Genomic DNA, 239,320 nt, shown 5'->3' with positions numbered 1-239,320 from the left:
TGGACTAACCTTTTGTGCTGTAAATCTTTAGCATTAAAATCATGTTTGGCAGCGTGATACTATTAATTTTTAAAGTATTTTTTATTTTAAAATATATTAAAATAATAATTTTAATTTTTTATATTAGCACATAAAAACAATTTGAAAATATCAAAAAACATTAATTTAAAATAAAAAAAATAATTTTTAAAAAAATATATTTTTAAAATGCAAAAAATATTCAAGAAAAAACATAAATTATGTTTTTTCACTTTCAATTATGGATTGAAATAGAAAAATAATATCATGACAATATTATAAATTTAACATGTTAACCCGAATAAATTTGGTTGTTTTTTTTTTTGTCAGTTTTTTTAACTAGTTTTTTTTATTATAATTGTATTTTTTATTTAAATTATTTAAATTAATTAACTTTATTAAACATGTTCAAGTTTATGATTCAACTTTTTTTTTTTTTAGACATGTTTGAAACACCTTAATATTTTTTATGCATGTAAAAAATTATACTGGCTGACAGTGCAACGCAGTCTATCAAAGATAACTAAAACCACCGTTCCAAACACAATTTCAAATCTGGCTAATTGCTTTATAGTGTTGAGTACAGAGTCCTGCGCGCGATAGTGTGTGAGAGCGTGTGGCGTGATCTGGTCTGGTCTGTACGTGCGAGAAATTGAGTGTGCAGCTTTTGTGGAGTTTAGCTCCATCCCGCGTCGAAAAGGGTAAAAATAATTAATAATCCCAGTGGAAATGGACATCACGGTCTCGCGGCAAGAATTAATTTATGTGTGTTTGTGTTAGAGATGAGGTTGAGGTTTGAATATGAAATTCATTAAAAAATTATAAAAAATAAAAAAAATTATTTTTTTTATAATTAAATTTTATGTATAAATAAATTATACCTAATTATAACTTTAATCACAAAAACTAAAACAAACACAACTCTCACAACGGAGCCGTGTAGCGGGTACAGAGCGTGTGGCGTGATCGGGTCTGTACGTGCGAGAAATTAAGTGTGCAGCTTTTGTAGAATTTAGCTCCATCCCGCGTTGAAAAGAGTAAAAATAATTAATAATCCCAGTGGAAACGGACCACAACGGTCTCGCGGCAAGAATTGAGTTCACAACGGAGCCGTGTAGCGGGTACAGAGCGAGCTAGTCTTTTGCATTCTATTTTGTGCTCGCTGCAACAGGCAGCATATAGGAATATCCGAATATGGGGATGAAAATTATATTCATTTTTATAGAGTTATGTTTTTATTTATTTAAATGGACAAGGATATAAAAGAAATTTTATCTCTATGAAACTAGGTTAAACAATCTGAATTCTTTGAGCATGAAGATAGATGCGGTATCCTTTGATTCAATTCTTCTGTGTATAATTTTTATTTAAAAGTATTTTTTTAATACACATCTATGATAAGCTATGTAGTTTTTTTTTCTCCTGGGATCATCTTAATTTTTTTATATATAAATATAATTTTTTTCTTGTCTATGTACTTAATGAAAATTGCTCATGAAAAAAATTACATGGACCTTTAATGAAGACAAGTGTGAAAAATTGAAAATTTTATCTAATATAAACAAAGACAAATAAATATAAAAATCAGTAAGCTTAATTATCTAGTAAGTGATCTAGTGGTAAGAATTTGAGACCAAAAAATTTGCATCCCATGTGATCTCAGAGCCTTGTGGTTGCTAATATAAAGACCACTAAAGATTTATATAGTTGTTAATTTCAGGACCCGTAAAATTAATCAAGATACATAAAAACTGGTTCAAACATCCACATTAATAAAACAAAATAAAAAATAAATAAACAGAGATAAAATATATACACTCTACCTTCGTAAACCTCTATTATCATGCTTGCTTATGCATCTTTTACGGTGGCTATTGTCATCTTGTTACTTTAAAAGGCTATTGATTCCGAATAGAAGCCAAGCATGCAGCAAGTTATGTTTGAACCATTTTACTACGAGCTAGGAACCCACTTAGAGTGATTATTTAATGGAGTAAATCCTTGATAGAAGAGGAATATTGCAAAAACTAAAACAGTCAAACCCGACCAGACCTCACAAAAATAATATAATATCTAAAAACAAGGTATAAATATTAAGTACCTACCGATTAACCTAATCCTAAAATAAACCTTATCTCACCAAATAGTCATCAAAATGAGACTCGGGTATGTGTTCACCTTAACTGCAATAGCAAGCGCAGCTATAAGTAAAAAGCCCAAAATTGTATTTGTCATCGCCTCGGTTAAGGATTTACTATTTCTTGAAAAGAAGTTAATAAATATCTATCTTAAAAAATAATATAAATTATATCTTAAAATTTTATTTAACAACTTAAATTATTAAATTAAAATAGTTTTTTAATATAATATAAAAATATTGATAACTAAATAGTCACAAACTTAAATCTTATCATTATTTTAAAAAAAATTAAATATAAAATAATATGAATTTATACAAGTTTCAAGTTTAAAAAACTTTTATTGAAAAATATATATTAAAAAATAATATAAATCCACTCTCTTACTAGAGGTGAAATCGTTATCATAAATCATAAATTAATCTACATCAAAATCATAGGAAATGGAACCTTTAACAAGAAACCAGCTTTCCTTAGCATTTTGTGAGAAGAATTTTTAAATTTGGAATTACGTTGTCAAAATGCCAACAACGATGACACCGAAAGAAACTAGACTTTGAAAGTAATAAATCGACATGCTTTTCTTTTTTACCTGAATTTTTTATTTTAAAGAAAGTAGAGGAATGATGATAATTCATTTTTGTGTTGAGATGAATAGGCTTGAAAAGCTATCATAACCAATAATTTTAAACTCAATTAAATATAAAGCTAAGATATTTAAAAGTTTGTTTAGGTATCATATCATTATTATTTGGCTCAATCAAGTGATGAGTCTAAACATATACAAGTCTAATGAGATGTTAGACCTTGTTTTTAGACTTAGTCAAGTGTTAAGCCCAGATATATATAGATCAAGTTGTCAAATCTAGTATATTTAAATTCAGTAAAGTGTTGAGTCCAAGTACTTGTGATTTTAAAAATTTTGCTAAGCATGTTAAATTACAAAATTTTAATGAGTTATAGATATTTTTTTCTCGATGACATGTAATAAATATCAAATACTATAATAGAAATATAAAGTTTTAGTATTGTTCTTTGTCAAAAGATAACAATTATGGGTTATAAAAACTTATTGAATCATTGAAATAAAGGGTTTCTTGATCTCCATTATCAACTAAATATTTATTTATATAATTTTTTCTAAAATAAAATATTATGAGCATTTCTCTATAAAAAATATATATTTACTTTAACATTAAAAATTCCTTAAATTCACCAAAAACAGACTTTAGATATAATCCGGTACCGGAGTTACTTGGATTTTGGGGTCAGTTGCCTTTGCTTGCTGCCAAAATTCACCACTCATAATACTGCATTCCGATTCCCGTCCAGATTATGGTCAACAATAATTATTTTCTACTCCGGTGCATCGTAAATGTGCTCCAGCTATGGATTTCTTTTATACACGAGTATGGACTTTATTTCCTAAGCTTAATATCCTGTCCTATCACATTTACTTTTATTTGACTCCAGGAAAATTTGGAGCTTCAGGGCCCAGTAGTCCTGCATAAAGTTTATGCTATAGTTTCTCCACGTGATCCACTTATTCAATTTTTAATTTTTTATTCACCGTCCTGTTAGGAGTAGAATTTGTGCGCCAATCCATCGCACACAAACCAACTTTATGGATAAACATTTTAATGCTATAAAATTTCACGAGAAGTATAAAATTGTAGAGAGAATTATGCTTCTATTAAAATTTGAATTCCTGATGACTAGAACTTATTAGCTTCAAGGTCGTTATGTTAGATCAAACTCATTAACTTTGATTTTTAAAAAAAATATATTTTGTGAGAAGGCGCAAGAATTCTTGCACATTTCAATTTTGGTGCGAATGAACAATTTTTATTTAAATTAAAGAAGAGAATATATCATACTTGAAAACTGGTCCAAAAAAATCACTCAACTGTAACGCTTGCGATTCACCCATTTAACTTCTAGGATTTTCATTTAGGGTTATTTAGAATGGTGTTTTAAAAAACGTTTCATAAAAATTTTAAATTTTTTTTATTTAAATTTTTTTTTAGATTGTTTTAATATATTGGTGCTAAAAATAATTTTTAAATAATAATAATAATAAAAATATTATTTTAAAACATTTTAAAACAAAAAAATATTAAAAAAAAAACTCCAACAGCAAAAAGAAGAAGGAGGAGGAGGAGGAGGAGGAGGAGGAGGAGGAGGAGGAGGAGGGGCAAGTAAAGAGCAAATTTAATTGATGTACAGATACACCTGCCTTGGATGACGGCTCCCAAGTAAAATCCAACAAATATCATACCAAGAAAAAAAAACGACTTCTTGTCTGAAACGAACAGCATTGTTTCAGATCCGTTCGAAGAAAACTTAGGTATTGAGTTAATTTATGGATATCGTGTTAATTATTTTTTATCAAACAGAGTATTTTTGATATCGACCTCATCTATTTTCAAACGATTCGAGTAGATCACATACTGCTCTAATTAAATTTAATAGAATGAGTATTTTTTATTTATTTAAATTAAGAGGGTGTTTGAAAGTGTTTTTTAAAAGCACTTTCAAAAAAATTTTAATTTTTTTTTTACTTTGAATTAATATATTTTTGATTTTTTCAAATTATTTTGATGTATTGATTTAAAAATAATTTTAAAAAAATAAAAAAATATTATTAATATATTTTTTTAAATAAAAAATACTTTAAAAAACAACAACATATAATTCTAAATACGGTGTAAAACCAAACACAAATCAAAAGATGATTCGGTAAGAAGAGGGTAGTTACTCCCAAATGCTTTTCGGAGTGAAACAGACAAAAGCAACATCGAAGAATGTTACACGCTCATGCTCTCTTCCTTCCACGAACTTTCTTTTGACTTGTCTAATCTCTTATTAGTACAATCTCTCACACATACGCTCATTCTCTCTCTTCTTTCCAACTTCACCAGCAAGTTCCAAGTTCTAACTAACCATGGCTTCACCAATGGAAGAAGGTACTGTACTAATCTATTCACACATCGATTTATGCCTCTAGATTTTATCTAATGGTCAAAGATCAGCATCCCTTCATGTATTTTCTTGCTTCTTCTGATCTTTTTATTTACTTATTCATTTGCTTTGTTTGCTTGTTTGATGGTACGAAAAAGTGATGTATTTTGCAGCTAAATTCAGTAGTAATCGGAACAAAGATTTAATTTTTCTGGTTCTTTGTGATTTTCCCTTGAGTCAAAGAGACTTTTGAATTTTCCCTGATCAATTTACCTTTTTTTTGCTTTTTGAGATGCATATAAATATTCTTTTAAATTCAAACCTAAATCTGCCCGATTTTGAAGGAAATGGAACTAGAAAAATTGGGTTGCTGAATTCTAATAGAATGTTACATCCTTGAATCTAGCAAATCATGTGTCTTATTACAGCCCATATAAAGTTTTTTCCATTTTCTCCGAGAACAATATTATCTTTCTATATCCTTTTTCACTTGAAACAAAGCAGAGTAAAAAGAACAATTTTTGTAGTAGTATTAGTTTGACTTTGCATAATCTCTGTGATTGATAAATTGATGGATTTTTGTAGGGTTGGAGAGGGATTTAGAGAAGGGATTAGTGCAGCCGCAACTAAACCAAGACCCTCTTACCGACCCATCACAGACACCATCACCATCTTCAACATCAACTGCCCCAGCTTTAGTTTTGTCGAATTCCGGCAAACGAATTGATCAAGCAGGAAAGAAGAAGTATGTAAAACAAGTTACTGGTCGCCACAACGATACTGAGCTCCATCTGGCGGCTCAGCGTGGCAATTTGGCTGATGTGCAGCGGATACTTGATGATATTAATTCGCAAATGGTGGGGACTTTTAGTGGAGCTGATTTTGATGCTGAGGTTGCAGACATAAGGGCATCGGTGGTTAATGAGGTGAATGAGTTAGGGGAGACTGCGCTGTTCACTGCCGCAGATAAAGGGCATCTTGAGGTGGTTACGGAGTTACTGAAATATTCGAATAAGGAGTGCCTCACGAGGAAGAATAGGTCTGGGTATGATCCGTTGCATATTGCTGCCGTCCAAGGGCACCATGGTAATATTCTAAGCTTTTCGCATTTCCCCGTTGCACACAAATTTGTAGATTTTGATTGTTTGTAATTAGGTGTTGCTTGATGGCAGTATATTATCTTGCAATTATAGGTAGCTCAATTATTACTTACATTATCTTTTCCATAAAACAATCCCATATATCTCAAGCAATCTGGCTTTTTGGTTACTTGTGGTTTTTTTATGATGAGTCTTAAGGTTCATGGTATATTATGATTCTTCAATAAAGTAGATGATGTAGCTTTCTGTCCTTCTGTTTCCTTGAGAAGATATGAAGCAAATATGGTGAATTGGGTTCAGTAGTTTGTTTATAAGATCTCCTCCACCCCTCAAATGATGAAGTATATTTTGTTATGCTATTATAAGAACTTCACATCTAACCACTTACGAAGAAAATGAAAGATATCCTAGCACGACTATACTCTTTTCTATTACCTTTTTTTTTCCTTCTTAATTTCATCATTTAGTATGAGGTTTTTTATTGATTTTGATCCTTCAGTATTGGGCTGAGGATTAATCAATTTTTGTATTTTTTTTATCATATACTAGAATAAAGAAATTAATTTGACCTAGGCCAATCATCATTTGCTTCTAATAAAGTGTCCTCAAGCCATTGAAATTCAAGCGGCCATATTAAAAGTGCCATAACCACGATGAATCATCCTTCTTGGCCATCAAGCAAGCTTGGATAGTCTTGATCTTTACTGGAAATAATCTTAGTCATGTTGCTAGTGAATCATGAGCATCATAAGTAATCTCTTAAGTTCAAAAGAGAAAACTGGAATATAATTAGAAAGATGATTATGTCTGGAAGTGGCTTTCCCAGGGCTATAGTCCATAGAGCATGTCTCATCTTTAGGAAAATTCCATTTCAAGAATCATCGTCCTTTCACTCCTTCCCAGAAAAGTTCTAGCACTGGTTTCAATCATGCCTCTACTTTTAAATCAACACTTTTAGTCTTGGGGGTAATGTTTTGGTATCTTATTTCTGTAAGAAGTCTCACAGTGAAATCTGATGCCACAAAAATCTTGATGTATGCTACAGTTTTCCCATTAGCTATAACATTTTATAAAAATCCTAGGGAAGATGTGCTCACTATAATACTTTTATTACAGCCATTGTCCAAGTGCTACTAGATCACGATCCCAGCCTGAGCCAAACACATGGCCCATCGAATACAACTCCTCTTGTATCTGCCGCTACAAGAGGGCATACTGCAGTAGTCATCGAATTACTGTCAAAGGATGGTAGCTTATTGGAGATTTCTAGATCTAATGGGAAAAATGCCTTGCATTTAGCTGCCCGCCAGGGACATGTAGATATTGTAAAAGCATTGCTTAGCAAAGATCCCCAGTTAGCACGAAGGACTGACAAGAAAGGGCAGACTGCTTTGCATATGGCTGTAAAAGGGCAGAGCTGCGAGGTGGTGAAATTGCTTCTCGACGCAGATGCTGCGATTGTGATGCTTCCGGACAAGTTTGGCAATACAGCATTACATGCAGCAACAAGGAAGAAGAGAGCAGAGGTGATAATTTTTAATCTTTCTCCCTCCCAAAACTACAAGCAATATTTGTGTCAGAATGCAATCTCAATTTTTAATTTTGATTATGTATTCTAGAAATGCATGCATCATGCTGGCGGGTTTTCCCATGTGTAATTCTTTCTATGTTATGACACACACACCCAACCCACTTAGGTTCTGGTATTATATGGATTGCTCATCAGTTTCCATCTCCCTTTTTAAAATACACCACGAATTCTAAAAATAATAACAATCAAATTGCTTTTAGCGGATTAACTAACATCTCAAGGTTGGCTCTTCTTTTGCAGATAGTGAATGAGTTGTTATTGCTTCCTGACACCAACGTTAATGCTCTGACCAGAGACCACAAAACAGCGCTTGATATAGCAGAAGAGCTTGTCCTTTCTGAAGAATCATCAGATATAAAGGAGTGTCTTTCTCGCTATGGTGCTCTTAGAGCTAATGAACTCAACCAACCAAAGGATGAGTTGAGGAAAACTGTCGCTCAAATTAAGAATGATGTTCACACCCAGCTGGAACAAACCAGAAGGACCAACAAGAATGTGCATAATATTTCAAAAGAGCTTAGAAAATTACACCGTGAAGGGATCAACAATGCCACCAACTCTGTAACTGTGGTCGCAGTGCTATTTGCAACCGTTGCTTTTGCAGCGATCTTCACTGTACCTGGTGGTGATTTCGATAGTGGGATGGCTGTGGTGGTGAGCCATGCTTCTTTCAAAATTTTCTTCATCTTTAATGCCATTGCCCTCTTTACATCCTTGGCTGTTGTGGTGGTTCAAATTACTTTGGTCAGAGGTGAGACAAAAGCTGAGAGGCGGGTAGTGGAAGTGATTAACAAATTGATGTGGTTGGCTTCCGTGTGCACATCAGTGGCTTTTATGGCCTCCTCTTACATAGTGGTTGGCCGTAAACATGAATGGGCTGCAGTGTTAATTACAATTGTTGGCGGTGTTATAATGACTGCAGTTCTTGGAACCATGACTTATTATGTGGTGAAGTCGAAGAGGATTCGCTCAATGAGGAAAAGGGATAAGCATTCAAGGAGAAGTGGATCGAATTCTGGGCACCATAACTCGGAGTTTTCCAATTCAGAAGTTGACCGAATTTACGCCCTTTAATGTGTGAATTTGCAACTTTTGGCAATTGTACACCAGAAACAATGGGAGTACAGCAGGTAACCGAAAGTTTTATGGCTAATAAAAAGTATTTCTTTCAAAAGTTACTTCTATTCATGTTAGCGGATGACATCTTTCCCGAGCCCAAAGTTGATGATATCTGGGAATGCAAGGATGAAATTCGAAGGCCTCTGCAGTTGAAAGAGGATCAGGATAAAAAAAAACCCACCATTCCTAGTACTATTTCATAGTGGTGAGACTTTCTTCTAGAGAAAATGTCTCAATGCTTTGAGGATTGCTAATTAGCCTAAGTAAATCTTTCATCTGAGAAACCAAGTTTCTGATAGTGCTAGGGACACAAAAAACGCATCTGCAAATTATGGGGCGCTCCTGTTCCCCTTGAATATAAAATTAAACTATGATTCTTACAAGAATACAAGTACTGTATAGGGTTTGTGTTAACTGACCCTTTTTGTGTGTGTTTCGATCATAAGGTAATTTCCGGCCACCTTCCTTCACTGGGAATGAGAGTGGGATTTGTATTAAATTGCTGCTGTCAAATGGAATATATTTATTTGATGGTACATCACTTGTAACAGATCAGATATCATGGACTTGATGTTGTTTTCGAGCAGGATGGTTCTTAACTAGGCCTAGGTTTTTCCTTGTCCTAGCATTTTTTAACTCCTTCCTTGACGCCATGAAAGGTCCCTCGAGTAAAGAAGAAAAAACAAATAAAGAAAGAAAATAGAGTTGGTGCCTGGTGTCCTTGACGCAAAATTTAACCACAAATCACCAAAGAATATTTAGTGCCTACGAAAATATATATAAACTATATTATACATCTGAGCCTTAAATTGTTAGGTGGTGTTTGTGAGAGATTCTAGAGCCTTAAATTATAGTAATGGTTATTTTTTAAAGTATTATTTACTTGAAAATATATTAAAATATTTTTTTTATTAAAAAAATTATTTTTAATATCACTACATCAAAACAATTCATAATTATAAAAGAAAATTTTCATTTTTTTAATAACTTTTTCAGAATCATTTTTTAAAAAGTAAAAACAAATATACTCTTAATGCAATGAGGTCCGCAAAACAGGAGTGAAACTTGGAACTCGAATGTTTGTCAATTACTAATCTTTGTAAAGAATGGCAAACAAGGTATGCATAAGCCACAGAGTAAAAGCATTACGGTTTCTAGCTCAGATATCTTACACCTTTATTACATTCCTGACTACAGATAGTGCTTCGATTGCAGCCTAAACACGCGTCCTGATTTGTTTCCAGATCTTCGCTTTTATGCTTGCTGATATGCTATTGCATGAGGGCAACAACCTGTGATTCTTGCTGCCAACCTCTCCTGACCATTTTAATCTGCGTTTTTCCAGCTCTATAGCTAAAGGGATGGCTTCTAGTGACCGGAAGTGGCCATTAAGAATCAATAGTTAAAGGTGTTCCCGGCGATTCTTTCGGGCCCCGATGAGTTTCCATTCTAGCATTGCATTTCGGCCTAATCATGTGAAGCCGTGGCCCAACCTCATGTGACCGGACAGCTTGCTGTCCGGTCTAGGGGCTGGGCAAACTCCCACTTAAGCTGACCGGACAGGCACAGCAAAGAGGAGGCCACCCAGCCCACCAAGCAAGCTGTCCGGTCTTGCCTTTTCCTTTCTCGGTGTGTTATCAAATGTGTTGCAAGACCCATATGAAATAAACTTTGTAGTTGTTCGAACTTCACCTAGACTATCTTACCCAACTGCCAATAGACATGGATGTGATTTTTGTTCTGATTTTATAACCTGTGTGGCAATAGCAGTGGGCGATTCTTGATGGGGCTGTGATCATGTCTTCTTTCCCTAAAAACAATTCAACACCGAATCATAAGATAGTGCGATAGTGAGATCGAGTGCATTAACCTCTTAATCACCCACAGAACTTAGATTTGTAATTTCTAATTAGCCAAATAGGCATGTGAAGTGGTAGATCTTGGTTTATTGCAACATATTTAATTGGTTTCCAGTAGGTATGTGAGGCCGCCTACCTTTACTTCTCCTTGTAGAAAAACCAGGAAGTTGGGTGGGGAAAAGTGTTTGATAATATATGCTTTGTGGCATCCCTTAGTGCTCAACAACATCAATTAGCCTTTTCACTGCTTTCTTTGGCTCTAATCTTGCCAAAATTCTAGCTGACATGTTCACTTATTTTAAGGTCTAGTACACCCACTAAGAAAATTAAAAGAAGGGAAACGAGCCGCCTGCAGATTTCTTGTTTCTCATTTGACGTGCTTGTAGTGTATCTTTCTCTACTGAACTCAGTAGGCTTGACATAGAGCACCCTGGGCATGTATAGGGACTGGCTACTGTATCCCTTTCCACATCTTGTAATTAACCTTTTATGTATTTTGTTGGAAGAGACCGTGCTTCTTCTTCTTATTATTATTATTATTTTTTTCCTATCTGGAATCACTATTCCTTGTTTACATATTAAATACAGGTAGGTGTCTCTTAGTTGCGATTAAGAGGCAGACAGGTGGGGTTTTTTTTTTCAATCCTAATCATGATTAGATCCGTCATCCTATCATTGGCTTGACATAATGATGTTCAACTTTGCCTCATCTGCATTACTTTCCACTTTTCTTGCTTTAGGGTTTTCAAATGAATGCTTATAGTGAGATTCATCTATACTTTACAGGCAAGCAATGTCAAATTACTAGAGGAACTTAATGATGGTAAGAAGATTGATTTTCTTCTCCTTGTCATTGAAACAATTAATGGTAAAAGTACTAATCTTAAAGAAACATTTTAGGTTAGCCGAGGGCCAAGTAAAATCCTATACCTCTGGGAAAATATACTTAGAGAGTTGAGATCAGGATTCTTGAAGTTCTATTCTCCCCTGAAAACTGGAAACCTGTCACGATGCTCTTCAAAACTGCTGGTATTTTATAAGAAGGGAATATAACCCTGCATATGTTAAAAACATGTGTTTGATTTTCAGCTTGTATGATTTACTCGTTTTTATCTTTGGCATTTGGCTTCAAGATGAATAATGCTACATTGTTTATTTCATCGTGACTAGCGAGTAAAAAGCTTTGGCATTCTCTTGAGAAGTACCTAATTCGCTAGCACTCATTACCACATATAGCCGTGCTCATTATACCTTGGCGCTTTAAGGAAACGAGAATTTATTGGGCGTTTTCAGAAACTACAGCAGCATGGTCTGATCTAGCAGTTAAAACACAGGCATTAAGAGTTTTACTCCTTCCCCGAACAAAGGATAGACGTACGATAAATATAGCACAACCAGAGAAAGGAAAGCATTGGAAACTAGGTTATAATTTATGCTTTCTTTTTTGTTATAGGTGAAGATCAGCCTCTGCAAAGAACTGGCCTTTCTTGTTCATCACATATGGAAATTCTGGAAGCTGATAATGAGTATAACTTGGCTTCATTTACAGTCTTCCTCGAATGGAACAGCTGCTGGGACTGTTTGCAATGTGCAATTGCTCCCTGGATTGGATTCTCTATCTCGGATTTTGCACTGCTGCTTCTCTTCAGAAATGGCAGCCGATGAAACCCATTTGAACTAGTCGAGCTTGAAGATGATGACGAGTCAGATGATGATGAAGACTTCTTTGTTGAATACCGTTTGATGGACATTGAGAATGATCTCCTGTGGAAGCGACCACTACCGTCCTCGCTGATCCTTTGTTTGTTCTGCAATGCAGTAGTTGAAGTTTGGTATTTATCTTTCTGGATTTGCCCACAAGGCGTCTTCTTTGCTGGCTTCACATATTTGTTCGAAGTCTCTTTGGCTTTTGAAACTGTCACTTCATCTGCAACTTTTGAAGCCACTGTACATGAATCATCCGAGCAACCAGACTTACCGAACAAAGACTTGAGGTAAGCCCGGGAAGCCTTCAGTTTTGAGCTAAGTGAGGACTGTTTGATCAGATTAAGCTTTTTGGTCCAAGACGGTTTTGGGTTTTCATCGATAAAACCACCAGTTTCACTTGAATATTCAAAGAGATACTCTTCTGGATTTAGTTCTCTACTGACATAACAAGACTCGGCAGGTGAAATATTGCAGGATTCAAAAGGAGTGCTGGTCGAAGTCGGTGTAGGGGCAGTCGTCATTAGCGGGGTGCTGAAGAATTCTTCAAATGTGTCTTTTCTATGATCATATGAAGAGTTAGAGTTTTCTAGGATTTTCTCTACCATTTGTAAACGTGGAGGAAGGTGAAGGGGAAGGAGCTTGCCTTTGTAGAAGAGCTCGTCAGCTGGGGAAGTTGTGGTGTCTTTTTCTAGTGAAGCTGTGGACTTTTGGAACTCGAACTCTTTTGGGAATGGAGGCGAGCCTATAGATTGGCAGAAGAAGGTGGAGTATGAGCTTACTTCCATGTCAATGTAGTCGTCGTCGTCGTCATGATCATATGATAAGAGGTGGTTCATGGCCATTTCTAGCAACTCACAGTATTTCAGGCAACTCTCTCTCTCTCTGGGTTGTATGTTTGTGCCTGTGGAGTGACAAGTGGGAGCTGAGTTTGGTGAGGTGGGAATGAAGGGAAGTGTACCATTTAATAGACTTGAGATGATCATGAAAAGTTCTACACTGAAGACAATTGTCAGAATTTTGAATGCTTCCAAATATAAAATTCGAAATATAATCATCTAATGGTTCAGCACTGAAGCATTTCTCTACTTCCCTTTTTCCTTGAATTTGTATTTAACGGCTCATTCCCATGGCTCTTTATTTTTATGTCACTTGTCATGTCAAGTAGTAGTAAAATTGAATAAAAGTTTCCTGGATGTTCTATCATTTACAAACAAGAAGATGAATAAATTAATTAAATTCCACATTTTTTTTTATTAATATAAATATCGAGATCAGTTTATATGTATTTCAATTAATTTTATGAATTCAAAAATTAACAACAATATAAATCTTTAATAATCATTTACATAACTCAAATTTAAGACCACAGGGAAGTAAATCCTTTAATTTTAAGCTCTTATTATTAAACCATTTACTAGATGGTTAAAATCTAATTTTTTAAATCTAATTAATTTCAAATTAATAACCACTTAGTAAATCTAATTCTCCATACCTAGTCTATGAATCTTTTTAATCAAATCCTATTAAGGTTAATGATTAGGAGGTGTATGTTTTTCTCAAGGAGTGTTTAAAGTATTATAATTTTTTATTTAAAAATATATTAAAATTATTTTTATTATTTTTATATTAATACATTACATCAAAATGATTTAAAAATATAAAAAAATAATTTTAAATATAAAATTATAAAACAACTATTACATCACAACCCCAAACAACCTCTTCGTTTTCCTTTGGTAAAGTTGATTTTAGAAAGAAAATTGTGCAGCTTGTTTGCTTAAAAAGAAGGGTCAAATTTTGATTCGTTATTTCACAGTTTTTGAGAATTATAATTTTAACGAGAAATTCAATTCATGAAGAATTTTAATGCACGTGACATCATTCACTGGGTCCGCAACGCACGTGTCAGCAACCCGAGCATCTAGCTCGTGGGGTATGTAAGTATAATTGAGTTCCACTTCTTACTTCGCTAGCAGACAGTAATCAAATTCAAGTTGTCATAGAAGCTCAATCCCCATCATTACAACCACAGCATAATCCCATAAAATCTAATAAACAACCCCCCCAAAAAAATAATTAAAAAAATGAGTCTTTTCAAATCAATCTTCGCCAAAAACTACCACGTCTTAAACAAACACACGCACAGGTCCTCTTGTCTCCTTCTTAAAACCCCGTTCTGTAATTCGGTTCAGTGGTCCAGACACAATCAAGTTCTTACAAGGTTTTTTAACACACAATGTTAAAAAATTAAGTGAAACTCCCTAGCAGACAACGTCGTATGTGCCCAACTCCGAATTTGGCTTCTGTCTCTGTCCCTCCTATGTACGCTGCGTTTTCGACTCCATAAGGGAGGTTCTTGTCTGATTTGTTTTTATACAGAAAGCCCCGAGGTGAAGAGAAGCTTGATGGGTCCGGGTCAGGTCCTTGTGGGGATTTGGAGTTGTTTGCTGATGTGGATAGCTCTGTTCTTGATGAGCTATTGCAGACTTTTAAAAAGTAAGTGATCTGTTTCTCTTATTTGGACACTTCATTGTGAGATTTTTTAGTTTTTAGAGAAAGTTTGATTGTTGTAACATACTATTTCAATTGATTTGGCCCTTTTAGCTGGCGAAAAGAAAGAACCTTGCGCAAGTAGGAGATGAACTGAAGGGGGCGGGCATGCTTCTTGGTTTGCGGGTTATAGTGATGTTGGATCGAGGAGATATATTCTTACACAGTTGTTTGATTTAATGTTCATAGCCATACTTGGTTGCAATAAAAGGTTCTGGCCGTGTAAGTTAAGGACAAGATTTTTCAACTTTCAAAATTGTAACTTAGTGGTTGTTGTTTATTTTTTCTTCTAAATTGGAGTAGCTGATGCACCCCCACCCCCACCCCCCCCCCCCCAAAAAAAAAAAAAAAAACTGCAAAGGAAGAAGAGAGGGTGGGGTTTTAGGAGCTATGTAGGTATCAGTAATGAATGTCTCACGTGCACATGCACATGCACCCACCCTCAGAACCTTGAAAGATTTTTTTGGCTGGATTTTGCACGCAGGTGCTATTTAGGGATCAGTCATCAGTCATGGATGTCTCATTTGCACAGACGTTACTATACTCAGGCTTGATCTGATGTTTGGAGAAATATTTTCCAAAAATTGTCCTTGCATCCTCACTGCTTTGTGGAATGATGGTGGTGGATAATTTGGATCCATGATGGGCTTTTCTTTTCAAGTGGCAGTGTAAGCATTAACTTATTTTCGATTCTGCAGATACCGGTTAAGGTCTAATGTTGAAATTGCCAGAGGCAGCTAGTTTTGGCTGGGGCTCTGGGGTTGATCGTTCTGCAATGTCATCTTCACATGGGAATGATGTTGGATGGCAATGGTTTAGGGATCCTAGACGAGATTGTCTTGGTTTCAGGGGGTTCTTTCCATCCAATGAAATTCGTGGGTTTTCTTAGCCTTCATTGGTTGCTTGATGTTAATATACAACAGCACACAGGCTATGAGGCTGAAGAGTTCATTGTGCATTAAACTTTCTGACTGATTAAATCAATAGTTATTTTTTTAGTTTTAATTTCATTTTTCCCCAACTATTTTGGATGTTACAGCACCTTCGGTTGAGTCTGGCAATAAAACAAAAGAGAAAAATTACCTGCTATGGAGAATTGAGAATGAGGTTGCAGAAGGCTCAACTGAGATTCCCAAAGGTTGAGGCTATTAGACCAAAACGGTGGCCCGCTGAATGGTTTTCAGGGCATCAACAACATGGTGCTGTGAAAGGGTAGAGCACTAACTCGAAGGATAGGGTTCGCTTTTCTGAACTTGAGATAAATCCTGCTCGTGTTAGCCCCTTTTATGGCGGTGCAGGTATTCCATATGGTTAAAACTTGTATCATTTTATACATTTAGCTTTATAAGGAAGAAATAAATCGTTTTTTCTCCTTTTAAAAAAGTAGAGCTAATAAAAGGAGGGTGTCAAACTCGTGTACTGATCTGAATACAGGCATTAACACGGCAACAGTCTTTTCAATATTGGTTTTTGCCCTAACGTTCATGTAATTCTTTCTAACTGGTGATTTTCAGGTAAATGATTCATGCTATATTGATTGTCTTCTACCTATGTTCCTTTCTTGTCTTTTCTTTGACTGGTCCTAACAGCGCAGCCAGTTAAATGCTCTGATTCTAACAGCGCAATCTGTCAGTCGGTGTTATTTTTCAAAATCTTTTTCCATCCATTTTTTCTTGAAAAAGTGCAATATAAAAAAAAAAAAATCAGGACAAAGCTAATTCATTGACCCAAAGGAACTGAGATTTAAGCCTTACAGCTCAAAGGGGTCTTGACTGATTAATTCTCAAATTTTTATGGCTGGATCGAATGGTGTTTGAATGAGCAGTTGATCTAACTCTACTCCTCCTCCTCCCTCTATTTACTCTGTTTTTTCAAAGAAAAATCTCATGGATTTCACATTAGTAAGCTTAATTAATAATGTTGCTGATTCAATCAGCTAAACAAATTAAACTATAACCGCAGAAGCAAAAACAAATACGAGAAATTGAGAAGATGCAAGTGAATTAAATAGTTGGCATGCCTAATCGGGGAGTCAAGGGATAGAATCCCCTCGTCTTGATGGCATTTTCTATTTGTTAATTATTCAATTACTCGAAACTTAAAGCATGCTCATGGAAATGATATTAGATATTTCTGCTGTCTTCTGCAACACTGACCAAAGCTCTTTTCAACTAAACTCGGATCCAAAAGCAGCTCATGTCTTCATCAGACAATAATTCACTGGTTTCTCTTCCTTTACTGTGCCCCACAACTAACCAAACCAGCTTATAAAAAACAAAATCCTTTCTTAAGTATTATAATACTTGGAGCTAAAGAATCACTTTATACTTTACCTGGTTTCACTACTTAATTTTACTTGATTCCTGGGTTTGTCTTTTCACTTTGTTTCTTTCTTGTATAATTGATCGATACTTTGTGCAACTTTTGTGTTTTTTTCTTTTTCATGATTCTTATGGCCATCAATCAACATTCCCTAGTTTCTTTGGTTACATTTGATTAGAAGATTTTAAGAGAATGAGTTGTTGACCTCACCAAGAAAACAGCATGTGATCCGACATTTGATGGTGGAGAGAAGGGAATTATGGATGGAATGCCTGCAAAGCTCGAGACTTTTGTTTGTCTTTCCTTTTAACACACTCCCCACAATCAAGATCTTTATTTTTTTCTCATCATTGAAGAACTCGAAAACAGTTTGTTATCTATATATATATATAGGTTAATTAGCTGTTATGTTTTGAAACAAGCATAGAAAAGCACATATAACTATTATATCTTAGAAGCTGGTTCTAGTCTTTTTAGCTATGTTCAAGGTACCATCATGTGTATTGTCATGAGCAAGCTATTAGCCTATGCAAATCCAACAATAATGCTGACCTACACACACACACACACGAGGCGTTTGATGAATAATTGAGAAACCCTTCTCCATTTCAACTTAGATCGATTGTATACAACAGCAAGATTCAAGGGTTAGTAAAACATGTTTGTGCTGACTTAAACTCTAAAAAGGAATAATTTCTGTATTGTTTTGCTGTTGTGTTTGTTTGTATTTTTTTTTTTTTGCCAAAATATGTAGAAATTGCGGCAATGTTTGTCCTTGGAGGGAAATCAAGAAAGGCTGTACGGTCCCGTCAATTGAGAGAATAACAGGCACGAGAATATGCACTTTGTGTCATTCTTAAAGACTGAAAGATAATGAATGTTGTTCTGTCCAAAAAACAATTCATGGGAGTTTACACACATATTCTTACAAATATATCATGTTGTCTAATCCTTAAGATTGGGCTCGGGTGTCATTAAATTTCCTTCTTAATTCGATATAGGAGGAGTTCTTGAGAAAAAATTCAAGGGTCTTTTTTCTCTTGAATAATGAACTTGGATTCTGCAGGGACACAAAAAGTACAAGCAAGGGATAGCAATAGATGTATCCATCTGAATGACCCACCACTCGGAAAATCAGAATGCCAAGTTTCTTGCATTGGTTCAACAATTGTCATGGAGAACCTCTCTGTTTCCGATCGAATGGGTTCCATTTGCCGGGTGTCCTACCACGACAAACCAAGGTTGGAATTGCAACAGTTTTAGTAGTCGTTTTAGGTTACAGTTTGGAGCTCGGTAAGGGTTATTTATTAAAATTTATTTTTAATATTATCACATTAAACAATTTAAAAATATAAAAAATAATTAATTTTTAAAAAATCATCTATTTTTTAATATACTTCTGTATTATACTACAAAAACAAACAGTGTATTTATATTTTTAGAGCCTGTTTGAGAGTGTAGTTACGGTTATTTTTTAAAGTGATTTTAATTTAAAAATATATCAAAATAATATTTTTTTTATTTTAAAAAAAAATATTTTTCATATCAATATATTAAAAAATATTAATTTAAAATAAAAAAATCTTTTTAAAATATAAAAATAAATAAACAATATTAGATATTAGGTGGAGTGGCAAGCAATCCACTAGCTGGTGTACTCGTGTGTTGAAAACCCACCACACCACAATGATGGTGCTCTCCATAGACAAAACAAATTCCGCCTACTAGATCAGGAAACCTTTTGGCAATACATTAAACAATCTTTTCAACTTTCCATAAATTCGGATCAAGAAGATAGCGAAGCCCCCACCTTCTCTGGTTTTGTTCTAACATCCCTCTGCAAGGGGATGCATGACGGGTCACCTTCGAAATCAAATGGTCATCACAACTTCAGAACAAAAAATAACAGTCAAAACTAGGCGTTCATGGAAAAAGGATACCGTGATTAGTGCACAAAGTTGTGGAGAGCCCTTGACCACCTCGCATGAACGTGCACGTCTACTACTAGTGAATATTGTTGTGATCCGAGTAAGGTTCTGACTTTTACAAGCAAACAAAGACTTCCATTCGTCTGTTTCATCAGTCACATTTTACAACTTTGAGAATTTACAGAAGAATTAACAAATTGAAACTTTATCCAGTGGAAAATATTAGTTACACCAAAAAGCTTATGATCTAAGATCCAGCTTTTGGATATAGATGCATGTCAATCAAGACACGGGCTTGCATGGTTAGAATTTCACTACAGGTATGGCATGTTCAAAGAGCTAGTTTTTTGCTGCTGTATCACCGGATCTCAATTCCCTTTCAAGCTCATCAAACTCCCAGTCACCAATCTCCTCCGTTGAGTAGTCTCGAGCATCTTTCCCAAACTCTGACTCTAACTTTGCAAGTTCTGCGGCAGGGTCGAGCACCTCATCTGCCTCCACTGCAGGTTCCGTGGGATGCTTATCTATATTGGATTTAAGGGTAGTCACATTCTGTGATGAGGTATGAGATGGACTTCCCAGTGCCTTCTCAGATGTATTATCAGCCATAGGGATTGGAGCCTCCAGTTCTAGATTTGGTCTCTCAATGGACTCGAATTCCACTCTCAACTTTTCAATATCATCAAATAGCTCTTTAACCGAGGTATCATCTTTCCTGGATAGAGGCCAGGAATGACATTTTTCAGGCAATGTATACCACAGTGGAATAATATTATAACATGTAAATAACTGTTGAAGAATTCAAGGACAGAACCAAAATCCCACCTAGAACTTGCCCCTTTTTGAGCATAAAACTGCTCTCTTATGTTGTCCACCACACTGAAAGTGGTTATAATCTGGAACAAGACAGCCAAACTAAGATATCAATATATGCTTGCAATGCTTTTACCAGCAATGTACGTGCAGGAACACAAAAAGGCATGGCTCAACAGGTGCAGCTATTTAGCACCTTTATGCAACTTTTTAAGTTCAACAAATTGCAAGGCACATATAAAACAAATGGAGAGATTCAAATTCAAAAGGTACAGAGAAGAAATTAGTAAGAGTAAAAACTTGGGAAAATAGTGAGAAAGATACTTGAAACCAGCAAGACAAGATATTATGGAAGTGCCAAAATATTCTTCAAAGGAAATTGTATTAGAGTTTTCTGCTCAACTCTTACTGAAAGAGAGGTTTTTACAAGAAGTTATGTTGATAGCACAAAATTAAACTGTTGATGTGGATAGCCATTTGATTCTGATCATAAATTATAAGCATGAGCCAAAAAGAATTATTTATGCAAACCCACCTCATTCATGACTCTTTCATCCAAAAGTAGGCAAAATTACTAATACTTCCGATTAAAGTAACCCCATGTTAGGAAAATCAACTACCAAAAGGGGATTTAACAGCAATGTAGCATTTTACACATGGTAAAGCAGAATACTGTGAATAAAATCAGTCACGTGCATATTTGACATGAGAAGCATTAAGGAAGCACTTCCATACCTTTGCTTCACAATCCAAATATTCCTTCTCAAGATTTTTCCTTGGGTTTGATTCTTTAGAATCTTCATTCCCCACACTAGATGCTATCTCTAACCTGCATTGTCAAAAATAAATGAGCAAATGGGATTACAAACAATCAGAAACCTATTAGTGAAGCAAATTACATTACCCTCCACTTAAATTCTTTAGGCTTTCCACAAATTTCTCTATACAGATGATAGAAGGCTCCAACTCTTTCTGCATAAAACACACAAGTTCAATCACAACACAGAAGAGCATGTCTCTCTCTCTCTCTCTCTCTCTGTGCAAAAGAGATAGAGGGAGTCACAGCCATAAGTTCAGTTTGTGGACATTCTTCAAAAAGAAAAAAAAATCACCTTGTATTCAGAGAGAAGATGAATAGCCAACTTGACAAAATAGTCCTCATGTCTCTCCAGTTCATCACTTGAAAGTGAAATAAGTAACAAGTAGCAATTATGTAGGAAATGGGTAAGAAGATGGATAATACAATTTTCAATATTAGAAATTACAAGACCAAATTACAGAAAAACAACTTGTCATAGGAAAATGCAAACCACAATGATGTACATACTTGACCTGCTTCTCCTTAGTTTCACTGTAAGATCGCTGGAGAACCCAGGTATCTTCCAGAAAATTGAGCCATGTAGTGAGAATATCTGCTTCTACTTTGCATGCAGCAATTGATTTTGACACCTCATCTTCCTATGTACTCGTAGAAAAAGATGTATCACATGGTTGAATACTGAGTACCAAAGACCATAAATTCTGCAATTATTTTTGCACCTAATTAGGTAGAAAGAAACCAGAAGAGAAAATCCAAACCTTTGTTTTCAAATGCTCAACAATCTGGCTGTTAGCTTCAACGAACTGATCCCTCTCTTCTCTGGCATTGCGAAGGCGTCCATTTGCAGCAGCTAAGGAGATATTAACCTATAAGGTGAGGACAGTCTTTGAATGCTTGTGATCAATAAAGGGCAAATGAATGGGGAACAAGAAAAGAAAGCGTGAACTAAAAAGATTCAGATAATCAGTTGTAAATATAATCTCATACTTCCAGCTCAAAAACCCAAACTTGAGTTCAAAATTATGAATATACATGTTCTATAAAAGCAAAAGGAAATGACATAGAGAAGTTAAACCTTTTTCAATTCAGCTTCAAGTTCATCTCTTTGTTTTTCAAGTACTGATATCTCAGCTACAATTTCCTGGAAGAGAATCAAAGAAAAAAAATCAAAATTTCCATCAAATCAAATACATTAGCTGCATGTTAGAAGCATGCTAGCATTCCTACTTTCTGCACATATCCCAAAGCTTCAGAGAACACAGATCATGGATGAATTTACACCCACTATAACCACAAGTTTCACATGGTGTTTGCTTTAGATGAGTTACTAACTGATACGTAACCATGCAATGCTAAAAACAATATGAACTAACAAACAAGAACTCTTGATAAGCCAATTAAACTAGGCAGTCAATAATCTCACAATATATAAGGACAAGAAGCAGGCAATCCTAAAAAGAAAATCTCTACATATAGAGTGAAAATATAAATCACAACCATGCAGACCATCACAACATAAGATAGCACTATCAAAAGAAGGCTTGACATAGCTATTTATACAAGCATACAAATGTTTATAGCATTACATAAAACAAGGAAAAACTAAAGCAGCTTTTAAGATAACCCATGATGTGATAGCAATAATCTGCATTCCAAACCACAAAAGAATGAGAAAACAATCACTTTCCCTTTACCTTGAGATCTAATAATAACTGAGTAGAACAAAGGCATTCTTACTGAAGCACATTACCTTCTCCTTTTCATTTGCTTCATCAGCTTTGGCAACACAAACTTTCAGTGCCTCTTCTTTTTGCAATCTGTGAATTATGTGGGAATGGGATGGGGGTTAAAGCCTACCATAAATTCTAAAAGCAATGATGGGTTCAATGATATCTACTCTCAAACACTGGAAGTCAAACAAGTGGTTCCCAAGAGAATCCCTATTAAGTCTTGTTTCTTGGTCTTGAGGTGTTAAAATTTGACAATCACCTTTGCTTTTTACCAGAGAACTTCCCAAGCACTAAGAAGACAACATATTTTAAGTGAACCAAGGTGACAGTGTGTTTTCCAAAGATGTCATCATAACTTGCGCAAGAATAACGACTGCTCAGTAGCTTGTGGAGAAGGGTGAAGTTCATCCACCTCAGCAGAACTTGTGAAGTAGTTTGGTATGCAGTGAAATGGAAAGCAAGGAGTCCACAAGTTTTAAGAGTATAAGGGCACAGCCATTTTGGCTGCATAAATAATACTTCAGATTGACTTCATACCTGTGATCTAAGATACGTTTTTCAGCTTTTGATGTAGAGCTAGCAAGAGATTCCGATAAGACCTTCAACTTGTCAACCTGCTCATATAAGCAAAATGTTGTTGGCGACAAACTGGCACAGCTTTTACAAGAACTTTTCAGGCTACTATGAAAAAAAGAGAGAGTTGGTAGTTGGCACTCAAAAGAAAATAAAAACATCTGTCACCACTTGAGATACAATAGAAAGAAAGAAAATAGAAGGGGAGAAGTAAATTTGTGAAGGAGACAGGTGTCATTTTAATAAGACAAAAGGATGCATATAGTATATATATACATATATAAAGTATCCAGAATAAAGATGACAAAAAAACAGGCCTCCCAGAATTTGCAAGCAATTAATCCAATGATGAAAACGCAAAAGGAAATGATTACAGGAATGAGAGGTGTAGATATGCTAATTACTAACAGCAAGTGGCAAAGACTTCTTCAAATCAATATTTAGCATGTCAAAGACTTGACACATTGCAACATCCACCTGCTTCGGGAAACAATTCACAGAAAATGACTTCATTTGGGAATCACTCACTTAAAGATAAGGTACTTATTAGAGTTATTCCACCAGTTAGTGCTATTGCCATTATTGACCTTAGTTTTGTAAATGAGGTACCTAAATTACCATCGTTGCCCCTTTTTTCTCTCTTTTTTGATAGGCGATATTGTTCATTATCAGGATTTGAACCCATTTAACCTGTGTGATGCTCCAGGTATCTAGCCCTTATCATTGCATGTACTGCTATCATTATCATTGCTGTTTTTCACTTCCAAAGCTTCTTATGTGTAAAAATTTAAGCCTGCAAATGTTTTTTATGTCTCGCATAGAAAATTATCTCACTTCCCCAGACACGCACTTGTAAATACGCTCCCTATCTGTAGTTTAGAAATATGAAGGATACAGGCTCCAGCAATGCATATCCATTCTGAAATGGACACTGGTCTCTATATGAATGCTGACAGACAACATGAAAGAGAAACTTGAAGGGCAAACATGAGATAGCTAACAGATAATAAAAAATGGAAAAAATAAACATGATGCTAAGATTTCAGAAACACAATCAAGAAACAATTCGACAGCATGAGCGTAGCATACCTTTTGAGCATGAATCTCAGGCGAGTCTCCCAAGCTCAAAGTTTTCTTTTTCAACAGAAGCCCTTCCAATCTGGAACAAATTCGAATTTGTGCAAGAGCTTCTTTCAGTGCCTACATAAAAAGGGGTCAGATCTTTCGTTAACAGCTTTCTACTCAACAAAATACTAGACAGGCCAGTTAACACTTCCAAAAACATAAACAAATACACTAAACATCCCACAGCACTTTAAGACAGTGAGAAGAAAAAGGAAATCATTAATTAGGCAGTGATTTTAGTTCACGGATTTCTTGGTAACTTAATTATAGACATTGTGTTGTCCAAATTAGAAGTGGAGACCCAGGCAACTTTTCCCTGCCTTCTTATTACACAATGCACACCTTTCCAGAAAAACCATGACAGCATAATATGTGCATTGATAATGTACAATTCATAAATTGCACTATTTTGAGTTTCATTTCATACTTCAGAGAAAAATCTAGAGTTGATCTGCAGTTCTGCACTGAACAAGTCATTAGCATTGAACGCATCCAATGAAGAATCAAATACCCACGCAATCAGTCTCCTCGCATAAGATCAACGCTCATATTCCTATCATAGAAAAGCGACAAAATGAGGTAGTCACAAACTAAAGCTCACCTTTATAGTTGCTTTGGCCTTTTCATCAGACACCTTTTCCTGATCTTCAATTGATGGCTTGTCAGAATGCATACTTCCATCAAGTTTGTTCTTCAGAACCTTAGCTTCAGCATCTATTCTGTGGACAGAAAGGATTCAATAGGCAAAGAAAGAACTAGATAAACAAACCATTGACCGCATAGCTTCATTTCATAATGAATAACTATATCACATACAGTACCTTACATATCAAATTACTGAAAAGTGTGCGTGGATGATTTAGACAGGACAGGTGACAGCATGACAAATCCTAACTGAAGCACAAGTTCTAGCACTAGTTTACAAGCTAATAATTCAGGTTCCCAGTCGTTAAAACTTGAGACTTCCAACATGGAGAACTGTATTCAAACCTGAGGATTGTGAATCAGAATGTAGGGAAAGGAGAGGCCGGCATGTACGCTAACTAAATCATGCCTCCATGTATAGACATCCATAGTAAGGAAAAAAAATGGATGGACAGTATTATATAGCATTAATAGTCATTCGTAGTTCCGAAGGTAGCAAATTGAAACCTTATATCCATGGGGAAAAAAGTCACCAGTTTATACATCTTCTTAAGAAGATGGAAAAATGTCAACTAAGTTTAAAGAGGTTCAGACTCAGTTCAAAAACTAAATGATAAAAACTCCATGATGTTAATAACCTTGCAAGATCAGTATTGATTTTCAACCCTGTAATTGCATCTTGTGCGAATTGGAGCAATTCTTCGCGCTTCACCTAGAAACCAGAAGAAGAGGGAAAAATTGTCAACCTAGCAATCTTCATATACAAGCTAAAATATGAAAATAGAAATCTCAAGCGTGAATGCTAGATGCAGCTGCAACAGTCAAAGCAAATTCTCCAGCATATCTAAACATGTACTTCATACCAGACTGCTTCCAAGATACAGAAAAATAGCCTTTCTCTTTTTAAAAAACCATCGCTTGACAGTCAGATAATCATTTTTGTACTGCATGTTCAAAAGTGATTCTGCGCCCAAACATGATTTTTGTATGCACAACACATCAGCCTGTTTTCTATAGTTTGCATGGCAATTAGCCTAAATCAGAAATCAATCTGCATTCTTTGTGTCTTTACCAACACTTCATCTTGGTAACTTGCAAAAGCAGAAGCCAGATCCTGTATACTGCTCACGATTGCATTATGAACTTCTTGTCCTCCAGTTAGACAAAGCCTGCAAGTAACCAGATTATGAAAAGGGATTCAAAAAGAATTCACGCTCATCCCATGTATTGATCATAAGCACTAAGTTTCTATCATTTAAAATATATCCAAGACGATGAATATGAACCCCAAAACAAAATAGGTGTATTTCCTTGCCACATTAAGGCTGATATAATAATGATTCCATGAAGCCAAGAGCATTAAATGTAATTTGCATGACCTATACCAAGAAGAATTCCAAATTGGTCCTGGAAAGCCCCTAAAATATATATGTGCTGGCATTTCAGACCAGCATTTATGCATTGAGCAGTCTGGAAGACTCACCTAAACACCTCCAGGAGCAAAGAAATTTCTTCCTCGTTTGGTGCTTCAAGAATCTGAGTCAGAGAAAAATGTTAACCTGTGGTTAACCTCCACGATCAGAAATGGCAAGAAAGAAAGCATGGAAGCCTGTCCAACTTAGCATATTTAAAGCTCTTTCATTAATATGTCTTCAACTGTGTTCTAGTTTGTGAAAAGAATTAATTAAATCGTGATGCCGTTGCCTATACTTGCTTACACCTGCGCCTTAGGTTAACAAATGTAAAACTAACATAATGCATTCCTAAGAGCATTCACTGAGAACTACTTTTGCAAAGCATAACCATCAGCATTTACTATTCTTTAAGTGTGTGTTAAAAATGGAGGATAAACATTGCGATATTAGTATCCTCTTCCACTGATTCCCAGTACTGACCACCTTTCTAGGCACATCTACAAAACTGGATCAAAATAAATTTACCGTACCACGGACATTGATATGCCTTCTAGAGCCTGACTTTGGAGAAAAACATCACGGAAAGTCATTGGTTCGCCCCCAACATCAGAATCATAATACAGAACCTATCCATCAAATAAAGAATTAGAAAAACAAGCACAAGATGCCAGTACTTCCCGTAGTTCGATTATTTCAATGTGCACAGCAATTTAACAACTCACCATGGGCAGTGATGTTTTTCTTGGACTGCCCGATGATACATCAGGGCCAACATTTTGCTCAACGGGTGTCTGTTTATCTTCCGCAAAACCTCCAGATAACTTTTCGAATTGTTTGAGCACGACCGCCCATCTTCTCAGCAGCAAAACCCTCTCCAGGCCGCGACAGGAGATGGCAGCGTCCTCTAATCTCTTGGCAGTCTGCTTAGCACTTTTATAATTCCTATTCCCCTAAATTCATAACGGAACAGATAAATTAACTAAATTACGCAGAAGCTTGATTATATATATATATATATATATATATATATATATATGAAATAGAATCAAATGTATCCAGTCAAATAAAAAAACCCTAATTGCAGATAAAAAATCGAAGTGAAGATATTACAATACGATCTTGCAATATTTTGGCTCCTTCAGCTACGGCTTGACCAGCTTGGTGAACAACAGAGTCGGCGTAGGTTTTAACTGCTCGGGTCAGGTTGTTATTGTTCCCTGCTTCCACTGCCTTGCTCACAGCAGATCTCAGCCACGACATTTCTCTCTCTTTTTTTAATTTTTTAAGAAATGGAAACGTTTATGAAAATAAGAAAAGGAGGGATTGAATAGAAAATTAAGGCGATGGTGTTGTTAGAGAAACTGATTTTGCTGATAGTGTGTACTGTTGGGCATGCAGGGGGTGGGGTTTTGGTGTTGAAGATGAGACGAGTTTTGGGCATGTGTCAGGTGTCCGAAAGCTGTGTTAAGCGACGTCGTATTGAATGGCGCTGCTCAAATGGACTTGGACCTGCAGATGTTGCTCGTTAAAAAAAATAAAAACTGTAACTCAAAACACTATTTCTTTTTTTCTTTCTTTCTTTAAGTTTTTTTTTTATTTTTCTGTAACTCTCTTTACAAAATATTATTTATTAAAATTATATTTTTTTCCTTTATAATTTTTTTTATTTCATTTATGTATTTTGATATTAGGTATATTAAAAATTAGAATTCATTTTTTTTTATGAATTTATATTTTTTTTTATGAGGTTATATCTTAGTCTTATTATTGAGATCCTATAATTTGATGATTTGATTCAGTTAACTTGAATTTTTTATTATTTTTTTATTAATTATTTTTTAAAATTTATCTTTAAACATTGAGTTTTATGTTTTATTTATTTATTTTATATGAGGTTATCCTCATCTCATAACTCAGATCACGGTTTTAGCCAGTTAACATGGGTTAAATCAAGTTGTTTTTATATTTTTTTTAATCAAATATATTTTTAATTTTATTTTCAACACTAGGTAGATTGGGAGTTGAGTTTGTTTTAGTTTGCTTTTTATTGGGTTATTTTAGTCCTATAATCCATATTACAAATTTGACAAGTTAACTCGAGTTTAATAGAGTTAAATGTTTTTTAATTGAGTTTTTTTTTTAATTTTATCATTTAACATCGGATTTATTTGAAATTAAGTTTTATAATTTGTTTTGATTTACTTTTTATGGAGTTATTATAATTTCATCAGATTAACTCAAGTTGATCCGAATCGATCTAATATGTTTTTGTTTTAATAGTTATAAAAAAATTTTAAATTTAATGTTTATTTTGAATTAAAATAAATTTTTACTGGCTACTTTGATATATTAAACAAGTCACTTTGTATCAATTCCTATTTGTTTTTTTGCCCTGCTGGATAGCATAAACGCGTCCGTGTCTCAATTTTTTTTGAGCTCATGACAGTTTTTCCCTTTTTTAGTTTTTGCTTGAGCTTCTTTTCTCTCTCCTGATTTCTATTTTCCAAGCCAATCAAATTATATTTAAAGAAGATTTATATTAGTCACAATTTTACGTAAATCATCAACACTCAAATTCAAATTAAAACCATTAAAAACGTGGTTGTTTCACTCGAATGAAAACGATGTCATGCTAATAGTGAATTTTTATTTTATATTGGGCATCAGTTTTTTTTTTCTTACACCATTTTAAGAGTGTAATCGGGTGTTTCGCGAGATGGTTGTTTTCTATCTTTAGGTAGTATGTAAGTTTTAGAGGTTTTTGTCATGCTTTATAACTTTTTTGGGGTCGAATTATGTTAGTATGGGAGAGTGGTTTGACTGTATTTTTTTAAATTTTTTTTAAATTAAATTTGATATTTTAATAATTTTGATATTTTAATATTAAAAAAAATATTTTTAAATAAAAAATATTTTAAAAAGTAATTTTCACTATATTTCCTTACAAACATCCAATAAGATATAGTTTTAATTTGTGTTAAAAAGACAATTAAAAAAAAAAGAACAAACTAAAAAACAAGTTAAAACTTTGTGACCAGCATTGAATTCACATGAGAAACACTTTCTGGTCCAACTTTTTTTTCCTTCCTTTTACGGTCTGTTTAGTTTGATCCATAATTTTATCTTGCTTGTTTTTTAGTTTTTTATCTTTTTTAAAGAGAAAGTTGTTAGAAAAATGACAAAAAAATATTAATTGACCACATCTTGAAAATAATATTATGTTTCTATATGATTTTGTGTGTTATTAACAGTTTAGGGCTATTTTAAGTTGAGAAATTGATTTCTAGACACTTTAATGGTGTTTATCAAATGTTTTTATATGATAATAGCTTGAAAAATATTTATTTTTATTTGAAAAATACATGCTTGAATTTTCAACCACATCTCCAATTACTGAAACCTAAACAAGTGAACGACACATTATTTGTTTTACTTAATAAAATAAAACATTAGGCCCATGCTTCTATGAATCTTTTTCTTTTTTATGGGCTAACTCAACTATGACCACAAACCTAACTCTATTTGTGAATGCTTTTATTATTTTTTTATTTAAACTCATTAAAATTAAATTATTATAATTTTTCTAGGAAGGTATTTGACGAAGTGTAAGCTTCTAAGGAAGTAGAACGTCGCCCACTTCCTGAAAAGAATCATTCGAATCCTCGAGCAAAAGAGTAACACACTCAAATCCACGAGTTCAGAAATTAAATTCTTGGGAGAAAAATCTTTATTGATTCAAAAGTACCTTACAATGAAAGGAAGTAACCTTTATATAAGCTGCAAAACCTAATTTGATTAGGACTATAACTCTTTAGGAAAGAAATAATTGAAATAAGAAAAAATACTAAAACTCCCAAAAGTAAATAGATTCTAATATTAAGGCATAAATCAACAGTCCTAAATTTAGGAAATAATTTGGTAAAAGGGCCACTCCAACGGCAACTGCGACTCCTAATTTTGTTTCTAGAGCTTTCTCTGCAGTTTATTATCCCTTCTGTAATTTGCTCTACATCAGTCTCCCTTGCATGAAAAGAACTCAACCTCAAGTGAGATAAATGAGAAGACGACACATTAGGAGGATGATATTCAAACAAATTTACAACATTAAAAGTAGAAGAGATGACCATATCAGCAGGAAGGTCTACGATATATGCGTTGTCATTAATTTTCTGCTGAATTAGGAGAAGACCTTATTACTTGTCTTTCAGTTTATTGTATGTGCCTACTAGTAGCTGTCCCTTGTGCAAAGAAACCATCACAAGATCCCCTTATTGAAATGCTTGAGCTCTTTTCTTTTTATCAGTTGCGGCCTTGTATTGGGCATTAGAGGTCTCCAAATTTTTCCGTATTTGTTCCCAAATAAACTTGATGCGATCCACCATATTTTTTGCCGCAATACTCAAACCGGGTAGTTTTGGCAGGGGAACCAAGTTTAAAGCATGGCGTGGAGAACAACAATAAACAATCTGGAATAGGGTTTTCCCAGTAAATCGGTTGAGCATATTGTTATAAGCAAATTCAGCTTGTGCAAGAGCAAGATCCCACTGTTTTGGTTTTGCCCCAAAAAGACAGCGAATTAAATTCCCAAGAGTGTGGTTTACCACTTTTGTTTACCCATCGGATTGAGGATGACTCGTGCTGCTGAAATTTAGAGATAAGTCAAATCGTCGCCATAAAGTTAGCCTGACAAATGGGGTATCTTTTAACATGATTACCAATGTCTCGTTTCAATTAGGGGCCAATAATACCTCTTCTAAGCAAGAGCTATTGTTTTGTCACGTCCTAAATGTCCACCTAAGCCCTCACCATGTAATTCATGAATTATTTAAGCTCATAGTAAACTCCTTGGTATGCGCAGTTGGTTGCCTCGAAATAGATAACCCTCCTGAATATGCAATCCATCCATATAAAGCCCCGCTTGGCATTTTGCCCAAATATTCTGAAAATATCCATCGCCTTCGTACAACTTTTTGAGACAATCAAACCCAGTTACTTCATTTCGCAGTGTAACAAGCAACAATGCCCTTTGGCTCAGAGCATCAACTACACGATTTAATCAACATGCCTTATGCTTCAAAGTAAAGGTGAAGCATTGTATAAAGGGAATCCAGTGGGCATGCATCCAGTTGACATTATTCTAGTTGTTGATAAATTTCAGCAATTGATGGTCACTGAACATGACAAACTTCCTCTGCACCAGATAGTGTTTCCAAACTTTTAAGGCACAAAAGACATCATACAATTCCAGCTTATAAATAGACCACTTCCAGCAAGCTTCACTGAGTTTCTCATTATAAAATGCGATTGACTTGCCTTTTTGAGAAAGTAAAGCACCAATGCCAACAATATAAGCATTGTACACTACTTGAAACAGTGTTGACTGGCTTTATTGAACCTCCACTATTGCATGTCCCGTGATTAGTGTTAGAAAGGATGGTTGAGTCATTGAGGCTTTCCTTTGTTTACTGCAGTTCGATTATTATCAAAGAAATTTCTTGCTCTAACCGCCGCCTTTGATCAGTCCAACTGAGTTTCTGCTTTAATGGCTAGTGCAACAACTTCCATTAGGGTGTAAACTGTTTGCATCACAACTCGATCCTATATAACCCAACGCAGTCCCCCAACAAACCTGGCAACTTGTTGCGCCTCTATTTCCAGCAGGTTATTTTATGATGATAGCCTGTGGAATTCTTATAGGAAAGTCTATACTGTTTTGCTTCCTTGCCTACAATCTTGATATTGTTTGAACATAATTTGTTCATTATCTGGGGCAGATACCGGGATCATAACAATCGCTTCATCTTAGCCCATGTCTAAACCATCCCCTTTCCTTGCCGTAACTGTGTACTTTGCAGTTGCTCCCACCAGAAAAAAAGCTCCCTCCAATAGTCTGTATGTGACTAATTTCATCTTTTTATCTTCAGGAATATCCATGTAATCGAAAAACCTCTCGACTAATACTAGCCAATCAAAGAACCCCCTAATTTGAAGTTGACCATTAAAACTGGGCAGGTCTATTTTCATGTGAAATGTATGTCGGCCCTGTTCCTTTTGGCAGCCCCTCCGATTATCCTGGAGTATAGCTTTAACATCTTCTATATCCTCACTTAGGTTATACTCATATGCTAGCTACCATCGTGGAATCCCTAGTTGGTGTCCACAAAAATCTCTAGCCCTTTTCTCGGTAAGGTTAACAACCTGAAGGATCGTTACCCCTATGATTATTTCTTGTTGTCAGCCTAGCAAGAGCTGCTTGTCATGTCTCGCGTTGTGCTTGCTGAGTCTCATGCTAGAAAAGTTTGAATTCAGCCCCTGTAACCACATTGTCCTTACGGTCACCGCCGCCAAGGACTTCACTTTTGTTTTGTGTGTTTGCCATATAAATATGATTAAACCCGCTCTGATACCAACTGACGTAGAAGAAGCTTTTGAGGAAGTAAGGCGTCGCCTGCTACTTGAAAAGAATCGTTCGAATCCTTAAACAAAAAAGTAACACACTCGAATCCACGAGTTCAGAGAATAAAATTCTCAGGAGAAAATTATTTATTGATTTAAAAGTGCCTTACAATGAAAGGAAGCAGCCTTTATATAAGCCACAAAACCTAATTCGATTAGGACTATAACTATTTAGGAAAGAAATAACTGAAATAAGAAAAAATTCTAAAAGTCCCAAAAGTAAATAAATGTTGATATTAAAGCATAAATCAATCGTCCTAAATTTAGGAAATAATCTAGCAAAAAGACCACTCCAACAACAATTGCAACTCCTGATTTTGTTTCAGGAGCTTTCTCTACAATTTGTTATATTCTACAATATATTCTCCCCTTTTCAATATATTCTACATCACTACCAAAGAAATACAACTCAAGTTGATTTTTTTTTATATATAAAAATATAGCATTTTTTTACAATGCTAACAACTACTTTTCTTGTACAATTCTTTCTATTTTTTTTTAAAAAATTATTTTAATTTTATTTGTTGTTTTTATTCAATGTCTATTTTTTAGCACATGGGATTTCAAAAAATTCATCATTTCAAATCATCTTTAATTAATACCGGTATTATTCGATTTTGACTAGTGAATTGAGTCGGACAATTCAAATGTTAGCGATGAACCGGTTTTTTAAAATATTCCTAGTTCTCCCGTTCATTTCTCTACCGCCATAATTCATAAAATAAATAAATAGATACAAATACAATAATCCTAGCCGTTCCATCACTACCTTCACGAAAATCTTACTCTCTCTCTCTCTCTCTCTACCCTCAAGATAAAGAAAAAGAGAGTGTGAGACAGAGAGCAACAAAATCAGATAGCAATTAACAAAACCCTAAATTACAATGGAACGCTCCTTCAAACACACCCGTGACGACCGTGATCGTGACCACCACAAACACCGATCAAGAGACGAGAAGCATCGAGACTCCTCCGATTCTCACCACCACCGATCAGAGAGAGAATCTCACCAACGCGAGCATCACAAATCATCCAGGCGCGACGATACAAAGCGCGAAAGATCTCACGAACGAGAAGAGAGTGTGGATAGGCGAGAGAGAACTCACGATCACAAATCGTCTTCCTCATCGAGGCGTGAGGAGAGAGAGAGGTCGTATGATGCGAGAGAGGAGAGAGAAGGGAGTAGAGAGAGAAAACGCGAGAAGAGAGAAAGAGAGACTGTAGATGAAGATTATTTGGAGAGAAAGAAAAGAAAGGAGAGAGGAGGCAGTGAGGATAGGGCTGTTGTTGAGAAGGAGAAGAGGAGTAGAAGAAGATTCGGTGAAAAAGTGAAAGAAGAGGATAATAGGACTGACAACAATGATAATGGTAATAGTTTTGAGAATGTGAAGAGAGTGGATTCGAGTGAGGCTGGAGTGAAGGAGGAAGTCAAGGATGAGCCAATTGGTGGCGGCAGGGGCAGCACCACAGAAAACGGTGGTGTTTCGACTACAAATGTAAGTTTTCTCTCTGACTCTATTTTGTTTTCAAGTGTGCTTTTTTCGATGCGTGTTTGCTGTTTTGCGGCTTATTCAGTCTAGATGTTTAGATAAATGGGCTAGCGTGATATATTAAGAATAGAGAATAGGGTCATGTTCTTTATGTACTCGCATGTTTGGTTTAATTAGCTATTTTTATTGTCTGTTTGGATTACATGCGCGATAATGAAGGTGGTGAGGGGCGAGATGGGATTAGTGGTTCGTCACAGTATTTGATATAGTTGCTGGCTTGTTATAGTTGAATATGGTGTGCATGATGGCGGTTACTGATTTTTGTACAGGTTTTGCTTTTGCTGTGTTTCTTATTATGTGTATGTTTGTCACAGCTAAAAGCTATTTTATTTCTTGTTACATCTCCTAGTGCTCATGTATGATTGACTGGGACTGTTATTGTGTGTTTCTATGGAGGTAATATGAGAATGGAGGTGTTATAATGGATAATTTGTGGTTTTTTAATTGTAAGATGATTGGTATCTGTGCTTTGTTAGAAATAGAAAATTTAGCGATTATTTGGCTCATGTTGATATTTATATGTTTCAAGTTACATGATTGTGTAGGAAAAGTAGAGGTCAATTTTAGTGCTAAATGATGGATAATGTAGAGTGTTCGTGGCATATGTGGTTTGCCAAGTAATGTTCTTAATTTTCACATATAGAGGTTGTGAAAAGTGAAAGCTGGTAAGTGAAATTTTATTTCCTTTGGGTGCAATATTTGCTTTTGGAGAAATGCTGTTTCATCACTTTTACATTGCTAGTCATGTCGTTCTTGATGTTGTAGGCATTTTGGTGACTCTTAATGGTTAATGGAACTTTAAGGGACAATGGAGCCATGTAGTTTGGGTGGTTTGGAACTTCTCTTTCTGTTGATTTTGGTCAAGTTACATACAGATGGTATTTTCTTTTATCGTCTTTACTTATATGTGAAATCCTTTTTGCGTTTTTTTCCTGATTTACTCTATAGTTTATTTTTTGTTATTTGACAAGGAGTCCTTAAAGATCAATGGGCACATTGTTGGAAGATCCATTTCCTTTGTTGAAGATCTTTTATGTTGTGCAATCCTCATATCTTTTGGATTTGTATGCCTAAGGAATTCTGCAAAGGGACTCGATGTTGTTCCTCTTTTGTTCACTTGCTCAATCGTCCCTTCTACTCTCTACCCTTTACTCTTTGCCTTGCGGGCGCGTTTCTTCCTGCGCATGGACTCTCTGTTAACCAGTTTTATAATAGTAATAGGATCCTTTTGAACTATATTCTGAGATTCCAAACCAATGGTTTTCTAAAAGTTCTCTACTTTTGAAATGGAATGGTGATTTTCTTAGTTGGTGCTGGATGCTGTATTCCCATCACTCTAGATGCAGGTTGAAAAGAACATCCTATGTCTCTTTGCTGTTCGACCTGCTTTTATTTTCTATTTTTATGCAATGAATGTGTGACCCACTTTAAAAGGATGTGCTCTGTGAACCTTGCATATGAATTTTTTAACCTTAACTGTTCTCTATGCAAGGTTAGTGGTGTCTGATTTTTACTTTTATGCCTAATTATACACCTTCAGATTTTGTATAATGTACAAGTAGAACTCGTATGCATAGAATCTGGGGTTTTACAGTAGAAGTTATAGTATATTTCCTCACCATTCAGAACCTCCTGAAATTTATTTGTGTGGTGTGGCTTTTTTCGTGATTTTTCTCATTTTATTATTAGCCTAATATCCTTTTAAAGCATTTTATTTGTTGTCCCCCACCCACCCTTCCAACAAATTTACTTTTGCTATGGTCTTTCTTAAGGTGCTCCTATTGTCAAGCCTGTATGCTGACATGTGAAGTTTATTGTTCCATACCTGCAGGGTGGTTCTCTGGAATCATTCACTAAGACTCCAAGCAATCAGCCTGAGACCTCTGTGGCAGCTGTTCACCCCCTCCCTACCAAGGTATCTTCAATTTCAAACACAAATGAAAATAAGGGAGTTAGTATTGCCAGATCTCATGAGGTTCCTGGAAAATCTAGTACAGATGGGACATCTTCAGCTGCTGGGAAAAGTGGAAATCTATCACTTGATGCATTAGCAAAAGCTAAGAAAGCCTTGCAAATGCAGAAGGAACTGTCAGAGAAGCTGAAGAAGCTACCCCTGGTAAGTTCCCATCATAGAATTTCTATGATATCCTTGCATGTGCTGCTGTTTCTCTTTGTCATGTTCTAATACTATATCGTTTTACCTTCCTTGATTCCAGTACTTATGAACTGGTTATGTTTGTTCTTGTAGTCGAGCAAGGGTAACAACACAAGTTCAGGTGGTAGCTCACAAAGGGTATTGCCATCAGCAACCACTACTACTGCTGTTTCGACTGGGGCAGTTTGTAGTTCATCCTCCTTATCTACAAACACTATGGTGTCTATAAAGACACCTTCAACTGGTGTGGCACCTCTGCCCGATATTACTAGCATACCCAATTATGAAGCTGTTAAGCGTGCCCAGGAACTTGCTGCTAAAATGGGATTTCGCCAGGACCCTGAGTTTGCTCCTCTTATAAACTTGTTCCCTGGCCAGTTGCCAGCAGAAGTCTCTGTGCCACAGAAGCCTACTAAGACCCCTGTTCTTCGTGTGGATGCACTTGGTAGGGAAATAGATGAACATGGAAATGTGGTGAATGTGACTAAACCAAGCAACCTTAGCACCTTAAAGGTTGGGTAATTTTTATAAGTTATACAGTTTCTTTCTTTTTATTAACTTAGTTTCATTTTGTTGGAGCTGTGATATTTGACTGTGAAGGGCTGTTATGCTATGCATATGATCTTTTTCAGGTCAACATCAACAAGCAGAAAAAGGAAGCATTCCAGATTCTTAAACCTGAATTAGATGTGGATCCTGAATCGAACCCTTATTATGATGTGAAAATGGGAATTAATAAGAATAAGTTCTTGAGACCCAAACGAATGACCTTCCAGTTTGTAGAGGAAGGCAAGTGGTTAAAAGAAGCTGAAATAATGAAACTGAGGGTAATTCTTGCAACCTTCACACCTTTTTGCTAAATCCTCATTGCTATTTTTAATTGTTTGCAAATATTTATGGTTTTTATTTTCTGTTCCCAGAATCAATTTGGAGAAGAAAGAGAAAAGGATATGAAGGCAAGGCAAGCATTACATGCAAAGGCAAAGGCAGCTCCGGATATAAATCCTAATTTGATAGAGGTATCAGAGCGATTTATAACCAAAGCAAAGCCTAAGGATCCGATTCCCGATGTAGAGTGGTGGTAAGTTGACATTTACTTTCTTTATATAATATGGTTCTTGCCAATAACAACAATGGTTGTTGCTCTGTTGCAGAATTTGTTTCATATGTTACTTACTAATTTGAGTCTGCATGATCATCTAACTGGAACCATTGCTTGCTAAATCTCATCTTAAGAACAAGTGCTTGTTACTGGTTGTGTATTTACTAAGATGTAAGGGTCTTGCTAACTCTCATGCTAGGAACAATTTGCAACCACTTGTGTAGTTACTAAGATGTTGATATGTTTGAGGTACAACGACAACTGAATCTTAAAGTTGTGTTCTACTTATTCACGGAGTTGGTCTGAGTGGCTTTTTAACCTGGGTTCAGGACTTTCAGGAATTGTGGATAACTTTGATCCTAGGCTCCTTTGTCCTTCTTGTGAAGCCTGACATGGGTTTCATCTGTATCTGTCTGGATATCTGTAAATTTTTTATTATTAACCTAATTGAAGAGAGTTGGAGACCTTTTTCTTTTGTTATTCTATGTACTTAATACCATATCATCTTATACAGCTTATCTGGAAAGATGTTCATATGTTTTTGGTTGCTGAATTTAGGGATGCACCTTTACTGACTGGTGGGACTTATGGTGAAAATGATGATGTTCTTATCACTGAGCATAGATTGAAAAGGGATAAAATTACTATCTATGTGCAACACCCACGTCCTATTGAGCCCCCGGCAGAGCCAGCTCCTCCACCACCTCAACCTTTGAAACTAACTAAGAAGGAGCAGAAGAAGCTCAGAACACAGCGTCGACTTGCTCGGGAAAAGGATAGACAGGAGATGATTAGACAAGGCTTGATTGAACCTCCAAAACCAAAGGTTAAAATGAGCAATTTAATGAAAGTTCTTGGCTCAGAAGCAACACAAGATCCCACCAGACTTGAAAAGCAAATTCGTACTGCAGCTGCTGAACGTGAACAAGCTCATATTGATCGAAATACTGCACGTAAGCTTACTCCTGCTGAGCGCCGTGAAAAGAAGGAGAGAAAGCTCTTTGATGACCCGAACACCGTGGAAACTATTGTTTCTATTTACAGAATCAACAACCTCTCAGACAAGAAGACTCGCTTCAAAGTTGATGTCAATGCTCATGAGAACCGCTTGACTGGGTGCACGGTGATTACAGAGGGAATTTGTGTGGTGGTGGTTGAAGGGGGAAGCAAATCCATCAAAAGGTATGGGAAGCTAATGCTTAGGCGTATAAACTGGGCTGAAGCTGTTAATGAGGATGAAGGAGATGACAATGAGGAGAAACCTGTGAACAAATGTATGCTGGTGTGGCAAGGTAGTGTTGCCAAACCTAGCTTCCACAGGTTTTCTTTACATGACTGTGTGACTGAAGCTGCAGCCCGAAAATATTTTGCTGATGCTGGTGTTGCCCACTATTGGGATCTTGCTGTCAATTTCTCTGATGATCAAATGTGAGAGGCAGCTTTGATGAAAGCATCACCAGGTCATTACTGATTTTTGTTGAAGTTCAGCTACTTACCTTCATTTTGTGGTTCAGAGTTCTGAGATTTACTTTGTTGCGCTTTTCACCCATATGGGCTTTTGGATCATTGTATGCTTTTCATAAGTAGAGTTTTAACATGTGTAAATTTGAACTCCATGTTTCTGAACCATTCTGTCCATGGGGTTAGGCAGAAAAGGGCTTCAAAGTTGTGAATTTTAAATGCAAATGCTATCGTCAAATTGAACAGTTGAAGTACCCTGATGGATGATCTTTCTTTAAGGCAGTGTGGCAGCTACTAGGGTCTGGCTGTGTACAGAATCAATTGTTTGGGCTCATAATAAATTCAAAGTTGCTCCTCTTTAAGGCAGTGTGGCAGCTACTAGGGTCTGGCTGCATACCTAGTTGAATTGCTAGATAGTAATTATATGTTGCTTTAAGAATTCAGGCATACCTAGTTGAACTTGTATATAAATAGCTTCAATATTAGTGTTATGTTTTTTTTTTTTTAATAATATTTAAACATATTAAATTATCTCTATTTCTTATGCAAACTACCTATTATATATTATGTGGTGGTTGTTTTTCCTTGGAAAAAAACTTGCTAGTTAACCTTCATGTGGGCCAAATGCCTAAGACCCAACCTCAATAATGCTTATTATTATGCGACAGCGCAGCTTGCTTGGTTCAAAGCTACTGTGATTAATTAGAAGGAGGAAATGGCTACTTAAGGTCACGATCTGGACCTGAAAAAATGCTACTAAAGTAAAGTAGTACTTGGTGAATCCTATTGATAAAAGGCTAAGTCCTATTTGTTGAAATAGCTCTTCACAGTTCATGACACCATGTGGACAGATTACCCTTTGCTTCGATAAGACGGGTAACAAAGCAACCTGCTGTCGGCCTTCCTCCTTGTGAAAGGTTGACATCAGAGTTACATTATGATAAACAGTTGAGAAATGATCTGCCCTCACACACGCCGACTGTTTATGCCCATGTTTTATTTTGACCAGGGAGATTTTTCGCAGCTTTAATTGCAGGTGCGGGATAGCTCGAAATTCGGTGAATGACGCTAGCCTTTCTACATTAAACCACCATGAGTCTCGTGTACCAAAAATGTCTCGCTAGCTGCTTTCTGAATTTCATGCTGACACTGTTTTCTGTTCCTTTTTGAGACGGTGCAGGGGCAGTATAGGCATGGTGGTGGGCACTTCATGGCTCACAAGACAACTCTTCTGTAAGAAATATTGTTTATCATTTAATTTGACTTGAGGAGATTGTCCATTGTACTTGCGATAGACCATGATCATACGTGGGTTGTCTGTGTGTGTGTGTGTGTGTGTGTGTGTGTGTATGCGTTCATACCACATCTTTCCATTTTGTTTTCTATTTGTTTTCCTTTTTCTTAAATTGGTTGAACTATGTAGTTTTTTAAATGTTCTACAAGTTCCATTCGTTGAATTAAACCTGTGGAGCCATCGATACCCGATCCATATTATTTAAAATTCTATTTTGAGAAAACATAGAGTTACGAGCATGCCTCTTTGCATGGACTAATTAATTTGAGAGCTAGATGCTTGATAGAACCAATGCTGTCATATACTATATTGATTCAGTTTCATGGCCATCCTAAAAGTTTCCATTGAAGGGTTCCGTGTCTACTGTCTAATGACTAGCTCTATGATATCGAATATGCTGCTTGGCATCCATTGATAGTTTAACACTAGAAAAATTCTTTTAACTAGAAGTTACCAAATTTATAATTTAATAGGACTAATTTTGAAATAACTTTAATTACACTATACAAATTTCGAATTACTCTTTTTCCCGGTTGAAGGAACAATTAATAGAAAGACTTGGAATTGTTAGGGTCTCGTCACTGGGTGCCCGCTAATTAACTACCATCTTCTGTGTTTGCATCCATCGTTGTGTTCTTCTTCAGTAGGGCAAATATAGTATCGATCATATAGCCAAATTCACCCCTTCAATACGGTAAAGACTGTAATTCCAACTTTAGATGAGTTAGGCACCGCAACTTAATTATATTTATGATGGTTAGGCACATAAGGCCTGTCGATTACGCAATCCATATTCTATTGCTTGAAATATTGAAGCTTTGATGGTTCAAATACAGCCTGTATTTATTCGTATCTGAATATATCATGTGGATTCAATGCTCTTCTGATACCGAAGTCAATAATTTAAACTTGTAAAAGTTTTTGATAGAGATCAAGCCCAATAAAACGATATATTGAGATAGAAAGCTAACCGAGATCCGTGTAACTCCAATCTTGAATATGAAAAATATCTTAAAGTCAATTGTTGCACTTGAAAATTAAGTTACATTTTACCTTACATTTCAATTGTATTTAAAAAAATATATTTTTTTTAGTTTTAAATTTATTTATTTTAGTGTCGTTTTGATGTGTTAACGTGATATCATAAATAATTTTTTTTTAAAAAATATTATTTTGATAAATTTCTAAAAAAAACACACTTTAAAAAATAACATTTACCACACTTCCAAAAAAAATTAATATTTTAAATATATCAAATTTATAAAATGTAAACGTGGTCCGCTCAATGATTTAAGAATTAAGAGCAATAGAAGCTACCAGCTTACTATAATTATTTCAAAGGATGAGAGTAAATTAATGGAATTATCTAAAAACTTTCATAGAAAATCACTAGAATAGAATGGTTTTTTTTATATATAATTTTGGTTAGAAACTTTTTTAAATAAATCTGGTTTATGAAACCAAAATCAATGGAATTATCTAAAAACATTTATAAAAAATCACTTGGATTGAATGGTTTTTTTATTATTATTTTTTTATAATTTTGGTTAGATTGTTTTTAAAATAAATCCAGTTTATAAAACCAAACTGATTCAAATAAAAAAAATAAAATAAAAAAACTAAAGACTTTTTATAAATTAAAAGCTCATTAAATCAAAATCCATTAAATATAATTAACTTAAAAGGTCCTTGATTTAAAAATAAACCAAACTTATTTGATTTTTTAAAATATAAAACCAAACTCAACGGAACCTATCAATTTGATTCAGTTATTCAATTTGTTTAGATTTTTTAAAAAAATCAATTTGATTAAATATTTTTTTATCCAAACCGAATCACTCACGTCTAAGTTTTAGCTGTGTACTTGGACTAAAACCCAGCTTCACGCAAACAGCAGATCAACATCCGACCTGCTTTAATTAAACCCTAAATACAAATACCAGTAACAAAACCCATTTTGCCACATTTCAACTCTCACCGACCAAAACCACCCACGTGTCATATCTTACTCTCACAAAGAAAAGAAGACGGATGGACAGCAGATTTAGGAGATTTAGGTCACCTTTCTCCCACCCCTTCCCCCGTTGAAAAAAAAAAGGAAAAAAAAAACAATTAAAAAGTAATTAAACATGTAAACTTAAATTAACACAGTACTTCTCCACACAGTCTCTCTTTTGCAGTGAAGTTCAAATCGCTATATATAGAAACCACATAACTAAAAAAAAATACAACGAACTGGAAACAAAATCTTCTCCTCTTTGCTTCTAATTAAAACCCCCCAACCAAACACCACCTCCACCACCACATTAATCACGTCTCCTCTCTTTTAACCGCCGCTACCTCTAAACCAGCGTAACGCATGCAACCTCAACCTCACCATCCTCCACACCGTTATCCTCACTTTCTTTAAGAATCTTTAAAATCACTTCTCTAGCTGCTAAAATCAAAATGTCACGCGTAGTAGCAGAAGATTACTCGCCTAGTCGAGATTCTGGTACGATGCCATTTTACACCCAATCCATCTCCATGGATTTCACAAATCATCACCCCCAGCCACCTTTCTCCTCCACCGCAACGTCGCCGACGCTGGGTCAGTTACTAAAAAACGTCGGTGACGTCCGCCGTGAAGCCACCGGCAATGGCAGCGAGACCCCGGTGCACCAAGTCCTCGAGCTTGGAAGCACGAATCTTGAGGTTCCGCGATCGATTTCATTTGTTCTTTCTTTCAACAACCTCACTTACAGCGTCAAGGTTCGCCGGAAGTTTAGACTTCGGTCAATTCTCCCCAGCCGGAATATCCACCGCCCCGGCGCTACCACAGATAGCGACCCAGTCGGAGGTGAAAACCTCTTCACCACCACCAAGACTCTCTTGAACGACATCTCCGGCGAGGCACGTGAAGGCGAGATTCTGGCCGTTCTCGGCGCGAGTGGATCCGGAAAGTCAACACTCATTGACGCACTTGCGAACCGAATCGCAAAAGGAAGCTTGAAAGGCACAAAGACGCTAAACGGCGAAGTCTTGGAGTCTAGAATGTTGAAGGTGATATCAGCTTACGTCATGCAAGACGATTTGCTATTTCCAATGCTAACAGTGGAAGAAACACTAATGTTTGCGGCTGAGTTTCGGTTGCCGAGGAGTTTGTCAAAATCCAAAAAGCGGTTGCGCGTGCAAGCCTTAATTGAACAATTAGGGCTTAAAAACGCGGCAAAAACCGTAATTGGTGATGAAGGCCACAGAGGTGTAAGTGGAGGTGAACGACGTCGTGTATCGATTGGGATTGATATAATTCACGATCCGATTGTTCTTTTTCTTGATGAGCCCACGTCCGGTTTGGATTCAACAAGTGCGTTCATGGTTGTGAAAGTTTTGCAAAGGATAGCACAGAGTGGAAGTATTGTGATTATGTCAGTGCACCAGCCAAGTTATCGAATTCTTGGGTTATTAGACCGGTTGATATTTTTGTCGCGTGGACAAACTGTTTATAGTGGTTCACCGATGAGTTTACCGGTTTATTTCTCGGACTTCGGGCATCCGATACCGGACAGCGAGAACCGGACGGAGTATGCCTTGGATTTGATTAGAGAACTTGAAGGGTCACCAGGAGGGACTATGAGTTTGGTGGAGTTTAACAAATCATGGCATGATTTAAAGCTTTCAAGAAATGGAAGGGGTGAACCGGACGGGGGTGGTTTGTCACTTAAAGAAGCTATCAGTGCTGCCATTTCTAAAGGGAAGTTGGTGTCTGGTGCTACTAATAATGATGCTATAAGTACCAGTTCAATGGTGCCAACTTTTGCAAATCCGGTTTGGAAGGAAATGGCAGTGTTGTCAAAAAGATCGTTTATGAATTCAAGAAGGGTTCCGGAATTGTTTGGTATCCGATTGGGTGCTGTCATGGTTACGGGGTTTATTTTAGCTACAGTGTTCTGGCAGCTTGATAGTTCACCAAAAGGAGTGCAGGAGCGATTAGGGTTTTTCGCTTTTGCCATGTCAACAACTTTCTACACTTGTGCTGATGCCCTTCCAGTTTTTCTTCAAGAAAGGTATATTTTCATGAGAGAAACGGCTTATAATGCTTATAGAAGATCATCTTATGTGTTATCTCATGGACTTGTTGTGCTACCATCGTTGATTTTGTTGTCATTTGCGTTTGCTGCGACAACGTTTTGGGCTGTTGGGCTAGATGGTGGTCTTTCAGGGTTCTTGTTTTACTTCTTGATAATCTTCGCTTCATTTTGGGCTGGGAGTTCGTTTGTGACATTTCTATCTGGTGTGGTGCCTAATGTCATGCTTGGTTATGTCATAGTTGTGGCTATTTTGGCATATTTCCTGCTTTTTAGTGGATTCTTCATCAATCGTGATCGAATCCCTCCTTACTGGATATGGTTTCACTACCTGTCGCTGGTGAAATACCCTTATGAAGCTGTTTTGCAAAACGAGTTTCAAGATCCAACCAAGTGTTTCGTAAGGGGTGTCCAGATTTTTGACCAAAGTCCACTCGGGGACGTACCCACATCATTGAAACTTAAATTGCTCGAGTCCATGAGCAATACACTGGGGATGAAGATCACTAGCTCCACATGCTTGACTACAGGGGCAGACGTATTGCAGCAACAAGGGGTTACAGATTTGAACAGGTGGAATTGCCTGTGGGTCACTGTGGCTTGGGGGTTCTTGTTTAGGATTCTCTTTTACGTCACTTTGTTGTTGGGGAGCAAGAACAAGAGGAGGTGATGATGAGGGTAGTAAATTTGATGCTCGGTCGGTGGTTTGTATGGCGGGAGGATGGTATATTGTATTGGAATTACTTTACCGTAGGCTTTAGTTGAGTTGCAGGCTTCTGGTGTTAAACTGTTAATATAAACAGTTCAATAATGTTCATTTAGATAATAATAGTATAAAAAAACCAGTATTTTACTTGCTGTACATACGTGCGTGATTGTTAAAAACTTAAATATATAGCCATTTCTTAAATCTTATACGTATATATATACCTCTTGCAAGGAGTAGAGATCGCACGCGATTATTAAAAAAAAAGAAAGAAGAAGAATAAAGAGTAGAGATATATGGTATGAAATTTAGTGGCTATTGTCCCAAGTCTCAGTGAAATAGCTGTGAAGGTTCAAAAGAACCCACCAAAATATATTTAAGAAAAGGGTATGAATTTATACTAGAGTACTTGAGAGTTTATTAAAATTAATTAAGTTACCTTAAATTTTGATTTAAAGACGTTTTCTCATTGATTTTTAAAATTAATTAGCCGTGGTCATTTCTTTTTAACTAGTTTTCATGTCTGCACTTCATTGTGGGGCTGAATTATCATTTTAAGCAAAAAATAATGTTCAAAATTAAAAAAAATTTAAAAAAAAAAATTATGATAAATATGTAAAAATGCTAATTAGAGTTAAACCAACACTAGATATTCCATTAAATCCACAGGCTACATTATCTTACTGGAATAACCCAATTAAAAATAAAAAGAATTATAAAGTCTTTAAAAGAAATTTAATAAAGTTTTAAACTCGTGATCCAAGTAATTAAACTTAAAGCATTGAACTTGGAAAAACCATGAATTTTAATTTCTAAAAAAATAAATATTAACTAATGAAATTGAAGGGAAAAAATCTAATTATACAAAAAAAATTTAAAAAATAACAATTCAAAAATTAAAGATCAAAATCACTATCACTGTATTATTAAAAAGTAATACCATCACTATTACTATCAATATAATGACCATTATCATTATTTTCATCCTTATTATTATTATTACCATATCTATTGCTAATATTATCATTATTACCATATCTATTGCTAATATTATCATTATTAATTAGTAATAATAGTAACATCTCTATTAATATTATTGTTATTTTAATAATCATTACCACAATAATCATCATTATTATTATTGTTGTTGCTATTGCTATTTAATTTTATTAACACTATCATCACAATAACTATTATTATTATTTTTATTATCAATTTTTCTTATTGTTTTGCTTCCTCTCTCTCATATTATTATTGTTGTTGTTATTGTTATTTGTAGTAATAGCATCAGTATTGTTACCATCACTACCACCACAACAACTATCATCATCATCATTTTCATTATCGTTAATTTTTTTTATTAATAATATTATTATCACCATCGTCATTATTATCATTATTAATTTAATAATGTTGTTTTTATTTTTGTTATATCATCATCAATGATATTATTATTTTCATTACTATTTTTATAATTATCATCACCACCACAATCATCATCATCATCATTTTTAATATTATCATCATCATCAACAATAATAATAATAATATCTTCATTATTATCTTCTTCTTCATCATCATCATCATTATTATTATAACTAACACTATAATTATTTAACATTCTTATTAATATCATCATCATTGCTATTAATATTACCATGATTATTATCATTATTGTTGTTGTTGAAAAAATAAAAATCATGAACTTGATTTGAAGGATAAAATTGAAAACTATAAAAACTTTCATAAAAGAGCCAAGGAAAAAAATAAAAAAATCAAAAGAAATTAAATGGACCAAACTAAAATCATTATTATCATTGAAAAAAAATATCATAAACTTGATTTGAATGATAAAATTGAAAGCCATAAAAACTTTGACAAAAAGATAAAGAAAAAATAATAAAAGTAGATGGACAAAATCAAAATATCTTATTTATACAAATTAAGCACCAAATGTTAAATTAAAAATAAACAAAACCTCAACAAAATAAAAAATAACTAAAAAACAGTAACTAAAACTAAAAGGTCTAAATATGAAATAACAATAACAACAAGAACCATTGTGTATTTACCAGGGTAGGGGAGAGAAATGAAGGAGGAAGAAGAAAAAAAGTCACTAGTGATACATCAGTTACATTCGGAGAAGATGTGTTATCCATAATAAAAAAGGACATGATGAGGAATAAATTGAAATGTGAAAACTCATTTTCTACCATTAGAAACCGTTGAATACGCTGCCCAAAGCACGCGGCGACTCCAACATGCTAGCACATACTCTACATGCATGTGTTACTAGCTTTTTAAACATAAAATTATTATTTTAATAATAAATTATGTTATTGCTCTCAACCAAACTTACAATTATAAAAAACACCGAGGCTAAAAAATTCAAATATCCCTAATTTTAATGAATTCAATATCTTGTATTCAAAGATACATGTGCAATTGTTTTGTGTATGAAAAATGCCTTTTTCCAGAATCATTTTTTTTTTCTCTTGAGGATATTTTAATTATTTTACTGTTTATTAAAATATTTAACAGACATGAATACCCCAAACAAAATAATAATAACTAATATATCTTCTGAAAATACTAAAATAACCATAATTCAAATGCATATATTTTTCAAACGGTGACCAGAGAGAGAGAGAGAGAGAATCACTACAGTCATGTACTCTTCATTTAATGGTCCAACGTTTACTTAACTAAGCATTCTAGATGGGACGTTTGCTCTGTGTTTGCCTACTCACATGGATGATGCCTGAAGGTTTTCAGGGCGGCCGGTTACATCAAGAGTGTTTCTCGCCAGTTTGACTCTAGCTAGCGAGCAATAAATATGACTCTCTGAGTCATTTTTCTAGCTAGGGTGGTGACCTAACTTACGATCGGTACAAGGAAACCAATATTGACTCCCACTTTAATTAATTTCTCTTTCACTCATCTGCATCTTCATCCCAGGGTTTATATTTTAAATTGGATTAATTAGTTTGATTTTTGTTTATTTTCCCTTTCTTTTAGATGGTATGTTTTTATTTTTTTAACAGTGTTATTTTATTTTTATAATAAACAATTGATTTCTTAATGAAAAAACCATTAAATAATGACCGGGAGAAACATAATGAGTTTTAAAAAAACTAAAAAAATATAAAAATAAGTTATATCAGTACCATTTTTTTAATAGTGATATTTTAATTTAATTCTATTCTATTACTATATATATAAAAAAAAAGTATTAATAATGTCCTGAACGAAAAACATGGCAGTATAGCCGACAAAGGATGAATATCGGAAGCTTTCACACGGCCGCCCTGCTAAGAGGAGTAATGCTTTAGCATCATCATGGGTAAGAAACCGGAAACCATAACTCCCATCTGAATCTTTTGGCACGACATTCACGGTGCCCTCCAGGCGGAGGAAGTCGACAACTTTAAAAAGGGCAGACGATAAGGATTAAAGAATGCATGCGAGCATTAAATGTGAAAGTTGACGAAAATCACTGTACATGGTGCATGCCAATTTGTGTGTTGAGCTTCACTATTTGTCTGTTATCCTGTAGAAGCATACAAAACTCCTTTATCGTACGTAAATTAATAGAAACTAATATTAATACAAATTAACTAACTGTCGTATACATCTGGAAAATTATATATCTGGCAATCCAGCCGACATGCATGCTTGCCACGTCAATAAAAGTAAGTTTTTTTTTTTTTTTAATTATTACAACAAAGGAAAAGCTCAAATACAAGATCTTTTGGAGGAGTCCCTTGCCTAATATTAATACAAATTAACTGACTGTCGTATACATTCTGGAAAATTATCTGGCACTCATTCAATTAAGGTCCAGCCGACATGCATGCATGCCACGTCAATAAAAGTAAGTTTTTTTTTTTTTTTTAATTATTACAACAAAGGAAAAGCTCAAATACCAGATCTTTTGGAGTCGTCGTCCCTTCCCTTCATGCTTTTTTGCGAGTTCAACTGGAAGAGCTGGGTCCTAGCATTTAACTCACTACTTTCGAAGAAAGGAGTCTCGTGCACGTTTAAACTGTTTAAACTTTAAAGTGATATATAGATATTTATAGACACCTCGAAATTTGATAACTTTGAATATTCTCCAAATCGACTCATATTTCCAGTGTTAAAAATTTATTTATTTAGTCGAGAAATGTTAAGAACGATTGCGAGTCTTAGATATTCCCACGCTAACTTGACTTGTGCTATGAATTATCAAAAATATAAACTAGCATGCAATGGTGCAATGGCGTGCCGGTTAACTTGCCGGTGTTGATCAACACGGGTAATTGTCCATACATAGCACTGCTCTTATTTTAATTTTGTGACGGTTTTGTTTAAAAAAATATATTAAAAAAAATAATATAAATTATATTTTAAAATTTCACTTTACAGACTAAGTGATCATGAATTTAAATTTTATCATTTTTATTTATTTTATAAAAATTAAATATAAAATAAAATAAACATGTGCAAGTTTCAAACCCAAACAACTTTTATTTAAGAAGATGTATTATAAAATAATATAAATAATATTTTAAAATCTTCTCTAGTAACCTAAATTATTAAATTGAGATGTTTCTTTAATATTTTAACGCGTTATCCTTTCTCATTTTGTTTCCAACTTGCTATTCCTCGACAATAACCTGCATAAATCCATAGAAGACTTGAAAAAAAAAAAAAAAAAAGTTGCAGCTGCCTCCTTTGCCTGAAATCGTCCTCAAGGAAACAAACATTGAATGCAAAGAACAATAATCTTACACGTCGCAACCAGTAGACGTCAAAATATCTATAAATTTATATGCCACTTTTTTAAAAAAACTTTGCCGAAACTGTACCCAACTCAGTATCTCCCTGGCTTCAATTGACAAATAAGTGAAGCTTTCGTGACCAGGTACCATGGCAAAATTCGTGATATACTTCATTTCCACCCTTCTTATCACGTCATTATTGTCAAGTTTAAGTTGCATTGGTTTCGAAAGGAAAGACTTTGCGTACCATTCATTAAATGAATATGTCCTTGATCTTTAATATGTAATTAATTAATTAGATACAGGTAGTTGGTAGTTTATTAATTATAATTAGTCAAGCGGCGGAAGTTATCGGACTAGAGTAAGTAAACAAGAGGTGACAGTGCCTTCGAGACTAGAAGACAAGGAAGCTAAGTTGATGTGCATGCATGGCTAAGATCATGCCAAATAACATGTATATAATTTTATTTTATTTTTTATCAATATAAATGTTCAGCTGAGTTTTTACATATCTTAATTAATTTTATGAGTCTTGGTATTAACAACCATTTAAATATTTAATAACTTTGAAATTTATAGAATTCAAACTGATAATTTTTAAAAAATAAATCTAGAAGCTGAAAGCAATTTAAAATTTAAAATTAACCTTCAGAAATTATAGTCATCTCTAATTTCTAGAGACCAATTATAATTAGTCCAGCGGCGGAAGTTATCGGACTAGAGCAAGTAAACAAGAGGTGACAGTGCCTTCGAGACTAGTGGACAAGAAAGCTAAGTTGATGTGCATGCATGGCTAAGATCATGCCAAATAAGTTAATAACATGCATATAATTTATTTATTTTTATTAATATTAGTGTTCGGGCTAGTTTACACATACCTCAACTAGTTTCACATATCTTGATGTTAATGACCATACAAGCCTGTAGTGGCTCTGAAATTTATAAAACTCGAATGAGTAACCTCTAAAGAATAAATATAAGACTTAACTCGTTGAGTTATATCCCTTTAAGATTTAGGTTAACATGTATATAATTAATGAGCATTTTTTTTATATATAAATTTCCATAAAGAATCCAAAGTGAGATGAAAAATTGAGAAAAAAGTCTTATTTATACTTATTTGTATAAGAAATAAGATATAAGATAAATAGCAATATATATTTATAATAAAAGATTTGTTACATATTTATGATTTTTAGGCCTCGCAAGGTAGACCTTCCAATCGGTTTGGACCAAAAAGAAAAGAAAAAAATCCTTCAGAAATTATAGTCATCTTTAACCATACAAGTCTTTAGTGATTTTGAAATTTATAAAACTCGAATTGGTAACCTCTAAAGAATAAATATAAGACTTAACTCGTTGAGTTATATCCCTTTAAGATTTAGGGTTAACATGTATATAATTAATGTGCATTTTTTATATATATAAATTTTCATAAAGAATCCAAAGTGAGATGAAAAATTGAGAAAAAAAGTCTTATTTATACTTATTTGTATAAGATATAAGATAAATAGCAATATATATTTATAATAAAAGATTTGTTACATATTTATGATTTTTAGGCCTCGCAAGGTAGACCTTCCAGTCGGTTTGGACCAAAAAGAAAAGAAAAAAATCCTTCAGAAATTATAGTCATCTTTAATTTCTAGTCACCAATACACGCCATATATTCTCGGTGTAAACGTACAAAAATAAAAAAAAGCACATAAAAGAGTGGTCATTCATTCATTGTTTTATTATTTCTTTATTAGATAAAACACATAAAAGCACTTCAAATAAATTTAATAGCTATTATATTTTATATTCTTTATTAGATAAAACAAAGAAAAGCACCTCAAATAAATTTATTATATTCATTATTAGATAGAACACATAAAAGCACTCCTCATAAAAACACATAAAAAAAAAAAACCCATCTGAACAATAAATAAATCATATCGAAATGTTTTATTGTTAACTCGTTGACAATACCTTGTGCTAGGCCCAAACTAGTTTTTGGTGTAAAAGATGTTGTGTTAATTGCTTAAGTTCGAAGAGTGGCCCAGACTCCCAATAATCTCGTGGAAGCTAAAACATGTGCAGCCCAAACCAATAACATCAAGCCTTGTTCTAAGCCCATCAACTGTATTTTGGGACTCCTAGACCCTCCCATTTTAAAATCAATTATTATTTTTTCACACGTGATTCGACTAGTAATATTTTTTTTTTCAATTTCTAACAGATTATTTAAACTTATTTATAAATTAATCAATCACAATTTTTTTTATTAAATATCCTTTTATCTTAAATAATTTTACATAAATTTTAAAAATCATAATTAAATTAATTTGATTAACGTTTAACTTGATTAAATATTAGGTACATGAGTTGAATTATCTTTCAGAATTTTAAATACATATAACTAATAAAAATCTTAATTACTGAAATATTTTCAATTGATATTATATTTTCACGCCTTTTTTATTTTAACTATTTCTTTATAATTATATGTGACTTGATTTTAAATTAACAATAGATAAATGAATATGCATTTTACTAGTTGAGTTTTTAATAAAGACTTTGTTACATGAGCTACATAGTCAAGGTCTCGTTTAATAATTTACTAAACTTTAATAGAATTTTTATTTCATTTTAATTAGACGATGAGTGTAGAAAGAAAAAAAGGGGGGGGGCTTAAGAAATGTTAACAGTGATAATAAAAATTAAAAATATAATAACAAATAATCTATTTATTTTCAAAATGTCGTGTTTTCAAATACAAGGTTGGGCAACGCATACCATCCTAGTTGCAGTATACCAGTGAACACTCAATGGAAAAATGTATATAAATGACACTGTAATTCGTAGTCACAAGAGCTGAGAGGATACTTAGTCGCTTCAATTTCTATTTATAGGTACGGCTCTCAATATTACTTCGTGTTTTCCCGATGTGGGATTGAACACCTCTTAATTGCACTGCTTTTCTTTCCTCCATTGCCGCTTTGTTCACGACTCGTGATTTGCTGCTATTTTCTCGTTCTTACGATTATATACTTGTATTGAAAGAGCATGTGATTAGCTTGGAGATACAATCTAACTATTTGCCTTGATAGCTTTTGCTTTTAAGGCAAAGTTATGGAAAGTCTTCAACTTTGAATGGTCAAACAATATAAAAAATCACACATGCAACTCTGAAAAACCCTAGGATCCTTTGATATTCGCACTGAAAAAGGCAGGTATAACTTGATCAAATTCCATGTTTGTTAGAAATTAAATTCTTCCATTACGTCTCGTGTATGTGCCGCTAAAGTCATCAACTTTGTTTTGAATCCTCTAGCACAGGTTGGAGATCATAAGCACCTAGTCTTTGTTATTGTACCCAGTTTTGAGGATCGCAGGATTCCCTTTTTTGATGCTGTTATAGGTTATTTTGTTGATTTTCTTCGTTTTCTATTAGATCAAATTTAAATATAACGAAAAAAAAATGCTATCTGGATGGCCGAACGCGAGGACTAAATAAAGCAGATTTGAGTGGATTGAAGCCCTTAGAATTAAGCAGAGCACCCCACCATAAGCCAACCCATACCATGCCTAAATTGGTACCCTGTCTATACATCCAATTGGCACCTGGGTATCCATTTACAAGTTGCAGATTCAGAGCACATCATCTATTAACAATTTTTCTGGGACAAAAAAAGAAAAAAAAAGGGAACAGTCCTTCAAAACTTGGACTTGCTAACATTTTATACTCTATGAAAGCATATAAATGTGATGGATTAGCAAAGAAATTCCGACTATAAATCATAATAAAAGATTTAACTTTCCAAGTGGTTCTAGCAGGTACGAAAGTCATCTTGCAAATAATAAATGCATCTCTTAGAGATGAACAACATTTTATACTCTATCAAATAACATTTTATTATTCAGAGATGAACAATGTCTTAGGCCAAAGCCTTTAATTTTCCTCCCAAAATAGGGCCTGTATCCCACGGTTCGAGACGGCGATAAAGTTTTCACGCTTCAGAAAAGATGCCTAGATCACAGTAACCATATCCAATTTAACAGACAAAATAGGAGATCGTTAAAAACAATAAAATTTCGTCTTTCATTTGAAGGGCGCGCCAGGCCCTTGCAGTAGTGCAACGCATGGGCGACGCTTGAGGATCCCAGTAGCAAGCTACTGTGATGGACCCTCCCCTTTAAAAATTTAATTTAATATCGTGTGGACCTATAGCCCACGTATCAGATATTAAACTGATAAGAACAGATACTACACTTGATCTTAGCCAAAAGGCCGAGAAAGGTATGATTTGAACTGAGTCTTCAATTGCTTTTTATAGGCACAGCTCTCAACAGTATTTTATGATTTATCGATGTGGGATTTGAGCACCTACCTACCTTTCTTTCACTTCTTCATTCTCTTCTCCTTTCGAATCCTCCTGTATTAAAAGCATATTTTTTCTGTGTATATGATTTCTCAACTGAATAAAAGGATACAGCTCAAAAAAAGTATTGCTGTCAACAACAAATTTCAGTCACAAGTTCTAGGATGGCTCAATTACCAACAACTGCTTGGCACTTAGGTTAATTCATTGTACATCCACTCTCCTTGTTCAAATGTTATAATAGTTCAGGGTTGGTGCTAAATCTACGACAATCCTTGCGCCACAGAAATCTCTCAGCTCTGCAACCCTGACATTGATGCAGGTATAGAAGAAGACTCTACAAATGTGTAGGCTCAATCCTCCTTGCATATGGTACGAAAAACAAAATCCCCTAAATCTCAAATTAGGCCGATGTTGGACCAATACCTATCGCATCAAACCTCTCAGTAAGTCCATTTAAATACATTTGTGTGAGCAGGAAGACGATGACATAACCACGAGAAAAGATTTTCATGACGACAACACTACCCATAAATCAAGTACAAACAGCAACCCTCACTACGCCTTTCACTAACGAACCACTCCCGCCACAAAAAAGAAATGACAGACTTATCCAAACAAAACAACACAAGCTAAGAGATAACACTTCCACCATAAATTCATCAATGGCTGCGCTACCATCCTCTCCTTCTCTGCAACTCTCAACAACAACCATATCAGCAACCCATTTCCCTTATCCTCGTGCCGCGTTCCCAACCAAACCTCACGCGCCCAAACAACCCTCCATCACCCGCGCCACCACAGATGACAACAAAGGAGACACCACCCAAGAGCCCGAGCCGAAACCCGGATCCGCATCCGACGACCAATTTGAGAGCCGCCTGTCCCAGGTCCGACTCCGTTACAGAAGCGGGACCGGCAAGAAAGCAGAGCTCCGGAAAGCAAAGAAAGGGAAATCTGGGTCCGGGTCAGGATCGGGAATGTACCTGCCTCCAGTTCCTTTAAAGAAATCGGTTTCTGACGGGTTAAAAGTGGAATTCGGGTTTAGCCCGTACAGTGAAAGGGTAAACGGGCGAATCGCAATTCTTGGGCTATTAGCTTTGTTATTAGTAGAGCTTGCAACGGGTAAAAGTGTAATTAATTATCACACTCCAACAATTGTGGTTATTCAGATTTATTTTGTAGCTGCAGTGACTGCTTTGAATGTTAAGTACGAGAAAGAGAAGGTTAGCATCTGGCCTGAGTCTGCTCCTAGTGAGGAATGAATGACTAAATTGTTAGCAAAGAAAAATGATGTTTTAACACCATTTCTTTTCTGTAATATTAGTTTGTTTTGAAGCCATGTTTAGGTTACGCCAGTTTTTTATTTCATTGTTTATTCATGGATGAGGCAGATGAATTATGATTTTTTTTTTTTTAAAAAAAAAAAATTGACTTGATGGAAATAAATTTTAGACATTTTCATCAGATAAAAATTTATTGGCGTGTTCTGTTCTTTGAATGTGTTTTCATTTGGAATGCTAGACGTTCTTGATGGAAATATGTTGGACCTATACGTTTCTGGAATGCATCGCTTCTATTTATTCGTCGGATGAAAACAGGAATTAAAAAAAAAAAAACTATGCATACTGGCAAGATCGGGAGAAATGCTGCAAAAATTACCCAGCATTTGACATATTTTAAGGCCTTCAAGTTATTAATAATAATAGAGACGGGTTTCTTAGGTTTTTGTTGTTAAGAGTTTTCTTTTTGAAATATTATTTTTAATACCAATTCTAATGACCCTCTGATCAGTTTTTTAGTTATTTCTTAGTAATTAAAATCCATTTAAAATAAAAATCAATACTTTTAAATCAATCGAGGATTCTAGAGAGCATGTTTCAGACATCTAAGAATGATTCTTCTGAAATATCTCGTAAAGGAATTTTTTTACCGGATGCGTCACAGTCCAATCAGTAGGAACAGTGTAAAGGCATTGTAGAAGAGGGCTTCCCTAAAACTGACGTGGCATTCTCTTAAACTCGTTCAATATATGGAGGTCATCTTATAGAAGAAGCAAATCAAGCAACCATTGCACGTGAATGCCCAAAAAAATCATTGACTTTCATTAATATAAAATACAACAAAATTCATGTTTCTTATTTCCCTTCATCATCAAGTATATTTAACATGTTTTGTCTTCCCCGAGAAAGAATGAATCATTGTTAACAAAAACAAACAACCTAGTCATAAGTTCTAGTGCCAGTTCGGTGCCCTCGGCAACCCTAGGCATATCATTTCCGAGGGGAATTTGTGTGCTCTATTTCATTTTGTGTTCCAACTCTATACATCTGTGATCTACCCTCTCTAAAGTTACAGGCAACCTCCACAAGCTTGAGCTAAACTCCTCAGGCCAGAAAATAGCCCTGCCCCCGCCCCTGCTTGTTGAGGGCAGCATAGATATTGCCATGGTTTTCTTACCATGCTGTCTATATAATTAATTTCAATCACCTTGGCTACAAGGATGTCCGTGTCAGAAAATCATTGACAGCCAGATTAGCATCTCCATGGGCCACAGCATCTTCAGGTTCCGGCATGTATAGACTGGAGGATGAAGCCTGCACATCAAAAATCCAACATTTGGTCCTTGTGAAACTAAAAAAATGCATAAACCCATAAGCTTCTATTGTGTTTGGTCCTTTTTGTACAAAGTGCAAACCAGAGACAGTAAAAATTATAAAATGGACCAAAAAAACACACCGAGGGAATGCCTTGAGAAATTTAAGCTTTCTTTTTCACTGGGCAAGTGATGGGAAATAAAGAAGCATCTAAAGCTCAGTGCCATAGCTGTAATTAGGCACCAGGCGAACGTTATTTGTTTTTGTGAAAATATTATGGTTAGATCGAGGATACCTTTGTATCAAGCTGTATCTCTCCACAGCTATCTGAGGTAAGGCAAGCACCATGTGTATTCATCCATTCCACACACTCCACTAATCCTGACCCATCCGAGTCCTTCTCATCATTTCCATCACTTGTTCTGGAGAAGCCCAAAACCCGTGCAATGTAAGAAATAGGTATTGTAGGGCGATATGACCGGGACATGCAACTCACAGCCTTGTAACGCATCTTTTCAACATAGAGATCTGTAAGAGGACAAAATTTCTTGTCAATAATGAATTGTCAATGTGAAATTTTGAAAATAGGAGAGTTGCTAATGCCCACCCATAAGGCAGGTGTTCAAGTTAGGACCATCCTTGTAAAGTCTGAAAAACATAACATAGTTTCCCGAAGTGACAGCTGCACGAACAGCAAGAGCATGTTTAACAGCTTTATCCTTCTTCGCCCCCTCAGTTAATCTGGAAAATCAAAACAGTAGCATTTAAATTATAGAAAAATCATTTTGAGTCCATAATAAATGAATCAAACTGATCTAAATTGATTATCCTAGAGTCAGCAGGTGGAAATTAAACTTGGATGCAGTTACCAATAAAAAAACTAAGTGTGCAACGAAAGGACAATTCAGTACATAGAACATCAGTATAACCAAAATTCTCATTCAGCAAATGTCACCAACCTTGACATTGATGATACAAGATCTCTGTGGTTATTTGAGTGCAATATAACACATAGTAAGTTATAAGCTGCGAACTCCATATGACATCCTTCAATTCCTTCAGCATAGAGGGTTTTCAACTGCGATTGACACTGAAACAAAATAGAGAAAGTAAGCAAAACTTATAAGCAGCTAAAACAATCACAGTCATCATATGCAAAGAAAATTTAACATGGAATTGGAGAAACAACTGCTTCATTGTTTCTGATACCCCATTTACTTCAGACTCAAACTGCAATAAAGTACAAGCTTCTACACTATAAGAGACTTGACATGAACCAGAAAGAAAGAAACACTAATATAAGAACACCATGTCAGAGTAGAAGTTGCAAAACAATACATGTAAATAAATTAAAGCAATGGGGTATGGATATGTCCACAATGAAAAGTTTCATTGATGACAGAACACAACAAAAAGCTGCATGGTAGATAAAAGCTATAAAGCACAATTTCTCTACATGTTTTCAAATCGTTCAGCCACTATTAACGTAACTAAACATCATTTTTCAACCTAGACAAATTTTTATGGCCTTGCATGTAATGCTTAGGCATAATTATTAGCATGCAGACTCTTCTGCAAAGTGCAATATCCCAAAGGAAATTATCTGGCTGATTACTTGGAACAAAAAAAAATGTGCAAACAGAAAACCACTTCTAGTCTCAGGAAGGACATGGACGAATGAGTAACGCAGCATATTCTCAACAGGGGTTTGACAAAAGTCCAGCCAACACAATGAACTAAAGAAAAACGAATTAAAAAAAGTGGTTTATCCGTTTATGGCCATGTCAATAGCCTCATCAACCTGATTATACTCAGGCAAGTCCCCTGCTTCCAGTGATAATCGAGCATGCGTTTCATACACCTGAATGTACAAAAACAAAACTAAATAAAGACTCAAAAAAAAAAGAACAGGAAAGTTTTCATGTTGCATGGAAACATAGTATCATACATACCTTAACTGTTAGCTGATTCTGTATTCGTTGAACAGTTAGATCTTGACGAATAGACTTCAACTGGTCGCATTTATACAGGTAATTCTTCTGAGAATTCTGAACCATAAGCAGAGCTTTTTCTAGCACTTCTTCTGGTCTCACCTGTAAAGCAGTTTGGATTTAGACCAAACAAAACACAATGTGTGTGCGTGTGCACGCGCAACTCATCTTTCGCTTGAAATGTGAGAGGAAAATGAATGGAATGGAAAAGTGTGAGAAATATTTTCTCTTTAACTTGCGCACACAACACGTGTTTGTGTGACTCATCTTTTCCTTGGGAGGACAGAGGAAAATGAATGGAACAGAAAAATGTGAGGAAAGCCTTCTCCTTGGATCCACAAAAGCCAACCAATCCAATTGGGAAAGAAAATGCAGAAGAGTTTGATTCAAAAAGATAGATTTCAAAGTTTAACTTGATTCTAAATTCAAAATAGCATCTCATGGGGAAAAAAAAAGTTAACAGTAAAGTAAATCCTCCCACCCAGAAAACAAATTAAAAAAGAAAAAATCCTTCCCTTTCTTCTCTTCTTCTCTACAAACAAGGGAAAACAAATTTTATCCTTCACTCCTCCCATTTCCCTCTCTTCCAAAACAAAAAATAGGAAGATATAAATATTTTCCTCGTCTATTGTTTCCCACCATTTTCCTTCCTCTCATCTTTCCTCTCTCCCAAAAAAGAGGCAATTTCTGTTCATTTAAGGATGCAAAGCAATGGAAACAACATAAAGATGTTAGATAATTACAGTGGAAGGATCAGGTGCAGAAGTTAGGCGCAAATAACGTTTCTCAATTTCCTGGCAGGTACCCTTGACAGTTAGTGCATCCCAATCAATGTCTTCAACGGCTTTGCTTCCACTGTCATCAAAACTTTTGTTAAGCATCAACGCACTAGCCCGCCTACTGTACAAGTTTTCAGCACCTGCATTTTTTTGTTTGAGGTGATTAATTTCAGCTCGATGTCCTTGTCCTTTTTCAAATCGCTTAGATCGACTTTCACGTCTCTTTTTTTCCTCTGGTGTATTTGCAATTGATATTGCACTAGAATAATAAGCAGTTAAACTTTGCTCCTTATCACTATCACTTGATGCATCATTATTTGCAGCATTCAAACCATCAGCTAGATGCTGCCTCTTAGCTGGCCTCTGAGTATTTTTACTTGGAAATCTTTGCTCCAATAAAGAAAACTTCATATTATTCAAAGCATTCCACTTGCTCTCAGAATTCACACTTGGAGGCTGCATAGTTAAACAAGTTAACAAATGATTTAAACAAGATGCAGAGAACACTTCCACGCTCAAAATACAGAAGCCAATATGACTCCAAAAAACTAATGAGTGATGAGAAGGGAGAAAAGATGAGAGAAACAAGATGTACCTTTCTTTCCCAACCATCATATTTTACAATATCATTACTGATGGAAACAGGCTTATCAACCGATTTCTCTTCTGGTAAAGGCTCCCATCTACTTTTAGATCGTCTACCTGGACTCCTTTTATACCTCGATAATGAAGAAACAGGAGTGGGACATTGTGAGCTGCAACCATAAAAGTTCAGCAAATATCTATATCAACCTATAATGGCTAAAAGGTCAGATATGAGATAGATCACAAGAATTATTTCAGCTGTAGTATTAAGAGGAGAGAGCAACTAAAATGGTCATACTCCATGTTGACAGCCTCAGCATTTGGTATTGCAAAAAGAGGCTCTGCATCCCAGTCCCGAGTGTTAAGTGTACCATCAGCAGTTGCCTTCGTAATGATCTGAAAAAAAGAAAAAAAAAATGATATACATGCTATCAAAAATCAGAAAGAAGTAGCAAACCAGAAACTGTGGCAATTTAAACATCTAGAGGAAAACCAAGTTACTGAAGCTCAATAAGACAGAAGACCGGACAGAATATGATGCAACAGAGAAGTTTCAGCAGATATAACCTCAAAAAGTTTAGAGGTCAAATCCACAAATAGCTTTTAGAATACGGCGCTTTCTGGATTTGGATGATTAGAACAAAACTAAAATGAACAGAGTTGATAAAGATGCAAGGCAGTTAGCAGAAATATGGCATTAAAGACTTTATGGAGTTAGTTGTGGACACTCCCAAAATAGTGTATCAGACTTCATACCAGAGTTTCAGATGGATGAGGACAAGCATCTACCTATAGTCCACTATTCTGAAATCTTATGATTTCTTTATATTTAATCAATTTCAGTGATTTATTTGAATCTCTAGCCACTATCTCACTTATCATATCACATATTGGCCAAGACATGGGCAGATAGATCATGGGGGGACAGGCAGCCCAACAAAATTTGAAACTCTATCAAATTTCTTCCTTGCAACAAGATGACTTCTTTCAAAATGCAGCCTCTAGTTCCACTATAAGATTCTGCTTGTCGAAAGGAAGGTATTTTTTCATCTTAATATGTTAATTTTTAAATAAAGTTTTAGAATCAAGAAAGACTTCTTTCTCGCTGTCCACATGCATTAAATATATATATAGACCATGTTAAACCATATGTTGACAATCTATTCGTTCCAAGTCAGGATGAATGGATTCCTAGAGGTTATATAAGTGCTGGAGTATCAATTTCAAACTTAAAAATCCTTCTGAAGGAGAAAACAAAGGTGAAAAAAGGAAAATGAGCATATGCTATTGCACACTTTAAAGGCAACAGTTGATGCTAGAATAGCTTATAGACAAATGCAATTTACCTCCTTCATGATAGCCTGACAAGCTACCCTTTGTGTATCATCTTTACAGAGATTGAAAGCTCTTTCAACATAACGACGCAGTGAGTTAGGAAACATTCCAGGCTGCAAGAAACAAGTGATTAATGATGCATGAAATCAATATTCAGACAATAGTTTTTACAGAACAATGAATGATAAAAGACCATTTGTGAAAAAAAGAAAGCTTCTTGGAAAAATTCCTCTTTTTCCTTCTTTTGAGAAAAAAAGTGTTTTTGTCACTGCCTATGGACAAAAACATGAATCCTTGTACAACATCTTCAAAGCATCATGCTTTATACCCAAAGCATAGAGGTTTAGTCTAAATATGGAATGTGAACAGAGAAAGGAAACTTCTCTCCATAAAAATTGGTTAAGAGGGATTAAGTCAGGAATTGTTCTGATAAGTGTATAGAGACATATAGCCATACACCAGCCCAACCGCACAACCCCCTCTTCAATCAACCCAACTCGGCTACTACTCGAGGTCAAAAACCACCCACAGCTTCTTTCTCATCAATGCTGCTTGCATAGATATTAAAGGATTTTTTTTTAACCATCACATCTACGAATACACACCTACCTTTTCAGCATAACCTAAGTCTTTAGCTTAGAAACAACAAAAGAATTGGTAACACCCCTACATTAAACCACATGCTATGAAAACAAAGCAGATCTGGACCCTTCTAAAATCTTCTAACATCTAGAATACCAGGATCATAATCTGAAACTGTTCTGGCAAAATGCACTACAGAGACATTACTAGTAAATTACAATTTTTTTAGACTTTTTGGTGGGTATCTCAACGACAAATTAAAAATAAGTGTGGAAACATTAAATTTAGAAGGACGAGTTGATAAGAAACCAATATCACCTTAAGCATGGAATTAGTCGCATCATTAGACAACACTTTGTCATTTGGCTTTGGCATCGACACACTGATATAAGCAGGTTTTGCTGCTGCACTGTTCGTAGGGCCATCCTTGTTGGTTTTTGATAAACCCAAAGCCAAATTTGAAGCAATTCTAGGATTTGTTGGAATCTGCATTCTGCTTACCCTTCGAGTATCTAAAGACGGAGCATTTTGCAGAGTTGATTGATAACTCTGGGTCACCTGATGAGCTGCAGGAAATTGTGAATTGGGAGCTTGTGGAGCAGTCTGTTGTTGTTCCTGAATATTATCATATGAAGCTTTTGACTCAAGAGAAATTTGGAAGTGTGGTTGCATAGGACTAGCATGGTGATTTTGAAAGCTTGGAGTCCCTTGTTTCCAGCCATTATGTGTGCTACTGATAGTTGCACCGGTCTGACAATAAAACCAGAAAAGACGACATTAATTAGAGTAACCAAACTTTTGTTGTGAAATAATTGACTGATCCAACACAATAATACAGTATAATATGCTGCAAACCACAATAAAGTCAAATGAGGATTTCATGTATCTATTGCAACTACAACTGCATGTCTGAACAATTAATTGAGGATTGAACTACAAAACATTCTCAAGAGATAAGAAGGAACCCATATGAAGAAAGAAGCCACATAGAAACAAGAGCCGTATAACATGTCTGAACAAGTCATCTCTAGTAGAGGGCATCATATAGACAGATTAAAAGCATTTGAAAGCTATCATTGATATGAAATAATATCAGAATCAATTAGGCATATGATAATAATCTAGCGACCAGATATGATTCTATATCACAATCACAGTATCATGTTTTGACAGCAAACCTGAAAGAATCTATATCACAAAAATGTTATCCTCTAATACCCATGCCTTCTGAATCAACACCAAATTAGGACATAATTTTAGAATACATATTTTAAATTAATAAAGAAAAACACCATGGAGTAACAAAACTCCACAAATCTCTAACAGTTCAGCATCCCTTAGAAGCCTAACAATTTCTCAAGAACTGCAAATTTCACTAACATAAAACTTCCTCGCTCTCTTTTACCTGGTTCTTTAAAACCCGCAAAGATAGCATGCTGCAATTATTTGGGAGAGGAAAAAAACAGACAATGTCCAGAACATTTCCACCAGTCTAGCCACATCGTAAAATATATGCATCTTATTAAAACATGAGAAAGTGCATTTTGCATGTGTCATTTTACATTACAAGGGAAGAAATAGTCGTGTTTAAATAGAGCACTTCAAAACTCTTTTCCCAACCCACTCTGTAATTTCAGAAACTACAACATGCATTTTTTTAAAGTCTAGTGGAAAAATCATTCCTGTTGGTTAGTAACAAATTTTTTAAATGTGATCCACAGCAAGGAAACAATTCTCATGCAACAACAGCATCCTAAATGCTCAAATACCAGATTCCAATCAAACTGAACCCAGGAAGTTATATACTAACCCTCCCTGATATCCTTCAATCTAGTCCATGGTCATTGATCTCAACCCCCCCCCACCCACCCACCAGACAGGACCTCAGATTGCAATTCAATAATAGAAAACTAATCGGGCAAGGAAAAAGGTCAAAATGCAAAGCTAATCATGAATTAATGATAGAAGTATGGGGAAAATAAGAACAGGAACAAGCACGGATATCTTCATGGTAGCAATTTGCTCTTACTAGCTCCAACATACTATACCTGCAAAGATGGCAATTCAGATGACGCAGATTCAGGCCTCCAAGATGCTGGGGTGAAAGATGCAGGAGGTTGGGTGTTGGAAGTAGGATACACACCAGACACTGCACTTCCCAGGTTAGATGTGCTAGCAGCAGACAAGTGTTCTGTCCCTGGAGCGCAACTAACTTCTGTTTGACTGTAATAATCAGCCCATTGCTTGTAATGCTGCTCGTAGTTCATTGACGTTGAGGCTGCAGTGCCAGAACTATAAGCACTTGTTGTGTCTGGAGCATAGGTTGAATACTGCTGAGATGTATAATTTGCGTTATTGGGATCATTCCACAAGGAAGTCTGATTACTGTATCCACTACTTGGGTAACCTCCAGCTGTCTGATAATCACCAGGATTGTAGTAAGTGGTTGAATAACTTGTTGTCCCAGTATAAGACCCTGTATTCTGAAATGAGGAAAGAGGCTGATAAGGAGCACCTGTGTTTTGATATGCCCCTCCAGTTGAAGAGTACGAATGGCTAGGTTGCTGCTGAGAGTATGAGTGGCTGGGTTGCTGCTGAGAGTATGAGTGGCTGGGTTGCTGCTGAGAGTATGCATGGTTGGGTTGCTGCTGATAACCATTATTATAGTAACTTGAATATCCACTGCTTCCATAACCATATGGATCTGTAGGATTGTATGCTGCATAACTACTGTGATCTTGGGTTACGCTCATCGTTCCTTGAGTCGATGAACCAGCAAGGGATGCAGTATTTAAACTATCTTGAGCACTTCTAGCAAGCTGCTGTGTTTGATGATCATGGTGATAACTGGAATTTGAAAGAATTCCATTCTCTGTAGAGTGATTATCCACTCTATGCATGGTCCATGATGCAGCTTCAGACTCATATGCTGTGGGATTATACGAAGATGTCTGCCCTTGGCTCACATCAACAACATATCGACCCTAAAACAGCAGCAAATAAAAATTATGCTTTAACAATGAGCTTCATAGAGCAGTAAAATTTTACAAGAATTGAAGAAACAAACCAGTTTGGAACATCTAAACTAAACTAGATAATGGCCCAAAAAATTACATTAATATCAGGATCTCAGATAACCTTTAGTTCGAATCCTTTACTAATCTTCGCCATGTTACTAAATAAAAAGATGAATAGAAAACTCTCAACTGCCACTAAAGTTCCTCTCAACAACATGATGACACTAGAGCCAATTCGTTAAAACAAATACAATTTACTTTGGTCCACCATTAGCAATCAATCATATCCAGCAAGTTCAACAACTAACTCAAAAAAAAAAAAAAAAATCTCTTTGCCACCAACTTTCTTAATTTAATACCAAAAAAAATCGAATAAACCTCAGAAAGTACTTCATTTATAAGAAATTACAGTTAATGTTAAAAAAAAAATCCAGCTCTGTGAAACTTACCTCAAGTGAATTAGGGTCCACTGAAGCTATGGTTTGCGTATTAACTCCTTGATTCATCATCAGCATCTACTCAGAATCCTGAATTCGACATATTAAGATCAAATTAAGCTTGAAATAGCATAATTAAGAAGGCCGCGAAACCCTAATTTAGTAGCGATAAATTAAGAGAAAAATCTCGATAGATTAACACGGAGAAAGCAACTGACGAGATCGACGAAGAGAGAGGGAAGTAACAGAAAATGAATGGAGATCAACAAAATAAAAATTAGCAAAAAAACAAAGAGGAGGAAGAGATATTAATTTTGTACGTGTAAACAAACAAAATAATAATAATAATAATAATAGGAAGAAAAAAATACACGTTAAATGTGTTAGAGATAAGGAGAAGAGAAAAACTTTAAATAGAAATAGAGGGACAGATTCAACATTCAAGCAAGGAGCAGTCAATGATAGGTCGTGTTTGGGACCGTGCGTATGTCGTCGATGGCGGTGGAGGAAGATATGATACTATGATTATTTTGGATTTAAGGGGCGGAGTTAGGTTATTATAATTTATTTAGTACGTCAACTTATAAAAAATTGCAACTAGTCGTTTGTGTTTTTCAGTTTGTGCGTGGCATTTAGGACAAAGTGCATGTAGTTTTTGCTTTGTTGATTAAAAAAAATTTCCTCTTTTTTTTCTTCTTTTCCTTTTCCTTTTTCTTTTTATAATAGAAGTTCAAAATGGCTAGCAGCAGTATGAAAATTCATTATGCTGGCTTTGGTTTCCGATAATAAAATTCTCGCTGTTGGGATTTTTTAGGTGTCATCCCTCGCGCAAAAAATTAGATTCTTTCCCATACAGAAAGATAATTAGATTCTTATGACCTATATTTTTTTAAACAATGCAAACCATTACACAAATTTGGTAATAACATGTTAGATTTGATGTTTTTAGGATGCATGAATCAATGTCTTAGCATAAAAACACATCGTATAGATTTGATGTTTGTTAATTGTGGGTGTCTATATCAATTTACACGTATTTCAATTTACTCCTCGGATCTTGAAATTAATAATTATATAAATCTCTGATGACCTTAAGATTTATAGTACTCGAACTTGTAATATTTAGAAAATAAATCTAGAATCTAACTAGTCGAGTTATACCTTTTAAAAATTAAATATGTAAATTTTGCCGGGTGGACATATGAATTGTGGACCTCCAATATATTATGAGAAGATTAAAATTAGTATTGATTTTTGAGATTGTATGATGTCCCTCGTAAAATAATTTGATAGGATTCATTATAATTATAATATCTATTTACAGACTCCGTTTTCATATGAGAGGAGGGAGTGATTTTTCCAACGCTGATTGCTCAATAATTGCTCAAACGCATTTTCCTTTTCAAGTATTCAGTCGAAGCAGGGAATTCAGTCTTCCTTCCCCGAATTTTCTTTTTGCTAAAAAAAAAAATCAGCGATCTGCACAAGCAACGCATGCGGAGGTCAATACTCGATCGGCAAAGATTGACCAAACTCGACGTATATCCAAGCTTGCTTGAGGCCCAGACGAGGGGATGAGATGGTCCGTTCATCCATGCGAGAACGTTGCTTTCTAGTTTTAAAAAAACAAAAACCAAGTCGTGTGGTGATATTACTCTCCACATTGCAATTGCATTATGCATTTTATTGCGAATCAAAGTACATTGGAATAGTTAAACAAATTAAAATTTGATCATTAGACTTTATTTTTGCATAATTAAGCTTTTTAAACCTAAATTAATAGCCAATCACATCTTTTTTTAGAAGAGATGGTGAAATTAAAACACATTGGACCAAAGTGAAAAACAAGAAAAGATAAGTGCCAAATTCGAATTTCATCCAAAATAATCAATTTCTTCTCTTGTTTTTATTTGTCAAATATTCAAACTTGATACCAAAATTTATTTTTCTTACTTTTCATTTAATTTTTTAATGAGAGGAGATAGAGACATTTGCTAAAATTCATTGTTGTGATAGAAAAATATTTTTCACACCTATTTCCGCCACCAAAATAATTGAAATTGGTGTCAATAGGATCCGTTCGATGAACGAAGTCTTGTAATAGTTGTTTTGAACTTATCTAAATCAAGAATAAGAAATTTTATTCGGGTTGATTATGTGTTTTGAACTTTATTTTTAGCTTGTTGGTTTGATATGTTAGTTTATTGATGTTTCAGGAGTGCTTATAAGGTGTTTTTTAGTTGAAAATAGTTTTTGAGTAAAAAATTCACATGCTGTCTTTTTTTTTCCTAAAAAAACTAGCGTGGACAACGAGATGTCCGCTCCTTTAAATTATAAAAAAATACAGGGCTAAACATGTAAACTTGGGCTTGAAGCCTCATATGTATGGGTTTTTGCTTTCATCAGCCTTGAGCCATGGGCTTGCACTTTTGAGTTGCTTTTTGATCATTTTTATTTTGTTTTGTATATATAGGTTAATTATAGATTCATGAAAAAAATATATTAAACCCAGTTAAGTCCATGATATGAATCACAAGTTTGATTGGTTAGACCACAACATCTGGGTTTTTTTTTAAATGTAAATTTTGTCCTAAAAAATTATTGAATTTGTTCAAATGCATAACTTGCATCATGATATTGGTTGGTTTACTCAAGTTCATATGTTTTTTTTTCAATGAGTTTTTTTTTTTTTATCAATTTTGTCATCTAAGGCTGAGTTAGTTGGAGATTTTATAGTTTTTTTTTTTCAAGATTATCCTTACAAATTTCACATGTTAACTTGGATTGAATTGGATAAATCCAATGTATTTTTGTTTTAATATTGAATAAAAATATCATTAAATATACAACTAATTTTAAATTTATGGTTAAGATCTATTTTAATTTTCTAGAAGAAGTCAGCAATACCTATATATTTTTTTTTTCCATCCAAGAAATTTTTTTACTCCGACCGGGGCCAAGAGGCTAGTTAATACTGTTTTCTGACTTCTAATCAGCATAAATTATATAAATCATGTTGCGACAGTTTCTGGATCAATGGACAAAACAACATTTAACAAAAACAAGAGCATTTGTGTTCCTTTCTCCAAAGACAGATCATATTTTTAGAGATTCATGGTAATCCCACTAAAGTCACTTTTAGAATTACATTTCTTCAGCCATGATGGTCTTGTCCTTCGACAAGGGTTGGGAACTTGGGATTTCGTACTTATAAATCCAGAGCCACAAATTAGTTAATATTTTTGCATCTGCAAATCATTATAAGTTAATTGTTTGAATAACATGCTCCCAGCCTCCAACGATATTGTATTAATCCATGTGATTTAAACATTGAAGAGGGCCTGTGTGCGTGTGTAATGTTATAGAAAACTTTGAAATTGATAGGAACTACTAAAAGCCTTGGAATATTCTTTCAAGGGACTGTTGTGAATACATTACTAAAATTAAGGGACAGATGATTTTCTGAAAAATTGGGAAGAGCCGCCCCTGATAACAAATTTCAGGTCGTTGTTTTTTCTCCTGTCCCTTTCCTTCATTTGGACGTGCTAGCATTGTCGCTCTTCGCGTTGGTCTTAATTTCATGGCCTCGAGGTTAACAGCAAAATATCTCCCGAGACGTAAGGTAATAAGTATACATTTGTCTCACTTCTAGAAAAATATATTAAAAAAGACGGGTGAGTTTTCAATTTTATCCTTCATTAAACTGGAAAGGCGTCGACCTATAGCATTGTTGTCTTGCCCTAAAACCGAATTGACTTGAAAACCATGAAACGTTTACTAAATAAAAAAACTGAAGATTCCTTTTATAACCCACTCCAAGCTAGTGGACAAGCGACATCGTTCAACAACGAATCAGTTCATACGTGTGTCGAGGGTTCCAAAGAACGCGAAGACTTCATAAACCTTCAGCAAGTTCGAACGTGTACGTAAGTTAAGAATTGTCCAAACCTAGAAATATAATCAGACGAGGTGTTCTAGAGTCTGCCCTCCCGGATTCTAATATTGTAAAACACTGCAGTCTCCCTAAGAACCCTGGAAAAGGGGGCATTTTAATGCAATCTTGGCCAAGGCAGCAATGGCTGACGCCTTGAAAGCAAACCGTCCAGTCAGTCATAAGAGGCCTGGACTTGGTGGTTCACATAATGCAAGACCACAGATGATGCAGGGGAATATAACCACCGTTGTTTTCATGACTTCACCTCCCTTAGTCCCCCATGTTTTGAAACGTCCATCATCGGCATTGTTAATAGGAATTACCAGAGTCGGATCATCCAATCAAGCTTGAACACTCTTGTAAACGCATGGACCAATCATCTCGAGCAAGTTTAAACTCGACTCGACGCAGTAAAATTCAACTTCTATTGAGCAGGTAACGAACTTTTGCCAGCACAAAGTTAAGGTTGCAGCTATGCAATTCTGGAATTCAGAGTCAATCTAAGCCAGCTATTCCTGTCTTCATGGCTCTTGCCAACATCACAGACCCGCCCTCCACTCAGTCATATTGTCTTCCGACTCCAGACAGATAACTACTAGGACAGTTAGATACCAGTTTGAACAATGACAATCCAGATAACAGGTCAACAGGAAAATAAATTCAAGAAATCACCTAGATAACTGCTAGAAAAAAACTTACATTTCTAGTAGCTGAAAAGGAATCTCCCCACAAATCATTCCCGTCTTTTTTCTCACCTCTTGACTATTGAGATGGTCAAATTTTGAAAAGTCCAGTTTTCATTCCACATGCAACCCATAAGCTGAATTGTACTCGTCAACTATTGCCCAAAGCAAATGGCCAACGAATACCAAATCATAGTCCACAACATCCATGAACTATACACGTTGAACTCTTCATTATGCTGCTCAACACTACCTTCTTGGTGCACAAACTATTAACATTCTTATTCTGCTCATTACTAATATTTTATTTTATCATTATTATCAAAGGAGGAAAAGACGACTAAGATGGCAACAGCTGGTGTGATAATGATGAAACGATGGACCTTATTCAACCTCATTGCTGATCCTCAAGGAAGAATTAACCTACATATTGTAAAGGCGTGTTAAATCAGGGGAACAACCTTACCTGAGGTTTTGCACCACCGCCATTAGAACCAAACCCCTGGTGTTGACACCCACATTCAACATGTGTCTTAAAATCCTCACTATACTTGCTCTGTTCCAGTAATCATGCAGCAGTGAAAAGCACACAACATGCAGTGCATCACAGGAGTGCAGTGGCTGAATCATCCTATTCATTGTAAAAATGAAATAGACCAACATTCCTAAGTAACTGTTTTCCCAAAAATTCCAGAAACTGCTACCAGTAACAAAGCAAGCAGCCATCCAACACAGCAACCATATGTTGCCTTCCAATGAGAACCGCAAAACTAATACTAACCAAAAAGCTAAAATTCCCAGAACCGATCCCTTTCAAGAAAATGCCTATTAAGAGAGTAATTAAACTAATTCTTTGATGACAAGACATCAGGACAAGACTGGAATTGGCAAATGCATGGAGATTAGACACGCCACCAACATGGCCTATGAGAAGTTGATTTTCAAATCAAGGAATAAATAAAAGCATAGATAGGAAAGCCTGTGGCTAGTGGACATCCAAAGAAGTTTCTCGGCTAATCTAACAAGCCATTGCCCACTGCCTCTTGAAAGCATTTAAGACTTTCTACAAGAAAATTGACAAAAGCTTAACCAGAGTTCAGTCGAACATGTGTCCATAAAGAGTACTTGCAGCACAATAAACCATGGAACTCAGTAAAGTCTAAGATTCCTGCAGTCAGATTACCTCAGCTCACCAGACATTTCCAGATTCCAACAGTTGTACTGTAAGTTGTAAGCAGCTGCAAGCCTGAAAAGTTCTCTATGTAATTAAAGTAGATCGCAACAACTAGTACTTTCTAAAAGCTGGAGCACTGTGCAGTAACTGTAGGAGCTAGCCACACAAATTTGGTAACATAATTGGAATGTTCGTATTTAGGCAACATAACAAAGGGAAGGTGAAGCAAAGCAAATAACAGAAAGTTACTGATTTTATTGAAGCTTCCCTGATGACTTCAGAATCAGACTGAAATTACAACAATGCCTCGATGCATGCCTGCTCCAATCCACCCAGCATAATCAGCATGTCAAGCTAAAAAAAATTGAGAAACTTGGGCTTTTCTGCTGAAGATTATACAAACACTGATTTTAACTGATAATCTTGACCACAGATTTTAACTGATAATCTTGACCATATATAAAGTGCCACCATAATTACGAGGATATAAAACTTGCTAAGATGAAAACTTGAAAAGTGCACCTAATATCCTGAATTTAAAACAAGGAACCAGCAGATAGAATTCTGAGAGACAAGCTATGTACATGACAGAACAGTCATCTGATGGTTGCAAGTATCCAGAGTTAAAAGAAGCTAGCATCTGGCATTACATCTGCAACTTGATTTGAGAACCACAAAGAGAACAGCAACTTGATTTGTGCTTCAGGCAAAGAACATTTATCAATCCAGCTGTGTAAGTAACCATAACCAATTCTGTCTTTGGTCCCCTTTATGCTAAAAAATAACAAGCCCTGGATCCTGGCCTATTGCAGATGCTATTAAAACCTTTTCCTTTTCATTCGTGAATTATCATCAAACCCATCATACAATACCTGCCTATCATGCCTGTAATTTCCTTCCTGCTCTTCAATGCCTCGGGGTCTTCTGGGTGCATTTCCAGGACGATTCCTAATCCGTCCATCAAACTCCCTTTCTCTCAAATTAGTTCTTTCATGAAACTCTGGATTATCTTCCGGAAAGAACCTAAAAGGTCGGGGGCCATCCTCTGGATTAAGATGAAAATTTTCACTACCAGCACCATTAAAAGGAGTCTTAAATGAACGGACAGGTCCCCGCCTCTCGCTAAACCTTCTTCTATCTTCCACATTCCCATCACCACCAAGGTCATGAAATCGACCAGAGTGTATGGGCCCTCCAAAGAACTCATCACTGTCCGTCCTTTCTCGAGGATCTGTAATACCAAACCTCCTACTGTTTCTGAGAAAAACCCTTCCTGTTTGGCCCCTATTAGAGATAATAGACCTTGAATGACCAGGATCTGTTTCCCTGGTATCAGGCGGTCGAGATAAGAATGGTGGAGAACCATGCCTCCTAACAACCATTTCCCTGGGAAAACCAGGATGGTCAGGTGATCTGATCCTCCCCATACTGTAAATTGGTGATCTTCGATTAGACAATTCTGAAGTTCCCCCAAACCCATCCGGAGATCTTCTTCTGGCAGATGACCATGGACCAGGAGAACGAGATCTAATTGGAGATTTTGAACGAAATTGGGGAAGAGCCCTTCTCTGAACAGATGAATAGTTCCTAGTCCCTTGGACAAAATGACCATCTAACCCTTCGTATGAAGGTTGGGGTCGCCTAAATGCCTGCTCTGTACCATCATCAGGGAATCCCCTCATATTATCAGCATGCCTTGCTCCAATAACTTCAGAACCCTCTTCGCCAATGTTTCGAGGAACTCTATGCACCATTTGAATGCCCCGTGCAGCAGGCACATCTCTCCCTCCAGGAGACCGCCTCCTTGAGGGTATATTGCGGAAAACTGGCGTCTCATCATCCAGTAGCTTCCTCCCTCCCCGTGCAGTACCTACAAATGAACCATCTGGTGCGATATTATAATTAATAGATTCAGAATCAGCCTCAGCAACAGCAGAAGCATATTTATATCTGCGAACAGCAAAATCTGATGAACCATTGTAAAGTTCTGAAGCATAGTTACGTTCAGAATCCCTGTCACCACGAAGAGTATCAATCCGGCTGGAAATCCTCCCTCTACCACGAACAAAATTCATTCTAGAGTTTCTGGGAAAATGCTCTTGGTGTCTATCTCTTGAGAATCTGCGTGGACCATCAATATAAATTTCATCCCTGAGACCAATCATTACAGGGAAAAATCAGCCTATAATACATATAGCAGGCCTTAAATAAAAATGGAACACAAAAGAGACAAATAATGGTAATAAATAATCACCTCCCTTGGTGATGTAGTTTTCCACCCTCAAGCGGCACGTCAGGTAATCTTTCTTGATATGATGAAAAAGGCCTGCCTGATATAGATCTTGTCTTGCCAGGAGATGATGAATTAGAAGCTCTAGGCAAGTTTATAATCCTACTCCGGCTGCTGCTGACATCCTTAGCCATATCACCACCATTTAAAGATGCCTCTAACTCAGGCAACTCATTCTTTTCCATGTTATTTGTTTTAATGTTCTTGTCTGAACCTGGCTCAACAGAAACTAAAACCCCTTGACCTGCAGTAATGTCTTGTCCAGATGACAGTTCTGTCCCCTGGCCCACCGGACAATCTTTCTTTCCAGATAAGTCAAGTGATTTTCTTTGAATGGTTGTGGTTTCCCTCTCTTGCTCTGCCCCACAAGTTGGCATATCAACTGTCGGTGATTCTTTCACAGAAGCATTATCAGCATCTTCAATGGTTCTGGTGATGCATTCTTTCACAGTAACTTCATTGTTTTCAGAAAGTTCTATTTTAGAATCATTTTCCTCAACAAGGGATGAAATATAATGATCATCACCAGCAAGTCCAGAGTTTGCCTTTTCATGTTCAGAATTACCATGACTAACATCTTTTTCCTCACATTTCTGACTCTCTTCTGCAGCTTGCAGATGCGGGTCTTGGACCTCACCATCTTCATAATTGTGTTCTTGCCGCTCTTCATCTATATCCATAGACATAGTGTTACCATCAGACTCATAACCAGAGCCATAAGAATCTTCTTCTATCATATCACCGGACAAGTTAATCTTTTCCTCGTCAGTTACAGAAACCTCACCATTTCCATGTGAACCTGCAGGAACTTCCTCTGAAATTTTCAGTTCACACTGCTCCGGGGCATCACCACTTCTGTCCTCAGTAATTGCAGTATCTATCTTAACAGAAGCATCTAATTCCTCACCACTGTGACCTACAGGCATAGAAACCATTTCTGAAGAAACCTGCCCAGCACTTTCAGGTGCTTCCTTTGGCATCGCGTTCCTAAGAAGGGCACCTTCAACACATGTGGTATACTCTAATTGGTCTGATGCATTGCCACTTATAGACAAATCTGTTGAACAAGTAGGTTTTGCTAAGATATCTTGACCTTCCCTCACCTGGTTATCTGTTGAACATGAAGGTTGACCTGTAGTATCCTGAACTTGCAGCACTATTTTACTTGCTGAACAAGGAGATTGCTCTACGGTATCCTGACTTTGTAGCACCTGTTTATCAGGTTGGATTGACGGCCCCCCTACCATCCTGGGTGTTTCTGAATTGCCATCATGAAATGGTTCTGGTTTTATGAATCCATGACCAACTAATTTCAAAGAACCAAAAGCTGAAGACTTTGAGGTTTCTAGACTACCCTTCTCAACTAACTCGCGTTTAACAAAAAAATCAAATGGATTGACTTTGGCTCCTCTAAAATCATGTTTGGGGCTCCCATCAAATGGTTCTGATTTTATGCTCCTACAGTTAGCCACGGTTGCATTGCCTGCTGACAACAAGCTTCCTGGCAAGCTAATGTTAGGAATAATGCAGCTTTCTTTATTAGCAGAAGAACTGGAATGCTCCTGGCTTAAGTTAAAACAAGGAAAGGACGGACTGAGACGAAGATGAAGAGAATCCTCAGATGTATACTTGGCACAATCAGAAAATGTTTGGGGGAAACTAGATTTGCACTCACTGCTATCAAGGAGTTGCTTTCCATTAGACATACCAGTTCCAACTATTCCAGTAGTACTATCACATTTGACACCAACTCTGTTCCACCCATCAGCAGTTTCTTGAGCAGCATGTTCATCACTAGAAGAACCATCCCATGTATCCATAGTAGTATTCAAATCCCAGTTCGATCTGTTAGCAAAAACATCAGTGCTGTCGGTTGCAAGAATATTGTCCATTTTGTGCAAAACACCAGTCTCACCCTCGCTTAAAGACAAATTCAATGAAACAGCTCCTACATTTTCATTATTTTGACTACCATCATTGCTATAACATTCCAAAGACGAAACATTGTGTTCCTTTAAACCTAAACAAAACTGAGAAGCTACTGAAGCTATAGGCATCTCTGATTTACACTTTCCTTCCAATATTTTTTGGCTGCATATCTCTTTACCAACATTGAGTCCGGGACCTTTATTGGATTCTAAATTTAACTCAGTTTTCGCTGAAATCAACAACGTGTTGGCAGACTTTTCTTCCACCACGGGCTTCTCTTGTTTGCCAAACTTAGCCAAGGAATCAGAATGGGTTGCAAGGTTCTGTGCTTCAACTTTAACTCCTGAGCAGTTCTCAGCATTCACTTGCACAATGCTGTCCAACCTGTTCTTATTTTCTTCAGCTACAGAATTCTTGACTGGATCAGATAAATCAGAACTCGCTGCAACACTAGAATTGGAAGGAGTTGACTCCTTAGATGTGCTGCCAGGTTCTTTCTGTGCAGAATCATTTCCCAACAGTGGCACAGATTGTTCTTCTCGTGGAGGCGAAGGAGGCCAGATGAACCTCCTTTTCTTGATAGGAACACCTGCAATGTTAAGACTAGACTGCTGGGCAAGGGGTTTAACCCCAGTCTGCCAATAAAAGATTAATGAATCAATATTCAGGGGGGAAACATTTCAAATGTTCTCTAATCTTAGTTAACAGTAACTCGAAAAGAAAATAAACACCTCTTCATTTCCTGACACCGGCATCACTCCAAAGTTTGCACGTGCACAACCCTTCTCGATACCTTAACAAAAATGATTCACGGATTAATCCCTCAGCAACGTGTCCTGAGGTGCCTTCAAACCCAACCTCAATAATTACTTAAATCAAGTTTGCAAGTTTATTCTTTTAAATAACTAAATCAGTCAATTTCTTGAGTCTTTTAGCACCAACCAAGCAAGGTTATTGCCAATGGTAGTTAGCACATGCAGACAACACAACACGACACAACACAAAACTCTCCATATCCTTAATCAGTCCAAAACAAAACTACATAAACAAAGAAAGACCAAGAGGAAATAAACTTCTGATCTTGGAAAAAATTCAATAAACTAGATCCAAATTATGGTTGAATTATCACCAATAAGTATCCAGTAACAATTTTATAATCTAGATAGCTAAAACTCACTCTCATCTTATTACTGTCTTTGATATCCAGATCTAAAAAAATAAAACAAGCTATTTCCTTAGCACAGAGAATAACTAACAAAGCAGCAAATCTAAGTAAGCGAAAGCCCAACTCATTCAATGAGACTGTGAATTACACAGTAATAATCTGAGACCTAAAATCGAACAAAGTTGACCTAGATTCACAATCATCAATGACCAACTACCACTAATAAAACAGACACAGCGGATTATAAGCTGAAAAGAAAAAAATGTGAATTAATTACAATTTAAATATTATATTAGCAAAGATCCAAATATTTCACTTTTCAAATCAACAAAGAAACTAATCATTTATAAATTAAATAAAAAAATAACAAATCTCCTTAAAACGATTTTTTTTTTAGCATTTGATTGGATAATCTATAATCAGTTTCCAGACATGTTCAGATCCAAAATCGGAAAAAGAAAAGCAAGACCATTTCAGGGAAGCTAGGAGAATAAAGAGGGAGAAAAATGAACGGAGCTTGAAGACGGAATCGGAGAATAAGAGGGTTTTAATTAATCAAACAAAAACACCAAATAGATTAATTACCTGATTAGAGAGAGAGAGAGTAAGTGATTTTGGAGAGAGAGAGTGAGGAGAAAGTGTTCTGGAGGTTTCTTCGCAACTTCAGCGAAAACACGGGGAGGAAGAGATGGAAAGAGAGAGGGTGAGGAATCCGAGATTGCTTTGATAAGTTGTTGCTTGTGGTGAGGGCCGTGGCTTTTAATAAAGTAGCCATGGTCTTTCTTGTAATTTGACTTTCTTTCTTGTTTTTATTTAAAAAAAATATTAAATTAATTTTTTTTTTTTAAATATAATTTTAATACGTTTATAAAGAAAGCAAACTAGATACACATTTAGACTCTTATATTTATTTTTGAGGTTCAATTATATTTTTTAAAAAAATAAAATTTTTTTATTTTTTTATGTTTTTTTTTTAATTTTGATATGTTTTTTTTAAATGATTTTATTTTTTAAAAACATATCAAGAACACCCCTAATCTTTATTTCCCTTTGAGAATCTTTGGATCCCACGAACATACCTTTACCTGTCATTATCAACTTCCCATTTATATGTTTCTTTCGGAACATTTTTATAAAGATCAATGGATTTTCAAGGAATTTGTTTTTAAATTAACACATTTAAAAAAAATGAAAACTAACACAGGTAAAGAAAAAAATAAAAATAGCACGATAAAAACCGTAGATTTCAAGTGTGGTATTTTATAATATCACATATAGAAATTGCGATTTTCCTACCATACTATTATTTTTCAAAAATAAAATATTCAAAGCGAGAGAGCAGCTACAAGAAATAAAGATGTAAATTTCCATTTGCAAGGGAAAAAAACAAAACAAAGAATGACCTTTTAATGGAACATTGTACATTGTTTGCCCCCTAAGTAAATAGACTTTAATTAATTGAGGCAAATTGCAATAATTCATTTCTCAGGTACCAAATCCAAACATTCAAGGAACCTCGAGGAATAATTTTTTTTATTTAAAAAAAAAACAAATTATGCAAATTGGAAAAAGGTTGCCGTGTACTTCATGGGTGCAATTCGCAAGCATCGTATACATTCGCAAGCACATATATACTTTTTTAATTGTATTTTATTATTTAGGGAAAATACTTTTTTATAAGTAAAGAAATTGTATTGTTGTATTTATGACAAGCATCGTATATATTCGCAAGCTCTTTCAATATCATAGAAAAAACTAAAATATTCCGTGATTTCTTGCAAAGTCATAACACTGGTTGGTCGAATATATAACCATTTCATTGTTTTTTTAATAAAATTATGTTGTTTAATGTATCATTATTTTAATATTTAAAAAATGTGTGGTCCAGTTATTCATCAGATTTAAAATTTAAGGTTTTTTTTTTTTGCTAGACTTTGCATTTTTTCTTACTGTTAGAGAGAAAATAACCCCACCCGTGCTTCTTGTTTATCTCGGTGAAAATCTATTTTAAGAAGACAATTTTAATAGGTAACAACACCCTTTTAGCTTTTACAATTCATTTGGCTGTTCAATCAATTAAACTTACCTTTTTTTATTTTTATTTAGTTCCTGTTTATTTTTATTGAAAAGCATTTTTTAAAAAAATTGAATTTTATTTTATTTTTTTTACTTTAAATTAATAATTTTTATTATTTTTAAATTAATTTAATTTACTAATATCAAAAACAATTTTTAAAAATAAAAAATATTATTTTAATATATTTTTAAATAAAAAAATATTTTAAAAACCAAACACAACTACACTCCCAAATATTTCCTCACCTTCAAACATAAAACAGAGTTCTATTTTAAAACTGGGGACATGTTAAATTACAGCTTCGCAGATGCCCGTAGAATGACGTAAAATTGGTTTAGAATTTGAGGTTGTTCTATCACTTGTTGCTCGACGAGGACCCCATTCTTATCGTCACTGAATCCACCACCAAAAGTGGCACGATACCTCAAGAGATAATGACAATTTCAAAAGCAAAAGGATGTTTATCAGGGAGGACCACACTAGTCTTCTGCTCTTGAACTGTTGCTAGACTTTACTTTCCGCGTGAAGACACAATTGCTTACAAGACACGCAAGTAATGGGCTTTCAATCTCAATCAGAAAACTACTATTTCATCATCGGTTGGCCATGAAATCAAAAGAAGCAATTCTCCTAATGGATACAAGAACCACTGTTGGAAACCTGGATTACCTCGGTGAGTGAACCCGGTTAAATAAAAAATAGAAAAAAAACTCAAATAAACCAATAAAACAAGATCAAAACATCATTTTAACCTATCTGTTTTCTAAAAAATCAATTAGGTTTGACTCTACTACTCTATAACCCGGGCCTTGTGTCAAGATGACCGGATCCAGTAACATAACGTTGTAAAGAAAGTACGGTTATTTCATTGAATGAAGGGGAAAACATCAAAATAAGACCGCCAAGGAATGCTGATAGAAGAAGCTCACTTCAGCTTTTAGCAGCGTTTTTTATTGGAAAAAATATTAAAATAATATTTTTTTAAAATTATTTTTAACATCTAACATATTAAAATATGAAAAAATATTTATTTAAAATTAAAAAATAATAAATTTTTTCAATCAGACGTTAAAAGTAGAACCTTGAAGTGGAATGGATTAAAAAGAGTCGAAAGGAAAAATAAAAGTTTTTTAACCGTGGAAAGACAAATCACCGTATATAAGAATATCAATTATTTTCTAAAACATTTTTATTTAAAAATTAATAATCATTTTAAAATACAGAACAATTAATTTATAGAAGAAAAAAAAATTATTTTTTATTAAAAATACAAACGGGCTCTTCCCAGCGAAGAGGGGCAATAATTTTCTTCTTTATGGAGTCAACTCATCTTTCCCTAATAAGCGGATGGCGTACAAGGTCCCAAAATCTTGAAGCAACTCTTTCAGAGTTGATTTCCAAGGACCCGAACACTGTAATTTCCAATCCCGCGAAGATACATTGCCTCTAGCTATCAAAGGAGGTCGGTCCACAAATTGACAGAAAGTCCAAACCATTAAATAAAAGCCAAGAGCCCATCAAAATTTGAATCCGAACACCACCATTCCATTTCCAGACAAAAACCCAAAGTTAAATCCATCAACCCAAACCCTTTACTTACTTACAAAACAGTACCTAAAAACCCTAATTACCAATCTAATTACAATCCCCAAAAAACGCAAATTTCTCGACAGCAAGACTTATTCTAAAATCAGAAGCCCTAACCACCGAACCCGTATAGAGTTCTTCCCTGCCTCTTGAGTGCGTACACCACATCCATGGCAGTGACAGTCTTGCGGCGAGCATGCTCGGTGTAGGTCACAGCATCTCTTATAACATTTTCAAGGAAGATCTTGAGTACACCACGAGTCTCTTCATAGATCAAACCACTGATACGCTTGACCCCACCCCTACGAGCAAGACGGCGGATTGCAGGCTTTGTGATACCTTGAATGTTATCACGGAGAACCTTACGGTGACGCTTGGCTCCTCCCTTTCCCAGACCCTTGCCTCCCTTTCCACGTCCAGACATTTTCTTCAGTTAATGAGACGATCTGTGGGGGAAAATCCAACACAAAATTGGTTACCACTTTGATAAAAGTTAAAACGCCCGAGAAATTGAAATATAGCACAGGAGAACGCAAAAACAAAAAAACTCGATGGAGAATTAATTGGAATATTAATACGATAAATTGAGTCAAAACTTCATGTAAGGTACCTGCATTTTCTCAGAGATGCATTGAAAAGAAAAAACCACTTCTCGAACATTAATTGACAGAAATGGAGATTATTGAAGACGCAATTCAACATAATTAGTGGAAAACTGATGCTAATTTATTTTAGCTGCTCCTGTGAAACCCTAACGGGCAAATCAAATGAAAACCTGATTTTCATTTTAATCGAAAATGAACAAAAACGATTTTCGAAAACGATATCAGACAGTAAAATCAAATTGACCCGAGAAAACGACGTTATAAGAGAAAGGAGAGGGGAGAATACAAGAAGAGAGAAATACCTGAACTGCAGACTTAGAATTGAATCTCGAGGTGAAGAATCGAAATCCAGAGGGAGAGACTTGTTTGTTTGTGTGATGAAATATTTTGTGGAGACAAGTCATATTTATAAGGACACGTGAAGGAGGGTGCTTAGGGGACGATCCGCGACGAATGTTTTGAAGAGGACTTTGGACCGTTCGTTTTTAAACTAGACGGTTGGGATTATAAGATTTGTGGCGATGCGGACCGATGACGTGGCGTTTTTAAAATACGTGCTTGCTTGGGATGGTGTTGGGATTTGAATCGTCGAGGGGAGGAGAAAAGGATTTGTGTTTTCTTGACCGTGATTTGTATCCAAGTTCAAGTAAGATTTTGGAGAGTTTTGTTCATTTTCAGTTGATTTTGTTTGCGGGGAATGTGATGCCTGTGGATTGAAAATCAATTTGGAGGTTTGAATATCATAAATTCGGCAATTAGAGGTTGAAGGAACCTGTCAATCTATATGTTCTTTGAAGGAGTGATCAATAATAAGGCGAGGGTACCAATTTTTTTAAAATAATAAATTAATATTTTTTTTAAAATATTTTTTTGAGTATTTAAATATATTTATATTACAAATTTTAAAATATTTTTAAATAAAAAATATTGAATATCATACACACACACATATATATATATATATATATATATATATATATATATAAAAGTCTTTTTAGAAATATGTTCTGTTTAAGAACTTGATTCAAATTGCGTTTTCTTAAATTTTAATATTTTTTTATTAAAAATTATTTGTTTATAATTTTAAATTATTTTCATGTAAAAATAAATTTTTTTAAAAAAATATTTAAAACCGTAACTATTCCTGCTATCTGAGACGCCAAAAAACCTCACCTGCACGAGCATGAGAGAACGAGGCGGGCTTGCCACAAACCACACCCGCGCAACAGAAACACTGTGCTAAATTGGACTGGGCCTTGCCCTTCGCCACACCTCGAACCATCACCCTTCCTTTCAAAGTTCAAACACAAGCTTCACCACAGTCCACAGCCAACGGTACCAAAAATAGCAGGATGCTTGCGTGCGTTTTCTTCTCTAAATATCCGCAAATGCTATCACGCTCTCGCTTCATAAATCCACGGCGGTCTCTTCTTCAGCTATTCACCACCGCTCATCGCTTCTCCAAGAAACTAAATATCTCCTCCTCTCCCGTTCCAGAGGTTTTAAAAAAAACACAGATTTTTTAAAGTAGGTTTTGTTTAACGATTAATAATTATTCGATACTTTTTCCCGCTAGGTACTGTTAAATCATCTAGACGAGGAATGCGTTGATTTTTTGCCATGGTTGGAAAGGAAAGCTGGAGTCGAAATTTCTTCAAAGCTTTACGTTGGCAAATCCGCATACGGCAGGTTATTATCGTGCCCGTATTTTCTTAATTGGCTAATTTTACCGTGAAATACTTGATTGATGATCAATCGAAGATCTAATTATTGCCTATTATCGGTGCTGGTGTGGATTAGGGTTAGTTATTTGATATTGAGATGGTGTTTGGCCAATTTCAATAATTTTTTACCTCGATAAAACAATAGCCGGAATTTGTACCGTTTCCGTTTGAATGGAAAGACGTTGTGCGAATGGAGTGGTGTACGCAATAGACACAAGTTTGACTTTAGATGATCGTGATAGAGAATTCTGCAGCTAGTTGATCGCTGTTGAGGTGCGGTTGGAGGAATTATTGGTGCTTGTTGTTGTTGTGCAGTGGTCCATGGAATCATATAACAAATGCTTTTTCAAAAAGTGCTTACAGCTCTCTTATGATGGAAAAACAATATTGCATGGCATTTTGAAATTGAAATTGGAAACCGTGTATCTCAGCAGGATGAAAAACAGGGGAATCTCTTGGCGCTTGGATGTGTGAAGCACTCCTTAATTTTTATAAGGTGTGCAACACCTTGGACCGAATTCTGTTGCATAAAATGCGACAGCTTGTGAAATGAGCTCATCCTTTAAGGCCTCAAGTCAACCTGTCTTTGTGCTCCTGTTTGACTGATATGAAATCAACGCTTCTTGTTTCTTTTACCACATGAAAAGTTTCATATCAAATGCTCAAGATGTGTTTGCTGGATCTGGGAGACATTAATGATATCATTGACCTCGATCAGCATGTAAATCTGGTTTTACTATCTGAAAGTGGTTCCAACTAATTACTTGGCCATTGTAATGCAAGTACACATTCCTGTGCAGAACTTGCTAGTTTGTCGATTGGGTTTTGATTCTTATTCTGAATCTGGAATTGGGACCGGTTGATCAAAGATAGTCTATTACATATTACTTTGGAAGGAATGACTATTTCTTGCTTGGTCAACTTGTTAAGTTTGACCACTTCTGTGGCTGCATGAGGTAAGAGTAAACTTAAAAACTGAAGGCATATCCTGCACTCTTTCGCCCCATGCTGGAGTGAACATCAATAGAGTTCAACTGCATGCACATCCTATTTCTAGCAAGTAGAGTGCCTTGTCACCTTAGCTTGTGCCAGGCATCTCTTATATGCGTGTCTTTGTCTGTCTCTCAAATAGCTCACTCACTTGAAGGAGAATATTTATAGTATTCAAAGGTCTTATTATTTTCAGCAACCAACTGGGTTTCCTGCGCCTCATCATTAATGAGGAAATGGCTTAGGTATTGGAAGGCCTTAACTACAATATAGCAGCTGCAACTGTTGATGAAAAATATACTCTATCTCTAAAACATATGGAGGGATGGATGCTCTCTTTTGTCACAAGCCTTGTTGAATTTCTTTCAAAAGTAAAAAAAATTAATGATGCATGTTTTGGCATGTAGGTCACTGTTTGCTTCTAAAAGCATACAAACTGGAGAATGCATACTGAGAGTTCCATACAATGTGGTATCCCTCTTGACACATAATACTGCTGCTATTGCGGTTAGCAATTTTCTTACCTTTTTTTTAAGGTTGGCCAATATTTTCTTACTTGATTTCTCAGCAAATAGCACCAGATAATCTACTTCCGAAAGTTGCATCTTTGTTAGACAATGAAGTTGGCAATGTTGCAAAGCTTGCTATTGTCATTTTGATTGAGCAGAAAAGAGGGCAGGTAAACTGAATTATATTTTATTCATCTGATAAAAAGAAGGCTGAAGGAACAATTTCTTGTAGTTGCATAGTTGTGCATTGATTGACATTGCTATTTCTGATTTGTATGCTTAAATTCAAGGAAATATAAAGAAATCGATGGCCTATATTTATATTTCCTGCAGGAATCAGAGTGGGCCCCTTATATCAGCTGCCTACCTCGACCTGGAGAAATGCATAGCACGGTTTGCACTATCACTTTTTGCATTTTTTCATTAATAGGATCATCGGTTCTCAAAGGACATGATTCTAATAAAAATATATAGTTCCTGAAGAACAAGATATTGCAAGAGTTATGTCTCTCTTATTGTTTGAATATCTCCAGAGATTTGCCTTTCTTGTTGCTTGAATTTTTACAGATATTCTGGAGCAAAAGTGAGTTGGACATGATTCATCAAAGCACAGTATACCAAGAAACAATCAAAGAAAAATATCAAATCGAAAAAGATTTCTTGAAAATTAAATTAGTAAGTTTATTTTGTTTCTCTCCAGAGAATCTATAAGCTCATATGAAGTTGTAATCAAGAGTTTTGAAGAAAAATATGTCTAGATAATGTTGCAATACAATTTTGCTGATTCATCATGCCGTTCTTGCTCTTCACTTGAAATGCTTTGGGACGAAGTGGGATGGTTGTGTTCCGCTTAATTTTGAGAGGTGGTTTACAAAAAGTCTCTAATACAGGTAGGTAGGACACAATTTCAGGGAGCTAAACATAAAGGGATGTTGATAGAGAGAGAGAGGATCATGGTGTCATCCATTGCTACTCTTGTTTGTGTGAAAACATTGGGCTCAAGAGCACATATTGATCTGTTTGGTCGGGTTAGAGATATGCAACGCTGTCACATATTTTTCAATACATTTAACATCCATTTAACAATTCAGATTTATCTAACTTTTGGAAACATCAAACTTTGTAAAGTATATGCTGGTGACTGATGAGGGATTGATAGTTGCAAAGTTAACCTTGATTTTTGCTCACTTAATATACCTGTGATTGTCAGCTCTGCTTACATTGAGTGTTGTGATTGTGATTAAATTTCATATGCTTTCAGGCTCTCGATCACTCCCCAGAAATTTTAGATGGTATCACACTTGAGGATTTCATCCATGCATATGCTTTAGGTGAGTGATTTCTGCAGAAGTAATTGCTATCCATGGTTTGTTTTCCTTCGTGAATGCCCATATTTTGAAGAGAGAGAGGTTTATTGTTTGGCCACTTTTGTGATTACTGGATTATTCTGAGAAACGCTTCATCTATATGTAATTAGTTTTTATGAGTCAGTCTGTCATGACCAAAATGGAAGGATGGGCTCTAGGTAAGGAGTTACATGGTACTATGCTACTGTACTGATCAACTATGATTTCAAAATACTTATGAAGCTTCTGAATTATATTTCCTGCCCTGATTTTAGCTGTAATTTTCTATGTCTATAATCTTTCAAATTCTCATGTCAACTTTCTTATGCATGTGACAGTTAGATCTCGAGCATGGGGAAGCACAAGGGGGGTATCCCTGGTATTGCCTTTATAATGACTTCATTCATTTATTTTATATTTGCTTATGGTGTATCCTTTATTTGTATAGTGTTTTATTTGAATTGTTTGGTTGTTCCATAGATTCCATTTGCAGATTTTTCAAACCATGATGGGGTTTCTGAAGCATTCATATTAAATGATGAAGACAAACAGGTTTCAGAGGTATACACTTTCCTTTTCTTTTTCTGTATCATGTCCAGTTTTTTATATAAGAGTTTAATACTACAGCAAAGTGGGAATCTTTTTTTTTTTTTTTATCTTCTGTTGTTTCACAAAATCTCCTGTTGTTATTCAAGAAATGATGGTTGAAAAAAACTGTCTCAGAGTACTACAAAGTTTGAATCACAAAGGGACCCTCTACGTGTTCTGGCTTCTATTGATCTCAAAGAACAATGCCCTATAGGAGATTTTATTTATCGTTTGTTGGAGATTATATTTATCATTTATGTATTCTGCACATGTTTTCATTTCTAATTTAATTATTTAAATCCACACGTGCAGGTCATTGCTGATCGTAATTTTGCTCCTCATGAAGAGGTCAGATACTGAAATAGTTTCTTTTCTTTAACAATAATTATTTTTTCCTGTCGAAAGTAGTTTTAGACTTTCTAATTAGAAAACTGAGCAATGCTTGACTAGTATTTCTGATTCAGAGTTTTGCTAAGAAATTTCTGCCATCTTGCCGTTTCCACGGAGGAAAACTGTTATCAAATGATTAGCAATAAAGCTAATCACAAAAAAAAGTGTTCCTTTTGCAGTAGTTGCAAATTACTGTTAATTCTCTTAGTCACAAGACTTATGCATTGTTATTGCTGTTCTTAATAGTTGTAGTACCATAGTGTTGATTCCATATGGTTTTGGTGTTTCATACATGCTTCTTATGAATGCATTTCTGGTTCATGTGGGGGCCATATGCCTGTACTTTTCATCTTCCATCACCCTTGAGTATTTAGATCATCTGAACCACCTGTGTAGGTGCTGATCAGATATGGAAAATTTTCAAATGCTGCATTGCTATCACCCTTGAGTATTTAGATCATCTGAACCACCTGTGTAGGTGCTGATCAGATATGGAAAATTTTCAAATGCTGCATTGCTGTTGGAATTCGGATTTATAGTTCCACACAACATCCATGACCAGGTTAGTCTTGAATTTAAAGTTGCAAAGGTGTCTAATGGCACTTTGTCATGGGAATATTACTATCTTGCCAGTCATTGTTATCGACCATAAATTTTTCTATTGAGCTGAAACACTGTCATTCCTATTCTCTCTTTTGGATTCTCTTATTAAGTATTTTCTCGTACTTGAACTGATTCTTTATTACTGCCTGATTCCAAATTGTGGACCTATCTCTTACAAATGTTGCTGGTATTCTCAGGTCCAGATTCACATTGACGTACCCAATCATGATTTTCTAGGTGAAATGAAGTTGGATATTTTACGAAGGCATCATTTACCAACCACAAGATATGCCAACGACTTCAAGTTTTCTGGGGATTCTTTCATAATCAAGTCAGTATTGTGGGTTGGTATAGTAATTGTGCTATCTTGACTTGTTTTGATAAAAATAAAACATAGAATAAGAAGCCAATCTTGAATATGAGTAAATAGTGATGCTTTTGGTGGACCCTGCTGAAGTGTTTTTGCTTCACTTTAGACATTATTTTATGATCACAGCCCGATTTCTTCTGAGCTTTAGTAATTCAGCTTTAGTAATTCAGTTCTTCCTTTTAGCATTTAGAAGTGTCAGCTAATGTTTCTTATGATTATAACCAATGTGGGCAGTGAATGTTAGCTAATGTAACCTTATGTCTGCACTGGCATTAGTGCTTGTGTTGACGTGACATGATGATTGTTTTTGTTGATTTCATCACACAGGGAAGTGAGGAAAAGGTCTGCCACAATCACTACGTGCGTTTGCTCGTGTTCTTTGTTGCAACTCTTCTCAAGGTGTGCCTCAGATTGCATTCTTTTACTTTGTATGAAATCCATGTCTCAGGACCTGTAGGGCCACGCTAGTCTTCAAAATATTTCCTGATTTATATTTGCTCTTCAGATTTAATTGATTTGGCCATGGAAGCTGCACAAAATGATGGTCGTTTAGCTCGATGTCCTTTAAAAAATAGCAGCAGGGAGATCCAAGCACATGAGATCCTGTTGTCAAGAATCAGTCAACTTATTGAGGAATATAATGTATCTATGAAGGTGAACATGCTTATCTTCCCCTCATTGATTGATTGGAGCTGCAGGTTTAATTTTAGTGTGAAGAGTCAAGAGTAGGTATTGAAGTTTTCAAATGGGTGAAGCATCGGATTTTGTTGACTCAGCTCCCATGGCAATTGGTTCTTAATACAAGTTGCCAGGATATTGACTGTTTCCTTACATGTTAATAAAAAAAATACATGATAGATTTTTGGTTGGTAAGTGGACAGTAATCTCATGTTGCATGTTATTTGCACAGCTATTCCTTCATCAAGTCGTTATGCCCCTCCATTCGAATCCCCTTTTCCAGTTTCAGCCATTACTTGCTTGTTGTGGTATCTCTTGCATCCTGTTAATTTCTTTCTTTGTTTTCTTTTTGAGACTCTTGCACCTTGTATTTAGACACAAATGTTTTTTCCTTCACGGACTTTTTTCATTTGTTTTAAGCCTTTTCATGCACTGTACAGTCATTGGAACCTGTTGCTGCTTCTGTGTGCGAAAGATTTGCTCTTCGAAGGCAGATGGCTCTAGATCTCCTCACTGGCGAGCTTCGTGTCCTTGAATCCGCATACACATGGCTGAAAAATTACTGTGCTACCTTGTTACAGCATTCCACTACCAATGATGATGCCAGTGCCTGTGGGAATATTCGGGAATGAACAAGTAAATAAGAGCAGAATGTTCATTTTCTTCGTCACATCCTGGTACATGTAAATTCATTCAAAACTGCAAGCAGGAAATTCAGAAAGAATCCAGTTTCTAAAGCTAGACTGACGTAGAAGTGCCCTTCCTGGGTGTTACAAAACCTGTAGCATTATGCCGGAAATCCCGATTGCTATGAAGATAGTGCAAAGTACATCGGTTTTTTGCAACGTAGGATGCCAGTAAAATTTAGAATCAACTCTACTACAGCCAAGGTAATGCTGTTGTGTCCATAGCAATCACAGGATTTCGCTGGTGCTGCTCATTTATTTGAAGCCGAAGCAGCCTGCATTCACCCTTTTCTTTCTTTGTTTGTTTTTTTGTGCAGTTATGTTATGGTTATCAGAATACAGAATTATTTTTGTTTCGATTTTAAACCAAACAATTTGCTGTGTGCTCTAGGCCACCGGTAACTTGATGACGGGTGGAACTTGGGCCTTTTTTTGATTGAAGACCCAAACGGCATGTACCACCTTCTTTTATTCTTTTTACCGTATGGAAAGGGACCAGAGGTGGCCCCAACTACAACAAAAACCTAAATAACATTGATATTCGAAGGGTTAAAAGCCCCACGGTATGCTTGTCAGAGAGAGCAAAGGTCGCAGGGAACAGGGCACCCCGTCAGAACCGGTCACCCCTTGCTCATATCTAGCAAGCCAATCACCGCAGGTGAGAAGGCATTCACCTCTCTGGAGGCCTGTACATGATCTTGAGTTTTTTTGGGACTCGAGCGAAATTTTTTTCTAGAAATAACATGTTTCAGAAAACATTTTGAAAGTAAATCACAATTTAACGAGTTATATATATTTCAAAAAAATACAATTTTTAGTGTTCACTTCCTTTAAATTAAATTGTAAAATAGCAAGTAAAAAATTATAATAAGGAGAGAGTAGTGAGAAAGAAAAAAAGAGGATCCTGAAAGCTAGGACTTTGATAATAACACTACTATCTTGTTCGAGATGAGTTCAAGGATGCCAATAAATATCATGAACGATGATCGCAAAGGGTCGCGAGCTGGTCGTGTGGTGGGGGGCTTAGCCAACTTTGGGAGCAACAGTCCCAACACATCTACCACGCCAATCTCTGACCAGCGTCACTAGGATTATAGTTGCTCTCCCTAGATTATTCTCACTGGGATTGCCTATACTTCCATGTACAATTTCAAACCTGAGCCTCCATGCACTGAGGGGAGAATCCCTTGTGCTTCAGTTTAGCCAAATTGATCGCTCGAAAGAAAAAGATGGCCCAATTGCATATGGAATATATCAAACAAATGGGGTTTAAATGGTACGGTTTGCTTTCTTCGCAAGGATGTGACCACATGCAGCAGACAGGTTTAAATGGTACATTTTAATTCATAGGAGCTGGCTACATTCTGGAACCAAGCAACATTGAGAAAATGCAAAGCGTAGATGACTGGATATGATCAAATTCGCAATTGCAAATCAACTTCAGTCAATCGAACTGCTAAGAAACAAGCGGTCAACGCCAGATTTAACCCAAAAAAAAAGAACAAAGAAAAAGAAAGATTCTTTCAGCATATATACAAGTGGTAAGTCTCCAACACAGGAATCAGATCAAGGTGCGTGAGAAACTGCCCCGAGTTATTTGAGTGTTTAATGAACATCGCATCCTGTTGCTAGTATTCAAAGAACATGCTAGAACTCCTCATGATTTCAGAGCCCAACGCAGAGGATATTTTCCCTTGAATTACACAGTTTGCTTCAAGATGCAAATTTATGATATATATGCCTTCACCACCTCCGAATAGTTGCAGACTAAACCTGTCCTTGGACAGGTTATTTTACCATCATTTCTCTTGGCCATTTCCTCAAGTGCCTGCAAAGGTAACAAAGACGTCAAACTAATCAGACTGGTGCAGCAATGTGCTTAAGAGGTATCTTTATACCACATGCAAAAATTGAACCTTAGTGCTGTAAACATAGCCGTTAGGCAAGACTTGGGGTGGGTTCTCTGTGTCCATTAGTTCTTTAGTTATGAAGCAAACAAGCTTTGAGTGGTGCTGCTTTGAGAATGGTAATGGCAATGCCAACTTCCTGAAGCTCTCCTGTGACAGCGGATCTTCCTTGGTGCAATCATCTTTATAACAGAGGCTAAAAAGGGTAAAGGCAAACAACAAACACTTGGATAACATATCAAGCAATAACTCCAGCACAGAATGCTGCCTGTCGTCTGTGAGAGAGATACAAATCATGATGTGAAAACTGTTAGATCACTGTATCATTTATAGGCTTGAGATTAGCCCAGCTTAAACTCAAAACCTCATTTTCTTAGTCTTTTAAGAACTTTGCCAGCACAAAATATAACATATCGAATGAGACTGGCAAAGGATAAACTCATCTTCTCTAACTTTTTATTGTTTGAAGCACTTTGCCACCATAATTTATAATGTATCAGACAAGACAGGGTGCATGCATGCATGTGCGCGCGTGCGTGTGGGTGAGTCGGGGAGCAGTTGCATGCTAACAAGTCAATTAATAATGGATACGGAGTTTTCAGGGCGGATAACCCTGCCTGTAGAAATATATTCAGCAACGGCTCTAGAGTCATGCCATATAACCTGCAGAATTCCTGTTTAAATTGTTCTACCAAGAAGTCCCATTGCTTTGGTTCAAAAAAAACCTGAAAGCAAAACATCAGGTATCAATCAGTTTCTCCCATTAACCTGTCAAGGAAGAAAAGAGCAATTGAAACAAGCATAGCAATTTCATTTCCACAATCTGTTAGATGAATCTACCATAGGGGAGACATATCTGGACACAAGATAATGTGTAAAAGAAGAGCCACAGATGTAAAATTCTCTAACAGGTATTTCCAGGTCTATCACTGAATCACATGCTACCATTAAAATATCCAAACTGAGTTTTTTTCCTACCAGTGCATAGATGAATGCATATAGAAAACACAAGCAACAGTGGACAGAATCAAACTAGAATACTAGAAAGCAATTGGGGAAATGAACAGTACATATTTTTTTTGAAGCAGAAACTAAGTTTACATTCACTTGAAGTCTAAAAAGTTTCATTCCAGAGAAGGGCCTGAATAAACAGAGTACAAATCCAAGTAACCTTAGATTTCCCTTCTGTAATATTCATGGATGTTTTAAAATGAAAAATTCTGAGTATCTTATCTCAAGTTTGGTTTTGGTGCAGCTTGTTCTGGGTGTATTGCAGATCTCAGTTTGGTCATTTCCATTGTTGATTCATCTTCCAACTTTGCAAAAATCAAAAGATTTTGGGCTGAATTGAAATTCATCCTAACCAAACCACTAATCTAAATGCTTCCACATGCAGTCAATGTAGCATTTTGTGTACCAAAGTCATGAAGAATGGTGTCATTTGCAGCAAAACATGGCCTTTATTCACTGAAACCAGGTTACCTTATAAACAGCACAATCAGGATTGCTCTTAAAAGCCACTATTGCAAAGACCCGCTGCATTTCTTTCATATGCGTTGCTGCCCATGGTGCGAGATACTTCCGAGCATATGTAATGGCACGCAGGTGGTCTTCTGCCCGTACTAACTCTACGTATTCTTGAAGTCTCAACTGGAACTCAAATTTGCTCTGTCATCCATAAAAGCAGTGGGCATTAAAAGTATGCCACCAAATGTTTTAGAATCTTAAGTAGTTGCTGTCCAATTTTGCAAAGAAACTATCAACATTGATTTAGAAGTATTAAGTAACATCAAAATAATTGAAGAAGCATTGTCAGATAGGGGGTACCTTCACTGCGATGCAAATGCACATTTTAACATGAGTTTAAAGATCAAGGTATGACAAATCACACAAATAATCCCCAGGAAACAGAAATATGTTTTTCTGCAGTTATAGAACATTTCAGTTCTTGTCAAAATCAAATCCCCAATCCATAATATTATTTACAAGAGAAGGAATAGAAAAGATTAGGTGGTAATCAAGAATTCAATCCAAGACCATTTAACATCTTTTCCAGTATCAATTGTCAATCAAACACACTCATTTGTTTAATAATATAGAACTCGGTAACATTCATTCCAGGATCAGAATTTCATGCACTGTTTGCAAATGTTTCAGTTTGTGGCAATTCCTAAAATAAGTGCAGTAGAGACCACAACATGTCCCCAACTTAGTCATGAATATATTTAGATACTTTAATTCTTATATTTATCTCTAAGTATGCTAGGATTAATGAATATACAGCATGTCCAAACTTAGTCATGAATATACTTAGATACTTTGATTCTTAGATTTTATCTCCAAGTATGCTAGGATTAATGAATATACTAAGGATATAGGATATCTAATTCAATTCATAGATCTAATTCTTGCTGAGCACACACACCAAAACGAAGCAGATCCAGCAACTGAGATAATAACAAAGGCAAATTTTTTTAGCCTCTATCCGAGAGCCGGCATTCAAAAATGATTAGCAATTACCTTTGACTTCTTCAACCTTGATTTGTTATCAGCACACCATGCTAAAGCAGGAGCTACCTCCCTTTTTTGAAGAGCATCAATAACCCTTTTCGACTCCAAAAATACATCAATGTCAACAAGATCCTGGCGTTGAATTCACCAAATTATCAGAGCATGCAACAGAGTTACCAGATATGCCGCAGCATAGAAGTAACATCCACAATTATAAATTACCAGCATATCGCTGCTTTCAGCTAGCTTCAATCCAGTATCGTAATACGACATTCGTAGCATATAATCTACAAGAATTCGCTTCATCCGTGTGTTATTCCACTCTGATAGATTCTCCGCATCAGCTGATTCTAAATGATCGATCCGTGCACGACACCTCTGCGCTTGTAAGTTCTCTGTCCGGTTTCCCTCTTCCAACTAAATAAATGTATCAAAGTATGTACACACTAAAATCACTATAGCTAAATCCAAAAAAAAAAAAAAAACAGAAATTCACCAATCACATCATTATATGTCACTCGAAAACACCAATAATTAATCAACTGACTAAATATTTCACTTCATAATTCGATCGATGAAATGTCAATCAATTTCTCCGTTTATTAAATCACAATAAAATTCAAAAAAAAATTATAGTAAAAATCAAGTAAAAAAATCTACCAAATCCTTCCAAAACAACATTTTCTTGAACTAATTATAATCATCTCTCATCATTATTAAATTAAACTAAAATTTAAAAAAAAAACACAATTAACTAAAAAATTAAATAAACGACATCGACTGGGTCACTTTCATTTTTTTAAAATCAGTATACCTTTCTTTTAAGACCTTGCAATCTGGAAACGAGAGAAGTGAGATGCTGAACGGCATCGTCGTTGGAGATGTCAGAGTCAGCGGCGTCATTAACGACGGAGATAACGGAAGAGACTTCCTTTTCTACGGCGCGGTGGTTGGTACGGATCGTTTTCTTGTAGAGTTCGAAAGGAACCCGCAAGAACTGGTGTTCTAGTTTCAAAGATTCAGTCAGTTGCGTCAGTTTTGAGGACAGAGCCGTTGACGGAGTGGTGATTGAGGTTGTCGTGGTTGGGATTGTGGAGTTGCCGTTAGGGAGGGAGTCCATTTCCATCGTGAAAGTAAAATCAAGATTCGCTGGGAATTGTTGAAGATGGAAAAGAAAGGGTGACCAAACCAAGCAAAGTGCAATTATTGGTTTTGGAAAAACGACATGCGTTTTGGTCTTATTCCTTTTTTTCTTTTTGGTTAATGGGTGGTGTTTGGTTGATGGCTGTTGGATAATCTGGGCCAGCGCAGGAGAGCTGGGCTTTAAGCGTGGATTCGGTGGGATTGATATTGATACGATGGTTTCGATAATTTGGGTAGAGTTGTAAACGACGTCGGCGCTGATATGGTTAGTGTGGTTATGTTGGCAATGGGCTTGATGCCCATTCACTTGTATTCGCTTGAGATACGAGCAGTGGCTTCCCAGTCTCTTTTGTAATCAATCCAAACATTCACATATGAGCAAACTCAAATTCCAACAACATCTTCAAACTAACCAGATGATCGTACTACCATTTAAAACATTGTAAATGGTTCCATCACATCATTCAAATTTTAAATGATTTTAAATTACAAGGTTAAAATAAAAATAAAGAACAAATGCTTAACTGTATCCGTTTCTTTTTGTATTTTAAAAAATTTAAAAACTTAATAATTTTTTTAATTTTTAGATAGTTTTAATATACATTAATCAAAAATAATTTAAATAAATATTATTTTAATATATTTTCAAATTAAAAAAATAATTATTACACTACTTCCAAACATCATATTAATCTCTCTTTTTTTCCCTGCGTTCTGGACTCGAAACATGATTTCGAAATACTTAAATGCAAAACAATCACACGGAGATGTTTTTAATTCATGTTATAATTATTATGTCTGTTTGTTTCTGCGTTTCAAAAATATTTTAAAAAAAAATAAAAAAAAATATTTTTTATTAACTTTAAATTAATATGTTTTTAGTATTTTCAAATCATTTTTAATTGGCTGATATCAAAAATAATTTTTTTAAAATAAAAAAATATTATTGACATGTATTTTTGGCATAAAATATTATTTGAAAAGCAATCGCAATTATACTGCTAAACAAGAGAGCCTGTTTATTTATACGTTTTAAAAGCGCTTTTAAAAAAATTTGATTTTTTTTATTAACTTCAAATTAATATGTTTTTAATGTTTTCAAACCATTTTGATGTGCTGATGTCAAAAATATTTTAAAAAAAATTACTAGCATCTATTTTAGTACGAAAAAGTTAGTATATGCTTGTATTTCAACTTGAATTTGTTCCAATGTCCAATTCGACAAGTGGATGGATGACGATGAAGAGTCCATTTGGCTAAGAGTCTGTGGCTGCGTTTAGCATGTAACAGTGATAACATAGTGTTTGATTAAGAAATTAGCCGTGATTTTTATATGTGGACCCTACCATTATCTGCGTTAAAAACACGATTTTGCTGAAGCAAAAATTACATGCTTCTATCACGTTTCTGCCTCTCTACTACATACCTTCACATATCACGCTAATCAACTAGCATGGACAGTGCAGGCATGCTGCACTGTTCGCGTCAACGGTGCAACATGCTGCACTATTCCGGCCAAACCAATTTCGGTCGAAAACTTAAAATATATCAAAACAGGTTTGATCTAGTAAAAAAAAAATTATTTTTTTATTATTTTAATCGTGTTTTATTCGAAAAAACTAGTATTTAACATTATTCAATGAAACAAAGATTGTTTGATGACGTAACATTTGCAAAATTGTAGATATTTTAATGGAACAATAAAAATATTTTATATAAAGTATTATTTATTTTATGATATAATAGCAATAGTTAAATCTACAATATTTAAATTAAAAACCATTAATATTAATATATATATATATATATATATTTTTTAAAATTATTTTATAACCTCAATTTCAAAATCATTAATAACCATATACATTAAACTACTTTTTGTTCAATCTCAATTTCAACCAAACACTTATTTTTTCAAATCAACCTCAATTAAAAGTACTTTTCATAAAACAACTTTTTTCAAATCACAACCACAATAGCTACCGCAATACCAAACACACTCTTAAACCGAACAACCGGTGACCTGTTGATTGTTTCCTGTATCGCATAAATATTCAGTCGAATTTTACATCACAAACATCGTAGACAAGGAGCGTATTTAGGAACGCGACTAATTTTATTTTTTATGTAAAAAATAAAAAATATATATATCTAAACATATTTTTTAAATAAAAATTATTTTAAAAATAACCGTTAATTGAAAACATGTTCGTTGATTTAGAGCATGTTTATGATTGTGATAGCAGCTCCAATTCAAAGTATCTGTTACTTAGAAATATATTAAAATTATATATTATTTATTTATTTTTTAAAAATTATTTTTATGATCAGTACATCATAACGATCTAAAAATATTTAAAAATAAATAAAAATAAATAAATTTTGAAGCTACGCGGTTTCAACAGCGTTCCCAGGCGCAACCTTACTTGGAGCCTAGCCCAGAACAATAGTTGAGACCCTAAATCTGCTTAGAGTTTTCATAAGTATGAGTTATTTTATAAAAGTATTTTTTAAAAATTAATTAAAATGATGATTTTTTATTTTTAGAAATATTTTTTGTAACCTTTACTATATAAAATCATAAAAAAATAATTTTTTAGAAGAAAAGAATTTTCAAAAAAAACAACCCAATAACGTTCCCAAACACAACTTTGGAAGGCGAGTTCGCAAAAGCTAGACCATTTCGTGTCACTGATGTTGTTTCACTACAAACAATTACTACGAAGCAATACCTCAGGCGAGGTATATTCAAGACAGTTCACGGGGACTCAAGATAAATATCACGGATAAAATGATAGAATGGGCGAACAGTACGCGGAGAACAATATAAAAGTTGACAAGCAGTAGTAGTAGCCAGGCATATTCAATTTTAATCTCGGCTGGATTTTAGATTGCAGTAGCTTTTAGCTCCGTGGAAAGTGGTTTTCTTTTGGAAAGTGAATTCCGAGAAAAATGAATTCCGGAAAAGTATTTTTCGATGTTTGGCAGTGTTATGGAAAATGAACTGGAAAATAATTTATTAATGAATTAATTTTTTTTTCAAGTTTATCTAATATATATAAAATATTTAATCACTTAAAATAAAAAAATGAAATCTAAAAAGTATTTATAATGATGAATTTTTTTTATTATATCCTATATTCATACATAGCTTATTAAAATAATGAGGAACAAATCTTACAAATTAAAAAGTTGAATGAGAATGAAATTGAAAAAAAAAATATAATTTCATAAATTATCTCAAATAAAATAAATAATAATCAAAATAATAGAGATCAAATCTAAATTTTTTTTAAAAAAAATGAAAGATGAAGAAATTAAAATAATAATAATCAACATTTCATAAATTATTTCAAATAAAATAAGTAACAATCAAAAGAATGAGGACCAAATTTGATAGATAAATTTTCTTAATAAAAATATGATAAGGAAAAAGCAAATAACAATTATAAAAATAAGGACCAAAATTAATATAAAAATAAAATTTTAAGAGATGAAATTGAAAAATAAATATTCAAAACAAAATATATATACCAATCAAAAGTTTGAGGATTAAATTTAATATAATCAACAAATAATGACATTTCTAATTTTTTCACAACTTCCGGAAAATGTTTTCTCTCCAGATTTTTCAGGAAAACACTTTCCTGAAAACCAAGCCAAATTTTCCTTTTACTGGAAAGTGTTTTCCATTGACCAACTTTCCTACTGGCAAATAAACACAAGAAAGTTTGGAAAGTGATTTCCCGGAAACCACTTTTCAGAAAACAAACACAGCTAAAGGGAAAACACTTTCCTGAAAACCAAGTCAAATTTTTCTTTGATTGAAATTGACCGGAAAGTATTTTCCGTTGACCGAAAAATGTTTTCCGTTGATCAACTTTCCTAATGATAAACAAACACAGAAAAGTTTGGAAAATAGTTTACCGGAAACTACTTTCCGGAAAACAAACATGGCCTAGTTTTTTAAATAGATTTTATTTTGTTTCTAATTCAACTAATTAACTAGCTTCTTTTTCTTTTTCTTTTTAACAATTAATTAACTATCAAATTTAAAAACAATAATACTAAAAGAAGCTATAATCAACGGATAAGTACGACGTAGAAAACGGTTCGAGGGTCCACGCCATACACATGAGAAAGCCAGAAAGGTTTCAACAAGGCAACGACAATAGGATCGACCAACATGCCTTATTTGCACCTTTTTAAGGTGACCTTCCAGATTGCAAAATGCTTTTGCATGGACAACATGCGCTGCGAAGCTGCCGCATCTCGCCTCCTTGGATGCAGCTGTTAACCAACAGGATCTGTTTGTTTTTTATTTAAAAAGCGTTTTTAAAAGAAATTATTTTTTTTACATTAAATTAATTTTTTTTTATATTTTCAGATATTTTGATGCTTTAATATCAAAATTAATTTTAAAAAAATAAAAAAAATTATCTTCATACATTTCTAAATAAAAAACACTTTAAAAAATAACCATAATTATATTCTCAAACACCCCGTTTAAAATAATTTGGGAGCGTAGTAGCGATTGCTTTTCAAAAATATTTTTTTTATTTTAACACATTAAAATAATATTTTTTTATTTTTTTAAAAAATTATTTTCAACATTAACATATTAAAAGAATTTAAAAATATCAAGAAATTAAATAAAAAAAATTTAAAATTTGTTGAAGAATATTTTTGAAATTCAATTTCTAATATTGCTTAAATGATGGGCAACATGTACCGACTATGGGTCCAGATCCACACTGTCTCGTGCAGCAATAATCTTCCACACAACATCCACTTGTCACTGCCACAAGTCCCTGTAGGGGAAATTTCCTCAGCTTGAGGCCCCGTTTGTTTGCAGGAAAGTGAATTTCTTTTGGAAAATGAATTCCGGGGAAAGTGAATTCCTAGAAAGTGAATTCCGGGAAAGTATTTTCCGATGTTTGGTAGTGTTATGGAAAACACTTTCCAGTGTTTGGTTGTGTTATGGAAAATGAATTGGAAAATAATTTATTAATAAATTAATTTTTTTTTTAAATTTATCTAATATATATATATATATATAATATTTAATCACTTACAATAAAAAAAATAAAATCTAAAATGTATAATGATGATTTTTTTTATTATATTCTATATTCATACATAGCTTATTTTATAAAATATAACTATATATATCATATCATATCATATTATAAAGAAATAAGCTTATGAAATATTTTTTACTATTCTATGAAACCATTTATAATTTCATTACGTATGAAATACATCCGACAAAAACTATAGTTTTAATAATATTTTTAGCATGTAATAAAATTGGATAAAATATTAAGGTATAAAATTCACTATAAACTATTTTTTTTTAATGTTAAAAAAAAAAAAAGTCCCCGCAGGCAAGCGAACAGTGCACTAAAACTGCACTGTTCACTATTTTTTAGTGAACAGTGTATACAATACACTGTTCATGTTAATTGCACTATTCAATGAACAGTGCAATTAACATGAACAGTTACATAAAAACATGACAACGCAGCATTGGCCCACGCCAGGAAAGTGTTTTCCGAGAATTAAAAGCGGAAAACATTTTCCTTATGTTAAACTTAACATTTTCCTTTGACTGGAATTACATTTTCTTTGACTCACTTTCCATGTATTGCCAAACATGGGAAAGTGAGGAAAATGGTTTCCAGGAAAGTGAATTCCTGGAAACAATCAAGGCCTGAATAGCAGCAATTGTACTGAGCAAATACAGGAGGTAAAAAAGGAAAGAAAAAAAAAGTGGAATAACGCATTTTATTTTTAAGGCCGCTGTGCCATTTTCATGTTGATTGTGCTCAATTTTCAACTTAATCATCATTGTGGACATCTCAGCACGGGGAAGGAAGATGATGGCAATGCTTAAAAAGCTGTATGAATTATAAATACTAATGATGTAGCGTCGAGGTGATGCCCAAACCCATCATCCAAGCTTCTCAAACTTTTCCTTTTCATTGCGTTTTCTACAATCTTCTCTTTTTGGCAAGAATTAGAGGTGTTTAACAGGGGTTGTTTTTAATTTTTTTTTATTAATATGTATTAAAATAATATTTTTATATTTTTTAAAAATAAAATATTTAATTTTATTACATTAAAACAATTTAGAAGTATAAAATATTAATTTTAAATAAAAAAAATATAATTTTTCATGAGATGTTCTTTGGAATGTAATTCAAAACGATGTCTAATCTTAAACATTGTCTGTTTTTTTCTACAACTTTTTCCAATACCCAATTTAAATCAAATTATAAAACAATAAAACCATACTTTTCAACATTTGTACATAGGTAGGTTTTAACTTTTAAGAATAATACATGTTTTTTTTTTTTTTTTTTTTTAAAAAAAGCATTACAGCCCTTTGCTGCAAATCGAAATTGTACACACAAAGGGTCCACTTTAACTACCTTATACAAGGCTCCACTAGATCCCAAATTCCATAATCACCCGCTCCTCCTCCGCTATATCCGCGGCAGCCAGGTATTTTAAAATTTGCTTTCCTTTATGACCAAATTGCCCTCCTGTATTACCCTCAATTTCTGTCTGGCTCCCTCACTTTCCACTTCTTGGTAGCCCCTCTCCATCTTTCTTTTTCTCACAAGTTCCTCTCGTAATCAAAATCAAAATCACTTCACTTTGTCACTGGCCCCAAACAGCAACCCCCTTTCTCCCTCTATTATTTCCATTTTGATTTCTGACACCCAAAAAATCACATATTTTCACCTCACTGTTAATTCATTTCCTCCCTCAAAGCCGCCCTCTGACGCCGTTACTCACTGCGGCCCTGTAAGATTCCGTTTTACAAAAGAAACTTTCTTAAATTTCGGTTTCGTAGTTGTACTTTTTTTTAAAAAGAACTGTTAATTCTTTTTTGAATTTTGAAATCCGCTTGAGAAACTTGATTAATCACTCACTAATCGCTGCAGTATCTGCTTTTAATGGTAAGTTAATTAATTCTTAGATCACAATTTCAAAAAATATAATTACTGGCTTCTTGTTTTGGTTTCTTTTTAATGGCCCCAACTCCCAAGTGTCATTAGAGATTTTTGACCGTTAGCATTGCAAGAGAGGAAAGAAAGAACAGTGACCTTTTTTTTTTCCCTTGCAAGTGAAGCTTGCATTTCCTACCCTTCCCTTTCTTTTAATTTCCTTTCTTTGTTTCTTGATTCTGTTTGGTTCCTGAGAAAGTAAAGGGAACGGAAAGGATAAGGCACGAAACTTGTTCAGGTGCATGTGTTGTCCCCCCCCCCCCCCTTCTTTTTGGAAACTTTCAATTACTGGCAACTGTGTGATTTTCAATATCAAGTTTTCTTTCTCTTTCCTTTTTCATTAGTTTCTCAGCAACCAAAAAGTGTTTTTTTTTTCCCTTGCTCTTTAAAACGTGATTAAGCCAATTTTCTTTTCTTTTCCATCAGTTTCTCAGTCTCCAAACAGTGTCATCTTCTTTTCTATTTTACTTTCTCCGGAATTGCAATTGAATCTTCCTTTTCGTTAATCACGATGTTATTTTGATTATTAAAGGCTAACAATATCAGATTCTGTTTGTGTCAGATTTATTTGATTTTTAAAGTGTGGTGGTTGATGGAGATAGAGAGGGTTTTGGGGTTTTTGAGAACCGGAAATGGTGGGGTAGTTTGGTATTTTTGAAGGTATAGCTTAGTGAACTAAGGAACAGATCATAAGCCCTGACACATGCATTCGACAATTGTTTTGTTTTATGTTTTTTTCTTTAAAAAATTAATGCAAATTTATATTGTTGAATTTGATAGCTGCTCTCTTCTTTATTGTTTCTTCGTCTACATTAAGTAATTGACATGTTTCTTTTGTTTTTTAACTACTCATTTATTTTTTGCATGTGTGCGGGCGTGTTATTGTGCTGCTCTGTTTTTTTTTTTTTTTTTTGTCGCTCATATTTAAACTTAGTGCTTTAATTCAAGTATTTATTCTAGCAATCGAATCTGATCACTTTTTGGATGTGGGGTTTCGAAATCAGATTCAGTTATGTACTTTTTGGTATGTTACTCTCATGTTTCTCAGGCCAGTATGTCTCAAGTTTCTCAAATTGTTAATTGGTTTTATGTTTGATAACGTGATGGTTTTTAAGTACTGAACCTGTTTTTTTTTTTTTTTTTTTTTTTGCTTTTAGGGTTTTCCAGTGCGAATTCATAATTATCACCACCTTGTTGCATGCTTTCCTTTTCACTTTGTTAGATATCTTGATCTTGATATGGTGGTTGTGTGTGTGGGTGGGGAATTGGAATCTTTGCTCGGTGAATGTGTTATAAGGTGAGGAGATCATATGTAGTTGTTTGTGGACTAATGACCGTTGTCATTTTATTTTCTTTTTGCTCATCCTCTCTCCGAGTAATCACTGTTGTCATTATTTGTGTATGAGTTGCTGCATTCCTTTTCAAATCTTTCTTCGTAAAATTATAATCCAGGTTTCCCCTTCTAATTCCTTACACAATGTAATTTCAGGTTCAGTGAGATCCCTTCTGTCCAAGGAGTGATAAAGCACGGGATTGTAAACTACCATTTTTGATGAGTTACAAATAGTGGTTCTGGTTTGAGATAGACAGATGAAGAAACTATTCTTTTTCAGATCTTCTTCCTCCAGTGCTGGCAACAACAATACTAGTTCTCCACCGTCCGCAGATAAGCAAGTTTACTGGGAGGCACCATTCCAAGGTAAGCCAAACAATCACAATGATGATAATGTTCAGTGTAATTTTTGGAGCCTAAGGGGACTATTGTCAAAATCAGGAAAGCAAGCATATGATAACCAGAGCACCAGCAACAGCTTGGGTCTTAGAAGGAGCCGCTCATTGTCATCAACTGCCTATCTTGATGATGGGAAGGGGAAGGGGAATTTTCCTTGCATAGATCAAGCTAGAACTCCTCCTAGCAGTTCTAGTGGTGCTCATCAGCAACATGATCGCTCGTCTCAGTGAGAATTTTGATCCCATTAATATCACATTATAAGAATGCATCACAGATTATTTAGTGATCTTGAATACAAGTTTGTTTGCATATAACTCATGTACACTTTCTTTTTGAATTGCTTCCTGAGGTTAATTCAAATGTTTTCCAATTTAACACAGCAGGAAAAATCTTTTTCCTGAGAGGCGAGCCAAAACAAAACGATTTGAAGTGGCAGCCACTGGCCTAGAGAGATCTGGTTATTCCAATTCCCATCATGATTCATCAGGAAATTCTACTTCTAGTAACGTCTCAAGTACAGTTGTGGATCGCTACATTGATGGAGAACAGCAGCAGGAAATGAGCAAGCCCAAAAATAGTTCACAGAGAAGTTTTATTGGAAGCAGAAATGCTGATGGAAAACTTCCTCCACGAGTCCAATACACAGCCCCTACTTCACCAATGGATAACATCAAAGATAAGCCCAGGTCTCACTCATTTCGGGAATATGGAGGGACTCGGCAGAAGTTTTCTTCAAGAGATTGGGTTGCTAAAGGATTTGGCCATGAATCTCCACGGAAACTTGCAAGGAATGTCATGGAGAGACTCTCCCTGGGGCGTTCTTATCCTAAATCAAGTCCAAAGGAGTTCGCTTGTGATATTCCAATCACAATTGAAGATGTCTATGGTGGATCAATGAATTCATGTATGGATGTTCCTGCCCGAAAAAGTTACTCACTGGAGGAACCTTGTGAAACCAATAATGGCAACAATGGTGATGATCAGAAACCAAATTACTTCCTCGGAGATGAATGTGAGGATATGAACTCTGTCAGTAGAGAAGACATGGTAGATGTGGAATTACAACAAAGATCTAAGGAAGCTGAGGAGAGGATTGTTCTTCTTTCTGAAGAGCTTGAGCAGGAAGGCTTTCTCCAAGATAGTCGATTTGATGCTCCACTGTTGATGCAGACTATTCAGAGCTTAACAGAGGATAAGTTAAGCTTGGCAATTGAGGTTTCAGGTCTTCTGAAATCTCGAATTGCTGACAGGAATTCTGCCAAGGAAGGTTTTCAATTAGCAAAGGCAGAATGGGAGGCAAGGAACCGAAGATTAGAGAAAGAGAAGAATGAATTGCAGACAGCCTTGGAGAAAGAATTAGACAGAAGGTCTAGTGACTGGTCATTAAAGCTTGAGAAATGCCAGTTAGAAGAGCAAAGGCTTCGTGAACGGGTTAGAGAGCTTGCAGAGCACAATGTTTCACTCCAGAGGGAAGTATCTTCTTTTAGTGAGAGAGAAGCAGAAAACAAAAGTGTGATAACATATTCCGAGCAACAACTCAGGGACCTGACTTCAAAGGTGGAGGAGGTGAGTGATGAGAATCAAGATCTGAAACACAATCTTTCTGAATTGCAAAAGAAGTATGCAGTGGCAGAAGAAGATCAAGATTGTATTAAAAGGAATTTTGAAGAGAAGAACAAGGAGTGCAAGGATTTGCAAAAATCCATTACAAGATTATTAAGAACCTGCAGTGATCAAGAGAAGACAATTGAGGGTTTGCGGGAAAACTTTAGCGAGGAAATTGAAAAGAAGCCACCATTGGACAAGTTTGATAAGAATGTGACACGATTGCAAATGGAGCAACTGAGGTTGACAGGATTAGAACTGGCTCTCAGAAGGGAGGTGGAATCTTGTAGACTTGAGATTGATTCCCTTCGTCATGAGAATATAAACTTGTTGAAGCGCTTAAAGTGTAATGGTGAAGAGATTGGTGCTTTAACTTTCAAGCTAGATAAGGAAATGTGGACACGTACTTGCTGCCTGCAGAATCAAGGATTGTCTATGCTGAATGAGAGCACTCAGCTTTCTTCTAAGTTATTGGAAATCATCAAAGGGAAAGTGGGCAGCCACTTTCAAGAAATTAAGCAGGGTATGGAAGTTTTGGGGAATGGTTTAGATGAGCAGTTTATTGCTGAATCTGATATGAAAATTCAGGGCTTTAAGCGTGGAACTGAAAGCTTAACAAGGAGTTTGCAGACAATATCTTGTTTACTTCAGGAGAAGTCTAATCTTGGTGCTTCAAAATCTCAGTCCCAAAGCAGTAATGTCAATGGCCCTGGGAAACTTAACCATCATATCCCAGAGGTAGGCTACTGCTTAAATTTTTTCTTGTGACATGCTCATCGTTTGGTTTCTGTGGAGGATGGTCATAATGCAAATGTATTTTCATTTGATTCGAATTTGCTTTTTAGCGACAATTATTCAGTATGTTAAATTAAGTTGATCTTTGATATGGGTAGTGAACAGTTGACTATTGGTAAACTTGATTTCAACCCTTAATGCTATTATTGATTTCCCTTTCATCTTTGCAGGAATCTTTGAGATTTGAACTTAAAGCTGAAACTTTGCTTACAAGTCTGTTAATGGAGAAGCTGTACTCTAAAGAGTTGGAGCTCGAGCAGTTGCAAGCTGAACTAGCAACAGCAGTGAGAGGTAATGACATCCTTCGATGTGAAGTCAACAATTCGTTGGATAGCCTTGCTTGTGTCTCTCATCAACTGAAAAATCTTGAACTTCAGGTATTCCCCCAACTCTGCAGAAAAAACCTGAAGTTACTTGTCACTTTAAATATTCATTTACACAGGGTTCTTTGCAAACATTGCTTGTGCTAAATGCATGTACAAAAGCACTTAATTTCAAGCTGATGCATTAACTTGAAGGGTTAAGGTCTGCATTGATTTGGTCAGCTCTTAGTGTTCCCTAAGTTCTTTTATATGCACGCCTACCTAACCTGTGATTTTGTTGAGTTGGGCTTCTGTAACCTGAAATCCCCCTTGTGGAGGTGGAGTGATGTGCTGGCCTTGTGTAGCTGGTGATTTTATGGAGATATTCACTTCATTTCCAATGGATAGTGAAACTGGCATGAGGTCATTGTCTGCCCTCATTGCCATAATTGTTTTCGATCAGCATCCTTAAAACTGGTTTTTCTGTGAATCATTATCCTTTAATTTAAAAGCAATATAAAATTGTTATTCTAAATGTTGCTTTTTATGGTTTTGCTCTTAGTTTAGTTCCTTTGCTATGGCATAATTCGATGTTAGTGTTCATTAAAGACTAATTTTGTTATGATGGACATCTGTGGCATGTTTACTCCCTTTCCTTCTTTGGTTCTTATGGTGATCGGCTTAGCATTTTCTGTCATAATTCATGAGAATAAATTTCTACTAAAACCATTTAAAGAGTTTTCCTGTTAAATATTTTTTATCTTTTTTGGGATACCAAAAGCCAACTAGACATGATCTTTTGGCACAACACTTTGTCAGACATCAGCAAAGAAGTATAATGAAGTGCTGTACCTGATTTGCAGTACGATGTCTTTTGAATTTCTCTTGCTGTCTTTGTACCTTCACGTTACCTGGGAGCTATTGTTATGCCTTCAAACTTTGGTATCCAGTGTACAGTTAGGACAATTAAACAGACACGTTTTTTCCTTAATAATTATATTTCATCAGAAATTATTTAGAGCCTGTTGGTAACTGCAGCGGTCTTATTTTTTGTCATGACCTTTTGGTGTCCTATAATATAACTAATGTAATTGTCTTTTTAACAGATGCTGAAGAAGGATGAGAATGTAGATCGACTTCAAAGTGACCTCCAAGCATCCGCAAAGGAATTGGCAACAACTAGGGGGATATTGGCCAAAGTTTCACAGGAGAGAGATATTATGTGGGAGGAAGTGAAACAGTTTAAGGAGAAGAATATGCTATTGAATTCAGAGATTAATGTATTGAAGAAGAAGATAGAGGCCCTAGAAGAAGATATTCTTCTTAAAGAAGGTCAAATCACAATCTTGAAAGACACCCTAGGCAGCAGGCCGTTTGATCTCCTTGGTAGTCCTAGTTGTACACGAGAATTCTTGCTAGAATGATTGCGAGGAAGCAAACTTTTCTTTTTGGGTAGGGTGTGCAGACACTGTCCATAGTTTGAAATTGTGTTCTTCGGGTTTCTTTACATTTCTTATACCTTTCCGTTTTTTTCCTCCATTTCCTTACTGGAGGCTTTGATGGGTAAAGATGTTAAAGCTTGGAAAAATTCACACTCTGATTCTTTGTGTAATTGTATGTAGTTGGGGTTGGGGTTTCCTTGTTCCTTTTCTTATAGCCATGAATTGGTCTTAGCAATTTTGATTCTCTCTCCCTCTCTGAGTGTGTGTTTGTGGTTCAGCTTGCTCAGTGTAATCAGGAGAAATTGTGTGTGTTCTGGTTCCGTTGTTGGTTTTATCCCTTGACGATTTGTTTCCAAATTTTTGCTGGGAGTACAATACATTTGACATAGGCTTTTGGTGTGAAGCTTCAAGATCTGTTGTCATCTTGAACTAATTATTTATTCTTGATTTCTTTACTAAAAATTGCTGGCAAATACATTTTCAAACGACGCAACCTGGAATCGGCAAGTCACAGGTCAGACGATGGTAGCACGTTTTCATTGATGACAAATCCTAAAGCTGGACCTTTTGTTGATACAATTGTACTGTTTCTTGTGATGGGATCAGTTGGGAGCCGGTGCTGTGTCATTTTTGGTGCCCTTGCCATTAATTGGATAGCATTAGAATTCAAACTCTGACAGCTGTGGAACCACCAAGAACAGGTCAAATAGACCGAGGTTGATGCCGCCACCATAAACAAGCCAAACGCTGAAAAGGTTTTGTTAGTTTGCGGGCTTGAAAATAAATTTGTGGATGATTTTTAAAAGTGTTTTTTATTTATAAATATATTAAAATAATATATATTTTTTTATTTTTAAAAAATTATTTTTAAATCAGTGCATTAAAATAATCTAAAAACACAAAAAATTATTAATTTAAAATAAAAAAAAAATTAAATTTTTTTAAAAATATTTTTTAAAACATTAAAAAATATATATATATATATATATATATATATTTTCCCTTCACCTCGTGATGGATCCCACATTGCCCGCTGCCAGAGGATATAGTCAGATAATACACACACACACACACACAACAGAGGCTAAGCAAATGCTCCGAGAGTCTATGGAAAATGAGTTCCATGAGATGTTCTTCACCTAATCTGATTGTGAAATCACCATTTTTGCAAGGGTCAGTCAGACTCACTAGGGATTAAGCTCCGATGATTTACCTTCGCAAGTAAAGTTTCTTAATAGGCAAAAACAAAAATATGGGATGTGTGTGGAGGCATGAACAAAAAAGACATAAATACCTTGTTTTTTTTTTTTTTTTTTTAAATGTTATTCATCTAGTTTCTTCATCGAATTTGATCATGAAATCTCGATTTTTACGTGTTGTTCTTGCAAGGGCCAGAATCGATTGGCATTAAGTTACTCATGATTTATTTTTACAAATAAAGTTTTTTATCAAAAAATTTAAAAGAAAAAATTGAGCTAGATGCTCTCAAGTATACCAAAAAAAATATTAAAGATACATTTGGTTATAAAAAAAAATTATCATCTCATTACGACAATAACTTTTGTTTTGCTTGTTACGATCAAAATGCTTGTTAATCTAAAAACTAAAATTTTTAGTATTTTTAAATTTTTTTTAAATAAATTATTTATTTTCATATAGACAAAAATAATTAACCATATTTCAGTGTCAAAATGAGAATAGGTTTGACTAGCAGTCTCCCTCAAAGCTTGCAAAGGGAGACATAAAACCTTCTTTAGAGTGACTGTAATCAAACCAACACCACACACTATCAATCACAGATGTTCTTAAACGTTTATATTAGAAACTGGCACTAAATCACCTCTAATTTCTTGATGAAAAAACCAGAGTTTAACTTGTTAGATTTTAAATTTATCTTTTAAAAATTATCAATTCAAATCCCATAAATTTTAGAGTAATTGAAAGTAACCTGATCATCGGATCCAACCTTCTCAAGGCACGCTCCGCTTTCCTCAAACATGTCTACACATCTTTCAAAACCCCCATTTGCACCGCCTTGCTTTGGAGCCCATGACAACTTAATCTTTGGGGTTCTTTGGATGCTTCAGTCTTCACTATGATATTTTAAGTTTCCTGTAGAGTAGCTGAACCTAACACTGATTTGATCTTTTGTGTCAAGTGTCAACTGATGAGGCAAGCTGTCTCAATCTCAGTTGAATATGAACAATTTTTGTATGATAATGCTTTAAGGGTAACAACTCTGGCCAGGCTTTCAATGGCCAAACAGATAATAATGGCTACAATTAAAGTGAACGGAGAGCTTGCTCTCCTCGTCGAGACTTCTAAAATGGTTTCTTGGTTATAGTTATCTTTACATCGAGGCCTCTCTCTGTATCATGTTTCTTCGAAGCATCCTTTATTAGTGACTTCCAGTGCTATTTGTTTTTATTATTATTAATATGAATATTCGGATCAATTTATATGTATCTTAACTAATTTTATAAATCCTGAAATTAATGATTATATATCCTTTTAGTGATTCTAAAATTTATAAAACTCAAATCAATAATTTATAAAAAACAAATCTAAAATATAACCGGGAGTCAACTCCGCCTCCTACTTCGGTAGTGTTTGGCTGTGCGTTTTAACCTGTGTTTCGTCAAATTTTGAAATTTTTTTTTTTACTAAAATTGAGTGCGGTTTGTACTTTTTGGATCATTTTGATGTGCTGATGTTAAAAATAATTTTTAAAAAATAAAAAAAACATTATTGGCATGTATTTCGGCACGAAAAGCTATTTAAAAAACAACCACTACCACACTACTAAACACACTCTTCATCTGCTTGCCCTTCTCAAGGGAATTGCGTTGCGCTCCAGTCCGTGAGGCACAAGGATACAGTAAACATAAAAACATGGAGAGTAATCCTTGTTAACACCACCTAAAAGAACCACGATTTTTAGGTAAAGCAACCATCTGTTGTATAAATGTTAACAAACCTTGGCTCTGCATTATCAGGATTTAATGCAGCCGACGGATTAGCTCTTAATTCCGGGGAGCCTTCGCCGCCCTCCATTTCTGTGATAATTAACATCACCATAGAAACAAATTTGTCAAATATATGCTTTTCTCGTTTCAGTTGTTTCAGCATTTATTCACACAATTACAGGCATTGCTGACCAAAAACAACTGAAGGAGACATGAATGCATTTCACAATTAGAAAAATAAAATAAAATAAAAATCCATAATTAGAATTACAATGATAGATTCTACACTAAAGCATGAAAAAAATCCCTTAAATAAGAAAATGAAAAAAAATACACAAACCAAAATGTAATTAACCATAAAAACCATTTTTATTGGAGAAATTGAAGGGATTCAACAAGAGGCCAGAAAAGGAAACGTTACTTTGAGCTGCCAATTTTTAAAATAAAAAAAAGACACCTCCACATTGTCACTGCAATTACTTTGATATATTTTAAAAAATAACCTCCAGTTATCCAACTACCACACTCCAAAACTACGGATGGTCGAGAACAATTTGTTTCTCGTGAAAATCACAACAGAGATTTAGGCAAGCCCAGCAGAAGAGTGAAAGTGTCTTGCTACAAAAGCAAGGGTGAAATGGATCTCTGTTTGCAAAACGAAAGCCCTTTGATGCTTTCTTCTTCAAACTCCTTCGATGTTGATGTCATACATTAATAGTTGCAGTCTCGCAGTCATAATCCACAACATTTACTTGGAAATATTCACAATGAGGAAACGAAATTGTTATCATTCTGTAGTCTCTAACAGTATTACAAATGTGATTAGAAAGTGTTTTGACTTTAAAATTGAACTGTTTTTTATTAAAATTTAAATTTTATTTTTACTTCAAAATAAATCATTTTGATATATTAATATCAAAAATAATTTTAAAATATTTTAAAATATTATTTTAATATATTTCAAGCAAAATAATTATAATTTAACCAGGCATGCTCACTGACAAATGACATTGGAACTTAATTTCATGTTATTTTAATGACCCTTCTCATCCTTGATATGGAAGTGAGAATATAGATCATCGTTCCTTGAATCGAATGCCACAACAACAGTTTGATGCAAGCTTGGCGGCACATTGTCTTGGACAAAATAGCACAGATGAAAGGCATAATGCCTTCCCTTGGAGGCTGGGGGATATATATATATATTGCTTGCTGTTCCTTTCTTGTAGCTGGTTCATCCATTGGGGTTTCCTCGACTGGACGATCATAGAGATGCAGATTTCCAGAACTCGATGAGCTTCCTTTGCTGGAAGTATAAGAGATTGCATTTCATTACAAATACGAGAACTTAAATAGAATGAATACATACACGCACCTGTAACCAAAAACACACACACAAACACCGACGCATGATTGTATTATGGATTCACATATGCAACTTCTAAGGCATTAATATACAAATACTCGCAGAAAACCACACACTGACACCTGCACCTACGCAAGGGCGGGACACATGCATGCATGCCAAGCTGAGTTTGAGTATACAGATGCTTACAGATTCTAATTCTGGCAGTAGAGGATGGACATGGGGGGGGGGGGCAGTTGCTTGATTAACAGGCAGTACCAGGCCCAATGTGGCTCAAGCAGTTAGGTTAGGCTCTAACTAGGCTATAGTTCAACATCAACCCAACCCAGCCTAATAGACGCAAGGCCCTGACATGACACAATTACAAGCGAAACAAATGAATCAAGCACCAGCAGTGTGGACCTGGTCCATACTTCAAGTGCTTGTCCCTAGCCTCCAAAGCAGATTGGCCATCAATCCAGGCTCAACTTTATATATGCATGCCTTTCCGAATCAAATCTCTCGGGGGCTAGGGCCACTATTGAAAACTAAAGGGCTGCTTGGCTATTTCTACACCTGTGATTGCCATTTCTCCCCCTCCAAATTTTATTTTAGTTGCCTTAAATAATCGCTAACTTTTAATCAGTCTCGTATCCTAGAGTTGAATAGAGTGGGATTTACCTTAGCAATTGGTATTTTTGCTCTTACTGAATCAATCAATGAGAAATCAATATCAGCCACAGTAATCCCCGTTGAAATGCGATCTGCAAAGAAATAGCAAAACAAGTTAGTAATCAGTAAATTCATCAAACATGCTAGTGGTCTATAAACCAAAGTACACAGCACATACAATAGAGGCACCACAAGATAGAGAAGAAGAAGAAAGGAGTAGAGGAAATTATCTATGAGTCTGTTGAATGAAAATAAATAACATGGAGTGCAAATAGAAATGCATTTACAATATTGAGACTCTTCACTCAAGGATAGGAAGAAGTGCTAGAACTAGAGACAGTAATTCTCACCAGGCAATCGACCAACAACAGTTCCCCAAGGATCAATTATTAATGTGTCACCATAGCTTTCTCTTTTTTCATTATGCTTTCCAGCTTGGGCAGCAGCTATTACCTGACGTGGGAAAAGAATTACAATTAATCGTGCGTAGTGGACACAAATTCATAATTCCATTAAGACAGAAATGAATTCATACATAGCACTGAGTCTCGATTGCACGAGCACGAAGCAAAATCTCCCAGTGTGCCTGACCAGTTATCGTTGTAAAAGCAGAAGGTACCAATAAAATCTGCAAAGGATAATAAATGCTTCAAGTTTTAGATGCTTAAAGTCAATTTAAACCAGAGAACACATAAACTGAATTATACCTGGGCTTCATGCTGGAATCTGAGCTGCTGGTATAATTCTGGGAATCTCAAGTCATAGCAAACTGATAAACCCAGGCGTCCAACAGGACTGTCAACTGCAACTATATCATTTCCTGGAAACATAATTGATATAGATGGGTTATGCACAGAAATTTGTGTCAAGAGGCACTAACTAGGAACAAGGGAGATGAAAATGCTAACAGCACGGGAAAATTTTACGAATGCATTACACATGGCTAATTCTTATTAGAAAACTGTATGAATTCAAAAACATGGATCCAAGAAAAATAAATTATTGGAGGGTCTTCATCAATCCAAATAGCATGCTACGTTAGGCATATTGGCTGGCAGTCACTTTTTTTTCCATAGATTTGCAAGCATGAGGTTATGAAAGCAAAAACGTCAAAAACAATCTATTATCCATCAGGAAGCTTCATACACTGAACCAAAAGCAGGTGTTGGCAAGCCAAAACACATGAGATAAGATATTTGTTTGTTCAACATGCAAGTCCATCACATCGATGAAGAGTTTGAGCCTGTTTGAGAGTATGATGGGGGTTGCTTTCCAAAGTGTTTTTCGCTTGGAAATACATCAAAAAGATAAAAAAACAGTAAAAATAATAATTTGAAGCTTAAAAAAAATTCAAAATTTTTCAAAAGGACGGTTGGCTTGCAATGCCAAACAGTGCATTCACCAGGTTCTGTAAAGCTGCTTTCCTTGTATACACGTCCACCAGGAACATCCACATCAAACCTTTATTTAGAGAGAAAAGGTTTGTTTAGCTCCCATATGGATAAATTAAATCAAGATAAACACAAATCAATATAAAGGAAAGAATTACATATCAGCTTCAAGCAAGCGATGCTCATATATACTCAAGAACTACAGTGACAAGAGAAAAACATCGCAACAAAACACAGAATTAACCATCTTACAAATGTATTTTACTATAACTGCTTCTAATATTCCCACTGTCATCAATGATAACATGTGTGTTGCGCAAGTGCGCATCATCAGATCCTTTTTCTTGAAATCCTCCAAGTGACAGCCAAATGCCCGCCTCCCTGCAATTAAATAATCATAACCATACGGCAACAAAAATTCTAATACTGTGCCAGCAAAGAAAGTAAATAAGAACACAACGAATAAAATGGGCAGTGTCTATCAACTACGAATAAAGAAAGGAAGACCGCAATGCAGAGAAAATAAAGCGAATTTACATATTACCTAGCCAACAAGCAATACCGTTGCATAATTGGTCCGTCCAAAGGTTCCGCAAGCTTAACACTTTCCCCATCCTTTGCCGCAATGAAAGAAAAACTTTCAGGAAAACAAACCAACTTTGCCCCAGCAGCCACTGCTTCCTTCACATACACAACGCCCCGCCAAAATACATAAATTCGTTTAGAACCCTTTCTCAACAGAGAGGTGATAACTACAATCGCAGGTAATCCTCACTGTACTTGACACACGCACATGTGGGGTCCACACCCAGTGTTCGACAAGCATATCGAGGATTCCATTGTTTCAATAATGAGAACGAATAACGCAACTATAATCATTGTATTAAAATTATCAATTAAATATTCACTGATTAATAAATAAAAACGATTGTCAACGCTAATTACACTAATTTTGATTAAGTCAGTACTAGATATGCGTAATAAAAAATGAAAACCAGAACAGGCCAGCAGTAAATAACAAAAACTGTGTGCTGATGAGAAATTGAAAAGTGAGAATACTTTGGCGAGGCGAGAGCAGGTTGCGAAATTGGCAGCCAGGTCGTTGATTGACGTCATCTGAACTGCAGCGACTCGGACTGAGTTCGATGCCATGGCTGGATCTCTGGAAATGATGCCACTTGACTGAACGGTCAGTGAGCGGGAGCGCACGTGACGGGTCAGGCACAGAAGAAGAGTCCTGTTGCTGTTTAGGTGGACGTAGAAGCGGCAGTTGTAGAGACAAAATGGCATCGTTTAAAAGGAGAGAGAGGGATCTTTGATGATGTAAATACTGACGAAGGAAACATGTCCCTCTTTCCCTTTGATGTTTCTGTCCTTTCTGTTTTGATTTATTTGCATAATGGTGCTATCACTTTTCTTATCTTGCAGTCGGCCCCTGAAGAGCCATAAAGCCTATGCATTTGGCTGTTTTATTTGCTTCTTATTTATTGCAACTTGATCCTTATAAGAGAGAGCATGGATACTATTTAGAACAGCCAAATTAATAATATAGTTTTTTAAATATAATAAATATGGTTTTTTTAAATTATTTTACCAATTTAATATTACTTGATTGACTTGATGGGTTTAAAAATAATTCAATAATTTTCAATCAACTCAATGATACAATAAAATTAGTGAGAAAATATTATTGCAATGACTAATATTTTAGTATTTTTACAAGAAAAATAATAAAATAACATTTTATTTAACTCTATATTGGAACATGAAAAACAGGCAAAGAAGAGCAGAATATTATTTTTTTTGTTTCCTCGCCATTTAGCACCTGGTTTGAAGTTGCTCTAATAGTGTGTGGTGTGGATTGATGCAAAAGTTTGCAGCGTTGTGAGTCTATTATTTCACAAACATGCTGTATTTTATGATAATTCTGGAAGCTTATCTTTTGAATCCGAAAGAAATATCATCTATAAAAACCATATTTATTAAATCTAGTTTTGCTTAGCAAATCAATTTAAGAATTAGCTGACCCAACTTCTAATTCAAAATTAGATTTTTAAAAAATATTAACTTTGAGTTAATTTTAAAAATTTATATTTTAATTTAAAAATTAGTTGATTCAACTTCTTCTTAAAAAACTATTAATTTTGAGTTAATTCATTTGATTCCAGTGTATCAATTTATAAATTAATAGATCCTATAAAAACTCAGTTTGATTTTTGTTTCTTTCAAGATTTTAATTCTTTTAAAAAAATTGAAATATTTTGATTTGTCCAATTAATTCATCAAATTCACAAAACAAAATTGATTTAATAACTTTAGATAAAATCATAATATTTTTTTTAAAAAGTGAATTCTTGAAATTTATTTTTAGAATTGAACATTGATTGATTGATAATCTTATTCATAAAAGCCCCACTCAACTTCCAACTCCAAGAAACAATTTCTCAAAAATCAAAATAAATATAATAGAAAATCTGAATCATTTTCACAAAGGGGAGTTTTAACATTACTATAAAAAGGACAAAAGAAGATGAGCAAAAGCTGCCTAAAATGACGGGGCTTGTTAAAAGGTCAAAGTCAAAACCCCTCCCATAAAGCAACTAAACTAGAAAAAGAAAAGAAAAAAACAAAACTGAAAATCACGACCTAATAAGCCCACCAAGGAATCAGAGAAGAGAACCTTCTTATCAATGGATTTCCTTCAAAACCCAAGATTTGTTGTATAAGTAATTACAGTCCTCTATTTCTTTAACCAATCACAACTCCACAATCTCTCTGCCTGCGTCTTTCTCTCTCTAGATCTATCTTTATTACAACCTTATTTTCTGTTAGAACATTCTAAAATCCCTTCCCTTGGATTTTTTTTTTCATCTAATAAATCCTTCAAAGTTTGGGCCTTTTTGCTTTTATCTTAAGGCTTCTGCATTGAAGGATCATAAAGTTTTGTTCCTTGCCTTGAAATTGATTACAAGGTATGTTTAGAAACTTCTTTGATTCTCAAAAAAAAAAAAAAAAAGTTTGCAATTCATTTCATGCAATTTTATGAGAAACCTGCAATGTCAAATTTCATTATTTCAAGGGGATTTGGTCCCAAGACATAATTTCTGGGCAGTACCTATTATCTGTATTTTTTTGTGTTTATGTTTCAGGGTGATGGTGTCTGCAATTTGACTAACCAGAATCCCTCAAGGCAACTACATATAGATTCTCGAGGTATACATAATTATCGTCAGATAGTCTGTAATGTGCTGTGATTTTCATGTTTTGGGTCCTTTCCTTTACATGCCTCCTAATCATTAAGATGATCAATTTTTATGGCGCCTGCATTTGATTATTGTCTCAAAACTTAAACTTCTCTTTCAAATACGGGGCCACACCATGACGACACAATTTTGGTTGATGCATTTTCTAAACTCTACATTATCCAGTTTATAGATATGCAAATTCATCTGGTTCATTAGATTGATAGTGTGTCGGAATATGACTTTTTTAGAGCCCATATCATGCAGTTTCTGCACCTGCAAAGCAATATGTTTGTTGCATCTTGAATTTTTGATGAGGCAGTGGTGCTTGCGTTTTGGTGCCTCCATAAATGTCATGCTATGCAGTTTGTGCATTATTTGTCATTTGTTGTATTGCGCATTACTTTTCTGATTTATGGCCTGTGGATTTTAATACACGTCAAAATCATTTTTATGCAATTTCTTGGACATGTTCACTGGCTTCATAATATTGTACTCCTCTGCAGATTAATGGTGTCTGCGCTCAATAAGGGTTTAATTTCTGATACATCTTTTGTGGGGTTGGAGATTGGTGAGAAACAAGAGCCAAGAACAGTCTCTTATATACTTATTGATACTGATTCAAGGAATAGTTTGATTTCTGGGTTATTTGGGAGAGAATATGTAAGTAATGGTATCCGCAACATTGATGAGATTTGTTTCACCCTGTTGGAAGCCTTCCGTCGAGGGTGAAAATTCAAGTAATGGTGGGGATGCTGCTGGCAGAGCTGAGGGATTGTTATGGTACAAGGATTCAGGTCAGCATGTTAATGGGGAATTTTCAATGGCAGTAATTCAAGCGAACAATCTATTGGAAGACTGTAGTCAGCTTGAATCAGGTCCAATGAGCTCAACTGAATCAGGTCCTCATGGAACATTTGTTGGAGTTTATGATGGCCATGGAGGTCCAGAAGCTGCCCGGTTTGTGAATGAGCACCTTTTTGAAAACATCAAGAGTATGTTTTTTTCCTCTTCCATGATGAATTTCATTCTTATTCAAATGATTGTATGCTGTCATTCATGTCATCCCAATCTGGATGGTTGATGGTTCTACAATTGCTCCATGAATATCATCAGTGAAATCTTGTTTTTCATGCGTGGTGATGATTATTGTTTTCCACTCATCTTGATGTTGGGCTATTTTGAAGTTCATGAGTATGGTGGATACTTTTTTGTGTTTTAGCACCCTGCCCGAAGTACTATTCACCCACCATGAAGATGCTTTTGTTTTTCACATGAAGAGGTCAAAACAGATTATCTAAGTCAAATTGGAGTGCATTTTAACTATTTCTTTTATTAAGGATCATCGGTTTTTGTTTGGATTTTGATCAGGGACAGAGATAGGTTTCAGAATATGTACAGGTTTAATAAGATCAACGGAAAATTAAAACTGATTTCATATTAAAAAATCTTTTCCAGATATATATGAGTTGTGCTAGATTAATGGAAAGTCAAAACTACAACTTAAATGATCTTTTAAGAATAATGACAATGGATGCACCAAAACAGTTATGTTCCGAGCATGAGAGCTTCATAATTCCTGCTTCAACACCTCATTTGCGTTGAGTTGCAAGTGTACTTATTATTTGCAAGAATTCGTTAAGCAGATTGTGTTTCTGACGTGAATGGTGCGTTATACTCATATATATGTTTTATTCTTTTCATAATGTGGATGTGTATTTTTTTGTTTTCGGGATATGTGGGCTAGATTGATCACTTTTAGTGGAGAGTCTTGGGTTGTTGTGCAGGAGGTGGCAGACTACTTGTCTTTGACTTTGTAGGTTTCAAAGGAGGAAAGAGTTAAGGACTTTATATGGTTTTGTTTCTTCTGTGCTGTTTTTGGTGTCCTTGGTTGGAGAGCAATGCTGGAGTTTTCAGAAATTAATACTCTATGAAACAATTATTATGGGCCAAGATAGTTTCTCGTTCTTCCTTGTGATGTTATGCATCGGGTGCCTTTAGGTGTGTATCCTTATTGGATATTGATGGGACTGGGCTGCATTATTATGATTTGTTTTTATTTGCTTTCTTTGGAGGATAGCTCATTCACCTTCGAGTTTTTGTATTTGTTTGGTTGATATCTTAATATGATTTTCATTTATCTAAAAAAAATTCTTTTCTTCTGCCTTATTTAACTTCTTGTTTATATAGCTAATGCGCATGTTCACTGACATGACAGCTATTCATGGTGCAGAATTCACGTCAGAAAACAATGGAATGTCAGCCAATGTTATCAACAAAGCATTTTTGGCAACAGAAGAGGAATTTCTCTCTCTAGTGAAGAAGCAGTGGCTAAATAAGCCACAGATTGCTTCTGTTGGTGCATGTTGTCTGGTTGGTGTAGTATGCAGTGGTGTTCTCTACATTGCAAATGCAGGAGATTCTCGGGTTGTGTTAGGAAGACTGGAAAGGGCCATTAAGGAGATCAAAGCAGTTCAGTTATCATATGAACATAATGCAAGTATAGAATCTGTGAGAGAGGAGTTGCATTCATTGCACCCTGATGATCCACATATTGTTGTTCTAAAGTGCAAGGTTTGGCGTGTGAAGGGTCTGATTCAGGTGAATATGGGCCTCTCATATAGCTCTTTTATCACGCCTTTTTTTGAAACTGCAAATTGCTTATTGCCCCAACTTCATTCTTTTTTTGCAAATCAATTTCAATATATTACGGTAAAAAAAAAAAAAAAAAAAAAAATTAGTTGCGGTGATATCTTTATTTGGCACCTGATTGCCATTAAGCTTTTTCTATGTTCCACTAGGCACCTAATTTTTCTTTCTATTTCTATGATGATAAATGGTGGCATTTTATATTCATGATTGCTGATATTACAATCTAATCTGTTGGCAAATCTTTGTTGCTTCTTCAGATCTCAAGATCTATAGGTGATGCCTATCTGAAAAGGGCGGAATTTAACAGAGAACCTCTGTTAGCTAAATTTAGATTGCCTGAACCCTTCGATAAACCAATTCTTAAAGCTGAGCCAACAATTTTAGTGCAGAAACTCAGCCCTGAAGATCAGTTTCTTATCTTTGCATCAGATGGCCTGTGGGAGCACCTAAGCAATCAGGAGGCAGTTGACATTGTCCACAGTTGTCCGCGTAATGTAGGATTGCTGTTTATGGTTTCAACTTTATTTTGTCTTCATGTGACTTACTGTGTTTACTGGTTGTCTATAATACCTTTCAGAATCACTCCTTTTCCTTTGCTTATGAAGGGACCTTAATTTATCCAAGTTTTTGCAGGGTGTTGCAAGGAAACTTCTCAAAGCAGCACTTTGTGAAGCAGCAAAGAAAAGAGAAATGAGATATTCAGACTTGAAAAAGATTGATCGTGGTGTCAGGAGACATTTTCATGATGATATCACAGTCATAGTTTTGTTTCTTGATTCGAATCTTGTCAGTCGCAGCTCCTTCCGTGGCCCCCTAATTTCAATCAAGGGAGGTTGTGGTGTCTCTGGAAATGGCAACACTTAGTTTGAGAATTCTTGTTCCCTCAAGCCCCATTTCTTCATTCGTTCTGAGAAACTCTTTTTTTTTCTTTGAAGAGAAGAGAGTTGAAAGAATACCCCATCCCTTTTTTTTCCTTGTTTTGTCAATTGTATAGCCACGCATCTCAGAAACCTACTTATGTAACGTCTTAAAAGACTTCCTTAGGTAGTATAGTTGATGCCTTGACTGACAGATACCTTAACTAAAGCCTTGGTTGCTGTCTGGTTATTGGCATATGATACTTGCTAAACTACCTACTTACAGTAGCTGTGGTTTTACTCAACTGCCTCGAGAACTAGAAAAAATAATCCCATTTAAATTGAGAGTCACCATGTTATTAAGTTTTAGTTCATTGAGTTGTCCATTTCCGGTGTGAGTCAGGATCTGCCATCTGGCTCCTTCCAAGCTTGCTGTGTATATTCCCCTTCATCGTTCCTGGACTTGTATTGCAATAAGAAATTATTGGGATATTTCTGCGTGTCATCAGTTTGTGTTTCACTGCACTGTCTAACGGAGTAACAGGTCCAACAGCGGTTATTGTTTGTGCTTTTTTCGTGGGACAGCATCTGGATTTAGCTTTTGCACAGACTAGATTAATGTGTTTATGTTAATTTTACAACTCTCAATGGATTCCAGCCCGAAATGATATGTAATCCATGGGGTACCATCCTCTCCTGGCAAAGCTTAGTGTGCTGTTTGCTGTCTTTAATACAGAATTGTGCCGGCTATATCAATAATGGGCCTAGCCTGTAGTTATAAAGCAGAGTGATCTGAGATGGACACCTGAAAGAGGCCTCTAAACTTGAAACAAAGGAAAGAAGTGGAGGACAAAGTTTATCGTATATGTGGTTGTAATAGCATAAGAGACTTTAAGGGTAATATCATTTATCAGGTGGCTAAGAACAACATTTATTCAGACCAAGGTTTGAAGTTCGAGTTCTGTTCAGTAAAATAACATATCTACATTCAATTAGCTTAGCTCATAAAGTTATTCTAACCTTGTCTTTATGTTGGATCAACGTTTGCCAATCTATGGCAATAGTAATAGTAATAAAAGCTATGGTAACAGTAGTAAGGATCTAACTACCCCTCAAAAAAACAATCGGCAACATGGCCACATTTCTGCCCATGAACTATTCCAATGGTTCAGCACCACTGACGCCTTCAAAACATCTTTCTCTTCGTTTCTCTGTCCATCTATCCTCCAAGAAAACAAGAAGATGGCTAGGCGCTGATGCCGTAAAACTACCACGTTATCATTCGCTTCAACTCCAACCACTAAGCAAATCCAAAACTGGTCCTATATCAGCAACGATGGCTACTGGGTATGTCAATTGTCCTTACATGTACATACTTGCATGAATTGGATTGGTTGTTAAGAGTTTCTGTTTGGTTGCTTGCTGAGAAAATAAAAGGAAAGGAAAAGGATGATGAAAAACTGGCACCTCCCATCTCTACTACATGAAATACTTGCTTTGTTTGGTTGCTTAGAACATCGGAACCCTGTTAATTAGCACTTAATAAGAGAAATAAAAGATAGACTTACTTTTTCTTTCACAAATATTGCAAGATTTCAAATCCATTTTGTTTTCAATTGGCAGTCAAACAGGTCAGTGTTTTTTATTCTTTTGGTGGTGGATTTTAGGTTTTCTTTCTTTTTTTTGGCAAAATTTTGTACAGAAGTGGGATAGAAGTTCTTCCACCAGTTCTTACTTCTAATTCAGAACCACCTCCAGTTTTTGATGGAACAACAAGGTATGGTCTCATTTAGTTCACTTGCTTGCAAATTCACAGCTTATGCTATGATAAAATTGCTGAATTTCTTTATCCCTTTACCAATGCATTTCCTCCAATTCCTAAATGGGTGAAAATTAACTAGTAACTTATCTTACCATGTTGTATGTTGCATTCTCTATGTTTTAGGTTGTACATATCGTACTCATGTCCCTATGCACAGCGTGTGTGGATTACCCGGAATTGCAAGGTTATTTTTACAACATTTCATGCCCTGTCCTTGGTTTGTTTAGTCTGTATATAATTTCGTCAATACAATCAGTTTGTGGCAATGTTTTTGTTTCATCAAATTGAAAGAGCAGGGACTTCAGGACAAGATAAAATTGGTTCCTATTGATTTACAAGACAGGCCTGCTTGGTACAAGGAGAAAGTGTATCCTCCTAACAAGGTAAAGCTGTTTGATAATCCCAACTAGTGCTGCTGTCTTCTTTCCTGGATTGGTCATGCAAGGTTCTTGTGCAGGTGCCTTCACTGGAACACAATAACGAAGTGAAAGGAGAGTCTCTTGATTTGATTAAATATATTGACAGTCACTTCGATGGGCCGTCACTTTTTCCCGATGTAAGATTCAGATTATCCTCTATATCATGTGCTTGAGCCCTCCATTGAAATGGATAATTGATGTTCAGACTGAATCATAGGATCCTGCAAAGAAGGAATTTGCAGAGGAGTTGTTTTCCTATACTGATTCATTCAGCAAAGCCAATAATTCCACATTCAAAGGAGAGGCAGATGAAGCTGGTGAGAACAATGCTTGCTGCCTTTGATGTTTCTCTGTCCTCTAAAAACACAAATAAAAAGACTGAAGTGGTGAATTGCCCCAGGTGCTGCATTTGATTATATTGAAACCGCTCTTTCCAAATTTGACGACGGGCCCTTTTTCCTTGGGCAGTTCAGTCTGGTAAGAGAAGAGTCCTGCATATCCTGTGGCAGCTATACCTGCTATCTGCTACAAGCTAGCTTGAGTTTTATTTCCATCAAGTGTAGCATAATAATGCTTTATATGTCAGTGAAAGTTTATACTGGCAGGTTTTTATTTTCTTTCAAATCTCATTTATTTTGTATATTGTTGAAATCTGAATAATGAATGATCTGATGTGCACAGGTGGATATAGCTTACGCTCCATTTATCGAAAGATTTCAGCCTGCCTTGCTGGAATTTAAGAAGTATGACGTCACTGCGGGAAGGCCTAAACTGGCTGCTTGGATTGAGGTATGCTCAAACTGCTGAATCTTTCTTCTGTTCTATTCCCTGATGTCATCCTGTCAACGGTCCATATGCAGTGGTGCATATCATAGTGAACATGCAAGTGATTCTGTGGAGTGTACTGTTATGATTCAACAATTGAAACATTGTGAAACCTCAACTTAATTATATCTGTGTAGGAGGTGAACAAAATAGAGGCTTACAACCAAACCAGGCGCGAGCCAAAGCAGCATGTTGAAACCTACAAGAAACGCTTTGCGGTATGGCTTGCTACTGGATTTTGACAAGAACTTGGATTCCTGAAATGTTACAGATTATAAAAATGAAAAAAAGAGTAGCTAATACACTTCTCTGACCATGTTTCTTGCGCAGGCTCATTTGTGAAACTATGGTGCCGTCTCTACCATGAAATTAAATTACTTAGTTCAGATTTTTCTACAAGGCTTTATGTGTGTGTGTTAATGGTGCTAGTAGAAGTGAATACAATCACTATGGGGCTAGTTTGGCCTCCTTTGTGCTTGTTGGGTGTGACTTTTGCGTTGTGCTTCGAGATGAAAAATAAGGAACTGTTGGATAATATTGTGTCGACAACAATTACTGAGGATGCAGGATGCTTCTCATTTATATATCCATGTACTCGTAATGTTTCTGGACACGATCAAAATGAGCATGCTCTAGATGACAGCACAAACATAGAGCAGCAGGAAAGAATGCGTCATGGTTTATTTTTGTTTTTCAGCAATCAGATACGGCCTAAAACAACCATAGTTGGTTGTTTAGAGTGTTAGCTACAGTAACAGCACCATCAACACGTGGTGCTTCAGAGACTAGGGTTGCCGATAAACGGGAGAAGACTCTTACAATTTACAAAGCAAAATATTGCAATGTCATGCAAAGGCCTTCGCATGCAGCAGGTTAGAGTACAGCAGTCAAATGAACAATGCTATCACTTACAGACTGGAGGCACGAAGAATGATTCAAAGACAAGGATAAATCATCATCTAATGGCTTCCATTAGAGATTTGAAAACTTCTTCATATTAGTCGTTACTATGATCATAATATTGCATCTCACTGGAGTAGAGCATCTCGGCAAAAACTACTCCTGAACTTGACAATATCCAAGAGATTATTTTAAGTTGTTAATTCTCTGTAGTTGTTAATTCTTGATTTGATTACATTGGGCTGAACAAGAATTTTTCAGCTCCGTAGCAAAAAAATCAAAACGTTATACAACCAGCATCCACCCATGGCGTGAATGATCCAGGAGGGATCAAATCAACACTATCAATGGCTATGATCAGACTTTCTGACATCTACATCCTAACAATTCTTCTATATAACAAACTAACATGATTTTAAAAACACTAGGAAAACCCCCAAAGAAACAGGGAGTCTGCTCGCACCACAAGCAACCTAAATATGAGGACCTTCCCAAGCAACAAAATAAAAAAACCCTTTTCCCCTTAATTGCCGCCTGCTTGAGGAGCTCAATCTGTGAGAGCAATCATTGAAAAGGGACATGTAAGAAAGTGTCTCAATGTCATCTGCATACATCCTCAGGAGCATGTGTAAGCAATGCACGGCACGGCTGTCAAACTACTTCAGCAATACTTTCCATATCTTACTCATATATATAGCTAAAGACCATACAGAAAGACCTGCTGAGATATAAAGTAAAAGGACACCTGAAGGTACTAAAATCCCTGGTCCTCCAAGGCTGCACAACAAAGAAAAAGGACAAGGGAACAAAGAAACTGTCAGATACAGGGAATGACACAAAAAAATCTTCTGAGACAGCAATCACCAAGTTAGAGTAAATAAACCACATAGCAGGAGGGACCATGTGATAGGAAATAGATGGGACCTGCTGTCTCGGGTAGCCAAGAGGATAGTTAGTGAAATCATCTGGGTAGCAGTTTTCCATTTGCCTAAGTTATTTACAGCAACAGCCTGAGAATAGGAATCATTCTTAATATATAAATCACAGTTAATAGTAAGGCATTTTCTCTTAACAGCTGATTTTTTTTGAAAAGTTGGAGAAGAAAAGGGAGAGGTGGTTGTGGAGCTTGGACAGCAGCAAACAAACCTCTAAAAGTCTTGTATTCTGTGAAGCAGCCCATTCTCTAACTGCAGACATGGTTATCTAAAAACGAAAAAGCAAATCAGTTGGTCGGATTAAATCCACGATATCTCACAAGAATACATGATCACCTGAAGGGAGAAAGATGAATAGCATATGACATAGGCACTCTGAAAACAATAATGATTCATTGATGCAATTGTCTATGGTTGAAGAGGATTGACATGATTCACGATCACATAAAAAACAACCTACCATTGAGTTCCTTGAAAAAACCCAACTAAGGACTTGCAACAAACCCAAAGAAAACAAGAAAATGCATCATTATATTTCGAAGAGCAATGCCACACAAAAGATGTTCTTGATGTTGGTTATGAATTTACAAGAATTACAGGTAATAGGTACATTCATATCTGCATTACCTCCCGTCCAATAATTGCAATTGCCGGTACAGTGAATAGCCACGGTACTTCTCTAAACATTGCAACCTCCAGAGGTCGGGAACATAATAAGATCAAGGTAGCAGCAACCATAAGCTGCATTTAATAGACATAAGAAACAAATAAGAACTCTCAAACATTTCTCACAAGTTGAACAGACCATACATGCTAATTCCACTACGCATGAAAAAACATCATTAGGTCCATTACCTTATCAGCTACCGGATCCAAAAACGCACCAAAAACCGTGCCTAACTTCATCTGCAACACAACGAAACATTTAAATTTAACCAATCACACAAAACTATAGCAACAGAATTTACTGTCTCTTTCTGATCGTATAAAAGACAACACCTTTCGTGCAAGGTACCCGTCAAGCCAATCAGTAATTGCTGCGGCAACAAAAATACTTGTTGTAGCGGTTCTTGCCCACCAACTGTCCACATAAAATGCTACAGCACAAAAAATTACAGCGTCAGACTCTTTGAATCCAAATCACATTTAAATTTTAATTCTAAGAATAAAAATTATTCAATTAAATTTTATTTCTACAACTTTAAAATATTCAAATGGAATGCAAAACTAAAAACAAAATTTAGCATAAATACAAAAATCATGCTCGCTTTAACCACCAAAATGATAAACTAATTTCATGCTTCCAATAAATTGCAAAAAAGAGAGAGAGAAGCATTGCTCCAATAATAAAATCTACAGCTCAAAATGCCATTAAAACCATTTAAATCAATACAAATCTCTAAAAAAAAATAATATCAAATTACCATTAAAAATCCAATTAGCCAATAAAAAACAAAATTAAGAACCCAGAACTAATAAACACGCGTAAAATAAAAATCATAACTTGAAAAAAAAAAACTAAAACGGTGCTTACTGGCAACAAGTAGCGGCACGGCAGCTACGCGACCGAGGGTTAAAATGGTAGGCAAAGTGAGCAATTTAGAATCGTGATTCTGCATGGACGGTAACATTGACGGCGGTTGATTTTGACGGTCATTTTTATGCCAATCAACATCGCCGTCGATTTTATTCTCGGCTCCCATATCGGAAACGAAACCCGACCCGGGAGTGGAAGCTGAAGGCGGCGAGTTGGATCTGGGGAAGCGGGTGGATGAACTAGATTTGCGGGAGGGAAATAAAAGAGAGCCACGAAACGTAGCTCCTAAAAAGTTTTTGCTACTTTTGTTATTATTATAACTAGTAATGTTATAATGGTAATAATAGGGGGTATTTTTATTATTCTTATTAGAGGGGAGGTGTGCGCAGGGTGTTAACGCGCGCAAACTTTTATCGCTATTTAGGGGTGTAGAGAGAGAGTGAGGAGTGAGAAATGGGGTGGGGTTGGCGGTGGAGGTGGAGGTGGTGGTGGTGATTGTGTGGGCTAATTTTTTGTGGTGAAGGAGTGAAACTGCCATGCTTAGTTTAATGGTTGGCATGATGGCGGTTGCGGTTGCGGTTGCGGTGGTGGTGGTGGATTAGGAAGCGATTTGAACTTTTGATTTTTGAGCTGGGATTTGAAATTGAAGGGGTAGATGGATTTTGTGTGTTCAGTGGAAGTTGGTTTTGTTTCGGGGGTCCTGATTTGGGGGTTGGGGATTCTAGAAGTTGTTCCTACTTCCTAGGCATATTTTAGCGTTGTTTTTTCTGTGTCTTTTTTGGTCCGTGTATTGTGCGGTGTGTTTCGTTTCAGTCCCTATAGTCCTAACTGCATCAATCGAGTACCGTGACTAGGCTACTAACTCTCTTTTTGTTCCTTGATGAATCGTTTTAGACTTCTAGTGCATGGTGCTGGATAGGAAAGGACTGGTAGCAAAGGACAGGATTTGGAGGACTTTTTACTAGTTTAAAGATGGAAGGGGGGGTTTCTTATTGTATTTTCAGAATTACATTTTTAATTAAAATATGTTAACTCTGTAGGTGATTTTATTTTTTTTAATTACACCTTAATGCTTTTTAGAATAGATATTCTTCACAGACTCTTCGTATAGTTATGTAAATTTGCAACTAAAAAACTAATCCATTCTGTAAACCATATGCTATAAGACCTGTTAAAAAAGTGTATAATAAAATTGTGCATGGAAGTCCTGTAAACTACCAATATCCCAAACCTAACCTATCCAAACATAAATTATTATCACGCTGTAAGTAAAAACTTTTAAATCATATATCCCGCAATTATTTTTGAAAATATTTGAAAGTGTAGTGGTTGTTTTTTTTAAGTATTTTTTTTAAATATATATTAAAATAATATTATTTGAATTTTAAAAAATTATATCTAACACCAATATATCAAAATAATATAAAAACATCCAAAAAAATAATTTAAAATAAAAAATAAAAAAAAATTCATCTTTAGAAAACTATTTTTAAAATGTAAAAACAAAAATTTCTTTCATTACAGAACTCTAAAACGCGTGGGGAAAGTACTGTAGCTTTCCCCACGGTTTTCCCTGCTAAAACATATCGTCTCTGTCACGAAATTAAAAAAAAATAAAGACGTCATGATGTGGTGTTTGTTTTCTTCCCCTGTAATTAGGTCTTCTTTTTTCTTCTGTCAACGACATCATGATGGTGTCTGAAAAATTAGGCTGCCGAATTCTAAATTGTCTGACATCTTATCTTATCACCTTTAAAATAATAGAATGCCAGTCTTTTCAATCTTTGGCATCATTTCCGTTTTCATTGTGCATTTCTGATATTTGAAAACATTGTCAGCTCTCCTTTTTCCTGGCCAGAACCCACACTAGCAATCAACATCTACTACACTAGCAATCAACATCCACCGTTGTTTTTCTGCCTTCACCAGTGGCTGAAGTGGATCACCAGCACCTCCACCGTCGACCACCAGCAGCTCCACTGTGGACCACCATCCTCACGACAGACCAGCAACAGCAGCAAGTACCTCCCGCAGGCCAGGTTGCTTCTTCTCTTCTTGCTTTTCCACGCAAACCATGCATAAATACTGTAAAAAAAAACAACAAACCCTGTAGAATACATGAGTAATTAATTATCTGTTGCTTGCAATCTGCTTTACCAAAGGAAATAGCCATTTGGTTAATTATTAATTTGTAATAATGATTAACAATTGGTTACATATATTTGGTGCTCCATTTCTCTCTTTTGCAATCCGGCTCAATCTAAGATCATGTTCTCCAAAAGAGGGGCTTCTCTGTTTTCTCTTTTCTTTCTGGTTCCGGCAGATGGTGTCAACTCCAGAGGAAGCAGACTGCAAAGTCTTCTACAGCAATCAACTTTTAAAAATCCGTTCTCAAACTCGGTTCCTTCTCCTCCGCAGATCGTCGCCTTCGTCAGAACGCAGCCCACTGGATCGAAGCCGCACGGTCCCTTCTTTGCTTCTGCGTCGGCGGTGCTGCCTTAAAGTTCGGCCTTCACTTTCCTGCAAATCTTCTCCACCGGTGGAGATCTATCTTCACCTGAAACAAAAGAAAAAGGCAAACCCAAACAGCAGTTGGTTTTAATTAATTTGTTTACAAGTCTGTTCTTGGTTCTTTCTTAGAGCTGGCGTCGGTGAGAAATGAAGAACGGGCGGCTACGGTTGAAGAAGGAAGCCGTGGGTCTGTCGCCGGCTAAGAGCTGTTGCTGGAGGCGGCTGTGCAGGGGAGCCGGTCTGTTTGGTTGAGAGTGAGAGGGGTAATGGAAGCTGGTAGTCGTGAGGCAGATCAGAGGAAGAGAGGTAGTTGTGGTCTGATTTTGGAAGCGAGGGAACTGGCTGCACCAACTTCGCCGCCGGTTACCCTCACGTAAACGTCGACCACCTGAGATGGGTCAAACTTCGGCGGCATCTTTGCTTCTCTGTTGCTGCTTGCTGCCTGATGGAAAGAGAGGGTGATAAAAGCGAAAATAAAAAAGGGGGGCCTGCAGAGAAGATGGAAAATGTTTTTAATTAAAAAGTAATAAAACAATAATTATAGGAAAAAAAAAGAGAATGAAGATAAAAAGCTAACATATTTTTATTAGATGGGAATAAAAATAAGAAATGAGAATGAAATTTTTTTTTTTAAATGAAAAATAATATATTATTAAAATAAATATATGAAACTATTTCGATTGTATCAACTCTACTATCATTATCAATGTTTTTTTTTGTCGAAAATTTATTTAATTAACATATGTAGACATATTGTAATCAGTTGAAGTATTTATTTTTTTTATGTGCATGAGTTGTTCATTCAGTTATTTGTTGATCGAAATTGCCTGCTTATTTCATTTTTCTTTGATTTTCTTTTCATTTGGTGTTTTTAAAGTTAGTATTTTTTCTTCTTCTTCCTGGTTTTATTGGATTCTTCATATATTTTTGTAAGGTTGTCTTTTTTTCATCGCGTCTTAAATTATTTTAATATAGTAATATTAAAAATATTATTTGTAATACATTTTCCATCAAAATATATTTTATACAGAATCTCAACCATGCTATACATTTTCCATCAATTATTTTATTAACGAACTAATTTTTGATTAAATTAATAAGATTTCAGAATGTTTTGTTACATTGACTTGATCAATTATTATATACAACATAGTTTTCAATCATATAAATCAGATTATGAGTTGTTTTATTAGATTGACTTGATCAATTATTGTATAATTTAAATTAAGATTTAACCCAAATTAAATTCTGAATTGAAATTGGCGGACTGGATACAATTAGAGGAAGAGACTGGCAGAGCCAATCACTTCAAAATGATCCACTGTGAGTGGTAAGATGAAATGGGACCCATTGCCACAGGTAGGTTAGGAGTCATTAATTACAACTATAGAATTAAATAATGAGCCTTGAGATATGCAACCATGGGGAAAAAATTAATGTTACCATTTCACCAGTAGCTTACCCGCCAAACTTGCTCGGGGGCGTGCTTAAGTTTCTTAGTGGAAGCAACTTTATCAAATAAGAAATTAGGAAATCAATTGTATACTGAGATCTCTCTCTTAGTCTTAGTAGAAGCAACTTTATCAAATAAGAAATTAGAAAATCAATGGTATACTAAGACCTCTCTCTCTTAGTGGAAGCAACTTTATTAAAGTGCAATGTGCAAGCAACTGTTTGAAATTAAAGCCATGTTCTTTTCTTTGGAGAAGTCAAAAGAATTTAGAAAGGGAAGCGAGTTGTCTTCCATCTTTTTCCTTTGTTTTGTTTTTTTTTGTTTTAAACTAAAAGAAGGGTAGGGTGGTAGCCTAATTACAGCCGTTATGAAAAATGCAATCGGCTGCCTACAAGCAATGTTTATATATTTTAGAATTGTTTTGATGTTATAATATTTTCATGTTAAAATTAAAAAATATTAGTTTAATATATTTTCATGTAAAAAAACATGAAAAAAAATATCTTTTATTATCTTAGACATTGTAACAATACCATAATCGTAATAAATAATAGAGATCGAAATAATACAATGAAGATAGCAAATATAGAAAATATAAAATTTTTGTTTAAAATCATCTCATAACAATACCATAATCGTAATAAAATCATCTCATGAAAAAAGTATTATTTTTTTTAATATCTTAAAAGAGTATTATTTTTTCATAATTTTTTATCAAGTGATTAACACATGAGAGGTTGATCTCAAACCAATTCAATCATTTTAATTTTTTAGACATGTTTGGTATTATGGTTATTATTTTTCAAAATACTTTTTATATTGAAATACATTAAAAGAATATATTTTTTTATTTTTGAAAAAAATATTTTGAAGATTAGCGCATCAAAATAATTTAAAATATAAAATAATTTTTTTTCATAAAAAATAAAATTAATATTTTAAAAAACACAGGTTGATTCAAATCGACTCTAAATCAAAAATTCATATAATTGTGGATTCGTTCAACTCATTTTTGTTCTGGAACCAAACTAATTCTAGATTTAGTTTATCAATTCACGAGTTAATCAGGTTTTACGAAACATCTTTTTATTATATTAGTTGTCAGGATTGCCAAGATCAAAGTTATTATCGATTCCGGCTCATAACCCGGTTAATAAATTTATTTTAAAACATATTTTAAAAAATCAAGTCAAATCTAAATATTATGAGTTTAGAACGAAATCAAGTTAACCTGACAATTATATTAGTTTAGTTTGTTAAAGTTAATTTTCTTTATATTTAATTATCAGACTTTCATACTTTCATGATACGTATCCTGAGCTTGACAGGTTAACTTGGTTTGATGGGTTAACCCAATTAATTCTGGGTAAACCCGTCATTGTTTTTCTATTTAGTTATCAAACTTTCATTACGCGAATCTCAGGTTTTACGGGATAACCTGGTTTAAAAAGGTTAACCCACTTAATTTATTTTTTTTTCTTTTTCTTCATTAGTTTTTCCTTTCTGTTGTTTTTTTTTCTTTCTTTCTTTTAAATTAGTTTATTTAATTATCACACTTTTATAACACGATCTTATAGCCAGACCCACATCCAAAATTCTTGAGTCCGGTGTTGCAATTAGGCTCACTTAAACTTGGGTCATGTAAGTTTAATTTTATTATTAATATTATAAATATTATTTTTAGGTCAGGCGTTGCAGCCAAACCCAAGATTCTTGGGTATGGCCTTGCAAAAAAACCCAAGATTTTTAAATTTTTGTTGTTTTTTTTATATTTTTATACAAAAAAAATGACCCGCGGCATAGCGCGGGTACCAAAGCATTGTAGCTTCCCCACGCCTCCTATACATCATTTTTTTTTCACGCCTCACTATACTTATTATTAATATATTATTATTATATTATATTATATTATATTATTCCTAAGCATGAGAGTGTTTTTTTTCCACGCCTCACTTTACTCATTATTAATATATTATTATTATATTATATTATATATATTATTTAACTGTCTTATTTTTTTTCGTTTTAATTTTTTTTGTTTTTTTAATGAATTTTTTTTTGTTTGATTTAGTTTGTTGGTATTAAATTTTTTCTATTTAATTATCAGATTTTCATAACATGTATCCTGGCTTGACGGGTTAACTTGGTTTGATGGGTTGACCCAGTTAACTTTAGGTAAATCCGTTAATTTTTTTCATTTATTTAGTTATCAAACTTTCATGATGCAAATTCCAGATTTGACGGGTTAATCCAGTTAATTCATTTTTTTTCTTTTTCTTCATTAGTTTTTTTTTCTGTTAGTTTTTTTTTTGTTTTTTTCTTTTTAATCAATCTATTTAATTATCACACTTTTATGACACGACCTTGCAGCCAGACCCACATCCAAGACTATTGGATCTGGTATTGCAGCCACCCCACTTAAACTTGGGTCATGCAAGTTTAATTTTATTATTAATATTATTAATATTATAAATCTGATAACTAAAAAAAATATATAACATTAACAAACTAAATCAAACAAAAAAATTCATTAAAAAAAATTAAATTCTATTTAGTTATCAAACTTTCATGAAAGGGTTAACCCAATTAATTTAATTTCTTTTTCTTTTTTTTCATTAGTTTTTCTCTTTCTGTTCATTTTTTTCTTTTGTTTTTTTTTAATTAGTTTATTTAATTATCACACTTTTATAACACGACCTTATAGCCAGACCCACATCCAAAATTCTTGAGTCCGGTGTTGCAATTAGGCTCACTTAAACTTGGGTCATGCAAGTTTAATTTTATTATTAATATTATAAATATTACTTTTAGGTCAGGCGTTGCAGCCAAACCCAAGATTCTTGAGATGACTTGAAAAAAACCCAAGATTTTTAAATTTTTGTTCCTTTTAAATATTTTTATACAAAAAAATGACCCGCGGCATAGCGCGGGTACCAAGGATTAGTTAAAGTTAATTTTCTTTCTATTTAGTTATCAGACTTCCATACTTTCATGGTACGTATCCTGAGCTTGACAGATTAACTTGGTTTGATGGGTTAACCCAATTAATTCTAGGTAAACCCGTCATTTTTTTTCTATTTAGTTATCAAAATTTCATTACGTAAATCTCAGGTTTTACGGGATAACCTGGTTTAAAGGGTTAACCCAATTAATTTATTTTTTTTTCTTTTTCTTCATTAGTTTTTTCCTTTCTGTTGATTTTTTTTCTTTGTTTTTTTTTATTAGTTTATTTAATTATTACATTTTTATAACACGACCTTATAGCCAGACCCACATCCAAAATTCTTGAGTCCGGTGTTGCAATTAGGCTCACTTAAACTTCGGTCATGCAAGTTTAATTTTATTATTAATATTATAAATATTATTTTTAGATCAGGTGTTGCAGCCAAACCCAAGATTTTGAAATTTTTGTTTTTTTATATATTTTTATACAAAAAAAAGACCCGCGGCATAGCGCGGGTACCAAGGCTAGTTATTCATTATATGTTGTGTGTGTATATAAAAGCCTTAAAAAAGCAAAGGTCAAGCTGTAGGACATGATTAGTGCAGAGTTGGTGGCTGATTAAGCTTTTTCCTGTATCAAAATAGATTAACTCACCTTGTTATCGAAAAGTCAATTAAATTGGGTTTCGAAACACCTTCCTCTGAAAGTCAAATGAAATAGGCGGTGGAACGAGAGATATTAATCTATTTTACAAGTTCCCTTATTTTATAGCCCTTGTAGTCCTCTCAGCTGCCTTCCGGTTAAGACAGAACAATGGCTTGGCATGAAAATAGGGGCCGATAGTAGCGGTGAGCAAATTCGATTCGGTTCGGTTTTTATCAAAAAAAGTAACCAAATCAAAACCAGTTCTAACTGACCGGTTTCGGTTTGGTTTTTTAAGGGAAAAAACCGGTTCAAACCGGGTTGGCTCGGTTTTTCCGGTGTTGGCTCAGTTTTCTCGGTTTGGCTCTGGTTTTTTCCGGTCTAGCTCGGTTTTTTTCGGTTATTTTTCTGTTCGGTTCGGTTTTTTCGGTTATTTTTCGGTTCGGTTCGGTTTTACAAGCCTATAACCGATACCGAACCGAACCAGTCAGTTTTTTCGGTTACTTTTTTCTCGGTTTTCTCGATTTCTCGGTTTTTCTGCTCACCCCTACCAATAGCAAGTGAAGAGTCGAAGGTTAATTCTGCTCCGTCGGTTCACATGGCCTTTCCCTTAACAACCCTTTTAGTGGTCTGATCGTGTGCTGATTAAGGTTATGTTTAGAAACGTGGTGTGTATTTTTTAAAATTTTATTTTTTAAAAAAATAAATTATTATTTTTATATTTTTCCATTTTTTTGATGTAACAATAACAAAGATAACTTTTAAAAAATAAAAAAAAATATTTTAATATATTTATAAACAAATAAAAAAAATTTTAAATCACATCACTAATACAACCTCAAACGATCTTAAAAAAAAAAACACGATTTGCGACGAAAAGGGACTTCTTGCCCACGAGACAAGAGCCAGATTAGCGCCACGAACCAGGTTCATGCAGGGAAAAGTAAGTGAAGGGTCGCATGGCAGGGCTTTTTCGCGAGGGTAACCCGCGAGGATATATATGAAACTAGCGTCAGGATGCGTGGTCCGCACATTATCTGTAAAACTAGGATATCTCGAACTGAAATATGAAAGTCTACAAGAACATGACGAAGAATTCTATGCAAATGCAATCGACAAGGTCAGGTTACCTTGAATCCGGGATCCGCACATTAAAAAACAAAGAAACCGAACATGTGACGGAGATAATAAAAAACAATTACAAAGAAGAATTTGTTGGAGACGCTAAGATAAAATTGAACATCAATTACAATGAATGTGACATGACCTTTCTCGGTACAGTGACCTGTAACACCACCTAGGGTAGCGTATAATTTTATTTTTTCGAATACCTCTTGATCGTATCCAGTTACGCGGGTTAAAGAACTTTCTCCAATAATTTCTAACGAAGGAGCTGGGTTTATGTTCTGTTTGTTATTGCCGCGGACTCGATTTTTTATTAAATTTTATTTTTTTTCAAATTAATTATTTTAATATTTTTGGTTTTTTATACTAATGTTATAAAATAATTTTTTTAAAAAAATTAATACATTTTAAAATAAAAAACAATTTGAAAATTTTTTACAGTGGTGTGACATAAGAAGTGGAGTCGTCCCCTATTTGTGAAGGAGTAATGTGAGACGATCTTTATCGATCCCAGTTATGATTCTTCCAAGTTGAATTATATATCATTTATTTTTATATTTAAAATTATTTTAATATATTTTAAGTAGTAAAAAAAGCGCACACACTCCAACATTAACACACAAATAAACTGAAGGAGAAAAATAAGTTCTAGAGTACACGTGTCTCAACGTCATCCGTAGCATTTTTTCCAGTCCCGACTCTTTAAAAAAAGAAAAAGGTTAAAATTAATATGACTGATGTACAAACTATTTAAAAATAAATTTACTGTTAAATCAATAAAAAAGCATTAACTAGACATTTTTTTTATATTCACAAAAATTCAAGTTTAAATAAACTTAAAACACAAATTCGCTTTACGTCATGACGAAGCAGATTAGCAAGCAATTAACATGAGTGTTACTCCATCTCCATGTTCACGAAGACCCGTCAAAAAGATGCTTGTTGAGCACCTACTAAGCAAAATGGTCAAATTGGTCGTGACATTTTGCACTGGCTGATAATCATAGGGCACCAACGATAGCCGTCTTGGGCCTACTTGTTTGAAGGAACACCACTCATCTCCTGCTGTCCATTCGGTAATTCTCACAGACCGTTATGGCCATTAACTTCCTTTAATATCATGTTCAACTGGATAAGGCATGAACGCCATGCATCATGCGAGGCATGCTTGATGTGTTTTTGACACGGTAAAAAGTCTGATTGCCGACAAAATCGTTACCGTCTGAATAAATTATTTACCCCGCACCCTTCAATCAAACGAAGAACGCAACAGATTCTGCACGCTGCGTTGATAGTATGTATTGCATTGGAGTATCCGTTGTGTTTTAAAAATAATTTTTATTTTAAAATATATTAAAAATATAATTTTTATTTTTAAAATTTTATTTTTAATATTAATAAAAAGTCTGATTGCCGACACAATCGTCACCGTCTGAAGAAATTATTTACCCCGCGCCCTTCAACCAAACTAGAAGCTTACCCCAAATGAAGAACGCAACAAATTCTGCACGCTGCGTTGATAGTATGTATTGTACTGGAGTATCCGTTGTGTTTTAAAAATAATTTTTATTTTAAAATATTTTAAAATAATATTAATATATTAAAACTATATATATAAAAAATAAAATTGATTTAAAGCAAAAATAAAAATATTTTTTAATTTTTTTTAAATACTTTTAAAACATAAAAACAATCATTGTTTTCCTTTTAAGTAATAAATAATAAAATAAGAGGAAAATGAAAATAATAAGAAAAGAGATACCAACAGCTTCAAGTAAATCAAGACATTACAAAGCTACTTTATTATTATTATTATTATTATTATTTTAAAAAATATAACAATTGGTCAAAAAAATACATTACTGGGAGTATTTTGAAACATGTTTTTTTAATATCAAGATATCATAAAACACAAATAAAATCTAAACATTACTTCCCTTTTAAGTAATTAATAATAAAATAAGATTAAAAGCTAACGAAAATAATAAGAGATATCAACAGCTTCAAATAAATCACGACATCACAAAACTTCTTTATTATTATTATTTTTTTTTTTGTTAAAAAGATGTAATGATTGGTTACAAAAATACATTACTAGAGTATTTTGAAACAGGTTTTTTTTTTATATCAAGATATCGTTTTTCAATTTTACCACTTAAATATCTATTAAAAAAATATTTTTTCATGAGTTTCTTACCTTACCTTAAAAAAAAAAAGAAGCATAAAAAGACATAAGCATAATACTATCTATCATAAAATAAGATCACCCTTACCTCAATTGCATTTACAATAAGCACCGATTGACAATAGGAAAAGTATTTTCTGTTTTCCCAAATTAGAATCATAATAATCTACAACAAAACCTTAATCAGTACTGCCTCACAGTACATACCGGCACCCATCCGGCATCATCGTCGCCCGGACCATTTCAGCCCTGTCGTGGGTCCATCAGCTCCCCATCGTGGGTCCCTTATCTAGCCAAATACAGGCACCAAATTTACCAAAAAGCGCCCGCGCCCCTTTTCTCCCCTCTTTCTCCCTCCGTTAAGCACAACCTCGAACTCCGTGCTTAAAAAATGAAAAAATATCAAAAAACGGCAACTCGCCTCACAAATCTCACATGTAATGATGTAAACGACAATCTCGCTACTCGCATGTGCCCCTCTACTCTTTTCTAGCCTCCCCCCTTCGCTTAAAACTCTCACAAAACCCACACTACTCAGCGCAAACACGCGCACATACTCCCCCCCCCCTGAAAATCAGTTGCAGAGTGAGATCCTCTACCTGCATCAATCTCTCAACAGAAAGGCTTCGAAAACGGACCAATCAAATTGATCCAGCAAATGAAGTTCCAAACGAAATCTATCAACCCTCTCACCGCCTTTGAACACAAAAGGTACGCCCACAAATCCTCTCCCATCTTCTCTCTCCACGCGTCATTTTCTTTCTTTCTTATTTCGGAGATGATCTATCGAATTCCGGCCCATCAGTTTGCGTGATGGAGTTGAACTTCATTAGTACACACATTTCCCTGATCGATCGCGTTTATAATTACTCTTTGACTAGTCTTTGACTTTGACTAGTTTGATCATTACAGAGCTTGATTTGTTTGAATTTGGTTACTGAAATGCGTGATGTTTGGCTAAGTTTAGGAATTAAGTGTGAAATGCGGTGATTTTTGGTTAATCTGAGTGTAATGTTGAGAGATATGGAGGGTAGAATTGTAGTTTTAAGTGGAATATGTTGTTGTCTAGTTTGAGCCAGCGAGATTTCAAGGTTGATTGCAGGTAAATTCATTTTATTTAGATCTGTCTTAATCCATGAGTTTTTTTTTTATGCTAGAGTTATTTTTTTTTTTCTTTGTTTATTTATTGCGGGAAGAAGTGTTTGTGTGTATGTTTGTGATTTGCATGTCATCGGGAATTTTCCTGATTTTTTGTTGTGGAGGTGTTATGTTGTTAATGGATATTGGTGTGGACAGGGATGCGTATGGATTTGCTGTGAGACCGCAGCATTTACAAAGATACAGAGAATATGCTAATATCTACCAGGTTTGCTTTGCTTCTTTTATACTTGAAAAAAAAATTGAATAGTCTGTTTAGTTGTCGATGAAGCTGTTAAACAGTGTTTCGGTTCCTGAAAGCATTGATTGAAAAACGAGGCTTGTTTCAGTACCTATCTGGAACTTTTTATCCTAGATTTGATTTATCCGCATCCCCTAATATTTTTAATGCAATCAAATGGAGCTTGAGATAGAGAAATTGCTTGCTAAGGCGAATAACTTTTTTTCTCTCTAGTTTTTCTGATGAACTTGTGATTTCAGGAGGAAGAAGAGGAAAGATCAGATAGATGGAAGACCTTCTTGGGACAGCAAGCAGATTCTTCTCAATTGCCGATAAATGGCACATCTTCTGAGAAATATAACAAGGAGTTGCATGCTGAAGCGACAGAGCAAGAGATAAATAATGGCTTGGAGAAGGGCGTTGATATAAGTGGTGAGGTACCTAGTTCTGATGTTTTACTGGAAAACATTATAGAGGAGAAACAGTCTGCAACCGGTAAAAAGACTCATGGGATCCAAATATGGACTGAGATCAGGCCATCCCTCCGTGTCATTGAGGATATGATGAGTCTTCGCATCATGAGGAAAGGAAACCAATCAGAAGACCAGCAAGAGACTAAAAAAGAAAGGATGGTACCTTCTTTTGAAGATGCTAAATCAGCAAAAGGAGCATCTGAAGAGGATTCTGAAGACGAGTTTTACGACGTGGAAAGATCAGATCCAAATCAAGACACCTCTTCCAGTGACATTGCTAGTGCCCCTGCCACAGGTGCTCCTGCTGATGCACTGCCTCCAGAATCTTCATTTCCTTGGAAAGAAGAGCTGGAGGTCCTTGTACGCGGGGGAGTCCCAATGGCACTCAGAGGAGAGGTATATTTTGTGCTATTTGTTTTCCTTTTCTTCTTAAATTAAATTTGTTTCAAGGTGTGTGAGCTTCAAAATTGATTTGTGCTCTCAATTTTAGCTCTGGCAAGCATTTGTGGGTGCAAGGACACGCAGAGTGGAGAATTATTACCAGGATCTGCTTGCTTCAGAAACTAATTCTGGAAATCAAGTAGACCAACAATCAGACAGTGATACCAAAGGTTCAACTGCAGACACTGTTTGTGTACCAGAGAAATGGAAAGGCCAGATCGAGAAGGTAATGGCATGCATCGTCTTTAAATTTAGAACGGGACCTACTTTTTTCTATTTGGTATTCTCAATCCAAGTCATCACCCAACATATTAGTGGTTTCATATGCAGGACTTGCCTAGAACTTTTCCAGGTCATCCTGCTTTGGACAGTGATGGTAGAGATGCTCTGAGGCGATTGCTGACAGCATATGCTCGACATAACCCTGCAGTTGGCTACTGTCAGGTACTTGAAACAGCTTATGGTACTCAATGAAATCAACTTGTGTCTTTCAAGGCTTGGCCTGCCAGCGTACCAAAAAAAAAAAATACTACATCTGGAGATGTAATGAATTACGTGACACATGTAATAAAGAAGATGAAACAGCTACAATGTTAATAAGAACAATTTGCATCCTGACAAATTTTTGGCCATACTTAAAATTTTGCTTTATAAATTCCACGAACACAAATGGAGATGATTGATCAAAATCGAGCAATTCCTGAAAATAGTTGAATTGAGTATTATTACAGCATTCAGAATCACTTTGAATGATAACATCATCATTAACAAGACATGCGATACATGTAATGAAATTATCAACTTTTAATTTAAAATCACAACTATATGATATTAAAAATCAGGCAATATCTACACAAATCGCAAAAATGAGCTTGTAATCACAACAACCTATCTCCTGTCAGTTTCAGCTATGTTAAAAGAAGTCTAATAACTTTCAAATGAAATTCTCTCATCTTATGAGATATATTTGGATAAAGAGGATATTAGCAGATAAGACAAAAGTTGCAGCATTCAAAATGTGATTTGACAACATTATACTGCCAGTTCAGACAAGTTTCAACTAAATTAACAAATTATTCAAGTTCAATAACTGTGATTTGTTGCAAGAATATGCCATTGAATTTTAATGTTTTTTTGGGCTCTATATATATGCAGGCCATGAATTTTTTTGCTGCCTTGTTGCTACTTCTGATGCCTGAAGAAAATGCCTTCTGGTAGGACTTGAAATTTTGTTTTTGACATTGTAATTTTTTTTTCCCAATTGGATAATCCTTGTATTTAGAAGCGTGCTGCTGTAGTTTTATGTTGTCAAATGACAGAGAACACAATTTTATTAGTCCTAATTTTTTACAGTACTTTTGGATTTATATTTCCTATGTCAGATCAATTTTGATATTGCTTTGCCCCTAAATTTTGGTTTAATTCCCAGGACATTGATGGGTATTATTGATGACTATTTTGATGGTTATTACTCAGAGGAAATGATAGAGTCACAGGTAATGCTTGCTATAGATCTGTCTCTGTATATCTGTGCCCTTCCCTCTGGTGATGCTTGCTATGATGCTGTGATCTGTCAGCAGATATGGATAGGTATCTGATCAACCATTCCATTTGTTAGGTTGACCAACTTGTTTTTGAGGAGCTTGTGCGCGAAAGGTTTCCTAAATTGGGTTTGTGCTGTTCCTAATTATTTATACATTCATAAAATTTCTTTGGTGATGCTACCTAGGAGAGTTCTTATGCCAGCTTTACTCTTGGTGCAGTCAATCATCTTGATTACCTGGGAGTGCAGGTTGCTTGGGTTACTGGGCCATGGTTCCTTTCCATATTCATGAACATGCTTCCTTGGGAAAGTGGTCAGGTTTTAAGCTTTAAAATATGAATTTAAGTTTGTCTAGCATTGCATGATAAAGCTTTTCACTTCAACGTTAACAGCATTTCTAATTTCTTCATTCTTATTCTCATTATATTGTGCCCTAGTTACAAGCTTGGCATCTGACTGCTTTCTCTTGACTTCAGTCCTCCGAGTTTGGGATGTCCTCCTTTATGAAGGAAACCGTGTCATGTTATTTAAGACAGCACTTGCTTTGATGGAGTTATATGGTACTGAGGAATTACGTTGAGTTTTTTTTTTCCTATACAAACAGTAACTTGGTTTTCTGATCTTCAAGTGAGGCTGTTATAGTTTATGGAACTTAATCTAGCTCAGTCTTTTGTAGGCCCTGCATTAGTTACCACTAAGGATGCTGGAGATGCAGTTACTTTGCTACAGTCACTGGCAGGCTCAACGTTTGATAGCAGTCAACTTGTCTTAACAGCCTGCATGGGTTACCAAAATGTAAATGAAACTAGATTACAAGAGCTGAGAAATAAGCATCGACAGGCTGTTATAACTATGGTTGAGGAAAGAACAAAGGGGCTTCAAGCTTTGAGGGATTCTAAGGGTCTGGCAACTAAGCTATATAATTTCAAGCATGATCACAAGTCAATACTGATGGAAACAACTCAAAAGACTAGTGGTGAATTGTCTCGTTCAGAGTCTGGATCCACCAATGCAGATGAAGTTCTTATTAGCCTGACAGGGGATGCAGAAATAGATAGTGTTCCAGATCAGGTAGCTAAACATTCCCCCCCTTTTCTCGAGCATAATCTTTTCCTTGATTCGGAATTTGTACAAATCTAATGATGATTGTCTACCATATATTGCCCATATGATGTTTATCTACATAAGCCCCTTGAGTTGATGACCGGGCATTACTTTGGTTGTAGTAAAGTAGAAACTATATAAATGTTGATATATAGATCGTCCTTCTTTTAAACTAGCCCTTTTCTCCCCAGGGCTTTTAGTTACACCAGCAGTGCAAAAATTTTGCTGGGATTGAAGTGGTCATACTTTTTAAGTCATATGTGAGGGAAAAAGAATTGATGAACTTAGCTCTGATTTGAATGATATTTAGGAAGATCACTATGTAAACAATGGCACGTGGGCTTTTGGGCAATTACTGGGGAGGGAAATGTAAACAGTCACTTTTATGGTTACGAACCTCTGGAGAAATTACTGGTTAGGGAAATATGTATTTGAGATCTGGAAGTTCTTGATCAGAGCTGATTTGATGTATTAAACATCATGTTTCAACCAGCAAAGTCCAAACTGGACATGCTGGTTATATTATTCTATAATTATAGGTGCAGTATTGTAGTGGTTTCATTACTAAGCATTTTCGTGTTTGGTTGGGTTGGGTTTGTATCCTTGCTTTATTTTGTGCCCCCTTTTGATATCTTGTTTGTGGAAACCTTCATGAAACTTGGAATTTACATTCCCTTCTTTATGACATTAATACAAGTCTAGATAATTGTCTTATGATGTTAGATGGTGAAATGCAGTTCTTTTGTCATGCAGGTAGTGTGGTTGAAGGTTGAACTGTGCAAGTTGCTAGAGGAGAAAAGATCTACCATGCTCAGGTTAAGATTTTTATTGGGATGCATAGTCTCAATTTTAAAACCTAGGCTACTACAAGCTGCATACAACACATGGAGCATTTTTTGGTTGTCAGAGTTTGTATATGTGGTGAGAAGGAAATTTGAAATTCCACTAGTGTTATTTGCGTTGGGAACAGTTCTACAGAGATCATCTACCTCCTTGGGATTTCTTAGAGCTCTAGATAGTAGGAGCATTTATGTAGAAAAGCCTTCAGTGTTTTCCAAAGTTACCACTTCATCTTGGAATTTTCATCTTTTCTGCTGCTCTCAGCTTAGACCTTGTTTTAGTTTTCAGAATATCACCTCTGGTTGTTTTAAACTTGTCACTCCAGCTTTCTACATCCATAACGGGCCTTGACCTTTCTCCTGGTACTTTTCCAATTCAATTTTGCAAATGTGCCTTTCTGTTGAGTGACATAGTACCATTTTGGTCATTGGGGGCTATAATACTAAGAAACAACTGCACTATTCCGGCCTTGTAATCTTTGTTAGTAATTATAAAGAAAATGATACCTTGATTCACCTTCAATCATCAACGTGCACTTCATAGAGTGAGCTGAGGATCTGAACACAGTACTTGGGTTCAAAGCTAGCACTTGCTTCACAACTATCAACTAGCTACTTAGATCTCCAAAATTTAGCTTTTGCGTGGATGGAATTCACAGTTTGAACATGACTAGATCTCTTAAACATCCCCAAATAAATACTGTGAAGCTTTAGAATAGGTGAGTTTTTTGTTCTGATAAAAGGACAAAGAGCATAGCTGAGTTATGAATGGATATGGTTGGCAGAAAAAAAATACATTTTTGACTCTAGGTGGGAGTCTCGTGGAAACAACATTAATAACAATTTCCATCTCCTTGTGACAGTATAAAAAAATTAAATAGTTTCTGCAGTTCTCTTGTCTGCAATTTGATGTAGAATTACCTCATTTTTAATTGTCAAAGTGTTTTTGTTATTCCATAATATTACATTAAATTTCTGTTAATATCAATTCCCTCAGAGCTGAGGAGTTGGAGACAGCTTTGATGGAGATGGTCAAGCAAGATAATCGGCGGCAATTGAGTGCTAGGGTATGTCCAGACTTTCTTCTTCTTCTTTAAATGGTTGATTTTCTTGCAAGGCTCAGGGAAGTGAAATGATGCAAAATCCCCAGCTATTCTGTATTATTTCCAATTCCCTTCTAGAACAGTTTTCACATTGTAGCTAGAATCCACTTCGTTTTATGCCCCCAGGAGTGATGGTAGCAATAGGGCAAATTTGATCGTACAGTAGCTGTTATTGGACTTCACCTTAAGCTGGGATTTTTTGAGCAATATACAGTTAATCAGTTACTAAGCTAGTTAAGTCCTTGCTATCTAACCTTGATCAAACATGCTGAGCATCTGCTTCTGATCTTCAGGTCGAACAGTTAGAGCAAGAGGTTTCGGAGCTGCGGAGGGCTCTTGCTGATAAGCAGGAACAAGAAAATGCCATGCTTCAGGTTATTTTTGCTCCATGGTCAATCAGTTTGGTTTGGGAAGATCGTATCTTCTCTCAAATCTTGGCCTGGTCTTGTCTTCATATTAGCTCACTTTTTTCTTATGAAGGTCTTAATGCGGGTGGAACAAGATCAAAAGGTAACTGAAGATGCTCGCATATATGCTGAGCAAGATGCGGCAGCACAGAGATATGCTGCTCAAGTGCTTCAGGTTTATAATTTCTTGTTCTATTCCCAGTTCATCTTTTATATGTAATTTACATTCAAATAGAAGTCTTAACAATTCTATGATGATGTATGTGATGTGTCCCGAGCTTTACACTTGCAGGTCAGACATACCAATTATGCTTGCCATATTGTTTGATTCTAATGCAAATATATCATATCTATTAGCAGTTTATCAACCATTAGGAACTGGTGATGAATCCTTTACTACCCTAGTTCTGGAAGGTGGTGCCTGTTAGATTAAGGTCCAAGTTAATTTCCATATAAATAGGAATCAGTATGTTATGCTGAACACACTTGATATGATTGAGACTCTGATAATTTGATTCATCGTCGCCATAGTAAGAGGGAATGTGTCGCTAATAGAATCAGTAGAGCAAGGCCCATATCAAGAATCATGATTTCACATAAGGCTGCAACTTGTCTTACAGCGGTGAATTGGTTCCTGGGCCTTGTACACACCGCCCGTCACACTAGCCCTCTTTCTGTATGTTATGCAGAACACACTTGATATGACAGAGAGAGTCCTTTTCTACCATAGTTTCTTGAGCTATAGATTAGTTGTGCCCCCTCTCCACTGAGGAGTGCACCAGATTCCTTTGTCATTCTTTAATCAATCTGTTCTGTATTTCAACACTCTGAAAATGTTCACTTCTTGACACTCTATCTGTCTCTTTGTTTCACTATTCTCTCCAACAACTGTTTATATGCAGGAAAAATATGAACAGGCCGTTGCATCACTTGCTGAAATGGAGAAACGAGTGGTTATGGCAGAGTCAATGTTGGAGGCCACTTTGCAGTATCAGTCTGGTCAACTTAAAGCACAACCTTCTCCTCGGTGTGTAGTCAATTTTGCCAGTGCCAAACATTTCTGAAACCCGTGTGCAATCCTAATTTCTTGTTGACACGATTTAATTTTTCACCATTCCTTGGAACTGTATTTGGTCATATTTACTTTGATTTATTACTTGGTTCAGTTTGATGTACCGTAAAGGAATAGAGTGGATTGAACATAATGGGATGAGAAATGGAATTTTTCATATGTTGCATCAATTAATTAAAAGACACCCACATTTAAGTAGAATGAGGTGTAGGTTGCTCTAACTAACCATGCTGACAAATAAATTCTATTTGAATTGTCATCTCCCTCTTTGTCCCCAAGGTTTGATATGCGTTCCTTAGCAGCACGTCTAGTATCTTAGCAAATGCATGAAGCATTGTCTGTTTTACACGCATATTGTACCAACTTGGATAATTGGTGCTTATAAGAAACATAAATTTCTTTGTAGATCTTCACATCCAGATTCACAAACACGTGCCAATCAAGAGCCTGAACAGGAAATACCTGCGAGAAAGATTGGTTTACTAGCCCGACCATTTGGACTTGGATGGCGTGACCGAAACAAGGTTCAATTTTATTTTGCTATTGCCTCCTTAAATTCATGAATGCTTTCACCACCTATATATTGCAGTGTGCTAATAAATAGGATTTTGATGTGTCTATTTTGGGGTAGCTGATAGTTATCTCTGCATTCAAACTACTCGTTAACTTGGATTTCTTTTTCATCATGAATATCTGTTTTTCTGCCTTTTAATTTTGTTTTCTTTGTCAATAATTGGAGTAATAAGGAGAGCTAGCTGCCTAAGCCTTCCAGGATTCCCCTTGGGTCTCTGGGGTGACACCCCCATAGAGTTTGGCCCCTTCTGTGTACATGGTTCAACAGTCTTGTTTTGCTGTGGCTAAAACATTGCCTGAGGCAGCTAATTACCAAAATCTTCTATTTTTTTTTTTTTAATGCTATGTACCATAGCACCTGTCCTTCGTATTTATTAAGTGTAAAGCTGCTTGCTTCAACACAATGCTAGTTTTATTTGCCTAGTGTTAGCTGTCGATTGTTTTTTTTATTAAAGTTGCTAATTTTTCTCATGAAAAAAAAATAATAATAATGTTGCTAACTCAAACTGAACTCAACAGGGGAAATCCACTACTGTTGAGGAGGCAAGTGATGACAAGTCTTCCAATGAGGGGCAGAACCCTGAGCAGGGGACTAATGGCATTTCAGCACACGACAAGTTATAGAAAATTGCATATTTACCATAATGATATGTAGATCGTGAAATATCGTATTTGTGGGCTTGGTAGATATTTTTTTGTGTACGAAGGTAAGTTCAGGCAGAGTATAGATTAGTTTCTCGTTTTTTTTTTATTTTTGGGTTTTTTCATTGTAGAGCCCATTTCCATTAATTGTTTGTTCATTAAACAATAATAACATTAGTGTAGAGGTGAAGAGAATGTAAGAACCATGATATCATCAGCGAAACAATCGCATAAATCTTTCAGTGGTAGGCATTTGAGCTCATTTTGTTGAAATATGGAGGAAATGCGTGGCGACACTTGGTTTAATTCTTGAAAATTCCTTTACGGAAGTGTAGACAGTAGAATAGCCTAGAGCTGGGTGCATTTTAACAACAAACAATGAAATAAAATTCTGAAGGCTGTTCCAAGTCATCAGATAATGATTATACAAGGCGCTGGGTCCAATGTTTATTCCTCGGCTTGCTTTTGTTGTTTTAGTCTGTTTTTAGTCAAGGATAGATATTGACAAAACACGTATGCACCCATATTCCAAAACCACAAGTTGCTGTCATAGGAAAGTGCCAAATCCAAAACAAGTCACCCCGAGAGATTAATGAGTTCCAAAGATCCTGGGCAAATCAGGGGTATATAAAAAAATTCCAACTCTCTGGCGTAATTCCAAGCAGATTTTTTTCAAGGCTGCACAAGTTTCTATTATGGAAGACAATTAGATACAAAGCCCCCAGCTCAATTGTACATGAAAAATTTTTGTATGGGGGTTGGAAGACCGGGGGGAATTATGATATTTGTAAGGCCAAGACGAATCTTACAAAACAGTGGCGGAGGAATTTTCTATTGCAGCACTGTGTCTGGAACTGCTGCAGGATTTCATCGACAAGTACCATTGCAAATGCAGCCAACAATTGCACGCTACTGAACTCCAATCCACTGATCTCTGAATCATGGAAAGAAAGATGTTTGGGTGAAACATCCTGTGTTCCCATGGTTTGCAGGATGATAGCAGTCTAACCGTTGGTTTCCGAGGATTGAACCATCGTTCTCACTAAATCTCTCCCCTACCAACTTCATTGTTCTCTTCTAGTTCTAGGAGTAGAAGGGCCTGTGCGAGAGCCCTGGACTGGGTGGGTCTCTGGATCATATTTCTGCAAAGCAAGATAAGAAAGTGCTGTGACTACATCAGCTATAAGGGGTCGCATGTTAGGCTGTTCTTGAACACACATTGCGGCTACAGCAAGAGCTTGATACAAGCCCCTCGCTGGATACTGGCCATGGAGTAAGGGGTCAGCCATCTGTGCAAATTTCCTTCGATCTTTAAACAAGGGCCGTGCCTGCAACATGAGACAAATTAGATAACATTCACTTTACAAGCATTTTGACTATAAATAGTGTTCTTGGTGATCAGAGCCTCACAGTAGAGCTGCACTGCATGACAGCAACAGCATAGAAAAAGCAGATAAAAATACTAACTAGCTAAAGGTGAAAAAATTATGCTTAATGTGTGAAACGGAAATGCTCGGAGCCTAATGATCAGCAGCAGTTCTCTCATATAATCCTGGGCTTATTACTACTCACTCTCAACCAAGAAAAAAAAAATAGAAGAACAAAGTTACATAGATTCAAGGTCGTTGCACCACATATTTATTCAGATGAAGCATCTACACAGAAATGATGAAAATACCATTGCAGGAGGAAGAAAACTTTCTTACCCATGCAACCAGGTTATGCTCCCCAGCAGCTCTTGAATTATCGATAGCTTTCCTTCCCGTAATAATCTCAAGGAGAACAACCCCAAAGCTATAAACATCTGATTTCAGAGTAAGCTGTCCTGTCATTGCATATTCAGGTGCACAATATCCATAGGTTCCCATCACTCTTGTGGATACATGGGTCTTGTCTCCAACAGGACCCAATTTCGCCAAGCCAAAATCAGATAGTTTGGGATGATAACCTTCGCCAAGTAAAATGTTTGAGCATTTCAAATCACGGTATATAACAGGGGGGTTAGCTTTGTCATGCAAATGCTCCAAGCCTTTCGCAGCACCAGCAGCTATTTTCATTCTTGTATTCCAGTCAAGTCGTTTTTTATCGGGTGGCAGGTCTGAAATATAAGCATATAAGAAGAAAAAATGCTGAAGCATTGGTACAAGAAATGTATATCAAGCCACCGTAGTGATTAAACAAGAAATGATAATCTAGAACAGAAATCTTAGCTGCAACCATGTAATTTTTGCACCTCACCTGCCACCCATCTCATTCAACTGTTTAGTAATAAATGCAATGGACAAAAAACACAACTTTTTTGCAGCCTAATTATCTAGAAATCAAGATTTGGTCATATACCATACAGATGGTCTTCCAGAGATCCTAATGGCATGTATTCATAAACCAAAAGTCTTTGATCTCCATCAGCACAATAGCCAATCAAGTTAACAAGATTTGGATGGTGGAGTAGGCTCAACATCAATACTTCAACAAGGAATTCCCTATTCCCTTGCAGCCCGTTACGATCAAGTTGCTTGATAGCTACAACCTACACAATCCAAAGAACATGGTTAAGGTCTAAACCAAAGGTCTATTGCGTATGGTCAAAACCATATGCATTAAAAAGATATTATCCTGACAGCTATGGGATTATTATGAACTAAACAAAGAACAACCATGGCTAAATAAAGATCAATATTTAACATTTCCAGTTAGAAGCTCACAACTTTTGGAGGAAGTTCTTCACAAGCTTTTCCTTTTGGTGAAATATGCACCTCATAATTCCCATCACTTTTATCCCTCCCAAAATAATAAAAACTACAAAGAAAAACTCGTCTTTTGATGATTCTTATTTCCAGTTAACTTCCTATTCGCCTTACATTATAAATAAATATTTTAGAAAAAAGCAACCACTAAGCAAGATCAACTATACTTCATTAAGAAGCAACCCATACTACCTAAAATGCCTTCAATGAGCTTGTAACAATGATTTCAGGCGCAGTGAAAGCGCAGCACAGATTCTGGTGTAGGTTTCGGCTTGCAAGGTGTAAGTGTACATAGATGAACACATGGGGATTTGCTAGATGATAGAGGGTGCTGTACAACAGTCATAATGTGAGGTTCTGGCACAGTTGTGATGGTGACAATAGTGTCCAGGGATCAAGGTAGCAACATTGATCACAGTACAGGCTAAGTGATGGTGCAGGACACTGGTGGGATGAGGTGACCATCATGGCATGAACGTAGTTGTGAGAAGGCAGAACTGCTGTTTGTTCCAGGCAATAATGATATGGAAGGTGATGTGTGGCAGCAAAATAACACGTGAAGATGCAATGTCAGTCTTGGCCAGGTTCGTGTTACTTTCTCTCCTAAGTATTATCAGTGTTTGTTTTGTCCTATTTGGTTCTTTGAGGCCTTATTTCACTTCTTTTTTATTCCAGTGCTTAAAATGCAAATACCCAGCGTCTTTTTTCTGCTAGTACTATACTTTTTAAGAACATGCAAAATGTCAGCCTAAAGGTCCACAGAATGCTTAAGCATATGTGCTGCATCCGAAAGTTTTTGGTGAAAACTAAAATTCCAATAAGTTCTTCAACCAACCTGATTGGTACTCTCCAATCTCCCTTTATATACTCTGCCAAAACCTCCTTCACCCAAAAGACAATCCGCCCTGAAGTTCTTTGTTGCATTTGCCAGTTCACGAAATGTGAATGTATGTGCTGCAATGTGTTCAGAGCCTCCATCCTTGGAAGCCTCCTTTACATCTGGTGCACCATTTGACTTTGTTTTATCTGAAATGAAATTAACACCATCTACAAATGATTGTAGAAAGCAAGATATAGTACATACTACTACATCAGCAAACATAAAGTATGTTTGAATATTGATAAAGTTTCATCATGTCATAGAGAGTATAGAAAGAAAACAAGAATCATGAAAGACAAAACAGGAATCCAAGAAGGATCCAAGCTGGGATTTTTTTCAATCACACAAGACAAGAAAACGATCTATCTCAGTTACAAGTATTGTGCATTGCTTCCATATGCACCACCATCTATCCAACTGCAACGGAAATATAAACAGTTTCTGAACTAAATGGTTTCTGACCAATTCTTTTTAAGGCAATTGGACCTCAACACCAAATAACTTGCGGTTTTTTCAGCGATGTAGAAATAAATAAAAATTGAACACCAGTACAGCCACTGGAACATTAATTAAACCGCCTTTTAGAATTAGCATTGAGTGACTTCTTAAAAGTGAGGATTTCAAACAAATGAAAACATGAATAAGTGACGGGACCGACATGAATAACATTACAAATCCATCAAAACTTTAATTAACCCATATTTTACGATCAAGGTGGGCAAAGGCAAAAGGTAATAATAAAATTCAGCTTCATTAATCATCTGATTTCTTGAATTTGATGCTAATGTTTACTGTAAATCGTCCATGAGTTGACCCCGGTAGTTACTGACAGTCATTTTAAGCCAGTATGATCTTATATCACACAAAAGCAAAGACATGGTTTACACTTCTCATGATTATAGAAACTCACCATGCCCACAAAGCCATTGTCGTTTGATTAAACCTCAAAACAGACCACATTAGCCTAAAAGGAGTTGAACATGGGTTAAAAGGAAACATCAATCTCGAATTATACCCTCCATGTCCAATCCAGATCAATACATTATTCCTGGCCCAGAAAAGATTGTTCCACACAATTATGCAAAGGACACGACTTCTTCAATTCAAATCATTTTACATGAAAAAAATGCATGAAAATCAGTCCAAAAAATATAAACTTGATACTGAGAATATGAGAAAAAAATCTAAATTTTCAAGCTTTATAGCGTCTTTCATTGAAATACCTGAAGATGATGGGATCTGATCATCAGGCTTCTTCTTACTATCATTTTTGCTGGACTTTCCGGCACAGGAAAAGCAACCCATTTTAGCTGCCTTTCTTACTGCGATGGGTATTATTACTTCACAGGGAGAAAGAGAAGGGGGGCAAAATCAGACCAAACAACGCTTCGAGGAAAGAGAGTGTCTGTGTGTTAAGTTCAGAGAGAGGGTTATTCTGGTATATATCTCCTCGTTCCTGTGTCTTTTTGCAGCTGTGCCCTTTTGTCTTGCCAATTTGTAAATGACGACCCGAACTTTTTATATTCTCCTTATTTGTTTTTATTACCAGGTAATCCCAGGCATCAATTTATGCCCCGTAAGCGTGATATTCTTAAATCACTCGTATTTTACTTAAATTTAATTTTGCATTTTGATGATGTTATTATCATTTTATATTTTATTATTTTTATTATATATTTATTATAGATTTTAGTCTTTATTTTTAGTAAAACTATGGCGTATCCTATTCAACATAACTTAAATGTCACTGGAATGCTGTTTTATAATTGTTAAGATCAAATTTTAATTCATCGAAAAATAAGATTTAAATTTTAAATAAAAAACCAGGTTTTTTAATATTCTTTTATTTTTTAAAAAAAATAAGTAACTTATTTACTGGTGGATAGTATGTACAAGGGAAAACTGTGGTATGAACAAATTTAATTTCTAATTTGGTGATAAAATTTGATTATCCTAGCCACATAAAAGAACAATTTATACTTTTATCTGTATGCTCTATGCATGGATATAAAACCAACATTTAATATTATCATTGACGTGTACAAATAAATTGATGTGTCAATATAAAACGACAAGCAGTGAAATGCAGGCTCATAATATTTATTAGATAATCAGCCAACAATTAAAATAGTAATCGCCCATCAATTAGCATGATTGGTCGATCTATCATGTCAATTTCTCCTTAAAAACTCTTTTTTTTCAAGTTTTTAATTAAAAGCCTTGAATTATAACTTTGCTTGCAGATATATTGTAAATTACACTAACTTGTTTGAAATTATAATTGTGATTTCTTTTTAAAATATTTTTTATTTAGAAATATATTAAAATAATATTTTTTTATTTTTTAAAAATTATTTTTGATATCATCGGATTAAATGATTTAAAAACATTAAAAAATTATTAATTTAAAATAAATATATATAAAAATATAAATTAAAATTTTTAAAATATATTTTTAAAACATAAAAATAAACAGTGACTGATTCCCACCTTCCTCTTTTATTATAAAAGCATGTGAGCAAGCTATATATAGAGCTACATGATCGAAGATTTATTTTATTTCTCTTAGTCTTCACTCTCTGATGCGAGCAAAATTTAGACTCATACCGGTTAGTATATCTCCGACAAAATTTACCGGCTAATAAAAACTAATCAAAAAAGCACGGTGCGGAGGAAAAAGGAGTTTATTTATGAGGTTCTAGCATCCGATAGATTTCAAAACATGCTTACTAGCGTTTGGTAATTCTATATTTTATATGTTTTGACATGTTTGATTTAAAATATATTAAATTAATATTTTTTTAATGATTTTTATATGATAATATTAAAAATAAAAAATAATTTTAAAATTTAAGGAAGATTTCTTGATCAGTACTGTCAAATCTATTATAATTCCATTATATAATATCAAATTAATGCTGCTATATATGCTGAGTGATCTCAGAACCTTTTATATATATATATATGTATATATATGTATATATATATATATATATATATATATATATATATATATATATATTGAATTGCACGTTGAACGAGCATTATCAATGTCATGTCTTGATACGAGATTGTTTGAGGCAAAAAAACACCAACAAAGATTTCGGAAACATCGACGTCTTTAAGATTTGGTGATTATTAGGTAGTTATAGGTGTTGCTTATGTGTTTGTTTCGATAAAATATTCGCCGCTTTTATTCTTGTGTGCAGTGGCAGAACTCTGCTTTCTCTCCGTGAAAACACAAGAGAGAGTGAGAGGGACAGCCTCTGCGTTCTTCGTGACACCAAGCTTCCTTCCACGGGACACGTCCACTGTTAAAAAAACGACAAGCAAAGTGTTCTTTAAAATAGATCCCTGGTCTGTGTTTTGATTCCGTGGTCTTGAAGGAATTTTAGCTATGAAATTGAGGGCACGTAAGCCTCTTCAATTATAATGTAATGGAATATAAAAAAAACCTAAAATTATTAAAACTCAATCTCACTTGCTAAGAATATATATAAAGTCAAAGTTTCCAAAGCTGCGGGTTGTTAGCAATAATTACAATGGAGTCACCTAACCTAGTAACTTTAGTGCATTGCCGCCATGTGATTGATAGGGGATCTTGTGAACGCCAACTTGAAGGTAAGGAAAACTTTCCACATAAACGTTGTCGATACGAGTTTTATTGAATTATTTTTTATTAATTATATATATTAGCTTTCAACCTGTGAATTTTAATTAAATTATTTAATGGTTCTATTAACTAAAAAATATCGTGTGGTGTTTTGATTTATTTTTTTTTTAGTTTTTCTCATGATATTTATGTGTTTCAATTTTAAATTTTGTTGTAAAAAAATATCTATTTTCTTTAAAAATTATTTAAATTTAAATCAATGTCTTTAATATAGTACCTTTAATTTAAGAGATTTTACTTGCAATACAGCATGAAAACCCGTTACCAGACAACTTGGTGCATTTAACCCCACAACACAGCAAGGGCCAGACAAACTCTTAATATTAAAAAATAATTTTACCCATGAAAACAAGGTCCCGAGTAAATTGCAACGCTCGTTTATAAAATCCCAATAAAAATAAATTCCGCGGATGATCTTCTAAGAACATCAATATTCAAGGACAGTGAATGTTGTTTTTCTTTTTTTAATTTCATCTGATAATCAAGCCATATTTTTTATCCATCTTTTGCACGCTGTGACGCTGGTATTAATTTCTTTCCGCCTTGAGTTTTGAAAACCTACTCATTATTGTATTGATCCATTGAACTCAATCCTGAAATGGAAAATGACAACCCTCGTAACAAATTTACTTGCCACGCAAGTTAACACCTCAAATATTCAACACTGATCTTTGCCTTTCACCAAATATTTTTTTAAAAAATCATTCTTTACCTTTTTTACATGAACTGGTCATCATTTGACGTGTAGATAAGAAAAAGGGAGAGAGAGAGAGAGATGACGAAGTAATGAAAGAAGTCGTCACTGCTCTAAATTTCTGGTAGCATCTAATCCTTAGCAGAAGGGCACCCATCCCTTCCGAGGGACAATGATGGCCTCGTCGACAGGCACATGACATGGATTCACAAAACTCGTGAGGAAACTTGCCTTTCCGGTCAAATGAAGCTGGAAGTCACTGAGAAAATCAAGGGGCTGAATCAAATAATTCTGGACACGAGTAGACTATAAACTATGATTCTGCAGCTCAATTAATATTCATCTTCTCCCTGGTGGTTGTTTTTCATGTAGAAAATAACTAGAGCATGATTGTCTGAGACATGCTTTGCCGGTGGTATTCTGGCGGTTAAGTCGAGGCTTTGAAAGAGCTACTTTTGTCAAAACCGTGTTCCAGGGGAAGGATTTTTTTTATTAATTTGTGGATTTGCCCGGCCGAAAATAAACAAATAACTTGTAAATAATTACTTTGCTCGATTATTTATATTATTTTCCCGTAAAGTTTGTGGATATACGTAAAAGCCGTAATTCATCGTCTCATACAGCACCCATGCGGCGGCGTAGCTTTCCTTCGAGAGAGAATCCTGGGTGCCTGTCTGCTACACCCTTAAAAAAATCTATCCATTTACGTGGACCCCATTTCAAACATGATATTTGACCCTCTCGTCAAAAACAATTAACTGTTTTAGAATCAAAATTTCCTGTCAACTTTTTCATGGATTAGCTTTTCATATGTTTGTTTAAAATTTAATTTTTTTAATTTTTTTAATGTTATTAGATGATTTTGATATTAATAATAAATTTTTAAAAGTAAAAAATATATTTTATTTTAATATATTTTTAATAAAATATATTTTAAAAAATCAAAACTATCACAACAGCACGCACGGTATCACCTTGGATATAAATTTAAGAAGATGCCGAGGAGGGAAAAAAAAATCTTATAAATATAATGCCCGTGGCTTGTATAGACTCGATGGATAAAAAAAATATTTAAAAGATTGAAAACTATATATATTCTTTTTCTAAAATTTGATTGTTTTGAGGGAGTGATTAGGACGAAAAGCCATGATCAAACGGCCAAAAATAAAGTGTCTTTTATTCTAATTGAGAGGGGTATGGGGGCTTTGTCGTTTTTTAAGTTTTGACTTGCCTTTGAAATAAAGGACCAGAAATGATGATGGGGTGCCAGCTGGTGCCAAATGGCTCATGACTCTAGCTTGGGTCACATCTGAAGGGGTAAAAAAAAGAGAGAAGACAAGAGCCTGGTCTTCTAGATTAGTTTACTCTCACTGGTTATCTGTGGTTGAGGTATTTGAAGCCATGAAAGATGCAGCAAATGTTACGACCAGAGGCATCAAATGAATGAAGATGGGAAATGAGTGCGAAGGAAGCCAGTTTTCCTCTGACAGTTACTAGATTCAAAGCATCTAGGTTTAAGGTGAATCCAAAATATTTAATTATGATAATTAGCTTGATCTTAAATAAATATAAATTTAAAAAATCATGGAAGATCTAAAATATTCTGATTTAGAAATTATCGGGTTTTTTTTTGAATTATAGATGATTTTTTAAATTAAAAATATTATAATATATTAAATTGTTATATTTCTCCATGTAAAATAATTATATGATACCATTCAAGTTCAAGATAACTATCTTTATATATCCTTACATATCATTGTATATACAAAATATATTTTAAGAAGCCCACCACATGTCCTATTTTATTAATAATATATGAGAAATGTTTGTTTTTATTAATTAAATATACAAGATTTCAACTCATTATCAATGCCACATGAAATAAGAATTTTACAATCTTTCTCTCTTTTTGAAACAATAATGTTCATGGGATATAAATACTTCTTCATCCATTCAAATAAAAGGTTTAAATTTTATTTTTTTAAAATCATATATATTTCAAAGCATTAACTAACATTAAATTTAAAAATAAGTAAATTTATTGCTTAGAATTTAAAGTTATTTTGAATCATTTATTAATTTTCTCATAAACACATTGATTTTATCGTCAAGAATCTTTAAATTTATTGATTAAAACTATTTTTGCATTATACTTATATTTTCACCATTAACTCGACGATCCTAGTCTAAGAAAAATAAAGCTAATTACCTTGACATATTAATTAATTATCATCAAACACAATAAATAACCTTATCATTTATATACTATGAATTTTGAAAACAATACCATCAAGACAAGTTGAATTATTGAAATACTGGATTAAATATGATTTATCTGTGATTTAATATGGGGTTCTTCATGAATGTATCGGTTTATATTTTAAGATGGAGGACGAGGTTTAATTTAATTAGATAAAAATAAGTATAATGTCAACTGTTTATTTCCTTCATGGTCCAGCTATTTTTTTTTTTAATAAAATTGATTGTTGCAACGCAGAGAAAAGAAGAGATTGCTGTAAATCCAATTATTTATCTGGACTAGAGTGAATTAATATATCGAGCTGAGCTAACTTTTATATAGATATTATAACTTCTATATAAGTATGAAGTGTACAAATTGAGTTGGGTTTATCGGGTTTTAAAAATTTTAATTTGCTATTTGACTCGTGATATCAATATTTTAAATTTTTAAATTTATTATAATTTATAATATTTGTATTATCCAGCTTTAACGGAACTATATTAGATCAAATAATACAAGCTGTTTTTTTTTAGCACCTCTAGCATGTGTGCTTCAAGGGTGTATAACATCAAGTTTCAACATGAATTTTGTTAAAATTTAAAATTTCTCTCACTTCAAATTAATTGAATTATTTTAATATGATAATATCAGAAATAAATTTTAAAAAATAAAAAAATATTATTTTAATATATTTATAAATAAAATTTACTTTCAGAAGAACTATTTATTTACAAACTTGCTGTGAAACAAACCATTGTTGGTTAAGGAAACCAGTCATGTCTTTATCTATTTATAGGGCCTATGAATATGATTTATTTTTTTGCGCTATGATTAGCTGAAACCCACAAGTTTAACACCGGGGCTAGGGCTACTGCAAAGGCACGAGAGGCTAGAAAAATTACTGTAGCCTAGCCCAAACCTAATGGAAAACAAAATAATTTGAGTCCAGGGCTTCGGGCACAAAATGACTCGAATATATTTATTAACGTAGAATAAAAAATATCGACGCACTTGATTGCAAGACTCACTATAATTCAGGCAGCGAAGTTTTAATTTCCTAAGCTAACTGTCATCAATCTGAAATCAAGAAAACAAAAATCCCTCACAAAAATAAAAAAAAAAAGGAACCCTCCTTCTCAACCTCCGTTTTCTGCTCCATAGACAAAAACCCTAAACCCTAATCACCGATGGAGAATCGAGCTCTAAATCTCCTAGACGAAGCCCTGGGCCTCGACTACCAGACTGACCCATGGCCTCTTCGCGGAAAAGTGGTTTTAATCGAAGACTGCGTAGAGACCAGCGGCTGCTTCGTGCTTCATCAACTCCTAAAGCGCACGCTCTCTTCCCAATCTCCAAACAATACAGTCATCTTCCTCGCTTTCTCTCACCCCTTATCCCACTACGATCGCATTCTACGCAAACTGGTACTCCCTCCTTTTTGGAGTAAGATAATGAATTTTTAATCACGGTAATTAGCGTTATTCAAGTTAATCATAGCAGTTAATTTTGACTTAGAGGACTGCTAGGTGCAAACAATGCCGTGTTCTGGTCCAGTTCCCTGACTTTTGTGAAGGGGCAGTGCGGTCTTAATCAGGGGAAACGTTTATTAATTGTAAAATGAGGGTAGTTACGTTCTAATCTATCAATTTGCATGTTTATTCTAATCTAGTGAAACTAAGTAGTGAATGACTGACATTGGCCGTGATACGAGAAAAACTTTGGTGTTCTCACCATTGTGATTTTAATATCCGTGGGTCATACCATGTAAAATTCGAAATACTAAAATCGCAATGGAAGAAGTATGGTAGAAGGGAAGCACTTGAGTTTTTTTTTTTTAAACGGTATGACATGAAGGTGTGGTGCTGTGACAGGGTTGCAATTTGGTAGCACAAAGGGAAAATGGCAGATTCTTTTTCTTTGATATGCTTAAGCTACTGTGTCCAGGTGAGAAAATCAGGTAAATTGGTTATTGATAGAACTGCTTGCTTGCGATGCTACTTTAGTTTAATTCTTGTTTTAAATTTCCTGTGGATTTTCTTTCATGTTTTATATCTTACACGAAGTTATTATCTTTGCCTTAAAGGAAGCAATTGTGGGTTTTTTGTTAGGTTAATAGTTACAGTTAGTCAGTGTTTCCATGCACCCTGTTTACTAGAGCGACATTTGCCATGCTGTGATGCTTTCCTAAAAGCTACTGTTAATTTGATGAAGAAGTTCATATTTTTGGTCGCTTTGACTCATTTCTTTCATTTTGCTTACAGTGTTATTAATTATCTCAGAGAAGTTGTTGTGAACCATATGATAAGATACAAGTTATTAATTTTAACATGTTTTTGGTGAAAATGATTTCATGCCAGTATGCTGTTTTCTGATCCTTCTGTTCTTTGACTAGATGAGAAGGAAGGGAAAACTGGCAAAGGTGGATTTACTGCATTATACTGGAAAATACAGAATACAATATGTGCCTTGCCTGAAAACAACAAGAACCATGCTACCATAATGATAGATGACATGTCTCTTATGGAGGTGGCTGCCCGTGGCTCTTCAGATCATGTCTTAGACTTCATGCATTATTGTCACACCTTAACGTCAGAACTTGTAAGACAGTTTTGTGATTGTTTACTCCTTTTATCTACCTCGTATAATATTTCTGTGTGTGTAATTACTTGCTTTTTGGCTGAATTATGTGGCATCTTATTTTGTTCTTGTTATAGGGTTGCTCCTTAATAACACTTAATCATGAGGATATATATACAAGCATGGAGAGGCCTACATTTATGTTACAGACTAAATACCTTGTGGATGTTTTGATAAAGGCAGAACCTTTAGCCACTGGGTTGGCAGCTGATGTACATGGGCAGGTAATGCATATCACTATATCTATATGAGCATATGCTGTTTAAGTTTTGCTGTGTCTTTGACTTTATGTGTTCAGGAAGAGGATATGTTAGATATGGAAAGCATCGTCTCAAACTGATAAGTTCCCTTTTGCATTTGACAATAATGGCTTTGAGAATGCAAGCTAATAACTCGGATTTGATGTTGTAACTAGATGTTCTCGTTTCATCAAACTTTCTCATAATTTTATTTGCTGCAGTTGACAGTTTTGAACAGGGATTTTTGCAATGTGAAGGGGAGCTCAAAGAACAAGATAAGCAATTTCCACTTCAAGGTCAAGGAAAATAGCGTTGAATACTTCTATCCTGGCACTCGAACTTGAGGAGCTAAACTATTTGTGTTTTGACGGACACCTCCCTATTGGGAAGGGAGCAAAGCTTTCTGGTTATCAGAACTGTGAAAGGAGGCTGCATATTTTTTCATCGGGGGAGGCATGTGCCCGGTGATGACAGTTACAAGAAAAATGCGATCTTCCAAAAAAGGGCAAAAAAATTTCCCTTTTTCTGATTGGAATTGTCAGATTTATCTGTAGTGTTATTTTTCAACCAACTTTTTTCGTTTTGTTTGATCTGCATTTCGAAACCAACTTAACAAATAGAATTTGTAATACTAATGAAGCACAACTCATTTTCTCTTGGTCACGTTACTGCCTGTTTTGTATTGTGAGGTGTTTTTTATTTAAAAATAGATTAAAATAATATATTTTTTTATTTTTTAAATAATTCAAAAAACACTAAAAAAATTTAAAATAAAAAAAATTTAATGTTATTGGGTTTCTTGTAATTTCTACGGACCTGTATTAGTTAATGCCATTTTGGAAAGCTGTTCAGTGCGTTCAAGATTCTTTGGTTTTTCATCTTCTTCATCTCATTCATATCCAATGATGAGTGCACATGAGTTATATTTATTTTTGTATTTTAAAAATATATTTTTTTTTACTTCAAATTAATATGTTTTTAAATTATTTTGATGGGCTAATATTAAAAATAAAATTAAAAAATTAAAAAAATATTATTGGCATAATTTTTTGAGTGAATTACACTTGCAACTCATCGCTGAAAGATATTGCCGTTATGATATCATGCATAGGTCTCCAGCAATAACTATATAGCTCAGCGATGGTAGATGGCAGAGAAAGGATCTTCACATAAAGAGAGGCCAAACTTCTTACTTCTTTTGAATTTCTGTTTTCTTTTATCATTCGGAGGTTCAACTATTAACCTGGAGATTGTCTAGGCTTGGCAACTATGCCTTGCATGCATATTGAATTCATGATTTTGTATACTCTGTAGCCCTAATAGGCAAATGTTATTCTACGGAGAGATTTTGCGACATCATAAAAAATTCATCAATTGCAAACGGGCCTATCCTCCACCCTGCTAGGTAGACGATCGTTCAGTTTCAGAATCGCCAGATAATTGGGCTGCGGGCCTGTTCAAGCATTCATGGTCCACCGACCACGAGGCCCGAGTAATCTCATTGGTTCCCCAACTGTCCAAGCGCAGAATATGTGTTTGGGAGTTTAGTTACTATTATTTTTTAAAGTATTATTCACTCAAAAAAATATATCAATAATATTTTTTTTATTTTTTTAAAAATTAGTATATTAAAATAATTTAAAAACATTAAAAGCATATTAATTAAAAAAAATAATAATTTCAAAAATACTTTTAAAATCCAATTCCAAACAGTCCCGTAAAGCAACAAAAGAAACGAATAGCCACCTCTTGTTCAGGATAACATACACAGTAACGATAACAAAGACACGATTATTGTTCCATAGAAAGCAAGCAATTTCTTCTTGGTTTCTGTCTGCCTCTTCACCTGGATAACACTGGGTACCAAATTTTAGCGACACTAGTGAGATTTCGGAGCATGGCATGCTGGAAGCACCGTTGCAAGGAAAGAAAATTAGCGACTTTCTCACAGCTAGAATTAGAAAAATATGAAGATCACCTAACCAGCAAGCAAAACTTTGGATCAAAAGAAATTGATAAAAACATGATATTTGCTTGCTAATAATTTTTTAGCAATATTTCCCACATCAAGAAATGCGTTGTGTTTGCAATGAGGATATCCAGATGCTAATAATGTTTCAAAGAATAAGACCGGACTATAGCTACCCTCCTCCCTACCTGTGTGTGAGGATTCTCAGCTACATTCAAAACCAGTTGACAAAGAAACGAATTGAGAACAGAAACATCATGATCAGAACAGAATCCGTTGAAAGGAGAACAAAAGAAATGGGAACCTTACAAGTTTGAAGCAGTACCCATGGGACCGGGTTGGCAGTCCTTGGTAAACCACAACACAACAAATCGATGGGCCCATTTACTGGAGAAGGCTACCTTGTGAAGGGTTACCTTCTGTGTAATAGTAGTAGTCCATAACAGTAACACCTATATGAGTCCACAATCATAGAACAGTAAAAGATGTCTTTCTGAACAAACTCTTACACACAATTAATTTGTCCTTGATAGCAGCGGTTCTGTAATTTTTTTTTCCTGCCACAATCCAACCGATCTCAATTCCAAAGACACAAGCTGGGAATGGTCGGATTAGCTACGTGCATCCTCATCTTTATGTTCAGGTCCCACTTGTCGCACAAATTGTCCTCGAATCCGGGGTCTTTGTTCTGCCAGCTTCTTCCTACTCTGGTATCGAACCTAGAAAAGATTATGAAATGTAAGAGGGAAACTTTAAATACAGTTTAGAAACAACCATCTTGATAGATCCTTTATTCTGAATTTCACAAATTCACTTAGATGACTGTTGGGATAACTAATGTTTTCACCGGTGAAGACTGCTAACGAAAATTCATGGTGCTTGATATGTCCATGGTGATTGATCTTAGAGTTGGGTGTTTATCCATGCACGTGTAAGTGCACAACTGAGAGATCTTTTTGTATGTCAAAAAGCTCAAGTACCGTCTTTTACTAAAGATTATCTATATGCTAGGACTGTTTCACTAAAGGTACATTTAAGGAAAATAATTTAATTCTAAGCTTGTATCAAATGACGCAGCAATTTCAGTTACCTTCTTCTCAAAGCATCTCTCTTTCCTCTTCTGGCGGAATTTGCTCAATGCAGCCTCTCTCAGTGCAAAGTGATTTCGACCAACTCCACTCCTGCTCCCACTTTCATCACCAGGTCCAGGAGTTTCACCTTTCTCAACAGCCCCACTCAAGGCGATGCTGCTTCCATTCTGGCCATTGCTCCAATGGTCACTTCCTGAGGCACTTCCATTCAAACTGTAATTACCAGCATTTCCTTCCGTGGGTGTGCTCAACATGTTAGACGAACCACACTGGGGAGCTGCAGCTGCCATATTCAAAGACAGGTCATCATGGTTGGCGAGCTGCTGCTGGGGCATGTTATGCACACAATGATTATGGTGCTGCACTTGACCTTGATGGTTCACACCTCTTGATTTAACCAGAGTTGTGTTAGCAATAGGAGCATCACACTTACCCTGTATTACAGGCTGAGGAAGAGCTGTATGGTCATTCTGCACTGGCTGGAAGGCAGAAGGATATTGGCTTTTAACTGTAGATTTGAGAGTCGGCTTGTCACTGATTACAGAAGGTTTGGCGAAAGTAATATTATTTGTAGAGCCCATGTCATTGTTGTTACTACTTCCATTGGAACGCTGATTAGGAGGTGTGCTATTTGAGTTAGATTGGAGATTTTGCATTGATTCTGTTTTTGCTGCCTCTGAACTATTGTCAAGCGGAGAACAGCTGCCTACATTCCCTGTTGGAGCCTGATCAGCAGTTGAAGCAGAATTATACCTGCATGGAAATGAAGATTCAACTTTCAAATGTATCTTCATCGGAGAACAAAAGGATGGATATAGTCAGAATCTGAACTTCTCCTACCTTGAGAATGCTGAAAGGTCTGAATGCCTCAACACATTTCGGTCATGGGAACTGGCCCCGGCATCTCCAATATCTCTCAGCCTTTTCAAACTCAGCTCAAAAGAAGGCACCTCCCTGATCTCATAGGTGACCTCATTTTTTTGGTTAGAGGAGAGACTGTTTGGGACGTCTAAGACTAAACTATCCATGTGAGGATTAGCACTGTTTGTGATGCCACCCTTAAGATCATTGCCTTGGTTTCTTAATTCTGTATTGCGTTTCTCACTGTTGAGCACCTGTTGTCTTTTCTCTAAATGCCCACCATCGTGCTTTGATTTTATTTCAGGAAATTTCTCTCCATCATTATCTGCTATGTTGATTGGTACCTTTTTGATCGGATCTTTAAGCTGCAAAATTGGAATTCTAGGTACTCCTATCTCCAAGTCCTTGCCCATAACAATATTTTCTACAAATTCAACCAAAATTCAAGAAAAGGAGGCAGATAAGGGGACATCAGAGAGTGAAAATCCAAAAAAAATCACTGCATACAGAGCCATGCCTACCAAGTTCATCATCCTGCTCTCCACACTTCTTCTTTGTAGCCAGGGGCACCCAGCTGTTGTCACATGCCTCAGGCCTTGAGTGAATTACCTGGGCGCATGTGCTATCAGGAGGATCAGATAAATGGTCCTGGTCCCATGGTGACATTGGTTTGGGACTGTCAACTTCAACAGCCCTCTTTGTCCAGGAACTCTGCAAAGACAGAACACAAGCGTTGATACAGATATTTGAATACCACTTCGTTACAAGATGCGTGTTAGAGATCTGCCACACAATACCATTCTTGTGTTAAGGTACCTTTCTTTGCCAAAAGTATCTTTGCATGCATTGTCTTTAGACACATAAAATATAACTTGTGCACACACATGCACATTAACAAATCCACTGTCAAACACAGGAAAGATACAGAATCATGTCATCAGAAGTTGTGCTCGCTATATGGAAGCTTTAGCTGTTCTGCTTTATCTATGGTTGTTTCTTAAACCATTATTCTAGGATTCATGCAATCATATGACACCATCCTATGTTTTCTCACCAACTTAATCCTTGCACATTGGTTTATGGGTTATCCCTTTCTGAACAAAATACATATCACTCACTAAGTTACCATCATCGCTTTGATATGGCATATGACCAAATAATGTCTGCAACATTTGCTCTCTACTTTTAGCCAGTGATGTATTATGCTTTATTAGAGAGACGTCCTTTTAGCATTGTTGTCTATCTATATCTACTCAAGGGTTAGCATATTTGCACAATAAAGTTTCTAGAGAAAGACATGCAGTTAACTTAATGACAAAAAGCGACTGGTGTTTTTTTTCAGAGAAGCAATGAATTTTCTACCATCTATGCTACCATCTATGCCATTATCTATGCATCTCATTTGTATGTGGAATACATAGATTCAAGCAAATGTGTGTGCATGGACAATGGCATGTCTAATTGTAGACTAAAAGGAACCAACATTGTGTTGTTTTAGTGATACAACAAATATAAGTCAACTGAGCTCCCATTCAAGTCTTAATAATAAAAAAGGAATCTTGCTGTGCAACACTAAAATACTGACATGAAAACAACACACTTAGAAAAAGATCACTCGCCCAGCTTGTACATGTATACATTGCACATGAATTCTAGGGTCATTGAAGCTTGATTTTGGAAATCCTGAAAATGCAAAATCTCCTTAGTAAAAGACAGGAAGCAAAATTTTTGCTTGAATATTCTATCTCCAGCTTGACCACAGATAACAGCACTGAATATGGCTAGGTACAACATTCCAATAATTAATCACTGACAGGTTCATTGCAGAGCCATATCTATAACAGTTTCTAATTATTAAGTCCCAGATTCAATGGCAAAAAAAATTGTAGTCCTCAAAGTACAAGGAATACCATTACCCACTACTCTATTACTATCTATATTCTTTTCATTATTCCCTACATAAATATCAAAGTATAAGCTTGTCTATAAAAAAAAAAAAAAAAATTACCTGGGTACCACTTCCATTGTCACTTCCATCCCTTGCATTCAAACCAAGGCTTCCAATGCCATCATGATCATTGCTGTCAGTATCGTTGTCTGACTCATCAGCACTGTTTGACTTTGTGGATTTTTGAGTCCGCACAGCACTTTCACTCCCGCTACCACTAGCCTGGTGAAATGATGAATAGTAAATGCAAAACAGAATTTCAGAGCTTTGCATTTTTTTGTGATCCTATATCGCTGAAGTGGTAAATATTGTGAATACAAAAAAATAAGCCAACAAAAATCCAAACAATACTCCCACAACATAAATGGTTCAAATTTGTGTCCATAATGGTGTTCTAAGCAAAATTGACAACTTCCTTTAAAGTTGGAATTTCTCTAAGATTGACATAAAATGCATATATATAGGGGATACTTGAAGCTAAGAGTCCAAATATTGATCCATATTATTTGTTTGATGCACAAATTGACAAAAGTATAGCAACTCACACTATGGCACTTCCTCCAAACATGTTGCCAGAGGATTTTAAGCTCATTTTTTCGAATAGGCTTCACTAAAAAGTCAACTGCACCCTTTGACAAACACTTAAAGACTACATTCATGGAATCGTGAGACGACATCACTGCACAAAAGAGTCAACAGGTGTGGTAGTTAAAAGTATCAATTTCTTAAGATGAAAGTCATAAAAGAGTGTCCGCTCCAAACAAAAAGAAGAACAAAATAGTAAAGTATACTCACTAATAACAGGAATATTCCGGCAAGTTTTGTGGCTCATAATCTTGCTTAAAAGGCCAATGCCTGATAAACAAGGCATGGCCACCTCAGTTAAAACAAGATCAATGTGATTTGTCAGATCTTGTAAAACCTTCCAAGCTTGTAGACCATTTGATACAGCACTAACTAAAACAAAAAATACAGAGAGGGGGAGGTGCAATTGTTAGCTTATAAACAGGAGGAATGGCAACAAATAGGAGAAAGTTCCATGCATTTGCTGGGATACGTAAAAGAGTAATTTACATCATCTGTTACTTCCTTAAGAAAGTAAAACTTTTATCCATTACCAGTCATTGTTTAAATATTACATCCAAGAGACTTATTGAAAAAGTTACATTAAGCAAATGGAGAAACACGCAAGAAAAAAGATTTCAACCATTACATAATTATATTTTATCAAATGTGATAACTTTACTGTACTTAAATATATAGAAAATATTACAAAGAATAAAAAACCCTACTCACCTCCAACTCTTGAACCCAAACCAAGTACTTAAATATATATAAAAAATATATTTTATCATAATTGTATAAAAAGCTTTACTGTACTGAAATATATAAAAAACCCAAACATAACATAATTATATCTTATCAAATGTGATAATGTACTTAAATATATAAAAAAATATTACAAAGAAAAAAAACCCAACTCACCTTGGACTCTTGAACCTAAATCAAGTTTATAAATAATCCTACCATTTCCATCCCAAATCCTGAGGTGAAATTTAAGTTTTTGGTAATGGTATAAGAAATTTTTTGATGGAATCCAAGGGAACAAGGGAAAAGTGTAAGAAAATTAAACTGACTTCTCAATTTTTAGATCTTTAGAAGAAGCCAATGAGCCTTGTGGTTCAAAGGTGGCATGTTCTCCTCCCCAAACAAGCTTAGGTAAGCCAAATGATAAAATGATCATGAGGCAAAGGCCTCCGGAATTTAGGATTAGGGGTGCTGATTGGATAATACATGAGCTTTGGGGGTGCCAAACATTCCATAAAATAAACTTTAAATTGAAGGATATGATTAAAAAGTTTAGAAGTTTTGTGATCAAAATGTAAAATTTGCAAAGTTTGAGGTTGCCATGGCCCCCATCGTTCAACATAGGCCTGCCCTACCTCTATCAAAACTCTTTGGAACCCTTATCTCTTATCAGAAGCTTGATAAGCATGATTGATGAGCACAAAAGTTTCCTTATTCAAAGATCCTTAAGGTGACGTGTTTATTAGAAGACACAAATCTTGTTCTTCTCAAGAAGAGCAAGGCTTGAGTATCATCCTAAAGGAATAATTATATTTTTTTACTGTTCTGAAACAAACACATACAAGATGGATGGGGAAGTCATCTTTATTTCCCAAAAAGAGTTTGTGTTTGATGTTTTTAGGAGAACAAGAAGCTAGGTCATGAGGCTTCTAATACTGCCAGTGGACCTGACAACAAGCTTCACATAAACAATGAGGATAATCTGTCCAATTTTCATAGCAAGCCAATTCATGCATTGCTGATCTGCCCTGAAGATGCAGGAGGAGGAGAGATTGGAGAAGGAAAGAGAACGTGATGAGAGTGGAGGAGAAACCAAGGGAAGAAATATAACAGTCAAGATAAGGAGTAACTAAATCTCAAGTCCAATTGTTAATCGTCAAAACATGCAACTTCAGGAAAAATAAATTATGGATGCTCTTATACAAGCATCAAACCCCATACAGAACAGGAATAGGAACTTTTACTCTTCTTTCTATAACTCTGAGGGCAGACTCGCCTTTATTTGAAATGGAATAGGGAGAAAGTCAGCACCACAAGAATTGAGATCCTAAATAAAACCATTTAAATGGGGGAAAATTAAAAGTCCTAGTTAATAAAAGCCCTAATGGAAAATCAAATATTATATAAATGAACAATCTGAAATAGTTTAATAATGCTTATATATTTAATAATCTAGAGTAAGAGCTAGATAAACAGTTTCTTCACATTTGCCATCACTTGAATTTTTATGTCTTGATTTAAGAGAAAGAGTATCTTCAGTTTCTTGAGCATCTCAGGACATTACTCATCAGACTTCCTTTTGCAATACATGTCAGCAGAATAGGGTAGCTAAAAGAGAGAGATGCTCGACTGAAGTTGCCAAAGCATTCTATGATAAGTTATCACCCATGTATCTCTTTTTATATGAAGTTTAGGTCCTGATTCTCTGAGCAAAATAATAGAGCAGGCCATGACAATACTTAGCTCATGCATCATTTTCTTTGCATGATTTGAAATGTCTTCTACAGATCATATATCAGGTCAGCTCTTAAGCAAAAATAAGTTAGCAGCGTAAAAATACTTACCTTCATAGCCACAATTTCTAAGCAACGCACTGACAACATGGCGAGTTGAATCATCATTTTCCACAAGCAGAACCTTAAGAGACCGAAGAGGCAGGAACCTCTCCCAAATAACCAAAGGCCCTGGAGACTGTTGCTGTTGACTCTTAATTACAACCTGGGCATCTTTCTGGACCTGAAGCAGTTCCATGCCCTTATCATTCATAGCTTTTCCATCCTCATTAATTTGTGACTCATCTTCCTCAGAGAGCTCCTGGCCCTCGCCCATGATCCCATCCCTTATTTCCTTCTGCTCATCTTCTACAATATGATTTTGTTCTGCGACCCGTTGGTCAATGGAAGCATTTTTATTCATCTGAACTAATAACATCAATCAGATTCAAAACGACACAAATAAGGAACACATCGGACCGAGAAGGTGAGAAAACATTCTTTATTCTGCAAGAGAGATTGCATATTTCATTGTCTCCAAGTTAGTGATCACATCAAACACAATAGCTCAACAAGTCCTGCACAAGTTATGCAAGTCGCACATCAAATGCTATACACAAAACCATAACCTCAGAACTACACTGTGATAACCTTTGAATGCTCAAACATTTTGATAGCGTAGCAATATCTTACATATCTATAGCCGAGAAAATATAGAAAAAAGAAAAGGTCAATATGTTTTTATATCATTAATGTTCAATAATTTGGATCATAAAAACATTAAATGAAACATACAGTTTGTAGGTATTTAGCTCGGAAAAATTAGAACATTTCATTTTTCTTCAGACACGGAACATATCAAAGATAAGATTCAAAACTCATTCTTGAAAAGAAAAAAAGTCATAATTTTGTTCTTCAATTTCAAGGCAAGCAGACAAGCCTGCAAAATGGAACCAATATCGATGTCTTGCCTCCCATCCCTCGCTCGAAATAAGAATCCAGACTATAAAAAGCAATAAAAAAGAATCCAAAAAATGGACATCAAACACAGTTTCCTTCATACAGCAATAAAATAAAACTAGATCTTGAAATTTTTATCCGCTAGATCGAATAAAAGCAAAAAAGAAATTCACACATGTAAAATCAACCGAACTCTGATGAACCATGGAGACTTTACTTCTATGGATTTGAACCATATGAAAAGATTGCAAGCTAAATTTTATTTTCCCTTTCTGTCCAAAATTCTTGAGTCTCTGTGTTTCCAAGCTTCTTTTGTTCCTTTATGTCAATTTTCTCAAAAACCAAACAGATTATAGTAACAGAGATCAAAATCTCTCAAATTCCGACCAGGTAAAAATAAAAAGCTTCAAAACAGCTAAAAATGCAAGAATTCATTTTTTTTTTTTAAAGTACCCCTTCATTTCTTCGAAACAAACCTCAAGAATTCAAAACAAGTTTATTTTCCTCAGTTTTCTCAGCAACCAAACAGACAATAAATTATAAAGTTAACAGAATATTGCAGTTTCAAAATTTTCAACAAAAAAAATAAAGAACAAAAACTGAAAAATAAAATAATTAAACCCCGTATCTTCTCGAGAAAAAAATACCGTTTGTTTCATTTTCCATGAAAAAATTGAGTTGGTAGCTTTGCAGCGTGTCAAACAGAAAAAAAAAAAATAATGAGTTTACCTTTTAAACTTCATCCTCTCCCTCGATCCAGTTATCAGCCTTCAAAAATTAATGTACTTGAAAAAAAGATTAGAGACTGATAAATCAAATACATTAACTTCTAGGGTTTCGTTCACAAAATCTGCAAAGAAGAAGAAACAACTTGACTGGTTGAGAGAAGCTAAATAAAATACTGATATTCCAGGAAGGAAAAGAAAAGAGAAGAAAAGAAAACAGAAAAGATATTACTATACTCCCCGTTTTCTCCTCTCGATGACGTGGACAAAATGAAGGCTCCCAGCCCTGCCATGTCAGATACCACGGGAGAACATGTATATGAGCTGGCAAGGGATCAAAAGCCGTGCTGCGAATAAACTGTCACGAATCTCACGATACGGTGGATCCTCGTGTGTGTTAGAATGGCTGTTTCCAGAAATGTGTGATGATAACTTGATTTAAGTTGGATTTTAAGATGAATATTGATTCAGTGAAATATAGTTAATTTTGTTATGTTTTTTATAATTTAATTAATTTGATTAAACTTGATTTAAATTTGATCAAATAAATATTATATGCAAAAAAAAATTGAATTGAATTAATTTAGTGGTTTATATTACTTTTTGGATAAGTTTTCGAACTTACTTTTTGTTTTTAAACAAAAAACAAAAACATTATGTCGTTTTTTAACTTTCTTTTTGTTTTTTAACAAAAAAAAACCTGACCACACCTAAAAAAATGGATATAGACTGCACGCGCTAAGAGGAATGTATTTGCTGACCTGGAGCGTTAATCGTGAATGATGAGATGATCTCATGAGGATCTTGTAGATCATATGATGAAACGTGGCGCGGACTGCAGCGAGTTAAAGATGCTCTTGCGTTTGGGAGTACGATTGTGATCTGAAAAGACGGAAATAATCTTAGTGGCTGCTGATTTTTTCGAGGAAGGAGACACGGAGCTGACACGCGAGCAAGAAAATATCTTCGATGACGTCGTTCAATAAAGGGCCGGGTTATCGGGTTCGGTCCAAAGGGAAACATGGAACTGGGCCGGTGTTGTAGTATGGTCCCTGAAAAGCAACAAAATCCAATATCACCGAACCAAAGAAAACGATATTGTAGCCAACTGGCTAGCGCACCCGACCCCCGCGGTGAAAGGATTCTGAATTATTTTTTAAAGCAAGAGAAGAGGAGAAGGTTTCGATGTTGTAAATACGTTTTTCACTTTCATAATTCTTTTAATCCGTAAATGGAGAGATAATGTTTGTTTTTAATAAAATAAAAAAAAATTGATAAAAAATATTAATTTTAATTAAAAACTTTTAATCAAATATAATGAAAAATATATGAATTAATAGATAAATAAATAAGTTATTAATTTTAATTAAAAACTAAATCGAGACTAAGAAGAAAATAAATGTAAATAAAAATATTTAATTCATATGTCTTTTTTATTTATTTTAGAGATTAATTTTGGTTGCTACGTATAGATAATTTTTGTTAATGTATCATGTAAATATAATTTATTTGTCTAAAATTTTAAAGAAAAAAAAAGATAAATTATATTAATACAATTGAAGTATTGTGAAACCATAGAAGTAATTCAAAATACTAATTTCTATTTAAAACAAATGCACTAAACAATTAAAATAATAAGAGAGAGGATGTTAATTAAATTTAAATTAAAAAATTCAATGGAAAGTAAATGTAAAAGGCAAAATATTTATTCAAATTCAAATATTTTACTATAGCCAACTTATTTATTTTTTTTTATTTGTCTAAATCTCTAAGAGGTTAGTAAATGATTTTTATTTTTGTGTTTGTATATTTTTTTAATTAGAAGCCTTAATGTTCAGGTCGGGCATGAGTTTGACAAAATTAACTGACCTGTGCTAGATTTAGCTCAACTCAGACGGATTAAGTTATAATGATATTATTCATCTATGGTAAACTATACAGTAGCCTATTTTATAAATTGCTTTTTTTCTTTTTTTTTATTTTATTTTGAAATTGAAGTATTGTCTGGTCATTGGAAAAAAAAGACAGAAATAATCAGGATAGAGATAATATATTATTTTATCATTCATGTTTTGAAAATGATAAAAAATCATTTTAAAATTATATTAAATATAATTTTATTTTTATATCTTTGTATTTTTCTTTCCAATTAAATTCATCTCGTCTCATAAGTTCAAAAATATTAACTAAACATAATCTGAGAATAATATCATGTTTTTTTTTTTTCAAATGAAAAATAAATCACCAAGTAAACAAGTAATTTTATTATTTAACGGTTAATTATTAACGATATCAACAGGGAATTTATTGAAATAGAAACTTTTTTGTGGAGTGAAAAAGGTATGGCTATTTGAAGGCTATGTGATCAATGCAAATCTCGTAGGCAAACATGCATCATAGTAACCATTGCTTCCTGCAATCCTTTGCCGTCAAAAACTCCAGACGAGGCTTGTAGCTGGATGAACATATCTGTCTTCAAAGCATAATCAGTCACCATCAAAACCAAAAATAGAGAATCAGAACGGCAGCATTATGAATCCACGCAAGGAGATCATAAGAAACAACAAGATTTCAGTCTTCAAGCAGCCCCAGGGGGACTGGTTCAAGTCCGTTAAAATTTAAGCATAACAATTGAAAGATAGTTTATTTTCATGTTTTAAAAATATTTTTAAAAAAAATTAAATATTTTATTTTATTTTTTTAGTTTTAAATTATTATATATATATATATATATATATATATATATATATATATATATATATATATATACATTTTGATATGTTGATTGCAACAATAATTTTTTAAAAAATAATAAAAATATTATTTTAATGTATTTTTAAATAAAAAATAATTTTAAAAAAAATCATTACTATATTTTCAAACAACCATTTATTAAAAAATATGTAATGTCATGTTAAAAGAGTATATTTTAAATATTAAACTCCATTTTAATCATAAAGATTAAGTAGATTTTATTTTCAATTTTACCTTAAATATATTTTATTAATCATGCTGTTTAGATAAATTTTCTACAAAAACAAACCTAAAAATCCTATTGCTCTATACTCGCATGATAGAGGGGGGAAATGATGATGAAAAATCGAATTAGATTTCCAGAATTTCAAAAAAAAAATTATAGAGAAAAAAAAATACAATTCATTCCACTTTCAAGGAAAATTCGAGTAATTGTACGGTACCTTAACAGACTCCTTATCTCTCATTCCAGTGTAGTCTCACCAGCTCTCAAAAATTTTAATGTAACCAAACCTGAATAAATTACATGCGAATACAACATACTATTTAGTACCGTGGTTCAATAATATTTTTTTTTATTTTTTTTAATTTTAACTTTTTTTTAAAAAATATATCATTTTAACATATTAATATTAAAAATAAAAAATTTAAATACATTTCAAAATAAAAAATATTTTAAAATACAACCTTCAATACTCAAAAATTGCAGAGAGCTAAAACAGAGCTAGAGCTAACAAGTACATGCATAGCAGCGAAAAAACATCAAAACAGACATCATACTAAGAAATTTCTCTGTGTGCTTCTTAAAAAGAGAGATTAACGAGTATATTTTGAAAAAGGTAGATAAAAAAAAATTCAATCCCCATAATTTTTTTTTCGTGTCTGTTTTTTTTTATGAAATAACTAACTCCGAAAGCAACATGAAGTAGAGAGGAGAGGGAGAGATAATAATAAAAAAAGTTGTTTTAAAGTTTAAATGTATATATTTTTATTGCTTTTCGTGAAAATTAATGTAATTTTCTTTTTATTACTATGTATAACTTTCACTTTTAAATAGACATGTAGAATAACTGGTGTGGGTTATCTGGATGTAATATAAAAATTCTCTTAAACTAGCTTCTGCTTTCAGTTCTTACTGATGTGGACAAGATGAAGGCTCACAACACTGCCATGTAGATTTTTTTTCTGACGTGGCACGGGATCAAAAGCGCCCTGTGAATAATTTGTGGCGACATGTGATCCTATGTTTTTTTTTTTCGGGTGCTGATGCAGATAAAATCGAATGTTTATCCAATATCGTGTTTGTCTGAATTATCTATGCAGGAAGCGTGTTTTTTATTTGGCGTCTTTTTAAAAGTATTTTCTTTTAAATATTATATGAATTTTTTTAATTTTTTTTTATACACTCATGTAAAAAAATAAAAATAATATTATTTTAATATATTTTTAATTAAAAACTATTTTTACTGGAATATTATCCACTGCATTATTAAATACACATGATAAAACTTTTTTTCACAAGCAGGAATCCCAGGGGACTGAAGTAATGGAGTTTTTGTTGATTGCGTTGCATTTTTAAATAGGATAGGTTGATTAAAGGATGGTTGCTGGTTTAAGGACAGGTTTTTTATATTACCTTAACTGACATGTTAATTATGATAAATTACAAATGGATGAAATCATTACAATACTTTAACAGCCTGTGATGTATATACACAATAAAAAAAAAAGCATTTATTTAAATTAAACTTGTCGGAGTAGCATTCTTCATTTCTCAATGAAAAAGGCATAAAAAAACAAAAAAACAAGTCCACATGATTTGAGATATTCCATGGTAGTGACTTGTATCAAGGTTGTCAAAAATATTTTTTTTTTACACGACATGAAATATGAAATATAAATTTGGATCGTAAATTCGAATCGTAAAATCATAAAATCATAAAAAAAATATTTTAACTAATTATATATTGATAATTTTAGTCAAACAATAAATAATAACATAACACAATTAAAATAAAAATGAAATAAACAATACAAGTATCCAAATACCTTGAAATATATCATTCAAATAAAATTTTATTTATGGTTTAAATAACTTAAAAATACAAAAAGAAAAAAAATAAGATTGAACAACTATGTTTTATTGATAGAGTTTCAGAACATTTTCTAGATGATTGATCTTGAAACACACTACAGGCAACTAGTGAGATAATACAACATTCTAAGGTATATCACCAACTTCAAAAAAAAAAAATTAATAGAGACCAATACAATGAACCCGTAACAACGAGAACGAAAACATACAAAATGACATCAATTTAATCTCATGCCACCTCACCTTCCACATTTTTTTATGTTAGTAACAATTTCTATAAATAATGTCTAAATATCCCACCAAGCAAGACATGTATTTCAAGTTCTCTCTGAGTCTTTATCATCTCTCTTTAAAGTTAACAAATGGTTAGTCTAAAACACAATATTTTTCTATATACTATCTTTTATTTTACTCATTTGATTCATCACCATCTACCTCTATCTTTCCATGGTTTCGATCCTCTGATCATGCCTTCTCAACCTAAAATATAGTATAAGGCTTTTCCATATCCAAGATCCTCTAATGCTGGTGTTAGTTTGCTAAGATTTAAAATTTGAGATTTGGGGCAACGGGGAAATGAAAGACTAAGGAGTAGGGACTATGTAGTGGAGTGTCAAGGGACTTGGATAGAAAGGTAGTAAATTTTTTAACTTTTGCGGGTTAAAACTCGAAATAGGTCAAAATCGGTCAAACTCGTAAAATCGGTCTGATTTTACTGATTTTAATCGAGTTTGACCGATTTCGAATTTTAACCCGATTTGACATGTTTTATACATGTTGACTCGTAAAATCGTAAGATTTTAAGAGTCAATTCATGATTTTAACAACCTTTACTTGTATCAAACAATAAAAAATCCTTATTTCTTTATTTTTCTTACATCTATTTCTCCGAGTACACTGGATCCGGGTACATAAATTCGCTGATTTGGAGCGTCGCTTGCTGTGAACTGTTCTTGGAAGATCTCGTTGACCACGAGAACAAACGTGGCACGTTGTCCAACGAGTTAGAGATGCTCTCGCTTTTGAGAATCGTAATTTGATGGTGTTATGAAATGACGGAAATGCTCTTTGTGAATGGTGAGTGCTTTGACGAAGGCGACAAGGCGCTGACACGTGAGCAAGAGCATCTCTTCAGTGACGCCATACATCACAGAACCGGGTTGTCGGGTTCGGTCTTGAGCGAAAGTTAAAAATAGGCCTGGGCCGATGCTGTATTGTTATGGCTGCAAGGTTTATTATTAAGCTGTTAGTGTTTAAAGCATTTTTTATTTAAAAATATATTAAGATAATTTTTTTAAAAAAATAATTTTTTGATATCAGTATATAAAAAAATTTAAAAATAATAAAAAAACATTAATTTAAAATATAAAATTTAATTTTTTAAAAAATATGGTTAAACCGCATTTTCAAATAGGCCTGTCAATGCACATTGTAGGATTCATTCGTTTGAAGATTTATATTTGCCTGGTAATTATATATATATATATATATATATATATATATATATAAAGTGCAATTGCTTATCGTTTCTGCTCGTGAGGTGCCTGGAGACATACATGGATTATCCACCTTTATTTTGTCTAGGCTCTTTATGGTCCCGCTTTGGAAAACTTCATGCTTCTTATCTGATGGACTAATTAATTAGGTAAGGTGCAGCCAATTATTTTTCTGGTCAACCATTCTGATTATTAAGAACTGGAATTAAATATAGGATGTGTGTGGAAGTCTAACCTGCAACTTGAAGGGTTGGAAATTTCCACCTTGCATTTCGAATTCTGCCATTTTTCCATTTTACCCTTTTGATTTTTGTGCGTTTGAGGTTGTCTATATATATATATATATATATATACACATCACAATATAAATTTGGATGCTAAAATTATAGATAATTTTTTTTAACTAATTACATCTTGATAATTTCAGATGAAATAGTAAATAATAGTATATTATAATTAAAATAAAAGTAAGATAAACAATAAAAAATCCAAACATTTTAGAATATATAAAAAGCTAAAAATAACTGATCAACCATTTATTCTATAGTTATAAAACTTAATATAATAGCCGGCGCAATAAAATGATCTAGTCATAAAACAAGTGGGTTGACTCAAATCATCTCAAATTAAAAATCACAACACATTAATATAATTATTTTGACATCATACAAGAAATATTATTTAGCAACAAACAATAATTATTAGTTTTGTCTTTTTTATATAAGAAAGTGCCAATACTAAACTCTAAAGCAAAGAAAAGTTGTTATTCAACCCATAATGTCCACTTCTGCTGCATGTTTGGTGAACATGGATGTTATATTCTCCTTAGCATCAAAGATTAGAAAAAAAAAAGAATTGAAGAATGTCAACTCCCCTGCAATTCCCCAGCTTCGAAACTTCAAGGCTCAACCCAAAAACCTATTCAAGCAACATCAAGAGACGTGTCTCTCTAAAAGTAGAAGAAAATAGAACTCGAACCATAAAATTTCGCATGCGCAAGAACATACACTCAATCACTTGTGCTTCTGGTTTTCACTAAGCATGCACAAACAACGTTGGACATAATATCAGCTTCTTTCTGAATGCCACTGCCCCTTGCTAGATCCATTACTTGACAATAACAAATCAGTTCCAAGATAAGAGGAGAAGATAACACGGGACAAAAGAAAGGATACGAGCATCGAGTGGATCTCTGACTTATTAATTCAGACACCGTCAATCAACCTCCAAAGAAATCGACACAACACGATTTAACAAAGAGATAATGTTCAAATACCAACATTTTTTAACAAAGAGATAATGTTTAAACCAGATAGTTGACCCAAATTTTTTTTAAAAAGTGTAGAAGTAGCAACGAGAATAAGTAGGAGATATAGAGCACCTGTATAAGTAGCCTGATTTCTCCGAAAAACTATCTATTAGAAAACAAAGCGATTTAGTTTTTGACTGTTTAAACAATAAGATAGTTGCTAATAAATTCCTTGGCTATTCAAAGAAAAAAACCAGGTTGCAAACTTTAACTTTTTTTTTTTTTTTTCCTTTTAGGCACAGTGTAAAATAATAATAATATATATATAAGTTGGGTTTCACCCGGGTTTACCCGGATCATGGGTCAACTCATCGATCCGGTCCGCGTTTAATAACCATGATTTATTCATACAAAATCAAGAAAACAATAATTTTACTAGTTTTAAGTTTTTATTTCTATTTGCAGGCATCATAAAACCCAAAAAAAAGAAAAAAAAAGCGATGCACGCTATTTATTTTTACAAGTAGTTTAAGATTCGGACAACAGAGGAGCATGCATGTCTGTTCATTATTGTAATCTCAATAATAAAAGCCTATAAAACATTACCAAAATTGATTATACGAGTATTCTGACAATAAATGTCCAAAAAATGAATAAAACTATAAGAAGTGAATGCCCCAATAAAAAAATTGTTAACTAGCTTGACGTTTCATGTCTTTTTTTATATATAAATATTTTTTTAAACATAAATAATATCATTTTTTCTTGAGGATACGTGCATTTTTTTTCTTTCTGCAAACATTAATTGCAATTTTATCAATTAAGGGGAAAAAACATAGAAGAGAGGAGAAATAATTGAGAAGGATGCCTTCTACGAGGCAGTGATTCCAGTTCAAGCAGAGACGGGAAAAGAATGTTGTCCTGTGAGGCTATGATTTTTCGCTTTTAACAGACTTTGCTTCTTATGCCTTCCTTGTAGTTTGGTACGAGTTTCTGGCCACGTTAACAAACGCACGCATTTGAATTAGATTCCTGAAAGTTGCCCGCACTGCATTTTGTTTTTTCGAGGTTTGTTCCCGATTCCTTATCGGATAAGGCTTATCCCTTTCTTTCTTTTTCCTTCTTCTTTTTACCTTGAAAAAAAAATTGTGACCTCATGGCTCATCAACGAGCATGGCCTAAGCATCTGGTCAAGTGATAACCGATGGAACACTAGTGTATAGCAGGCATGACGATCGAAGTTTTTTTTCAGATTCAGAACATGTAATGTGATAGATTTGCATGCTCCTGTTGAATATTTACACTATCTTCCCACACGCACTCTAGTAGAGCGATAAACTGGCTCCGTCCAGCTTTCTATTCGATCAGCGGGAGAAAGAAGACGACTTGGAATGACTAAACGGGAAACAAAATTTTAATACACGGTGACATGTATAGTTCATCTTCAACATAGACGCAACTCGGGCAAGAGTGAAAACTGAATCAGTTACGCAGCTGCAAGAGAAGTGCTTAAAACCTCTGGTAGGAGCGTAGATTCACAGCACAAGAAGATAAAAAACTGCGTATAAGCAACATGTAGGGAACACAAATTAGCATGCCTCGCATTGATCTGAAAGGAGAGGACTGTCATCCTGAGAAAGAAAAACTGCGAGATGATAGAGAAGAATGCTGATAGATGAGAAGCTAATATAGGTGAGCACAATGTTTCTTATGCATTTAGACTGTGAACAAGAGTATATTGATGTTGAGTTGCTTGTCAATTGCCACAATAGAAGGTTATCCATGCGAAGTTGGGAGCTCAAACAACTAATCCATCCAATCTCAACACATGCAAGAAACAGAAAAATAAGGTAGCACCTCACAACAAGTAATGTAAACAACAAGAAGAGAGATAGTAGGTCCTGTCTAAACAAAACTAGAACATGGTCTTTTGAGTCAAATGAAACAGTTTATTCGGTTTCCACTATTGTTTGCTATTTCTGTTCAAAGAACCCTTAAAAACGAATTTCAAAACCAATTGTTATAGCAAAATTGAATGGCATTGACATCTGTCCATTTAATCACTACAAGCCAAATGCATCTAACAACAAATCATATCGTCAACCAAGTCCATTGAATGGCCTCCTTGCTCCCCAAACAATAAAATTATGGTAATGGTTTAGGCTTGTTTATTTGATATAATTGTTAACCTCCTTTTTTCTAAACACTATGCATGTAGTCTCCCACATGCAAAGAATGACCTAGCTTGAGAATATGTTGCAGAACTATGGGAGTTCATGCTGCTGCAGAGCATTTATCCTCGTGGTCAAGATTCAGAGCTTCCAGCAGCTTTGGCCAGGATTCTGGAATTCCTCCAGGAAGATCAAACTCCAACAACTTCCCACGACTGCGGTAGAACTCCTCAACAGGTTGACTCTGCAAGAAAATATGGTTTGCAGATTTCAGGCCATTAATTGCAGAACAAATGACAATTACAGCTATTAATGTCAGAATCATTTTAAAAAAAACTAATTTGTGCCAAGAAGTTAAGCTCAATTATTATGATTGTGCACTTCTCTACCCAATATGCCACTTTCAAAGGAATGATAAAGGGAGGTGGAGGGAACAGAGGAAATATGCAGCATGGCATCCATGTATTGAAAAGAAAATTCTGGCATTTATATGTTAAGCAAACACCCTATGGACAAACATTATAGATAGAACAATGAATTTGAAATCAAATGCACCAACTACACTGTATACGTATCACAGGAACGCCCAACTGATCTACTGCCTTTTCCCACAAGTAATATCAAGATAAACTACTGTTTCTTGTCCTCTCTTTTTTCCCGAATTCTGTTGTGCAAACCACTGCTGAGATGTAAAAGTACAACTTAGGACACCTAGATTATGATGCAATTAGAACGACAGTAACAATAAAAAACTAGAGTTCATGATTGTGTACATATTGATGGGAATGACAGCTGAAATTGGGCATAGTACCAAATATTACTTTTTTTTAACAAAATCTTTTTTTTTTTTCAAAAAGAAAAGGGGCGAAACAAGAAAGGCAATCTTAGTCTTTGAGAACTATAAAGTGAACGAGAGAGTCGAACATCTTAATGTTTAGATTTCAGACATCCACAAATTCAGAATTCCAAAAAAAAAAAAATTGCTCTTGCACTTGTGTTTTTCGTGTGTCACCATGAAAAAACATAAAAATAATAAGTCAGCCATATATTTTGAGTGGAAATCAGCATGTAGAACAGGTTAGTTTGTTGCATTGGTAAAAAATGTATGTGCTTTGAGTGAGAACATGTATAAATGGTTTCTAACAAATTCATTTGTAACGCCAAGACTATTTTTTACTTTCCACCACATGTTGCCATATACAAAGCACTTATTATCTTTCCAATGGTGATAATCATTTAGAGAGAAATCATAATAGACATAATGAAGATTTTTAAGATCCATGTATCATCTCAAATCTACTGAGGAGGGTTTGGGGGGATTGTTTTGGAGTGCGGGGGGGGGGGGGGGGCATACTTTTCTCTCGTCAATTATCTGCAAGTTTTTCTGTGGTCTAACAAATAGATATAAGTCATATTTCACCTTTTTTTTCCCCAAATATACAACAAGGTACCATAAACAGGCTATAAAATATTTCATCTGGCAGAAAGATACTTAAAAAGAAGATGATATCCCATAAATTACACGTGGCTGATCAGCAGATGATGTGTTATAGAACTTCACAAGTTCATATGATGATTATATTAAAAAAAAGCACCAATAGGAAAAATGAAAGATGCAGTAATACCTTTTCATAATAAATACGTAGTCGCTCCTTAACAACTTCTTCAGTGTCATCAGCTCGTTGGATAAGCTTTGGTGCACATTGTGGAGGAGCAGGAAGTGGATCCATATAAATTCCAGGATTCCCGTTCTCACCCTTGATGTCAATGCAAGCAATGTTGTAATTTCTTCCACACTCAACGCAAATCCTTCTCCCAAGGCATTTTGCAAGCAGCGCTTCTTCTCGAAGCTTGAGGTTCACCACCAAGTCAATGTCTGTTACTCCCTCCAGTATTTCCTGCAGTATGACCAGAACATGAATATCAGGTTGGATAGACAGACACATTGTCTACAATAGAAGAGAAAAAGAAAACAAAGCACATCACGTAACAATTTAACTCAAAAACTGCTAATGAGAAAACTAAATGTGCTCAACCAGCTAATCATTCACAACTAGAATTAATTTTTTTTTAATCAGTTTCAAAATCCATGAGAAATATATAGACAACTGCCAACAAAACTAATAGAATAACAGCAGCTCACCGCTTGTCTAATAGTTCGAGGGAAACCATCAAGAATGAAACCAGATTCGCCCTTAGCTTCTCCAGCTTGAAGACGTTTTGACAGTAAGCTTATAATGATCTCATCAGAAACTAATTTCCCTTGATTCACAGTCTCCTTAAGCTACAGTACAGCAACAAAAAGAAAAATCAATAATAATCAGCTCAGCAATGTTCAGATACCAATATTTGTTAGCCCCGTCATGTGGGGCCCAACTATTATAGCACCCGAGAATTTTTCCAGAGTAAGAAGCAAAATATCAAACAGGTAACAGTCAGTGTCGCAATCTCCAGGAAAAAAGCAGTCTTTAATAAATTTATAACGCGATTGAATTCAAACAAAATCAATAAAAGTTACGATGCAATTCATTTCGAAATTTCAACTGCAGATATTCAAACTTTCGCCAACCAGAGAGCCAAAACGAAGAAAGAGGCGCAAAAATCTAAAACCCTAAAAAAAAGAGCAAATACCTGGGAGGCAAGTGGGCCAGAGGAATTGAGCTCCTCGCGAACCAGATCACCGGTGGCGATGTGAGGAACACCGAGAAAATTGGAAAGACGCGAAGCATAGGTACCTTTACCTACACCAGGACAACCAAGAAAAACCCACTGGATATTTCCTTCCTTAGGTTCCTGACGGAGAAGTAGAGAGTTGTGAGAAAGAAAAGAAGGTACTTTGAGGTCAATTTCGGAATTCAACTTAGTTATAGAAAAACTTCGAGATATACAAGAAGAGAGTGATTTTATTGAGGTTTTAGGGATTCTTGAAAGAGCAGCCATGGATAGATCCGGGTTTTTCTTGGTTGGAAATAGAAAGAGAAGAGATGGCGTGTGGAAAGCAGGAGGCTGCTTAAACTATGTTTGGTCTGGTTGAGGTGATGGAAGGTTAAGGCTTTTAATGGTTTAGAGTGTAGTGAGTTTACTTTTTAAAATATTTTTTATTTATAAATATGTTAAAATAATAATTTTTTATTTTTTAAAAATTATTTTTAATATTAAAATATCTCAAAATAGAGTTAATCATATTCTAATGAAGGGGAAAGTGCTGATTAGGACTTATTTGGTATTGAGATTGTTATTGTGATTGTGATTTTAAAAAAATTTATTTTATAAAAATTATTTTTAGTTGAAGTTGATTTGAAAAAATATATTTTTGGTTAAAACTATGGTTGAAATTAAGATTGAACAAAAAGTTGTTTGATATGTTTGGTTAAAAAAATACTTTTCAAATTGAAGTTATAAAATAATTAAATATATATATATATATATATATATTAATATTGATGATTTTTAATTTAAATATTGTAGATTTAACTACTGTTATTACATCATGAAATAAATAATATTGATATCAAATATTTTTTATTATTCCATAAAATTACGTGCAATGTCATCACATACAAAATCTATCAAACTATGACTATATTTTCCATGGTTTTTTAAGCACGCAACAACAAAAATTGAGTTTTTTTAATTTATATAGTGTCATTGAATAATAAAGATTGTGATATTTTTATTATTGGAATTGCGATCAAATTCCACAAATGTTACCTCATCATGCAATATCTTTCTATTTATGTAGTGTTATTAAATAATATTAAATACTAGTTTTTCAAGTAAAACATAATTTTTTTTAAAAAAATTTACAATTTCATTACATATAAAAGTCATTCGATAAGAACTACAGTTTCCATGATTTTTTGAGCGTGCTATAAAATTAGTTAAAATATTATAATGAATAAAATTAAAATTACAGTACAAGTAAATTTAATTTACCTTAAATTAATTTTTTTTAAAATATTGTTCACGTTCATGTAAATAATACAAGTGAAATCAATTAACCATGTTGTTTTTTCAAGAGAGAGAGATAAACTAAACTTTTCGCATTGGTTTTTTTAAAAAAAAATTTCACGTGAACAGTACGACAATGAAGCATGGCTCCACTATTCACTGAACAGTGGAGCCATGCTTCACTGTTCATTAAAAACACCCACGAGAAGTAGCAAAATGCTGCTTCTCCAAATCTTGCGGCACAACAACGAAAGTTGGTGGATCCTACTAAGCAAAATCACTTTTTTTTACTTTACCAAACACTGATATGTGTGGCTGCGGGTGAACCTCACCCGGAACCACATTACCAAACAATCTCTTAAAAAGTGTGCATTTTCTTGTTTATGCTTTTAAAGTGTTATTTATATAAAAAATTATTAAATTGTTTATCCTAGTATAGTGTTTTTATATTTTATCTAATCATAAATAAAAAATTATTTAATTAATTAAATAATTTTTTGACATTAAATCACACATATAATTGCATATTAAATTTCAATCCTATAAAAGCTAAAATAATTTATTTTTAATTTATTTTACATACAAAAATTCATCTCACAATAATTTTAACTATACACATATTTTTTTAAACATGTGTTTTAAAAATCAAAACTAATTTTTTTCTTAAACCTTTGTTTTTTAAAATATAACTATAAAATCTGAGCACAATATTGAATGCAAACCAATACTTTCTAAATTTTAATGTAAAAACTATAATATAATAATAATACATTTTCAATTAAAAAAACTTTTATAAAAACATTTACACGAAGAGTTATGTAATAAACATTTTTTTCTTCCTTTTTCATTTTTTTTTGGAATGTCTAACATGAGGATGGAATTAAGCATTAATTCGTCTTTGGAATTAAGACTGCCGACTCTATTTTGGACGGTATTGATGAAAGTGATTTTCTTGTTTTATATACACGTATCCCTATCCAATTAAATTCGTCATCCCAAATGTTTTTCAAATTTTTTTTATTTTAAAAACAGCCATTTACACCCAAACCATCCATGTTCCAGCTGTAAAGAGAGAAGCTTAATCCATCCTTTAACAGGTCTGATCTTTCGGCCTCCCTGATCAACTAAAAGATTTAGATTCAGGGCAATCTATGTACAAGCCCGCCCTAACTTATTTTTTATATATATATATATATATATATATATATATATATATATTTTATCGTCCTCACTGTTTTATTCCTAATAACACAAATTCTTTTAACCTAATGCCGCAAAACATGTATGATAAATTAGTATTAGCACTACTAATAAAAGCCAATAACCAACTCTTCACCCGCCGATATGAATCTTCCAAACTCTGTACACAAGTTTTATGGCAATCACAAATTCAGATTTAAAATTGTGTCCAAAGAGAAGAAAAGAAGCAGGAAAACTCATCAAAACACTAGAGCACCTCACAATATATTTAACCAAAAAACAAAACACAAATCGCTACCTCGTTTGGCTGATGAAAAAAACATTAGTGGATAAAAATAAAAATACACACTAAGCTACTCATTGCATCATTCGAGGATGCTAAACGTGGTCAGCCCTCCCCCCGTCATCACTGATGCCATCCCCAGCATGCCTGCAACCAAACCCCACACATAAGATCATGAAATTTATATATAATCAGGTGACAGACACAGGCATGAGGCTATCTCAGCGAACAGCTCCTTTGATCAAACAATACATCAAATACAATACCTAATGGAAGAATTCAGTTCATCAGAATGATATTATAGGACCTCTCATTATAAGCTACCTAAAAGCAGCAGCAGCGAAGCGACTGCTAGTTAGTTGCCCGCCAATTTAGCTACTCTAAAATGTTTAACAAGACAAAGGACTGGGGGGCAGCCAATCAAAATATGGTCTCAGGATTCTCAAGGGTGCAATGTCCAATATAAGACAATTTGCAGTATAAAAAAACTTCATAACAGTCTTATCACACCCTTAGCATTTTTCTAATATAGGGCAATCTCCAGTTTCCCCGTTACTGCACATAATTTAAATATACACAGTGACAACTGTTCATTTTGTAATTGCTCCAGAATAAATGGTTATCAAAATAAACTTTTACCTATTTCATAATGGAAGAATTTTGAAGACGCATGAGAAACTAACCTCCAAGATGTAGTCAGATTCCTAGCTTTCCTGTCCAACTGAAGGTTTTCAAGGGCAGTAGAAGCTCGAATCACATCCTCAGGTAGTTCATCACCATCATATCTCCAACTGTTATCATCTTTCCTGTAACCAGACATGGAAGACCCTGCTCTCCTATCTGCACCATGTACAGTATTAGAAACAGGGAGCAACTAGGAAGGAGATGGTAGAGCAAATGATGCATATTTTAATCACTCACCAGATGCCTGGGAAGAAGCTGGCCTGGCAGCAAACATGTGCACAACAGAAACAATTATAAGTGTATCAGGGAAGGAAATATTTGACACCAAAAAAAAAATAAAAGCTGGAGGTGGCCCAGCACCTTATTAATGGAGGTAAGCCACCAGCAACAGATGATGATGAGGGTCTTCGCATGTTCCTAGACTCTACATTGGATATGGACTCGGTTTCTGACATTCTCCTTCCAGTACCCCTTCCTTGGGATAAATTCTGTAATAAAATGATTTTCATTGATAAAACAGTGAATGATTTTAGAAAAAAAAACATCAAGAGACAAGAAATCATGAACAAGCAATATAGTTATTGAAATTTGAATAGTGTTTTGAACCTTATTCCAGGAAAAAAATATCTCCTCGAAAAACATACATATTGTTTTTAATCAAGTGAGAGAATTCAAGATGAAATTTAATGGTGCCAAACAAAAGCCTTTTATCAAAGCCGCATGGAATTAACTTATAAATCCTCAATTGCCACTTAGATCCATAAAGGATCACAGACTTCTCAAAATTAGTCTCATGTTATGTCACTTTGCCGCTTCAGCTCATTCAGATGCATTCTCCTCAAGTGTTTTACAATAGCCACCTATATGTCATCACATCCTCCACTTGAGCATGCAGATTTTAATCTTCAAGGTCCAACGGGTTTGAGAAGCTAAGCTCAACCTATATCTCAATGGCTTAAAAACTGAAATAAGTTTTTCTCATAAATTTTAATTTCATCTTCCATGCTTGCAGATTTATACACCATAACATATTCATCCCAGCTACAATCAACATTGAGTCTTTTTAGTGGGAACTCACACTTGGTTTCTTTAAGCCTTCAATCATCATTGAACCAGCATAGATGATATTCTCCTCAGGCACCAATATTTCCATAGCTAAAAGTGGTCCCTTACTCTACCTAAGATTAGCTCCTAAGCATTTGCAGTGTATAAGATAAGAACATGGTATCTGTGACTGGAGCATTAAGAACAAAATCTTAAGTCCTATCAAACAATTAGCAAGCTCATTTCAGTCCCCATAACAAAACTAGTCCACTATTCAAGTGATATAAGACAGCAAACAATAGCACCCATCCATCTTAGTTCATGAACATCTTAGTAAACATCTTCAAGCACTTGACAATAGGCTGCGCAGCTTCCATTTCACGCATGAACAATTATTACAAACTCAGACATCACAAAGCAAAACTATCGATAATTCCTTTTGATATGTTTGATTTCTTTAAGAATAATCAGATGTCCAAAGAGATTGTATTGCATTACATTTATAGCTGGAAGCAGACACCATAAGGCCAGTTTTCTTTCACCCAAAAGTCTTAAAAGCAGATATGCAGTTACAGATAGGGACAAACCTCAAACTTCAAGAATCCTTCAAGAACATCCAAAAGCAAAGGAGCACTATCTCCATTCCTGTTCAGGTCATATCCATTCTTGCTACTGAATTCCTTCAACTCAGCTTTCCAAGAATCCTTTTGCTGAAGGGAAGATAAGGAATGCAGTTTAATATTCACAAATCAAGTACAGTGAAAATCATATAAAGGTGTTAAAAACTCCGGAAATAATACACTGATAAATTACATGATTACCAAATTGCACTCTGGTAAATAGACTTTTAGCGTGTGATTTAGCTGCCCCCAGTCTAAGTATTCACATATTAGTGCAGTTAGCAGCCTCCCTGCATTTGTTTTTGGAAAAAAATCAACACAAGTGACTATGAACATCTTACTTTACCAGAACACATGCACTTGTTTAAGTTACTACAAACTTTGAACATTGTGACCAAGTTACACAAGGCAATCGTTTTTAGGAATAGATAGGCAGGGAATAACTATTTGATATCCTATCTTAGCAACTTCCAACAACCAATAAAAGATCAGCGATCCTGTGATGTTCTCTACCCCTCAAATTCTAACGGGGAAACTTGAAGGTCCATAACCTATACGGATCTGAAAGAGCAGAATTTTGATTTTGGCTAGCAATAGCATGTCCACTCATGAAGCTTCAAAGTCATAATTGCCTATGAAAGATATTGGAAACATAAAATTTGGCCCAGGGAAAAAAACTTATTAGCTACCCCCCCCCCACCCCAACTACCATGATGGACTGAATTGAAACATAAGTATTGGTCCAGGAGGAAAATAAACTGGCAACTCGGTTCATTTCATGGCCTAGTACAAACCCACATAACCCAACAAAATGCTAGCCAATGTACGCACCCACGCACTATATTGGATTTCATCAATCTAAACAAACATTAAACAAAGTTTCAAAATTGAGAGACAGACTAAAAGGGTCATGAATCCAAGGACTAACCTGATGGAGAAGCGTGAAGTTGCTTAGCACGATCATTGCAGCTTCCTAATAATGCAGGGGGTAGGCCTTCATCCTTATCAATTACCCTATCCTCCTCTTCAATTGCCTCAAAAACACTTGCCCTCAGTTCAGCCTACAAACAGAGTAAAGAAGTAACAAAGGAAACCACAAACTTCGCCATACAGATTACCGTGCCTGATTACATTCTCTATATAATTCCACTCAATAACCACACTTTCTAATACAAAAGAAAAAAAAGGAGTGAATTGCGTCATTAAACACTCGGTGAACAAGATAGCTAAAATGCAGAACCAATACGAATTTAAAAGGGAAAAGAAAAGCCGTCTAATTCACTAAAAAAAAGCTCAAAATCTTGAAACTTTGAGCTTTACATTTGGCTACAGGGCTTTGATCCTGCACAAAACACAAGACCCTAGCTACGAAATATAAAATAACCTTTTCTCCTCACAACCAATGGGAGAAACAAAAGAACCTAATTTCAATTTCAAACAAAGAAAACAAGATCTAGAGCAAAAACAATTATTCAATTGAACAAAGAAAAAAGGTTCCATTTTTTTCCCATGGGATAAGATCCAGCCAAAAAATAAGAAACTTGACTCAAGATCAATTAGCTCGAGACAACTGAATTTAAAAATTCACAATCAAAATAATCCTTCTACTTTTCAGTTTATCATCAATATAAAAAGAAAACCAGAAAGAAAATTGAGTGATTACCCGGATCTTAGCAAGGACGCCCTTTTTTTCTAGGGTTCGAGTGACAAGTGTTTTCAGGTCCATCATTTCTCTCGTGTAATCATCCATTTTTGTTCAGGGAGGGCTAGTTCGTTTCTCCTCTGCTCACTGTTATTTATGAAAAAAGTTAATTTTTTCGAGGAGAAAGGGAAACAAAGAGAGAAGTGTTTTTCAGGGAGGAGATGGGTGTAATCACAGTCTTAACTAGGATTGCTTTTGGTAGTGAGGGTGTCTAGTTGATGGTACTGGAGGTTGGATCTGGGTCGTCCATGCCATGATCTGAGGTTTGAGTTTATGGGTCCTACTTGCTGACGAGTAAAGTAGCTCCTTAAAGCATGATTATTTTTTTTGTGACCAGCCAACCTTTCCACCCCCAAAAAATCAATAATCAATGGATTTATCGCTTATTGGTGTTCTTTTAACTCATGAGATAAAAGTAGTAACATAATACATCATTAATCTAAACAAATCCAAGTTATAACAGCAACTTGGCAAGACAGTGTACCTGTTTTTTACTGTTTGCAAGAAAGGAAAGCCTTCGTCGGTTGCTATTTTTTGAGGATGAGAATATTTTTTTTTTATCAACTTTCACATGTTAATATTTATGAAGAATCTTAAATTGCCCTGAGAATAATCATCCATAACTATATTTGGTTTAGAGAGAGATCTTCGCTTTTTATTTAGTTTTCTGGCCAGTGTTGTAAAATTTCTTCATTATATACCACGTAAATTTCAAATGTAATAGCATAGAAAACATGTTCGCTCATTACCGCAAGCAAGAATGATGCTCCACTCGAGAATAGCTTGGGAACTGTGATTTAACCTCTAAAAATATGTTTGGAAATATGATTATAATTATATTTTAAAATGTTTTTAATTTAGAAATGTATTAAAATAATTTTTTTATTTTTAAAAAAGTTATTTTTGACATCAACATATTAATAAAAAAATTATTAATTTAAAATAAAATATATTTTTTATAAATATAAAAACAAAGAGAAAGAATGTTCTCGTTTGGACTTTGGATAGATTTCGGCTTCCATCAACTAAACGATTTAAAGCGTAGACTATGATATCCAGAATGTTAAATGATAACAGGCCTTGCTTCAATATTGCCGGGCTCAATTAGCACCCACCGCCACACAGGGCGACAAAAAGGAAGCATGGTCTTGAGATCTTTCTGGCCCAGTGGCTCCTACCTTTTATTTTGGGAGATCATTTTTTTGGGTTATAATAATAATAATAAGGTTAATCTGAAGAATGCATTGAATAGATTAACGCTAGCTATCCTGTTTCCACTCTCCGTTGATTTGCTGACAAATACTTGCGGGATAAGACAACTTGTACATTTTGGGAATTTATGTACTTGAATTTTTTTAAAAAAAGTTCAAAACATTAAAAACAAAGAAACATTGGGAAGAGAATGTTTGAAACTGATTTTTTTAAAAAAATATATATTAAAACAATTATTTTTAACATAATAAAATCAATTTATAATTTTTTCAATTCCAAATACTAAAAAAAACAGCTGTCCATGGACAAGTTAAAAAATAACAATTAAGGGAAATGCCATTGAAGAGAGCAATTTGACGGGGCGACTAATTGAATGGCTTCATTTTCGCGAGCAACAGTCCAAGTTTATAGCCATATGGTCAGTGCATGAACAGATCCTTCTGGATTGGTGATCCATAAACAAATAGAAAGCTCTGATCACTTAAAATACCGTCTCAAATATATAAGACTAAAAATATCCACAGCCCAAGTCGTAATAGCCATGCAAAACCAGCAGAATTACCACAGTAAAGTCACAAGATACAAGACGGTATTCCATTGAATCTGCCTCGTAAGACATGGCAGCATGGTGTGTTGAAAGATGCACATATTAACAAAATCAGAAGTCATATTATTGGCCTGCTAGAACTCGAACACCAAAGGATATGTGTAGGCTCAAGCCATTAAAGGTTTGGGTTAAGATACTATATTGTGCTATACCCATCCTACACGTGCTTCGCGAAGATTGCCTCAACAACACCTTGAGCTATAGGGTGATAACATTCACGGGCTTCTGCAAACACTCTTTTAGCCAAAATTTTCTCTTCATCCTTTCCAGCCCCGTGGACAAGTCCACTGTAGAGTGGACGGAGGTACTTCATCCTCCCAACTTCCTTCAAAGTCTTCTCCACTTCACCATAGTAATCCCTACACCTGGAGGAAATTGCCAGTTGGAGAAATGCCACTTTCACCTCATAGTCCTTTGATTCTGACAGCCTGTAGCGTGCATCTAAGGCTAAGACCTGCATAATGAATTATAACAACTAGGAAGTCAGAAGTAAATTGCACTTTCATGACTCTATGGAGGCGCCATGTTTGAACTTTAAACACAACAAGGTAAGGAATTGCCAACTGACACATATACCAGCTAAAAAACCAATCAAAGATACAGAAGAGATTATACAGAAATCTAATTGGTCTTTAACACCACATAAAACATGCCGCTTCTAAACTGTCCTGCATAAGTTACTGCCGAGGAGAGCACAAGCAGATATGGACAGACAGAGTAATTAGGACATAAAGTTTCAAGAAATTAAGATCACTTCAGGTTGTAAAAAATTTCACAACGAGAAGGGAGGGGGTTAGTATGGGGAAATTGAAAAATGTATCAAGACACTACCTGTGAGGCTTCAACAGCTTTGGGCAGATTCTCCAAGTAGAGCTCCCATTCCTGTCCTTTCCAATCAGCAACTTCATCCTCTCTTGGCATCCTTCCAAGCTTAAAATCATTTGCAAGTGACACAATCTTTGTATATAAGTTTGAAACCGGCTCATGAGCATCTGGGGGGATGCCAGTGCCCTCAGTCCATTGTTGAAGGTCAATTTCTTTCTCTATTTCAGGTACATTGGCTTTCAGAAAATCAAGAAATGTCTCTGTGTCAATTGACTTGAACTTGAAGGTGGCAATATATTTCTTCAGGAACTCATCAAATGCAGGTCTTCCAATCTAAAATTTTCAAAAGTCAACCCGTAAGAATATTACTGTTATCAATCTTCAAGTTCAAACAAGAAATAACTCCATATACCTGACGTTCAATGCGCCAGAGAAACTGGAAACCCTTCTCATATGGCACTTGGGAGTATATGTCATCTGGGTCCACTCCTTCCTGATTATTTTTTAGCTTAGTGAACTCCATGTTGTCCTTGAACCTCTCCATTTCCTCATTTAAACCTCTCCAGCCAATTCCAACATTCAGAGCAGCTATATCTTCACCTTTCACAGCCTCAACAATTCTCCTCTCCGCATAAGTTGTGAAACCCTGGTTTCATGAATCAGAAACTTATAAATTATAACACAAAAGGAGCAAAAATTGCCAACCTCAGCATAGCACAAACTGAACTAACGATGGGCTATTTGGAAGTTCAGGAGCATAACACACATGGACATATATCCTAACAAAAATTATCCAGAAACATTTGCTCATACTTTCCTTCATACAAAACAGACATGTTAAAAAATGTCCCTAAAACTCTGACAATCATGCCAAACAATCACCATTATGTAGGTGCAAAGCAATTAAACTAGTATGAACTTCTTAACACCGTATCTGATAAAAGAAAATCTATAGATCAAGTAAACGACATCAAACAATTCATCATTGTCAAGTCACTAATGACAAGAAGACAAACAGACACTGAGATACAAACGCATTCTGTTCAGCAGATGAAAACACATGCAAATAAACTTGATTAAGCACGCAAAGGGATACTATTTGAGGCGGCCATTAAACTGAAACTAAATTCGATAAAAGAAAAGGCCAAATAATCAAGTCAAAAGTCAAAAGCAAAGACTCAGTATACCTCATTCAACCAAAAATGCTCATTATTCTTGTTAGTAATCAAATTCCCAGTCCAACTATGAGCCAACTCATGCGCCACAACCTGCGCGCCACTCGCATCCCCTTTAATCACAGTAGGAGTCAAAAACACCATCCTTGGGTTCTCCATTCCACCATAAGGAAAACTCGGTGGCAAAACCAACAAATCAAACCTCTCCCAATCATACTCACCAAACAACCTTTCCGCCTGCCTGATCATCTCTTCAGTCCCCGCAAACTCCCTCGCAGCAGCATCCAAAACACCATCAACTGCCTCCGAATAAACCCTAGTCCTCGGCCCCACCTCTCTAAACCCCAATTCCCCAACAGCAAACGCGAACAAATACGGCGGGATTGATTGATCCATCACAAACTCCTCCACAATTCTCCCTTCCTCAAACCACAACGACTTCAAATCAAACCCAAATCCAGTCGCCTCCTTTGTCAGCACCCCATCCAAGTCACTACCAACAGGGTCACGACGGTCACAATGCCTAGCAGACATAACAGCAGAAAGCTGTCTCGGAACATTCAACTTTGCAGAGTAACAAACACGCGCGGCAGGCGTATCCTGGCAAGGAAAAACGGAGCGCGCGTGAACAGACTGGCATTGGGTGTAAACAAAAGGGTGAATCTTCTTAAATGTTTGGGGCGGGGAGAGCCATTGGAGGGCGGAAGAGGAAGGGGAGGTGGAATAGAGGATGAGAATAGAGGAGTGGTTGTTGAGGGAAACGGTAAGGTGGCGGCCATTGATTGGGTGTTCGGATAAGGAGAGGGTGAAAGGTAGGGGAGTTAGGGTTTCAGGGTCGAGGATTTTGTGGATGGTGAGGGAGCGAGTGTCGAGAGAGAGCTGGCCAGTGTGCGGGGTTTGGAGAGTGAGGAGAGCGGTGGCGTGGATGGTGGAGGAGGGGAAGTGGAAGTAGAGAGTTAGGGCGATGTGGGTGGTCAAAGGGTGCGTTGAATCGGTGAATGAGTGGGGATCGACTGGTGCCATTTGGAGGAAAATTTGGAGTTCTGGGCTATGAAGAGGGAGAAATTGGGGGGGTTTAAAATGTTTTACTTTTTTAGGAATCTGATTTAATGGGGGAAAAGGACGATTTGGGGAATAAGAAAAGAGAGAAGGGGACGATTTGGTGCTGTTTTTTTCGGTTTAGGGTATTGTTTTAAATTTGGAGGGAGAATCGGAATGGAAAAAAAGGTGTTGAAGTCATTCCACACTCAACACTGTTTGTCTATTTCCTGGACGACGGGTCATACGCAATACGAATGACGTGTCATATGAGCTGACCAACTCCGCCTGCCCTGTGCTCTTTCGTTTTCTAGCCAAGGTTAAATATGGACTTTGCTTCGCTGAGGAATAAATTGGGCTTTGTGAAACTCCTGGCCCACATGGATGGGACGGGAAGAGAATGGAAGGGAGAATCCCTTGAACGAGCTGTTTTCCGTTTATGAAGCGGGGAGGAAGCAACCTTTTTACTTTTCATCTTCACTTTTATGCTCAAGCAAGGCCTTATTTGCAGCCATTGTGTTTTAAAGGGTGCTTCCTGCCTTTCAAGTTACATGATAATATTAAAATTTTATTTTTATGTTTACAAAATATTTTTAAAAATTATTGAATTTTTTTTATTTTAAATTAATTTTTTAAATAATTTTGAATGTTTTGAAGTGTTGTCAAAAATAAATTTTAAAAAATAAAAATATTATTTTAATATATTTTTAAATAAAAAACACTTTAAAATATAATCGTTTCTACAATTCCAAACATTATTTTAATTTCACGCTTAAACTAATTTTTATATCAATTTTATTATGATATTATTTTGATTTCTTAACAATGACTTTAGTTAGAAATACTCAACGAAAACATTGTTTTTACCCCCCCCCCAAAAAAAAAAAAAAAAGGGTACAATTTAGATAGAAATATTAATGTAATGTCTTGGCAATAGATGGAAGTTTTTGATTGAAATTTTTTGAAAGTATAAGGATAAATTCACTACAAAAAACTACCCATGTAGTTTGATGGTATTTTTAAGGTTTGCTCTTTCATTAAAATTCAAGATCACTTGGCAATGGTATGTAACGACCAGACAGCTATGGCTTTCTTTCTGGGGCAAGAAAATGAATGACACTTTCTAGATGCCCAATATCTGGACAGCATCATATCAACTACGGATCTCGGGCATGATTCAAGAGCCGTGTTGCATCTCGTAATCCTAACTGCACAAGGATGTAATAATGCCTGGATGCAACATGCTTATACTATTATCAACAATCAACATAGAGATGGTCTCTCGTGTGTGCTTAACATGAATTCGTAGCTTGCAGGTTTACTTGAGAGAAATAATATCTAGTTGAGACATGCACCTGCTATCGATTGACACCAGAATCTGGCTAGAGATCATTTGGAAGATAATTTCTTATGGAGTCCTTAACTATAGTCAGAAAAAAGAGAAGGACAATGGCTAGAGATCATGCAGTCAGTGAAAACAAGCAAGAAAAATGACAGAAGCAGGCAACAAACAAACACCTGGTGAATACTTCTAACAAGTAACAAAGGCCAGAGCAGCAGGTAAACAATGATAGTAGTATTCAAACAAGTCTGAAAATAAATAGCAACGTTGTTACCAAGTGAAAGATCTAGTTGATGGCTGCACGGAACAATTTCTTGAGTGGCACATGTTTCTTCAGGTACTTCTGAATAGATTCTGTCCCAGGACGCATCTTGACAAAATTCTAGATTTAAGAAACAAAGTTAGAAATTTATAAAATTTTCCATGAATTTTTCCTTGTCCACAAGCTAGTTGAATCTAATCAGACTGTTACAGATTACTTGTTTCACTTCGGAAGGGAATTAAGTATGCATAAAAGGATTAGAACGGAGGAGCAACGCAAGCCAGACCACTGACATTGTCCAGCCACTACCTTGGAGAAAACCCAAGGAACAGGAACAAACTAGAGATGGGTATCACAAAAGGTGACTTGGCTGATGCCGGGGGTTCTTACTGTGAAACCAAGGACGACCGGAAGGGGAGACAGGAGTCTCGAATGCATAGTTTCCACAAGGCAAATAATGTGTGGTTTCTTGCATCATTTATAAGACAGCCTATTTCAATCCATGAAAGATACGCTCATGGTATCACAATTTGCACAGGAACAGCAATAAATCATTGCTGCAGATACTCACAGAGCAAGATAATACCCTTCTTTCCAGAAAAAAAAAAAAACCTGTCCTGAGAATAAGATTTGCTATGCGATGGACATGTCATAGGTCTGAGAATCCATCTCCATATATATTAAGTAAAAAGAAGCCTAACTTGATTTATCAAGCACAGGCAGTCACTCCGTGGATCCTTACCAGCAGAATTAAATGCCTGACAAGATCATGTCTGCTAGATGTAACCACTTCATCTATTTTCTAAATTCAAAGGATTTAAATCATTAAAAGAACAGAAATGCTGTCTTTGAACTCTTATTACTCGAAGAACCCTCCTACTATTACTACAACCAGAAATGCCTTGTGTGAACATAATCAGCACTCAGAATCAAAAGGCATATGTTCCTATAACCCCAAAGAACTAGATTCCTTAAAGAGCATAAAGCAGAATTGAAAGTACCTTATCAAGTCCATCACATTTGTCTCAAGTAATATGCTCTACAGGCACTTGAATTTGCTTGGATAACATCTAAATAATTCATAAATGGCAGTGCTCGAGGCATTTTCCTCCAAATGTATGCACCATGGAGAGAAATAGAGTTACATATGCTCCCTAACAACCTAGTTACGGTAAAAACTAGATAAAAACACGTGGATTCCGAATGAAAGAATCCCCCAACCAGGCAGCTGTGATTAAACCAGGTAGAACGCACAAAGTATTCTGTGTATACATCTTCCCAATATACCAGATACATAGCCATAACCATAAAATTTGCTTCAATAACCAACCAAAAATCATAAAACGGCAGAAGCATTCCAAACACAAAAAAGAGGTATGACAATCAAACTCACTACAAGAAAAACATTGCTAGAATTTCCCCTAATACAGATTCATTAAAATAAAACCACAAGAAAATAGCAACCTTGTACTGAACTTCAAGACAACTATCAAGGTTCCAATTTTACAAATTCTACAACTCCATTCACCGCTTTCGTATTCAAAATAACATCATTCGCATTATCGTATCCAAAAAAAAAAAAATCACCATTAATTTCGCTACATAAATTCAAGAACAACAAAATGGGGAGCTTTTAAACAATACACTTACATCGCATTACATTGCATCTCCACTATTGCCCACTACTCTCCTCCTCCAACTTCTGCACATAAGCCTTCAAAACCATAACAACATCCCTCGCCGGCGCCTGTAAAGTACCCACCAATCCAATAGCAGGACCCTGTAAAGCCCCCAAAATCTTAGCATAAATCTCAGCTCTGGACGGCATAGTTTCAAGTTGCTTAAAATCACCAGGCCCATAAAACTTTCCTTCAAAAACAGCCCCGGTAAAATCATTCTCTAACTTCTTTTCTTTTTGAAAATCCCTATAAGGCTTTAAAGCTTCAGGAATTTCCTCACTATGCACAAAAAGCCAAGCATTCATTCCTGTCATACAAGGTTTTAAAGCTTCCCACGGCGTATTTTCAATGGCCTTATACACCAAAGTGTTTTTAGCAACAATGATTTTTGATGATTCAGGTAATGATCTTCTCAAGTCTTGAAATTGTTTGACTGTGAAGCCTGTGTATTTTATAGCTGCTAAGAGGTAGCAATTTTCGAGCTGGGTTTTGACTGTTTCCACTGTTTCTTCCTTTTTTGTACGGGAAATTGCGGATTTGATGGTAATGGGTCTGTGTGAAATGGAGGTTTTGTGGGTTGTGGGGAAGGAAAAGGAAAATGGGTTTGCGGGCCGAAAATGGGTTCGGGTAGGAGGAGGTTTGGAGGAGGGAAAGGAGAGGAGACTGGTGGTTTCCATGGTGGTGGTGGAAGAGTGGAGGAGAGTACGAGCGTGTGTTTTTGTGGCTTATCTTATCATCATCAACATGCACAGTGGATGATGGAGAAAAAATGGAGGGTGAAAATTTGTAAGAGAGTAATTCCTCGAGGGTAAACCCTTTTTTTTTTTTTCATTTACTTCTAGCTCAATTTTTCTTTTTAATTGTAATGGCAGGCTAATGTCTAGCCGCTTTTGCTGTTTTGCATATAACAACCAGTGTTTTTAAATCTGTTCTGCTGCTTGACCTGATCCAAAGTCCGGATCAATAGTCTTGATTAAGTTATTAGGTTTTGATTGGATTATTAGGTTACTTCAATTAATTATTTTTTTTATATAAATTAAAATAATATTATTTTTAATAAAAATAAAAAAAATTAACAAATTATAACTGGATTTTTTATCAAAGTAGCCAGGTCAACTACGTTTTTAACTATTCATAAACTCAGCTCAGCTTGGTTCCAACTCAGGTTAGCCGGGTTTCGGGTAGACTCGTCAGACTGAGTTAGGTTTTAAAACTATGATTACAATCCAATCCTGATCATACAATCAGTTACTGATAATTTATTTATTTTTATTTTAAAAAAAATTCACCTCGAAAAGAATTAAATTTTTTTATTTTTTATTTAAAATTAATATTTCTTAAATATTCTCATGTCACTTTAACATGTTGATGGTAAAAAAAAATTAAAAATATATATTTTAATATATCATCAAGTGAAAAATATTTTAAAATATAATTACTATTATAATACTAAATAAACTCTAAGTATTTGTTTGATGTTGTAATTCATTTGTTTTAAAAATAATTTGTACTTAATGTTTTTAGATATTTTTAAATAATCTTGAAGTGTTAATATATAAAATTAAAAAAAATTAATGATAAACACACAATAAAACTTTCATAAGCAAATTATTATTTTATCCAAACACTAAACAAGTAAGATGAAGGATAAATTTGCAAACCATTTGTATAAATTCTTAAGAATTTTTGAGGCTCAACTTCAAGTTGATTACGCAAGCCATTTTTAGAGGAATTCGCTTGTCGCAACTATAAGATTTACTGGATATTTTTACAAGGGGAGAAGAAGTGACGACAATACTTGAATTGATGAAACAAATGATCAATTCAATTATTCAACAAATAAATTCTTTTAGAAAAAACCCCCAACAAATGGTACGCTTCCATTGTCTTATTCAAGTCGGCCGGCATCAGTATCATGATGCTGAGCTTAAGTTGGGTGTGCTCTCTGCATTCTCAATTCTCAATCTCAAACAAAACCTGTCTATCCAAGATCCAGCCTTTCAGAACAAATGCCAAGGAAAATTTGGCACAGCTCAATCTAAAATCTTGAATCTGGAATATGATTCAACTAAAACTGTCATAAATCTGAAATCACTATATGTTACCAATAAATAAAAGCTATGAATCAACAAAGATTCAATATTACACCATCGGTCAATGATCATTAAGGATAACAAGAAACAGCTAATGTTCACGGAGGTTTTACAATTTGAATCATCCATCGCAAGGCTAAACACAAAGTGCATGGAAATAGATTCCCTGCTCTGGCTTGAAAAGTGTCGAAATCCTGGGGAGACAAAAGAGATGAAAACTTAAGGGAGAGTTTGTAAGCTGAACTACTGGAGCCTATTATCAATATCGTAAGCTAACCATGCACATAAGGTGCTAATTACAAGCACGAGGGTCTTGCCACAAATACACCTTCACTTTGAAATGGCGATGGTTGCGATAACAGGCCAAGCATGATGCCATCAGGAATCAAGTGCTGATTTCAGCAAATTTCAGGCCTAAAACATATTTTCTCATTAATAAAGGCTTCAAGTTTCTTAATTTCTAAAACAAACAGTCTAGAATGATTGATTCTGAAGGGAAAATGGAGCATATTAAGTTACAGATCGCCTATGAAACACACTCCCTTCCAAGAATATAGTCCACTGCCTCTTCCACGGTATCAACAACCTACACATTTGACAGAAAATACAGCGTCAGGCAAGACAAATGTTTAGAAGAAAAAGAGATAAGAGAAATGTGGCTGCAATTCTTAAAATTGGGCGTCCCCTGGTTATATGTCAGAGGGAAAATGAGTGATCCCATCCATGTTTATGAATATTAATTTGCATCAAGCTAAGAGTTCCATCATCTACTTGCCAGATCTGCAGGAAACTCTGCATGGTTATGCTTTCCCTGGAAAACACCTGTCCTTGTCAGGATAGAAAACCAAGGATGTCCAGCCTGAAAGTGAAACCAGACAATTTTTTTTTTTCATTCTCAACATGTGCTCGGTGAAAGCCTATGGTAGAAATCTTATGTGCTCCACCAATAAAAACCAAGGTATAATCAGGACAAACCTGTCGTGCACCTTTAATGTCAACTGAAGGGTTGTCACCAATCATATAAAGGGTTTTGAATGATTGCAAACCCGAATCTCCAGATTCCTTAGAACTATCGCTATGATAAGATGGTTGAAGCTGCCTCAACATAGCTTCAGCATTCTTAAATACAACTGGATTTGGCTTCCCAAAAGAAACATGCTCTAGAGGATTATGGTGAACTCTGCAAGTAATACCAATTAACAGATATTATAAGAAAAGGAGGATTACAATACAATAAACTGCAAAGCGTTTTGGCAGTTTCAATGGTATATATCTCTTCGTCAAGTATCATGTGTTATGAGTTCCAAGTTGTTTATCCAAAATTTCTTATTTTTTCTTGTCTTAAAGCAAACAACAAAATGTGTGAAAGCAATTTAGGTGATAAGAAACCAACACGATTGTTTTAGAGTGCAAAATGGAAAAACCCCGAAAGTAGTATTAACGCTTGTCTTTAATCTATTGCGAGCACCATAAGAAGAAACATTTTAAACAACTGGCCAATGCTACCTAGCATTGTCTTTCTCCTTCACTATTTTGACCAAATCAACTTCTTCAAATGTCTTATCCTGGTATCCATACTTCTTCCTTCTTCCTAGATTTATACAATCTTGTTTTTCTGTGAAAACTACCTAATTTCTCTTACCAAAATAGACGCTCAACTAAGAAATACAAGATGAGCCAACAACCACAAAACCTTCTGAAATCATGACTTAGTAAAACACAAAGCTTATAGTAGCCCTAAACTGAGATCAATTTAGACGTGCAAAAAGCCAGAGATCCATAAATAAACAACTTCAGTCCTACTTATAGCAATGTGAACTATAATGAATTTTCAAATTTGAAAACCCAGAGATCAAATTTGACTTTTAAATTTGAAATGAGCGAAGAAACTAAACTTACCTATTGAAAACACCTTCCAGAGCAATTCTAAAAGCACCCATTCCAAGTCGATTGGTAGGAAATGCAGCCTGTACTATAAAATAAGCTGATTAGGCAAGATAGAATCCTATGTTTCCAAAACCAGGCAGAAAAACCATTAGAACCAGGTCTAGAAGCAATTTTAACTTGTAAGAAATTTAAGAAACAACCAAGAAAAAGAAGAGTATTTGACAAGATGGCACCATCTCGTGCAGTGTGGATTTCAAAATCAAACATACTAGTCAGATGATCTTTCTGCATGAAGGTAGCAAAACTTCTATCTTATAAGCCTTCATTCATTTCCGGTCAGTTCTAAAGAAAGAATTGCAAATTGGAGAATCCAACATTTGCGTATTTGCCAAATCCATTTAAAATATGAAAGAACCTATAAGTCACAACTGACAGTAAATATCTAATAAGCAGGACTACCAACCTTATATTCAAGATCATCAGAAGCAAAATATAGAGGAGGCTGATGACCATTCTCCTGTCCAGGAAGACCCCCGCATCTTAAAACATCACAGAGAACCTAATGCCATGCATTAGTTAGTGCATAGCTTTGGCACATATGGCTAGGGGAGGCTAAATCCAATAACATGAAATGCAAAGGAAATGTACTCCATTGAGAAAAATTTTACCACACAACACCAACTAAATTAATATAATTAACTTCTATACTTTTCATATTTTATCACTATACATTACAGCAATGTTGCAAACCATTCATGGAAGTGTTAATAAGAAAATCTAACCTTGTTACTATAGATAGAAACATTATAAAATTTCATGAGATTTTTAGAAGTGATGCAGCAGCAATTGATGAGATGATTTCCTCCAATTAATCAGTTACATGAGTTCTCAATTCTGAACATGTAACAGATATTGTGTGCTATGAAAGAGTCTTCTCAGGTCAGCAACAATGCTTTTTGTTTCTCTGACTCAAGGATAGCACAATTCAATATGTAATTGATGAACCATGGACTTTGCAAACAAAATAATGTTAAACCTTCAAATTGAGATTATATTTATAGACAACGCTTGTATAACTGATTGGTGAAGAGGGAAGTAAATTATAACATGGACCCAATGATCGAAATTGAAACAATCAAATTTAGAAGGAGCTAACATATATGAAGACCAAAAGATACATTAGCTGGCTGATATCACACGACTACATGATAAGGAGAAACACCTGGATGTCCCTGCCCCAGTCTACAGGGTCACTAACAACAAATACCGCCTTAACTGCTTCAGAAGAAACATCATATCTTGGCACTGTATTCATGGGGTGAACACTCCTATCCAACACTTGGTTAGGTGTCCACTTCTTGTATTCAGACAGAGGATCAATGTTCTCAAAGAGAGATGCATACTCATCTAAGGAGACAACTTTTCTGCCAAGAATAATAAACCAGGCCCAATGGAATGTGAAGAAGTCTTCAAAACTGCGGTACAACAAAATGATTGAGACATTACAGGGATCTTACTTGAAACCATACTCAGACATTACTACAGCAGGTTCTCCTTTTCCAGCGGCAATAATTAATTGATTCTCATATCTGATGGGAAAAAAGAAGCTCGGTTGACAATAGCAGCAAAATCAGAAAGATAATGGATTGCATTAATTTCCATGTCAGAATGCAGATAACAAATCTGGAAGTCAAATAAATCTTAGAAAATATGGTCAATGAAACCTTTTAACCTTGGGATGACTCGCTTTAACTTGTCTACACTACCTGCAGTCCCCTAATTCATAATTTTGGTTTAATCATAAATAAAAGTGGAGGCAAGCGATTTCTAAAGTTGCAGCCAGTCATTCCACTTCATTTAAGCAGATTGTGGGATCAACTCCCCTGCTGAAAGGACACGCCTCATTTACAAATTTTCCTATAACAACAATGTGCTTCATTTATTAACATAGTATTGTGATTACCAGGTTCAAGATAAAAGAGAACAGGAGGTCCGTAATAAAAGAGAACAGGAGGTCCATAGCAAAAGAAAAAACTATTCAAACTACATTAGTTGCAGAGGATGTGTCATCTTTCGAAATTGAAGATTTATGGATAAAAATAAGATAGGCTCAAAATCTATAATAAATACCTTTCTGACAAACTTTTAAATGGTGAATGACCCTGTAAAACCTGTACCAGGAAAAAGAGACAGCTATACAAAAGGTTCCACAGTCAAACAACGGTCACAGATAGGCTAAAAAGTCAAATTTCAACTAGTAAATCATGTGAAAAAACTCAAAGCAGTACCTGAGAAGGTAAAATCTTTACTCCAAGCTGTTCACTTAACTCATTAGCTCTTTTCGATTCAGGAACGCCGCCTCCTAACAACATATAAGATTATAAGTATATGCAATTAGTCATTTAACACAATGCCATGCAAACCAATACTACTGAAAATAGAAATCACACTAACAAGCAAGTTTCAGCAAATTTTTACGTTCTCCAAGAGAATGTAAACATTACTAAAATACACACAAACACGGCCACCGAGCCATCAATGCGTGCATTTTTCCATGAATCCTTTTTTAAGCTAGTGGATGACAATAAAGAATAAATTATTCAGATAACTCACCGTTTGTCAAGAACAAAAATGGAACATTCAAGTTTCCTGCAAAGTAAGAGGCAGTAGTCATTATTAGATGCGGCTGAGATGAACGCACAATGCGTAAAATAAATACATGTATTCATATACGTATAACGTACCAGAATCTCCGTATAATCTACGCATAGCTTGAGGAGAGCCGCCAATGGGATCTCGGCCACGAAGAATAACCCCATCGATATCAAACGCGATTCCAAAAGAGGACCTATAAATTGTAATCACCGAATTTTCCAAAATAACTTCCTCCTGATTGCCATTATTATTAGTGTACAGAACAAAATTGACAAAACTTTTAAGGATTGATCAGACAAACCGTTGTTCTGATTCAAGCTGCGAGGAAAAGTAACGCGAAGCTTGAGATTGAAATTTGTTTCTTATCCGGGGAAACACAAACGCCAGCGATCTCTGGAATCTCATCTCTTTCTCTCTCCCTCTCTTTCTTCTGGTGCAGAAACTTGTTCGCTTTTGTAAGGAGGAGCCTCGCGTCGTAGTTTTGTGTAGAGCACAGGCGCCACAAATCCTCGACGACAGTCGTTTATGTCTTATGATGATCGTTTGTTGAGTTGAGAAGAAAACTTAAAAAGGCTTGAGTTTTTTTTTCCATTTTGATTTGGACCCATTGTCTTTCGAGAGTTTGATTTCCACGTCCTGAACTTTGGAATCTTTCAATTCCACCCTTTTTAATTTTTTCTATCTTTGATCTTCACGTGCCTGTCCGTGTTGATGATTAACCGGTTAGATTTCTACTTTATTTAGACACTGTTCATTATATTTGATAGGATATTTAAATATTTATATTATATTCATCCAGTTTCATATGTTCATCCACGTATTTATTATTTAAATATTATATATTGCTTAACATAAAACAAAATAGTAGTATATATATTTGAGGTACGTGTATACTGTATTGTGAAATTATAGATGCTATATATACACGTACATTTATGGTACATTTACATTACATGAGTTCCAAAAATATAATTGTTTTGTATGTTTTAGTTTGGGTTTTGGTTCAAGTTTAATTGCATGTTAGGAGTGGGGTTACGGTTGCTTTTCAAAGTACTTTTCGTGCTGAAATGCATTAAAATAATTTTTTTATTATTTTTTAAAAATTATTTTTGAGATCAGCACATCAAAACAATTCAAAACACATAAAAAATTAATTTTTAACAAAAAAATGATTTTTTAGGGAACGCGGTTTGCACCACGGTCCCAAGCAATAAAGGTGCCATTTGATATTATAGCTGCGTGTGAGGTTCACCCACAGCCACAAATATTATTGTTTGGTATTGCAAAAAACATATTTTTTTACTGGTAAGGCCCGCCATAACTGTAGTTGGGCCACAGGTTTGCCAAACCCACAAGAAGCAGGTATTTGTTGCTTCCTGTGTGAAGAAATCACAATGTAGCCATGCTTCAACGAACATTGGAGCATGCCTCCACTGTTCATTGAACCGAACCAGGTCTTGTTCAAAGTTTAAGATGCATTGAATCCAACCCAACAAAATAAAAAAAAATTATTTTTAATTGTATTTTATTTGAAAAACTAGTGTTAAACATTTTTAACAACACTGTATAAATTAGATGGAGATCGCTTGATGATGTAACATTTACAAAATTTGATCGCAATTTTAATTTTGTTCTTGATTATGCTTTACCTGATGTTGTTGCGCTCTTATTAAATTTGTGAAAACTGTATTCATTATCGTATGTATTTCATATATGATAGAATTGTAAATAGTTTAATTAAATAATAAAAAATATTTTATATAAAGTATTATTTATTTTATGATGTAATAGCAATAGTTAAATCAACAATATTTAAATTAAAAGCCATTAATATTAATATATATTTTTAAAAATTATTTTATAACCTTAATTTCAAAAACATTCATAACCAAACACATTAAACTATTTTTTGTTCAACTTTGATTTCAACCACGGTTTTAACTAAACATGTATTTTTCCAAACCTACCTCAACTAAAAGTATTTTTTATAAAACAATTTTTTTTCAAACTACAACAGCTACCGCAATACCAAACACACTTAATTAAAAAAAACACAATCCTAGCTTCGTCATTTTCATACCAAATTAACAATTAATATCATTAGAAAATCTAGTTTGTTGACATAATTTAAAGCCATGATCACATGAAAAAACATACAAAACTTAAAGCGCATTCGTGGTGGTGTTTTTCTATTAATATTATATATATATATATATATATATATATTATTAATATAGATGTTTGAGTTAGTTTATATGCACCTCAACTAATTTCACCGGCCCTGAAATTATTAACTATATAAGCCTTTAGAGACCCAAAATTTTTTTAGACTCAAACTAATAATTTATAAAAAACAAATTTAAAACCCAGTCAATTAAGCTCCACCTGGTTAACTTGTTATGGTACTGGAAAGTCCAATGTCAGAATCAATCAATTTGTTACAATTACCTTGCTTCACGCATGGTAGTTAAAAAACAAATATATCCTCGTGCAAAACCCTTGCATTCCATGAAACTCAAATATCCTCGTGTAAAACCCTTGCATTCCATAAAACCCAAAGTAATTATGAATTAAAGGCAAAATAGTTAATTCAATTAAACCCCGCAAGTATTTAAAACAATACAATTAAATTTAATTATGAGATTTAATGTTTTATTTAATATGTAAAAATTACAATAAACTATCCATTAAATTTAAATTACATGTAAAATTAAATTAAATTCCATGTATGATTCAACTAGAAACAAGAAGCCGTGAATGCATGTAGCTCTGTTCTGTCAGGTTTTTGAATTGTTGCTTTCAAATTGAAAAGGAGATGACGCAAGTTGAAAGACATGTATAAAAAGAATATCAAATGCAAACAAATAATGTAAATAAACCACATCATAGATACATGCATGATGCATTATATATTAACCAATAATCTAAAATATGTGGGGAAAATACTATAATTTTTGTTTACATGTTTATTTGTTTTCCCATGGCTGTCTTTTTTTTTCATTTTTATATATTTTTTCAAAATTATCATTATTGATTTTTTTTAATACTAAATTAATTGAAAATTTAGTTCTGTATTTTTTTTTCTTTAAAACATTATGCTACAATATTTCTATATATGGTTTTTTTTTTATGATTTTTTTTCTTTTTTTCCATAAAGATTTTTGATGATTTTTTTTTTTATATTGAGCTGGTTGAAAATTTTACTTTATAGTTTTTTTTTTTAAAAAAAACACTATGGATTGTTAAAATGTTTCCCCACATGGTTTTTATTTTGCCACAGTGTTTTCCCATATGTTTTTTTATTTCAAAAATATCTTTGTTGATTTTTTTTTAATATTAAGCTGGTTGAGAATTTAACTTTGATTTTACCCATATGCTTTTTATTTATTTATTTATTTATTTTTCTTTTTTTTCCAAAATTGTCTTCTTCTTTTTTTCAATTTTTTCCTTTTTTTATGTTTTTTTTCCAGATTTGTTTTTGTTGATTTTATTTTTTTTAAATACGAAGCTAGTTGAGAATTTATTCTTGCAGTTTTTTTTCTTTAAAACACTGTATATTGATACAGTGTTTCTCCATATGGTATTTTTTATGATTTTTTTTTAAAATTATCTTTGTCAATTTTATTTTTTTCATATTAAACTGGTTGAGAATTTAGCTTTGTAGTTTTTTTTTATTTAAAACAATGTGGATTGCAATAGTATTCCCCCGCATAATTTTTTTTAAAATTATCTTTATCAATTTTATTATTTTTAATATTAAGCTGATTAAGAATTACAACTGTAGATTTTCTCATGAAACACTCTAGATTGCTATAGTATTTCCTGCATGGTTTTTTTTTTCTTTTTTTGTTATGATTTTTTTCTAAAATTTTCTTTCTTAATTTTATTTTTTTAACATTAAGTTGGTTAAAAATTTAGTTTTGTAATTTTTTTTCTTAAAAATATTGTGAATTATAACAATTTTTTCCATATAATATATTTTTTATTTTTTTCATAAATCTATAATAACATACAAATATATCATAAGCCCGTAGCATCGCGGCCATGGCATTAGTATAAACCTACAGGAAGATAAAAAAGCCCCGGCGACATCTGTTGAGACTATGTGCAAACCATTAACTGGGTATTAACTGGGTGTCGCAGGTTACTTTGATTTAAGAAGTAACAATCAAATAAGTATTTCTCCTCTCCCCTGGAACGATACTCACATAGACTGATAGAAGGTTTATTTTTGTGTTTTAAAATATTATTTTTTTATTTTTAAATTATGTTTTTTATATATTTTTAAATTATATTAATTTATTTTTAAATAAAAAATATTTTAAAAAACAATTACTATAACACATAGCTATGAATAAGGTTTAGCAAAAGACGCCCTCCGTATTTGTCATTATTTCAATCAAGCCACGATTAGAACTAGAATTTGAAAACAATACACTACACGAATGACAAACACTAAATAAACTCTGCAAGGACAAGCTCGACATTTCATATCTCACCACTCCTCCTTCAATCAGACCGCAAAAACCAGACTCCGCAGCCATCACCAGCTCGTCACCACTCGTCCAATAAAAATTAAAAAGAGAGAAAAGCGATAACTATCATAGATCCACCCAAAACCCTTCCCACCACTCAACGCAGCCAGCAACAATTTTTTTTAAAATTCTTTGAAATCCCTCTTTTTTGCTCGACATCGATTGAAACTGTTAGAGGGAAAAGATAAAATGCCTCCAAAGCAATCAAAAGCCGATTTGGCGAAGAAGCAAAAGATCGTCGAAGATAAAACGTTTGGTCTGAAAAACAAGAGCAAGAGCAAAAACGTTCAAAAATATGTCCAAAATCTTCAACAAGCCGTCCAGCCCAAACTAGACCCTAGTAAAATCGCCGCCAAGGTTTTCTTTTTAATTTTATATTTTGTTCAATTTTACTGCTTGCTTTGGAATATTAGCTTAGATTTTCCCTTTACTGGATCCGTTTCATTTTTGTTCTTGGACTTAGTAATTTTAGCTTGAGGTTCAGCGAAATGATAATGAATAAATTCATTTAATGAGCAGAAAAAGAAAGAGGAAGAGAAAGCAAGAGAAAAGGAGCTGAATGATCTGTTCAAAGTTGCTGTTAGTCAGCCCAAAGTGCCAGTCGGTATGTATTCCGTGATTTAAAACTATGGTTAGTATTTGTTGTGATAGGGATTGATTGATTTAGGCATTTAATTGGGATTGTGGTTTTCGTTTAGGTGTCGATCCCAAGTCTATACTATGTGAATTTTTCAAGGCAGGGCAGTGTGCTAAAGGTTTCAAATGTAAGTTTTCGCATGATTTGAATGTTCAGAGAAAGGGTGAAAAGATTGATATCTACAGCGATAAGCGTGATGAAGGTAAGTTAGTGTCATCGTTTGTATAGAAGCCTTGAATTTCTCTATCTCGTTGTGTCATTGATGTAAATGTGAGAATGATTTTTTCTTTTTTTGGCGGGGTCATTGAAAATGAAGACACTATGGAGGACTGGGATCAAGAGACTCTGGAGAAGGTTGTGCAGTCGAAGCAGACTGAATATAACCAGAATAAACCGACTGATATCGTATGCTGACTTTTGCCTCTGGAGTATACGTTTCCTTTTTTTTATTCCTGTTAAAGTTGGCATGCCTGTCAAATAATTAATTCCTTCCAATTTCTAAGACATAATGGGCATGTTCTCATGTGCATCATTTACACTGCTTATCGTTTTCCCATAACTGATGGAAGTGATGAGAAGCTGCAATGGTTATTTCTCTACATGGTTACCTTGGCGCTTTCTATGTTCTCTTTCTGTACTTAGATTTAAATCTTATATCACTCGACAAACCATAGGAAAATGTTCTCTGTTGCTCTGCATCATCGAGAATTGTCATCCCTTTCTCACCAATCAAGTGATGTTTGTGTGTGTTTGGGGGGGGGGGGGTAGTGGTATTGTGGTAGTGTTAGAGAGATGGGGCTGCATCATTTACCTTTTCCTTTTCAGTTGCGGGGGAGGTGGATGGATTGAAAGAACCAGATATACATAAAATTTGTCTCAACGAGCAATCCAACATGCCTATACATAAAAGAGACTTGTATGTGTGGTATCAGCGAGGATTTGTTCTTCACATTGGTGCTTGCGTATTGTGATTTGTCACCCTATTGCTTTCAGTAGACCCCTTTGTAAAATGTAGCATCTATTTATTCTTTCTTTATATTGTTACACAGGTTTGCAAGTACTTTCTGGAAGCAGTGGAGAAGAAACAATATGGCTGGTTTTGGTCTTGCCCAAATGGTGGTAAAGACTGCCACTACAGACATGCTCTTCCTCCAGGATATGTTTTAAAATCTCAAATGAAGGCACTTCTAGAAGAAGAGGCAGACAAAATTCCTATTGAAGAAGAGATTGAAAATCAGGTAATAGTCATATTGGTTCTCATTAGCTTTTATATTGTCTCCCATCTATTTGAGTTCATTCTGGCAAGTTATCGGTGATTTTTGCTGAGTTTTTACTACTGTTCATGTGCTACTTGTGAAGCGTGCAAAATTAACAGCCTCAACTCCAATGACTCCTGCGCTGTTCTCACAATGGAAGACGAAGAAGGCGGAAGAAAGAGAGGCTGGCTTGGCTGCAAAACGAGCAGAAAGAGCTAAGAATGATAGGATGAGGTATGTCTTAAACTCTTCTTTTATCTTACACTATGATATAGTTCGCTGTTTATGTCTGACTGATACAACTTACAATTCACATCAGTGGTCGGGAGCTGTTCCTCTCTGATTCAAGTGTATTTGTGGATGATGCTGAGGCATATGAAAATTACCAAAGGGAAGAAGAACTTGTGGTTACTGAAGAGAAGGTAATCCTGCTACCTTTTAAATGTTGTGGTCTCTCAAATATGTGGGAGTTTATGATAATGCTGGTCAATGAATCCGACTTCAAAGCTTTCATTTTCCTTTCATCATTTTTGTAATTGTGCGGGGAGGAAGAGCTTACTTTTCCATTCAAACATCTTATGGCATACTTAAAGATTACTGTCAGAATCTCAATTTCTTCTGCATTATATCTTGTCCTTTTCATGTTAACTATTGTCTCAGCACTTGGCAACCTTGTTACGACTTTTAAAATGTTTTTGTTTCCTTTTCCTCCTCCATTATCTTGGAACTTTGTGAATAATTGGAGTGCTTTGTCATTTGCCTCTCTTGAATCCTACTTTTTTCTGTTTGGTGGGGGTGCTAGGGTATGGTTTAAGACCTTTTTCCATGGGTCTTCAAATGCCCACCATCCCTTGCTTTTGCTTGGCCTGTGGAGCATAGTCAGTGCACTCAAATAAAGCATTGCTCGTGTGACTTCCAGTCCTGCTTAAGAGTTGTGTTTCACTTCTGTTAAGTTGTGTCAGTAAAATTTACTATTCACTGGCTTCAACTTTTGGATTAATTTTTGTACAGTAAGTTCCAAGGCATGTTCTGTCTCTTTCCTCCCCTAAACACATTTTTACTCGCAAAGAGTGAACCTTGTGTATTGTGTCCAGTTTATTTTATGCCTCGCATTGCCTTCTCATATCAATGTGAGTTTTGTGTATTTAGGAAATGGTCAAATGATGATTAGTTGTGCTCTTTCCATAATGCTTTCATGGGCTTATGGAAATGCACAAGCATTTGGGATATTTTCAGTGCACAAAACCCAAAACATGAATCTATAACAGATTAAGGCCATGTTTGTTTCCCAGAAAGTAGTTTCCGGGAAACCATTTTCCAAACTTTCCCGTGTTTGTTTGCCATTAGGAAAGTTGGTCAACGAAAAACACTTTTCGGTCAATGGAAAACACTTTCTAATCAACAGAAAATATTTTCCGTTCAACGAAAAACACTTTTCAGTCAAAGAAAAATTTGGCTCGATTTTCAGGAAAGTGTTTTCCCTTTTAGTTATGTTTGTTTTCTGGAAAATGGTTTCCAAGAAATCACTTTCCAAACTTTCTTGTGTTTATTTGCCATTAGAAAAGTTGGTCAATGGAAAACACTTTCCAGTAAAAGAAAAATTTGTCTTGGTTTTCAGGAAAGTGTTTTCCTGGAAAATTTGGGAGGAAAACACTTTTTGGAAGTTGTAAAAAATTTAGAAATGTCATTATTTGTTGATTATATCAAATTTGATCCTCAAATTTTTGATTGCTATATATATATATATATATATATATTTTGTTTTGAATATTTATTTTTCAATTTCATCTCTTAAAATTTTATTTTTATATTAACTTTGGTCCTTATTTTTATAATTGCTATTTGCTTTTTTCTTATTATTTTTTTATTGAAATTTTTTATCAATCAAATTTGGTCCTTATTTTTTTTATTGTTACTTATTTTATTTGAAATAATTTATGAAATATTGATTATTATTATTTTAATTTCTTCATCCTTTATTTTTTTTTTAATTTTTTAGATTTGATCTCTATTATTTTGATTATTATTTATTTTATTTGAGATAATTTATGAAATTATATTTTTTTTCAATTTCATTCTCATTCAACTTTTTAATTTGTAAGATTTGTTCATTATTATTTTAATAAACTTGAGAAAAATAAAATATTAATAAGTTATTTTCTAGCTCATTTTCCATGGCATAACCAAACACTGGAAAGTGTTTTCCAACTTATTTTTCATTACACTGCCAAACATTGGAAAATATTTTTTCGGAATTTATTTTCCCAGAATTTACTTTTCAAAAGGAAACTACTTTCCAGCAAACAAATGGGGTCTAAGTGCATGTATTTTGAATGTTTTATTATTATTATTATTATTATTATTATTATTTTTAAGTTCAGGTTTTGGTGTTTGATGGTCTATGGTTTTAGGAAATGGTCAAATGATGATTAGTTGTGCTCTTTCTATAATTCTTTCATGGGCTTCTGGAAATGCTCAAGCATTTGGGATACTTTCAGTGCACAAAACCCAAAACATGAATCTGTTAACAGATTAAGTGCATGTATTTTGAATGTTTTTTTTTTTTTTTTTAAAAAAAAAGTTCAGGTTTTGGTGTTTGATGGTGTATGGTTTTTCTGGTCTCATTTCAGTCAAAGGTCAATTCAGCATCAGTGCCAAGCACATCGACAAGGGCAGTTGCTGATACAGAAGAGGACCTACCTGACGAGGATGAAGATGATGACGAGCTGGATATGGATGAGCTAAACGAGCTTGAAGCTACCTTGTCAAAAACATCTGTTCAAAGCCATGGGCCAGGTATTAAGGCGTCATCTTGAGAGTTAGAGAGAGAGAGAGAGAGAGGTGATGATGAAAATTTCAATTTACTACCAAGTGACTAATGTGAGAATACCAAATTTACCAATGTCAATGGAACTGATCTGCATTTCAAGTTGGGGCATTTCTCGGCAAATTTACCGAAGTCGATGGAAATGATAAGTTGGGGCATTTTTCTGTTGTGTTGTTCACTTCTGATATGTAGATTTTATCCATATTGATTGTTTGTGGATCTTGTTTTCCCATCAATACTTCACAGATTTAATAAGTCCATTCCAGCTGATAAGAAACGGCAGTAGCCTAGATACGGAGGCAGGTTAATTTGTTTATGGTAACTTTCGAAGCCGCCATGTAGGCGCACTTTGCTACAGGGTTCTTCTTAGGACTCACACCAACAATCCTATTTTACACCTGCATTGCCTGCATTTACTGCATTTGTAATAAGAAGTCGATGATCACCATTGATCAGTAGTCATCGACGTGTACAGAAGAGGACCATTCTGGGTTGCTTCTTTTCCGTTCTTTTATTCTCTTGTTGCTGATCGACTCTGACCTAGGAAACGAAGAAAATCTTTACCTCCTCGACATGACTTTTATGACCTGCACAGAAGCTTCGCGGGACAGATATGATGACATTTAGGGCATTCCATGTCTATTTTCCCAAGTCAATCACTTGATCTATTGATTGTGTAATAAATCTTTGGAAAACATCTAGTCTAATTGAAAGGAACATTCAAGGGTTAGTTTAAGCTTCAAGGCAAGATTCAAAGGACCAGCACTCTCTCTTAGGCAACCTGACATCATTTGTAAACATAGACAAGAATAAAAAGACAGGAGACATGTAGGCCCTCTTCAACATCAAATTGAATTGCTCGGCTGGCTTCTGCTAAGAAGCGGGTTAGAGCAGTAGACATGGATGATTTATTCTTTCGTTTTTAGAGTAATGCCAATCACGTTTTATAATTGCTTTTGGGATAATTACAAACCTCTAAAGCGTGAGTCTGCTGGGGCATATTCGAAGTAATTTTAAATTAGTTTGTTTGCTGTATCACATTGAACTTTATCCTATCAGCACGAGTTAAGTCAGATAAATTAAACGAAATTAACCATTAAGAAAGTAAAAGTGCTGCCATTTTAAAATTGATATTCAAAGCGTGGACAAATTCTCTGCAAGCTCACATACATTGTATTGGATCACGAAAGGGTTTGATATGATGCTGAAATGGATCCGTTGTTTGTTTTATCTTAAAAGTTTTTAAAAAAATTAATTTTTTTATTTACTTTAAATTATTTTAATTTGCTAGGATTAAAAATAATTTTTTAAACATAAAAAATATATTATTTTAATGTATTTTTAAACAAAATTCATTTTAAAAAATAATTATTACCGGATTTCAAAAACCTTCTAAATAATGCTGTATGCCCACCCCAGGGTAGAAAACTATAATACAAAACGGCCCTGAACTTTTTGTTAGAATTTGTATCGTCGCTCAGGTATTGTTCCATCTTGAACCCAGTTTATTGGAAAAAACAAATTGTCTTTGTCGATTTTTGTCAATTTAATGAGATAATGCATTTTATTCTAAAGTGGGTATCTAAAAATTAATGGAATGTGATAAATAATACTTAAGGACCTATCAATTTGCTCATGCTGCAATGTGTTCAAGAACAATGCCTGGCACCCTACAGGCCAGTGCAGGCCACATAATTTTCTTACTAGATTCATTCACATAATATCACGAATAAGAAGAAAAAAAAAATATCACCCCATCAGACACTGGAAAAAAAATCAAATCTTTGTTTGTTTTTTTTTTTTGTTCAAAGTTTCTATTATTCTTTTCCAGGTTTCCCATTTTTTTTCTCTCCATATTAAAATTATATGTGTGTGTTGCAAGAATACACATTCTGAATATTAATCATTACAATTGTTTTTTTATGTTATCTTGAATATTCTCTACTGTCAGTCAGCTGGACAACCAAACAATTCCTTAAAATGAAAAAAATATTAAAAAAAAAATCTCTTATTCTACAAGTACAGAGGGGAGGGGGTAGATTTCACGTCAAATTGAATTGATGACTCGTTCTGACATGAGGTGGATGCTGCGAAGAGATTGAAGTCAAAGAAACTGTTGTTTGGCTACAGGCGTATCATACTCCTCCATAGAATTTAATTCACATTGAATCCACATGTAGAAAAAATATCAGTATCGGACGGATTAGAATGTACAAGAGCATTAATCTTAATGGACCCACAAATCCATCTCAATCTAGTCGAGTCCCTTTGAAATAAATCATCGTCTTATCAGGAATCTGCAAGTGTGAGTCTAGCTTCGCTTCCTAGACATGGGATTTTAGGGATCTATTTTCCACACAGAAAACCACGGAGCATGGTCCCGGGCCCGTATCCCAGTAAGATCACAACTTTTTTTTTTTTTAAGATATATATATATATATATATATATATATATTAACTAATAATATAAATTATATTTTAATAATTTACCTAACCATTTAAATTATTAGATTAATATTGCATCTTAACATATACTTAGATAATTGATCACGCTCAAATTCCCACTTTGAACGTTGATTCTTCAACAAATATTGTAGCTGAGCAGGGAGCGAAATTAATGGACACCAAGATGACAATAGGGCTGGTTCAACTTCAAGTCAATTTGCCTGGCTGGCTTCTATATATTAAGAAGCCAAGTCAAACAATTGGCAGTGATAATTGGATGCTCATGTCTGATGAGATCAATGCCAGCGAGTGTTAGCAGAGCGTGCAGAGAAGGATCTTTCCATTTTGAATTGACAGAATTTCACAACACCAGGGAGTTCCTTGCAAGTTCACATACAATGCATCGGACGATACAGGTTTTCTCAGGATGATGTTCCAAGAAAGGGATTTTATTCAATGATGTTGAATGTAAGCCAAGAATCTGAAGTTTTACGATACAAACACCAAAGAAAGACAAACTTGGGTCAACCTTTTTTTTTTTTTCTTCTGGTATGCTTTGGTGACCAAAACTAAACGACGAGCCTGAATTGACTTTAATTAGCTCAATAACAGTTGGTGGAAACTTCCTCATTGGAGAGCATGAAATGCTGTTCTTCCATGCGAGCTACAGGTATAAAATGGCCGAGGCTTGCTATTTTGTATCCGAGCTAAAGATTTACATTACTTTATATTTAATTTTTATTAAATAAATAAAAATAATGAAATTGGAATTCATTACTACTTAATTATCAAAAAATTTATATTATATTAAAAAACAATTTCAACTCTAAATCTTAAATTATTAAATTAAATCTCCTGATATAATTTATATTATACTGGGTTGGTGCGAGATAGTCCTGAAGTCAAAAAAAAGAGAAGTGTTGTTTCGAGAAGCACTCATTGAATTCAATTCACACAGATCACACGTGGTGAAAGAGTATTAACAGTATATATATTTGGATTGGCTTAGGAAGCATAGAAACATTTTCAGTATCTTTTTAGTCAAGTCTACTTGGTAATTAATTGCCTTGTCAAATCCGAAATGTGCATCACCTTGGTAAATTATATCTTTTCAAGAATTTCTTTACATGAACTGAGATGAATTGTACGGACCCCTCTAATGCCATGTATAATTTACTATTAATTTCTTGTCACGTCACCTTCTAGCCACGAGAGACTGGTCAAGCTCGGACTCCTCCTTTGAAAGTTGATTAATTCTCGACGAGCACATGCCTTTCTCAATAAAGTTTGCGATTTGCATAAGAAATTATATGGTATTTCATGTGGATGTAATCCACGATTGACAGCAAGATGGATTTTTTGAAGTAAAGAGAAGGCAGGTGGAGGGCATTAATTAGTTGTCATCGTTTTCAGACAAGAGGATAGAAAAATAAGGAAGGTAAGACAGTCAAGTCTTCTTGTACATTTAGAGGCCCGAGACACCAGTGAGAATGGCTTTTGGATGGCTAACGGACCGTTTCTCTGTAAAGGGCATGTGCTCCATATATTTTATCCACATTCATTCCATTGCATTTAAAAAGTACTTTTAAAAAATAAAAACAAACATGTTCTAAGTCGAGAATTGTTATAAGGTAGAATCATTTAATAATCTTAGAGAATCAAGGATCCCATAATGTAAAATAATTTAATAATCTTACATTTTTCAGCAATATATTTTGTTTGTAGTTTCATTCCATATTTTCCTTTATATCTTCTGGTTTGCCTGTGATTAAATGTTGAAGGATGATTGTTAAATTCAAAATTTAAAAGTAAATGAAATCATAGTCATACTTGCTTCAAAACTAGAATGGATTTATACATTCTCTTCCCCCGATGGCATGGTGGTGCAGAAGTCCTTTGTGATCTTGAGGCAATGAACCCTCTGGATGAGCAAAGTATTCAAGAGTGAAGAATGAGAGAGCAAAACAAAGAGGGAAATCGATCATGGAAGTTGCACACAGATACGATGCTAATAAATAAACCAGCGAGAGCTGACAGTTCAGAGAAAGAACAGGGGGGTCCACATACATGCATTACATAAATTACAAAATAAGTGCAGGAAATGGCAAAGAAAGGAGTGCTTGCACAGCGACAACTTCCCAAGCAAGTTCTACCAACAACACATACTGCTAAACTAGTCAAATTTTAGGTTTATGATATACACAAGCGATTGGACAACCAGTTTAATACAAAACAAAAAAAAAAACCCGTCCCCGCCGCCCCCTCATTTTCCTCGATCTTGAGATACCAGACTAAGAATAACAAAGCCAGTTGACCCTGTTTACTTGGAGCAGTAGCCACTTTCTGGAAAATAGATCAAGTTTTTGCCACCATCTTTATCATTTTTTCCCCCTGCCCATCCTGTTATAAATGTCTTTAGGTCTTCACCAATTTTGGCTTTGATTTGACCTCTTCTCGGTGGGAGGCTAGCGTTTCCTTTCTCCCCTGGGGTGCCATTTTTGTTGTCCATGCTTCTGATCTGAGAGAAAATCAGCAGGGTGTGTTTCCAAGGGATAAGGGAGGACAAGAAAGAAGCTTTGAAAGTCACTGGAGAAGAAGAAAGGAGAAACACAAGCGAGGCATGGCACCACAGGCTGGGGTCTTTATATCCTGGAGATTGAGAGCATGAATATAAAGCCAAATGATCACAAAGTTTAAAGCACAGTGTGAACACATAGCACTGTCGAACATAGTGAACGGGACATTCTGTGGTGTGTTTGTGTTCGATACAATAACATTCCAAGATGTGGAACCCATCAGGAAATGTTGTCTCTCTGGATCGAATTTTATTGCAAGTAAATGAAATAAAGACAAGAATTGAAAGAATGAAAGGATAGAAATATGCAGACAAAGATAAAGACTAGTCATACTACTATGTTGTGGCAGACATCTAACCTTAGTAACCAAACATATTTGTCCCTGCTTTACAGCTGCCATCAAAAGACCTGCAGAAACTTCTGAGATTCTAATCCTTAATTCCTTGTCATATTCAAGTGTAGTCAGTAGTCACCCTTTGAAAAGGTCAAGGCTTGGTATGCTCGCTGGCACCCAGATCGGCAAGATTAAAATAAATGCATGCTCGGTGTTTCTTTTAATTGGTGGTACACTTGCCTCTTGATGCTTTGAAGGGCTCGTCTCATCTCTTAGCTGAAAAAACAAAATCCTATGATATCTTCTCCTGCTGAAGGACACCACATCGGTAAACTTAAACAGACTTTCTTCGGAGTCAAGCTTTAATTAATAACTCGCAAATATTGTATTTTATTATGTGTTCACACTGTTGGAGGGGCTTTGGAAAGATGCATTTTGTCTTCTCCTTTTGTTCTTCCTGTTAGTAAGAAATTTAAAATAGCTCCGATTTTTACTGTTGATCCCATCACAAGCCACGATGAATTCGCACAATTACTCTTTTTTTTCGTTACTCCAATTTATTTATTTTTGCATTCTTTTTTTTCTTCAATCCTTGATATTACGATGAATCTCTGGTTTGACAAAAGAAAGAAAAAGTTATCGTATGCCAACAAAGAAGAAAAAATTATTAAAGAAAAAAAAATCAGATAATATTGAATTCGTGAGAAACCTCAGACTATATTGGTGCTTTTCATGGCGCTAAGATGCCGGTCTTGATCTTCTCAGCGAATGTTCATTCACCTAATAAGCAAATTATCTCTTGGAACAGAGACCTTTTAATATTTAAATTAGTAAATATAGGAGAAGTGAAATTTATATAAAATAAAAGTGTATGAAAAACAAGAGTGGGAGCGTGCAGGAAAGAGAGAAATGAAGTCCACTTTGCTTGAGTGTATCCCCTTCTCTCCAGCTTTACCCGTTGCTTACCCAATTGCTTACCCAATCAGGGGTGGAACTAGGGGAGGCAAGGGGACCCGGGCTGCAAAATATTTTAATTTTTTTTATTTAGTATTTAAATATGAAATATATAATATTTTTTATTTTAAATAAATAAAATTTTTAATAATATATAATGTTATATTAATCTTAGCCTTCCCTGTTACATACCCCAGCCCCCCCGGGTAATATATATTTTACTAGAAAGTTGAGTATTGGTTAGTACGCTATGTATACCATTTGTGGAGAGGTTGAATCTTGAAAACAAGCTATTGGTGACAATGGAATTATTAATGATTGTTTAATAGTGGATTTATGATTGTTTTTAAATAATTTTTTGCGTTAAAAATATATAATAATGATATATTTTTATTTTAAAAAATTATTATTAATATTAATATATTAAAATGATTTGAAAATACTATAAATATATTAATTTAAAATTAATAAAAAATAAATCATTTTAAAAAACAAAAAACAAATAGCCGTTCGAGGTTTATTACTTGCTAGAGAAGGTGATATGATTTGTGATGGGTGGTGTATTAAAATGCGTGGACAGCTAGAGAAAAAAATATGTCAGAAAAAAAGAAGAGACGAGAGAAAGAAGACAGAGAGGTCGAGGGGCAGCCATTTTTTTCTTTTCTTTCCCTTTCCTCGTACGATCAGCGGATCACTGGTCCAGTTCTCATTAGACAGAAACCAAAAACTGCTGTGGAAATTGCAAGCTTGGCAAGCAAACTAAGAGGTTAAAAGTATGCAATACTAACGAGGGAAGAAATAGTTAGGATCTTCAAAAAGATGTTCTACGGAGAGCCCTTGTTCAAGAATGGAATCATTTGATATCTGTTATTTGCTTTGTGATTTATAAAGATAAAAGACGCAATTATGAATTATTCCTCGAAGATTCCACCACCATTTCTCTTCTGCCTTTTGTTAACTGAAAAGAGTTCTGCAATGCCTTTACCTTCTGCTAACAGCATGGACATTAAAGCAGAAAAAGAAGAAGACAAGAAACAGAAACTCTTGGTAATAAATATTAGCAAATTCAGAGATGAATGAAGTTTTATCCCAGAAACGAAACAGACTCGCGTCCAGTCTAGCTCCAAAAACATAAACACCCTGTAAAACTTGGCATAAAATAAGAAGATCAAATTTTATAAATGTATGTTTATAGATGAAATGTGAAACAGCCGGGAATCCAGCAAATGAACCCAGAATTTAAGAAACTCACAATCACCATATAACCTATATTTAGTTGCAGCAACATTCTTGACCAACCAAGTCCATCTCCAGTCCACCTCCTAACTGGCTAAAATGAAGAGGGAGGATATTCCTATTCGTGTGCCTCGAAGTCAATTTATTGAAAATAAACAACGAAAAATAACGGTGAACACAGGTTAAGAAAGCTTAATCTGGTGAATAAGGAAATGAAGCGAAGGAGAAGAATTGGTTGCCACGATCATTTCAAGGTCAAGAATCTGAATGTCCCTCTGAAGTATATGTGCTCGTGGAAGCCGAGCCACCATTTCCATTTCCCTTCTTTGACAATCCAGCCACTGAAACAACATTCTTTACCTTCTGGACCAGCTCCTTGAATATCCTCGCCTTAACTTGACCCCTTTGTGGAGGAACCCTTGCTGATCCTGACCCTTTTGGTCTCTCCTGATACTTATCTTCCATTGTTTAAAATTGTCAAGCAGTAGAAACAGAACACAGAGTCTGTTTTCAAACAGACGAGAATCACAGAACTAAGGCCTGTCAAGGAGCACGGATACTAAGGAGAGTTTTTAATTTTATTTTTTTGCAAAGTCGCTGGTAAAAGAAGAGAAGATGAAGAAAGGGATTATTTTGGAGGGGTAAGGGACTGGTGGGGTATATATGTAGAGTCGAGAGATTATGGTGGGGTATACATGTCGAGCTGAGTGGCATACGAGTAGTAGTATTTGGAAATACGGTTGAAATTATATTTTTAAAAAATTCAAAAGCTTTTTTTAATTAAAATTTAATGTGGTTTGTATTTTTTGGATTGTTTTCATATATTGATGTCAAAAATAATTTTTTAAAAATAAAAAAATATCATTAACATGTATTTCAATACAAAAAATTATTTAAAAAGCAATCGATATTATACTGTAAAACACGTTCAAACCAGTTCAATCAAAAGCATCCACATAGTGTGGAAATGATTTTTAAACTCGAGATAAATGAATGCTTGAATTCAATTATAGAAGTGGGGATTTTGATGTAAGACAGCTGTTTCCTTGTAGTTATTAAATTTTTTCTATGGTTTTCCCAGTCATGATTTGATATGGATAGGCCCTAACTCTGGGCAGTATATGAAAATAAATATTTATCATCTTTTAAAAATCCCAGTAGTGGCAACATCGATTTTGTCAAAAACAAAACATTTCTTCGATAGTGGCAGCAGAACCAGTTCCTGGCTCCCCTGCCCGAAGAGTCTTCTCATGTATTCTACGCACTTCCTGTGATAGTTTATGAAGCAGCATCTCATGGCTCAAAAGCTTATGGTTTTCAACCAAATTGCACGTCGAGGTGAGGTATGACGACGCCATGGTTGGTCAGTTAGTGCGAAAAAAGAATGTAGCGTAAAAATAATTAGAGCGTGATTGACAGTGTGGTAGCGGTTGCTTTTCAAATAGCTTTTCGTACCGAAATACATGTCAATGATATTTTTTCATTTTTTAAAAGTCATTTTTGACATTAGCACATCAAAACGATCCAAAAAATACAAACCAAACTCACTTTTAACAAAAACAAAAAAATTTTAAATTTAAACAAAACACCATTTGGAACGTAATTTAACAAAAACTACAGCTTCCCAAATGACATTTATAAGAACAAACGAGGCACATGACCTCATGGCTAGGGACTCGAGGCTCAGTAAAGTACGCCATAAAAAAAAATCACTAATATGTTTTTAGGCTGACACTACAGTATGATGTTTGAGTGAAAATATTGAGAAAAATAAGAGTCAGGGTATCTGATGATCAAGGATGGAGCCGTGATTTTTTCTTGTCCTGATTATTAAATAAATATATTAATTTTATTAAGATTAATTATTAATTTATATGTATACATTTTTAAAGTTAACAATAAAATTTTAATTTAAATACACTATCAATAATATTAAAAAATAAATTTAAAAATATATAAAATTGAAATAAGAGTAAAAATAAATTCGTTATTAAAATTAGATTCTTTGATATTTTGTGGAATATAATTTATCCATAATTAAATTAGAATTGATATTATAACAACCCTTCAACTAGGATAAAATAACAATTTTATGTCAACTCAAAAATAAAATAATTAAATTTTTTTTATCTCAATATTCCTCCTTTCTACACTTGATTCTTTCTTAGATTAGTGTTTTATAAGTTAAACTTTGTAAGTTTACAAGGTTATTTTCTAACTTTTTTTTTCTTTGGATTTTTTTTTTTGTTTTTTCCTTACTTTTTTCTTTTTCTTTCTAGCCTTTTTTTTTTCTATTATGCTTCTGCCCAGTCGGCAACATATAAAAGAAAATAAGAGCTAATTTGTTTTATTTTTTAATGGCAGATAACTTTTTTACCCTTAATGAGTCGTTTTATTTTTATTTGACGGTTTTTTTTGTTAGCATTATCAAGCTCCGTTCATTCTAAGATTTTAACTATATTTTATTTAATATATTTTAAAATTCCTCGTAAAATGCAGCTAAATTTGATTGCCAGATTGACAATTACGCTAAATAACGTAAAATTATCAAATTGTGATTTTTATTAAATTTATGAATTTCTTTAAAAATTCTAAAATCTTAATTCAAGCAAGAATATTATATTAGAAGGCTACATATAAATTTCTAAAATTTTTTGATAACTCAATCAAGAATTACAAAATTTATTTTACATGAAAATAACAAAAACATCAATAAAATCTTGACTTGAGCTGTAGCCCACCCAAGCCTAAATTAGACAAAATGTCGCTGAATATTCGTTGACCATGGGTTGTTCACCAGGTTCATGCATGGAAAACCATAAGTTTCCATCCAAAATTTTCTTTCACTTCAACAACTTTCCACTCAAGCCCTGGTGTGTGAACATGGAAACATGAGAGCAACGAGCCATTTGACAAATTTGCATCACATTAGCTAGATTAACTTGTTTTGACGTTGAAGGAGAGATTGAAACTACCTAGCGTAGCTAGAACGACGGGGACTTTGATCCTTGGAATCAGATGTCAATAAATTACTTGACCATTGTTCCAGGAAAGGGGAAAAAAATGACAAATTCCTTGGATATATAAAAGGACAATACTGCAGTGGCAGCTTTGAATTTGAGGATAAGCACCCTTCTGTTCTGTACCTCAGCCCCAAGTGACACGTGGCTTTGGTTTAATTCATGTCCCGTATATTTAGCATTTAAAATCAGTGTCACAAGAATTCACCATTGAATTGTCTGCGATGAAAATCTGGCTTCTCTGCAAGGAGACCATTCAAAATTTACGAGCTATAAACGTAGATCTCCTAAGAGAAACCGTATGTTTCCTTCCGGTAGGGTAATCAATACATTTTGCTCACTTTCTCCTCGAACAAAATCACGTGGTGACGACTGGCAGGTCAAGAACATGGTCTTCAAAACTCAACGTGCATCACAGAAGAAGGTCAAGTAAACAGACCTGCCTTGTAACCTGTGACGATCACATTGTTGTTTTCGGTGCTTCCTTGGGCTGTATTGTTTCTAACAGGCTCGAGCCATGACTAAACTGATTTGGGTCCAGATGACAGAACTGTGGCTCTGCGATGGTAGTTGTTATATGTGGAGCTATTGGGCCAGGCTAAGCGATGCCCAGGATAAAAAAAAATGAGCACAGGTAATTTTTGGAAGACTCTGTTACAATGCCCGGTTAATAAAAATTTACTCGATGAAGGTATTGAAAACGAGTGTTATTTTCATTTTGATTTTAATATGTTAATTTAAAAAATAATTTAAAAAGTATAAAAAAATATTATTTTAATATATTTTAAAATAAAATATATTTTTAAAAAATAACTATATCTACACTTCTAAACAGACTTGACTAAACATCATGTGCAGCTTCTATCATTTAAAAAGAATTTTTAGAAATATAATAAATATTGTGTTTTAAAGTGGTTTTGTTTAAAAATATATTTTTATTTTTAAAAAAAATTATATTTGATATTAATATAAGTACTATCATTTAAACCAAGCATAACCTTAACGTGACGTCGCAATTTAATTACCACGCAAATGTGCAATTAACTCGCGCATCTAACCCGAGTATTGATCCCTGACCTAAGTTCCAAAATCTAAGGGTCTTTTTCTCGAACCCAAACAAACCCTGGGCTTAGCCTTCCTCTCTCCCTCGCAATTTCCTTTACTTTCCCGGTTACTCCCCGGTTCAACCTCCGATCAGGTAAACCCTAACGTTCTCTCTCCACTAACTATCTATATACTCATGTATAACTACACAAGCAACAACAATCGAAAGACAATGCAGGTCGCTGGGTTCTTATTCCCCGCGTTCCTTTTAGTTTCAATAACTAGTGCTAATTCTAGGGTTTTATTGGCGAGTTAAACTGTGAAATTTGTTATTCTAGGTTTTCTTTTGACAAATTATTGGTTTACAATTAGAGAAAGATGGATCACCACGAAGATGAGAGCCGTGGTGGAAGTGTAACTCCTAGAAAGCAAGACGATGAGGTGCGATTGATGTTTTTGTTTCTGCCAGTTTTAGCATTTTAATCTGCGTGCTTTTATAATTTCGAATCATGTTAGTTTTTGTTTAACAACAAATATTAGTTTATGATGTTCAAGTTGAATTTTTCATTAGTTTCTGGCTTCAACGAAACTACTGAGAATATGCAGTAGTTGTTGCAATTGTTACCATTTTCTTTTTTGTTTTATTTTTTCAAGCAATGTTGTTAAGAAGACTTGTTTTGTTTGTCAGGAAGCGGTTGCTCGACTCGAGGAAATGAAGAAATCTATCGAGGCAAAAGTTGCTCTTCGTCAAAGCAATTTGAATCCTGAAAGGCCTGGTTGGTTATGTTACGAGAATTTTTAGGGCTGTTTAACTGTTTAGTTGTTACTGAAATGGATAAGCTCACCTGGCAGTGTCTGGTTTTGCTGAATTTTTTTTGAAACTTTTTTTTTTTTTGGTGATTGAAAAGAATAAAGGCTTGTTAGTTGTTTCGTTGTTTTAGCCTGATAGATATGAACAAAAGGCATTAGGCTGATAATGCTGATGATAATAAAAGAGTCTGGAAATAAGGTTTCTTGAAGGCTGATATTAAACACACATTTCTGGGGCTCTGGTCCATTCCTCACCTCCTCCTTATTAGATAATTGAATACGGGACTTTACCTTCATTGTGTGTTGAGTAATCTTTTGTAAGTGCAGATGACTCTATTTGTTCTGTTGATTTATTATTTTTACTGATTTTTTATCTTATGTAATGGGTAGAAATTCCTTGGCGCATTGCCTCTTTACTATTGATGTTGTGTTATTTTGGCTATCCAAAAATGAATGTTTGACCTTGTCAAATTTGGTAGGGTTTTTATAGTGTCTGATTGAATCCATGTTGGTTATGCTCTGATCTTTTTCCCCTTAGCACCACTACTGTTTATTAGGATCCTGAGAGGATGATGTTTTTATTCAGAATGTGCTGCATGATGTTGCCACAATAGGATGTAGTAGGAGAGAGTGGGCATGCTCATGCAGGTAGAGATTGGTTGGTGCTTCTCGTATAGGGCTACATTCACGAGATGGTTATAGAAAAAACCATCTAGAAATCAAGGAATGGTGGTAGCATTTTGGTGATGGCGTGAAAAGGGTAAGGAACTAAAGACAGTGAGAGGTGATCATATTCGTGACAGAATATTTCAATGGCGGTAATGATAATCAATGTGATGCAAAGGATGGTTGGTAGTGGTGATAGGTTTTGACATCATGCTTTCGGTAGTAAGTCATGAAATGCAACCTTCTTTTAGTATCAATATGATTTTTAGTAAGTCTAGTAACAGCATTGCTGTTGTGCTGGCTGCCGTGGTGGCATTACAAGATGTAAGAAATGATGGCAAAGGGCTGACAATTTTGTACCGTTGGAATTTAAAAAATGATAGCATCATAGACTGAATTTAATTAAAGACTTAGGACATATTCTTGAGCTTTCTAGTTTAATCCACAATGTCTAAAAATCTTCCCCTTTTCACTCCAGGAATGGATATTCTTGAACTCATGAATCCTTTTTTAAGGTGAATTATGCTTTAAATTCTTTCATAGACGTGCAATCTTAGTGGAGAGAGTTCTCTTGTGGTTGGGTTTTCTAAAACTTGCTAGAGAGACTTCGACAGATACACTCTGTTCTTCATACCTGACTAATACCCCCTAGATATTTTAAAGATGACTCTAGTCTTTAATTCGAACATAGCTGCCATGTATTTTTTATATAAAAAAAATCTAATGCCTTTTGATTCCAGCTGGATTCACAATCTTTCATCCTTTTGAAAGTGATTTGAGTCTTTTACTGTATGCTGCTATGTTTCAAACAAAAAGATACCTTCTGTATTAATTCTAGAATGCAGGAGAGATTGATACAACTTACCACCGTTACCAGATTCAGGATTTCTCAGGACACTGGATTCCAGCATTAAGCGCAATACTGCTGTTATCAAAAAATTAAAGCAGATAAATGAAGAACAGAAGGAAGGACTGATGGAAGATTTGCGAAATGTGAACCTTAGCAAATTTGTCAGTGAAGCTGTGACATCCATTTGTGATGCAAAACTTAGAACTTCTGACATACAAGCAGCTGTTCAGGTAGCTTTTAAAATTGCAAGCAAATTTTTTTTTTTTGGGTTTGTCCATTTGTGGATATGATTCACTAGCTGCGGAACATGTTTTTTGCAAATCAGTGACATGTCTTTAGGGATCACCTTTTTAGTGGCTGGATAATGGTAATTATATTAAATTGTATTCAAGCTATTGCTTATTCATTCAATTTGGGACTGTGAACTGGGCTATTGCATGCCTAAGATCATGAAAATATCTGAAGTGGTATGTTATAAAACAGTCGAATGCTTACAGTAAGTTTTTCAGAAGCATGCTGTAAAATTATATATTGCACTATCACCAAGTAGCACTTTGGCAACCTTGTCATTGTCCAACATGCACTTATTTGCTTGGCTTAATTGTCCTGTTTTTCTTTGTTTTGAATCTGCTTTAGGTTTTTACTGTGTTTTGCAAATTTCTTTGATTGTTTCAAGTTTCTGGATTAGTTAATTAATGCCTTGCTTGTAGTGCTTTGTTCTCATGTTCATATACCTTTAAATTTTGACGGGTCAAGTCTGCGATAATTCTCAGCTAGCAGGGACTTTGCAAAACTCTCAAGGGACAATAACTAGTTATGTGTAGCATTATACCGTAACTTGCAAGTTTTTTCTGTTCATTGAAAACTGCATTTTACTTCGAACTTTTTGCATGAAGTCCACATGGTATGTTTATCATTTTGTCTGCCCTTCTGAACTATTTTAACACTTGCTTTTCTTGGAAAGATCTGTTCATTGCTTCATCAACGGTACAAAGACTTCTCACCAAGCCTGGTACAGGGGCTCTTAAAGGTCTTTTTTCCTGGAAAATCAGGGGAAGACTTGGACGTGGACAAGAACTCAAAGGCTATGAAGAAGCGAAGCACCTTAAAACTGCTTTTGGAACTTTACTTTGTTGGAGTTACAGAAGACAGCAGTATTTTCATCAATATTATTAAGGATCTTACTAGCATAGAAAACTTGAAGGACAGAGATACTACTCAGACAAATTTGACTCTCCTTGCTAGTTTTGCTCGACAAGGAAGAGTTTTTCTGGGGCTTCCCCTATCTGGACAAGAAACCCAGGAAGAGGTGCTGCTTCTTTTTTTTATTCTTTCTCTTTCAATCCTCTCTGCAGAACCTGGTTAATTGTAAAGATATATTGTGTGATACTGAGTTTATCTTACTCGTGCAAGCACCTTTTTTGGTGGTAATTTCTATATCATTTACTTTTACAATTCACATTTTTTTTGTTTTCAGGTCCTTTAATTTACATTGCCAATCTCATTCTAGTTTGCATTTATCTTAGCCCTGATTAGCACCTTTCTTTTATTTGTGATAATATCTATCTCATTTACATGTACTATTCACATTATTTGCTGTCTTTAGATCTTTTAAGATTACTTTGTCAATCATGTTTTAGTTTGCCTTACATTCTGACATTTCTCTGCAGTTTCTCAAGGGCCTTAGCATCACCACTGATCAAAAGAAAATCTTCAGGAAAGCCTTTCACACATATTATGATGTTGTCGCCGAACTACTTCAGTCAGAGCATGCTGTAAGATTTTTACCGCCTTTAGCTGTTTATTTTAGTCCAACTTTGCAATCTTAATTTTTCCGGGCTCTTGTCTGAATGAGGAACTTCGTTTCTTTCCATTCATCTCTTTTTATACTTCTATTTTCTAAGATGCCAGTAAATGATAGATTTTTATCTCTTAACAGTCACTTCGTCAAATGGAGCATGAAAATGCAAAGATGCTGAATGCTAAAGGAGAGCTGAGTGATGATAATGTTTCATCATATGAAAAGCTGCGAAAATCTTATGACCAATTGTACCGTAATGTGTCATCGTAAGTTTGCTTGTCAATGTCATTTTCTTTTTGTATTTATTCTGTGGTGACTAGATAAGTAGACTCCATTCAAGCAGCAGGACGTACATTGTAACAATTAAAGCATGCCATATTTCCAAGTGAATTTTCTCTCTCCTGCTGCTCCTTCCTTTACATCTGCCTTTCTGAATCCTTAACCTTTCTACCTTATTACTTGATATCACAACCATTATTATTGTACTTGTTCTTAATTTCTTGAATGATGATTTTGTATAAAGGTTGTTTATGTGAAATTTAATTCTGATTAAAAAAGATACGCCACTTCGGACATATCAAAAGATTATCTCTTTAACTAGACTGCAAATGGAAGTTTGTCAAACCAATTTGCTGTGGTCATTTGTTGAATGAAGTTTCTGGGGCTGAAGATGAGAAAAGCCATTGCTGGGAGGCATAAAACTTGGTGCTGAAACCAGTGTGCAGAGTAGACTTTTTGATTTTTCTGTTGTCAATTGTTTAACTTGCATAGCTAAGCAAGACATATCATTTCATGTTTCTCATTTATAAATGTTTACCTGAAAGTTCTTTGTTGCTTGCTGGCTTTGGTTCATAGCCTCGATTTTCACTTCAATCTCAACTTGCAAGAAAGCTTGTAAGCTAATTAACAACTTGTCAAGAATTTTTTAGAAACTTTGAAGTAGAGGATTTCCGATGCTGAGAATTGTGTAATTGCTGGCGTTCCTATTATGGGCCTTAGAATTGAATATAGGCTCTTGATAAAAAAAAATTATGACATGTGTAGTGTTGGTGAATTTGTAGCTGCAATTAAGTGCTCTGCCCTCCTCTTTCTTGCTTGGGTTAATGCTGTGGTTGATTCTTCCTGGTTGCACATAGCGGTACTTGTATTCTAGGAGGCTATAAAGTAATCCCCTTCAGCTTGCATCATCTGTATTATGTGCTGATGGCTTTTCCCTTGACATATAATTTCTTCATATCAGTTTAGCAGAAGCACTTGATATGCAACCCCCAGTGATGCCAGAAGATGGTCATACAACTAGGGTTACTAGTGGGGAGGACGCTTCATCAACTGCAGCAGGGAAAGATACTTCTCTCCTTGAAGCTTTGTGGGATGATGAAGATACTAGAGCCTTCTATGAATGCTTACCAGATCTCAGGTTTGTTGTGGCTAGACAATCTTCAAATCAAGTTAAAAGAATGGTGTCAGTCTTTACAAATACATTTTATATTAAACTTAATTCTGGTTTCCTTAAATACAAAATTTGCCAGCTTGAAACCTAAGGTGGATTTATATATGTTCCTTTCAGAGCATTTGTTCCAGCAGTATTATTGGGAGAGGCAGAGCCAAAAGCAAATGAGCATTCTGCGAAGACTCAAGATCAACCAAGTGTAAGGGATTAAAACTCATATATTTTATAACAGCTTTGGTTATTCCTGACTTAACCATGGTATATGGCAACAATTGCTGAAGAAAAAATGAATATGATGACTTTTGGTGTGAATTTTTATAGTAGCTTGTGAATTATGGTAATCGTTTTGCACGACTCATTAAAACTTGCGTACTTTGCAGTTAAATGGGTTGAAGTAGGGTTCATACTAGGTTTGGGCCTTTTGTGGGCCCTTCTATCTCCCTTCTCTTCTCTGAAGTGAGCTTCTTGTTGCTTCTAAACTTACATGTATTCCAGGCCTTTTGAGGTGTATTTGTTCTGTTCTAGGTTGCTTTGATAGTTCTTCTGTGAAAATGTTACTTCTACACTCACACAAAAGAAGTTTATATCTTATTCTATGCATTGATGTCTTCATTTATTTAAAGGAGCTGGCACCTGAATCAGATCAAGGCCAACCCACCCAAGATATGGCAGAGGTTTCTGCAGAGTCTGGCCCTTTGCAGGAGGGAAAAAGTACAGAGAAGGGGAAGGATAAGGAAGAAAAAGATAAAGAAAAGGTGAAAGATCCTGAAAAGGAGAAAGGGAAAGAAAAAGATGCAGAGAGAAAAGGAGAAACTGAGAAGGAGAAACTCAAAAGTCTTGAAGGGACTAATTTGGATGCTCTGTTACAGAGGCTGCCTGGTTGCGTCAGCCGTGACCTAATCGATCAATTGACTGTAATCAGACTGCTTTTTTTCTTTTTTCTTTTTTTCCTGAATTGGTGCTTCACATATATTTCAGGAACTATGAACCTTTATACTTAAGATCTCATTGTTTTGTTTTTAACATGCTGTTTCAGGTAGATTTTTGTTATCTGAATTCAAAGTCAAGTCGGAAGAAGCTTGTAAGGGCATTATTTAATGTACCCAGGACATCTCTAGAACTACTTCCATACTACTCACGCATGGTTGCCACACTCTCAACATGCATGAAGGATGTCTCTTCCATGCTCTTACAAATGTTAGAGGAGGAGTTCAATTTCTTAATAAATAAAAAGGTCTGCTTTTGATGTGTTTCATTGAAGCAAGAATGGCTTGGCTTGTTATTCTTGTCAGTGTTTTGTTACTGGCATTCACTTTCAGTCTGTAAATGTTATGATTGGAGTTTCAAATTGTAAATTTTCTGTAGGATCAAATGAATATCGAGACAAAGATCAGGAATATTAGATTTATTGGAGAGCTCTGCAAGTTCAGAATTGCGCCAGCAAGCACTGTTTTTAGTTGCTTGAAGGTCTGTGTAGTGGCTTATTCATTTATAGTTTTGCTTTTAATTGTCTTCTACTCTATTGCCTAGATGAATTTGAAATTAATATATGGTCTGTTGAGATCTGAGATGGTACTTTCATCATGTTTCATTTTATTGGACTATGCTTATACCTAGATGCTTGTGTTTCCTACAGGCCTGTTTAGATGATTTCACTCACCATAACATTGATGTTGCTTGCAATCTTCTCGAGACATGTGGCCGTTTTCTGTATCGTTCTCCTGAAACTACTGTACGCATGGCTAATATGTTGGAGATACTTATGCGCTTGAAAAATGTCAAGAATTTGGATCCTCGGCATAGCACCCTTGTAGAAAATGCTTATTATCTGTGCAAGCCACCTGAAAGGTCTGCACGAGTGTCTAAAGTCCGTCCTCCCTTGTATCAGGTGTGAATCATTTTATAGCGCCATCTTTTCAATGTTTTTGACTTTAGATATATTTAATCAATGATTTCTCTGTGCAGTATATCAGAAAATTACTATTCTCCGATCTAGACAAGTCTTCCATTGAGCATGTGCTCCGGCAACTTCGTAAATTACCATGGAGTGAATGTGAGGCATATCTTTTAAAGTGTTTTATGAAGGTCCATAAAGGGAAATATGGGCAAATTCACTTGATTGCTTCTCTGACTGCTGGCTTAAGCCGTTATCATGATGAATTTGCAGTGGCAGTTGTTGATGAGGTTTGCTTCTTTCATTTCAGAAATTTAAGTTGTTCGTATTTCATATTGTTCCTGGAAAAGATAATATCATAATATCATTCTTTTATTTTCTCCCTTTTTTGCATGATAGCCAAGTTGGCTTTTTATGTTTTTCTAATGGCATTTTGATAATGGAAGTTGAGGATTTGCAAGCTACACCATTCAGATGTTTTATTGGGGAAAATATTCTAGTCTGAGGAACTGGTTGCCATTAAACATTTTTCCCTCCATATGGCTTCTTTTCAGGAATAATAAACAAAGATTTAAATTATATTGTTGTAGTTTTGAGAATTTGATACCAATAAATATGGAATAATGGGAGTAGTTTTGAATATGGATGGTCGTAGAAGAAAGTGGAACTTTTATCAAAAATAATTTTGCTTGGTGAAGTGAGAGTGTTTCGCTTCTCATGTAGGCAGTCTTGATATCTGAGATTTAGTTAGTCATGGATAACTTGTGTAATGGTTTTAGGGATGTCTTTAATAAAGCAATAGTCATACTTGATAGCACGGCTGATAGATGGTGGTGGGTGTTCTAGTAGATGCTTATGTCCTCATTTTCTCACAATCTAAAAGAGACCAATGCTGGCACTTCTAACAGTAAAGTGTTACACTTGTCCCATTATCAACAGGAGCATGGCTTTTGGAAGACACCTTAAATATGTTTTTCCATAACCTTCCCCTTCAAAACTAACCTTACTTCCCTCTTTCTTTCTTATGATTACTTGGCTATTATCTATTCACGCCACCATTACTTTAGCCTATCTGAAACAAAAAATAGTCTTTGAAACTAAAACGATTTCTTCTACAATCCACATTCTTGAATAAATTGCAGACAGCTGTGCAAATCTGTCTTGTATGGCAGTGATGTTTTTAAGATGTGGAATGTTCTGAATCCTCATTTGCTAGCATCTTTGGTCATGGGTATATTGTCATAGAATCCAACGCATTAAGTTTGCATGTGAGTACATGAATGTGTGCAGCTGTTTTTTAATCTATAACAATTTACTTTTGGTGTACAGGTTTTGGAGGAGATTAGGCTTGGGCTGGAGCTAAATGACTATGGGATGCAGCAGAGGCGCATAGCCCACATGCGATTCTTGGGGGAACTATACAATTATGAACACGTGGATTCGTCTGTGATTTTTGAGACGCTGTACTGGATCCTTGTGTTTGGTCATGACACTCCAGAGGTGTGGGCTATAACAAATTCATTGTTTTTATATAATTAAAGATTTTAGGAGAAGACAAATGATCAATATAAACCAGTTTTATGCATATGATAATTTTATATAGGTTCATCTTTGATGAAAGACATGATTCTATTGTCTGACAACTGATCATCTGACCAGTTTTTTATTAGGAGTCATTTGAAATGCAAATGAAGTTACACATGTATCTACTCCACTATGGTTATTAATTACACCATACACTCAAATATGGACTGCTTACTCAGAAAAGTAGGAAATTAACAGCATTTATTCCTGAAGCATGTGATGCTTCCATTTTTAGCACTAATAATATCTGTTCCAAGTGCTAATATATTGCTTTTTCCTTAATTACTTTTTGTGGTGAAATTTATGATCTAGTTTTTGCTGCTTATATTACACTTTGCTTGCTTTATGATATGCTTTTGATTATTCATGTTACTAGCAAGACATGCTAGATCCACCAGAGGATTGTTTCCGCATCAGGATGGTTATCACTCTTCTGGACACTTGCGGACACTATTTTGACCGAGGCTCTTCTAAGAGGAAACTTAATCGGTTTTTAATGCACTTTCAGAGGTATATTCTCAGCAAAGGTTTGCTACCTCTTGATGTTGAATTTGATTTGCAGGTCAGTTGTGCATCTCTTTATACTCTCTCTTATCATCTTGTTTAACTGTAAGGTTCTTCTAATATAAGAGGATTGGAACTCAGAGTAACAATTTTTTTATGTTCGACAACATTGCTATATTGTGGAATGACAAAATTATGCCTTTGGCTTAAGTAGATATTGCTTTTTAAATAATTCAAGAATATTCTTCCTTGGGTGCAGATAGGGAATGGACATGCTCTGTGCAATATACTTTGATTTGATGCAAGATAGGAAACCCATTATGATTTATTTGGTTGGCTCATAATAAGATATTATGAAATGCAAGAATGTTGTGATTTTTTGTTGAATACAAGTGATACAAACTCAAAAACTATTTTATCACTGAAATGCACAACTCGCATGTTCTTCAGTAGACTTTGCACTTGAGAGTTGTTTGGCTTTAGGACTAATTGCAACCTATATTTTGATATTTATTTTCAACTTTTCTATCATTGACATGCCTGGGTATGTCTTCTCTCAACAAAATACAGTGAACGATAGAAATAATTGACACATGACCAAGTAATTTTCTTTCTTCAGCCCTAATTGAAACGAAAGGGAACAATAGAATGGAAGGCATTCTGCTTTGAATGCACTATCTGTGAAATGAAACGATAAGTTGGAAATTAATCAGGCAAGGCTATTTGTTATATTAAGCTGCACTTGGTTGGGACATTTACTATCATCTCCAAATTGTAGAAGCAACTCCATCATGCAACTATAAGAAATTTAATTGGATTTTTTAAGGAGCTTCAGCTTGAGTTATGGAAAGAGAATTGTCTTTTTATTCCATTTCATTTGGTTTTTAGTCAGATTGCAGCACTTTTTGTGGCAAGTCTCATGCTTATGAAACGATCTATCTTTTCTTTTGGTGTTATTTCTGTTTGCTTATGGAGCTAATTTAAATAGCTTCATCTTTCATGTTAGTTTGCGATGTGCTCATACATTGAAGGCATTTGCAGGACTTATTTGCTGAATTACGTCCAAATATGATACGGTATTCATCAATTGAAGAAGTCAATGCTGCTCTTATAGAACTCGAGGAAAATGAACGAACTGTCTCAACTGACAAGTTCAATAGTGAAAAGCACTCTGACACTGACAAACCGTTATGTAGGACTACTTCCAGTACCATCTCTGCTAATGGACAAAGCATTTTGAATGGGAATGAGGAAAATGGATCCCATGAGGACATTGGTGGCAGTGACACTGATTCAGGCAGTGGCACCATTGACCAGGATGGACATGATGAAGAAGAGTTGGACGAAGAGAATCATGATGGTGGGGTTGACACAGAGGATGAGGATGATGATGGGGATGGACCTGCTTCTGAGGAGGAGGATGAAGTCCACGTTAGACAAAAGGTTGCAGAGGTGGACCCTCTTGAAGTAGCCAGTTTTGAGCAGGAACTGAGAGCTGTAATGCAGGCAAGATTCAGATTATTGTTTTTTTTTTCTCACAATTGCATGTGCCTCCCTGTCAACCGTGAATACAATATACACGTGCACACATGTGAATGCCCCCACAGTGCACTGTATATATATGAAAACATTTTTTGCGGTTTGAAAAGACTCTTTAAACTCTAGAGTAGATTATGTTGTCTGTCTACATTTTGACGAGGACAATTGCATAATGTTTCGAGACTGATATTTGAAAACTTTGAGATGCCGAGGAAATTGTGATTGCTGCCATTTGCAAATAATTGATTCTGGAATCGAACTTCAATAATTTCTGAAGAATTTAATGGGAAACCTTGTAACTCCTGTTATTTCAATTGTGGGTGCAGGAGAGCATGGAGCAGCGCAGGCAGGAACTCCGTGGTCGACCGGCATTAAATATGGTGATACCCATGAACTTGTTTGAGGGGTCTGCTAAGGATCATCATGGAAGGGCGGTTGGAGGGGAAAGTGGTGACGAGGATGAGGATGCTGGAGGAAACAAGGATGTTCAGGTGAAAGTGCTTGTGAAGCGTGGGAATAAGCAACAAGCAAAGCAGCTGTACATTCCTAGGGATTGCTCTCTTGTGCAGAGCACAAAACAGAAAGAAGCAGCTGAGTTTGAAGAGAAGCAAGACATCAAGAGGCTGGTGTTGGAGTATAATGATAGAGAGGAGGAGGAGAATAATGGATTGGGGACTCAGACTTTGAATTGGATGCCAGGTGGTACCAGCAGAGTTACCAGCCGTGGCAGCACATGGGAAGGAAGTAGTGGAAGAGGCACTGGATCACGTTACCGGCATCATCATCATTCAGGTAGTGGACTCCATGGCAGAAGAAGGTGATGTTGGAGAGGAGGGAGTGATTTGTTTGACTTGCTGGAACTTTTATGAGACAAGGCAGTGGAGTCGATTGCAGAAGAAAGAAGGATCTTTTAAAAAAAAAAGAAATTGATTGAATTTTTTTTTTACTCGGATATATAGATTAGCACCGGTTCTCCCTCCGTGTCGAATAGTGTGCATCATGCCTTGAGGTCAGTGCTGAAGGATAATTGCAATCACATCCTCAATTTGGTGGTGGAGAAGCTATCCCTTGTAGCAGGAAGAATTCTGTTCCCCTCTATCGACAATTTTGCAAGGTTGATATCTGGGGTTTGTTGTTGGGAGTTGAGAGTGTTTGATGATTTGCAGAGCTAAGTTATATAAAGGATTGCTATGTATGGAGTTGCAGTGTGGACGTTCTGAAGCATGCATGCGGGGTGTAGTTGTAATTAAAGCCATGTGCATATTCCTAATTGGTCATGTCTGTTTCTTCCACTGTATAGATGTGAAAGTCTGCCTTGTATGGCTTGTTCGGTGTTTTAGGCCGTATTACTGATTCGTGGTTTGTGTGACGCCGCCCCAGCCAAGGATAAAGTATGCCATACCTTGGTTTTACTGGTCTCTTTAGCCATGAAAAACTATTCTCTCTTTTCTTTTATAAAAACAATTGTCGTCCAAGACTCTCAAGATTGATTTCTCGTCTCTCTTTCCTCGAATAGTCAGGGACTGGATATACAATTTAACAAAAGTATGGCCAGCCTGCTAACTATTAAGGGCTTTATAATCCAGCCCATTGATACAATTATTGATTGAGCCTCAGCACATGCTTTTTTGGAAGCTGGGGACGGAATTTTGGCTTTTAAAGTGGTTTTTACATGAAAAATATTAAATTAATATTTTCAAAATAACTTCGATATGTTATATTAAAAATTAAAAAAAAAAATTTGATACAGAAAATTATCTTACACTATAATACCTTGTGTTATCTATGCAACTCACGTTGGCATGCACATATCCCAACCCAACAAAACCAAGAGGCTAAGGTCGGTCGATATTTTTTTTTTAAAAAAAAAAGGAATGTGAATGTGAATTTTTTTCTCAAAGGTTGGTGTGGCTGGTCCTGGTCATATAATATTACAAGCATGTTGCTGGCTATTCGAGGCAAAACCTGCAAGATTATCTATATTGTTTTTATTTGTGATTTCAGATTCTAGAGATCAGGTTCTCGCCAGTACCGCAGACAGTGCGGCAGATACGAGGAGATATTATCATGGTTAATGAAATGACCTTGGAGTTTGTAATGGAAATGTGATGCTAATAGCGCAACAGTAAAGAAACTGGTGGACAAACATTA

The 239,320-nt window shown here is 34.9% G+C and overlaps 27 protein-coding genes, 1 long non-coding RNA gene, 1 other non-coding gene and 1 pseudogene across 62 annotated transcripts; 13 read left to right on the top strand and 17 right to left on the bottom strand.

Annotated features, from left to right (window-relative positions):
• The first annotated feature begins 4,925 nt into the window (after positions 1-4,925).
• LOC118052217 (ankyrin repeat-containing protein ITN1) lies at positions 4,926-8,982 on the top strand. Its single transcript, XM_035063105.2, has 4 exons — positions 4,926-5,122; positions 5,703-6,203; positions 7,334-7,743; positions 8,049-8,982. The coding sequence occupies exons 1-4, from the start codon at positions 5,101-5,103 to the stop codon at positions 8,880-8,882; spliced, it is 1,767 nt and encodes a 588-aa protein (XP_034918996.1). The 5' UTR covers positions 4,926-5,100; the 3' UTR covers positions 8,883-8,982.
• A 3,063-nt stretch (positions 8,983-12,045) lies between these two features.
• On the bottom strand, positions 12,046-13,522 carry LOC118052219 (probable membrane-associated kinase regulator 4). Its single transcript, XM_035063107.2, has one exon. It carries the CDS (start codon positions 13,474-13,476, stop codon positions 12,247-12,249), a length of 1,230 nt encoding a protein of 409 aa, XP_034918998.1. The 5' UTR covers positions 13,477-13,522; the 3' UTR covers positions 12,046-12,246.
• Positions 13,523-14,446: 924 nt separating this feature from the next.
• LOC118052230 (putative transferase At4g12130, mitochondrial) lies at positions 14,447-16,576 on the top strand (annotated as a pseudogene).
• A 2,830-nt stretch (positions 16,577-19,406) lies between these two features.
• Positions 19,407-27,895, bottom strand: LOC118052215 (uncharacterized). The gene is made up of 18 exons (XM_035063103.2): positions 27,525-27,895; positions 27,137-27,364; positions 26,945-27,040; positions 26,483-26,535; positions 26,072-26,168; positions 25,638-25,711; positions 24,956-25,073; positions 24,319-24,429; positions 23,194-23,270; positions 22,677-22,743; positions 22,002-22,067; positions 21,685-21,792; positions 21,434-21,564; positions 21,219-21,285; positions 21,011-21,078; positions 20,842-20,935; positions 20,119-20,189; positions 19,407-20,008 (listed from the first exon to the last, which is right to left on the bottom strand). Exons 1-18 carry the CDS (start codon positions 27,672-27,674, stop codon positions 19,633-19,635), a joined length of 2,052 nt encoding a protein of 683 aa, XP_034918994.1. The 5' UTR covers positions 27,675-27,895; the 3' UTR covers positions 19,407-19,632.
• Positions 27,896-33,615: 5,720 nt separating this feature from the next.
• LOC118052210 (protein RDM16) lies at positions 33,616-40,471 on the top strand. Of its 11 annotated transcripts, none has more exons than XR_012170549.1 (8): positions 33,616-34,366; positions 36,252-36,536; positions 36,669-37,088; positions 37,208-37,402; positions 37,496-37,656; positions 38,236-39,137; positions 39,812-40,174; positions 40,319-40,471. XR_012170549.1 is itself a non-coding variant. In XM_035063094.2 (8 exons), exons 4-8 carry the CDS (start codon positions 36,495-36,497, stop codon positions 39,107-39,109), a joined length of 1,692 nt encoding a protein of 563 aa, XP_034918985.1. In that variant the 5' UTR covers positions 34,228-34,366; positions 35,186-35,298; positions 36,252-36,335; positions 36,418-36,494; the 3' UTR covers positions 39,110-39,623. The 11 variants fall into 11 exon arrangements, 9 of the variants coding, with proteins under 9 accessions (XP_034918980.1, XP_073267060.1, XP_034918979.1 ...); XR_012170548.1 differs by having other exon boundaries at positions 39,812-40,196; positions 40,319-40,469; XM_035063094.2 differs by lacking the exons at positions 39,812-40,174; positions 40,319-40,471 and adding an exon at positions 35,186-35,298 and having other exon boundaries at positions 34,228-34,366; positions 36,252-36,335; positions 36,418-36,536; positions 38,236-39,623.
• A 2,064-nt stretch (positions 40,472-42,535) lies between these two features.
• LOC118052213 (ABC transporter G family member 6) lies at positions 42,536-45,409 on the top strand. The gene has a single exon (XM_035063099.2). The coding sequence runs from the start codon at positions 42,881-42,883 to the stop codon at positions 45,167-45,169; it is 2,289 nt and encodes a 762-aa protein (XP_034918990.1). The 5' UTR covers positions 42,536-42,880; the 3' UTR covers positions 45,170-45,409.
• An 8,649-nt stretch (positions 45,410-54,058) lies between these two features.
• Positions 54,059-54,254, bottom strand: LOC118052470 (U2 spliceosomal RNA). Its single transcript, XR_004688194.1, has one exon. It is a non-coding gene; the product is annotated as a U2 spliceosomal RNA (small nuclear RNA).
• A 146-nt stretch (positions 54,255-54,400) lies between these two features.
• Positions 54,401-55,674, top strand: LOC118052232 (uncharacterized). The gene has a single exon (XM_035063125.2). It carries the CDS (start codon positions 54,845-54,847, stop codon positions 55,595-55,597), a length of 753 nt encoding a protein of 250 aa, XP_034919016.1. The 5' UTR covers positions 54,401-54,844; the 3' UTR covers positions 55,598-55,674.
• A 740-nt stretch (positions 55,675-56,414) lies between these two features.
• LOC118052208 (SAC3 family protein A) lies at positions 56,415-66,193 on the bottom strand. 4 transcript variants are annotated; one of them, XM_035063075.2, is made up of 14 exons: positions 66,094-66,193; positions 65,668-65,745; positions 64,250-65,185; positions 62,520-62,951; positions 61,631-61,732; positions 60,583-60,680; positions 60,295-60,454; positions 59,664-60,155; positions 58,882-59,022; positions 58,731-58,790; positions 57,889-58,019; positions 57,537-57,670; positions 57,225-57,457; positions 56,415-56,929 (listed from the first exon to the last, which is right to left on the bottom strand). In XM_035063075.2, exons 2-14 carry the CDS (start codon positions 65,731-65,733, stop codon positions 56,828-56,830), a joined length of 3,087 nt encoding a protein of 1,028 aa, XP_034918966.1. In that variant the 5' UTR covers positions 65,734-65,745; positions 66,094-66,193; the 3' UTR covers positions 56,415-56,827. The 4 variants fall into 4 exon arrangements, with proteins under 4 accessions (XP_034918966.1, XP_034918967.1, XP_034918965.1 ...); XM_035063076.2 differs by lacking the exon at positions 66,094-66,193 and adding an exon at positions 66,064-66,082; XM_035063074.2 differs by having other exon boundaries at positions 65,668-66,184.
• A 4,981-nt stretch (positions 66,194-71,174) lies between these two features.
• On the bottom strand, positions 71,175-77,563 carry LOC118052205 (uncharacterized). 2 transcript variants are annotated; one of them, XM_035063071.2, is made up of 5 exons: positions 77,416-77,563; positions 76,397-76,458; positions 73,701-76,300; positions 73,449-73,597; positions 71,175-73,316 (listed from the first exon to the last, which is right to left on the bottom strand). In XM_035063071.2, exons 2-5 carry the CDS (start codon positions 76,418-76,420, stop codon positions 72,265-72,267), a joined length of 3,825 nt encoding a protein of 1,274 aa, XP_034918962.1. In that variant the 5' UTR covers positions 76,421-76,458; positions 77,416-77,563; the 3' UTR covers positions 71,175-72,264. The 2 variants fall into 2 exon arrangements, with proteins under 2 accessions (XP_034918962.1, XP_034918961.1); XM_035063070.2 differs by having other exon boundaries at positions 71,175-73,597.
• A 2,819-nt stretch (positions 77,564-80,382) lies between these two features.
• LOC118052235 (histone H4) lies at positions 80,383-81,545 on the bottom strand. Its single transcript, XM_035063127.2, has 2 exons — positions 81,402-81,545; positions 80,383-80,940 (listed from the first exon to the last, which is right to left on the bottom strand). The coding sequence occupies exon 2, from the start codon at positions 80,916-80,918 to the stop codon at positions 80,607-80,609; it is 312 nt and encodes a 103-aa protein (XP_034919018.1). The 5' UTR covers positions 80,919-80,940; positions 81,402-81,545; the 3' UTR covers positions 80,383-80,606.
• An 803-nt stretch (positions 81,546-82,348) lies between these two features.
• On the top strand, positions 82,349-89,454 carry LOC118052394 (fructose-bisphosphate aldolase-lysine N-methyltransferase, chloroplastic). The gene is made up of 16 exons (XM_073410882.1): positions 82,349-82,598; positions 82,676-82,788; positions 84,221-84,284; positions 84,382-84,492; positions 84,656-84,715; positions 84,890-84,997; positions 85,213-85,350; positions 85,584-85,653; positions 86,007-86,047; positions 86,149-86,229; positions 86,569-86,604; positions 87,125-87,208; positions 87,447-87,614; positions 87,955-88,018; positions 88,125-88,273; positions 88,738-89,454. Exons 1-16 carry the CDS (start codon positions 82,452-82,454, stop codon positions 88,927-88,929), a joined length of 1,626 nt encoding a protein of 541 aa, XP_073266983.1. The 5' UTR covers positions 82,349-82,451; the 3' UTR covers positions 88,930-89,454.
• Positions 89,455-90,489: 1,035 nt separating this feature from the next.
• On the bottom strand, positions 90,490-94,621 carry LOC118052218 (protein MAEA homolog). Its single transcript, XM_035063106.2, has 7 exons — positions 94,216-94,621; positions 93,624-93,818; positions 93,411-93,533; positions 92,373-92,558; positions 91,482-91,615; positions 90,900-91,086; positions 90,490-90,811 (listed from the first exon to the last, which is right to left on the bottom strand). The coding sequence occupies exons 1-7, from the start codon at positions 94,525-94,527 to the stop codon at positions 90,710-90,712; spliced, it is 1,239 nt and encodes a 412-aa protein (XP_034918997.1). The 5' UTR covers positions 94,528-94,621; the 3' UTR covers positions 90,490-90,709.
• A 6,508-nt stretch (positions 94,622-101,129) lies between these two features.
• On the top strand, positions 101,130-107,692 carry LOC118052209 (uncharacterized). Of its 6 annotated transcripts, none has more exons than XM_035063080.2 (7): positions 101,130-101,357; positions 102,718-102,857; positions 103,050-103,259; positions 103,335-103,518; positions 103,673-105,635; positions 105,863-106,069; positions 107,101-107,692. In XM_035063080.2, the coding sequence occupies exons 3-7, from the start codon at positions 103,151-103,153 to the stop codon at positions 107,416-107,418; spliced, it is 2,781 nt and encodes a 926-aa protein (XP_034918971.1). In that variant the 5' UTR covers positions 101,130-101,357; positions 102,718-102,857; positions 103,050-103,150; the 3' UTR covers positions 107,419-107,692. The 6 variants fall into 6 exon arrangements, with proteins under 6 accessions (XP_034918971.1, XP_034918972.1, XP_034918975.1 ...); XM_035063081.2 differs by lacking the exon at positions 102,718-102,857 and adding an exon at positions 102,123-102,220; XM_035063084.2 differs by lacking the exon at positions 102,718-102,857 and having other exon boundaries at positions 103,676-105,635.
• A 3,683-nt stretch (positions 107,693-111,375) lies between these two features.
• LOC118052225 (deaminated glutathione amidase, chloroplastic/cytosolic) lies at positions 111,376-115,122 on the bottom strand. The gene is made up of 9 exons (XM_035063117.2): positions 114,870-115,122; positions 114,355-114,491; positions 114,063-114,191; positions 113,822-113,880; positions 113,127-113,239; positions 112,955-113,047; positions 112,770-112,872; positions 112,429-112,511; positions 111,376-111,708 (listed from the first exon to the last, which is right to left on the bottom strand). The coding sequence occupies exons 1-9, from the start codon at positions 115,098-115,100 to the stop codon at positions 111,667-111,669; spliced, it is 990 nt and encodes a 329-aa protein (XP_034919008.1). The 5' UTR covers positions 115,101-115,122; the 3' UTR covers positions 111,376-111,666.
• Positions 115,123-116,404: 1,282 nt separating this feature from the next.
• Positions 116,405-121,053, top strand: LOC118052220 (probable protein phosphatase 2C 38). Of its 5 annotated transcripts, none has more exons than XM_035063109.2 (6): positions 116,405-116,782; positions 116,960-117,023; positions 117,559-118,047; positions 119,271-119,653; positions 119,962-120,198; positions 120,338-121,053. In XM_035063109.2, the coding sequence occupies exons 3-6, from the start codon at positions 117,723-117,725 to the stop codon at positions 120,566-120,568; spliced, it is 1,176 nt and encodes a 391-aa protein (XP_034919000.1). In that variant the 5' UTR covers positions 116,405-116,782; positions 116,960-117,023; positions 117,559-117,722; the 3' UTR covers positions 120,569-121,053. The 5 variants fall into 5 exon arrangements, with proteins under 5 accessions (XP_034919000.1, XP_034919001.1, XP_034919003.1 ...); XM_035063110.2 differs by having other exon boundaries at positions 116,406-116,782; positions 119,286-119,653; XM_035063112.2 differs by lacking the exons at positions 116,405-116,782; positions 116,960-117,023 and adding an exon at positions 118,840-119,053 and having other exon boundaries at positions 117,966-118,047.
• A 457-nt stretch (positions 121,054-121,510) lies between these two features.
• Positions 121,511-124,213, top strand: LOC118052229 (glutathione S-transferase L3). The gene is made up of 10 exons (XM_035063122.2): positions 121,511-121,908; positions 122,264-122,338; positions 122,507-122,567; positions 122,680-122,766; positions 122,841-122,939; positions 123,020-123,119; positions 123,203-123,279; positions 123,484-123,591; positions 123,765-123,845; positions 123,958-124,213. The coding sequence occupies exons 1-10, from the start codon at positions 121,694-121,696 to the stop codon at positions 123,967-123,969; spliced, it is 915 nt and encodes a 304-aa protein (XP_034919013.1). The 5' UTR covers positions 121,511-121,693; the 3' UTR covers positions 123,970-124,213.
• A 495-nt stretch (positions 124,214-124,708) lies between these two features.
• On the bottom strand, positions 124,709-127,734 carry LOC118052223 (CDP-diacylglycerol--glycerol-3-phosphate 3-phosphatidyltransferase 2). The gene is made up of 7 exons (XM_035063116.2): positions 126,997-127,734; positions 126,462-126,559; positions 126,318-126,368; positions 126,090-126,203; positions 125,674-125,730; positions 125,452-125,537; positions 124,709-125,304 (listed from the first exon to the last, which is right to left on the bottom strand). The coding sequence occupies exons 1-7, from the start codon at positions 127,556-127,558 to the stop codon at positions 125,184-125,186; spliced, it is 1,089 nt and encodes a 362-aa protein (XP_034919007.1). The 5' UTR covers positions 127,559-127,734; the 3' UTR covers positions 124,709-125,183.
• Positions 127,735-138,167: 10,433 nt separating this feature from the next.
• LOC118052212 (uncharacterized) lies at positions 138,168-147,707 on the top strand. Its single transcript, XM_035063098.2, has 18 exons — positions 138,168-138,570; positions 139,156-139,225; positions 139,498-140,106; positions 140,201-140,377; positions 140,482-140,595; positions 141,307-141,365; positions 141,581-141,647; positions 141,770-141,821; positions 141,915-142,007; positions 142,171-142,254; positions 142,371-142,765; positions 143,552-143,613; positions 144,635-144,704; positions 145,034-145,114; positions 145,221-145,322; positions 146,050-146,174; positions 146,626-146,743; positions 147,312-147,707. The coding sequence occupies exons 1-18, from the start codon at positions 138,518-138,520 to the stop codon at positions 147,414-147,416; spliced, it is 2,436 nt and encodes an 811-aa protein (XP_034918989.1). The 5' UTR covers positions 138,168-138,517; the 3' UTR covers positions 147,417-147,707.
• A 353-nt stretch (positions 147,708-148,060) lies between these two features.
• On the bottom strand, positions 148,061-152,490 carry LOC118052221 (probable serine/threonine-protein kinase PBL7). Of its 2 annotated transcripts, none has more exons than XM_035063114.2 (5): positions 152,285-152,490; positions 151,017-151,228; positions 149,775-149,964; positions 149,141-149,532; positions 148,061-148,762 (listed from the first exon to the last, which is right to left on the bottom strand). In XM_035063114.2, exons 1-5 carry the CDS (start codon positions 152,364-152,366, stop codon positions 148,499-148,501), a joined length of 1,140 nt encoding a protein of 379 aa, XP_034919005.1. In that variant the 5' UTR covers positions 152,367-152,490; the 3' UTR covers positions 148,061-148,498. The 2 variants fall into 2 exon arrangements, with proteins under 2 accessions (XP_034919005.1, XP_034919006.1); XM_035063115.2 differs by having other exon boundaries at positions 151,017-151,207.
• Positions 152,491-158,734: 6,244 nt separating this feature from the next.
• Positions 158,735-161,212, top strand: LOC118052236 (elongator complex protein 6). The gene is made up of 5 exons (XM_035063128.2): positions 158,735-159,097; positions 159,545-159,617; positions 160,066-160,271; positions 160,388-160,534; positions 160,771-161,212. The coding sequence occupies exons 1-5, from the start codon at positions 158,861-158,863 to the stop codon at positions 160,891-160,893; spliced, it is 786 nt and encodes a 261-aa protein (XP_034919019.1). The 5' UTR covers positions 158,735-158,860; the 3' UTR covers positions 160,894-161,212.
• Positions 161,213-162,776: 1,564 nt separating this feature from the next.
• On the bottom strand, positions 162,777-171,378 carry LOC118052237 (two-component response regulator-like PRR37). 6 transcript variants are annotated; one of them, XM_035063137.2, is made up of 10 exons: positions 171,188-171,378; positions 169,571-170,076; positions 167,214-167,375; positions 166,964-167,097; positions 166,479-166,640; positions 164,992-165,181; positions 164,450-164,894; positions 164,043-164,362; positions 163,609-163,892; positions 162,777-163,237 (listed from the first exon to the last, which is right to left on the bottom strand). In XM_035063137.2, the coding sequence occupies exons 2-10, from the start codon at positions 169,935-169,937 to the stop codon at positions 163,130-163,132; spliced, it is 2,172 nt and encodes a 723-aa protein (XP_034919028.1). In that variant the 5' UTR covers positions 169,938-170,076; positions 171,188-171,378; the 3' UTR covers positions 162,777-163,129. The 6 variants fall into 6 exon arrangements, with proteins under 6 accessions (XP_034919028.1, XP_034919026.1, XP_034919020.1 ...); XM_035063135.2 differs by having other exon boundaries at positions 163,609-164,362; positions 169,571-169,885; positions 169,979-170,076; XM_035063129.2 differs by having other exon boundaries at positions 163,609-164,362.
• Positions 171,379-180,705: 9,327 nt separating this feature from the next.
• LOC118052239 (adenylate kinase 1, chloroplastic) lies at positions 180,706-184,001 on the bottom strand. The gene is made up of 4 exons (XM_035063141.2): positions 183,580-184,001; positions 183,092-183,232; positions 182,574-182,846; positions 180,706-181,192 (listed from the first exon to the last, which is right to left on the bottom strand). Exons 1-4 carry the CDS (start codon positions 183,886-183,888, stop codon positions 181,052-181,054), a joined length of 864 nt encoding a protein of 287 aa, XP_034919032.1. The 5' UTR covers positions 183,889-184,001; the 3' UTR covers positions 180,706-181,051.
• Positions 184,002-186,335: 2,334 nt separating this feature from the next.
• Positions 186,336-190,633, bottom strand: LOC118052240 (protein TONNEAU 1a). Its single transcript, XM_035063143.2, has 8 exons — positions 190,394-190,633; positions 189,659-189,791; positions 188,932-189,020; positions 188,698-188,820; positions 187,427-187,554; positions 187,304-187,326; positions 187,066-187,222; positions 186,336-186,529 (listed from the first exon to the last, which is right to left on the bottom strand). Exons 1-8 carry the CDS (start codon positions 190,478-190,480, stop codon positions 186,478-186,480), a joined length of 792 nt encoding a protein of 263 aa, XP_034919034.1. The 5' UTR covers positions 190,481-190,633; the 3' UTR covers positions 186,336-186,477.
• A 1,485-nt stretch (positions 190,634-192,118) lies between these two features.
• Positions 192,119-195,451, bottom strand: LOC118052241 (leucine aminopeptidase). The gene is made up of 4 exons (XM_035063144.2): positions 194,264-195,451; positions 193,489-193,722; positions 193,083-193,409; positions 192,119-192,705 (listed from the first exon to the last, which is right to left on the bottom strand). Exons 1-4 carry the CDS (start codon positions 195,272-195,274, stop codon positions 192,409-192,411), a joined length of 1,869 nt encoding a protein of 622 aa, XP_034919035.1. The 5' UTR covers positions 195,275-195,451; the 3' UTR covers positions 192,119-192,408.
• A 1,343-nt stretch (positions 195,452-196,794) lies between these two features.
• LOC118052242 (large ribosomal subunit protein uL10c) lies at positions 196,795-199,403 on the bottom strand. Its single transcript, XM_035063146.2, has 2 exons — positions 198,544-199,403; positions 196,795-197,013 (listed from the first exon to the last, which is right to left on the bottom strand). Exon 1 carries the CDS (start codon positions 199,247-199,249, stop codon positions 198,566-198,568), a length of 684 nt encoding a protein of 227 aa, XP_034919037.1. The 5' UTR covers positions 199,250-199,403; the 3' UTR covers positions 196,795-197,013; positions 198,544-198,565.
• Positions 199,404-200,647: 1,244 nt separating this feature from the next.
• LOC118052243 (mitochondrial hydrolase YKR070W) lies at positions 200,648-205,754 on the bottom strand. 3 transcript variants are annotated; one of them, XR_004688152.2, is made up of 13 exons: positions 205,509-205,754; positions 205,297-205,400; positions 205,166-205,201; positions 204,841-204,914; positions 204,683-204,723; positions 204,070-204,141; positions 203,775-203,976; positions 203,016-203,111; positions 202,565-202,632; positions 201,641-201,845; positions 201,441-201,524; positions 200,943-201,251; positions 200,648-200,859 (listed from the first exon to the last, which is right to left on the bottom strand). XR_004688152.2 is itself a non-coding variant. In XM_035063148.2 (13 exons), the coding sequence occupies exons 1-12, from the start codon at positions 205,610-205,612 to the stop codon at positions 201,192-201,194; spliced, it is 1,146 nt and encodes a 381-aa protein (XP_034919039.1). In that variant the 5' UTR covers positions 205,613-205,754; the 3' UTR covers positions 200,648-201,079; positions 201,185-201,191. The 3 variants fall into 3 exon arrangements, 2 of the variants coding, with proteins under 2 accessions (XP_034919039.1, XP_034919038.1); XM_035063148.2 differs by having other exon boundaries at positions 200,648-201,079; positions 201,185-201,251; XM_035063147.2 differs by having other exon boundaries at positions 200,648-201,251.
• A 3,952-nt stretch (positions 205,755-209,706) lies between these two features.
• On the top strand, positions 209,707-214,717 carry LOC118052244 (zinc finger CCCH domain-containing protein 11). Its single transcript, XM_035063149.2, has 8 exons — positions 209,707-210,099; positions 210,262-210,346; positions 210,441-210,581; positions 210,696-210,784; positions 211,429-211,617; positions 211,739-211,869; positions 211,955-212,057; positions 214,266-214,717. The coding sequence occupies exons 1-8, from the start codon at positions 209,932-209,934 to the stop codon at positions 214,449-214,451; spliced, it is 1,092 nt and encodes a 363-aa protein (XP_034919040.1). The 5' UTR covers positions 209,707-209,931; the 3' UTR covers positions 214,452-214,717.
• A 4,196-nt stretch (positions 214,718-218,913) lies between these two features.
• On the bottom strand, positions 218,914-220,441 carry LOC118052245 (uncharacterized). Its single transcript, XR_004688153.2, has 2 exons — positions 219,842-220,441; positions 218,914-219,556 (listed from the first exon to the last, which is right to left on the bottom strand). It is a non-coding gene; the product is annotated as an uncharacterized lncRNA (long non-coding RNA).
• A 5,599-nt stretch (positions 220,442-226,040) lies between these two features.
• On the top strand, positions 226,041-239,023 carry LOC118052246 (regulator of nonsense transcripts UPF2). 3 transcript variants are annotated; one of them, XM_035063154.2, is made up of 18 exons: positions 226,041-226,225; positions 226,444-226,512; positions 226,760-226,847; positions 228,425-228,627; positions 229,362-229,706; positions 230,068-230,172; positions 230,337-230,464; positions 231,439-231,615; positions 231,766-231,847; positions 232,272-232,562; positions 232,685-232,882; positions 233,014-233,115; positions 233,285-233,536; positions 233,614-233,832; positions 234,872-235,042; positions 235,503-235,688; positions 236,672-237,136; positions 237,496-239,023. In XM_035063154.2, the coding sequence occupies exons 2-18, from the start codon at positions 226,450-226,452 to the stop codon at positions 237,988-237,990; spliced, it is 3,570 nt and encodes a 1,189-aa protein (XP_034919045.1). In that variant the 5' UTR covers positions 226,041-226,225; positions 226,444-226,449; the 3' UTR covers positions 237,991-239,023. The 3 variants fall into 3 exon arrangements, with proteins under 3 accessions (XP_034919045.1, XP_034919042.1, XP_034919041.1); XM_035063151.2 differs by having other exon boundaries at positions 226,440-226,512; XM_035063150.2 differs by having other exon boundaries at positions 226,410-226,512.
• Positions 239,024-239,320: the final 297 nt, after the last annotated feature.

This window comes from Populus alba, chromosome 8, assembly GCF_005239225.2.
Source record: "Populus alba chromosome 8, ASM523922v2, whole genome shotgun sequence".
NCBI classification, from domain to species: Eukaryota; Viridiplantae; Streptophyta; class Magnoliopsida; order Malpighiales; family Salicaceae; genus Populus; species Populus alba.
The sequence above is the reverse complement of the archived record's forward strand: the minus strand, read 5'-3'. Positions and strand labels throughout refer to the sequence as shown.

Coding starts and splice junctions, on each gene's coding strand:
- LOC118052242 (XM_035063146.2), bottom strand. CDS start 199,249: ATGGAAACCACCAGTCTCCTCTCCTTTCCCTCCTCCAAACCTCCTCCT.
- LOC118052223 (XM_035063116.2), bottom strand. CDS start 127,558: ATGCCAACCATTAAACTAAGCATGGCAGTTTCACTCCTTCACCACAAA. Junction 125,538..125,673: donor AGAATACAAGACTTTTAGAG/GTTTGTTTGCTG, acceptor TCCTATTCTCAG/GCTGTTGCTGTAAATAACTT. Junction 125,305..125,451: donor TTGGCTACCCGAGACAGCAG/GTCCCATCTATT, acceptor TTTGTTGTGCAG/CCTTGGAGGACCAGGGATTT.
- LOC118052394 (XM_073410882.1), top strand. CDS start 82,452: ATGCTTGCGTGCGTTTTCTTCTCTAAATATCCGCAAATGCTATCACGC. Junction 84,285..84,381: donor TGAGAGTTCCATACAATGTG/GTATCCCTCTTG, acceptor TTGATTTCTCAG/CAAATAGCACCAGATAATCT. Junction 88,274..88,737: donor AATATAATGTATCTATGAAG/GTGAACATGCTT, acceptor TGCACTGTACAG/TCATTGGAACCTGTTGCTGC.
- LOC118052221 (XM_035063114.2), bottom strand. CDS start 152,366: ATGGGTTGCTTTTCCTGTGCCGGAAAGTCCAGCAAAAATGATAGTAAG. Junction 151,229..152,284: donor TCAGATCCCATCATCTTCAG/GTATTTCAATGA, acceptor AATCATTTGTAG/ATGGTGTTAATTTCATTTCA. Junction 148,763..149,140: donor AGCATAACCTGGTTGCATGG/GTAAGAAAGTTT, acceptor CTCATGTTGCAG/GCACGGCCCTTGTTTAAAGA.
- LOC118052205 (XM_035063070.2), bottom strand. CDS start 76,420: ATGCCGGTGTCAGGAAATGAAGAG. Junction 76,301..76,396: donor CGGTGTCAGGAAATGAAGAG/GTGTTTATTTTC, acceptor TTTTATTGGCAG/ACTGGGGTTAAACCCCTTGC. Junction 73,598..73,700: donor AAACTACATCACCAAGGGAG/GTGATTATTTAT, acceptor GATTGGTCTCAG/GGATGAAATTTATATTGATG.
- LOC118052210 (XM_035063089.2), top strand. CDS start 33,755: ATGGAACGCTCCTTCAAACACACCCGTGACGACCGTGATCGTGACCAC. Junction 36,537..36,668: donor AGCTGAAGAAGCTACCCCTG/GTAAGTTCCCAT, acceptor TTGTTCTTGTAG/TCGAGCAAGGGTAACAACAC. Junction 37,089..37,207: donor GCAACCTTAGCACCTTAAAG/GTTGGGTAATTT, acceptor GATCTTTTTCAG/GTCAACATCAACAAGCAGAA.
- LOC118052232 (XM_035063125.2), top strand. CDS start 54,845: ATGACGACAACACTACCCATAAATCAAGTACAAACAGCAACCCTCACT.
- LOC118052213 (XM_035063099.2), top strand. CDS start 42,881: ATGTCACGCGTAGTAGCAGAAGATTACTCGCCTAGTCGAGATTCTGGT.
- LOC118052239 (XM_035063141.2), bottom strand. CDS start 183,888: ATGGCTGCTCTTTCAAGAATCCCTAAAACCTCAATAAAATCACTCTCT. Junction 183,233..183,579: donor CTGGCCCACTTGCCTCCCAG/GTATTTGCTCTT, acceptor GCTGTACTGTAG/CTTAAGGAGACTGTGAATCA. Junction 181,193..182,573: donor TACGTATTTATTATGAAAAG/GTATTACTGCAT, acceptor ATTTTCTTGCAG/AGTCAACCTGTTGAGGAGTT.
- LOC118052220 (XM_035063109.2), top strand. CDS start 117,723: ATGGTATCCGCAACATTGATGAGATTTGTTTCACCCTGTTGGAAGCCT. Junction 118,048..119,270: donor CCTTTTTGAAAACATCAAGA/GTATGTTTTTTT, acceptor CTGACATGACAG/CTATTCATGGTGCAGAATTC. Junction 120,199..120,337: donor TCCACAGTTGTCCGCGTAAT/GTAGGATTGCTG, acceptor AAGTTTTTGCAG/GGTGTTGCAAGGAAACTTCT.
- LOC118052241 (XM_035063144.2), bottom strand. CDS start 195,274: ATGGCACCAGTCGATCCCCACTCATTCACCGATTCAACGCACCCTTTG. Junction 193,410..193,488: donor TCTGGCGCATTGAACGTCAG/GTATATGGAGTT, acceptor TGAAAATTTTAG/ATTGGAAGACCTGCATTTGA. Junction 192,706..193,082: donor AAGCTGTTGAAGCCTCACAG/GTAGTGTCTTGA, acceptor TTCATTATGCAG/GTCTTAGCCTTAGATGCACG.
- LOC118052244 (XM_035063149.2), top strand. CDS start 209,932: ATGCCTCCAAAGCAATCAAAAGCCGATTTGGCGAAGAAGCAAAAGATC. Junction 210,100..210,261: donor CTAGTAAAATCGCCGCCAAG/GTTTTCTTTTTA, acceptor TTTAATGAGCAG/AAAAAGAAAGAGGAAGAGAA. Junction 210,785..211,428: donor AGAATAAACCGACTGATATC/GTATGCTGACTT, acceptor ATTGTTACACAG/GTTTGCAAGTACTTTCTGGA.
- LOC118052229 (XM_035063122.2), top strand. CDS start 121,694: ATGGCCACATTTCTGCCCATGAACTATTCCAATGGTTCAGCACCACTG. Junction 123,120..123,202: donor AGGAGAGGCAGATGAAGCTG/GTGAGAACAATG, acceptor GAATTGCCCCAG/GTGCTGCATTTGATTATATT. Junction 123,280..123,483: donor TCCTTGGGCAGTTCAGTCTG/GTAAGAGAAGAG, acceptor TGATGTGCACAG/GTGGATATAGCTTACGCTCC.
- LOC118052235 (XM_035063127.2), bottom strand. CDS start 80,918: ATGTCTGGACGTGGAAAGGGAGGCAAGGGTCTGGGAAAGGGAGGAGCC.
- LOC118052246 (XM_035063154.2), top strand. CDS start 226,450: ATGGATCACCACGAAGATGAGAGCCGTGGTGGAAGTGTAACTCCTAGA. Junction 230,465..231,438: donor TTGTACCGTAATGTGTCATC/GTAAGTTTGCTT, acceptor TCTTCATATCAG/TTTAGCAGAAGCACTTGATA. Junction 235,043..235,502: donor TTGGTCATGACACTCCAGAG/GTGTGGGCTATA, acceptor TCATGTTACTAG/CAAGACATGCTAGATCCACC.
- LOC118052237 (XM_035063129.2), bottom strand. CDS start 169,937: ATGTTATTAGTTCAGATGAATAAAAATGCTTCCATTGACCAACGGGTC. Junction 165,182..166,478: donor ACAATGGAAGTGGTACCCAG/GTAATTTTTTTT, acceptor CTGTCTTTGCAG/AGTTCCTGGACAAAGAGGGC. Junction 164,363..164,449: donor GACCTTTCAGCATTCTCAAG/GTAGGAGAAGTT, acceptor ATTTCCATGCAG/GTATAATTCTGCTTCAACTG.
- LOC118052208 (XM_035063075.2), bottom strand. CDS start 65,733: ATGCTGATGATGAATCAAGGAGTTAATACGCAAACCATAGCTTCAGTG. Junction 62,952..64,249: donor CTGAATTGCCATCTTTGCAG/GTATAGTATGTT, acceptor TTTTATTGTCAG/ACCGGTGCAACTATCAGTAG. Junction 57,458..57,536: donor CTTGAACACCTGCCTTATGG/GTGGGCATTAGC, acceptor GTCCTCTTACAG/ATCTCTATGTTGAAAAGATG.
- LOC118052236 (XM_035063128.2), top strand. CDS start 158,861: ATGGAGAATCGAGCTCTAAATCTCCTAGACGAAGCCCTGGGCCTCGAC. Junction 159,618..160,065: donor GCTTAAGCTACTGTGTCCAG/GTGAGAAAATCA, acceptor TTCTTTGACTAG/ATGAGAAGGAAGGGAAAACT. Junction 160,272..160,387: donor ACACCTTAACGTCAGAACTT/GTAAGACAGTTT, acceptor TTCTTGTTATAG/GGTTGCTCCTTAATAACACT.
- LOC118052217 (XM_035063105.2), top strand. CDS start 5,101: ATGGCTTCACCAATGGAAGAAG. Junction 5,123..5,702: donor GGCTTCACCAATGGAAGAAG/GTACTGTACTAA, acceptor GGATTTTTGTAG/GGTTGGAGAGGGATTTAGAG. Junction 6,204..7,333: donor TGCCGTCCAAGGGCACCATG/GTAATATTCTAA, acceptor CTTTTATTACAG/CCATTGTCCAAGTGCTACTA.
- LOC118052219 (XM_035063107.2), bottom strand. CDS start 13,476: ATGATCATCTCAAGTCTATTAAATGGTACACTTCCCTTCATTCCCACC.
- LOC118052240 (XM_035063143.2), bottom strand. CDS start 190,480: ATGGATGATTACACGAGAGAAATGATGGACCTGAAAACACTTGTCACT. Junction 188,821..188,931: donor ATTTACCAGAGTGCAATTTG/GTAATCATGTAA, acceptor TCTTCCCTTCAG/CAAAAGGATTCTTGGAAAGC. Junction 186,530..187,065: donor AATCTGACTACATCTTGGAG/GTTAGTTTCTCA, acceptor GTTTGGTTGCAG/GCATGCTGGGGATGGCATCA.
- LOC118052225 (XM_035063117.2), bottom strand. CDS start 115,100: ATGCCATTTTGTCTCTACAACTGCCGCTTCTACGTCCACCTAAACAGC. Junction 113,240..113,821: donor AAGCAGCTTTACAGAACCTG/GTGAATGCACTG, acceptor TTATGTTTCCAG/GAAATGATATAGTTGCAGTT. Junction 113,048..113,126: donor GATTCCAGCATGAAGCCCAG/GTATAATTCAGT, acceptor TATCCTTTGCAG/ATTTTATTGGTACCTTCTGC.
- LOC118052218 (XM_035063106.2), bottom strand. CDS start 94,527: ATGGAAATGGACTCCCTCCCTAACGGCAACTCCACAATCCCAACCACG. Junction 93,819..94,215: donor TGCAAGGTCTTAAAAGAAAG/GTATACTGATTT, acceptor ACATTTATTTAG/TTGGAAGAGGGAAACCGGAC. Junction 91,087..91,481: donor TTATCCGCCCTGAAAACTCC/GTATCCATTATT, acceptor TACCCTTTTTAG/CCTCTGTTATAAAGATGATT.
- LOC118052212 (XM_035063098.2), top strand. CDS start 138,518: ATGAAGTTCCAAACGAAATCTATCAACCCTCTCACCGCCTTTGAACAC. Junction 140,596..141,306: donor CTGCAGTTGGCTACTGTCAG/GTACTTGAAACA, acceptor ATATATATGCAG/GCCATGAATTTTTTTGCTGC. Junction 143,614..144,634: donor AAAAGATCTACCATGCTCAG/GTTAAGATTTTT, acceptor CAATTCCCTCAG/AGCTGAGGAGTTGGAGACAG.
- LOC118052215 (XM_035063103.2), bottom strand. CDS start 27,674: ATGTCGTGGCTGAGATCTGCTGTGAGCAAGGCAGTGGAAGCAGGGAAC. Junction 25,074..25,637: donor ATCAATACTGATCTTGCAAG/GTTATTAACATC, acceptor TTCTGTCCACAG/AATAGATGCTGAAGCTAAGG. Junction 22,744..23,193: donor AAACGTATCTTAGATCACAG/GTATGAAGTCAA, acceptor CATAATTCACAG/ATTGCAAAAAGAAGAGGCAC.
- LOC118052243 (XM_035063147.2), bottom strand. CDS start 205,612: ATGAGATTCCAGAGATCGCTGGCGTTTGTGTTTCCCCGGATAAGAAAC. Junction 205,202..205,296: donor TAGATTATACGGAGATTCTG/GTACGTTATACG, acceptor CTTACTTTGCAG/GAAACTTGAATGTTCCATTT. Junction 204,724..204,840: donor TAAAGATTTTACCTTCTCAG/GTACTGCTTTGA, acceptor TTCCTGGTACAG/GTTTTACAGGGTCATTCACC.
- LOC118052209 (XM_035063079.2), top strand. CDS start 103,151: ATGAAGAAACTATTCTTTTTCAGATCTTCTTCCTCCAGTGCTGGCAAC. Junction 103,260..103,334: donor CTGGGAGGCACCATTCCAAG/GTAAGCCAAACA, acceptor TGTCAAAATCAG/GAAAGCAAGCATATGATAAC. Junction 103,519..103,672: donor CAACATGATCGCTCGTCTCA/GTGAGAATTTTG, acceptor AATTTAACACAG/CAGGAAAAATCTTTTTCCTG.